General features: G+C 33.7%; 4 protein-coding genes across 5 annotated transcripts; 3 read left to right on the top strand and 1 right to left on the bottom strand.

The window, feature by feature from the left end:
• The first annotated feature begins 2,375 nt into the window (after nucleotides 1-2,375).
• orb (polyadenylation element binding protein orb) lies at nucleotides 2,376-21,783 on the top strand. Its single transcript, XM_088276115.1, has 11 exons — nucleotides 2,376-2,551; nucleotides 5,269-5,466; nucleotides 13,527-13,624; nucleotides 14,744-14,861; nucleotides 16,503-16,590; nucleotides 17,307-17,463; nucleotides 18,259-18,421; nucleotides 18,759-18,924; nucleotides 19,323-19,450; nucleotides 19,859-19,950; nucleotides 20,229-21,783. The coding sequence occupies exons 1-11, from the start codon at nucleotides 2,534-2,536 to the stop codon at nucleotides 20,491-20,493; spliced, it is 1,491 nt and encodes a 496-aa protein (XP_088132241.1). The 5' UTR covers nucleotides 2,376-2,533; the 3' UTR covers nucleotides 20,494-21,783.
• Nucleotides 21,784-23,290: 1,507 nt separating this feature from the next.
• On the bottom strand, nucleotides 23,291-30,567 carry LOC148312637 (cell division cycle protein 16 homolog). The gene is made up of 8 exons (XM_088275776.1): nucleotides 30,328-30,567; nucleotides 29,956-30,243; nucleotides 28,163-28,325; nucleotides 27,221-27,505; nucleotides 26,031-26,183; nucleotides 25,040-25,402; nucleotides 23,883-24,179; nucleotides 23,291-23,474 (listed from the first exon to the last, which is right to left on the bottom strand). The coding sequence occupies exons 1-8, from the start codon at nucleotides 30,418-30,420 to the stop codon at nucleotides 23,320-23,322; spliced, it is 1,797 nt and encodes a 598-aa protein (XP_088131902.1). The 5' UTR covers nucleotides 30,421-30,567; the 3' UTR covers nucleotides 23,291-23,319.
• Nucleotides 30,568-31,017: 450 nt separating this feature from the next.
• Nucleotides 31,018-51,554, top strand: Moca-cyp (nuclear cyclophilin protein Moca-cyp). The gene is made up of 20 exons (XM_088275767.1): nucleotides 31,018-31,155; nucleotides 31,304-31,502; nucleotides 31,592-31,697; nucleotides 31,779-31,866; nucleotides 36,346-36,375; nucleotides 37,159-37,298; nucleotides 38,372-38,492; nucleotides 39,740-39,958; nucleotides 41,295-41,421; nucleotides 41,999-42,094; nucleotides 42,538-42,676; nucleotides 42,881-42,994; nucleotides 43,260-43,334; nucleotides 43,429-43,684; nucleotides 45,115-45,363; nucleotides 46,139-46,399; nucleotides 46,761-46,811; nucleotides 47,981-48,365; nucleotides 48,967-49,048; nucleotides 50,512-51,554. The coding sequence occupies exons 2-20, from the start codon at nucleotides 31,308-31,310 to the stop codon at nucleotides 50,637-50,639; spliced, it is 2,862 nt and encodes a 953-aa protein (XP_088131893.1). The 5' UTR covers nucleotides 31,018-31,155; nucleotides 31,304-31,307; the 3' UTR covers nucleotides 50,640-51,554.
• A 3,112-nt stretch (nucleotides 51,555-54,666) lies between these two features.
• LOC148312635 (protogenin B-like) lies at nucleotides 54,667-222,971 on the top strand. Of its 2 annotated transcripts, XM_088275753.1 has the most exons (18): nucleotides 54,667-54,857; nucleotides 200,244-200,924; nucleotides 202,894-203,038; nucleotides 203,657-203,725; nucleotides 204,269-204,650; nucleotides 206,164-206,398; nucleotides 207,488-207,682; nucleotides 209,190-209,345; nucleotides 209,622-209,786; nucleotides 210,897-211,041; nucleotides 212,316-212,594; nucleotides 216,571-216,704; nucleotides 217,453-217,631; nucleotides 218,122-218,293; nucleotides 219,194-219,311; nucleotides 220,271-220,334; nucleotides 221,373-221,477; nucleotides 222,007-222,971. In XM_088275753.1, exons 1-18 carry the CDS (start codon nucleotides 54,791-54,793, stop codon nucleotides 222,472-222,474), a joined length of 3,759 nt encoding a protein of 1,252 aa, XP_088131879.1. In that variant the 5' UTR covers nucleotides 54,667-54,790; the 3' UTR covers nucleotides 222,475-222,971. The 2 variants fall into 2 exon arrangements, with proteins under 2 accessions (XP_088131879.1, XP_088131885.1); XM_088275759.1 differs by lacking the exon at nucleotides 221,373-221,477.
• The last annotated feature ends 11,239 nt before the right edge of the window (nucleotides 222,972-234,210 follow it).

Here is a 234,210-nt window from a genome sequence, read left to right as displayed (position 1 = left end):
TCATTCCTGTTTGTGATTCCATAATTGTTAAGAAACAGTAATGCAACCAAAAAAATAAATTCAAGTGAGTCATCAATGAATCCATTATATATGTACTCATAAGGTACAATATTTTTGACTATCCAGTTTTTTAAATAATCATGTAATGTAATTTCAGCCTCTTCTAAATTGAACTTTCTTTTTGATATTAATTTTTTTTTTATATTTTGTTACAAATTTTATATGCTTATGAAAATATTAGATCTAACATTTCAAACTGGTGTAACTCCCCCTCCAAGCACAAGAACTAGTCTTTTTTTGGAAGCACAGTGTAAAATAATTATTTAAAAAAAATGTTTATTCTTTTAAGTTAAAATAGTAAAAAATGTTTATTTCATACCATTTTATCTACCGCACTATAGGTGATTTTAATTTTCTTCTATTTTTTTTTTCATTTAATAAATGATAAGCTAATGAAATAAAAATCATTTTGGATTATTTATGCCGCACTATTTTCGTAAAAGGTGCTGAATTTGAAATGCTGTGTTTTTTTTTCTTCTCTTTATTTTAACCTTGTTTTTGTTCAAAGGTTGCATATTTAAAAATTAAATAAAAATTATGAATAAACTTTAAAACAAAACAAAATAATCAGTAAATTTTGTGATTAATGTTGCCTACTTAAGTAAAGGTCTGTTTTTATGATTAATACATAGTTTGTTCATAGATATATTTCTTGGAAACAGCTATTGTGAGGGATTCTCCAAATCCATGGTGGGATTTCATGTTTACTAATTATGCACATAAAAGGTTTATCATATTTTTCGATGAGTCAGCAAATTCGCAAGAATAATAGGTAAACAATTTCTTATTCCTTTCCCTTACCTAATGGTGCATAAGGCACTGCATCGTGTTGGAGCAGTGTTTATTGATCGTTAATTACATGGAGAGGAAATGATCAGTCTCACGCTTCAGATATCGGTCAAAGGTGCTATTAAATAAGATAGGAGTAAAAATCACTGTTATTTATTTCCCCCCCTGGACGGTAGCCAAACACGCTAACCACTGCACTACGAAGGCCGACAATTTACCAATCAGTATTACAGTACATATACTGTTGTCGGAATTTTTATAACTAGAGTAGATAAGTACATAAGAAAGATTATAATAAATCCGTGAGGTTCGTTTTAGAAACAGGTCTCATCTGGATGGTTTTTGTGGTATTTTGCCCTTTTATTGCTGAAATTTAACAAGATTATGAATGGCTAATTGATTTGATAAATAAGTCCTACAATCTCATCGATCCATCAAGTAATATTGATGGATCAGTAATACAAATATACATGTTGTATAAATATTCAAATAAAAAATAATATACGACACGCTATACGAATTTCTCGATTTTGTCGGTATATAATCATTTGATTTTAATCACGATTTAGAGGTTTTAGAACTTAACGTAAAAAAATAATATCTTTTAATCCTAAAAATTCATAATTTCTTCAATGTTTTTTTTTGCAGTTAATTCACATCAATATCGTAAAATGTGGATCAACTTTAAAGTGAACATTTATGGCGTAATAAGTCGTAATGAGAAACAGTTTCGCATATACGACGGAATTAGCATTTTTTAAATGTAATTTAATCTCTCAAATACAAAAAAATCTAAATAATATTAAGTGGAACTGAAATATCGTAATGCCAATGTCAAAGAAGCTTATCTAGATTTTACAGTTTTGATGAACACTATGATAAATGATATCTAAAATTTTAAAAAAATCATCTCAAATTGTAGATATTTAACTACAACATGAAGCTGGTTTTATAACAATACAGATGTCAATTATTCTAAACTTTAAACCTCAACATTTAAAAATTACGTTTTTGAAGATTCGTAATTTTTCTTTGGATCGACGTTATTTTCCATACACTAAAAGATTTAAATATTATTCATTTGTCATTTCAATCGCCCTAATTTAATAAAGATTTTTTAAAATGCAATGCTTCTTGTTATAAAATAAGATTTTTACTAAATTAAAATTCAATTTCAAAAGTAGAAAGAAAACGTAACTTTTTTCTTATGTCATAATAATTAGTTACTAATAAACTTTTAAAGATAAGAACTAGATATCTATAAAAACCGAACGTTTTTCTCTAATGTATATATTTTTTAAATACTTGTATTATGATTTTTACGTAACCATAAAATAAATAAATCAAACAGCCCATAATATGTATTTAAAAAGAATATCTATTTAAAATTGGAATAATTTCTCCCCCCACTACTCGCCGTGCACAGGGCTGCAACGGAGAAAAGTTTCAGGCCGCGGAGTGGGGGTGGCAGGGGAGTAGTTTCCCGCCGCAGCTGTATTCAGCGTGTCCCTCCATTTCCTCCGCCCAGTCGCTGTTGGTCAACCGCCGAGTCCGCATCTACGGAAGAGCGCTCCATCACCTACCTCCAGCCACCAGCCACCGGCCACGCACTATCAGCGACTAGTCCTTTTTAATTATTTTAATTAACTCGTCTAGTCGGCGAAGAAGGGACACCACGAACACGATGCCAGCTCTTCAACATGTGAGTTTTTAGTTTTGAAATTTTTGGATTTTTCATTATTGCAATAATTTGTGTCATAATTATAATGCAATAGATGTATTCCGTTGTAATTATTGTATACTGCATTTGAATAAGTTTGTTATGAAATTACAATAATAGTGAGTCCAAATTTTAATTAATTTGCCTTTTTCTTTTGAATTGTATTTTTCTTTCTATATTTCAATCAATTCATTGCAAAATCAAAAAATTCAAAATCCTCCACGACTATAAAATGTTATCATGATGTTGCGAAAAAATGTTTTTTCTTATTTATATTTCATTTCTTGATTTCATCACTTGTATTGATCACTTCATCCAAATCAATTTATTATTTAATTATTGTAATTCCACGTATAAATAATTTTCATAATCTTGCGAAATACATAATACATGCCTTTTATCCCTTATTATTTTATGGTATTAAAAGAGCCGATATCGGTTATTTTAATATCATTCAGTTATCACTGCATTTTTATAATAAATAATAAATATGTATGAGATTTGCATTAAAATACGTTTCAAAATTTCACCTTTTCCGTAATATTTCAATGGAAATTTTAATATAATAAAAGATCAGAATAAAAGTATATCATTTCAATATCAAAGTATTATTAAATATTTCATCACGCTTAGTATTTTTCCAATCTTGATATTTAGTTGCTATATTTTATTTTAATTACTTTACTTTAAATTGAAGTATGTACAAAATATTGTACATTTATTCTTAATAAATTCCAAAGCGCCTGTTCTCAGGTTATATTAGAAGCACAAGTGTTACGCAAATTGCTTTAAAATTATTTTATTTCACAATTCATTATATTCCCTATGTTCATATTTAGAGTATTGTTAAATGATTTTGGGTAGTTGACCTTAAGAATTGCATAACTTTTATATTATTATTGCAATATTCATATTTACGATAGTATGAATATTGTTTCGTTGGGCCGTGAAATGCGCCGGTGCGTTTTCATGACCTAGCGTTTTTATTAATTTTCCCGATGCACCGACCGACACTCATTGACGTCGGCGGAGGCTGGCGCTAGTCGTGATTGGCCAGAACATCTCTTTCCTTCTCTGTGATTGGTCGGAGTTCAGTCCTTTACTTATATTGTGGTAGGTCGCGTGTGGTCCGTGTGAATTTTTATAATTCAGTTGACGTTTTGCGCACGAGATGAGCTTCTGTACAGTAAATGTTTTTTTTTTAAACTACACTTACGTTTATAATAAATTTCAACCCTGTGAAAAATTTAGAGAAAATAAAAACTTTAATTTTATTCATGTTTAGAGATAAATTTCCTGTTGCATTTTTCGTATTCACCTTTTTTCCTATGATGTCTTTTACTAATATTTTTAATCTATGATTATTGTAACTCGGATGTTCATGTAAAATGCGTGAAAATTACCCAAATTTTAATTTAATTGTGAAATATTGCGCAACCCCTAACCAATATTTTTACACACATGATCAATTCACTTTTGGCAAGTATAACATGAAGGTTTAGATTTTTTCACTGCGGTTTTTTTTTAATACTTCTCCAATAATCATATGTGGACATGCATTTTTTCCCATGTTTTGTGTGAAGCGTTGTTTGGTAAATTTTGTTAAATTTCTTTTTCAATTCGTTCATATCGGAATATTAACGAAAGGTTTTGTAAAACGAGAGTAGAGAAAATATCGGTTTTTACACAATTGTTATTTAAAATAATCCAGGATTTGATCCGCTCCTTGGCCTTCATATCCAGTCGTATGCTCCTGTATTAAGTTTTACCTCATTAGTTGGTCGATTATCCACAATCAACTGATGTTTAGGGTATTGAATCACATAATACGGTATTTGGATCGTAAATTACTCGATCACACTTTAGGGGCAATATATTGAAGAATACTATATAAAGAGTACTTATTTTATCATGGACAAAGCAAGAAATCTTGCAAATTTAGAATCCTAATTTATTTAAACCACTATAATACGGAAACTGATAAAATTACACGTGGGCACGTGATGTTTTTATCTTTCCCCATTACATCCGTAAAAGCATAACATTGTCGACATGAAATCTGTGTATTATATTAAAAGTTATCCTATCGCATTCTTGGATCCGATAACTCTCATTCAAAGCATTTTTGTTTTTGTTTTATGAACCTGAGTTGCGAAAATTATAGAAAATGTGAAACAAAATTGTATCACGATTTTACTGATAATTTGAATGATTTCAATGTCCCTGTCACTGCTAATCTGAATAAATGCGAGCTTGTAACACCACCACTTAATTTTCTAGAAGTGCCCCAGTGTAAGCAGTGAAAGGGATTTATAGTTAGTTAGCGCAGTTAGCTAGATCCGATTCCGTCCCGACGTTGGCCCGGTACACAGACCCCTGCACGACCCCTACCAGCACAGCAGACACGGAACATTGCAAAGACATTTGCAGAAAATGTTAAGTCATCACATTTCCCACTCGACCATTCTTCATCGACACCATTACGGATCCGTTTCACAAGTTGCGAATCACAATCCTATCAAACGATGGAAAGACCCTTACCACCCTCAACGCCCTTACAATACAGTACCTTTGGCCAAATACCATCATTTAGAAATAAGAAATACAAATTCCACTATCAGTCCTACTGCCGAAAGCCGAGGAACGACGCCAGAAATATATTATTAACCGAGTATGTTTCGTTATTATCGTGTTCACAGGAGGACAGCTGTCCTTCTCCGGATATCCCCACGACGGAGATCCTGTACCGCCACTCGATCAACTCCCTGCTGGGGCTGCAGGGAGGACGACCCGCGGAGCCGCCCGAAGGAGACACCCTCCTCTCCATCTCTAGTCTCCTGGGACTGCCGCCCAACTCGCAGAAAATCTGCATACCGACACCCAGAAACACTCAGATTGTGAGTAATTCTTTTATTTAACCTTTCCATTTTGTCGTCTATCATCTGATCTTCGTCTTCATCCGGGGATAAGTAACTAACCATCACGCCACTTCATCGCAGAGGTAGGTAGAAATAATAGAACGCCACGCCAATCTGTCTTTCCACACAATATTCATATCTCCACATTTATACATCTTCTCGTACATACACGCCAATTATTGCGACTCCTGTCCTTGCCACTTTCAAGTGTTTGAAATACTTGATCATGCCAAGTTTACCTCGATCTTCTTCAGCTCCTATTACTAAATACATTATCGTCATAAATTTGTTTGACTAACCTTTCTTCACTGATACGGGAATAAGTAATAAAAAATAGATATAACTAATCGTTTATTTTTATCGTTAATATACTTTTTACATTCTGTATTCTGCATTCTGTATTCTCATTTTTTTGAGTAGGTAAAATTATTAAAAAGGTTTCAATAAATTATTTTTGGGGAACAAAGTGTCGTTTTTTTTCTATTTACCTGCATAATTTTTTTATTGCGATGTTTGTGTAATTGAAAATATTGGTGTATTATAAATAATATTTACTACATTTTGCCGCAAGGTGATCATCTTTCCTTACGATTTACGTTTAGATAGAACTTCATTATTCAGATTTTATGTCTCTCATACACCATAGGTTCAGGATAGGGAAACGAAAAAAACATTTTATTTGATTTAAATTACATGTTTTGTCTCTCACAAATTTTTAAACGAGTTTAGAGTATTTTTGCAAATATTACGACGCAATCAATATATTTAAAATATTTCGCAATAAAATAATTAAATTGTAATAATAAAATTAAACGGAGGTCATATTCAATTCTAAAATCATTTCCATGGTCGTGATTTAAAATACGTATAGGGTAATTAGTTTCTACTTAAAATTTGGGATGATACGAATATTTACACCATAATTTTGGCTGTATAGCGAAATTTATTATCATTATTGGGTTTTTATTATTATTGAGGGGTTTGATGAATATTTACAAAATCAGAATAACGCATATGCGATGAAAATTGAATTTCTTCGCCCGGTTGAAAAATATGTTCTATGTTCATTAAAACTCCAGGAATATTGCATTACAAATTGAAATCGCAATTTGTAAAAAGTGTATTTCACAACCCTCCGAAATTTCTAGAAAGAAAAATTAGTAAGTCTTTGACCCTTCTGTTGATGTCAATATACAGAATTAACAAAATACACACACCTATATTTCTTTACTATTAAATTTCTCATATGAAGGAATAATATTTTTTCAAACTTCTCCAACTATAATACATAAAGTAGTAATCTTAAAAATTAATAATACGAAAAGTCATATAATTCAACATTTTGAAACAATAAAAATAAAAATAATGCTAAATCCATACTTCATAATACTACAAAGGTAAAAGCCTTCCCCTATTGTCTATGTTCCCACTGATAAAGAAAAAAGAAACAGCTTCCATCCCCTCTTCATCCTTCAACATCCTAAACAGTACAACTCTAAAATTTAGACTAAGCTTCACATACGGCGTTTGATAATAACTCAATCTATTGAAACGCGGTCCCAATAGATTTTAAGAAAAAAATAAATTAACAAAAGTAGAATAAAAAGAGTTCAATCGGCCCATCGTGACTCCTTTTACTGTATGTCATAATTTACAGTTTAAATAAAATATACCAGTTTTAGGAAAAGGTTTTTTTTTTTATATTTAGATACTTCCGTCTCTTGTGGTGCAATATGGCATGCCACATGCGTTAATTTGATATCCTACGCTCTAGATTTGATACTTTTTGTAGTATTGTTAGTTAATTAATTGTTTTATAGTATGGGTTAGGCATGATTTATATATTTATAAATTTCTATTGTTTCAAAACATCAAGGTATATATACGACTTTTTGTATTATTCATTTTTAAGAATTCTACTTTATGTATGATTGTGGTTGGCAAAGTTTAATGAATTATTATTTCTTAGGTCTATGTATTTTGTTCAACCGTTTATTAAACAAGGTTCAAAAAACTTACTAATGAAAATGTTACTCATGAAAATGTTTCGAAATTTCCGATGGTTGTGAAATACACATTTTACAAATTACAATTTTAATATGCAATGCAATATTCCAGGAATTTCAAAGCTAGTAAATATTTTTCAACCGGACGAAGAAATTCAACTTTTAACGGGACTGATAACGGGATTGATTCTGGATCTATTTGATTCTCAGGCGGCCTTTGCTTGTATTTTCCTTTTCCCGCCTACCATTCCTTCATTCCCTTTCCTATATAGTAGTAAACGTTTACTTTGATCTCCTTCGTCTACATACTTTGCGGACACGGTCATTTTTAAAAAAATTAAGTATACTCATATATTAAAATTGTGAATCACACGTGTAAAATTGTTTTCGATTTTTTACTCGTATTATTTTGGGAGGTTTCTTAAATAGATTTCCCGAATAGTAAAAAAATATATCGCTCACTCCTTTCAACAACGTCATAAATAAAAAAACTTGATTTTTCAGAAAATCGTTTTTAAATGTATTCAAAATAAATATCAAGCCACTTATTGAACTTTCTACCGTGCAACAGATTTTTTAAGGTAAAACCCGAAGGTTTTTTCTCAGTTTGAAAAATATTTAGTATGATTTAAAAAATAATTAAACAATACCTTTTCTTAAAAATGCAAAAACAACACTTTTTGCCCTGTAGCGAGTAAATATTAAGTTAATAATATGCCTCTTTTGTTGGTATATAGTACATTTTCTGGGCATTCCGAAAACATGCACAACTGAAAATTGACGATTTTTGATATATGACGTTGTTGAAAGGAGTGAGCGATATATTTATATCGCCAATATTACAAAAAAATCAATGGAAAAAAAATTCCCAATATTTTATGCTTTAAGAAAAATGTACTGTAGTTTTTTTTTATAAATAACACGAGTTTACGTATATTATATGTACATTTACCTACCCACCAATATGTTCAAATTTAATTTTCCAATTTCACAATTTCTTAAAACATTATAATCCGCCAAATGCTGCAAAATTAATAGGCAAGAAAGTATCTCTTTACTTTATGGCATTCGAATTCAATTTTACCAAACACGTTATTTTTCCAAACGGCCAAAATGACGTAATGCGTAATATTTTTATTGCATCATCAATTGCAAGTGAAAAAAAAACCTTTTAACCCCAAGCAATAAACAACATTATAATGCTCATATTCCTCACATCTAACGCAATAAAATAGTATTGTCTCCTCAGCCTTCGGTTAAACACAGCGTTAAAATAAGATGGCCATTCACTATTATAATACATGGGCGTAAGTGTATGATGCCGTATGTTGTGTGTAAGCTGCGTTATTACTATTAACCTTGCCTCGGGAGGTTACCCCCTAGTTGGGAAATTGGTAACGGCGCGGGGAGGCGCAATTGAACATTTTGCATTTGATATATTCGGCGCAGCGATGTTTTTCATGGCCCATTCGCTTCCTGTTTGGTGTTATTATTTCAGCGGAATGTCTGCGGGGAACATAATAAAAATGGCCGGGAAAAAATTCAACACTAGAGAATTGGCAAGATTTCTTAGCATGTCGGTCTATTGAATGCGTCGGAGCGCTTCTCCATACTGATCGTGCTTCTAGATGAACTTTTATCGCACTGCGCCAGTCGTATTATTACTCTCTAGCAAACTAACCATCATCCCGCTTCCCATAGGGGTAGACAGAGAGAATCGGCTCTTCCACATTCATGCATCTTCTCATACACACCCGCCGATTATTCCGACTCCTAGCATATTTCGTTAATTTCGATAGGCGTCCTTATGAAGTCGTTAAAACTACACGAGTGCGGGAATGCAACCCTGAGTTCCCTTGAGTCATTTTTTTGTTTTTCTCATTTTCCTATATATAACTACTTTTCCCTTACATTTTGTATATCTTTAGCTCCTTCTCATTGGTAATGTCCCTTTAAATAATTAAACATATTTCATTTCTATGTCTAATTTCATGACGCCTTCATATATTTAACGTTTAAATTAATACTAAGTCGATCCCCCGTGCTTATCTATGTGATAAGTATTTTAGTTAAGTATTTTGTTATTACGTATATATTAAAGTAAACCATTTGCTTGGTTATATACCAATAAACAACATTTAGCTAAAATGCCAGGTCACAAAGTTAGTGCTTTAAATGTAAATATTTATTTTTCTGCATCGGCGCATTGTTCTACGAGAATGCGTTTTGCCGCTGTTGTGATGAAAAAAGCCGAAAATTGCCATTTGAAAGGGGCAGACTATATTCGTACAATGGGCCATTAATATTAACATTTTTATGAGTATATCGAGTTGAAAATGAATTGTTCAGCTTTATTCTTAAATTATGCAAATCCTGTGTAACCTTTTCACTCCGAATGAAACTATTGTATTTAAATTGTATTTTCGGCAAAGATTTGGGAAAAATTAATCAAAATTGAAACACCAATTGTGATCGTAAATTGTACGCTTGTAGATATATTTTTTTAGTTTTTGATTTTTCTAATTAAGTTTGAGCAGATCTATGCTCTTTTATTGGGGTTTATAATCCTTTCTTTAAACTATAAAAATAAAAACAAAAACAAGGAATTAAACATATTAATTAATTTAAATATTTTATTTTGTTAGTATGCTACGAATGCATATTCCATTGCACCATTGCTTTATATGCATTTAGGTGTAAGATTACAACTGTTTATAAACATAAATAAATAAATAAAATAAAAATGGGAATATAATAAAATAATTATAACACTGATTTTTTTTTCATAATACAAACGCTCTTAATTACGACGGCGTATAGTAACTTAATGATGGCGCGATATTCAATTTTCTCCATAGTGGCTAGTTTCTTCCCGATTGACTTGTTTACTCGTTGATAACTCAAAAGCTAATGACCCGATTAGGCTGAAACTTGGTATATATACTAACAATGAGTCACTCAATTAGCGCCTACCTGGATGAGCAAACTCACCCTCGCCAACCCCGCCATTCCGCGAACTTTTTGACCCCCCCTCGTAAGTCATTTTCTTTATAAATAAGTTATAAATTCGAATAAATTTACTTTATACATTTCTAATGTAATGTAACATAAAGCTCAATAGTTTTGCAAAATAACCACATTATTACTACTGTAAAATAAGAATTAAAATAAAAAAAGCTAAAAAAAAAAAAATTAAAAGTTTACTTCGTAAGTACCACTATTTCTTAAAATCTATTGTGACATGTGTTGGGATGCATTCCGCGTCATTTTCAAACACCGAAACACCGTATGCCGAAATAATGCGGAATGCATCGAAACACGTGTCACAATTTTTTATGAAATAGTGGTACTAACCAAGTAAAACGTAAATTAAAAATGGTTTTACCACAATGTGACTGCTGAAATGAAAAACTGAATGAAAAATGAAAAACTTTTACTTTATTTAAAACGTATCTTAAACTCGCTTTTAAAGTAGCAAAGATCTTATTTTACTGATTAAAATATTTTGTTTTACTATTTCACTGGAGTTTTGCATTTTGAAATTCATTATTTTGTCATTATCTTGTCGAATATCACTCTCATATATAACGCTTTAGCTTAGGCGCTCTGTCCGTTAGTACCATGTAGTCCTTAGACTAGCAGGCATTCGAAATTGAGTAGGTACTCGCATATTGATGGCGCATGGTTGGATTTACATGATGCCGATGAGGCTTTATGCGAATAATATTCCAGAATCTCCCCCCGGAGCAGATTGCAGATTGCCAACTAGTATACATTAATTTTCCACCCCCGCGCGTCGCGATGCCCTCCGCCTTTGCCACTTCGCTTCGGGAACGTGCGTCGCAATATTTTCTCTTTCCGGGGAATGTACTCGTTTTTAATTTAAGTTTTGCTTGATATATATACTACTTTTAACACATTGTTGATGGTCGGTTTTTCATCAACCCCGGCCCTATTAGTATACTAATTAGGGTCGTATATTAATCACAAGTAGCCTAATCATAAGTAACCTAATCACAAGTAACCTAATCACAAGTAACAAATCCAAAATGGGAAATCCAAATCCGATCTGTACAATGTTTTTTGGCGTAAGTAAGCAAATAGTGTGGCAAAAATAAGCAAATAGAATGCTTGTAAGCATCTCCTGCTCTATACCAACAGTATGTCAAAAACACTTTTAAGCGTTTCCCTCAAACAGTGTGTAAATAGTGGTATATACAGAGTAAAAAATATTATTTACAAAACATTAAAACTGGATAGATATTACCACAAAGTAATTGCCGAATAAATTAATAAATTGTTAATTTACCTTCGGATTATTTTCAGGCATCTTTGTTATAAACAAGCAAAAAAATCACAACATTTGTTGTCACAAAATATTGTCAGGTATGAAACCCGAGAAAAAATTGTCAGTGTATCCGGTACGCATTAAATATTTTTGGAACAGATATCTTTTCTCGTGCGCGTAGGTTATACGGGTTAGCGCGGTATGGTGAAGAAAAACCGCACGTATCACGTACGTTCGTATGTGTAGGGTGGTTAATGAGAAAAAATGAATCCTAAACAAAATGTAAAAGTAAATACATATAAAGACAAGATAACATCTCTCATCTTACAGTCGATAATGACTGCTTAAATAATTTTCTAAATATTTTTTTGTTGTATGAATTAGTGGTATGGTTATCAATTTCTGTAAAACCTCCTCCATGAACCCTCTCACAAACGTAAAATCTACGCGACTTGACAGAAAAATATTCCTAAATCATGAAGAGTTGGGAATGCTATGAACTATGATAGATTTTATAATTTTTCTTATAAGTTTTTTTTCAATTCAGTAGTTACACAAACAACGGAAACATCAAAAATAATTTATAAAGGACTGGGTTGTATTGTCTTCTAAGAGTATTGTGTCGGGTTATTGTCCCGCAGTTTTAGTGTCGTAGACTCTCGAGGCAGAGTTTCTATGTTAAGAGTCCACTATACCAATAACTCGCTGTTTAAAAAAATATGGAATCTTGTACTGGTCAAAAAAAGCTTTATATGATACGTCTACTTAAGATACTTTGTAAATAAATAAAAATTGTGAAAAATCGGCGCAGAGGTCTCTTTAAATGATATTTTTGACAATATTGGCAGAGAGTATCATTGTGTAATGTAATTTAATATTATTTGCGATGGTACGCCAGACAGTTAGCGGGTCGGCTGCATCTGACCTCCCCTCCTCCTGCATCCCTGGGAGATATCAGCTCTCCCAGAAAACGAATATATTGCATGAGACGGTATACCGAGTTACATTTCTCGCTAAAATTTCAACTTTCTTGGCTCTTTTAATATTTCTTTTTGTAACGAGAAGGTTCTAATTTTCTACGTCTAACTGGGGGTGTTACTTTGAGTTATTTGTTATTTTAATTACTGTTTTTTATTCGAGTTAAGAGGTAAGAGCCGCATGGGGATTCTGGATGTTAAATTAAAGGACTTTACTACTTTGACAAGATTGTTTTGTTTATATATAATTTACACTTCACGTAATTCACAGTAGCCCTATCGAGTGTAACAGAAGTACACCGCAAAGTCTTGATGGAAAACAGTAGCTTTAAATAATTGTATATCGCAATTATATAAACTGCTGGAAATTCAATATTTTGAAATATAATTAAATATTATTTAGTTGAGATATTTTCCAAAGACTTTTGAAAAACTTGATACATTTTGGATTTTATTTTGGTATATGTATTGCAAAAATATTTTTATGTATTTTTGTTAACTTTTTACCTTTCAATAACTCTTTTCTCTTCAAAACCACATATTTATTTCGAATAAAAACATATTTTTTCAATACAAAAACGGTGTTTAAAAAAAAAACAATTACTTCAAATGGTACCTGGGTTTAAAGAAAATTAAGTTGCTATTAAACGAATTACTAGGCCTTAAATGCCGAGAGGGATTGTGATATGATTATAATGTTCTAATAACAAAAATTCACTTTTACGAGTGATTATATTGGTACAATTTTAACGCTATGAATTATTTCAGGAGAACTTCCCGAATAGCCCCGAGGGCGGTCAGACACCGCAATCCCTACTGCAGCAATACTTCCCGCCCAAGAATGTCAGCTGTTTCGGCAGCTACAGGTAACTATTGCCCCAAACTCCCAACTATTCGAACTAAAACTAAAGCTAAACAAATGGATCGCATTCTGTCTGTGTCCGGAGACGGACGATTCGGTCATTCCGTGTAGTGCACAAGCGCCCTATGGGCGTTTGTCCACTACACGGAATTACACAGAATTTTACCGTCCGGCACGCCAGTTAGCGTTTTAAAACGACGATTTTACGATCTAATTTACGCGCAACGTGTTCACGCACCGATCCGAAGAAAGATAGACAAAAGCACAAGCCAATCGTCGTTTTAAAACGCTAACTGACGTGCCGGACAGTAAAATTACACGAAATTCCGGGTAGTGGACAAGCGCCCTGTGTAACGGGGATAGCGTTAACTACGTCGTGTAGACAATTTCATTCATTACCTTTTCGGCATCGTTAGCTTCCTAATTATAATCAGTATACTGGTCGACAACCTCTTTCAAAATTCCATAAAAAATGAGTCATTAAAATTTTTAATTTTAATTTTTAAAAGTTTGCTCATGATTGACAACCATACTACTCAAATTCTACTAAATAAAACTTCTATCCAAATTATTTATTTATAATTCAAATTTATGTTTGTTTAAATTTTAAGTTGAACTTTTACTCCCAATCTCGCCCAGGGAATCATGAAGAGGTGTAGATTTTTTTCTCTCAGCTGAATGTATGCAATATTTGGGGAAAAATGGGGTGTGTAGAAAAATTTGAGGAAACAATATACAATAGAACAAACAGCAATGCCTATATCTCTTGTGTGTGCGGGTATGTTGCACCGGCTGCCTGTTTATTGGCGTTATAATTCATTTATTTATTTAAATCCAATAAAAAATTTAATTTAATTAATTTTCTAGACATTTCTATTTTACAATTATAAAATTAATGACTCTGTTATTTAATATCCAATAATAATTATTAATAATAATAATAAGCTTTATAATTTGACCAGATAATTTATTAACAACATTTGAGTGTGTCCAAATACTTGTTTAATACTTTTCTTTGATGAGATGTCAAAAAATAATGTGAAAATAACTCCTGTAATTGGAGATAATCCAGATTTTGTGAACAAGTATTTGGACACTCAAAATATTGTTAAAATGTTTTCAGTGAGGTTGGAAGCGGCTTGGATAGGGTGCTGGCGCAGTCACAGCACCGGAGCACTCCGGATTCTGAGAAGCTGTCTCCTTCCCCTCCGTGTATCGACAATTCGATAACGGAGCTTATTGTAAGTACCGAATGAGTTCTCCTCTATAACTAACACGTTAAATCGAACCACTAATTATACTATATAAAATAATAAATACTAAAACCCTTATCCGCACCCCAATGGTGCATAGGGCACTGTGTCATATAAACGCAGTGTTATCTTGATCGTTTACACATGAAGGAAGGGTGATCAGCCCTCCGCTTCAGGTACCAGTCCATGGTAATATTGAATAAATATTACAGTGAAAAAATCACTTATATTTATTTTACCCCCCTTGGGAATCGAACCCGGGACCTCCAGAACGGTAGCCGTGCGTGCTGACCATTACACTACGGAGGCGGACAAATTATACTATATTGATGCACGATATACTCTACATTATTTTAAGTCCAGGCAAATAAGACGTCAATCTAATTTTTTTAAATAGTTTTGATTTTTGGGGTAAGAGTTCATTTCTAATATAATACGTGACATTGCAGATATAATTAAATAATTTATTTTTATCTTTATAAAATTAATTAACTTTGTTTTCACCTCTTTTTTTATTAATACAATTAAACCTACTGGTTTCAACAATACATCGTCTAAAATACTCTCACCAAAAACTTCCACACACTCCATAAAAATCCTAAATGTTATTTTTTGAAAAACATTCAAGAAATTTATTTTCACTTTGTAAATACTACCTTGTAAATACAAGAGCTTTTATATCACCTTGTGGATAAGAAGCCAAATAATGTTTGTGTAGAATTTTTGAACTGAACCCTACTGTCTTTTATCTCTTTTCCTATATTAGATGTTTTTTGATTATGCAACACTGCAGAGATTATATCACGTATATTTACCCGGAGCCAATTAATGTTAGTTTAAAGCAGTGGAAATGCACTTTTCTGTTATAATTTATATGTAATAACTTCTCTTTTGTACATACCTTTATTTTACCTTGTACGAGTATAAATGGAGCCACTGCCACTGCACCGCTTTAGCTTTTTTTAATCAATATGTCTTTGAAAACACTGTAGTAAATATTAAAAATCTGTTATTTGTTAATTTACCTTGCATTTATAAGCAAGGTACAAACGCAAGGTAAGTGTTCACTAATACCCTAAAAGTGACCCCTCAAAAGTCCCACCTTCTAATGTCCACTCCTTTTTCCACCCCTGTAAATGTGCCCCTTTCCATGTTTTAAAAAAAATCCACAAAAAGGTTATAAGAATACGGTTGAAAGAAAAAAATATCACCATGAAATTGTGTACTAAATTGTATTTGTTTTATTTTCATAAAATGAGTAGGTGAAATAAAACTACTTTTATTGCTTACAAAAATAATCAAATAAATATCCTGTGCATTTTAATGTTAAACTGTAATAGCTGTGACAAAATGATCGGGAAATAAATTGATCTTTGTACATTTACAAACAAAAAAAGACCTGTAATTCCTCCTCCAATTCCTTACCCAAATAAGTAATGTGCTTCACCCTGATCTATCTGATCACTTACATCATCTTTATTCCATGAAATGTATTCCACTCCTGGATTCAAGTAACGGGAGCGCAGGACTGATCACAACGCATATTCAATGATCGTTTCAACGCGGTGCCTTGTGCATAAGCAAGAAAAATTCAACTAAATTTATTATTTTAAATTGTATTTTTTTCAGAATTGTCTTTCGCTGATGCCGCAGTCGGTAAAGTACCAGCCTCCTTACAATGGCTACAGGGATAGCCGCGAAACCAGCGACTCTTCATGTAAGAAACATTCATTTTTAAATACAGGTTTTTCACTTAAAATTGGAAGATACGGTGCCTTATGCACCATTTGCGTATAAATAAACATGTAAGGAGGATTTTATGTCCCTATACATCTCTTCAACTTGTCTAATGCCTGCATTGCTCCTGTTCTCTTATACAGCTGTGAAATATGCCACCTTACAAGGGCCCAGAGAGCCGTGTACTGAGCTTTGAGAATAGGTGTCTGCGGATAATTTTAGGCGTGCGGTAGTTTGACTTTGTGTGGAATGAAGAGACAAGGTGTAGGACGCAACAAGTTTTGGTCACAACTGTTAAAAAAAGGCAATTCAGTTGGCTTGGCCATGTACTCCGCATGCCTCCCGAGAGCCTTAATCGACCTTGGCTTAACAAGTATCAGGTTGGCGCCGCCTAGGACGACCACTGCTAAAAATTTGTCGGCAGTTCTCGTCAGAACTTTGGGATGCGGATCTGAATTGGGACGATGCAAAGGAGTTGGCAACCTACAGAAAAGCCTGGAGACAGTTTGTGGACTCCATATGTTCCACTTAGGGAGCGGATATGGTTTAATTAATACATTGAATATGAATATTGGAAATGTCGCGAAATATTTAATTTATAATTATCTTCAGTCTGCAGTTGAACTGAACAGCACAGAATTGATGATTGATTATTGAAGTGAAGATTATGCTTACCATAATTTCCCTTGTGTGTAGCTACGGAAGACGCAAAGTGTCGATGGAGCGGGGCATTACCAGCACGCCGCCTCTCTCCGGCGGGAGGCTTCTCTTCCAAGGTGTTCCTGGGCGGGCTTCCCTGGGACATTACAGAGTCAACCCTCGTGCAGGCCTTCCAGCCATTCGGCCAAGTGCGGTGAGTAACACATCTCTCGCGCAATATAAAGATAACATGGTCAATTCTATTCATTCTAGTACATTTTTGCTAAGTTTTTTCATTTTTCGTCTTTTTGATCTTTTGTTTACTGTTAAAATCAAATATTTGTAGTTTATATTAGCACTTTTAATTTTTATTGTTGCCCGTGCTTTTAATTATAACCTAAAATAAAATGTATATATTATTATTATTATAAAATAAAATATATACCCACACACAGGCCATACCTTTGTGGGATCTTTTTTGTATTAATACTTTTTATTTTTTTGTATTTGTAATTACAATATATTGTGAAATGCAAAAAAATTATTAAAAAAGGAGAAATTCAACATAATTCCCTTATTAATTTTAGAGTTCCGCTAGCACAGACCAGGAAAAAAACTTTATTCAAAATCTCTAAAATGTATACCAAGTCCTACCAAAGTTCATTTTTTAATAGAGCCTGCGATATGTGCAATGTGTCAATCTAATAGACATCAATAATATTTCTTTTAAAATGTTTGAGAAATATGTCTATTTCAATAAAAAATGTAAGTTATACTTTTATGTATATAGTTATACTTATTTACACAACAGTTTTTTTTTTTTTTTTTATTATTTTTAAGTGGAAATCTGTAATTGGATTTTTTTATTTTATTTTATTTTGGGATTTTTGTAAATATTCTGTTTTATTCTGTCTATAAATATTCTGTCTATAAATAAGTAATTCTACCATCCCCTGAAAAATGTAATTATTTGTCAATTGTTTTGACTTTTCTCGTGAATGTTTGGCAGTGTGGAGTGGCCGCGTAAAGGGCTCTCCAACCATCCCAAGGGGTACGTGTACATCGTATTTGAGTCTGAACGACAAGTGCGTTCGTTGTTGGAAGCTTCCACGTACGATCCGCCGGGTAACTGGTATTACCGCCTGTCTTCTAAGAAAATGCGGTCCAAAGAGGTAATTTTCACTGCAATATTGAACATGTCTTTTATGAGAGGCAGGTTTTATAGTCCTCAGCCCGCCAATCGCTGTTTACGGGATACTGTAATCACAATTACCAATAATTTTACTCTCTAGAGGGAGACTATTTTTTGTTTATTATATTGCGATGTGACATCTGTTGAATATTCGTTAAAGCTTTATTCTATGATTCAAACTCGGCAATGTCCTCTTACCACTCTTAAGTAAAATTTTTTTTTTTGACTGATTTGTCCACCATTGTATTTTGACCACCTTATTGTGTAAAATTTATTAAAAAAATTATTCAGTGATTATGTATATTATTTTTATCTAGGTTCAGATAATACCTTGGTCCTTGGACGACTCCAATTATGTAAGGAGCTCATCGGTGAAATTAGATCCCTCACGCACAGTGTTCGTAGGGGCTCTCCATGGTATGATTTCGGCTGAAGGTCTCGCTAAGATCATGAACGACCTGTTCAGAGGAGTAGTATATGCAGGTGAATACTTTTTGTTTTGATACATATGATTAAGTTATTAATCAAAACCTTGCTCTAAAGGTCTGTATATATTTACAATCTTCGTGTGTATAAACTTCCATATATGGTATGTAATATACAGATAATATCAGCAATCATCCAAATTTTCTTTATAACATTTCAGAAACACAGTATAAAAAGTAGTTTTGAAAGTTCATATTTTTTATTATTAATATTTCATAAATCCATTTTGACAATTGATATCATGAAAAGTTAGGAAATTACTTTGAAATGCTTTAAATACTGTCATATTGTAATATAGGACCATGCTTTTTTAGAACAAAGGTTGACAAAACGTTTTGAATATACCGAGTGACCAATGTACAATATATAATTTTTGTATTTCGTTTTGATTCCAGGAATTGATACTGACAAGCACAAGTATCCGATTGGGTCGGGACGTGTCACTTTCAACAACACATACTCATATATGACAGCTGTAAGCGCTGCCTTTGTTGAAGTACAGACTGAGAAGTTCCGCAAAAAGGTTCTTTAACTGAATATCTTAATTCTATGACTATTCGCCCCACAGTATCTCTATAAAAAATATTGTAAAAATTGTAAAACAGTTTAATATGTACTATGAATGATTGCATATTTTTCAAGTAAACTTGTTAAGGGTCTTGCAACATTTGATGCTTATGTGCAGGTGCACGAGATTTTAATTTGGGTAGGCAGTAGGGTTCGGTAAGGATAAGGCATAGTAGGCACTGGTCGTGTTTCTATATGGAAAGCGAGTAATCCAGGATAGGCACTGCTTTTATGCCTATATAGAATGCACGCCTCTGCTTATACTTGTGTATGTGGCTTGCATGCTTGAGTGAATTTTTTTATTTGAAGTATTAGAGACATTGATATGTTACATAAATGCTTATCAGTTTGTATTTTTCAATAGGTACAGGTGGATCCATACATAGAGGATTCTATGTGTTCGGTATGCAATGTACAGCAAGGTCCGTACTTCTGCAGAGAGCCTAAATGTTTTCGGTTGGTATATTTTTCTTAATTTATATTTACATTTTTTTAAACTATCGAAAGATAATCTTTGATTACTGAAACTTCCATGTGACGGGACACATTTCATATGTGAGTGTAAGTCCCTCTCCAAGCACAAGAGCTCAGACTCTTTTGGAAAGGCACAGCGAATCTAAAACTATTATGTTTCCACATGTATAAATGTTGAGAACTTGTATTATGTTGTACTTAAACTATATTAAATAAATAAAAAAATCAGTTATACAGATATAATATATGTTTGTCCGCAGGTATTTCTGCCGTTCTTGCTGGTACTGGCAGCACGCCCAGGAGGACTACACCCACAAGCCCCTCATGCGGCACTCTCGCTCCTGCGGCTCCAACGGTTCCAACGGCATGAACGGCTACACTTCCCCGGGCAACTCCCAGTCCCCCACGGCCTCCGTGAGCTCGGCCGGGTGCGGCTCCTCCACCAGCACCGGGCCCACCAACCCGCGCTACAAGAAGACAACCTCGGCTCTCAACAACTGCTGGAATTATAAGAATTCCAAGTAATTATCCACTGTTTACATCCTTCAATTCAGGTCGGACATGTAAACCATAGGATTATGTCATGCCATTAGAGGGCTATTTGAATTAATCATTTTAATTAGGATTTTTTTTCTTGTAATCTACGGTCCCATCTTTGATACACACATTTTTGGCATATTATACTTTTTTCTAATAATATTCCAAAGTGATTTATGATTTTTTAGTAACACGTTAAGGTTAGTAATAAGTTTTTTCTATTTCTTTATTGGAGTTATTTGACAACTAAATTGAAATGTTGACTGTTTTTTTTTGTTTGGACGTTTGAGAAATACTTGTGGAACACATAAATTTTTGTTTAGGATATGTATGACATATATTTGACACACTGTTTTTTTTCCAAATGTTTTCGATTCCACATAAGATATAGAAATTAGAAGTATAAAAAAAAAACACCGAGCGAGACAAAATCATTAGATTTCTCTAATAGTGCCTACTTGTAGGATTTGCTCTTACGTATAACTAAGCTGTTGACTATTAGGATATAAGATATTATAATCGATTTATTAAAAGTTTTGAAGACTGTATGACCTGAGATATTAAACTTATTTATAGAAGCTTTTTTGGCCCTGATAAATTGTGTATTGTGTCATCACTAAATTTTTTCTCGCTTTTATAGATCCAAAGATTTCCAAGTTGATTATACGTAATTAAATGAAAGACTTGAGAAAATATGGATATTAAAAAAAATATATAGTGCCTCTGATATATCAGTATATTTACATATATATATTAAAATTGTTATGCTTCCCGTTTCTAAATTTTAACCATCACGTACTGAAGTTTTAAAGAGAGTAGTATTTATTCGGTACGGTTATTTTAAATTTTAAAAAATTGCTTGAATCTTCTGACATTTTAACATTTGGCATTTTACTTAAAAAAAAAAAATTTTTGGAGTTAAAAAAGTTTACCTTAAGTCTCTTAAAGTTACCAAATTATAGTTCCTATAATGTAAGATTTTAAATATTATAAAGTATTAAGATACACAAACAGTTTTTGTTTATAAATTGCATAAATATGCCAGATTATTATTTATGAAACAAAGAGATTGACTTTGATTTATTTTATATTTTCTTTACATTAAAGAACGCGCAAAATGTGCACTGAATAAGTATGATTGGACTCGTTTAAGGGTACCTATGGTGGTTCGTTTAGAATATAAGTTGATCATTACTACAAGTGATGCATTTTTGTGCTTATTGTTAAGCATATTTTTGTGACTATTCGAAAAATCAATAAAATTTGGATATTATGAAATCTTGTTTTATTATGAAATCTTGTTTTATTTGTAATATTCCATATCACAGGACAACCCATATGGCAAAAAAAGACAGTGATTGAAATATGTATTACTGCCTATTAAATACCATGCTAACTATCACGCCGCTTCCCCGCAGTGGTAGGCAGAGAGAATAGAGCGCCACACCACTCTGTCCTTGCAAACATTCTTTGCCTCTTCCACGTTCATGCATCTCCTTATACATACCCGCCAATTGTAAATACCATGCTGGTTGCATTATGAGAATCGCCCAAATGTTTCCTCATAAACAAGGCTAGAGGAATTTAAATATACCTCCCACTTTTCAGCACTCCCTTCTGTCTCCTAGAGCCTCTGGTACCCCCTAAGAAGACCACTCCAAGCGCCCACTGAGGTGGTTTTACCCCCTTTGGGAACACTGAGTCAAATGATAAAATTGTTCAATGTAATCTCGGTGCCAGACAAAAGCACATAAAATATGTGCATCTCACTCGTGCTACGTGATACGAGAGATATGGAGAAATATTTATTTACGTATTTTGTTTGGTATAAGTTATAAGCTTACAAAAGGGTTTGTGAGATCTAGTGTAACATGACAACGTTGATGTCAGGGAGTGGGGAATGATGTCAGCCAATGGATACCCGCCATGTTGCTTGGAGCACGTATACTGGAAAACAACCGTTGGCAACCCGCACTTCCTCCCCGTATCGAGACCAGTGTAGATCATACATAAAATCGTATTGCGCTTGTGTTGTGAAATAAATCTTGTGTTACAAACCTTAAGTATTTTTACTAACACGACGACTGTTACACTAGTACTACAAAAAAATCAATAATTCGTAAACAAAAACTATACATAAAAAAGGTTAATCCATTGCTGGATGACATGACAGATTTGAGACGCAGGGATTTGGTAAAAAGCCGGAACAATGTTGTTTTTTTTTTGCTCCCCAACAATTTTCATTTTCACATTTGCAATCATTCAACTTCATATCGCTCACTCCTTTCAAGAACGTCACAAATCAAAAATCGTCAATTTTCAGTTGTGCATGTTTTCGGAATGCCCAGAAAATGTACTATATCCCAGCAAAATGGGCATATTTTTAACTTAATATTTACCCGCTACAGGGCAGAAAGTGTTGTTTTTGCATTTTGAAGAAAAGGTATTGTTTAATTGTTTCTTTAAACATACTAAATATTTTTCAAATGGAGAAAAAACCTTCAGGTTTTATCTAAAAAGATCTGGTGCTCAGTAAAAAGTTCAATAAATGGCTTGATATTTATTTTTAATACATTGTATTGTATTTTTGAACTTTAAAAACGTTCTCCTGAAAAATCAAGTATTTTGATTTATGACGTTCTTGAAAGGAGTGGGCGATATGTAAAAACATGATCCTAAGGTTGAAATTTGTTAGCTTGCGTAATCAATGGAGCACCATTGGGTGTGAATATGTTGAAGAGGATTGATGAGAGTGAATCATTACAAAAAAAACGACATTTATATAATTTATTTAAATAATAACTTTATTTACACTTAATCATCAAAACTCATGCTCATATCCGAAGTGGTTGTGAGATTGAACTCTGGTTTGTGATCGGCATTGGGAGCAGTGGGCTTCTCTTCGGACGCAGATGGTAAATTCAGCTCTATCGAGTCTGGGAAAGGAAACTCTGGAATATCATCGTCCTCTGAAACGGATAAACTTGAATTATTACTGGATTTAAAAAAAAAATCTTGGTTTCTCTAAAAATAATTACAGGAATTAAACATGTGACGCTAGTTTAAAATTCATGCATCGAACTTTCAAAAATGTGTAAGTAATAAACACCATTATTTGATTCTGTAGTGTAGAGAAAAGGGGACTCGACCACCATTAGTAAAGTCTAGGGTTTAATTCCTAATGGGGTCAACATTAACATTAAGTGTTCTTTCACCTGAAGCATTAATACTGTTACTTGTCTTCGTGTAAGTTACTACGAAGATAACACTGCATTTTTATAATGTAGTGTTCGGTGCAGCATTGGGAACTCGTTTCTTTCATTTCATAAGGATGTACATACATACAAATTTTTATCAGAATAGAAATATCAAGTTACCTATTACGGCCAGCTCGCCCAAGTGGTCCACTAGGTAAGTAAGCATGGTGGATGCGAAGGTATCATCGGGTCTCCTGGCCAGTGAGGCGTGGAAGGCGTCCAGGGACCTGGAGATGTCGGCGCTGAGGGCGAGACACAGGCCCAAGGCGGCGTATGTGGCCCCACAACCGGGCACGATGGTCAGCGCCTGTTCGTGAAACTGTATCGCCTCTGCAAACTTGCCGTTCTTGCGGCAGGCGTGACCCAAGTTATTCAGGAGCGGATGCCATCGTTCGCTGATCAATTCTCCACCGGAAACTTAAAACAAATATTTCATTAATTGATTCGACAGTCACTTTGTGGTAAAATCTATCCATTTTTAATTTAAGTTTATTTAGTAAATACCACTATGTATTTCTTAAAATCTACTGTGACACGTTTTTCGATGCATTTTGCATCATTTTCAAACACAGTATGAACAGAACAGTACAGTACACAATAAATTTTAATAAATAGTGGTATTTACTTAGTAGAACTTAAATTGAATAAAAATATTTTGTATTTCCTTAGTAAGAAGATAGATATCCTTAGCTGAAAGAGGTAACTCAATAAATATTATTTTTCAGTCACTAAAAATTGCTATGGTTACTGTTTTCTACTTAAAATATACAGGACCAAATGCTATTACTCAAAATGGCCTTATAATAAATATAACTACGATTTTATTTATAAAAGGTGACTTCTTCAGATTTATTTTTTTTGGTAAAAATGTATCCACTAACATTGCTTATCAGCGGGTCTTCAAGAAAAAAAAGATGAAGGAAGTAAAGAATATCAAATACAACACGATGACCAGAATTTTTAAAAATAATTTCCTGAATTTATTTTTACAGTTGGCTAGAATCAAACCAGCAATGCCAGTATTATAAAGGAGTATTCAAATACTATATTGCCACAGCATGTCAAATTGAGATTCCAATCTTTTTATTATTATCTTTGACACAAAGCATGTCATGCTTTGTGAAAAAAAAAGTATTCCTATCATGAGAGATATCACGATGGAAAACCTATTCTGTATGCCTAGAAACAGGGAAAGATTATAGAGAACTGACAGCCAACCTTTGGCACTGAAAAGTCACAAGAAGAAGATATGCATATTGAAATGATTGTGGAGTTACTTTTTTTAACTTCTTCTAAGGCAGCCATCCACATTTTTTCAGCTTCCTCATACTGCTGGTTCTGGAAGGCTATGACGCCCATCTCGTGAGTGACGTGTGGATCATCGGGGGCCAAGAGCAGCGCCTGCCGGAAGAATTTGTCGGCCATTTTGGCATTGTTGGTGAGGCCGCATTCGAGCCCGATGTACAGTAGCGGGAGGTGACAGCCGCTCATGAGCTGACTGGCCTTGAAGTAGGCGGCCATGGCCTGGTCGTGCTCGTTGTCCGCCGCGAAGGAGTGCCCGTAGGCCAACCACGCTGCCCCCATTCCCCTGTCTAGTGATGTCGCCTTCGAAAGGTAACGCCTGGCGAATTCACTTTTATCTGAAACCATACAGATTATGTACAAGGTGGACATTAATATTTTTAAATACATTTATTTTCACTTTACAAGCTGATGTAGTTCTTGATGACACCAGCCATTACAGGTTGTGCAGTATTTTTTATTTAGGACTAGTGTTTCTTGCCAGTTCAAAAAATTCCATGCTTCCTCGTTCATAGACAATTTATTTACAGATGTGCATTTTGAACAACCACAACAAAAATATATGCGCATTTCTTTTTCAAAATTACTTTGTGTGAGTTATCAATATTTTAATTAACAAACATTACATCAGTGATATTTAGTATTATATTTTGTCAACACATTGAAATGTAACTCCCACAAATTGATTTTCATCTTTGTGAACATTAATCATGTCACTTGAGAATCCGTGGTCCTCATCTCTCAAACCGTAGAATATGTTGTTTAAAGGAGTGAGAAACAAAACATTTGTGAATTGTACGCATATATAGCCCCACAGGTGTTAAAAATTGTTTGCAAACACGCTTTTAACAATCGATTGAATATGGTTTGAACCGTGTAATGAATCATTTTATTTTAAAAATCTATATATTTGTATGAAATAGTAATATTACAGATATCCAAGATGATAAAAATGCAGTTTCTTACTTATTATGTAGTAATAGCATCCAACGGCAAACCATGATGTAGCAGATTGGGGGTATTTGTCAACTAGCCGATGTGCTAGAGAGAATAATGCGGGTGGTTTCTTTAATTCTGCTAAACACGCTGCCCTTAATTCTGCCGCCCTTTCACTATCACCTGAAATAATATTACATGTTTAAGGTTCAGTCACTTAACAAACAGAATTGTAAGTATGTAATAGGCATTTATGACACAACATAAGAGAAATTTATTATACAAATTTATTTAGTCAAGGTTAAACGGTTCTTATCGAAGACTAATTCATGGGACAACATCCCAACATAAAAGAAATAAATAAATGAGTAATTAAAAATGCTGATGACCAATTTAAAAAAAAAACTTATTGATGTCCATATGGAGAAACGTATGGCAATGTAATGCGGTGACACCCCAGTGTTGCCAGTCGACCTGATTTTTACGGGATATTTCACTTTTAAAGTTAAAATATAGTCATGTGCGGGACAGCTAAATTCATACACTATATCTAAATATTTTAATGATTATCGATGAAATGTTTAGACTAATCGTATAAATATTTCACCACCAACAATGAAAAGTAACAAATATGTTTTGCAGTTACGGGAAAAATTGTCGTTTAGCATCGTTTATTCGCGCGATGATCACATATTCGCGTTGTATTAGGACAACGCTTAATTCTCGAAAATCGAAAAAAAATTATTTAATTTATATTTGAAGCACTAACTTTGTGATTTACCATTTTATAATTAAAATGTAACTTTGTTTTAAAATCACTATAAATATTTTATTTTAACTTAATTATAATATCTACCGGTTTCGAAGCTAACCGCTTCTTTATCAATACTGATTAATACTCCGTCTTAATCAGTCTTGATAAAGAAGCGGTCAGCTTCGAAACCTGTAGACATTATTATTAAGTTATAAAAAAATATTTAAAGTAAAACAAAGTTTTATTTTAATTATGAAATGGAAAATCACAAAGTTAGTGCTTCAAATATAAATTATATACCATATCGTTTATAAGAATTGCATGAAAGTGCAAACTAGCATAAATTAGTGTCCTGATAAAATCACATTGCATTTTTTCAGAAAATATGAATCAATAACAAAGTTACATTTTAATTATAATATCTTTTTCTATAAATTAGTGTTTTAATAAATAAAAAGATTCTCACCTTCCGAAGGACCCAAAGTTTCAAGGCACAAGTGGAATTCCCCTTTACGCAGCAGATGTCGAGCTTTACTTTCGATAAAGTCACTACTGTTCTCCAATTCCGTGTATATTTCCATTATCTGGTTGTTGTATTCTGATCCCAGGAATGAAGATAAAGCGAGGGGTTTCGAATCATTTTCTTCTCTGCTGTACCTGTTTAACTCATTTCTATAAACTAGTTTTAAAATAGCCCCTTCCATTTTGCTGCATTGAGCTTTGAATGGTAAACTATCCAGTAACTCTAATTCTGTAATTAAAATGATATCAATTATTGAATCAGTCAGGAAGGTATAAATGTGCCTAATTATTTAGCAAAACTAATAATTAGATGCAAAAAGGATATGTACATTAACCTTTCCGGGATTATGGACGTAAATTGATATCGGTGCAAATTTTCCTTAAAGGAGTATCGAGGTTAATGAACGTCGAAGTCTGTCTGTCAGTTGGTAAGGTGCAACCTGTACAGTAATGATATCTGCGGATATCTGTATGTAATTTTGTCATTAAATAAAACCTAGAGATGGTGAGTTTGATTTTTTTTTTTTATTTTTACATAAGTTCTATCTTCATATTACATAGATCACATGAAAAAAAAATATGTAAAAAGAAACCACGTCCAGAGAAAGCCATATATCAATTATTGTACTCCCGGAAAGGTTTATAATAATCAGGGCTGCAAACCTGCACTTCTATAACCTTACATTATCTTGCTACGAGCTTATACACTACATCAAACCTACACTTGTATAAACCTACACTGTCTTACTACAAGCTTATACACTACATCAGTAAAGTGTATAAGCTTGTAGCAAGACAAGGCACCATTAAGGTACGTTTACGATTTATGAGTCACTCGAAGCCAAATGAATTGCATCTAGTATTAAAATATAACGAGTCTAGTGACCTTGTTGGGGAGTAAGCATGTGATGCCTGGTGATGTATTGCAGCGCCTCGTAGCAGTGGACGTCCTTCCGCAGCGCGTCCAGGAAGCTGCTGCCAGATCCGGCCCTCCTCTCCAGAGCTCCCAGTATGCGGCCCCGGACTACAGCCACCGCTCCCAAAATACGCTGCCAATCAATACCTCAATTTACTGCGGCAGAATCCATATATATTCTCAACGCCTGATTCCTATCCCATATCTCTTCATTTAATATAAAAATACCTTTTGAAACTAGTATTACTTATTCATGGTTTATGGGTAACATGAAAAAAAAAAATTCATAGTTTAACAAAAATTAAAGGTTTAAAAGTCATTAAAAAATGCTTTTATTGCATAGTTAACACACATCGGTTGGGAAAGGTATTTCTATCTATCCGGTTAATTGATACTTAAGGACCATGTCAAAAGCAGAAAAGAAGGAATTATCCAATGTTTCTATATGAATATTATATACCAATCTCTTTGTCAAGGTCTTAACTATATGTATATACTTATTTTTCAAAAAACTAACTAACAATCACGCCGCTTCCCCGCAGGGGTAGGCAGAGAGAATCGAACGCCACACAACTCTGTCTTTGCAAACATTCTTCGCCTCTTCGGTTACCCGACGATTATTACGACTCCTGACCCGGCCACTTTCAAGTATTTGACATACCTGATTGTGCCAAGTTTTCCTCGGTCTTCTTCTGATTCTTTTTCCAACTACATTTGCCTCATAAATTTGTTTAACCGTTCTTTCTTCACTCATACGTTCCACATGTCCAAACCATCTCAACACACCTTTCTTAATTTTATAGATAATGCTTTTCTCAGCCTTACATTATTTCCTTATTTCATCATTCGAACATCTATCAAACTTATTTATCAAATCTTGTAAAAAAATACCCGTCCGAAATATGTTGACAAATTTTTTATTTTATCTCTGGACTTAAATTTGGAATATCTTTAGCGCTGCATTATAACTGTGATTATATTGATGACCTCCTCGTTATTGTAAAGAAAAGACTTTGTCACTCATGGCAGGAATATTGGGATACCTCTGCCCAAATAAAGGGTAAAAATCTGTATTATATATATATATGTCCTTTAGTAACGGAGAAACCCTGGTTCTCCTGGATAACTCTAAACAAGTTCGAGACAACATCTTTATGCAGAATGCGACTAAGCCACTGCTGTTGCAGTGCTCACTTGTTTAGAATACATGTCCGGATACTGCCATGTGTGAATGTCGTCTTGAAGAGGAGGATCTAGATCACATGTTCTTTGGGTGCCCGTTGAATGACGGTTACCCGAGCTTCCTTTCAGACCTCTCCAGCATAAACGTTCCATTTCCCACCAACATCTTAACCTTATTAACCTCCCCTAACAAACTTGTTTATAAAATAATTTGAAGATATCTTAAAATTAATTGTATAAATTTGTAAAGGTGTATGATAACTTACTAAAATAACTCACTAAACAAACTAACATTACTAATAAAACTAACCCCACTAACAGGAATACTAACACTTATAAGTCAAATGTAAAAAGTGTAAATAAAAAATGACTCGACACTGGCTATAACACCCAAGATGGGTGAAAAGCCATAAAAAAGAAGAAGAAGAAGAAGAATAACTGTGATTATGTGTGTATAACTGGAAATTAACTGTGATTTTTAAAAAATCCAATAATGTTATTCACATAGTTTACATATTTGTTTTAATACCAACCAAAAGGTGTCAGAATTGCTGAAGTAAAGCATGATCTTAAATAATTACGTTTTTGGGTGGATTATTTCTGGTATGTAATAATGTCTCAGGGTCCGCTTCATCTAGTAGCTGCAAGGCGGATTGGTGTTCCTTGGCTTCCAGGAGGGCTCGACTTGCAGTGTAATAGCACATGAGATGCCTCTTGTGGAAGCCCCTCGAAACAATTGTGTGAGATGCCCTGTGGTACTCCCCTTTCTCCAGCATACAGTTTGCCACCAAGTATATTTCGTCATAGCCAGCGTTTCCATTTAAGTTCAAAACTTTGTCCGCCCAGAAGAGAGCAGCACTCCACATTCCCTAAGGAAAAGAAGAAAAAAAAATAAAGCCAAAATATTTAAGACGAAAGGGTATATTTTATGCACTTACGAGAAAATAATTTACCAATTCGAGATACTGTTTTACAAGATTCTTGAAGGACTCGTATAGAGCCGCATTTCCAGCAGATCCTTTAAAATCGAGCGTGCCATCGGCCATGTTAAATGTGAATATTTTTATTTCTATTTTAACTAATCATGTGTTATTATACTATCGAACTTTTTTAATAAAATTAAACAAATAACCAAAACAAACCGGTTCAAAGTTGAAATTTGACGTTTCATGAAGCGCACATAGATTTATTTTCCTTTTCTTTTGTTTAGATCTATGGTTTTCAATTTATTGTTTATGCTCTACTGAGTAGTCAGCATAAAGGCTGCTTTTCACGGAGCCTGAATGCATATGGCAGCTGTAATTTTTTTTTGATATTAGTAATGTTAGTAAATAACCACTCACCGTGAGTGGTTATTTACTAACATTACTAATATCAATTAAAATGTTTGACCACAAAGTAAATGCTTTGAATATAAAAAATGTAATTTTTTTCTTTATTGTCTCTGTTCCATCACGTTCGCAAATGAATTTGAACACACCGGGCGATTTCGTGTTGACGTTCGTGTCATGAATTTGAAAGAACGGTTAAATATTAACCAATTAATGGTCCTCGTCATTCCAAAATTCACCTGAACGTGATGGACCAGAGACAATACATAAAAAAAATTACAGCCGCCATATGCATTCCGGCTCCGCCTGTAGCAGCCAAAAAAATGGGTTTCTACATATAGCAGTAGTCTGTAGTCTGTGGATAAAAGTACTATCTAATTTGTAGTCTGTGGTTAAAACATGGCCGGCGTCTCGACTTCTGTTTGACTAATATTAATTTGAAATTGAATGGTATTTGATTTTCATGACTTTTGAAGCATCCTAGTACTGTCTAATTAGTAATCATTAATCCAGCGCATGTATAATAACATTAAAATATCTAGGTGTCACACGTCAAGTGTTAATGGGCGCGCGATAACAGATTTACATATCTTTTCAGCAAAATGACGGTGGAATCTGGCGAAAAGCCGGCTCGGGATAGAGTCTTTATGGACCTATCCATCGGAGGCTTGCCTTCTGGTAGAATTGTGTTTGAATTGTACAATGATGTTGTACCAAAAACGGCTGAGAACTTCCGTGGACTATGTGCGGGAGATGTTGGTCTTGGAGAAACCACTGGCAAACCGCTCACGTACAAGGTACGAAGTAATAAATTACTTGTATTCAGTCGTACGATTTTAAGTATTATATACTATTATTAATATCAAAACTATTTTCTCTCTCCCAGGGCATGGTCTTCCACAGAGTTGTGAAAGATTTTATGATCCAAGGTGGGGACTTCACAAATGCTAATGGAACCGGTGGTGAATCAATTTATGGGGGTGTTTTTGATGGTAGGAATAAATAATAGTATAATTCTGTACGTTTTATTATTATTTATGACCGATTTTAACAAATGATACTCTTGATTTTAGATGAAAACTTTGAACTCATGCACGATAAGCCATTCCTGCTTTCAATGGCTAATAGGGGGAAGAACACCAATGGATCTCAGTTTTTCATGTAAGTTAAAACAGCGACGTTAGTATGACATAGTTGAGTATCTAACTTATAGTATTGCTGATTGGAATGCAGGATTTAATTCCCACATGATTCAATATAAAAATAACTAACTTTTAGTTAGTTAGTTAAATTTATATTTAGTTAAGTTAATTTAGTTAGTTAAGTTTATATTAGTGTAATATAAGCTAATTAAAAAAAAAATACCTGCGGGGAAGCGGCGTAGTGGTTAGTAAGTTATTTTTGTGAGAAGTATTGATTTTAAAATAATCTATCGATTTATGATTAAAATGGGTCCATACGAGTCGATAGTAGAAGTTTTTTTAATGAGATTGTTATGATTGTGATGAGTCCATACTCGAAAAAAAAAATCCTTTTTAATTTAACGTTAGTTCCGTTTTATCGATAATTCTGATTTACTTTTTAGTGGGTAATGAATTATAATGGACTATTGTGTCTATATTTCAAAAAAGATTTACTTATGATTAATATTCAGCAAAAGGAAAAGCAAACACGAAACCTATCCCTGTTAGAAACCTATCGTCTCTTATGGAACGTGCCTTCGACTTATTAGTGATTGGAATGCAGTATTTAATTCCCACATGATTCAATATAAAAATAAATGTTTTCTAATCCTATCTTTAAATGTAACTTGCACTGTTTCAATGAAGACACTTGACTTCTGAATAACTGCTTTGTGGCTAGTATTTATTACTCAATTTGTTTAGTTTTCACGGAAACGTACTACACAATTTTTAGTTTTTATTTGCTGTTATTTTTACATACAGTTAGTATCGATAGTTATTTATTATTATTGAACCCAATAATAATAATTTAATTCTTGAGATGCGTTATAACAAAACGGGTTTGCTCCAAGAAATTAAAAATCTTATAATATTTATGAAATACAGTGTGAACAAAAACATGTCTAAATGTACTATTTTTTTTTAATGTTTTTGCTGTGACTTTGACATTGTATTTCAGAAGTTGAACTGTATTTTACAAAATTACCATAAATAATTTCTGGGAAGATAGCTTAACGAGTTTTGTCAGCTTTATTGTTCTGTCAAGTACTATTTTACGCCACAAATGTCGAGTCTAAGTCCACACCTAATTGCACCCCAACTTATTTCTTTTAGTAAAAATTATAGTTCAACAACACAAAAAGTAATTACAATGTTGAAAAGTAAGGGTAAAATAATGTACCGAACCCCTGTTCAATGTGGTTCAACCATATTTATTTTTCATTAATTGATTCGGCAGTCACTTTGTGGTAAAATCTATCCATTTTTAATTAAAGTTTTACTTAGTAAATAGCACTATTTCTTAAAACCTTCTAATAATTAAAAAATAAAAAAAACTAGTGATAAAAATTAAATAAAAATAAGGAACAGCTCCTACCCCCTCTTCAACCTTCAACGTCCCAAGGACCCAACTCTAAAATTTGCAATTAGCTTCACATACGGTGTTTGAAAATGATGCGTAATGCATCGAAACCTTGTGTCACAGTAGATTTTAAGAAATAGTGATATTTACTAAGTAAAACTTTAGTTAAAAATGTTATTTATTTTCTTATGAACTGCTGATTCAACGCTTTTGAGAAACCCGACTCAAATTGTTGCCTGAACCTTTCCCTTACGGTGATATAAACTTCCGCGTGCAACGGTGATATGTATTTTGTACACCATGAAAATGTGATTTAAAAACGGGAAAAATGTGAATATTCCTAAATGTTGCTTTTATTGGCCATAGTTAAAGTTGAAATGTATACATTTTTCAATGTTAGCTCTGATAAGTATCTGAAAACGAGAAAAAAAATACATCGCAAGTAGCCACCATAACTGACATAGCGACACAACCGTCCTGAAGGATGAGTTGCGCACTACTAAAAGGATATTAGTAGAAACAGTATGAAACCGCATGCACAAACTCAATGCACGCACACACTGCAAAACGTTTGTGTATTGGTGATTCTATCCCCGATTCTTTACAATTTATTTATTTCCGTCGCTGCAAATGAATAACTTTATATTATAATACTTTTATGTAATACGTAATTGTATCACGGATTAATACAAAAATTCTGAGCTCGTGTCTATTATATTTTATATTGATATTCTCATTTTTAAAGTCAAATTGTAGTAAATACATATCACCGGCAGGAAAAGGTTAATAAAAATAGATCTTGTGGAGAATAGCCTGGCAAGTAAGATGAGCGATTGTACATCAATACTATGTTGTCTGATAGAACACCTATATGTCTTTCAGGCGACATGCTTTTTACAACAACCGACTTATTATTTTTCATAATGTATATTACTGTTAGATCTTTGTGTACACTAGTAGACTAAGGTTGATTCATCGCTAACGGTTTGCCTCCAAATGCCTTGCGAGATTAAGTAATTTCTAAGTATGATGATACAAACTATGTGTTGTATTTTAGAAGCATTATTAACTTTGTGGAATAGTAATATACCCTCTTTATCATTCATTATTCACTTTGTGTAATACCACATTTAATAAATATTTTTGTTGTTGTTTTTAAGTGGTATTACACAAAGTAAATGATAAGGAGAGTGTTAAAATACAAACTATTCAATTGCTAATAATATTATATGAGGCAAAAATATAAATATTTCCTATTTAAGGTGGATTGTGATATTATATATTATATATACCAGTAACAAAGAGTACCTTCAGTAAAAAACAATTAAGGATTAGAAAATTTTACCAGAAACACAAAAGTATATATATTATCTGTCATGATTGAATTACCACACTTTATTGAAACACCTGTTAAGCATGTTTTCGTAAATTTTAATAGATGATTTTTTGGCAAACATACCCCTGGTGATGAAGCCACCTCAGTTTACTCTTTACTGTATAGTTTGCCTACTAGCAAGAATAGTTTCCTTTATCTAATGATAATCTTTTTTCCAATCTATTTGTTTGAATTTATTTCATTAAATTATTTAACAGCCGACAGGATACTTCCTACCTATTTTAATGAAGGAGTTATAGTATTTCTGAGAAATAGCGGTTTCACTATTAATTTTGATTAATAATAATTTTATTTCAGGTGTCCGATGCATATTTAGAGCAATAATAATTTTGAGGAGAATTAATTGATGTGTATATGTATAAAATAGTGTTTTGCCCCATTTCTTTTTGTTTTTTAAGGAAGATTAGTGAAGGTATTTTTATTCTAGGTGTGTTTTTTCTCCTGGATAACAGAATTAAGAATATTGTATCAGTTTAATTTAAGAATTTACATATAACTTTTAAATCATAATAAAAATGCGCCACAGCAACTATGATCTAGTATAATATCGCTCACTCCTTTCAACAACGTCATGTATAAAAAATTGCCAAATTCAAGTTTTACATGTTTTCGGAATGCCCAGAAAATGTACTATATCCCAGCAAAAGTGGCATATTTTTAACTTAATATTTACCCGCTACAGGGCAGAGAGTGTTGTTTTTGCATTTTGAAGAAAAGGTATTGTTTAATAATTTTTTTTAAATATATTTAATATTTTTCAAATGGAGAAAAAACCCTCAGGTTTTTCCTAAAAAGATCTATTGCACAGTAAAAAGTTTAAAAAGTGGCTTGATATTTATTTTCATACATTTCATTATATTCTTAACCCGCAAAAACAATCTCCTGAAAAATCAAGTTTCTTTATGTATGACGTTGAAAGGAGTGAGCGATATGTGCTCTGAGATTTAATATGGTGGCGTTGGTTTCATTAATTTTTATTCTACAGATAATTTACTTAGCCTGTAAGGTGCAGCGTGTTGGATGGCTAACATTATGTTACAGTCAAAATATATTTGATATATACTATTCTCTGCAGATGATATGATGGAGAAAAAACACTAAGAATGGACACGAAAACTTATGCTGTTTTCGTCATTTTCTATTTATTTAAAATAAAATAAAAATTAATGTTTTTGCACAATTCATTAATGTCTTAAGAACTGGTAATAACAGCATATGGATGATGGGGCAAGGAGTTACCCTTTTACAAACATAATTAATTCATGAAATTGATGGTTTTTTAGAAATAATATTTTATTTATTTTATCATGTGCCTAAGTAAATTGTTTTAATCCTCTGACTGATGACATTTAATGAAAAATGCAAATCTGCAAAGGTCCTTTTTTGCCCGTAAGTGGTACGGGCGTAGAGTTAACATCCAAACAATATAAAAAAATTACATCATACGTGAATAGACAAAACTGCAATCAATAAACTATAAGTTTTGTGGGTGATTTTGTAGTTCCTGCCAGTTTAGTAATTTTAATGAATTTTGTAACTATATTATGTTGTTATTAGTTTGATATGTGTTGTGAGTGGTCTGGAGCAGTATAATAATACCAAGTTATTGTGTGAACAGGCCGGGCAGTGGTGCCGGCACTGCTCACTCAGATGTGATGAGGCCATCTTCTCTCAATATGTGTCCATTGTGTTTGTTGTAGAACAACACAGCCCGCGCCCCATCTCAACAAGTAAGTAACCTGCTTTTCAATTTCACACTATCACCCTTAACCTGTTAACCGTGCGGTCCGCTGTCCAATTACGCAACTTGTAATGGGCGCGAATACTGATTCACTCTGTGTCTTAAATTCATGTCGAGACATGTATGGATGACTAATACCTTTGTTGTTCCATAAATATACATCCATATATATAATATAATAAACATATATTTCAAGGACGTATTCATATGTCCTTGCCGTACCCGATATTTTTTGCGTTGGACGTATTTATGCGTCCCGCCCGGTTAACAGGTTAAACTCGTACTAATCCCTAGAGTAATAAGATATTTATGAAAAAGTGTTGTCCTGCAGTTGGTTTGTGTATAAAAAATAGATTCTAAACATTCGCAGGAATTACATTCCTGGAAAAAATTGCATATTTAAAAACCGACTTGTATTTTACACATAATGCACTTAAATATGGATGATGGGGCCAATGAGTAACCCTTCTACGAACATAATTAATTCATGAATCAATGGATTTTTAGAAATATATATTTCCTTTATTTTATCATGTGCCTAAGTAAATTTTATTAACCCTCTGACTGGTGACATTTCATGAAAAATGCAAATCTGCAATGGTCCTTTTAAACAATATTGAAAATTATATCATACGTGAGTAGACAAAACTGCAATCAATAAACCATTCGTTTCGAGGGATGACCGTAAAATAAACCCTAAGACTTTTGTGACTGCGGGTATGTCCCAATGCTGGAGAGTGAAGGCAGTCGGGTAATGGTGCGGATGTTGCAGTGTCCATGTGGTGTTTGGGGCAGTGGTGTCTGGGCAGGCGCTGGTGAAGCAGGTGGAGCAGCTCCCGGTGGACCGAAACGCTCGCCCCCTTCAGGACGCCACCGTCACCAACTGTGGCCAGCTCGTCAAACTTACTAAAGGTTTATTTTAATCCACTTTTTAATACATATATTTTTTAAATCTATAAAATGGAATCAGTGTTGCCACAGTTGTAAATAATAAAAAAATGGCACTTTTATTTGTTAGTAATATTAGTATCTGTCCGCCTTTGTAGTGTAATGGTCAGCGTGCTCGGCTACCGTTCTGGAGGTGCCGGGATCGATTTCCAGGGGGGGGGGTCAAATAAATTTAATTGATTTTTCACTCTAATATTTTTTCAATATTACCCTGGACTGGTACCTGAAGCGGAAGGCTGATCACCTTTCCTTTATGTGTTAACGATCAAGATAACATTGCGTTTATATGATGCAGTGCCCTATACACCATTGGGGTGCGGATAAGGGCTTGAATAAGAAGAAGAATATTAGTTTATAACCACTCATGGAGATTTTTTTGTCTGCCGGTATCGGGACGTACCCGTCTCTTCAGCATGCAACCAATACTACACATCAATACCATAGCACTATTCACACACTTATAACTACATAAAATGTTGATCACATGCGATTTTGGGCGACCCGAGGACCAACATACACTAGGAATTGCAGAACAAACATGTGCTAAGGGCCGAGGTCTTAAATGCACTTAAAAATGTTATTAGTTTAGTTGTTTTGGTTTTCAGGAATTAAGTATTTTTACTATACCATTGTGTCGTTTTGATAATTTTTCAGTTGAAAACAAATAAAAGCTGTTTAAACTGATATTTTACAGTTCATTAAAATATTTAGGAAAGTCTGATGCTGTGTCATCCCGAATTTAATTAATATCCATCAGTTAAGAACCTATTTAGAATTCTTAAAATAAAATCAACAAGCTTAATGGTTTTTTTTTTTTTTTCTATGGTTAGATTTTTGCTTACATTTCACTTGGTTTCATTTTTACTTTTTATTAAATTTATTTTTCTGTAAATTGAATTGTTCTCCTTATAAATTTTTCAAGATAAGTTAATTTAAGAACTTGAGAATATAATGTATGTAAATTTTTTTAAATAAACAATTTTTATGTAGATTTAAAATGCAATGTATTTTTTCTTTTCTTTTATTGTTGCTACCAGTAAAAAAGAACAAGAAACACTCCAAGGCAGCGTCGGGCAGCGATGCCGGAGAATCATCTGATGACGAGGACAAGAAGAAGAAACGTAAGAAGAAAAAGAAGGAAAAGAAAGTCAAGAAAAAGTGAGTTATTCGTTGATTGTAGATTATCAGAAAGATGCATTAGGGTAAAATGTATTTGAATGTTCCTTACCTGCTTATAAATAATGCATTTTACCTCTAACTTGCAAAGAAGAAAAATATTTGCGTTGTTTAAATATAAATATAAAATTGGTAAATTCATAATTATCAAATGCACTGAAATCAGTTATAGCAAATAAAAACCTATCAGCGGAAGCTAAACTGGCAGTGCACAACAGAGTCCTGGTTCCAACTCTAATGTATGGAAGTGAAACATGGAGTTGGCAAACGAAGGATGAAAGTAGACTGAATGCAGTCGAAATGCGATCTCTCAGAAGAATGTGCAACAAAACGATGTATGATAGATGTGCGAATAGTGAAATAAGGAAGGAATGTAAAGCTGAGATAGGCATTATCGATAAAATTAAGAAAGGTGTGTTGAGATGGTTTGGACATGTAGAACAAATGAGTGAGGAAAGAACGGTGAAACAAATTTATGAGGTGAATGTTAGTGGGAAAAAAAACAGAGGAAGACCGAGAAAAACATGGCACGATCAGGTATGCCAAATACTTGAAAGTGGTCAGGTTAGGAGTCGTAACAATCGGCGGGTATGTATGAGGAGATGCATGAATGTGGAAGAGGCGAAGAATGTTTGCAAGGACAGAGTGGTGTGGCGCTCTATTCTCTCTGCCTACCCCTGCGGGGAAGCGGCGTGATGGTTAGTTGGTTAGTTAGTTATAATTATTAAAAATTAAATGAAAATATTTAACAATAAATCCAAATTTGAGAACTTATATATATGTATTCACCAACTGATATAAAATTATTATTGTTATAAAATATGGGTTATTGTAAAAAATGTCATACAGGCGCTTGTCTAACGACTGAAAGACTTATCTAAAGTATTTTTCACATTTTGAACCTAAAACACTTGTATACCTCAAATAAATAATCAGGCTTTGAGGTAAATATTTTGGATTTAAAATGATTTAAGAAACATCTTTTGTATTTTTTTATTAACATCTTGTGTATTTTTTTATTAACAGTCTATTGATCAGACATTTAGAATACAAAAATATAACAGCAACGGAAATGCGTAACTGCAAAAGTGCTATTTCTTTAATGTGTTGCATTTTAGTTTCTTTCATTGAGACCGAGTGCCTGCGATTGAGTTTGTCCACTTCTGGAAAGTAAAACAGCAAGCATACTAGGATATATTGTATTCTGTGTAAAAATGATGCATTTTCAGCAAAAAAGAGAACCAAGGTTCCGGTGAATCCGACGCGTCCGGCTCGGGCGAAGAGCCGGGAGAGTTGGGCAGCCACACTCCGCCCCACGAGTTGCAGCACCCCCTCATGCAGCTGTCCCGCATCGACCCCAAGGAGATCCCTGACGTGCCTGCCAACAGGTTCCTCATGCGCGGATCCAAGGAGGAAGCCAAGAGGGGCAAGGACGACAGGGGGAGAAGGTATGCCAGCAAGGCGTTATCCGTGACGAGCAATCACTACCGCCTTTGCTTTTACTTATTAAAAAACAATTACAGTAAAACCTCGATATAACGGACACAATATCACATTTATACAAAATAAGAGATTCTATTGCAAATACATATCACTAACTCCTTTCAAGAACTTCATAAATCAAAAACTTATACTATTTCTAGCGATTTGTTGCAAATATAAAAGGTCTTTTGATATGTTCGCATTTTTTCTCTTGAATAATATGAGCGCACGCCCATAACGTCATATATAAAAAAACTTGATTTTTCAGGAGAACGTTTTTAAAGTTTAAAAATATAATGAAATGTATTAAAAATAAATACCAAGCCACTTATTGAACTTTTTACTGTGCAACAGATCTTTTTAGGTAAAACCTGAAGGTTTTTTCTCCATTTGAAAAATATTTAGTTTATTTAAAAAAATAATTAAACAATACCTTTTCTTCAAAATACAAAAACAACACTTTCTGCCCTGTAGCATGTAAATATTAAGTTAAAAATATGCCGCTCTTGCTGGGATATATTACATTTTCTGGGCATTCCGAAAACATGAAAATTGTCAATTTTTGATTTGTGACGTTCTTGAAAGGAGTGAGCGATATGTCATTTTGTTTTGTAACGATTAATAATTAAAATATTATACTTTTATGATATTGTAAATTGACAAAATAAAGTAAGACATAGGGAGTAGGATCAGTGGTGGGTGAAGAGTTGAGGGGGAGAGGGAGAGGATCCAAAGAAGGGATGATTTGATGGACAATAGGATCCCAAGGATAGATCGATAATGTTTCAGCCGTTTCTCGAGGGTCATGAGATTTAGTGCATTTTTCACTCGGAGAGGCAATTCATTCCATATCTAGCCTCTCGGACAGTGCAAGAATTACCGGAGAGTGATGTGTTACTCGTCCGCCTCCGTAGTGTAATGGTTTGACCGCCCAGCTACCGTTCTGAAGGTCCCGGGTTCGATTCTTAGGGAGGGGGTCAAATAAATATAAGTGATTTTTTCACTGTTATGTTTATTCAATATAACCGTGGACTGGTACCTGAAGCGGAGGGCTGATCACCTTTCCTTCTTGTGTTAACGATCAAGATAATACTGCATTTATATGTTGCAGTGCCCTATGCACCATTGGGGTGCAGATAAGGGTTTGAGTGAGGAGGATGTGTTACTCGGAGCAATGGAAAGTGTTCTCTCCTGTGAAGATCAAAGCGATAGACCGTAAACTTTTCATTGCTGTGTCGGCACTTATTCTGTCCTTTTGAATAAATATTGTAGATGGTTTCAATTAAGTTTGACGTTGTCTAGGCAAGGAAGAGACTGGGAAAGGGAAGAGAGAGGAGAGCGAGGAGAGCGAGGAGAGCGAGGAAGGAGACCCACGGATAGACAGCACTTTACCAGGAGTGGACGAATCATCAAAGGAAGAGGGGTGTTTGTGAGTACATTTTTTTTAAAACAACAATTAATGGCTGGAAACACAAATGAACTCCGATATTTGAATGAGGACGGTTTTAAATTTCTTTTTTTTTCGAGTTTTGTGTCTGTTGTGTTTTTTTTTTTTAATTACCTAACGTCCAAGTGACTCTGAAATCTAGCTACGGCTTATGCAACGCCGCTTATCATGAGCCTACTCAGGCTTCAACTTTTTAAGTTTCGTAGCCTATGCCTACTCGTGAGTGGATTTTCGGTGAGTGGAAGTTACTATTATTTCATGTAATTCATGAGTGAAAATTCCTGGCAAAAACACTCGCTGTGTCTGTTGTGGGTTCAGGTTGGGGAAGATAAACAGTAAAAGATTGCTAGTTCTTTGACTTTGGTTTATTCTATACTCAAGTTACTAGAAGCTCTAAGTGAGTGACTGCTTGTTAGGAGGGACTATTCTAAAATGACGCTCGCCAGACTACGTGGGTATTCCCACTGTTGCGGAATGTTTATCTCACCACTATGTCACTAACATACCCACTTTCCTTACAGTGTCCGATCCCCGCAGCTATAAAGTTTTGTGTTTTCAGCGATACCGCACCCCGTCGCGTAGCCGCTCTCGGAGTGTAACCCCCCCTCACTGGAAGCAAGCCCAAGCTCGTACAATTAAGCTGTCTGATTTTGAGGTAAGTTTCTTGCCCCACCCACCAGTTTTTCAACCCCTAATTCACGTCCATCACATTCGTATAATTTTTATTAAAGTACTTCTAAATTTTTTAAATTAACTGTTAATCATTCAGGTGCACGACTGCGAAACTGGCATCGCGGGTTTAATTCCCGCCAATTTCAAATTAAATTTAAGAAAGATTTATTTTCATTTGGTCTGGGTGTTTGTTATGTATTTTCACATTTACCATCCCTATTCTCACTATCCTACCTGCACACATGCTTCTAAAAGTAGAGGGTTTGTGGGTTATTCCTTTTTTTAAACTTCTGACGCTCTTCTGTCATATGAATGTGCAAAAAAAAATAATCCATCTCTTTTAAATTGAGTAAAGAAGAAAGAATCAAAATCCACGGTGTTTATATGAAAGTAAGTGAAGCACAGTTGTATTTTTTTTCATTCTAGAAAGCTGAAGAGGAACGTTTGAAATTTGAAGAAGAGGTAAAACGCAGAGAGGCTGAGCGCAAGAAGAGGCATGAAGAGCGTGAAACTGAGGGCACTGAAGAAGCAGCAACGAAAAATTCCCATCCCGGTACCAATAAAGGTAGTGGCTTTCTAAATATGTAGCATGGTAAATACGGAGTGTGATATAAAATTAATTTGGTGTAATTCTAACCAAACAGAAAGCCCATTGTGTCTCCTTATGATGGCTTCTGAGTGAAAACTTTATGCCAGATTTTGTGTTTTATTTTAGAGTCTATTAAACTATCAATTATTTTTAAGATGTTTTTTTTGTTGGTCTTATCAGAGCGTACACGGAAGGACGATAATGAAGGCCCGAAGTCTTCCAACCGAGATCGATCTCCAGAGTCAGAAAAAGAAGAAGGAGAATGTGACGCTACATTGGATAACAGTGCTTTAGGTAACTATCTTGTAAACTCTCACGTATCAAAAACAGATAGTTTCGAGCTTAGAAATGATTTCAGATTGAAGTTCTACTGTGAACATTTGCTTACATCATCGGCTCGCAGTTGATAGTTGTTTTAAAGATTAAGAGTAGTAAAAGTATGCCTTTTACTTATTACATATCATGTTTTAATTTTGAATAAGTCAAAACTAGCCCACTGAATTGTCTATATAAGAACTTGAACTTGAATAAAAATATTATATTATGAATTTTCTTGTAGAACCAATATCTAAAGGAGCATTGGATTATAATGCTCTGGACTATGAAGATCTCCCGTCGGATCAAGAAGGAAAAGGTATTAAAAATTAGAACATACATACACGTTCCTAGTCATTATTCTAGTAAAATTTTATTAGCTATGAACAATTTATAAATTTATGTACTATTAGATGATGCCGTTCCACGCCGAAAGTCTCGCAAAGAATGGGAATCCAAAAGCGGAAAAAAGTCCAAAGGTGATGATCGCGACAAGAAGAAGAAGCATAAAGATCATCACAGAGATGCGGAAGATGCGCCGATGAGTAAAGTAGCGGATCCTAAACACGACGAGGAATCTACCAAACGCACGCACAAATCTCAGGCCATGGCCATGGCTTTTGGTGTTGAACCTAAAAACAGCAATGAATATTCTTCAAGGGATAACAGGTAAATATTTTTTGCAGTAAAAATGTTAATACATTGGTTACGGTAAAGTTTGTTAAATAAATGTAATTTGACACGAGCAATATTAGATCGCATCGAAAGAATGATCGCAGAAAAGTATCAATAATATTTTTATATTATAGCGACACGTAGCGAATAGTCTCTACACTGCAAAGCAAAAATGACAAGAAATTAGACGTGTTTTTTGTATATGTAGAAGGTAACTGAAATGCACAAAAATTTGCGCACCGCCGCATCACGAGGTTTCTAAAACGCATAAATAAATAAGCATAAAGCGCCCTTGAGGTAGTATTTTGTAAAAATGGCGCTATATAAATTATCCAAATTTATTATTATTATAAATATGAGTACGCCGTGAACAATGTTTTTTAAAAACCAAAAAAGAATACCTTTTAGACATATCGCAGCCTGAGTTTCGCCTTCAAGTCTAATATTGGTATTTTGAGTTCTGTTTGGAGGCGCCTTGCCCGAATTTAGGCATTAGCCACCACTTTTTCGATTTCATATAAAGTCGAGCTCTGGAACTCTGAAGCCCAGTTTCGGCTAACTGTTGCCATCCCCCTTCCCTTGTAGGAGCTTGTACTTGGAAGTTTTCTGTCCTTGTGAACTGTTTCCAGCACTTGATGAAGTCCATCCATTTTATCTTCAGGATGTTCAGATTTCAAATAACCCTAATTTGCTCATGATGGAGAGTCAATAATATAGAAATAAATATTGAAATTTATTTGTTTCACATCTAATAATAATAATAATAAAACCCTTATCCGCACCCCAATGATGCATAGGGCACTGCGTCATATAAACGCAGTGTTATCTTGATCGTTTACACATGAAGGAAAGGTGATCAGCCCTCCGCTTCAGGTACCAGTCCAGGGTAATAATATTGAATAAATATTACAGTGAAAAAATCACTTATATTTATTTTACCCCCCTTGGGAATCGAACCCGGGACCTCCAGAACGGTAGCCGAGCGTGCTGACCATTACACTACGGAGGCGGACAAAAAATCTAAAGTCTAAATAAATATCAATGAGCAAATCGGGAGTGTTACTTTTCTTCTCTTACAGTCACCAACCGGATCTAGATAAACAGATAAGGCATACTGTGATGAAGGTTCTTTATTCCTATGTTAATCCTATAATGTCAGAGCTGAGATATAAGGGGTTGAAGTTATATAAGTGTTATAAGTTATATAACTCCATTATCATGGCACCAATCGACTTAATTTACTTAAAATTTGTAATGACGAGAATTGTTTGAATGACCTCTAGTCATAATGATCAATAGTTGCTGATAAAAAAGGGTGAATTTTACTTGAATGTACATATTTATATGGTGTTTTCGTGTGCAGATTCTTAGATTTCTAAGAGAGAATTACATTTTGATCTCAAAATGCCTATTTTTGTTATCAGGGAACAGATTTCAAACAATAAAAAGAACCAAAGATCAGCAGAAAACCAAAGTGATGTCAAATCTCAAAATTATGATCCATTCAAGATTTTGAAGTCTCAGGTTGGTAAAGATGCTGTGGAACTAAAACTGAGAAGCGAAAATAAAGATCGCGAAAGGAAACTGAGTGAAAAGGTCAGGAGTCCCGATAAAATGAAAAGGGACTCATTTTCTAAGGATAGATACAAGAAATCATCGAGGGATCGGGAAACGTAAGATTTATTCTTTATATATTTATTTTATTTTATGTATTAGCATGTAAATAGCACAGATCTATTTTTCAAGTAATGGAAATGAAATGTGTCAGTCAATATTAATCTCTTTCTGAAATCTTTAAACTTTAGCAATTATGAATTTTTGCTAAAGATTCTTCACTGAAAAATCCAAATATCATACAAATTAGAAATCAAGAGTAGTGTTTTTAAAAAAAGGTTATTGCTTTAAAAAAACTAATCATCTTGCTTTTATATAATTAATGAGCAAAATAACACTGTCAATATTATGCACTGTCCTACGTACCATTGGGTATAGATAAGAATTGAAAGAAGAGTTATTGTCTATGTAAAAAATAATGTTTTTGTGAATCTAGTAGATATGACTATAATTTATTGCCCAATCTATTGTAAAAAAAACTCAACAAAAATCTGAAAATACCTAAAGATGACAAAATCCCTCTATGTTCTTCTTCATCTTCTTCAAACCCTTAACCGCACCCCAATGGTGCATAAGGCGCTGCATCACATAGACGTAGTGTTATCTTGATCATTAACACATGAAGGAAAGGTGATCAGCCCTCCGCTTTAGGTACCAGTCAGGGTAATGAATAAATACTAGAGTGAAAAAATCACTTAATTTATTTGACCCCCCCCCTGGGAATCGAACCCGAGACCTCAAGACTGGCAGCCAAACGTGCTGACCATTACACTACGGAGCCTATGTTCAGTGCACTATTTTTATTGTAACTTAAACTTATTTTTTCTGTTGTAGAACCAGAGAACGTAATACGCGTAAGTCGTCTGACAGAGGTCGGGTGAGGGAGAGAAGCGTAGAGAAAAAAGAAGGCAAAGATTACTCCAAAGCCAAATCACCCGAGGGTGCACGCGGAGACTCGAGAGACAGGAAAGAAGGGAGCCGGGATAGGAAAAACATTGTATCCGAGAGTCCGTCCAAGAGGCACACCCCTGAGAGGAAACGCAGGAGCCGATCCCGTAACAAACGCAGGTCTAGGTCTAGAGATCGAAAGGCCAGGTTAGTAATAATATTAAATATGAAAACACAGTGGTGTAGTACCAAAATAAAGTACCAGTTCGATACATCTATAGCGTCCTACCCATAATTTCTTATTTGGAGTACGAATAAATGGAAATTGATAAATCAAAGAAATATTTTATTTGATTAAGAGAGATTTCCTGCATTAAATTCCTCATAACCATTTTCTAATCCTAAAACAATAAAATAGTCAACAAATGCAAATAAGGCAATGTATAAAATCAACTGTTTCTAGAACCTTAAAAAGTTTGACTTAAAACGTTTTTTTTAGCAATACAATACATATATTTTTTAAATCTCTATCTATTGCGCTTTTAATAAATTGTTTTTTTATTTTTAGACGCAGTCTTTCTAGATCAAGGGGACGACATAGTCCACAGAGACGTAGCAGGTTTGTAGTTTGTAAACTTTGTAGTTAGGATTTTGTTCGTCCTTCTTCGTAGTATAGATGTAAGCACATTTGGCTTAAATGAATGAAATCCCAGGCTATATTATTATTCGCGCCACGTAAATACAGAAGGCGACAGTAGCAGTCTCAAGCGGTCAGTCGGGAAACTGGTCCCGGAACACATCTCTAGCTACCCTGAAAGTGAAATTGTTTCTTTATTGAGGGGGTAGCATAACACTCGAAATTACATGATTTATTCATATAATTAACGCTAGCCGAATGACGTAGCTAACAATAGATCTATTTTCAATGGTTCCCGATGTTAATGATTTATTTTTTTAATTTGCTGATGCTGTGGCACATTTTATAAACTTTTAAAACTGTGTTAAGTTTAGCATCTATCCATCCCTAAAGAATACAAGGTGTTTATCAAAACCGGTTGGGAAAATAGTACCAAAATAAAAGTGGTTACAAAGAAAAAAATATTTGTATGTATTTTTTTTCATATCTCCCATCTCCATCCTTCTTTCCATGTGTGTGTTTATTTATAATTCGATTGTAACAATGTGTTCATGCTCAGTTTTAATTATTTTTTCTAAAATGAATACATAACCCCTATAGCCTCTATTCTAAAAGACTTGTCTATTAATACAATAGTAAGGATAGGGAAGGTACATGTGAAAAATACATCACGAACATCCGGACCAATCAAAAATAAATAATAAATATATATTTTTTTATTTTCTTCAACAAAAAAAGTATACAGAACGTTACATTAAATGGATATGCGGATCTGTAAACAATCTGTTCTACGGTCATACGCCGTAGTCGCCGATAATAGTCCACCTCCATGGTGTAATGGTTAGCGTCTTTAGCTACCATGCTGGAGGTCTCGGGTTCGATTCCCAGGGGGTTCAAAAATAAATATAGGTGATTTTACACTCTAATATGTATTTATTTAATATTACTCTGGACTGGTCCCTGAAGCGGAGGAGTGATCATCTTGCCTCCATGTAAGTAATGATTAAGATAACACTGCATCAATACGATGCAGTACCCTATGCACCATTTGGTGCAGATAAGGGTATTAAGAATAATAATAACACGGCAACTATTCGTATAGTGGCTTTTTGTAGTTTACATTTTGAATAGATTTTTTTTTTTAAATTTAGATTTTCCCCACGGAATAGAAGTGGAGTGGCACCGAAGTGGAGTCGCAGGCGTTCCCGCAGCAACTCTTCCACCAGCTCCCGGCGCCGGCGAAGGCGATCCAGTCGCAGGTCCTCGTCCTCCTCCCGCGATCGCAAGAGGGACGACCCGCCAAAGAAGGCTGGCGCCGGCAAAACTAGGACAGAGTCTGAGGATGGAGATCGGAAACGTTCCCGCAGTAGGTCTTCCGGAAAAAGGCAGAGGTCCTCCTCGTCATCCTCGTCCAGAGAGAGGGAGAAGAAGAGGGAAGAGCTGAAGAAGAAACTCAAACGGGCGGAGCAACTGATTATCCTCAAGAAGAAAATGGAGCTGGAGTTGGCAGAGAGTGAGAGGCAAAAGAAACAATTGGTCAGTATTGGTACTTTGAACTCCTTTACAATAACTCTTTTCTTTTCACAACCATATATTTATTTTGAAGGAAAACTTATTTTTTTAATAAACAAACGGTGTTTTATGAAAAAAAAATTATTAAGTTAAATGTTACCTGGGTTTAAAGAAAATTTAATTAGGGCCTATTGATTACTGGGTCTTGACCGTGTATTAATATTTTGACATTATGGGGCATTTAATTTGTATCGCATATATATATATATATAGTATTTTTTGTGAATATTTTTTTCGCTTTAAACTGTCCACAAAATATTTACAAATTTAAATCCAAAAAAATAGTCAAACTGTGGTAATATCATTCCTTATTTTTATTTAAATTTTACTCAGTAAATACCACCATGTATTTCTCAGCCTGTCCGGGAGTATGGCCTTATATAGCCGTCCAAACAAAACTTTCCTCATAGGAACATAACTAAAACTCGGTGATATTTATTTCTAAAATGGCACTTGTGCTATTTATTATCTGTATTTTAAAATATATGTAGCATTTATTTTTTTTTGGTTTTCAAAACTGGTTTTGTGTAAAAGTTTTTAATATGTTTTATTTTTTATTTTGCAGGAATCACAAAAAAATGTTGATGAGTTTGACATTGAATGCCGGGAAAATACTGGGATTGCACATCGCGATAAAGATGAAAAAGGTATATCTCTTAGTGTATTATTTAAAAGGTATATTATTGGTTTGCTAAATTTGAACAGGATCATACAAATACCGATTCTGCTGAACAGTCTTGGTCCTCCAAAGGTGTTTTTTTTCGAAAAACATAAAAAGTCCACAAAATAGTTATGGAAGACCGTAAAGTGAAGTTGTATGAGATAGTTGATACCTTAAAGATATGGGAAGGTAGTGTGTTTACAATTTTGCACGAAAAATTGAGTAAAAGGTGCCGTGTTTGCTCACACTAGACCAAAAACGGCAACGCGTCAATGATTCAGAGCACTGTTTGGAGCTGTTTAAGCAAGATAAAAATGATTTCTTGTATTGGAATGTAACAATGGGTGAAACATGGATCCGCTACTACACACCTGAATCAAAAAGATAGTCAGCTGAGTGGATAGTCATCCAAAAGTCATTCGAAGTGACCAAATAGTCAACTGGCAAGGTTATGGCATCCATATTTTGAGACGCGCATGGTATTTTGTTCATCCACTATCTAGAGAAAAGTAAAACTATTAGTATTGAATATTACGTGGCATTATTAGATCAATTAAGTGTAGAAAAAAAACAATAAAAAATCTCACAAACAAAAGAAAAAAGTTCTGTTTCACCAGACAAAGCCTCTTATCACAAGTTGATGAAAACGATGGTTAAATTGAACGAATTACCTTTCAAATTGCTTCCTCACTCACCGCACTCTCCAGATCTAGCACTCAACGACTACTGCCTTTTTGCAGACATCAAAAGATACTCCAGGGAAAGAAATTTGACTCGAATGAAGAAGTGAGTGCCGTGACTGAAGCCTATTTTAAGAGCAAAGACAAATCATTCTACAAAAAAAATATTGAAAAATTAAAGGAGCAAAGGAATTAATGCATCACCCTTGAAGAAGAGTATGTTAATAAATCGAAGTCGAATCCCTAAAAAAAAGTTTTCTTAGCTAAACGAAGACTCATTAAGTGATGTGTTATATATTTTTAATTAATGTTTTAATAGTATTTCTATTTCTTAAAATGTACTGTGACACGTGTTTCGATGCATTCCGCATCATTTTCAAACACTGTACATTTTTGAAAATGTACGTTTACGGTGATTTCCGCATCATTTTCAAACACCGTAAACGTACATTTTCAAATACGTACGGTGTTTGAAAATGATGCGGAATGCATCGAAACACGTGTCACAGTAGATTTTAAGAAATAGTGGTATTTACTAAGTAAAACATTAATTAAAAATGGATGGATTTTACCACAAAGTGACTGCCAAATCAATCAATGAAATGATGTGTTACATAGTTTAATTTCAATATAACATTTATTTTTACTAAAAAAATGTTTATTTGATGAATGGTCTAGTTATACATCAATATTCTCTGAACCAATCTACTTGGAGTGACAATAACCAGGATATTCAACTTAATTTTTTTTTATTGAATTTTTGTTTCAGGTAAGGATGAATCCAGCTCCAGCGATGAGAAGTCTAAGAAGAGCTCCAAGAAGCGACGTAACAGCAGTTCAGATGAGGGAAAATATAAGAAAACTTCCAGAAAGAATAGATCTCCTTCTTCTGGCTAGACTTACGGAAAACAAATAGATTCATATTGAATTAAGGCTTATCTTTAAAACAAAACAATAATTTCCAAAACAATCAAACACACACACACACATATACCATCATTAACCCTTTGAGTCCTGATTTTTTTTTTTTAATTACAAAAAAGTACAAAAATATGTTTAGTATATATTGTCCCACCATATAAAAGCATCAGGATAATATATCTCAAGAAATATTACGTGCTATAAAAAATATATATTAATATTTTATAATATAGAAGTGACCGATGGGAATATATGTCCCTACTATGGAGCAAATCTGAAAGGTTGATGTTTTTTCAAACTGCTGGGACGTATTTTCCTGATGGGACTCAAAAGGATCGAAGCAAAAAATATAGCTCTTTTATTTGTATGTGATATTTGTATACATATTTACAATATGTGAACTAAGCAGTTCTAGCATGTATATCAATTTTACTTGTTAATATATATCAATTTTGTATTTATCTATTGTAACTACTAGTGTAGGTACAAATAGATTTTGTTTCTATTATTTTAACTAGCAGCAAAACTTAATTTGATCTCTGTATATACTGGGTCCTACTCTAGGGCCCTTTTCACAGTGGTGTCACATACACCACGAAATATACTCGATAACTATTTTATAAAATGGGCCATATTACGATGCCTCACCACTGTGATGGCCTCTTGAATCAATTTGAATTAATTAGAATTATTACACTACATTCATGTTTATAATACCATTTAATTTGACACAAAATATATGTTCATTTGCACACATTTATTTTCCTGCATGACTTTTGATTAGGAATTGACTGTTGTAATAATTGATGTCCATGAATATTGTTACCAATATAACCTAAAATATGTAGGTGATTTTTTTTCTATAAAAAAATAAAGGTCTCGTTAGTTATACCTTCTTGTTTTATTTAAAACTTCTTGTGCAATATGTATTCTCGTATGAAGCAATACATTCCAATGAACCGAAAACGAATTACTGATTATAAGTCAAGGCTTGTGCCTATATATATAACGAAAAACATAAAATATGACAAAGTGCAGTAGGAATGTTATAACACATTTTGGATGGGTGTTTTTTACACCCGCGGGCCGCTGGCAAAGGGATTTGATGATTTTGTACTTATAGTTCAGACCTTACCAAAGAGATTGGTATATATATCCATATGAAAACATTAAATAATTCCTTCTTTTCTGACTTTGAAATGAGGCCGGTGCAGAAGGTAAAAATATCCTTCCTGTCCTTAAGCATCAATCGACCGAACGGTTAGAAATACCTTTCCCGTCCTTAGTGTGTTAATAATGCCTGTAAAATGGTGGTAAAATAAGGAAGTCAGAAGATCTGCTGTATTTTTTGGCATGGAGAGGTAATTCATTCCAAATTTTGGATAATCTGGAAGCTTGGTTTATTTTATGATTTTGTTTCCTAATATTTTGACCCTTTTGTTATTACAACTTGCAGAGCTGTGGAACAACATTGCAAATTATAGCCGAGGTTGGTTACTCAATGTTGCCAATTGAAATCAGTCGATTTGTTAAACTTTCTAGAAAGTGAAAAAAGTACTCCCACTATTGGCTCCACAGCTGTCAGCCGCATACAATTTTGTTGTGAAATTCGCTTAGCTTTTTTATGTTGAATTGACGCGCTACAGTTAAGTGTATAAAACTCAATGCTTTTAAAAAATGCAATTTTAAAGGTTAAGAAAATAAGCATGTTTAGTAAAAGTTAACAGTCCTCTTTAGCACTTCGTAACATGGCTATTTCTCATCATGCCTCAAATTTGTTACCTTTTATATTGCGGTTATGAGTATGCTTACAGTGCTTTCCCAGTGTCCTTTGCACCACTGCATGCGGATAAGGAGAAGAAAAAGGATACAACTTCTTTTTCTCAGAAATATCCCCATTTTGAGGATACACAGTCGTGTGCTACAGTGAATGACGCAGTAATTCTTCAAAGTAATTGGAATTTTCTTTATGAAAATTTGAGTGGAGCAAATGGATAACGAGAGAATGACAGAGAAAGTATATGTAGCGAATGTAAGCGGGAGAACATAATGAAGACAGCCGAAAACGACTTGGCACAATCAGAACCTAAAACCTGGTGGTGTCAAAAATCTGGGTAATCGGAGGGCATGTATGGATGTGAAAAAAGCGAAGAGTGTATGTCAAGACAGAAGAGTGTGGTGTTCCTTCCTTTACCACCGTAGCAGTAGTAGTAGAGTTCTGTTAAACTTCCCCACTCCAGTATTTTATCACTTTCTTTTTCGCATGCTGTAACCAGGGGTGGACTGCCAATATTTTAACGACCGGCCAGCGAGGGAGGGGGTGGGTAGGTGGTATTTTTTTCTTACTATCCAAGAAATAGTACTTAATAATAGAAATAAAAATAAAACAATGTTTTTTTCCTTTGTTAGAAAATTCTTTAAATCGATAAATCAAATTGTGTTATAAAACAGTACTCATTATGCACATTTATGGTTTAAAAAAAGGAAGAATATTTCAAGTTAATCAGATAACAACAATATGGGGCTGGGGGGATAAACATTGCGATTTTTTCCCTTAAAATATTTTTATTTGTCTCATTTTTTTGTATAAATATAAGACCAAAAGCTGTTCACACATTTAATGATTTTTGCTGACATTTTTTCCACTGAGATCTTCTTCTTCATCTTCTTGCTCAATGCTGAGCGTCGTGGTCTTCTGGAATGTCAGGCACTTGGTGCACAAGTCCTCTCCATTCTTCCCGGTCCTGGGCCAACTTGATGGCAGCGTTTAGCGAGGATCCGGTTAATTCCTTTATTTGGTCTGTCCATCTTGTTGGAGACCGTCCTCTTGCCCGCTTGCCTTCAACTGTACCTGTTACTACCAGTTTTTCAAGACTCTTCTCGTTCTTTCTGGCGATATGCCCAAAGTAAGACAGAATCCTTTTCCTGCAAGTAGTGGAGAGTCTTTCTGTCAATTAGATTTCTGTCACTGAGATACTGAATTGATAAAAAAAATTGATACTGATTACACAAAAATAACGTATTTATTCAAATGATCGTTCGATTATTATAATATTATCGTGGTATTATGGAGAAATAAAAATCATTACTATCTTCAAGTGATTTGCGTATATTTTAGGCAAAAAAAAATACTTTTGATTTTTACAATAAGTGTTCCTTAGAATTCTAGAAATATCCCTCCAAAGTTTCATCGTGTCCACCCCCCCCCCCCTCCTAGTTGACCAGCAAAGGTCAGTAACCAGTATTTACATGTACATATGTATAAATTATGTATTTTATTGTTGCCAATATTTTTAAATATGCAACCTGAATGACACGTGCTACTAAAATTGATAATGAAATCTTACATAAAATTGTTTAGTAAATAACAATATATCGTTTGAATAACATATAAACATCAAACCGAAATGAATTAATGTTTATTGTATTTCAATCTACATATGTACATGCTAAGTATCGTGTGTTGAATGCTATTTATGCATCTCTTGTAACAAAAACACTCCCGATGATAGTATAAGATAATAGTGGTTGATTGATATTATGATCGTGAATTGAATTTATAATGTATTTGAACACCAACTAAAAAGATTATTCATGTGATAATTTATAGTTGTCGTTAAAAATATTTTTTTATAATTTATTGTTACTAATTACTCAATGCTCCATGTTACTATTATTTTCTTATACTAATAAAAAATACCGGCCGGCATGGGATAATCAGGATAAAAGACGAAGAAGACGTATCATTGCGTTTCATTTCAACGCCGGAGATTTTATCCCGCGTAAAAGAGACGAGGAACATAATTTAGTAAATCCTAAGTTGAAAGACGAATCTGCAAAGTATACAGCTCGCACTCTGACGTATGAAGTATTCCTATAGCTGTCCTTGTCTCCTTACGTCATAGAATTTGAGTTGCTCCGGGTGTGTGTGTGTATGTATTTGTTAATTTGCGCAGTCGCTTGTTGCGCAGTGGTATTCTTCAGGAGTCGAGCACGGCGGCGCTGCTCAATGGCAGCGTTTCTCGTCGCGTGTGTGTAGTCGTTGGACGCAGTGTTAGTGAATTTGCGGATAATTCCGAAACGTTCTGTTATATTTTAAAAAATCGTGTACAAATGGTTAAACATTTATGGCGCTGCTATTATTTCAACTCGGCATTGTGTTTACAGTAGGATTGCTCCTGGGACCAGCTTCCGGTACGTCGAATATTTTGCAATGTGTTTTTGTTTTCGGAATCTCGTAATGTTTGTGTTCATACATCTCGTAAAATAGCAATATGGCCGTCCGTGTTATCGGCCTCGAACTGTTTATTTTATTATAATAAAGCGGTCGATACGCATTTTTTAAGTTTCGGCTTAGTCAATATTTTGACGGACCCGATATTCGCTATTATCCATGCCGTGAGGTGTCGTTTTGAGATGTGACACGAGCTGTCAACACGAAAACAATACAGGATTGTTTGGCTTTAAATTTGGCATTCTTTTACCACCTGTATAGTTTTGATCCGTTTTTATATTAACCGAAGTATCTTTGTGCCTTGGACAGCATTGCGCGGTAATTTTTTTGGAATTCCGATGACTATACGCCGAAACACGTATTTTGGCATGTTCAGCACGTGGGTAATGGGAGTTCTATATGTCAATAATATATGTTTCCACTTGGAATATTATTGTTACCTGCCCGTTTATGTATTTGTCCGGTCACACGTTGTTTTGTTATGAAGCTGTACTTATCTAACGTCAGCTGATAAACAAAACTTGCATCCGGATCTTTGAACTAGAAACATGACATCCAGTTGCGTAATAGAATTTGGGAGATTCAATAAATTAATAATCTCCAATCATGACTTAAAAACGATTCTTACTGTTTTCATACAATATTCTGCGTAGAAAAAAGTATTTTTATAGTTCATCAACCTACAATAATTAGGCCTGATTTTTTTATCTCCATTATTCATTGACATAAATAACAAATGGCTTATTTCCATATAATTTATTAGTATGTAAGTATTTTTAAACAGAAAATTGATCATTTAAAAAAATGGTAGGATACATTTTTATAATTTTTAGTAATTAGAAGTTTAGTTTGAAAATTTTCCAGGCCTCGATAAACAAATTATTGTATTCGGTGTTTTCACTTTGATAAAATGAGTTTTTGTTCAAAATTTATGGTATTTTTTGTCTAATATCTATGAACAATATTTTCAATATCGCTCACTCCTTTCAAGAACGTCATAAATCAAAAAACTAGTTTTTTCAGGAGAACGTTTTTAAAGTTTAAAAATATAACACAATGTATTAAAAATAATTATCAAGCCACTTATTGAACTTTTTACCGTGTAACAGATCTATTTAGGAAAACCTGAAGGTTTTTTCTCCATTTGAAAAATATTTAGTACATAAAAAAAATAATTACACAACGCCTTTTCTTCAAAATGCAAAAACAACATTTTCTGCCCTATATTGGGTAAATATTATGTTAAAAATATGCCTCTTTTGCTGGGATATAGTACATTTTCTGGGCATTCCGAAAACATATACAACTGAAAATTGACGATTTTTGATTTATGACGTTCTTGAAAGGAGTGAGCGATATGTCTAAATCGTTAAAAATTACCTGGGTTAATCCCCCGAGAGATTTTTACTGAGGTATATTAATGTCCCTGGTTCACAGTACCTCCTTATATAATTTAATTTTTATTCATTATTACATGATCTCTGAAACCCAAAAAATGTTTCTACATATTACATACTTCTAAAATATTAATTATCTTAATTTTTCCTGTTGTATTTCTATGTCGTATTTTTTACGAATGTTTATTAACAACGTCACTCGTAGGATAGTTCAGTAAAAAAACTAACTAACCATCACGCCGATTCCCCGCAGGGGTAGGGAGAGAGAATAGAACGCCACAACACTTGTCTTGTCTTTTCAAGTATTTGACATACCTGATCGTGCCAAGCTTTCCTCGGTCTTCCTCTGCTTCTTTTTCCAACTGCATTCGCCTCATAAATTTGTTTTACCGTTCTTTCCTCATTCATACGTTCCACATGTCCAAACTATCTCAACACACCTTATTTTATCGATAGTGTTTATCTTAGCCTTGCATTCTTTCCCTATTTCACCATCCGAACATCTATCATACATCGTTTTGCCGCATATTCGTCTGAATGATCGCATTTCGACGGCATTCAGTCTACTTTCATCCTTCTTTTGCCAACTCCATTATTCGTTTCCATACATAAGGATTAAAACCAGGACTCCTTTGGTGTCTTAATTACTGCGAATTTATTAATCTAGGGTTAAATACAGGATTAGAGAGGAATAAGGTTAACATTTTGTTATTGGCACATTTCATTAGTATTGATGTAGGTGTCCAGCGATGCTTCTTGTAGAATTTGTTTTGAAATGCTACGTAATATGCCCAGGGCAAACATTCGACAGAAGGTGAATGAATCCATAGCAAACCTCGTAACAATTTCATGCGAGAGGCTAACGATCTGTAAATATGCGATAATGAACAACGCGAACACTTACTTCATTAGTTTCGTTTTGTCGCCCTTGAGGAAATTATGTAAACAAAAACACACAGACCAAGTACACATCGCTCACTCCTTTCAAGAACGTCATAAATAAAAAATCGTCAATTTTTAGTTGTGCATGTTTTCGGAATGCCCAGAAAATGTACTATATCCCAGCAAAACAGGCATATTTTTAACTTAATATTTACCCGCTACAGGGCAGAAAGTGTTGTTTTTGCATTTTGAAGAAAAGGTATTGTTTAATTATTTTTTTTAATAAACTAAATATTTTTCAAATGGAGAAAAATCCTTCAAGTTTTACCTACAAGATCTGTTGTACAGTAAAAAGTTCAACAATTAGCTTGATATTTATTTTTAATACATTGTATTATATTTTTAAACTTTAAAAACGTTCTCTTGAAAAATCAAGTTTTTTGATTTATGACCTTCTTGAAAGGAGTGAGCGACATGTCGCTCACTCCTTTCAACAACGTCATATATCAAATAACTTGATTTTTCAGGAGATCGTTTTTAAAGTTTAAAAATATAAAATGTATTAAAAATAAAAATCAAGCCATATTATTTTTTGACATCGCATCAAAGATGAAGCAGAATATGGGTATAAGTCTGGGCATTTACGGGGCTGACGACCGTCATAGGCTGGTTTAAGTGATCACCTTACACAAGTCAAAAAATAATATGAAAATAACTCCTGTATTTGGAGATAATCCAGATTTTGTGAACAAGTATTTGGACACACTCAAAATGTTGTAAATATCAAGCCACTTATTGAACTTTTTACTGTGCAACAGTTTTTTTTATGGTAAAACCTGAATGTTTTTTCTCCATTTGAAAAATATTTAGTATATTTTAAAGAAATAATTAAACGATACCTTTTCTTCAAAATGCAAAAATAACACTTTCTGCCCTGTAGCGGGTAAATATTAAGTTAAAAATATGCCGCTTTTGCTGGGATATAGTACATTTTCTGGGCATTCCGAAAACATGCACAACTTAAAATTGACGATTTTTTATATATGACGTTGTTGAAAGGAGTGAGCGACATGTGGGATACGTCAACGGCATTTCGTTTATCCGAGCATATGAATACTTACTTAAATACATATACTGATCCTATATTATTCACAGTTTATAGCCCACCCTTGTGTAGTTATTGTGGTAGAAATGAAATCAATGAATGTACGTAACATATAACTAATTAACTATCTATCACGCCAGTTATCCGCTGGGGTAGGCAGAGAAAATAGAACGCCACACCACTCTGGAATTATGGAATAAGGGTCTAATGCTGTTTTTTTGTACTACAATCTGTTGCGATCATTTTTGACGATAGGAGGATACTCCAATATGTAACTAACTAACCATCACGCCGCTTCCTGGCAGGAGTAGGCAGAGAGAATAGAACGCCTTAACGCTCTGTCTTTGCAAACATACTTCGCCTCTTCCATATTCATGCATCACCTCATACATAACCGCCGATTATTTAGACTCCTCACCCGACCGCTTTCAAGTATTTAACATACCTGATCGTGCCAAGTTTTCCTCGGTCTTTCTCTGCTTCTTTTTACAATTACATCACAACATACCTTTCTTAATTTTATCGATAATGCTTGTCTTAACCTTACATTATTTTCTTATTTTACAATTCGAACACCTATCATACAACTTTTTGCCGCACATTCATCTGAGAGATCGCATTTCGAATGCATTCAGTCTACTTTCATCCTTTTTTTGCTAACTCCATTTTTACTTCCATGAACTGAAAAAATACTTTACGGAAAGATGTTAGTGTTAGTGATTAGTTATATTTTCATTTTTTTTCCTTTAAGCATGGTTCTTACCTAATGTTTTTTCCTTATATATGCCTATTTCTTTACCTTTTATTGGTTCATATTTTACATTTTGCCATGTGTTTTCTTATTTGTTACTTTCATATCTGTTTTTCAGTCTTGTTAACCTTAATCCCGTGTCCCAAAATGACTAATGGAAATTACTCATCGGAAATGTTATACATGTGACTTATGTATGTAATATATTTAAATAAATAAAAGAACATTTAATGCTGTCCCACCGCATGCCCAGATCTGATACAGAAGCATCTAGGCTTCCTGACAGATCTGCTCTTGCAAAGCAATTTTTTTGTTTTTTGAACTAAGTTGCGAAATTTATTGAAAATGTGAAACAATATAAATTGTATCCCGATTTTCTTAATTTTACAGGTATATTGAAAACTTTTAAATGTAATTCACAGTAAAATAAAAGAACAATCTCCATTCGGAATCTAGCCCGAGTTGTTTGTTTTCTCCCTTGTAAGATTTACGCAACGTAACAATAATTCGTTGGTTCAAAAAGCCGGGGAAAAATGTGCACGCCACTGTCCACGAATGTGATGCATTAATGAACAAGTAAAAATATGGCGAGGGGGGTGTTTTGCAATCCGGTGAATATATAAACAGAGAACCCCCTAGGTACCCTAACATGCTATTAACACGCATATGTATGCATTATTGGAACTAATTGCTGCATTTTTGGAAATGACTCGGAAGTATTGTTTATTTTAAGCTAATATTATTAAAAAAAAACAACACGAAGCGGTTAGACTAAGATTCGGTTGGTGGTTATAACATATCGTGGGTGCACTGGCAAAAAACGTTAACTCGAAAATATGCAATTTTGACTTAATGACGCGTATTTTAAAGTTCTTAACGTTCTATAGCCTGGCAAAATACACTTAATAGTTTGAAATGTCATATATATATATATGTGGTTTAAAAAAGTAAATTCAACTTTAAGTTTAATAGCGGGTATTTTATTCAGGCTAAAAGCTTTAAATATCAGGAATTATTCAAACAGGGATTTTAGAGTTAACTTTTTTCGCCGTTATACCCACGATATACTAACGTATTTATTTAAAGATTTGGCGTTTAATTTGTAGAACTCCATTTAATTTATATGTGGAATGTTAAAATCAAACTCTGATTTTTAAGAATCTACTAAATTGTGTTTTATTGTTGAAAAAACTTAAAAATAAAAGTTGTGACAATTGTTTCGTCTTGTTATGGCATTTTCAAACTAATGTGAAGATTAAATGGACTGATTTCACTAACTTGTTAAAATACCTATTCACAAAGTAAGTGCTTTAAATATCAAATACAACATTATTACATTATTACGTAAAGTAAACATTATTACGTTTATTTAATTCTCGATTGTTTGTAAACAATGTTCTTTTCTTTTTTTCCCCTCCTTAACCCTTGCTTACTTTCGTCGTCCATATTATTAGTGCGATAGTAATTAAATTTCACATACATTGTTCAGGTGCAATATCGACCCAAGAAAATACTGTTGAGAATTTGATTCGGCTTTTTATAAAGCATTTTTCACCCTTAACTTGAAAATGTATACAATTCAAGATGACGTCTAACATGACAACAGAGTTTTAATCCCGAAAATCTAAATTTAATGTCTATTATTCACCCCCCTAAGATAACGAAAGAAAATTGCTGTTATTTTAGCCACTGCAATTTCAAATGTGCATAGCGTCTATCCCATAGCGCCATGCTTTGAAATATGTAAAGTATTAGTGAAGTATGTTTCATTATACCTTACTGATTATCACTTCAATTAAGTCGAAAGACTTCACTTCAATGTTATCAAGTGGGCTTATTACTACGAAGCTAAGTTGCATTGTTGACGTACAATTTATTTTACGGTAGTACATAGATAAATTAATCGATAAACAATCGATCGTGAATATCAATTTTAATATTTGAAAAATAATATTGTCGACAATGAGTAGAATTTCGCAAGTGTTTATTTTAAAGCAAAGTTAAAAATCCAAAAAAAACGCTTTGCCTTAGGGGCAAATGGAAATGAATCCATTTCATCGGAATTAATTTTTTCAATGCTGATAAGATTGCTTTAAAAATATCCTAAATTTTATGACGATTAGGGTTAAAATTTTACTAATTGATAATTAGTCACTACCTTATTTATTACAAAAGATATTGTGCGTTAAAATAACTGTAAAAGTCGTGCACAGAGAATTGATTTGGGTAGGCAGTAGAGGTAGATAGTAAGGTAAGCTAGGCACAACTTACTAGGGTAGGCAGTTGAGGTAGGTAGTAAGGTAAGCTAGGTAATACTTAGAGGTAGGGTACGTACTGGTTGCGTTTTTATGTCACGCGGGTAAGTTAGGATAGGCACTGCTTTTCTGCCCATATGGAACGTCTTGCTTCCTAGTCAGTTATTTTTAACCCTGACACAAAACAGCCCCTTCTTCTACTCGGCGATTTCGCGTTCTACATTATAAGCACGATAAATATAAATAATTGGCCAGCACAACTTACCCCGCATAACTTGCAATTAAAAATAACTGTGTTATTATCAGCCAAATTTGTTGATTCTAACTAAATTAAATAATGATACAAATCTCCATGATGTTCTAAAGATTATCAGCAATTGAATGAAGTTAGAGTAATACCCCCGGTCACTGTGTCTTTCATCATTCTCTACCCCTGTTAGAACTGCAATGAATAACAATTAACAGATATACCGGACATCCTGCCGTAACTCGCGGTCCGGATACCGGATTGTCCGGTCGATTGATCGCAGCAGCCTTATTTTTACATTCAAATTTTTGTAAAATTGCTGTTATCACTAAGCGGTTTTGAATTTTCACAGTTTTTTTCAGTGGGTGGTTTTGGTTAATGTAGTTTTGCTACAAACTCGTGCTGGCCTCATTAAATTATTCGTTTAATTTTGTAAGAATTTCATATGATCTGATTAATTCATTTATTCATATTTCCAGTCCATATAAAGTAATGCATTATAATATAACCCATTTTAATAATTGAAGCAATTTCACGCGATGCAGTGTTTTTTTTAAGTAAAATTATTTATCACCGGAAAGACCAACGCCGCCATTTTGATGGCCGACCGATTTGAACTGACAATATTTTTGCCGTTCTTGTGGTGTGAATGTCTCATTTCTCGCTTTTAATAAATACTGGCTAACCTTTCGTACCTTGGGGTAGTAAGTATTTTACGAAAATGGTACTTTCTACTTACTTCAACCTTCTCCAGCCTTCTTCTTGTGTCCAGTATTGGACCTCTCTCTTGGACTTAGACAGTTGTTTGTTAGACGCGACTCTCTTCCAGTGCAGGCCCGCTACTTTTTTAACGTCATCGGACCATCTTGTTTAGGGCCTACCCACGATTCTGCGTCCTGTTCTAGGTCTCCAGTCAAAGCATATTTTTCACAACATTCTGAGTGTGTCCAAATATTTGTTCACAAAATCTGGATTATCTCCAATTACAGGAGTTATTTTCGTATAATTTTTTGACATCTCATCAAAGATGAAGAAGAATATGGAAGTCTGGGCATTTACGGGGCTGACGACCGTCATAGGCTGGTTTAAGTGATCACTTTACACACGTGTAACATTCACCAATTTTACCCATTATTAACAACCACACTACTGCTTTTTATTGACCAGAAACTCTTTTATTATTATGATTCGGTCCTCACATACTAATAAAAGTATTTATGCTCAATAAAAAGCTTCTTTTCATCTCACCAATAGATGTCTCTAGTGAAATTCTAGTGATTCAAGAACAATGTTTCGAAATTGGTTCATATACATAGAACTTCCAAGAATTTGAGAATTTGAGAACCATAGCAATGACATATATTATCTGCCAATATCAGTAATTATTAATACGCTTTTTGTAATTAATTAAAAATAAAACAGGATAATAACATGAAAAGCTTAAAAAAAACCTCCACTCGGTTAAATGACGACGCTTTCGTCTTTCTAGCTTTGATAAGTTTTTAAGATTGAATAAAAAAAACGTAATTTTCGCTTTTAATTTTTAATTTAATCGAGCACATATTTCACAATGTTATTTATAATCATCAAATTGAAAATTTATAATTCAATTATGAGCAAAATTTGCGATGAAAAATAAAATATTGTTATTTTTAAAAATTTATTGCCGTTGAAAAAATTCAATTTAGTTGAATTTTCATAATTATAGCCTTTCTTAGACGCAAATCTGAAATGTAATAAATTGTAATTTATAATACTTGCTCTAGTCACGGACGATAAAGCTAAACCGTAGTACCATAGTGAGGGGTGCTATCTCGGGATATTTAACTTTGATAGAGGCATTCAAGACATCTTCATTTCGGAAAAATTAATTTATTTGCAACACATACTTTCGTTTACCTACAATCTCATATATCTTCAATTTTTACGTAACGCATAATAAATCTCTATAATTATGATGGCTTATATGTAGTATGTAAATTTAATATCCGGAGTAATAATAATAACAACTAACTAACCAACTAACTAACCCTCACGCCGCTTCCCCGCAGGGGTAGGCAAAGAGAATCGAACGCCACACCAATCTGTCTTTGCAAACATTCTTCGCCTCTTCCACATTCGTGCATTTCCTCATACATACCCGATGATTATTACCACTCCTGACCCGGCCGCTTTCAATTATTTGACATACCTGATTGTGCCAAGTTTTCCTCGGCCTTCCTCTGCTTCTTTTTCCAACTACATTGGGGTCATAAATTTGTTCAACCGTTCTTTCTTCACTCATACGTTCCACATTTCCAAACCATCTCAACACACCTTTCTTAATTTTATCGACAATGCTTATCTCAGACTTGCATTCCTGCATTATTACATCATTCGAACATCTATCAAACATCGTTTTGCCACACGTTCGATGTTTAACGTTCGATGACAGAAATTTGAAGACGTATGCGAACGCACGTTTTTTTTTTTATTCAAATATCTAAAGTTTAAACCTTCATATCTCCCTTAGAATTACAGAATTCAATAAGAATGTCACCGATAGTCTTGTGATTTTTCATAATTTACTAGCCAATAATCACACATCGTGATATTTATCCATTATGTATCTAAAATGCCCCTATATTCCCATATCCTTCTCCCCCAGAAATTGTTAAGTGGCACTAAGTATCATGTTAGATTGATGCATTGGGGTATTATATACTCGTATATTAGTCATCTGTAGGCATTTTTCTAGAATTCGAGTTAATAACGCCACTAATAATGGTCGGTTCAATATGTAGAGCGTTTTGCTTATGAAGAAATATGGAGCAATAAACGTACGCCATAGAAAACCTTGTTATTTAAATTAATAAGTAATCGTGGTGATTATTATAAAAACTTTTAAATAAAAAGAGATATTCATATTTGTGTTTTTATTATTTACAAAAATACTTCAATTTCACACTATTTCTGTGAGTCTAAAGGGCACACTATTAGAAATAGGTATCAAATTGTGGTAGAGTGGGTTGGAATCAAGAAACTCGGACTCAAGAGTCCGCGACACTAACTAGACCACAACCCGACGCAATTAGTAAATATGTAATTTTATTTATAAATACAGGTAAAAAAATATATCATTGTCGAGCAAAAACGTTTACGAATACGAGTGTCCGTAGTGTTTGAAGCAAGAGTAAAGGTGACTCAATATAATTGTCAATGTTTCATCACTGAATAAACGACCAATGGTAACGTAAATGCGCTATTGAAAAATTATTGTTGTCGGGGAGGTTAATTTAAATTATTTAAAAAGTGTAATCCCTTGACTTATATTATTTATTTATTTGGCATTGACTTTGTGGAATGATATGTTAATAATATATATTTTTGAAATACTTATATAATATATTATTTCGAGAAATAATATATCAATATGATCCACAAAGTTAATGCTTTCAATATTCAAAACTCATATAATACCACTTATTGAGTCTTACTTATCACCTGTTTATGAAAACAACTGTAGATTTCGAAGCTAGTCGTGTGTAATGAAATAAAACTTGATAAGTGGTATTAAACAAGTGTGTTTTTAATTAATCCATTGATTTATTGATATATAATATAATAATAATATTGATTTATTGATAATGCTGCTCAAAATGATTTTTCCCCCTCGAGATGCCGAAAATGTTCTTTTTGTAACTTTATACAGAATTAAAAAAAATGTTTTCTCCCAAATTCTCCGATATAATTACGCTTTATGCTGGTATAATAACTGCAGCAACCAGTTTTGTTATTTCTTCATTTTGCCGACGCTAAAACTGTTGTTTATCGGTAACGTCCTTTGTAAAAATGGCAACATGTCCACCTGAGGAGAAATTCGTTTTATTATTTCGGGTAACCAGATAACCCTTTGAGCCTGATGTCTGAGAGGGTGCTCGGATATGTGCAGTATACGACACATGTACATACATATATAGTGCGTTCTTTATCTCTATGAACATCTGCACCCCTTTGCCAATATTTCGCATTTTCTGTTCTCAAGCGACTTCAGAATCAAGTTTCCCCGAAAACGGGGTTCTCGAGCAAGCGAACTTGAAAGTGTTTAGGGTAACTGGATTTGGGAACAAGTTTCTTTGTTTTGTTTCCCGATTTTGTATACTCATACAATATCGTAATATACAATTACGCAAAGTATGCGATCTTCAAGTTTATACGCATAAATATTTTTTTATAACCGTTGCGTTAGATAACTGAATACATTTGAAATCCTATATAATTAAGCTATTATATTATGATAATTTTTGGAAGAGTGGGGTGTACACTACCAACCCAAGGATGAGTTACGTACAAATACCAATATTTCGTGACAATTAAGCGAATATATACTTAAGAAGCAGATTAAATCACAAAACCTACTCAAATTAGCTTTTACGCTTACAAGAACCTATATTGGAAAGTTGATGACTCGAAAATTGCGTTATTTATGTGCCAAATGTAACCGACAAAAAGCTAACGCAATATTACATGTTTCCGAGTAGCCTTCTTTTTTTTAGATTATTAAAAAAAAACACTCGTATAATACCGCTTATCGAGTTTTATTTCATTACACATGACTAGTTTCGAAAACTACAGTTGTTTTCAGGTGATTAGTAGAACTGATGTTTTATGTCTCAATAAGTGGTATAATACAAGTTTTAAAAAAAAAATAATCAACACGTCATTCCACAAAGTTAATGCCGAATCAATAAATAATTTAAAATTTTAAACATGAATTTTAAATTTTGGTGGATATAATAAAGGTTTACGTAAGTGCGTAACCCGGGCACGCGTTGGAGGGAAATTTGTCTGGAAGCGGATAAGGGAATAAGGTCTAGGATGTTCAGGGACTACGCACGTGACTGACATCCATTTCGCACTGTGTTGATCGGTATGCGTAGGAGCTCTTGCATCGATAATGAACATTTTATTTGCAACTATCCCGGCTGGAGCGAAGAGATTTGCCTTCGGATTACTCATTTCTGAGGGAATAAAGAGTACTCCGCTTGATGCAACACAAATCTGAATCCGACCCAATTATATTATACCTTACAACACCTTGCCGGAATCACTGTGGAAAATAGGAATCAAGTTGTGATAATGGGAATCGGCGCTAATGACAATTGGAATAATAATAATAAGTTTATTTTTTAGATGGGAATTGAATTTATAATTTACCCTGCTTATTTTATGTATAAGGTTTATAGATCAAGTGGATTTGTGTTTCTTCTAACTAAAAAATATATATATGATTAAAATATAACTTTGTTTCAAAAATCACTAGAAATATTTTAATATAACTTAATTATAATGTCTTCCGGTTTCGAAGCTAACCGCTAGTCTTGATAAAGAAGCGGTTAGCTTCGAAACCGGTAGACATTATAATTAAGTTATAATAAAATATTTCTAGTGCTTTTTGAAAAAAAGTTATATTTTAATCATATATATATATATTTTAAAACAAAGCTACATTTTAATTATAAAATGGAAAATCACAAAGTTAGTGCTTCAAATATAAATTATATAAAAAAAAAGTTTTATTTTTATCTGTGTTGGGAACGGGAGAAATAATCTAGTGCGGGTTAATCCGGAACTTCTCAGCATTTGCTCATTGATGGGAGGAAACCACGTAAAACTCCTCAGAAGCCGGACTTGTGAAATTTCTTATTTCGCGAAATCAGAAACAATGTCCATAGATGAAAAAAACAGAAATGTTCAAAAAATATTTAAACGAATTATCTTTACGAGTAGCACCGTGCAGGGTGGAATTTATGGCGTATCAAAGAGACTTCTATAAAAACTAGAAAGTGTTTGTTAACCGACGCGGGCAGGCGTCACGCAGGGGAGAATTTCTGACTAAGCCGACAAATCACTGAAAACCTTCTTGCCCATTTAATTTAATCAGCAAATTTTACGGATTCGGGACAACGCATACAAACCGGAATAGTATGCCAGTATATAAATAAATAAATTTGTAGTAAAAAAATATACTGCCCTATTTATGTTGTGTTTGAATACTTACCTGTTGCTATTTGTACTTCTTCTTTCTGGCTACATCCCAGCTTATTGTCCTTGTAGACTGCTGGGGTCAGCTCTCCTTGTCCTCAGGTCATAGGTCCTTCTGTCCTGGACAACGTCACCTAGGCCATGCCTTCGAATCATGTTCTCTTTCTGCATCACCCTGAATTCCTTGGTCTTCCTCTAGATAACTTTCGACGAAGATCAGAAGTTAACTACATGTTCGGGTTCTCTGCGTCCTATATGCCCATACCATCTCAATTGTCTTTCCTCTACCTTCCTATTAATGTCTGTTACGCCCAGGCTTGCACGAATGCGTGAACTCTTTATTTTGTCTCTAACGGACACTCCCGCTGACCATCTGAGTTTTCGCATTTCAGCGGATTCTAGTTACCTGTTGCTATTTGTACAAAACAATGAAAATATGCAAAATATTTATTTTGCTATTTTCTCGTATACCGTGTGCATGAATACTGTCGAGTAGTTTTATTGACGATAGAATTTCAACCGAAGAGCTTTTTATTTCCACAAATGGGAAATCCGTGTTCGCCAAGTATCAAATACCTATCCGTGCACTTACCGATATCAATATTTATTATGAAGATATATTTTTGTGATACCTATCTTTTCAAGCGATGCTTTGTGAAATATTAACTACCAATTCTAAAAAATGTTTTCACCTGATGTTATTCTTTGTTCTAACAAATTTGAATCTTAATGGATATTATAAATATATTTACGTATATATGAAACGTAGTCTTTCACATCTTACAATTTCCCAATGTGTTATTTTTTTCTTCACTTTGTGGTAAACGATGAAATTTTGTTTTCTTAGTAAGCCTCGTGGGTAAATGAGATTCTTTTAAGAGTGTTCTCAAAGAATATGGTATTTACGATGCCTATTTCATTTCTCGGTACCTACTTCAGCCTCTTTTTGAATTAATTTAAATTATTAAAGGAACGAACGGTAAAACAAATTTATGAGGCGAATGTAGTTGGAAAATATAGCAGAGGAATACCGAGAAAATCTTGGCACGATCAAGTATGCCAAATACTTGAGATTGGTCAGGTTAGGAGGCGAAACAATCGGCGGGTATGTATGAGGAGATGCATGAACGTAGAAGAGGCGAATAATGTTTGCAAAGACAGAGTGGTGTTACGTTTCATTCTCTCTGCCTACCCCTGCGGAGAAGTGCCGCGATGGTTAGTTAGTTATTTAGTCACTTTATAGCGTTTTTAAATTTCGGCAAATAAACAATATAAATGCCAATCTGTTATGTTTACTGTATTCTATCGAAATCTTAATTAAATTTGCGACAAAACGTGACCAATACTGTGTTAAACCAATGTGAAATCATTAAATCATATTATTTATTATTCGGCATTAACTTTGTGGAATTACATGTAAATTATAAAAAAAAAACTTGTATTATACCACTCAATGAGTTTTATTTCATTAAACACGACTAGTTTTCATCGACATGTGATAAGTAAAACTTACTTACCCTTAAGCTTGGTTGGTATAGTATAATACAAGTGTTTAATTTTAAAAATCATATCACACCAAAACGTAACAATTTTACAAGCTATAATTTCTGATTATACTTGAAATCATTTACAATGGAAATGTAATGTGAGGACCTCCACATTTAATGTTATTTGGCAAACACCTGGCATCGCTCGTTTAGCTTGTCCGAGGTTATTTTCCTGCCTCGGCCTTTGTTGAGTTGATGCAATGGCGGGGTTGAAAAGGAGACCCATGACCTATGACACAGCACGTATTCATTTCTTTATATTTGAAAGGGCCTAAATCTGCTACGTATGTAACTTGTACATACATGAACACGAGTACGTGCCAAATTGTGGATATGTCTTTTTCGTGTACGCTTTTACTACAATATATTTATTTGTAAATAAACCTGAGTGTAAAAGGATTGTAAAAATCACAAAGCAATTTCATAATTGACATTTTGAGCAGCTTGTCCACAACTGTGAATAAATTTATTGAATTTTAGTTAGTTACTACTACTACCATCATGCCGTTTTCCCGCAAGGGTAGGCAGAGAGGATGGGACGCCACACTCTTCTGTCCTTCATTCAGTTAGTTCTTAGAGAAAATAACTGTTTCTCACATATATTCACGTATTTCCATATTCCTCACCATCTCGTAAACGGATTAATGGCCAATATTATAGAGTTATGTTATTTATTGTTTCGACATTCACTTTGTGGTAAGTCACGATTACATTATAAATAAAACACTTGTTTTCATCACTTGAGTAATTTATTGTTACGATAAGTTTCGGAAGCCAAAGATGCTTCCGTCTACGGGTTTGAGTATGAAACAATAAATAACATAACTGTGCCCAGTACCGCAAATAAGGCAAATAATGAATAAAACACTTCATTTTTCCCACTTGAGTGTTATATCCCTTTCCGGTCCCTAGGATCTAGGTAGACAGTTACATTCAAACAAACCCATAGATGTGATGTAAGCATCTGTGGCTCCAAAACTACGTCATAACAATTAAAATTATCACTCGAGTGGTAAAAAACAAGTGTTTTATTTATAAGCGAATACCACTGTAATCAATGAAGTTTAAAAATATACTCGTTTGTCGGTTTACATCTATATTAAAAGGAAAAAATGTACAAGATAAGAATTTAATGTATGTATGGTGTATTAAAGACGTCATTAAATGGAGAAAATGAATTTATTTAATATCAAACAGAAACATGTTTCAAGTGTGCATTTTTCCTTTTTTATTGATGGGTTTTCCTTGACAATAGCGTTTTCTAATTACTCCCATTGCATGCATGTATCTCTCTGTAACCAACCTATACCACTTCTTTCGCTGTTATCTCCGATCTTCCGTTTCCTCTGCTTCTGTGTGGATCCCCATTAGGACGTAATATGTTTGTCATGTATAAATTATTATTATTTTATTTAATAAAATTGAATAAATCGAATTGAATTGAATGTATTTGATGAAAATATTCTTAAATTTCCCGTATTATATTTATTGATTTATATTTAAAATTTATAAAATAAAACTACTTTGTTTTTTGTCACTTTATTGAAGGTATATTTTCCTACCGGTTTCGACAAGAACCATGTCATCTTCGGGGATAGACATGTACATGTTTAACCCTGATTATAACAAGGTTTTTGTCGAAACCGGTTGGAGTAAAGTATATTATTAAAACAAACTATGTAGCTTTATTTTATAAAGTTTATAAAATGTGCCACAAAGTATCTGCAAAAAACATTCATGAAATGATTTATATTTGCCTATATATTATATTTACGTTGATATATCGCTCACTCCTTTCAAGAACGTCATAAATCAAAAAACTTGATTTTTCAGGAGAAATTTTTTAAAGTTTAAAAATATAATACAATGTATTAAAAATAAATATCAAGCCACTTTTTGAACTTTTTACTGTGCAACAGATCTTTTTAGGTTTAAACTGAAGGTTTTTTCTCCATTTGAAAAATATTTAGTTTTATTTAAAAAAATAATTAAACAATACTTTTTCTTCAAAATGCAAAAACAACACTTTCTGCCCTGTAGCGGGTAAATATTAAGTTAAAAATATGCCTCTTTTGCTGAGATATAGTACAATTTCGGGGCATCCCGAAAACATACTCAACTGAAAACTGAAAAATTTTGATTTATGACGTTCTTGAAAGGAGTGAAAGATATACGAATTGATATGATGTTTTATCGAAAAAGTGGTATAACATACAATATTTTACTTATTTCTTTAATTCCTGTACAGAATATAATATAATATTTCTTCATAGCAATGAGCCGCTAATGTACATAACATTAGCGGGCTTATTGCTATGAAGAAATATCCTCCAACCGACCAAAAACAGACTAGTGATATTGGTCAAAGATTAAACCTTATACAGCCGTTTGCAATAAGAGGACAGATTACAACTAATAACAAGATTACAACATGCTTTTGTATAAATATGGTCACAATATTGTATTATACCATAGTGTGCATATTTTGCAATAAATAAAGCTCCAGTCAGCTTGTTTTACGTACCCGCGACTGTTATTACAACCATTTCGTTCATGCACACTTTCCGCTTGATTAATAGGAATCGTTTTATTTATATTTTATCGTGACGAATAATTTTATGGGTGTCCATGGAACCATTTTTCTTTTATGGATATCTTAGTACGGGAAATGCTCACTTTGTCGGATTTCAGCCAATGTTGTCAGTTTAGCGCAGGAAACGTTTTGTGAAAATGCGATAAAAAGCTCAATATCGTCCATTTTCCATCAATGTGTAACGTTGTTTCATCTTCACCCCAAACAAAACGACGAGACATTTTGGCAGGGGGTGCTAAGCCAAAAAAGGTCGGGAACCTGTGCTGTTGTTCTATTTAAATTACGCGTCAATATTTTGTTTGAACCAAAAATAGCTCGTTTGGATTTAAGTACTGGGTACCGAGGTTCGGAAAAATAACGGTATAAATGTTTAACGTTATAAATTAATACATAAATTTTGAGGCTAGATCCTTTTTAGTATAAAAAAATCTCCTTAATAAACGCATAACAAAAGATTTTGTTCGGTTTACATTGTGTTTTCTGTAAGCCCGCTTTTGTGCTTGATGTACACAATGAATGAATTAAACGAGTAAACGTATATTTTGCATAATTTCAATGTAAAGATCATGACTGCTTTCATAGTATTTGTTTGTATTCCATATTATATAATATTCTTTTGTATTTTCTTTTTGCGTCGTTATTTTTCCGACGAATACATTATTGTAATTCTTGTAGGGGTTTTCTTTACATGTTTTTTTTACATTGAAAGTATTGCCATAAATTATTCGCTTGATTTGTTTTCTTAAAAATATTTTATACTTATTTTTTGCTTGTTGTAATAAATTAATTACACCCAAATATTTATTACTAAATACAATGTAGAAAAAAGTGAATTAACACCAACAACTATTGGATTATTTGAGTGTGGAAACTGTCTCCTTGTTTTTTTGGGGCTTTATTTTTAAACTTACGATTACGAACTACTATTTTTTGTGTGTTTTTTTTGCATCTAGATTTACATTCCTCGTTTTTGACAAATGACTTACTTTAGAGTGGTGTTCATTATATCGAATTCGTTTAGGCCCTCTGATAGACATGGTGACATATTGCTGACATATTAATTCTGAACAACACTTTGAGTGTGTCGTGAAAATGAGCAGAGGTTTTTATTCTAAATTATTTCATTATTCGCTTCCTATATGTTCATAATTTGTATCAGGATTTAAAATCTATCAATCCGTGTTGTGTTGTGAGTAAATTATCAAAGGCTATTAAAATATATCATCATTAATATATGTATTACAAAAATGTGCATCACACGTTATTCGTTAGTGATTAAAAATTGAAACATTTGAATGTCATCTCATCCCTTTTATTTTTATAAAAAGGCTTTATGTGAATTTAAAAAAAAGTACCAACAGAGTAGATTAAACAGAGAGATTTTTAAAAGTACTCTCTTAAATGTAATGGTTAAATTGGTTAATGCGCTATGTCCTGGGTCCTTTTAAGAATAAAGGATACATACCTTATTTCACCCAAAAAAATAATCTGAAAAAAGTCCAGCTTTACTGCGAGCATGTTTATTTGTATTATTTCTCGTTTTTCCATACAATATTCTTAAATTGTTATTCCATATAGGAATACCTTATTATATTTTAATAATTTTGTATCAAACGGTTACTTCAAAGCGATATTTCATTTTGAATTTGTTTTTAAATTTATGTTAGCGATTTCTTTTGACAACGCCACCGTAATCGATGACATTAATTTGACATTTTCCGTCCCGACAACGTTCAAAAGTAAGTAGTAGTTCTTAATTGGGTATAAATGAAAACGCGAATATTATAATTTTCAAAGAGTCTTGGATAATCTTTACTGGAGAAAGAACCAACAAATGGTTGATGTATAACCCCAGTAAGCTTCGTACTGCTTGTGAACAATTTGCTTTTATACTATAATATTTCTTTTATTATACACGGGCAAAAAACTCTTGATTCTCATATTATGGTCCTCAGAGAACCAACCGCATTGGTTCTCTCCCGTAGAGTAGAAATAAGTAATAAATGTATTATATATTGGTGTATTAGAAACACAACGTAATGTAGCATTTTATACTCATACCCTTTATTATAAATTTTGAACGTTTAATGTCTAATTTGTTTTAATTCATTCTAATTAATTTGGATTACAATTCTAGTTTCATTACAATGATTAAAGAAAACACTTGTTTTTTAACACTTGAGTTTTATTATAGACTATGTATGTTAGTATACAGACCTGAATGATGGAAGTTTAACTTCTGAAACATGTAGTCTATAATAAAACTCAAGTGGTAAAAAACAAGTGTTTTCTTTAATCATTGTAACATGTCTTACCACAAAGTTAATGCCGAAACAATAAATAAATTACTAGTTTCATTACATCAATTGTAACCTCTAGGGAATATTTAAAAAAAAAAACTATATTTTCATTTTTTTTTGTGTTACAAATACAACTAACTATCTATTACGATACTGGAATTTGCATTGTGACTTAAATTACGCATTTTGAACATTTTTTTGCCAAAAGAATGGAGCCCTTGTGGATGGAACCTAATTGAATTTGTGCAAAACGCTTATGTTTTGATGCCAGATGCGCATTAAAACATAAGTGTGTCTGTTATTAGTTCTTCATTGTGCAGGACTCCCGTTCGGGGGCCAACCGGAAAGCTTCGAGTGGGACGATTAATCGATTTTAGGATTCAACCGAATTTGCACCCGATTCCTCCTTAATCTCCGAGCCCTAATAACTCCCTATAATAAGTTTTAAGCCTGAAAGTTTTTGATTCTCCGAGCCCCGGAGAGGGGAGAGTTTGGCTAATATGACCCCGGGTGACTTGACCTCGCGATTTAATTGGAATGATAACCGTCGTCCGCCCCACGCACTAATCTAATACAGAGAGTCAATTCTTAAAATCGCAGATGCCATTAAGTGATACGCTTTGCTATTTATATAATTTATGGCCTCGTTTTATCGGTACGTCGTTAATCTATAAAAATGCAATCAAAGTAATACTGTCCGCTTCGTTTGCGGAAGTTTTCCGTTGTGCGAGTCGTCTCATTTATACTTTAGATATTATATTTCCCTTTTTTCCGAGCGCATCCGATGGAAATCTTCAATATATTACGACAAATGATCGTGCCCGGCCGACAGCGTCCCTCTTCCTCCCGGTCCTCGGTTTTGTACTTTTCCATAATCCGCTAACTCACTTATCCGAGTTCCCATCTGAGGCAGGAAGTTCCTTTATAGGCCCGAAAGAAAGTTTCCAACATCGCCCGAGATTCCTCGATATCGCTCCTATTCACCAAGAGTACCTACAAATAATGCTCCCTTGATATTTTAGGTTACATCCATTTTCCCGTTATTTCTCGTTTTTTTCTGGATCCGTCGTCATTTAGTTTAGATAAACACGCCCGAGGGAAGGGCCGGGTAAAAACCTCGTTACGGCATGAATCGTCCGCCCATTTCATATTCGGGCTTGAATATATTTCCTTATCAAAAGGGTTGCCAGTATCCGTGAAAACATGTCGTCGCACAGGCGTGATTGTCTTCCGTGTCATGTGACCAGCCGTCTTCGCAAACGACCCTGAACGGTTTTTGTAATTTATATTACGCATAAATAAACTGTTTGGAAATAATTGTAACGAAAAATTTAATATTGATTCCTAAAATAAATTAGGAGGCGATTATAATGTTACAAGCAATAAGCGTCCATATTTCCTTCCCCACTGGATTATTTTTTCAGGTAAACGACATACTGACCATCGTGCTATCTTCTTTATACAAATACCTGACGGGCATCTATATATATTTTTCACACAATGTTGTATGTTGTTCATCTCTCTAGAGGACGAGCAGAGAAAAAAATACTAATGTGCATTCTTACTCCGCATAAAAATTGATCGAAATTGGTTGGTCCTAAAGAAAGGTCGATTGGTGTCTTTAAGCTTTTGCGGCGGTTCAATTAATACGTGCATTTTTATTTTTATTTTATTTATTTTATTATTAGTCTTCTTTCCCGATTCGTCCGAGTGTTGAACATAAAACATTTTACGAAAAAAGAAATAGCACGATACATATTAGTAAGTCGAATACTTGAAAAAATATCCGGTGCAGAAGCAAATATGTGCGCTTGTTTGAGCGACAGAAATGTAACACTTATATTTAAAAAAATAAGTATTCACAATATAATATATGATATTGTTTTTCTTGTAACTGGAATTCGCATATATTTTTTTGTATTCCAGTGGCTACGAATTAAAGTAAGAAGTTTTTGTTAAAGGGAAAATAGGATGTGATACAATGTGGCTGATATTAAAATAGTTTTGTAATATTACTGCGTTAAGCAAGGAACGTTTATGGGTGGCATTTCAATATTTTCTTGAGAGCTTTTACTTTCTCCGGAAAATGAATTTTTTTAATGTAGAATAATAATATGTTTTGCTATTGTAGTAAAAATCATTATTTTAATAAAGAGTTTTATTGAGTAAACGTTTTAGTTAATATAAAATAATGACGCCTTTGTAGTTGAAATATGAAAGTCTTTGCTTTGATATGTTATTTAAATGTTTTGAGTATGTAAGTAATTATTATTTTCAACACAAAACATTATATTCGGTAGTGCTTAGCAGAATGGTGAGTGAATACATTAATTGTAATATCCCTATAATGCCGCTTTCTGGCGGGGCCGAGGGTATGGAGAGAGGGTAGTAAACCACACCACTCTGCCTTTGCAATCGTTTTTCGTATTTTCTACGTTGTATCTCCCTATATATATCTTCTCTTCTCCATGTGTTCTGCTGGGTCCCCCCGACGTTGATGATCACTTGGGAGCCTTGTCTGTCCTGGGCAGTACGAAACAGCTCCTTCACACTTCTAATCCCGGTCTACTTTCGAATGTTCCGAAGCCAAGAAAGCTGCATTCTTCCAACCCTTCCTATATTTTGAAGATTATTTAACTTCTGGCCTGTCCACTTCAAGTATTAGTACATTAGTATTATTAGTACATTAGTACAAGTACTTACCAAACCCAAGGTTTCCCCAACCTTCCTCTGCCTCTACTTCCAACTAGATTTGCCTCATATATTTGTTTTACTATTCTTTCCTCATAAATTTGTTCCATATGTCCAAACCATCTATCAGCTTTCCATTTTTTCCGATACAGCTTTCACAATTTTATCGATAATTCTTATCTCAACCTTGCCTTCTTTCCTTACATCATGTAACACACTTACAATAGTTATAATTTTGATTTAAATTTATTGATTAAATTTTTTTTCATTTTCGTTTTCTACATTCACACTAATATGTGCTATTGCAAAATCGTACATGTTTTAGCATAGCTAAAGTAAATTAATTATGAACGGTGAAATTAAACACATAAAATATTACGGAAACATTCTCTATATTTTTTCGTTTCTACAAACCATACAAGTAAGAATACGACATTTTTTGTACACAACGTATCTCAAGAGAATTCCACATTTTAGCAAACTTTTAATTATAATTTATATTTGAAGCACTAAGTTTGTGATTTTCCATTTTATAATTAAAATGTAACTTTGCTTTAAAATCACTATAAATATTTCATTATAACTTAATTATAATGTCTACCGGTTTCGAAGCTAACCGCTTCTTTATCAAGGCTGGTTAATACTAAAACACTATCTACAACTTAACAATATTCAAATTATTTTGTCGGCTAGGCAAAGGAGCTTGGGTAGATCTCAATTGGCTTTATTTTTTTGTATTGATTAGAAGTCACAGTCAAAAGAAATCAGGGATGTTGAGTGATTGGAAACATATTTGATAACGGACTTTTAGAAAAATCGTTTACCTAACCCTTTCAGGACAACTGGTTACAGCTGCTAACCACAAATTTTAAATAAATTGTCTAAGTGCCTACAGGTTTCTAGTTAAAACCATAGTGCAATATGTTTTGCCTATGTAACAGCGATAGTGCTTGTATATATTTCATGTTGGTATCATTGTCTTAGAACTTATTTCGGACTATTTATTGTGGCGATGTACAATTGTCGGGATATTTATAGGTTATCTGTATCTTAGTTTATCAATTTTGTAAGGTAAATTAACGAAATAAACAAAACAATAGGTGAGTTACAGTCATAATAATACTAAAAATAAGTAGTGTTATATATTATCTCATATTTTCAAGAATAAATGCTTTTATTTATACTTTATAAAACATGGTCTTTGTTGCTAACACCAGGCACACAACATGTATTTTTAATTTTGTTGAGGGATAAATATTCTATCAATCTGTGTGCACAATTTTCAGTAAATTTTCAGTTGCTGTATACACTTATTTGTAAATAATTTCTAGAAATTAAAATGTCTTACGTAAAATATTTTTTATTCTGTCCTCAAAGGGTTAAGTATTTATTAGTTGTTAATTATTATTGATTACCTTTTTTTAATTTAATTGTTAATTAGTAAACATGATGTCGTATCCAAACGCTCTCCGCCTCTCCAGATCCTCTCCTCTAGTAGATCATGAATACTAGCGAGAAGTTCCGTCTATTATCGGATTCATGCGACCATTCTGGATTAGGAACTTGGATCGTTAATATCACGAATTTAGAATGATAATTATTAAGAGGGCACGGGGGACTGCTGACGTTATAATGCTATTTCGGCCTGCGATCCCAGAGCTCCGAACTTCACCCGTTTGTCAATCTGTCGAGGGTGAATCAACTAACTACCTAACTAACCATCACGCCGCTTCCCCGCAGGGGTAGGCAGAGATAGTAGAACACCACACCACTCTGTCTTTGCAAACATTCTTCGCCTCTTACGAGTTCATGCATTATTTCGATTCCTAATTTGGCCTGTTTCAAGTGTTTGACATACCCGATCGTCCCAAGTTTTTCTCGGTCATACTCTGCTCCTGTTTCCAACTAAATTCGCATCATAAATTTTGCCGTTCTTTCCTCACTCAATCATGAGGCGAATGTTGATGGAAAAAGAAGCAGAGGAAAATCGAAGAAAACTTGGCACGAACAGGTATGCCAAATACTTGTAAGCGGTCTGGTAAGGAGTCAAAATAATCGGCGGGTATGTATGAGGAGATGCATGAATGTGGAAGAAGCGTTTTTTGTTGCAAAGACGGAATGGAATGGCGTTATATTCTCTCTGCCTATTCCTGCGGGGAAGCGGCGTGATGCTTAGTTATTTAGTTATATACTAAAGACGTCGCGTTAATATGTATTGTTTGTTTTCCTGTATCCCGGTAAATAATTTTAAAACTTATTTCTGTTGTATCCTCTGTGAGGGCGTTTGTGCACTACCCGTAATTTTACCGTCCGGCTGTCCTGTTTTAAAAAATGAAAGCGACTACGACAGTTTAGCGGGATCGAATTTCCGCGCAACGTGTTCACGCACCGATCAAAAGCACCGATCCGAAGAAAGATGGACAAAAGCACAAGCCAATCCAAGGCAGTCATCGTTTTGAAACGCTAACTGACGTGCCGGACGGTAAAATTCCGTGTAATTCCGTGTAATCCCGTGTAGTGCACAAACGCCCTGAAGCTTCTAATCCCATTGAGACCCGCCAGCATGGGCATCCAGTGCACAGCGCTCGAGTATCGTCCTCCTACAGCTTATCACAGTACACCAACTAAGACAGTTTCTATTCGGACTACAAGTATTTATTGGGCGTTAAACTTACGGCTATCCTGATGTCTAATTTAGAACCACTAATATCGTTTGGCAAAAGAAGGATGAAAGTAGACTGAACGCAGTCGAAATGCGATCTCTCGGAAGAATGTGCTACAAAACGATGTATGATAGATGTTCGAATAGTGAAATAAGGAAGGAATGCAAAGCTAAGCATTTTCGATAAAATTAAGAAAGGTTTGTTGAGATGGTTTGGACATGTAGAACGAATGGGTGAGGAAAGAACGGTAAAACAAATTTATTAGGCGAATGTAATTGGAAAATGGAGCAGAGGAAGACCGAGAAAAACTTGTCACGATCAGGTATGCCAAATACTTGAAAGCGGTCAGGTTAGGATTCGAAACAATCGGCGGGTATGTATGAGAAGATGCATGAACGTAGAAGAGGCGAAGAATGTTTGCAAAAACAGAGTGGTGTGGCGTTCTATTCTCTCTGCCTACCCCTGCGGGGAAGCGGCGTGATGGTTAGTTAGTTAGTTAGTTAGTTAATATCGTTTGCTTTGGGAACGTGAACTCCATCATTTTACTACCTTTGATTAAAATAAGATTGCGAAAATAAGCTGCGACAGCGCTCTGAGTGGCTTAAAGATCAACTAGTGATATTTTAGTGTAAAAAAAGTTATTCCAGCGAATATACAGTTAACCCCCCTATAACGTTGAGATAGGCACCGCTTTACCGGAGGAAACTTTATATGCGGTTAATGTTTTAAAATGAATTTTTACATTTTAACCAGCGGAAAAACTGAAATGAGATTCATAATTAAAAAAATAAAATAAAAACATTAACCTCACAAAAAGTTCCCTTCGATAATGCGGTACCTATCTCGACGTTATACGGCGGTTTTCTACATATTATGTTACTGTCTAGAAAAATACTGGATATTATAATTTTTTAGTCGTACCAGATAATTTCATTTACAACATTTTGAGTGTGTCCAAATACTTGTTCACAAAATCTGGATTATCTCCAATTACAGGAGTTATTTTCATATTATTTTTTGACATCTCATCAAAGATGAAGAAGAATATGGAAAATAATATACTTAAACCAGCCTATGACGGTCGTAAGCCCCGTAAATGCCCAGACTTCCATATTCTTCTTCATCTTTGATGAGATGTCAAAAAATAATAGATAATTTCATCATCCGATGACGGTCACCATATGAAGGGAAATATTCTTTTATTTTTGAATGTTTAGTAATACTGTTAGTTATATATGCCTCTTATTATAAGTATATGAACATAAGTCTATGGTCATAGCTTGTAAAGAATTACGCCTTACTGCCACTAATTTCAGATATTCTTTCGTACGTGGATTTGCTGTTTTTTTTACAATTTTTCAATAATGTATTCAAAGAGCGGTACAGAGAAGATGTATATTTTTTCAGTGTTATAAAATATATTCACCTTTTCCTGTTTTTTTTTACCATGCTGAGACGGGTTGTAATCACTTAAAGAACGCCGTTCAATGTTTTTATAATAACGGTTTGATCGACACGCCTCGTAAGCAATAAAAGTAATTATTCTTCAATTTTGAAGTTCAACGGGGCTCCAAAGACCGGTGGTATGTGTAGTTCCCATCTAGTAACCAGTTACCGGCATTCCTCGATATTATTTATCTTTCAATAGCAATTCCCATCATAACTTGTTTATAGCCGTGTATCAATTTCTCGGGGACTCGAGTCGGACCTTCTGCTATCGGCCCCTTTACGAGACCACGCCACGGGATACTAATTATTATTATATTTGCACTAATCTTGTTATTTATATCATCTGTGGTCTTATTTCTATATATCATTGGAGCTTTAGATGGGTGGGTGTCATTAAAAACCTTATATTAATTCTATAGGTACACAATCAACATAAAATACATATTTTTTATCGTTAAACAGACGTATTCATTTTGTATGATAAATCGCGATGAAAATGAATACCGTAGAACGGGGCTACTTGAACTTTGATGTGTTAATAGATTTATATTATCCACTGACACTTCGTGATGGAATTGCATTTTTAATTTATTATTAGATTAAAACCAATATTTTTAGCTTTTCCACTTTTTTATTTGACCAGCGACCGGGTTTCGTCGTTACCGACATCATCAGACTGGTGACGTCGTTACCGACATCATCAGACTGGTCATCATCGTTACCGACATCCAGTCTGATGATGTCGGTAACGACGAAACCCGGTCGCTGGTCAAATAAAAAAGTGGAAAAGCTAAAAATATTGGTTTTAATCTAATAATAAATTTTAAAAAAATTTGATGTGTTACTTGAGTCCAGTACAAAAAATAAATAAATCTGTATTTGGTCTACAATAATGAACGTATCGACATGATTCATTGTTTCCCTGAGAGGTGATACTTATTGTCACGATACCACGATCTAATTTTTTTTGTACTGTGCTCAAGTAACACATCAAAGTTCAAGTTGCGCCGTTCTACAGTATCTATAAAATCGAACTGCCTTTATATTATTGTTTTAATTTTTTTTTAAATAATCATTTCTTTACGTAACAAGGACAGTCGGTAATATTTTCAAAACCTTATCCGCACCCCAATGGTGCATAGGGCACTGCATCATATAAACACAGTTTTATCTTGATCGTTAACACATGGAGGAAAGGTGATCAGCCCTCCGTTTCTGGTACCAGTCCAGGGTAATATTAAATAATACGTAAGTAAAATGTAAATATAATTTTTGTAGTAGGAATGTTTCCACGGATACTAACTTTAACAATAATTCTTTGGCCTCTATCTGGACCCAGATGGTGCATAGGGGACTGCATTGGATCGACGCCGTGACAACGAATCATTAATGATACGATCAGTCCTTGGCTCCAGATTCTCTTCTCTAATATATGAGTAGAAAATACCGGTACATATTTTAAAAAGAGATACAAAAATACTTGTAATAGTAGTAATCATAATAATGGGATACAGGCGACGTAAGTGAAGAAGCTCAGCGTGAATATCATACATGTAATAGAATTAATGTAATAGAAATGGAGGAGGAATAGTAGGTAGGAAAATTAAAATAACACCGATGTAGGACATTCGGGATTGTGCATACCCGTACTCTGGAGTCCCTCGTGGTACTCATCAGGAAAAAATTATTACCATAGGCTTTAAACATTGAATGGCGCGTTACAGCGATTTATTTTGTTTTATTTACCATATTTATCGGGGGTCATCCACCGGCGACACAAACATAATGCCCGATAAAGCCTCAAATTATAGTACGACATTATATATTTGAACTTATTGTCCTTTTTTTATGTACGACGCCTTCTTACAGAATAAACGATGTTGTTTCTTTTATCACAAAGGATTTTTTAACATACCCATATATACATACCCATACGAAATAAAAAAGATTATGCGGGTAAAACTCCATATAAGATTTAGATGGGTACTACATGTGAGTTTTATACGAATAAAATGACTTGTTACGTAACGTTTTTTCTGTAAGCGAAGCACCTAGATAATATATTTCATGAATACATGATCCGAGTATGATGAATTTCTTACCTTTTACGAGCACATCGTTGGTAGAAAGATACTCTTTTCTTTGCGGATAATTCGCTAACTTCCAACACGTAATAATGATAACATATTATTTTCTTTACCTTTATTTATGCTTCCCGTTTGGTTCCGGATTAATTTTCCGGCAACATATCGCACCCCCCTCACCACCTCACCACATCCCCACATCCCCACATCACCACCTGTCGCGAGTAGAGGGAGTGGGGTCACCCCCACACTCTCTGGTCCGAATTCTGGCCACTTGACTTTCGTACACAAACTCTATTAAATATTCATACATCAACACTCGCCGCACATGGTTTACTACTGCTAAATTATACATTTGTTTACGAGAGCTAATTATTTCTAGATTTACTTAATTCAAATATTGATTAAGCGATGTTACACGTGCGTGTTTAATTTGTTTTGTGGAAACCGTTAACTTTCAGCCAACGCAAAACACTCGGTTATATAGCTACCGAAAATAATATTCTACTGTCTATGTCGAATCGAAAACCACCGGAAAATTAAAAAAAAATATTTAGGCAGAGGGAAATATTAAAAAAGTTCATTATTATACTTTACCAATAAAAGGGTTGGGCGCATTTATGATGGTGTGATTGTTATCAAAATTGCATTCTTATTCGCGCCTTAACATTTCCCCTACGGTACTAAGAACTACCGCGTGCAACGGTGATATGTATTTTGTACACCATATGAAAATTTGATTTAAAAACCTTAAAATTGTGTCAATATTCCTAAATATTGTTTTTATTAACCAATAGTTGAGGTTGAAATGTAACAATTTTGTAATGTTAACTCCGGTAAGTATCTGAAAACGAGAAAAAAACACAACGCAAATAGCCGCAATAGCTGGCGTAGCGACAAGTCCGCCGCGTAGGACGACCTGCGCGCTACTAAACACGCTACGACGTGCGCGTGTACGCAAAGCACGGCACGCACGCGTAACCTGGGAATCGTTTGTGTATTGGTTATTTTATCCCCGATTTTTTCAAAACTATTGTTTTTTCCGTCGCAACAATTGAATAACTTTATTAATACTTCCATGTTATACGTAATTATATTAAGGAAGAATACATACATTATGAGGCCGCATCTATTATATTTTATATTGATATCCTTATTTTTTATGTCGAGTTTTAGGAAATATGTATATATCACCAGGAGGGAAAGGTTAACTAACTCCTCACCTTTCAGTAACTTTTTTTTTGATAACCATATAATTATTTCGAAGACAAACTTATTTTTTCAATACAAAGACAATGTTTTCAGAAATATTTTTTTACATAAAATGTTACCTGGATTTAGAAAAAATTAAGTTGCGACTTATCGAATATTGGGGATTAACGATGCACCCGCTACGAATTTGAAAAGAGCGGTTATTTCCTTCTTGCCCGAGCATTCCCGCCATTTCCGGTGACTCGTGATGGCCGCTCCCGTCAACCTAGTAGAACCTTACACCACGGATCGTAATAACAATAACGTGCATTACGATTCTCAGTCGTAGCGCGTCTCCGAGTACAGCTCGACACAATACATGTCGCGGAGTACGTGATTAGTCGGATTGGCGCCGGGAGGCGGCGGTAAACACTCCGATATGTCCGTCGCTAACTTCAAATCGATATCATCACGGACGAGTTTTTTTCCCGCGGTTTTACTTGTTCTTTTTTTAAAATTTATTTTATTTTATTTAATATACTTAGTTACATTTTTAATCCAATCTAATGCAGTTTTTTAAAAATATTTATACCATTACACTACGGATGCGGACAAATATTACAACATTAAATGTAAACAAAGTTATTTATTTAAACATATTACATACATGAGTCACATGTATATATGAGTAATTTCCATTTATCGTTTTGGGACATGGAATTTAGGCTAAAAAACAGATACTAACTAATTAAGAAATAAGAAATCACATGGAAAAATGTAAAATATAAAGCAATAAAAGGTACAGCAAACGGGCATTTAAAAAAAATCAGTTGAGGAGCACGTTTAAAGAAAAAAGAGAAAGTATAACTAATCACTAACACAAATATATTTCCATAAAGTATTTTTCAGTTCATTCATTTTGGATCCCTGACTGGGTTTTGCTCTATTCCATTTTATATGTCAGGCAGCTGGTTAACAAAATAAGTACAGTGAGAAATCGACAAGTCGCTCACTCCTTTCAAGAACGTCATATATCAAAAATCGTCAAGTTTCAGTTGTGCATGTTTTCGGAATGCCCAGAAAATGTCCCAGCAAAAGCGGCATATTTCTAACTTAATATTTACCCGCTACAGGGCAGAAAGTGTTGTTTTTGCATTTTAAAGAAAATGTATTGTTTAATTATTGTTTTAAATATACTAAATATTTTTCAAATGGAGAGAAAACATTAAGGTTTTACCTAAAAAGATCTGTTGCACAGTAAAAAGTTCAATAAGTGGCTTGCTATTTATTTTCAATACATTTCATTATATTTTTAAACTTTAAAAACGATCTCCTGAAAAATGAAGTTTTTTGATTTATGACGTTGTTGAAAGGAGTGAGCGAAGTATGCAGCAATAATAATATGATTACCCGACTTTGTTAAGGTGGGGTGACTAACTTTAGGTAGCTCTTGTGTCCTATATCAAAAAGACACCTTTAAAAATATATATATTTTTTTCTAATTTTATTTTTGCCGCTATCCTTTCCCTTCCGCTGCGGGGCACACCCCCTCGTTTGAAATAGTGTATCGACCTTTTTTCGTTAATTTTCGGGCGAGAGCTACAGAATTATTCGCCGGCGCGAAAGCCCTTTGAATTTACGCCTTTCGAATATTATAATTCCCTGGTTCTCCCATAAGTCCATATCTACTCAAACAATGGCCGAAATCTTCGGTCGGGTCGATTGTAGTACTAGTACTTCTGAGGCGGCAGGCTTATCGGCTGTCCAAACTTAAAACACAGTAAGGGACAATTTTTGTAGTACGTTTTTTTTTGCATTTTTGGACTAAGTAGATCCTACTTAGTCTAAAAATGCAAAAAAAAACGTACTACAAAAAATTGTCCCTTACTGTGTTTTGAGTTTGGACAGCCGTTATAATATGTACCCGTTACACGCGTTCCCGGAATTTATTACGCCGATTCTGTGTGTCGCCTCTTCGGTAGGTATTTAATAGGGTCCATACCAAAGAACGATCCCTCTGATTCGTGTTCTATCTTTATTTATTATTTATCCTAACCTTTATTTATTCAGAAATGCCAGGATCAGGGAAATATGCGAGATCGAAGATGTCGTTAGGTTGGGAAGGCAACGCAGGAGACAATGGTATGCGCATGTGAAGAGAATGGAACCATCCAGACTCCCCCACGTCGCACTATACGGCCAACCCCATGGTAGACGACTCCCGGGCAGACCACTAAAGAGATGGGTCGATAGCTGGGAATCGATGTCGCAGGAGGCTAATCCCTCTTAAAAACAGGCCTTAAGGCCTATAATAATAATAATAAGAAGAAGACCTTTATTTATTGATTCCGAGATGACATAATCATTTCCGAGTAGAAGGAAAGTTTAATATGATTCAAAAAATTAACTCGATTTTAATATAATTATGGGGGTATGGTCGGAACGCAAAGAAGGTAGAATTATCATAAAATACTATAAAAATACGGATTTGGTGTAAAATAATAAATTTCTGAACAAAAAAATACTACATATTGTTATCTATAATAAACAGTAAAAAGTATACATTTAAAAATTGAAGGTCGCAAATAGTTAGTCAAAAAGTTTTTTTTTAATTTAAGGTTATACTGGTTCATATATATAGAACTTCCAAGAATTTGAGTAGTGTGGTTGTCAATAATGGGTAGAATTGGTGAATGCTACACGTGTGTAGAGTGATCACTTTAAAACCAGCCTATGACGGTCGTCAGCCCCGTAAATGCCCAGACTTCCATATTGTTCTTCATCTTTGATGAGATGTCAAAAAAAGTTTTTTTTTGTTGTTGTTATTACTCGTTTGTTATTGATCAGTTGTGGCTTTCGGCTGCTGATAATATCTTATTCCAAAAATATTCTACGGAGAAGGATCATTAAGCCCTTCGGCTACAGGTGTTGCCATCGCGCAGTAACGAGGGTAGCTCTGAGCAGTACTTACCTACAGCCGGGATTACATTTCTTCTTCCCCCTGCTTCCTTAAGGAATCCAGTTCAGCTCGTAAATCCAGCCTGAACTCGAAGTCAAATGCACTTATCAAACTTTTGCTCGCTCGTAAAATATTAAGCCTACGTTATCTCGTCATTATAAAAATAAAACTCTCAAAAGTGCGATGTAAAAAAATCTTAAAGCCATAAAATCTATCGTAGTATGTTTAGTCTTGTGATTCCACTTGCAAAAAAATAACCAAAAAGTGTTGAAAAAAACTATTTGAACTCGGCACAGCTCTGCTGTGGTTCAGTCATAAAATATAATATAAAAATACGCCCGTATTCGAATGCAACGTTGTGTCAAAATTTCGTAACAATAGGTGAATAATGGGAGATTCAAGATTTTGAACAAATATATTTTTTTAAACTTATATATATGAAAAAGGACTCTAACCATCATATAAATGTTTTTTATATAATTATATAGAGCATCAAGTATGTTAGCGTGTATTTCATTCTTCAGTAAAATAAATCAATCATTTACTTTTGATGAAAAGAAAAATTGATTTATATTAAAATATAGGAACTGTTACACTTTCATGGATAAACAAATGCTTATTTTTGAAAAAGTATCTATTTGAATGCATTCATTGTAGGTTTGCCCTAAAATATTTCGTTAGTAATTAATAACAAAATTCTAGGTATTTTTTAAATTCATCTCTTTTTGGGAGAAAACATCGTTAGACATAAAATTGCAAATGTGACACAGTTGGAATTCCATGAAATCGTAAAATGTTTTTATTTTTTTATTAATGGATTCGCTAATTATGTATTTAAAAATGTAAAATTTCTACTGCTATTTTTCATATAGAGCTGTGTTGTGTTATCTTAATATTATCAAAGCAAAAAGCCGTTATTTTCTCATGAATTATGAACAAACCACAGCTTGTTTGTATATACGAAGTACTTAAATCTCAGTTTTATCTGTAAATATTTGCTTTTGGTTTAGTTATTAGTATTTTCATATACGCTGCGGAAAAACATATACACAGTAGCTTGGAGAAATCTATTAACCCTTTGGTTACCAAAATACGATTTATCGGCTTTTGGTACTCTAGCGAGAAATACCGGAACCGTCGGATCTGACGATATTTATTCATTTCTGTTATGTTTTTTCTTCTTCGATGAGTTAAACATATTTATTTAGATTTGAATGATCATTTATATCTTATAATTAGTTGAAAAATGTATATTTTAGCCGTTGTATTTATTTCTTTATTTTTGGCTAGTATCAAAACTGACACCAATTAACCTGTATCTCTAAAACTAGAGCTGATTAGAAAAAATCTGGTTGCGTTTTTGAAATCAAAACATTAAAAACATTTGAAATCAGTTGTTGGATTTCCAACACCATTTTTTTTCATTTTGTTTGCTTGTATTATCGGACACATTTTACTTTTGAATTATTTATGATTAATATAATACTAATAATAATAATTTGGATAAACACTACCTCAAGGGCGCTTATAATAACTTCGATAATAATATGATGAAAATGAGAGATATAAAAAACGTAGTCCATCGGTCTCGGGGCGTCAATTTGAAAAAGATGAACCGACAAATTGTTACGCCTTCTTCTCGTTCTTGGGCTGGAGAATGGCCAAGATGTTGGGCAGGATGCCTCCCTGAGCGATTGTCTGGCTGGAAAGTAGCTTGTTGAGCTCCTTGTCATTTTGTATGGCCAACTTGTTTCAATTTGTACCAGAAGATGGAAACATTTGTCGTTTTCGAAACTAGTCGTAAATATAAATAAAACTCATTAAAGTGGTATATTCAAGTGTCAAATTTTAATAAAATAATCATGTCATTCCACAATGTTAATGCCGAATCAATAAATAATACAACTTGTTTTTATTATTATTATTTTTTTTTAATTACCTTATATTACACTAATATAAACTATTATTTACACTTTTTTTACAGTAAACAAAAAAATATTTTTAAAATTCATTCAGACTCTTTTCATTCTTTATACATGTAGACTAGTTAAATTGTGGTTTTTCAGCATGTTAACCCCAAATGTCTTGGTAACCAATGGGTTAAATGCCAAAGGTCTCTCTCTCACTGCGAATTATTTCATCCGGCTGCGAATTCGAATCCTGTAATTACGCTTACGGCTGATTAGGCTGTTTATTAAATCACACCCTTCTATAGTCCATATCTTGCAATGTATGTAATTGGCACTAAAACATTTGTCGGAGCACTTTCAGATCCAGCCCGCTTTCCGTTTGTGGGTTCTTTAATATTTGTAACCTTATTATCAAGAGGCCGGATAGTATTTAAGGCTATGAAAGTAAACGGCGAGTTACTTATGCGATTCTGGGCTGCGATGAGATCCCTCTCAGGTCTTCAGAGGATTCAAAATTTAATTTTCTTGACTCGCCGGAATACCTTGGTTTATACGCTCTGTACCCTTGTCATGAATTATTAAGTATACACATAATGTAGGTTAACCGACTGCCCCCAAATTATATATATATATATATATATATATATATATATATATATATATATATATATATATATATATATATATATATATATATATATATTTATTTATTTATTTAAATACCTAAGAACATATTTTATTAAATATTGCCGACCATCACAATTGTGACAGTCGGTAAGGCAGATCGCGAAAATCAACCACCTGACGTCGCATACGTCGCACTGGGAAAAACAAGAGACGTCAGTTCAAAAAAATGGTGTTTGGTGAGAGTGTAATATTATATGTGAATTATAAAAGTTTGTAATAGAAACGGCAATAAAAAACTTTTATCGTCGTTTCTTTAATAATATCAATCTTATTTTAGCATATGAACCTTATCAAAAGTAGAATGAGAAATCGTATTATTGATAAGAATCTGGAATCGGGCCTGAAATTAAAAACAATTATATACAAACTTTACCTACCCAAACTTTCCGAGAAAGCGCAAAGTCATTGTTCACATCAAGTGTTTATCGGTAATATTCACGATTTAATTTTATAGATACTTTACTTTAATAATTTAATTTGTACCAATTAGTAGAATACCATTATTAAGTACGATGTAAAGTTTTATTCAATATACGTGTAGTTTAACTTAGACGCTAATTAAAATTTATTAAGTTAATAAACAGTGTTCCTTCCTATATAGTTTCAAGTTTAAGAAATTTCCCCTTAAAAGAAACCTCAATCGTTGTACCGTGGATATTTGGTTCCGTCAGTAATAAGTTTTCCTACCAATACCCTAACCATTTCTGATATTTTCCTTTTACTGCTTACTATTGTATAACGCATCATTGTTTTTTTTATACTAAATTTATTTTTAAAAAAAATACAAACTCTATCAATCTTTACAATAGTCTAAATAAATACCAGAATATATTATATAGACTGAAACTTTTCAGTTCGTTATAAAATACCATAATTCCATTTTCTGATTGCAACCAAGAAATATGTAAATTAATAAATAAAATTTATTTAGTAAATTCTACAATAATAATTTATTAAATAATATATTGTTTAAAAATTCTTCATCTTTGCTTTCCATTTTTCCTTTATTTTCAAATTCCGCCCCCTTGACTAACTCCCTCCCCCTAACTTACCGCTCTCCTTATTATAGATTTTTTTTAATTCTATGTTTTAGTTATTATTCAGACCTGACGAAGGAGTTTAGCTTCCAAAACTAATAGTCATTAATAAACTCAAGTGGTATAAAAACAAGTGTTTCCTTTATCATTTTAACATGTCTTACCACAAAGTAAATGCCGAAACAATAAATAAAATAGAAGAAATATGTATATGAAGAACTCTGATCAAATGTACATGATGTTTACATTTGGATAAAAAAGAATTGAAAAAAATCAGTTGTCCGAAGCAGCCTTTCTTACATTGAATTTAAATAAAGAAAACTTTCAAAACACTTCATATCCCGAATCAAAATCTAAAGAAAATCATGGATGTGTAAAACCTGGAATGTGATGCAAACTAATTTCAATCACATTTGGATTAAATGTACTTAGAATTCCACATATTTGATTTATGTTATAACGCGTCATAAAAAGAAATTGATTTTTTCACGAAGTTTATAAATAGGTGTATATGTTAGAATTGAAAAGGTTTTTATTTATTGTAACTGCAGACAGTTTGTAGAATTCCATTTTATTTTTTTGGGTAACACATCCAAAATTTAACAAGGTTATTGGATTGAATTCTACTTTTATTTAAATATATACAATGATCTATATTGAGACGCGTTTCGCCTTATTAAGACGTTATCAAACTCTTGATAATGTCTTCATAAGACGAAACGCATCACAATATACATCTTCATTTATATTTAAAAAAAATTTGAAACTTAATCCAAAAAACTTGTTTAATTTTGGATATATTACCCTAAAATTTAAACAAGTTTACTCAGTAAGAGTATAAACAATAAACAATATTGTAATTATTATTTTTATTTAAATATTGTACCTAAATACGCAATTCTTTATCATGTTTTTTTTTCGTGTTAGAATAATGTTCGAGGATAATAAGTTCTTTAAAATGTAAGAGTCGGCGTAACTGATTTTCCGAGTAATGTAAAGTATTTCAAACACCACTATTCTCCTTTTTGTACCTCCGAAGAATATAACCAAATACTTAGTTATCTAAAAATAACGTCTCATTTAAAATTTAGATACGCCGGGGATCTCTGCTGACCTAAAACCAAACAAAATTTATGGCCAATTGGTTTACACTTTTATATACGAATTCTGAATCTTTTATTTAGATATTCTAAGGACGAAAACAGTTTACTAGTTCGCGGTGTGTTATTTTTTTTTACTCATATCTATTATTGTGTCTTAAATAAAATATATGGTATGCCGCCTCCGTTGTGTAATGGTCAGCACGCTCGGCTACCGCACTGGAGGTCCAGGGTTCGATTCCTAGGGGGGGGGGTCAAATAAATGTTAGTGATTTTTTAACTGTAATATTTATTAATATTACCCTGGACTGGTACCTGAAGCGAAAGGCTGATCACCTTTCTTTCATGGCTTTACGTTCGAGATAACACACCGTTTATATGATGCAATGCCCAATGCACCATTGAATGCAAATAAAGGTTAAAAGAAGAAAATTGATTTCTTTCGAAATCAATTATGTACATAATAATTAATTCCAAAGAATAAACTTGATAGGAAAGCGGAATAATGGTTACACTGCGTTTATATGATGCATTGCCCTATGCACCATCGAATGCGGATGAGGGTTTGAAAAAGAAGAAGAATAATAATAATAAAACCCTTATCCGCACCCCAATGGTGCATAGGGCACTGCTTCATATAAACGCAGTGTTATCTTGATCGTTTACACACGAAGGAAACGTGATCAGCCCTCCGCTTCGGGTACCAACCCAGGGTAGTATTGATAATAAATAAATATTACAGTGGAAAAAATCACTTATATTCAATTGACTCCCCCTGGGAATCTAACCCGGGACCTCCAGAATGGTAGCCGAGCGTGCTTACCATTACACTACGGAGGCGGACAAAAGAAGAATAAATAAAATAATTTATTATGTATAGCTACGCTTATTCGAGTCACATAAAAACTACGACCTTAACTTGGTATGAAAATATGGATAAACCTTCCCACTTTGGTTGAGAGATTAAAGCTGCAAATTGATAATCTGCCTTTTCGTTATTGCAAAACCACTCGGCTATCCTCCGTAAACCTTCCGTATGACCCGGAATGTTTTCCTTACGGCGCGAGGTGAATACTAACGCTTGGGGAACGTATAAAAACGCGTTCGCAAGACGCCTCGGGCTGAGAAAAGCGACACGCTCCCTTCGGTACATTTGCGATTTTCTCGCGTAGATAGCCTTCCCGCGGTCTTCTGCTTGGGGTAGGAAAAACTTCTAAAGGAGGAGGGATGAATTCACAATGTGTCACGTGACCGTTCGGCGGCGCACATTACGACCGATTTGCGTACTTTGAATTTAATCAAATTGCCAGGTAATATTTTAGCGCTTGATAGAAATTTTATATGAACCTCTTTTCTTTCCAAATGCAAATAATTAAGCAATTTGCCCAATTATTAAGTTGTATAAAATATCCAATTCATATATCGCTCACTCCTTTCAAGAACGTCACAAATCAAAAATTGTAAATTTTCAGTTGTGCATGTTTTCGGAATGCCCAGAAAATGTACTATATCCCAGACAAAGAGGCATATTTTTAACTTAATATTTACCCGGTACAGGGCAGAAAGTGTTGTTTTTGCATTTTGAAGAAAAGGTATTGTTAAATTATTTTTCAAATATACAAAATATTTTTCAAATGGAGAAAAAACATTCAGGTTTTACTTAAAAAGATCTGTTGCACTGAAAAAGTTCAATAAGTGGCTTGATATTTATTTTTAATACATTTTATTATATTTTTAAACTTTAAAAATGATATTCTGAAAAATCAAGTTCTTTTGATTCATGACGTTGTTGAAAGGAGTGAGCGATATGTGAAGTTGATCCTATTTTTTTGTCCACATTTTAATATGATTTAATTAATGTAGATCGAAGAGTTTATTTTATATTTTCTTTAATGGCAGTTAATTCATAATATTGTCGTTGTTGTTTTTGCACCTATCTTTATCTCCTCTTAACTAACTAACTAACTAACCATCACGCCGCTTCACCGCAGGGGTAGGCAGAGAGAATAGAACGCCACACCACTCTGTCCTTGCAAACATTCTTCGCCTCTTCTACGTTCATGCATCTCCTCATACATACCCGCCGATTGTTACGACTCCTAACCTGACCACTTTCAAGTATTTGGCATACCTGATCGTGCCATGTTTTTCTCGGTCTTCCTCTGCTTCTTTTCCCAATAATTTCGCCTCATAAATTTGTTTTACCGTTCTTTCCTCACTCATTCGTTCTACATGTCCAAACCATCTCAAAACACCTTTCTTAATTATCTCCTCCTATATTTATTGTTATTACAATGTATTTCATATTCATATTTTGAAAAAATCGAATGGGGTTGGAGTTACCTGAAATAAATTTAAGCATCATGAGTTTTTTTTACCACTATCCACTCCCAATGGTGCATTGGGCATCGTGTGGAATGGACTCGGTGTTGAGTTTATCTCAATTAAGGCATGGTAATCCGTCGTGCGTTCCAGATTCTCGGACCGAGCGGAATATATTTCATAGGAAACGATGACGTAGTTGGAAGAGCTCAGAGTCATGGATATTACTGATTTACAGGAAAGAAAATAGAGGAAGGTTGAAAAATGAGAAAAGCATCAACGGCTAAGGCACTCGGAGTTTTATATCCGTATTCGTAAGCTTCGAGTATTGATTAATATCTGTACAAGTAAAAAGATGATAAAATCAATGATATTTATTAATTTAGTAATATTGGAATTTATACATACTTACTACAACATTAAATTTGTGTATCGTTAGTGCGTTTTGTTATTTTTATTTCCATATTTTAGAATGGTAAATGACTGATTTGTCATAAATTTGTGATAAATCATTAAATTGTCAGCTTAAGTTGTCATTTTTAAACTTTATAAAAACAACAAAAACAACTTTGTTTTTACCACTTTTTATTGGTACACTTTTTCCAACCGGTTTCGACAAGAACCTTGTCATCCTCAGAGTTTATGTACTAATTCTAAAACATTGAAATACTCATAGTTAGGTTATAGTTAATTACCCTTCCCTTACGATATCAAAAACTTCCACGCACTCCGTACACCATATGAAAATGTGATTTAAAAAACGGGAAAAAACTCCTAAATGTTGCTTATATTGAGCATTGTCATTTATACTTTTTGTTTCTTTGTTTTTTATTTTAAATATTTATACACATGTTTTTTTATCCACTTCGGCCTGTAATGGTAATATACTAGTTCTGGAAGTAACATAACTTCCTATTGGTAAAGTTTGAAAAAGATTCGTGACAGGCGAGCGAACTTCCTTTACATATATCCTTCACTACGTAATAATAATGTTCTGCTAAATAAAATTGTAATTACAACTAAGTACCCATCATTACTTTTTTTTAATTGACATTAACTGACGCCTCTTTATGTAGTATATTTTAGTAGCATAAGCCCTATTATATTTTCCGTCTTAACGTCAGTGTAATGCTATAAATTAAAACCTTTTGGTTTATGTTTTTAATATTACGTATGAAATTACCTTTTCGTTCTTGATCATAATTTCTTCGCTTTAACAATGTTTGTTGTTAATGCCTTAAGCATGTAACATTAAATATTTTTATTTGATGCCAGTTGTCTTCATAAATTATCTAATTAGGAAACAATGGCCTAATTAAAATAACCCCTTAGATTTTGTTTAGATATAATACATTTGACTTATTTATTGCAAATATTTGTTTTCACTAAGAAAATGGTTAAATGTTTACTTTTATTTAATTAAGTTTATTTAATTCATTAAAATATTCCTTTCAAAATTGCTTTGTCGTAAGGATGGTGGTAACGCAATATATATTGTAGTTATATCATTTTTTAAAAAATGCAATGGATAACTTTGTGTTCACCACAGTTTTACAAATTATGTCGACTCATTAAAAAATTGAAACAAGTTCCCAAAATCAATAATATGAATTTGTAAAGAAACGCCATTTTATCTGATCTACGTGATTCTAGAACACTCTAGACAGGCGAAACTGGCATCGCGTGTTCGATTCCCGCGAATTGCAAAATGAATTCAAGAAAGATTTATTTTCAATTGGACTGGGTATTTGTAATGTATTTTCACATTTACCTCCCTATTATTAGGTACTATCCTACCTGCAGACAAGCCTCTTAAAATGACGGGTTTGTGGATTGTTCCTTTAAAAAAACTGTAAATCATTTATTTCAATATATAATTTATATTTTGATGTAACTTCCTCTCCGTTATAATATTCTCGAAATTATAGCGCAATCTTTCCTTTTATGCATTAAAATACCTTCACTTTTACAGACAGCATACATGATTAATTAAAAGTGCAATGAGTTACATAGTACAGTGTTGCATTTTCATCTAGCAAAAACAGGAAAATGTGCGTGTCGCTTGCAATGGGATGCTGCATTACGTATTATATACACAGATATAACTGAGCTTTGGAGCGTTAAGCAAAAGCCTATACTATTTCTAGGTATATTCATGATTTGTTGCGAATATGAAAGGTCTTTTGATATGTTCGCATTTTTTCTCTTGAATAATATGCGTGCACGCTTACAACGTCACATATAAAAAAAAACTTGATTTTTCTGGAGATTGCTTTTAAAGTTTAAAAATATAATGAAATGTATTAAAAATAAATATCAAGCCACTAATTGAACTATTTTCTGTGCAACAGATCTTTTAAGGTAAAACCTGAAGGTTTTTTCTATTTTTGAAAAATTATAGTTATTTAAAAAAAATAATTAAACAATACCATTTCTTCAAAATGCAAAAACATCACTTTCTGCCCTGTAGCGGGTAAATATTAAGCTAAAAATATGCAAAAACAACAATTTCTGCCCTGTAGCGGGTAAATATTAAGTTAAAAATATGCCCCTTTTGCTGGGATATAGTACATTTTCTGGGCATTCTGAAAATATGCACAGATGAAAATGTACGATTTTGGATATATGACGTTGTTGAAAGGAGCGAGCGATATGCGCGCACGCCTACAACGAACCTTTTGAGTTCTAGTATCAGGTACCAGGTTAGCATGAATGTGTGCCGGTTGCAGCGAGAGGTTGGTTAGTTGGGTGCATTACGATGCAAACGCGGAAATCGATGCTGGGCTCGCCTGGACCGGTTTTCCGGTTCTAGTTTCAATTTGCGTTATCTGCGCTTCGTGGCTTTAATCACGATCGAATAATAATGTAAGAGAGTACTTTTCAGATTTCGAAAGTTTTATCTGTTAATCCGTTGCAAGAATTAAAAGGATATTAATTTATTTTACAATTTGTTTTTTTATTCAAACATTGTTTAATATTTTTTTCCAAAGTTTTTTTTTGTATTTATTGATTCATGCGGTGAAATAAACTTTACAATTTTCTTCAGAATTTTGGCCATGAATAAGTTGAAAGTTTAATTACAATAATTTTTTTTTTTAAATTCTTTTGCATTTTATATAAAAATACAAATTCAAAAAATATATCATCGACTCCAAACTCTAATTTACTTTATTGCATTTATATAATACATTTTAAATCCATTCTAATAATATCCGCCTCCGTAGTGTAATTTTCAGCACGTTCGGCTGCCGTACCGGAGGTCCCGGGTTCGATTCCCAAGGGGGTAAAAATAAATATTAATAATTTTTGTGTCTAATATTTATTCAATATCACCCATGACTTGTATCTGAAGCGCAAGGTTGATCACCTTTCCATCATTTATTTAGCAATCAAGATAACTCTGCTTCTATACGCTGCAGTGCCCTATGCACCATTGGGTGCGGATAAGGATTTGGAGATTTGAATGAATAATAAATTATGTGAAAACGTCTATTTTATTGCATTATGTTATTTTTATTAAAAAATAAATTAAGATGCGTTTTATAAAATAAAGACGTATTTTTATTTTATTTATTTATTTAGCATAGTTCCATTTTTAAGTACAACATAATACAATTTCTAAACATTTATACATAAAGCAAACTTTTAGTTTTAGATTCGCTGTGTCTCTCCAAAAAAGAGACTGAGCTCTTGTGCTTGGAGAGGGACTTACACTTAAGGTTTAATGTTTTATATAATTAATGGTATAATAGTTTTTTTTTAAATATTTTTTTTCAAGATTGATATGTAATGGGCATATGTAATTTTTATTTCTATTTTTCATGATATCATCTTATAAATATTTTGCATTTGTTTGTGTCTAAATATACTGCCACTTATTATTGTACTCGTATAAGCTGCGTATTGTAACATCGTACGCATGTTTTTTATTTCAATAGAAATCACGCACTATTTTCGAATTAAATTCATCGTTTGTAATAAATGGCGGACCGAGCGTTCGCGAGTTTGCGAGGCATTTCCTGGTCGTATAATTCCACATTCTTGGCTCTGGGATGAGAGGCCGCCCCCGCCCCCCGCCCGGCCGCAGAGAGGGGATGCATTTTCCCTATAACTAGGCTGTATGCTGCATGCACTGTTCAACTAGGATGCTTTCATACTACACCGACCGGTTCAACGACCGCCTGAGTTTCATTACTTACCGGCTTCGTACCGATATTATTATATCTACAAGTTTTACAATTATTATATTACGTACGTGAAAGTTGTTCGCGGGGTAGGTTGGAACTATCAATTTATTCTAGTAAGCGCCTAGGCGTGTACTGCGTTGCGTACACAGGTATCGCTCACTCCTTTCAACAACGTCATATATCAAAAATTTGCAATTGTGCATGTTTTCGAAATGCCCAGAAAATGTACTATATCCCAGCGAAAGCGGCATATTTTTAACTTAATATTTACCCGCTACAGGGCAGAAAGTGTTTTTTTGCATTTTGAAGAAAAGGTATTGTTTTATTATTGTTTAAATACACAAAATATTGTTCAAATGGAGAAAAAACATTCAGGTTTTACCTAAAAAGATCTATTGCACAGTAAAAAATTCAACAAATGGCTTGATATTTATTTTTAAAACATTTTATTATATTTTTAAACATTAAAAACGATTTCCTGAAAAATCAAGTTTTTTGATTTATGACGCTCTTGAAAGGAGTGAGCGATATTGGTAATTTTTTCATGTCCAAGTACTATCTACCCTCTGATCGCAAACAGCTTTATATGATATCAAACGTTTTGACTAATATCACTAGTCTGTTTTTGGTTGGTTGGAAGATATTGTTTTTTTTAGCAATAAGCCCGCCAATGTTTATAAATGTTTTCTGTACATGAAGTTTAAATAAATAAATACATATATTTTATTTAAATTTCATTTATTTAATATTTTTACAAGATTTAATTTTTTCCGCCTCCTTGGTGTAAATAACCTCCTTGGTAAACGCTCCGCAAAATATAGTGACCAATGTAGGTTATATCACATATGTTGTTTTATTATTCTAGCGAAGGTGTTACGGTTTTCCCACATAATTACTTAAACCTCTACAAAGGATTACATTGCCTTGTATAATTGTAATAACAAATGCTGGCGAAGAAATAATCTTTATCATATCCACTTTAGCCGAAATGGGAACAGTCCTTATTACATATTTGACGGACAGACCATTTTCCGATCCAGGGCGATGTGGATATAATACTATACAATTTCCGACGGCGAAATGTAGACCGATTTCTTAGTAATTTCTAAGTAATTACCCCTTGTTAAAACGATAACAATCAGTATTACCTTTTTTTTACAAAAAAAAGTTGTCTCTAATACGATGTGCTGCAGAACATTTATATACTCGTTCAACATTGTTCTGGTTTTAGGAATAAAAATAGTTTTAGGAAATTTTAAAGAATGATTTACCGTTTCATCATGAAATAACAAGTTCATAAATATTAAATTATTATTGTTTACTTGTCATTATTTACAATTTTTTTAACTTGATTTTCGGCAGTCTGATTCGGCAGTCACTTTGTGGTAATATCTATCCATTTTTAATTTAAGTTTTAGTTTGTAAATACCACTATTTCATAGAAATATAAACTTTTTTGTTAACACATGTTATGTGTATATGTATGGGTGACACAATCAGATTATAGGGTTGAGAAGTTCTTAATGATTTTAGTATATTTATTCACAGAAAAAACATTTTTTTAAAGAATATCTCCTTTTTTCTCGCTTTTGCGTAGACTCAATTCTACAGTTTGAAAAAAATCGTACACAAAGAACTACGTTAAATACCGTTTTACTTCAATCAGTATACGTTTTTTGTTTGTTCAAGCGAAGTATCAAAACGAATGCAAGGTTGCTTTGTCACGTGTATCATGTATTACGCCGGCTTGTACGAGCTTCATAGTCATTATTTTCCTCCTTATAAAGACAGCTATCCTAGTCATCGCATAGAGAACAAAACATATCGGAAAGTTTCCCCGTACAAGTCTATTGTAAATACGAACGCCGTGTTGTTTTTAACGTCCGCGAAGGCAGCGTTCTGACTTCCTTGGTTGGCGGGTAATGGGGGAAAAACTGTATAGCCGAAACAAAAAGGAACGTAACGTCTTAATTTTGCTTCCATTATCGCCTCCATTATGACCCGGTTTATTTAGCTTCGTGTATTGTTTTCCCCTTCTTAAAGAAACAACCTATTTACAATCTACATTTTAATAAACACACAACAAACTATTAACTTTGATTGCTGTGTAAGTAAGCCACAAATGACGAAGCTTAAAGGGAATGTATTTGGAAATAAGATTTTTCTTTAATGGGCAAGTTCGAAAACAAATTAATTTTTTTTGACGTTTGGATAATACATTTTCCACTTAATACTCAACGACACACATTTTCACAAAATTAAAAATAAGACTAATCCATGCATAACAAAGAACGTCTGTAAAAAAATCATATTGGGAGTTGGGGATGGTTTTTATAAAGAGGTTTAAAAAAAAGTATTTCCAGATATCGTTTGGGCAGTCTTCGTATTTAAAAATAAAATCCGAATCCATATATTGTCTCCTTGTCTCAAGTCAAAAAGTTTTTTTTTTGTGATTTTATTACTAATGGATATGATATTATGTTCGTGAAATAACACGATGATTTAAATATAAAAATAAAACGCTTGTATGAGATCGCTTTTGAGTTTATTAATGTAAACACGACTAGTTTGAAGAACTTTAGATATTAATGATTTTTATCGCTGTATATTTTTTTTAACGGTTTTTCTTTACTTGTTTTCTTATGACTTGAAATGAATATTCTTTGAGAATTCAAACCATTTAATCTCCGCTAAATCAACATTCGATTTCCTATAGCTTACGTATGTAGTTTTTTCATTGCTATTGAATTGTACAAAATGAAAACAATACCTGTTTTCCTCCCTTTATAATAGATTTTCGTTGTAGCTTATAGTATTGCCAGAAAACGATTTTTTGTTGTTTTTTATGCTTATTTTCTCAAGTAAAAGCTGCTCACCTTGTGGTAAATGATGCGAAGGGATGTTCTTGAATGTCATTTCCTCAAATGTTGGGATTTCCGCTTCCGGCGTGAGATTAATGAAGATTTGCCTTAAAAGCTCGACATTTGAAATACATCACCATTTCGTAGCGAAAGAGTCAAGAATTTGTACTGGTAATGATGATACATGCTTACGATAAACCGCGTTTGCTCAACTCTGCGTTATGACCAAATTACTGAATCGCATTAATTAATTTTTGTTTTTACTTTTTTACAAAAATGTTGATAATAGTATATGACCACTCACCGAGATTTTTATGCCTACCGGTTTCGAGACGTAGACTTCTGGTAATACAAAATCTTTTACATATTTAGAAATTCGCTCTACATTTCTTGGTGTCCCTTATCCGCACCTGATTCTTTGTGATGGTCTTATATTACGGAAAGATAACGCCTTAACTACGTAGTGTATATTAAGTTTAATTTAACCACTGAACTTGTATTTCTAAAAATTAAAGTTATCTACATTGGGTATTTAACTCGCTATCTTCCCTTTGTAATCGAAGCCGTGGTTGGTTAAATAAAATTACTTCTTAATCAATCAATCACCAACGCACTATTAAAAAAAAGTTGCAAATCGAATTAAAGGATTTACTTATTTTTATTTATTTATTTAAACATATATACATAAGTCACATATATAATAATCCCGATTAGTAATTTCCATGCTTGATTTTGGGAAATAAGATTAAGGTTAACATGACTGAAAAACAGATAAGAAAGTAAGAAACAAGAAAACACAGGGCAAAATGTAAAATATAAAGCAATAAAGGATACAGTAAATAGGCATATAAAAAAACATAAGGTAAGAACCTTGTTTAAAGGAAAAAAAATATAACCAATCACTAACCCAAAAGTAAATTCAACAAAAATGTAGTAAAGTTTATTCTGTTTCCCCATATAACTGCATCATGATCTCATGGGTCAAGGTTATCATGATCAATCAGTGATTTATTTGTTGTTGCTTTAACGTAATTAGTAATGGTTTGGGTGAATTTTTACATAGGGTTTTTAACTACATTTTGAGTGTGACCAAATACTTGTTAAACAAATCTGGATAATCTCCAATTAAAGGAGTTATTTTTCCAATTTTTTGTCATCTCAACAAAGATGCCCTCAATGTCGGTGATGGTTACACGTGTGTAAAGTGATCACCAGCCTATGACGGTCGTAAGCCCCGTAAATCCCCAGACCTCCATATTCTTCTTCATCTTTGCTGAGATGTCAACAAAGAATAGAGTTTTTAACATAAACTACCACTGAAAATTGCACACTCATATTCCGCAACGCATAATGCTGTACAGTGTATTTATACATAATTGTGTACAAAATATTTCTCCATATATTGTCTCTTGAAACATAATTGGCTGAAACCCTCTCTCAGCGAGCTGTGTGTCGGATATGTCCTTTAGTAACTTAAATGAATTACAGAGTTGTCCCGAAAGCCAGAGAAAAGATTTAGGGGATTACTGAAGGACGCTACAGAAAAGGCACCCGGAAAAGCAAGGTGGAATATAAACATGATTTAAATTCTGCAACCCTCCCAAGCTTTTCCCCGGCCATAGAAAAAAAAATCCGAATCTCTTCAATTAAAATGACCTTATATTCCACTTTTTATTTATTTATAAATGAGAAGGCATTCGTTTCTATTCGTGGCGTATATAATTCCTTCTTCAGTTCACGCGTACTCTTCAAATAATATTACTCAAATTGTTTTTTTTTGTTGCTGACTCTTCAAATAATATTACTCAAATAGTTTTTTTTGTTGCTGACTCTTCAAATAATATTACTCAAATTGTTTTTTTTGTTGCTGACTCTTCAAATAATATTACTCAAATTGTTTTTTTTGTTGCTGGGAACATGCTGGAAACAAAGTGAACGGTGCACTGAAATCAGTTATAGCAAATAAAAACCTATCAGCGAAAGCTAAACTGGCAGTGCACAACGGAGTCCTGGTTCCAACTCTAATATATGGAAGTGAAACATGGAGTTGGCAAAAGAAGGATGAAAGTAGACTGAATGCAGTCGAAATGCGATCTCTCAGAAGAATGTGCGACAAAACGATGTATGATAGATGTGCGAATAGTGAAATAACGAAGGAATGCAAAGCTGAGATAGAGGAAAGAAAGGTGTGTTGAGATGGTTTGGACATGTGGAACGAATGAGTGACGAAAGAACGGTAAAACAAATTTATGAGGCGAATGTTAGTGGGAAAAGAAGCAGAGGAAGACCGAGAAAAACATGGCACGATCAGGTATGCCAAATACTTGAAAGTGGTCAGGTTAGGAGTCGTAACAATCGGCGGGTATGTATGAGGAGATGCATGAACGTGGAAGAGGCGAAGAATGTTTGCAAAGACAGAGTGGTGTGGCGCTCTATTCTCTCTGCCTACCCCTGCGGGGAAGCGGCGTGATGGTTAGTTAGTAAGTTTTTTTTTATACTCTTCTAACATTCGTTGAAAAATTTAATCTTATAATTCCGCAAGTAAAATAAAAATAATTGGTACACTACCTCTTGTTTTTCTTTGATTTATTATTGTAATCAGCAACGCTTGCAATATTTGCTCATGGCGGACAGCGTGCTTCTTGACAGCTGCTTTTACAAAATTTTCATTGTTTTCGATTGCATTGCTTCGTTGTAAAATTTGATCGTATAATTCCGTAAGTGAAATAAAAATAATCGGTAGACTTCCTCTTGTCTCATTTGATTAATTTTTGTCAATAGAAACACATGTAACATTTGCTCATTGCGGACAGCGTGCTTCTTGGCAGCTGCTTTCATTGGATTTTAATTGTTTTCGATTGCATTGCTGTTTCATAGATTTTAATATTTTCATTGCTTCACAAGCATTGTGTAATTGTACAAATTACAAATGCGGGCTTTCTGTTTTATTTTTTAATTGTATTATTTTCCGTTTAACCAGCCTGAGCCACAGCAATGTATGACCAGGTTCAGCCAGTAGAATAATATTATATAAGCAGATATTTGTCATTACAAATGTGTAAGTAAGTTCCTTGATGAAATAACAAAATTGATTTATTGTTTACTTTTGTATTTTGTATATTAAAAGCATGGTTAACTTTGTGGTATGGTAATATAACACTCTCCTTATTATCATTCATCATTCACTTTTTAAAGTGGTATTACACAATGTGAACGATAAGGAGAGTGTTTTCTTTTAAATGAACGGAAAATTAACACAGGTTTTAACTGTTCGGCTGTCGAAACTTAAAACACAGTAAGGGACATTTTTTTGTAGTACGTTTTTTTTTTCCATTTTTGGACTACGTAGAATCTACTTAGTCCAAAAATGCAAAAAATGTCCCTTACTGTACTTTGAGTTTGGACAGCCGTGTTGGCTTGTGTTTTCTCCTAAAAATGGTAAATCTAATATTGGTGTCTCGATAAACCTCCTCTCTTTGCTCTCGATATCTTTCAATTTCGGCTTGTATTTTTTTCGTTCTTTGTTTACTTTTGTAAAATAATGTTGAGTTGGGGTTGTCCAGGTGTTAGAGCGTGGTCGGGTTGATTATTTTCCTTATTTTCAGAGGCGTTAAGCCCTCTCAGAGTGTAGGTATACTGTTCCCTGCTTCTGTATCTCTCTCCACTTAATAAGCTCTTTCTGCTTATAGGTGAATTCCATCTCCTGCCACTTTCCTTGAAAGCAAATCGTAATATCTATCTTTCACACTGGCAATGAATGCCGAAAATTACACGGAATACTTGTACGTCCTTTTATTACTTGCGTCATCTTATTTAGGAATGGGAAAACACAATATCATTTTATAATTAAAATATAACTTTGTTTTAAAATCACTATAAATATTATTTTTTGACATCTCATCAAAGATGAAGAAGAATATGGAAGTCTGGGCATTTACGGGGCTGACGACCGTCATAGGCTGGTTTGAGTGAGCACTTTACACACGTGTAACATTCACCAATTCTACCTATTATTGACAACCACACTACTTAAATTTTTGGAAGTTCTATATATATGAACCAATATAGAAACCTTGTTTTTGAATCACTAGAACTTCACTAGAGACATCTATTGGTGAGATGTAAAGAAGCTTACTAAGCAAAAACTCTTATATTAGTATGTGATAACTTCCAAGAATATAATCACTAAAAATATTTTATTATAACTTAACAAGACCGATTAATACTCAGTCTCAATCAGTCTTGATAAAGAAGCGGTTAGCTTCGAAACTTGTAGACATTATAATTAAGTTATATTAAAATATTTGCAGTAAAACAAAGTTATATTTTAATTGTGAAATGGAAAATCACAAAGTTAGTGCTCCAAATATAAATTATATACAATATCGTTCATCTAGAATAGCATAAAAGAGCAAACTAGCGTAAATTAGTATCCTAATAAAATCACATTTATTTTTTTCAGAAAATATCAATCATTCAGCACTTAGATACAAAATTTTACTTTCGAGGAAATTATTGTAGTGATCTTAGGGTGATTATCGCTCTGTAGTTGGTAACTAAAGAGCTCCTATAGCTAAATTGCGTACTTAAGGGTATGATTTATGATAATTGGCTTTATTTATGATTTAATTCCTTTCGGATAATGAGCAGAAGTGCTTCGAAGTAATAATGATAAATTGTTGGTATTGCAAGGCGCAAGGCGCAAGGCGCAAGCCCTCTTGGGGCGACGCATTTGCGGCCGCGGAAACGTAATGAATTGTAGTAATTTAACGGCCGAAAGTGGGTACCTACCTCGAAGGTTCCTATCTGCTCGCTGCACATGCCGCACCCTCCCCTACTTTATGCCACTACGTGAATATTTTCACGTGTCGCTGCGTCGCGTCAGCCGTTGCGGAATACACTTCGTCTTACACTCGCCGATTTATCGTTTTGATTATTCGTCATATTATTATTATTTTGTGTTGCCATAGAGCGGTGGACGAAACGCAGGGAACCGAACGAAACCCATTATTCTAATGGTAATCTGTTCATTACATCGCATCAAGTAGCCGGTTTCTGTTCCGCAGTACCTCGTGCCTGTTTTCGCCGTTTTCCTGTATTATGACTCCGAAATGATTCATAACTTTGGATTTGACGACATTTATAATATTATTTTTTTGACATCTCAACATAGATGAAGAAGAATATGGATGTATGGGCATTTACGGGGCTTACGAACGTCATAGGCTGGTTTAAGTGACAAGCCCCGTTAAAGCCCAGACTTCCATATATTCTTCATCTATGTTGAGATGTCAAAAATTATAAGATTGATAACTCCCATAATTGGGGATGATCCAGATTTGTGAATAAGTATTTCAACACACTCAAAATGTTGACATTTTAAATTTAGACTTGCCTCATTTTTCATCGGGTATTTGAAATCAAATTGAACATTCGCGTTACTTTGTTTATTATATATACAAAACATTTTTGTTCCTTCTAATAAATGGACCAGCTCTAAATGTTCAAGTACATTCTGTTTACAAACAGCATTCGTGTATTTTCCTGTAATTCATTTTCTTTGTACAACATAATAGGTTCCCTTCCGTATCTCATTGTTCCATATTCATAAACCTGTAGATATAAGGGCTTTCGCTAACGCCGAGTGAAGTTAGCTAGTGTATGAAGTTAGCTAGTGTAAAAGTATGTCGTAAGCCCTAATTATAATTACAAGCACTTTGCAACATTAAATATACACGGGCTTTTGTCATTTTCCTTTTGCGGATATAGCTTCATACTCTTTTTCTAATTTCGAGTATCGCGCCGAGAAGAATAACGTTTGATGTAGCCAAAGGTGTAGATTTACTTACGTCACGCGGAGTTTACTTTTAATTAACGAACCTTTCAACTAAAGCCTCGTCTCCTTTTTATAATATTTTACCTGTTTTTGATGTCTCCTCTCTATGTGCTTTTCGCGAGTCCCGCGATGATAATAAATTATTTTGGGGGTGTAAAGTGTTTTTTTACCGTTATCTTAATAATAACTTGGCTGTTTGCGGCGATACAGTCAGGAGATCGAAACAGTATCGAACAGATTAATCGAGACAAAATTTTTTTTGTTGTATTATTAGTTATATCGCAACTTAATATTTAATATGATCTCGTTTGGACTCAATTAAAGATTGTACTCTTCTTGGCATCTATTATATAAGGTTTTGGCACGTGAATGCCATTTTTCGTCTCAAAACCATACCTGAATTCGCTCACTCCTTTCAAGAACGTCATAAATAAAAAATTGACAATTTTCAGTTGTGCATGCATTCGGAATGCCCAGAAAATGTACTATATCCCAGCAAAAGAGGCATTTTTAAAACTTAATATTTACCCGCTACAGGGCAGAAAATGTTGTTTTTGTATTTTGAAGAAAAGATATTGTAATTGATATTAGTAATGTTAGTAAATAACCACTCACCGACTACTTCTGTCTACCGGTTTCGAGACGTACCCGTCTCTTCGTCAGGACATACACTACAATTTAACAATCATGCGAACAACACTACACCACACCCACTTAGTACTATTCACATACACTATCACTACACATGCAAAACATGCAGAGCGAGTTGTTAGTCCCACCATGCTTTTGGGAAACTTTTTTTAAAGTTTCCCAAAAGCATGGTGGGACTAACAACTCGCTCTGCATGTTTTGCATGTGTAGTGATAGTGTATGTGAATAGTACTAAGTGGGTGTGGTGTAGTGTTGTTCGCATGATTGTTAAATTGTAGTGTATGTCCTGACGAAGAGACGGGTACGTCTCGAAACCGGTAGACAGAAGTAGTCGGTGAGTGGTTATTTACTAACATTACTAATATCAATTAAAATGTTTGACCACAAAGTAAATGCTTTGAATATAAATAATATAAAAGATATTGTTATTAATTATTTTTTAAAATAATCTAAATATTTTTCAAATGGAGAAAAAACCTTCAGGTTATACCTAAAAAGATTTGTTGCACAGTAAAAAGTTCAATAAGTGGCTTGATATTTATTTTTGATACTTTATGTTATATTTTTAAACTTTAAAAACGTTCTTCTGAAAAATCAAGTTTTTTGATTTATGACGTTCTTGAAAGGAGTGAGCGAATTATGGACAAAATGAGCTTTTCCACAGTAGTGCAATCAATTTTGGAGAGCCGATTCTTACAGATTCCCGATAGATTTTCAATTAGGTTCATGTCTGGCAAAGTTCTTGACCAGTCCCATACAGTTTGTTTTTGTGTGAAAAATTTCATCTATTCCATTACCATTCGTTTTTGTATCTCTGGTAGTATCTTTTCCAGTAGAATTGGGTGATACTTCTCGCTTTTCATCATCTCAGTCACTGAAAGAAGCAGCCCTGGTCCATAATACGAGGAACACCCCCAAAACATTTTTTTAGAGGGTGTTGTAAATACGAAAAAAAAGTTTTGTTTCAATTAATCTGTTCTATACTGTATTTTTATTTAGCAGTACCACAGTACCTATATATTTAATTAGCGTGACATCCCTTTGCAATTCTATGAAATGATTGCTCACTTCCTTTATTTGCTATTCTCTCGTGTCTCGCGGAATATTAATTTTTACATTTCAATCAGGGAAGTCTTCATTTGTATGACTCGCGTAAGTGCACTTTGTAATATCTTTATTATAATTTGCCTTTCAGCCACCAATATTGCGACTGCACACAGAGAACATTACTTCTCGCTGTCATGTACGGCAGTTGTCGTTTTATAACTTCCTATGAAGTTTTATAACTCTATTACAAGAGCTGCAAACGTGTCTATGCAGTGCTGGACCTTAGTTCACTGGCACAGGCGCCCAGGTACTTACTAACAAGGGAGAGGGAAGAATACGTTCGTATTAATTTACAGACACGTTTATTCCGTTCCCTTTTCAGTAAGTGGTGGGACGCTGTGAAATATATTATGAAACACTACATCCAGAACGGTAATCGTACGTGTATCGAAAAACAAACAAAATCTTCGGAAATTCCCCACGTGTTGAATTATACATTCATATAATTGTTATTATTAATATTTCTCTTAATTTTGCTTAATTTTTTATAAGTTTAAATCTCTTATATACCAAATCAAAAGGATTATTACCTTTTTTAATTTATGTTTTACTAAGTAAATACCATTATTTATTAAAATCTACATATTGTGAAACGTGTTTCGATGCATTCCGCATCATTTTCAAACACCGTATTTGAAGCTGATTCTAAATTTTAGAGTTTGGTCCTGAATTCATTGAAACACGTGTCACAATAGATTTTAAGTAATAGTGGTATTTACTATGTAAAACTTAAACAGAAAATGGATAGATTTTACCGCAAAGTGACTGCCGAATCAATAAATGGGATTATCACCTGTCAATTGGTCGAAAATAAGGCGCACAAATATGCTAATTTTAATTTTGTGTATTTTATTAGATACTCCTGCGATTGAGTGGAGGTTTATGATAATCTTCGGATCGCATCTTGGTAGAGGTGTTCAAAATTAGCTTCATTTTATTTGATGTTTTGATTACTTCTTACGTTGCTTCTTTTTCTTCTTTGAGTTTTAACATTTCCGCCTCAATAAGGTAGAATACTTTATTTTGACACAGGGAACACATTTAAATTCGTGGTCTTTGTGGTCCCTTCACACCCCTTCGATTCGGTATTTCTCTCAGAAAGGTAGTAGGAGATAGTACCCCGGAAGAAATACCTTCGGAGTTAAACCTGGTATCATCCCGTCCGTTTTTATAATCTGTATGTAAATATTTTTACGCATTCTCAGAATAATGCTGTGTTTATTTTTGTCGCTCAATAAAGGAAATTTGATGTCTCAAGATGAAATACTGTCGTAAACCATCTCCTTCGACTCTAACGATCGCGCATAAAGATTTCATCTCAATTTTTTATATATTTTATCCATTGGGAATGTACGTAAATTCTCGTAATATGTAATACATTATTACGTAGTGACAAGGCGTAGCGTAAATTTATCTATTTTTATTAGTTTAATAACTGTATCCGGCCATGCGTTGCTGTGGCTCAGTCGGTTTAGTGGAAAAGAAAGAGAATATAAAGCACACATTTCAAATGTGTATATTTCACATGATTATGAAGTAATGAACAATATTTTTTGTTTAACAGACGGCGCCGCCGTTGGGGGGCATAAACTGTTTTAAGAAAAACGACATTTTATCTGTCCCAGGTAAAAACAATTGTCACATAAAAACACGAACAAATTGCGTCAAAATTTCGAAGAAATCGTAGAAATACTCTAATTGATTTGAGATTTTGAACAAACTAACATTTATATTCAAATACAATGAATTGAAATTTTACCACACTTGGGCTCAAGGATACCTTTTTTTATAATGTGATATTAAAAAAAAACTTTTTCTTCCGAATTCGGCTTTCTTTATTGAGCGCTTTGTTCTGAATTTATTTTATACGATTCTTATCTTTCTTATTTATTGCGTTGTCAGAAACACATATTTGAATTGATGCTTTCAACTAGTTGCTTCATTGAATATTGATTTTACCAAGTATGAGGAGACAAGTATAAATGCGTAGATACTTCGCTGTTTTTTTTTGTAGCACAATGTGCCGTGAAAACTGTAGTTGTATTATAGGTATTTCCTTTTCACGCAAAAGTAACGTGAACATAAACTCAACCATATTTCTAATAGAATATCTACGCCAGCAAAAAAAAGCTTTTATTATTTTTTAAACCACTTAAATGAGAATACAGTAAAACCTAGATATAACGGACTAATTGGAGGGAGGGGGTGTGCGTTAAAGCCGAAAGTTTGTTTTATAAAAATAGGTTTAAAATAAATTTTAAAAACCTTTATTTAAATTTTTAAATATGAACGTTTATTTAGATTTTAAACAATACAAAACATAAAAATAATTCTTTTTGTTTTTGATTTAAGTATAACTTAGTAAACTAGTACCACTGTTTCTAAATAGAATACCACTAGTAATCAGAAATAGTGGTATTTATTAAATAAAATAAATTACATACGGATTTTACCTCAACCATGGACATCAACAAATAGAGCCGCCAATAATTTAGCAATGACACCAACATTAAAATAACTCCATCGTTTCTGTGACGTCTTTTATTGCCAACTTACGAAAATAACGTTTTTTCAAAGTCGAATTTTCCAAAAGAAAATCATAAATTGAAATATAAATTATATTGGCTGTTATAAACACAAAACGAGTCTAATATCCTTTATAGGTTGAGTATGTTAAATTAGATATTCCTCCCGTCTGACGAAGATCCATTGTTAACGATTTGCTCGTTAAGAACGGTCAATATAACGTGTAATATTTTAAACTTTTTATTTATTTACTTCATGTTAAAAAGTGAGCTAACGATAAAAAGCTCAAAAGGGCAACTCGAATATTCAGCGTATAAAAAGCATCTCAAAGCTAATGGTCACATTTGTTATTCCCTCCGTTTATTTGGCTGAAGAGTCCCTTCGCATCAAATGCCTCGGAAATATTTGACAGATAATAAAATATCGCCGGCATATTTTTTCATTCGGGCGATAAACCCCTCGTCTCCGAGATGGCGGTAATGGAAAATCATCCGAAAATAGGTTAATTTTTTTCCTCATTTTGCGATCATAAATCCATTCATATTATTACGTTACGTCCGAAATATTTGTCACCCCTCTTGAATTTATGGTGAACTCCATTCGTTTGGTATTGAATCGGAATACAATAATGAAAATGTTTCTTGTAATTTTTTCATTATTATTACTCTGTAATTTTGTCCTCCGTAGTGTAATGGTCAGCACGCTCGATTACCATACTGGGGGTCCCGGGTACGATTCCCAAGGAAGGGGGTGATTAAATCAATATAACAGATTTTTTCACTCTAGTATTTATTAAATATTACCCTGGACTGGTACCTGAAGCGTAAGGCTGATCACCTTTCCTTCATGTGTTAACGGTCTAGATAATACCGCGTGTATATGATGTAGTGCCCTATGCACCATTTAGTGCAGATCGGGGTTTAAGAAGTTTAGAATAAATACTCAGTAATTTATCATTACTTCCGAAAAGTTTCGTTTACACCGTGAATAATTTATTATTCGCTAATATTTTACAGCCGTTAGTAAAATTTACATACAAAATAGTAGTCTTAAAATGCGTTCGATGATTTAAATCATCACTTTTATCGGGGATCTTTTCAGTTTATGTTTTCGAAACGAGTGTTTCATGCTTAGGGGTTATAATTTTCTCAGCGAATTACCCATATTGAAAAACCCAAATTGAAAAAAAAAATGCATGGAAAGAATGCAAGGCTGAGATAAGTAAGCACTATTGATAAAATTAAGAAAGGTGTGCTCAGATGGTTTGGACATGTGAATCAAATGAATGATGAAAGGATAGTTAAACTAATTCACGAGGCGAATGTGGTTGGTAATAGAAACCGAGGAAGACCGAAAAAAACTCGCATGATCAAGTATTTCAAATACATGAGTAGGAACAATCGACGTGTATTTATGAATGTGGAAGAGGCGAAGATTGTGTGCAAATACAGATTAATGTGGTGGCGTGATAATTAGTTAGTTTTTTTTTCATAAAAAAAATGTTTTACCATCTTCAAAGCACTCAAATTCTGAACAAATTCTGAACTTCAAAGTCAGAGTTCGTCACACTGTGGTTAATATTGATTGTGAGGTTTTGTGGAAAATAATATTTCCATGCATAAAGATATCATTTACATGTCCGTATAACGCAGATACCTGATGTGAAAACTTTACCTCTTCGCCTTAGTTATAATTTGATAGGGACACTTGTACTTCCAGCTAGGTGTAAAGGTGTAAGTAATATTGTACATATAGCCCTGCGCCTGCGGGGCGTGTTTCCCTTATTTTGTGTATATCATTTTACGATGCTTGGGTTTCCTCAAGGGTTTATCTCCGCGAAGTGTTTGTTAGTACTGCGCCCAAGATATTGCCGCATACCTCTGGATTTACGACCCCTGGAGCGGAAAATGCGTTTACCAGGGCCTATTTACTCGTTTTTCTATGTCCTTTTTGTAAATGAATATTCTTATAAATTATATATAGTAATGTAAACACCACATGATTCTCAAAGCTGACATTTATGTGCGCTGAAGGTGACGTTATTTTCTCTCGATACTTTTTTTTATATAAAGTTTGGTAAAAATAAGGTTTTGAATTTACGGTAAAAGAACTTTCCACAATAACCATAATTTGTACTTTGCTATTTTTAACGGTCTGCGACTTTTTATGTCATATTTTAATGGTTGTAAGGAACGGTATCAGATCGATGTAGTATTAACGATCATTTATGATCATCTCAAGGCAATTCATATAAAATAGGATTTGGAGCGAAAAAAACACTTATTTATTTAAAAACAAATAACATACATAATATTCCCGATGAGTAATTTCCAATATTCATTTTGGGACATGGAATTAAGGTTAACAAGACTGAAACACAAATAAGATAAAAATTAAACAAAAGCACAGGACAAAATGTAAAATATCAAACAATAAACGGTTATCGTAAAATGGCATATAAAAATTATGTTCAGAAGCATGTTTAAAGAAAACAAATGAAAAAATATATATAACTAATCACTAACAAAAATATCTTTCCATTAAGTATTTTTCATAAAGTAAAATAAATATAAGTGATTTTTTCACTTTAATATTTATTTAATATTACCCTAGACTGGTACCTGATGCGGAGGGCTGATCACCTTTCCTTCGTGTGTAAAACGATCAAGATAACACTGCGTTTATATGACGCAGTGCCCCTAGGCACCATTGGGGTGCGGATAAGGGTTTTATTATTATTATTATTAAAGTATTTTTCAGTACACTTTTTATTATATTTTGACCTCCTGTATAACAAAGCCTTCCTTCAACACAGCAGATAAACCTACTAACTATAATTATCTAATTTGAATGAAGGAAAAAGCAGTATTTTTGTTTTATTTCGTTTTTTTTGTTTATCTCGCTACGGGCCGAATTTCGTCGTTTCATTAAAGTGTCATTTTTGTAACCAAATCAATTAGATTTTTCATGAAAAACGGTCTGATATTATCGTTTTAATTTAACGGTCGGCGGCGATATTTCGCTGCAAACGCGCCCTAAAATGCTTTTTTGTAAGATTATTAAGGGTTGCAGGTGGGCTCCACACCCCACCTGCTTTGCTTGTAATGTCCCGTCCGCCATATTGGCATGATTTTATTAGTCATTCAAAAGTCCAAAATTACACGGGCTATGTACTGTACACCTACCTTATTTACCTGTATAACTCCTGTGAACCCGACCGCGCCCTAATGGCGATCCGTATCTCGAGCCATTTGGAACTCCGTGGCCATTATTTCTCCGCCGATGTGCAAATGCCCTGTGCGAATGCATAAATACGCTGTAACATTTCTACTCCTTAAGGGGTAACTCGCGATCTGGATGATTTAGTACAGGGGGGGTCGACTCGTAAACGTCAGATTGTTCAAAAAACGACCAGAAATGACGAGACACACTAATACACTAACAAAAACACCAAAACGGGAACGAAAAATACGAGATACCAACAAGTTGTTCAAAAAATTTCAAATAAATATATGCAAACTATGGTTATAGACAATTATCGATAGAAAAATAGAAATCCGTATATGAAGAACTTGATAATATTGAGTATTATGCCAAAGTTAAAGTTAAATTTTGCGTATGAAAGTGTAGTTTTTCTTACTTGACACAACGCTCCCTTGAACTTCTGCAGCACCCCCCAAATGCAAAAAATTTAAAAACGCCTAGCCAGACTTCCAAAACGCCCACAAAGGGGCGCTGGCACCCCCGTTAAGAAACATAACTTCAGAAAGTGGTGGGCACTCCTTCCGCCCTTTTAAAATATTGTATTTTCTAGAATTTTAAATATAATATAGTAATTTGAAAACTCTATCGTTTTTGTTTTTGTTGAAAAGCCTTATATTTATACATAGTTTGAGATAATAATTTCAAAAAAAGTTACCATTACCATTTACCATTGTAAGGCTGAGTTGAGTAACCATTATCAATCGCCTGAACTCTTTTTATAAATGTCGCGTTTTAGCCGTGACCTTTCTATTTTTGTTTACACTGAAATAAATAAATTTAGATAGTGAAATATCTTCTTTGTAGTATTAATATTATAATTTTGAAAATATGTAATACAACAAATTTCAATATAAATACCATTTAACCTGAAAAATTAATGATAAATATTTCGGCGGGTGGATTCGACATTCAGCCGCGGCGAAGTCACGCCCAGCCGGGAACTTAGTACTTCTAGCCGTTTACGTCACTTCCGGCCGCTGGCGAATATCACTTCCAGCCATAAAAAATCGAGGCAGTTGGCGGTCTTTATATAAATTAGTTAGTCTGTGATTTAGTATACGATCGGCTGCGCGAGAAGCCGGTTGTGTCTCTGCGCACGTTCAAAAATAAATATTTGAATTTGACTTTTGTTTCGAATACTTATATATTGAAAAAATATATAATGCTTTTATCTCCCTACCTTTCTTTCTTTTAGAAACCATACATGTATGTATTTTGAAGAAAAGTTATGAAAAATAATTATTGTATTTTTTCTAAAAAATAATGGTATTTCAAGCGAAAAAATCAATTACTTGAAAGGTTACCCGAGTTTAATGAAAATTATATTGCGATTTATCGTATATTGAACCTTTTTGGTTTATTTTAATAATTAATATTTTCAACAATTAAGAGAAAATTAAGTATAATATTCTTGAAACATGAAATTTAATTATCAAACAGTTTTTTAAAAAAAATGAAGGTTTCGTTTTAAAGCCGCTATGATTGAGTTGCAAATAGAGTCACATCCTGTAGAGCCCTTGTCAGTGATTGATCAATATTATATATTTGTGATATAATGAAATACCCGCTTTGCCAGTTGGCAAAGCAAAATAAACGGGTGGACCGAAAGAGGGTGTAATTTGTGTTCGAAATAAATTTTAATTGAGTATCTGAATGTATTTGAATTAAATATTTGGTCGTATTTCTAGCATAACATTTTTAGAAAACAATGAAATATATATATTTTTTTAAATGTTATTATTCTGAACGTATATTTCCATTACGCAAAAAATCTGAATATGATGTCATTATTCCCGAAAAAAAGTTTTTAAGTTTTGCATGAAACTTTTTTTTTCAATAAGAATTGCGTATTTTGTCTTAAAATCTTCATACATTCAATTTATTTACAATGAATAATAAAATGAGAGCTTTGTACTGTAATTTCTTGCTGGAACTGCATTTTATTTAGTAAAACAACAATTATACAATTATTTCCAGTTACATTTTATGTAGCCAGTATTTCTTAATACTTACTGGTTTCTGTCAAATGAAATAAAAGCGGAATAAACTATACCATATAGTGTTTTTTGTTTTATTATATTAAATAAAACAATTGTAAAATTTGTAATAACCCGATTACCAGCTTTAATGTAAAAATGGCATGAAAAAATATTGCAGGAACCAATTTACTTTCACATTCAAAAAATGTATTTTATGACTACATGATTTTTCTAAAAGCATATTTTTATTACGCTTGCTATAACATTTAGGCAATATAAATCCAGTTTTGATATCTTTATATGGTATTTTTATAAAACGTTTCTCTCATCTTTCTCGAAATCATGTCAAGTGGATACTAATAATAATCCCAGATAATTTATATAGCGTAATTTTCGTCATACATACATATGTATATGTACTAACGCAAAGGCCCTACGGTTACATTGTAAAATGTAAATTTGTGATTGAAACTAATTTATATATATATATATATATATATATATATATATATATATATATATATATATATATATATATAAATATATATATATATATATATATATATATATATATATATATATATATATATATATTTATATATATATATATATATATATATATATATATATATATATATATATATATATATATATATATATATATATATATATATATTTATATATATATATATATATATATATATATATATATATATATTTTTTTTTTTGAACACATCTAACTTTCAGTTTCCAAGTGGTGGTAGAAGAGAATTCTATGCCATTGTTTCCTTCAAATCAAACTGGCCAAATTTAATGCCACTTTACCCATATTCGTTGTTGTTGCCGACCGAAGCAAAGAAATGAAAACGAGTAATGGAAATTACTCATCGGGAATATTATAAACGTGACTTATGTTTGTAATATGTTTTGAAATAAATAAATGTGAGATCTTTAATTGCTTATTTGGCTGGGTATGTTTTTTTAGATACGTTATATATATATATATATATATATATATATATATATATATATATATATATATATATATATATATATATATATATATATATATATATATATATGTATATATATATATATATATATATATATATATATATATATACATATATATATATATATATATATATATATATATATATATATATATATATATATATATACAGTATCTACTCAATGAATTAGGGCCACCCATTATTTTTTTGAATACTCTGAAATCTTTTGGATTATTATATTTATTTTACATAAATACTTTAAGTTTTCTATTGACATCTAATATCATGTATATTACCTTCAATAATATGTAAAATATACCTGGATTATTTAAGCCTTTACAAAATTTCAAACCCTTTTTCTGAGAAAGGTCCCAAATTAGCACAGGTAGACAGATAGTTGAAAGTTCAAAAAATAGTCCTATCTCATTTATTAGTGAAGTTTCTTGAGTTCTGGTTGTTGTTTTGTTCAGAGAGGTTATGTAGTTATCGTGTCTTGTGAAAAAAACTTAATTTTTAATTTTAGTTCATAAAGTATAATTTTATTTTGTAAACACAAGTGTTTTTTTTGAAAAGGACAAAATAGGAAAAAGTAAAGACATTTCTGAGGAAAAAAAGGCTAGTGTTATAGTGCTACTGAAATTAGGAATACTATCTAATAGAGAAATTTCAAAAAAAGAAAACGTTTCTCGTCAAACAGTGGACAGAATTTCAAAATCAATAAAAAATCAGTCACTCGCCACCAGCAATCGGCGAAAGAACTGTCGTAGGATTAGAAAAACAACACCGAGGACTGATCGAAAAATCGTTCAAAGTGCCTTAAAAAACCGTAGTGTATCAGCAAAAACATTAAAAATAAAATTGGAAGAAGAGGGTATAAATATATCGGTATCAACACTGAGGCGACGTCTTTACGAAGTAAATCTGAAATGCAGGCGCCCTGTAAAAGTACCAAAATTGACACCACGAATGAAAGCGGATCGATTAAAATGGGCCAAGCTTCATCGAAATTACTCGGTAAATGATTAGAAAAAGGTATTTATTTAAATTGAATTTTCAACATATCATTTTAGTTAATAAACTTATATATTTGAATTAAACTTAAATTTTCATTATTTTTCAGGTCATCTTTAGTGATGAGTGCCGGTTAGAAGCCGTGACAGAGAGCCGTCGATTCGTCAGGAGAACACCAATGGAACGTTACAATGAGGCCTGTGTGGTAAAAGTTATCAAACACCCCCCTGCAACAATGATATGGTCATGTATTATTAACAATTTACCTGGGCCGTTGTTTTTCGTGGAAGGAACAATGAACCAAAATTCCTATAAGCAGGTCCTCGAACGAATTTTATTGCCCTTCTACCATACACTCGACCCAACAGAAGGTCCATACACCTTCATGCAGGATGGGGCACCTTGCCACCGGGCTAAATCAATAATAAAATTTTTGTCTAACAAAAATCTGCCTTTGCTCCCCTGGCCTGGAAATTCTCCGGACCTTAATCCTATAGAAAACGTATGGAGTATGTTAAAAAATAAGGTATACTCATTTCCAAATCCGACAGTAGACTGTCTAAAAAAAAATATTCAAAAAATTTGGTCAGAAGACGAAGAAATAAAAAAACATGATAAAACAGTGCATTTTAAGTATGCCAAAAAGAATTGAGGCAGTTATTTCTGCCAAAGGTGGAAATACTAAATACTAACTATATTTATATGAAAATATATGCATAATTTAAGCGTAATAAAGTGTTCATGTGTAAATAAAATTCAATGTCGTTTTATTCAAGGTTTTCTCTGAGTTATTCCTGTTTGAATTGAGAAATTGCGCGAAATTCTGCGTGGCCCTAATTCATTGAGTAGATACTGTATATATATATATATATATATATATATATATATATATATATATATATAATATGAAGAAATCTTACGTATGTGGAACTTCAAATCCGGACTAGGATGACTACTCGGGTAGCTGCCATTCTCCCCCCATTAATCTGTCGAGAGCAAACCTCCATAATTCTCGCGAGGATCTCTTCCCGTCCCATTTATGGCCCCATTTCGTTTCTTGTTATTATCTTCCCTCTTTCCAGAACTCTTCCTCAAGGTGCAGCCGTTTACTTCCGAGTAATAAGGAATTCAGGCGAGTCCTTCCGGACTCAGGAGACCTGATTTGATGATGTTGGATTTGTATTTGAATGAAACAAGATGTTGTACGTGTTTTTTTTTGGATGATCCAATATCGAGATGTTACCGTTATTTTCCTCAGAAGATTAAAACTCTCCATCTTTTACATTCTTTTTGAAATATCAACATAGATGGAGAAGATTATGGAAGTCGGGGCATTTACAGGTCTCACGACCGTCATAGACTGGTTTAAGTGATGACTTTACACACCTGTAACGTTCACCAATTTTACTTACCATTCTAACCACACTGCTCAAATCCTTAAAACTTGAAACCTCTCCATCTTTTTACTACACTTTCCTTGAATGTTTAACAAAGTGTACGCACCTATTCCGCAAGTATTTATTTAAATTTTTATGTATTTAGTGGGTTTATGTATATTTTTTGTATAACTAAAAACTTTGGTCTACTTTTGAGTAAGCAGAATTTACATCATTACAAAGAATAAAGAATAGTCAATAAACGTTATTAGATCGTCTGATAACATAATTTTTGGCAGTGTTGTTGTTGCTCCGGCTAGGTGCAGTCTGCGAGCAGGACGCCATTATGTCTCAAATTTTAGTGCTATGTGCTATGACATGATTATCATGGCTGTTAAAAAAAATGCGTGCGGCGACTCTAAATTAAGCATGTAAAATATTAACGTTTTAATTTTTTTACATCTGATCGCGATTTAAATATTGATCCGTTATATGGAGGATTTACTGTACCTTTATTTCGCTGTGGCTTCTCTTCGTACATCCGCCCGCCCCGCGGATTGTGAGAATGGAATTAATCCCGAGAGATCGCCTGTATTTCCATCCGCGCTTATTCCCGAGCGCAATTTGTTTTCCTCTCTCATTAAACGGGAGTATCGATAATTTAGCCCTATTAAAAGGTTTAATACTGTTGATGGAGCAGCCGCAATGGCGCTTCCTACGACTCGGCCGTCCGGCGATCGTCGGTCCGACTTTTTCTGAGCAGTGCCTCGATCCGAGTCGACCAATCTTATTTTTATTGTTTGTAATTACTGCACGTGTAGTATTTAAGTTCATAATTGAGTCATTTTTATGTGAATTTATTGCTTTTAATTAGGATCGATCATATTAACCAATTTAAAATGGGCAAATTTCGTTCGTGCAACAGAGGAGCGCTCGATAACACAATAAAATAATGAAACATCATTATCTCAGTTATCACGTGAGCTTCACTACCAACTACAAAATTATCAAACTAAATAGAAACTTTAATATTTTGTTGCTTAATTGTTTTATTTGTAAGTACCAATAATTTCTTATTCGTTGATAATTTTATTGTCATCTTGATTCTATGAACATTAAAAAAATAGTTAAGCTTTCTTTTGGTGACGAAATTCAATAGGAGATAAAGTCATCATCTAGGCCTGCTAGGCCTGCGATGTTTTTTTTTAAATCCCAATTTTAAAATATTTGATGACCCAATTAACGGCGTTAAAAATTACGATTAATTTATGATCGAGATCATTTTTTTATCTACTTAAACCAGTACCCAGTCTTCTCATTCTTAAATTAACATTTCTCCAAATCCAAATCTAAAAAAAAAATAGAAAAAGACCTACCGTATTTTTTAACGAAATGCTCACATAAAACTATTTACTAGATCCTCATCCCCTCTATCCTACCCATGTCAATTTAAAATCGTGGTTTTTCTAGCAATTTACCCTCGCTTATATCCCATGCGCTTAAAATCAATTTAAACGCCACCCCGATTCGTTGTGTTTGACGAATTTTCCAATGACAATAAGTATAAATTTGGTAAAACCGATATTCCTGGCCTTTTTCATTATTTCATAAAACGTTAGTTGACAGCTAGATGACATTTCTTGATTATCATTTTACTCTCTGAAAACATTTACGCGTTACCAACACTAGACATTACGAAAATTGAAGGGACAATAACGATCGGAAATACTTTATTACTAAAATAGTAATAACTTTTGTTATTACTAGTTTATTACTAAAAATAGTAATAAACCCATAAAACAGTTAAATTTCGATTACGTTATTAAGAGCTGTAAAGATGGGGTTAACTTTTCATCCCTTTTTTATCGTAGATCTATCGTTTTCATCCCCTTTCCTTTATTAATCTTATTCAATACCGAGAATACTCTGCGCGGAGGGTTGGTACGGAATTAATTAAAAGCGAAAGAAGACTTTTCGATTAAAGCGTTATTTTATACGCGCTTAGCCAATAGCTAAGAGAAATATTAATTTGCGTCCGTTTTTGGTACTGCGTGACTGCTCTATATATACTCGTACATACAGTTAGGTAACATACACTTTCAGGTAGTTGTATGTTTTTGTTTATTTATAACTGCCGGATGAAACGTAGGTGAATTTATCAGTGAAAAGTCCTATCTTTAGTGTTATAATACTTTTCTTCTAACCATTATCCTCACCCGATGGTGCATATGGCACTGGATCGTATGAAAGTTGTGTTACTTTAATTGGTTATTACATTGAGGCCCTGTATTCGTTAAGTCGCATCTTAATTTTCTCCAGGTAACATTTTACGTAATTGATTTTTTTATTATTAAAACACTGAAAAATGAAGTTTTCTTTGAAATAATAATATGGATTTTAAAATAAAAGAGTTATTGACAAGTTAGTAATTAAAAAAATCATTTTTATTTTCTACGTACATATCGTAGTCATACAGGAGAAAGTGACCAAGTGCATTTTTTACAAAAACGTGATTATTGACTATTTGATGTCTTACAAGCTTAATATTGCCGTGAAAAAATTCCCAAAGCCAATTTAAATTATTAATTATTTTATTATATTTGTATATAAGTATAATATATTGACTTTTTAAAAAATACTAACTGCATTTATGTTTATTTTCTTGCCGAGCAAAAGTGACTTAAATGGCCCTCCTGAACATTTTACGTTTTGTTAGTTTGTCACTTTCTCCTGTACCACTACGATATATTCTTAAAAACAAAAAATATCCAAAATATAGTATTTTAAAAAATCAGGCGAGGAAAGAAGTATTACCTCTACGGTAATCGGCTGATAATTAAATTCTGTGTTGCGTTATGTTCCCTTAATGTAAGATTAATATTATACGAGTACAGAAATGACCTCATAAAGGAGACTAGAGTGCAGGAAAACCATCATACAATCGTTGAACTGGCTCACTCACGAAATATTTGAACACTTTATTTGTATATTCTAAATATTATTAATATTTAAAGCATTAACTTTGTCGTTATTCATGTTTACTTATTTATTTTTGTACAAAAATATTCGTAATATTAGTATATAACCACTTTCCGAGATTTTTATGTCTGTCGGTTTCGAGACGTACCCGTCTCTTCGTCAGGAAAATCACTACCACAGCATGCAAACGATACTACTCTTTACTACCATATCACTATTTACACACTTAAAACTATACAAAATGTTTAACACATGCGATTTTTGGTCGACCCGAAGACCAACATGCACTAATGGTTGAAGGGCAATCATGCGTTAAGAGCCGAGGTCAAACATGCACTAGGATTTAAAATTATTATTGAACCAGCTTATATACTCGTAGGTTGAAAGGAGTGGGCGAGGTTTGGATTGGAAATTGACGAATTTTGCTTAACCTATGTTAAAAGGTTTAATTTTTGTTAATAGGATTCAAGTCAGCTCGATTATCTTTGTGCTTATTTTTACATGAAAGAATATTCTTATGTAAACGTGACTTCTGGTAATATAGGTTAAAAGGAGTGGGCGGGGTTTGAATTGGAATCTTGCTTAACCGATGTTGAATCAAATAATGGACTATAAGTAAAAGTATACTTTATTTGTATTTCAGTATTATGTAATATGCGCATTCTGCATATTAGGAATGTTTTCGATGAAACGAAATTTTCTTACAACAATATGTTTTATTATTTTCGATCGTATTACCCGATAACCGACCTTTGAGTTTCCTTGTACCGGCACACTCCTCCCACCACACTTACCTCACTTCCTCTCCCCATTGACACCCTGCCCAAACCCTCGCCCAAAACTCCCCGCCATCGTTCTGCCATTTTCGTTGCGGAAGTAATAAAAAGTTGAGAAAGGGCTGCGAACCTATCCCAGGGGTTAGCAACCTCTCGTATCAAAAGAGCCAAACTTAGTAGCAAAACGGTTTGGAAAATTTTGGGGAGCCAATTTCAATTTTCAGTAATTTAATTTAATTTATTAAATGTTTAAGATTTTAGTATATGTTCTGCCGAAGCGAGTACAAAGTGTCCGCCTCCTCCGAAGTGTAATGGTCAGCACGCTCGGCTACCGTTCTGGAGGTCCTGGGTTCGATTCCCAGGGGGGGGGGTTTAATAAATATTTTTATTATTATAAAGTGATTTTTCACTCTAATATTTATTCAATATTACCCTGGACTGGTACCTGAAGCGGAGGACTGATCACCTTTCCTTCATGTGTTGACGAACAAGACAACGCTGCGTTTATATTATGCAGTGCCCTATGCACCATTGGGTACGGATAAGGATTAGAAAAATGTTCAAATGAACCAACACGTATTTAAAGTAACAGATTTTAAATCAGAGATACTTTTTTGCTCAGATTTATACATCCATAATAGGTGTACAAATCATGAAAGTGGTTTTAAACTATTGTGGTTTTCCAAAGGTTGTTTTCTATTTAATGTTTACATTTTAACAAGACAAAGTTTTATGAGGGTTCATATGTGCTTAAAGGGCACCATTACTCCTTACTCAACCGAACTCAAAATGAATATACACAAAATAATTTAAAAAAAAAAAAACAAATTTCTATCAAAAATTGATTTTGACAAATAGATTAAAGAGCCACATGTGGCTCGCAAGTCACACGTTGCCGACCCCTGACCTATCCCAAACCCCTGTCGAATTAAATGCTGCCATGTGAGTTATTTTAGACCACCGTGACATAAGGTTCGCTTTATTTATTCCCCTCAAATTACTATCGAATCAAATTGAAATCGCCACTTTTATTACCCCTCTCGCTCGACATTTCCCTCGTGCGACTCTACTGTACCGTAACTTCGTCGGCCTGGCAAACTTCTTAAACCGGCGCGGATCTACTTTATTCGGTTTTCTTAGTCATAATTATATTACCACACAGGAGTTCGTACACACTCACGAGAGCCCAAGAGCTGGCCGATATTTGCACAAACTGCAAGTTTTCTTAACAAGAGCACCAGTGACCCATATTTAAAAAGTTTTTCAACTTTCCATACAAATATCTGCTATCTATCATTAGAATCCTAACTGTCCAACAAACCTCATCCCTTAGTTTTTCCCTCTACCTCCTTCCCTAAACTGCCCCTTTCCTTTGCCTTCGCTTATTTTGTAATTTATGTTTTTGTTAATGTTCAAGTACCCTCTTATTGCAAACAGCTATACAAGGTATCAAAAGTTTGACCAATATCACTAGTCTCTTTTTGGTCGGTTGGAAGATATTGCTTTTTAGCAATAAGTCCGCCAATGTTCTTTTGTTTATGTTTTCTGTAGTAGGTACATGAAGTTTAAATAAATAAATAAAAAATATCCCTCTAATGTTTTGATGTATACTAAAATTTTAATGTTTATCCCAATCTAAAGAAATGATCAGTTGTTATAGAATACAATAACAACTTTGTAGTTTTTTCCACATAAGTTTTATTTGACCAGCGACCGGGTTTCATCGTAACCGACATCATCAGACTGTTGTCGGTTATGATGATGTCGGTTACGACGAAACCCGGTCTCTGGTCAAATAAAATTTATGTGGAAGAAACGATATGTATTATGTAGTTGTTATTTTATTCTATTGTATAAAATGCAGTTCCACGAAGAAATGTTAGTATAAAACATAAATATAATCAGTTGTTGTTTATATATTTATAAGATATCATCAATGACATCTATGTTAGTTGTATTTTTAAAGATGAATTATCAAAGGGTCGTAGAAAATAGTAAGTAATGAAATAAACGTGTTTTTTTTCGGTTTTAATATTATTTCAATCTCGAATCGTTGCCACAATAAAATCATATTTACAATTTATGTATTTTTATTTATTTTCTTACTCCTACAAATCTTAACTTTTCCCCAGTAAACACTTTGTTTAAAGACTTTCTCATAGCACTGTTTATTTACTGCTTTAATTATTTTATTATAGGCAATAAAACTTGCGGCCCGGGATTAGGTACATAATATTATTCTAAGGACATACAAAATGTTCGGCCGGTCTCGATAGTTTTAATATTGAGTGCATAATAAATAAGGCGATAAATGGTTTAATATCAAAATTATTACCATTACCGATTCAAGCGGTTGCTAGTTTGTGAAATTGTTTGATCCATTCGACAGCTCAAATAATATTCTAGTTTTACGAGTAAATAGTATTTTATACGTCAATATTACTGAAGAGGTCTAGCAAATTATTGAAACGTGATAACTCGAGCGTTTTATGCGCCGCTTTACCCCATCTTGGAAATACTACATTTTTATCCGCCATTAGACGTACTACACCTACTCTAGGGTTAGGCACTTCACGGTTTAAGCTTTCGTGAAAACCTGCCAATTATATTTAAAGACGTGAGCTTTTGAGAAATTATTATAATTAGGTACATTACATCGACGTGCCCTACGTAAAGTGCTCTTATTACATTTTTGTAAATTTTGAGATATTTGGTGTATGTTATCATCGGACCGTTATCTACAAATATAAACAAAAAAAATATATAAAAAATAAATTACGCCTATTCTTCAGTCGTATAAGACGCTATCTACATCGAATTTTCGAAATGAACTGACCCCCTAAAACGCTAACTACTGAATTTTGACAAAGCATTTAGTTTTAAAACGATTGAATACATTATTTTATCGTGTTTTTAATGTATAATACTAGTGTAAATTTTCAGATAAAACCGGTTATTAATAAAAAATACGTTGAATTAATCTTCTAAACTCTCTCGTGTAAAGTAACAGATTTGCAGATAGAGTACTTTACGTATGGGCCGTCGACGTGTTATGTTTATTTGTGAATTCATGTTTTTTTTAATACTAATAATAATTTTATAAATATTTTTTTTTGACATCTCAACATAGATGAAGAAGAATATGGAAGTCTGGGCATTTACGGGGATTACGACCGTCATAGGCTGGTTTAAGTGATAACTACACAAGTGTAACATTCACCAATTCTACCCATGATATTGACAACCACACTACTCAAATTCTTGGAGCTTCTAATTATATTGATTAATTTCGAAACAAATTGTTTGAATTAACTAAAATTTCACTCCAAACATCTATGATGATAGAAGCTTTTTACTAAGCAGAAACTCTTTTATTTGTATGTGAGGTCCGAATCCTGGTTTATGTTGACACTCGAGAAATGCTAGAAAATTACCTCCTAATTCTCCGGCGCTAGAAAAATAACTCCTAATGGGAGATAATTCAGATTTGTGAACCAGTATTTGGACACACATTTTTTTTTGTTAGTAATTTTATAATTATATTGTTATTTTCCCAATCAATTACGAAGAGTGTTGAATAAGGTCCCAGGTCTTAAATCTTTGTACTTTTTATTGTATACAATTACAAATCAAATGCCATATTTGTGTATATTGGTACAAAAAGCGAAAATAAAGATTATCATCGTGTTTCTGTTTCGTTCATAATATTGAATAAAAATATACATTCATTAAATTGAACGAAAATACAGAAATAGTATTTCATGGGTTTCAAGCGTTTGACGCTTATCGGTTCTTTGTTGTTTCTATTTAGGTAAATAAAAGAATGAAAATACCAAAATTAGACCGTTGAATCGAGAGGGATGACGATAATGATGAATGACGCGACCGGTATCCTGAAAGACATTTCCTGCCCTAAATCATCCCTTCCTTCCCTGATTGGGATGCGTATTTAGAAACAGAAATGCTCTAGGATTATAGTCAAGCATAATTTTATGTAATCTTATAATAGATCTTATTTTAAGTATGGAATCTCATCGGCGGAACCAAACCATTCCACGCTTGTGCCACTTGCACACTTTGCTCACTCCTTTCAACAACGTCATATATCAAAAATCGTCAATTTTCAGTTGTGCATGTTTTCGGAATGCCCAAAAAATGTACTATATCCCAGCAAAAGCGGCATATTTTTGACTTAATATTTACCCGCTACAGGACAGAAAGTGTTGTTCTTGCATTTTGAAGAAAATGTATTGTTTATTTTTTTTTAAATATACTTAATATTTTTCAAATGGAGAAAAACCTTCAGGTTTTACCCTAAAAGATTTGTTGCACAGTAAATAGTTCAATGAGTGGCTTGATATTTATTTTTAATACATTTCATTATACATATTCTTAAACTTTAAAAACGATCTCCTGAAAAATCAAGTTTTTTTGATTTATGACTTTGTTGAAAGGAGTGAGCGACTTGTACAAGGAGAAATACTCGTACATAAAACATTAACTTAATTATTTGTCTTAATTGTCCGCCTCTGTAGTGTAATGGTCAGCACGCTCGGCTAACGTACTAGTGGTCCCGGGTTCTATTCCCAGGGAGGGGGGGTCAAATAAATATAATTGATTTTTTCACTTATATTTTATATCTTATTCAATATTATCCTCGACTGGTACCTGAAGCGGAGGGCTGATCACATTCCGCATCCTCATCCTTCATGTGTTAACGATATAGATAACACTGCGTTTATATGATGCAGTGCCCTATGCACCATCGGATGCGGATTAGGGTTTTGGAAAGAACGAATGAATAGGTACAAGTAATGATGGGAAATGCTGTAAATAATATTTATTGGAAAAGCAGTATGGGTAACTATAATTTATACACTTGAAAGGGCGTAAAGAATTTGACGTTTAAGGTTACTTTTCATAGTAAACGCGTTGCTGATTCGATAGTAATACATTTAAGGATTACGTATGATATATATATTTTTATTTTATTTAAAAAAAGGGAAATATTTATTATTCACAAAAATACTTCACTTTCATACTATTTCTGTGAGCCTAAGCGGCTCATTAGAAATAGGTATCAATTTTTGGTAGAGGGGGTTCGAACCGAGAAACTCTGACATAAGATTCCGCGACACTAACCACGGGACCACAATCCGACACAATCACACCTTGCAGGAAACGAACTATACAAGTCTAACTTTTTCGTGCCCCTCGACCAGTGACTATATAAACAGCCTGAATGAGTCATTCTAAACTCCACCCAAAGTTGCGAACCGATGAGTTCATTTTTCCATCAACACTTCGATAAATCCAAATACGCACACATGCGGTGAGAATATCCCAACCGCTATGAACTAGTTTATATTGGACCACAGATTACACTAATTCCTGGTAGGAAATTATTAAGCCTATCTACGAAGCCTCTCGGGACAGGACTCCGATTTAGGACGAGTGTTGAATACTAATTGACCCCGAATACGAAGATAATGCTCAAATTGGTTGTTTTGCTAATCCAGGACTTCTACGACTTTATAAAGTTGGTGGTACTCGTTATATTGTATTATCCTATTAATGCTTCCTATTTATTATTTTATTTATTTTTTGTATTAATCTCAAACGCTGTATTTACATTGGGCAAGTGATATTCTCAAGCCTGGAATACATGTCGCTCACTCCTTTCAAGAACGTCATATATCAAAAATCGTAAATTTTCAGTTGTGCATGTTTTCGGAATACCTAGAAAATGTACCCCAGCAAAATGTCCCAGCAAAAGCGGCATATTTTTAACTTAATATTTACCCGCTACAGGGCACAAAATGTTGTTTTTGCATTTTGAAGAAAGGTGTTCTTTAATTATTTTTTTTAAATATACTTTATATTTTTCAAATGAAGAAAAAACATTCAGGTTTTACCTAAAAAGATCTGTGGCACAGTAAAAAGTTCAACAAGTGTCTTCATATTTATTTTCAATACATTCAATTATATTTTTAACTTTAAAAACGATATCCTGAAAAAGGTTTTTTGATTTATGACGTTGTTGAAAGAAGTAAGCGATGTATGCTCAACAATTCGAATTGAAAGATTTCGAAAGAAATGTTTATGAGCGAAAAGCGAAGATTTGTTGGAGTACGTAAAAAGTGAAATTACATCAATGCACACATTTATTCAAATAACATCACAACTTACTAAATATTTTTATTTTATGTATTTATTGTTTTATTTTTATTCATTATATTTTTTAGTCATTACATAGTGTTACGCTATTCTTGATAATATCTTAATAAAAATCACATTACTAAAAAACCCACTTGAATGAAAAAAATATATTTTAAATTCATGTTTTTTAGAGTAAATAAACACTTAAATTATGAATGAAAAACAGTTTAACGAAAGCTAAGTATTACCTCATTATTTTTCACTAAATTTCCTCTCTTACATTCTTCCCTACAAAGAAATGACAATACCATAATAATTTTAGCTCAAGAATTTTCTTTATTTTGAACAGAGGAGTCTGAAATTTTTCACAAAGCAAGTTTGGCTACTCAGTAATAATAATACACGACATCTTGAATACAAATATTTGTACATCTATGCAGTATTTTTATATATATTTATGTATATGGCAAAGTAATCAAATTAATACAATTTTGTAATCAAACCTTTTAGCGATCCTTGAGATTGTTTTTAGAAGTTTATTTTGAAGTCACCTATCGACAGAAGAACGTGTATTCGTAATGGAAATTAGAATTAATACATGCCTTTTGCAAAGTTGGTTAATCCATACACAATATTATTATATCATAATGATTCCGAATCCATTAGTGAAATTAGTGTGAATTATAATTTATCATGTCAAGAAACAGAGTTGAAAAAAAAACTCCTACGTTTTCGAGCAAATTTGGATGATGCTAAAGGATTTTAGACGAATACATCCATCAGAAAAATACACCCTTATTTAAAATGGAAAAAAAGTTAAACGCCAACGAGCAAAATGTCGCCCGTCTTAGTGACACGAGGCAATTTGGGAATTGTACTGTCACTTAGTTTATTTACACGGGATCCCAGTGGCAAAGGGACGACACACAGCTCTGGATTCTATTATAATGTTAAACATCTCCGTAAGGGTTGCCAGATTCTGAAAAGATTAATCGGTGTGTCAGGTTGTTCCAACCGAAACAGGCGATATATTACAGTGAGGGACGTCTCTACAAGACGGTGCCAGTGGGCTACTTCTTGCATATACTGTATCAAAACACTCATTTTAAACCATTTAAATTGTATACAAATACGTAAACATGTTTCGGTTTATCTGTGTTTACAACAAGAAATCTACGCAGTTAGAAATTTAAAAAAAATATATCTTAAAAAGCTGACTAAAGTTCCACTGTATGTTCAAAATGATAAAATGATACTAGATTACAAAAAAGGCTGGAGCAAAAAAAAAAACAAGTTTCTCTTTAAAGAAAATATTAAATTTTGGATTGTATTTAAAGCTCGGTAATTTCTTTTCTTTTCAAAAATGAAAAGTTAACAGTTGAAAGCTAAAGCGTATAGCTGAAATAAAATACGTGCAATATGAAGTGAAAAATTATTAAATTATTAATTTAATAAATATCCTTTGAGACAAGTGAATTGAAATATAAAATTCCATACGCGCAATAATAAAGTCAAATACTGTTATACTGAATGTTTATTAAATGATTTATTTAAGAAACATCTTTTTACTATTGATTTTTATACGACACCAAAAGTTGTGTTATTTTACTTTTATATGTTATAAATCCGGACAGTAAATATACCGATATTTTTCTCTCAGTATTTTGCTATTTTACTTAAATTGTAAGCTCTTTAGCAAATCGGAAAAATAATCACCTCGTTAAGTATTCTCTTATTATCTGTTGAAATGTAAAGCTTTCATGCCGAGAGTATCACAAATAATCCATTGAAAGACCCCGTTGATGAACCAAAATAAGTCTTAATTAGCGACCCTAATTAATTCAATTGTATCATTCGCTGGTACTTACTTTCAGATTAATTGTAACAGTTAAATTTTACCATCACTTCCTATTGATAAATATCATCATTGTAATATTTCTCGGTTATTTACGAGCCTATTAGCACAAAAGTACAAGCTTCCTTCCTTCATTTCCAGATCACCTTAAGGACCGTTTCTCAATAGGTTAGCAATATTCGTTTTGTATAAGTATTATTAAAAAAAATGTTTTTTTAGATATCAAATAATAGCGAAATCGACTCCTGGAATACCGATCTCTAGTTTTCAATACGAACATAATGTCCGCTTTTTTTCTCATAAGTTAAAATCGAATATTTATTTTTAATTTAAGTTTTACTTAATAAATACCACTTTTTCTTAAAATCTATTGTGGCACGCGTTTCGATGCATTCTGCGTCATTTTCAAACACAATTAAGTTTTACTTAGTAAATACCACTATTTCTTCAAATCTATTGTGACACGTGTTTCGATGCATTCCGCATTATTTTCAAACACCTTAAAATGATGCGGAATGCATCAAAATAGATTTCACAAAAGATGTTAAAAAATACTAGTTTTTACTGAGTAAAACTCGATTTAGAAATGGATAGATTTTTCCATGAAGTGACTACCGAACCAATTAATGAAATCTCGTTCATTCATTAAGCTTTTTTTTCATTTCGGAAAGCCAACTAATTTACTAAGAATACTTTGAGAGGTTTTACGCCTGTGTGACAATCCTTTTTAAGGAGGCCAAGTTCTTTTTGCGTCCGAAATTGTATCTTAGGAAAATGGGATTTAATCGATCAAGTCATTATCAAAGTAGGGCTCAGCACGTGTCGACCGGACTCTTGTGTGCGTCTCACGATCCGGGGATTACACGAGGGCTCGGGGACGCTCAGTACCCACACAATACTTTATAATACACTTGTGTGGCTTTTCCAATGGAAAACATTCTTATCCGTACCTTTTTTCCTTTTGATCAGCTTTAGAAAATCTGCTTGTGAAGCGCCTTTACAAAACAACAACAAAAAACCTTACAGAATTGCATTTTGTTGTCCTTATTATTGGTAAAATGTGTGTCTGCTTAAAATTGTGAATGATTGTTAATTTGGATTATTCCTTTACAATGACAAAAAATACATTTTACAATTTAAACGCAATATTAAATTTACATATTTTGAACAGGAATAATCCATACATTTTGATTGTGTCCGAATACTTGTTCACAAATCTGGATTACCTACAATTAGGAGTTTTTACATTATCGTTTGACATCTCAACATAGATGAAGAAGAATATCGAAGTCTGGTCTTTTTACAGCGCATTACGACCGTCATATACTGTTTTAAAGCAGCGTATGACTCTCGTAAGCCCTGTAAAATGTCCAGATTTCCATATTCTTCTTCATCCTTGTTGAGATGTCAAAAAGTAATGTAAAAAATAACTCGGAATTGGCGATAATCCAGATTTATTAACAAGTATTTAGACACACTCAAAATGTTGGGATTACTCCTATTCAAAATGTGTAAATTGAAAATTATGTTTGTATTGTAAATTTGCTCTAAATCTTTTGAAATTTTAGAATTATTGTAACAATGGTACTTGAAAGCTTTTTCTCGCATTCAAATTAAAAATTATACCTACAGTAATTTATTTAACGTTTATACGTATTTTCCGGTAAACCTGTATTTATATTGTGTGCACTCACATTTTACTATGAGACATTGTTTATAAATATATATTTTTGCGATGTCTTAAAATATGATGTGGGTCTTCATCTAGGGATATTGTTAAAAATACTGACATCGCATTATAAAACTTTTTTTGTTTTAAAAAAAATTCTAACATCTTTGCTTTTACCAGTGTATTTGAGTTTTTCGATGAAACTCATAATATGAAGAAATAATTTCCGTAATTTAGTGAATTTTTAGTAATATTTCGACTTGGGTTTTTTATAACAATGTTTTTTTTCTTCTTTTTTCAGGTGAGTTACTCTGTCATTCTGTATACAATTTGCTGACAGTTATATTCCATGTTTCGGTATGTACGATATTTATTTTATTATTCTTCCTCTACTTCTAACCCTTATCCGCACCCAATAGTGCATAGGGCACTGCATCGTATTGACGCAGGCTTATCTTGATTTTTACTTACACGAAGGCAAGGTGATCACACATGCGCTTCAGGGACCAGACCCGGGACCTCAGGGTAGCTAACACGCTAACCATTACGCCATGGAGGCGGACAAAATTTTTATTAGTAATTTGTCCGCCTCCGTAGTGTAATGGTCAGCACGCTCGGCTACCATTCTAGAGGTCCCGGGTTCGATTCCCAACGGGTGTAAAATAAATATAAGTGATTTTTTTCACTGTCATATTTATTCAATATTACCCTGGTACCTGTAGCGGAAGACTGATCACCTTTCCTTCATGTGTAAACGATCAAGATAACACTTCGTTTATATGACGCAGTGCCCTATGCACCATTGGGGTGCGGATAAGGGTTTTATTATTATTAATTTATAATATTTTGTTCAATAATTTTTATTTCATATCGTTTAGCCTTTTCAAAACCACAAAGGGTATATTTTTAATATTTAAATTTTATATTCTTCATACACTTTCATTTATTATTTTTTCTCTTTTATTTGCAAATAAATTAGTTATTTTATACATGAATCATAAAAAAATATTATGTTTAAATTTTTAAGATTATTTATAAAAATTGCTTTTCACCACATTTTTAATCAGTAGATTTTGTCCTCTTAAAAAAATATATTAACTGATACCTAATACGATATCTCTTGTCGAAAAAAATAATAGATCCTTTTTTAAGTTCAACGACTTGTGGAAGGACTCTAGGTTAGTTGATCCGTTTCATGTATATTTTTGAGCGTTTCCTTTCGGCCAAATGTAATTACCGGGGTTAACCGCCGAGTGACACTTCAAGCTACCCTCCCCCGCTCAGCCCACCCACTCCCTCACCCCCTGAACCCATGGCGCCACGCAGAGATATTCCATCAACATTGTCTAATGCATGGGTGGCCAACATTTTCAGTAGCCGGGCCAGATTTTAGAAATGAGATATCCTACCGGGCTGTAAAACAAAAAAGCAAACAAGATAACATATTTATTAGTTACTTTATTAGGTGCTTTTCTAACTTATTTGCATGTTAGGCTTCGTAATGCTGTTTAATGTTATAATTTTTCAAGATAGAAACAGAATCATTGCATATCAGGCATGTTGCCTTGGTTTTAAAATCCACGAAAAATAGTTTAAAGTCCATGTCTTAAAAACTTCTTCAGTTCTTCTGTCACTATTCTCTTCTTTCGTCCAACGTCTTTACTACTTGACGCCATTATGGGTCTTGAAATTGCCAGGATGGTGAAATACTCCCATATATGGGATATTTTACGAACTACGCACGATGGAATGTTCTATTGGTGGTTTTGTGTACACTAAAGGGAAAATGCGTGATTTACTCCGCGGGCCGCAAGTAGACACCCGGCGGGCCGCGGGTTGGTTACCCTTGGTCTAATGAATATGCGACTTACTGCTTATTCCATGGCTCTCCTATTTGACGTGTTTCCGTTTTTTGTCGTGATGTTTTTTTAAATCCATCAATTTACTTTCCCTTTTTTATGTATTCATTTTAAATCAAACACAGATTTTTCGAGTCTACTCAGTTGTATTTTATTAACAAAAACACATAAAAAATTAATATTGTGACAATTGTTTCGGCTAGTTATGGCATTTTCAAACCAATGTTTGCCATTACTAGGCGAAACAATTTCTTTTTGTTAATAAAATACAACTTAGTAAACTAAAAATCTGTGTTTGATTTAAAAATAATAAATAAATAAAAATGTAATAAACCCGCCAATGTATGTAGGTACATTTATTCTTTTCAAGAAGTTTATTAAATTAATAAATATTAATACAGAAGGTAATTTGACAAGGATTCAATTTCAGATAACATTAATATTTGTAAGATAATTGAAATCAAAACTTTTCGTGTTGAAATTAAAACGCAAAATTATTTCTGAAGTATTGTAAAATCAGTTGAAGCCTTATTATTCTAGGGGTGCTGATTACTCGGGGTAAAAGCACTTTAATAATTCCCAGGATCAAGATTACCCGTAAATGACGGCTTAAGTTGATATTATTATTATTATTATAAGTATTTTAATATAAAAGGAATTATCTCTAAAATGAAAAATAATAAATTGCGTCGAGTTGAAAATAAAATCTAGTGCTGCTTATAGCCGTGATGGGTTGGCGGAATACAGAGGTGGTGCTTTTGAATTTCACTGCCGGTGCCTGCAAGCCACTAACAAACTTAAGGCCCAGTATTCGATAAATCGCTTAGTAAAGTTATTTTTTTTTCAAACCTAGGTAACATTTGACGTAATTGTTTTTTTCTTCTTCGTAAAACACCGTTTTTGTCTTGAAAAAGAAAGTTTTTCTTCGATATAAATACGTGGCTTTGAAAAGAGGAGAGTTATTGAAAGGTTTAAAAAAATTATAAAAATATTTTTTACATATATTCTTAAAAACAAAAAAAATGTCCAATATTTGTACATTCTTAAAAAAAGTCATTGAAAGCTCTCCCACCGCATACCCAGTTCTGATACAGAAGCATCTAGGCTTCCTGACAGATCTGCTCTTTGCTAAACAATTTTTTTTAACTAAGTTGCAAAATTTATTGAAAATGTGAAACAACATAAAGTTGCATACCGATTTTTCTGTGAATTTACATTTAAAAGCTTTTAATATACCTGTCACTGCCAATCTAAATAAATACAAGTTTGTAAATCCATCACCAAATTTTCTAGAAGTACCCCGGTGTAGGCAGTGAAAGGGATTAGTATTTAGTTCAGTTAGTCAGCTAGATCCGATTCCGACCCGATTTTGGCCGGTACACAGACGCCCATAACCCCGACCAGCACAGCAGGCAAGTCAGACATGTGACCTCTCCGGTGGTCGCCCGGCGAATGAATTACGTGTTTGCTAATATCCAATTTTATTATACTTAATATAATATATATTAAGTATAATAAAATTGGGCAGTCCCCGCGCCAGGGTGGTTTTACACTAATCCAGCCAGAGAACCGGCGGTTTGATTTCTGCTTAAAATTAAGATATTCCTAAATTAATATTTTATGAGGTTTTTTTATGTTAAGAAATATCCGCCACCTCCCAATATTTCTTTCCTAGCCAATCTCTCACCCCCTCCTTTGTACTCTGCATAATATAAGCAGACGAACCCACGGGGAAGGATGTGGATAGCTGTAAATTATTCTGAATCCTGAGAGCTCCGTACGACAAGCTGAATTTCGCAAGCGAAACCTTGCTGATATTTATACTTACGTAAAGGTGGTTATACGTACATAAATATAAATAATTGCTCGATTTTCACTCAGAAATTCGTAGCAATAAATATGTATTAACAATATTTTGAGTGAGTTCAAATATTTAAATATAAATACGGGGTTTAAGGTTGTTATTGGTATCTCAACGGTCCAGTAAATGTAATACAGCATATAAATTAAAGGAAAATGGCTGTCTGAAGTTCGCACCATATAAAGTTCGTTAGCCCGGATTTTAACAAACCCATCTCTATAACATTTTCCCATCTGAAGATATCAATAAGAAGGCGCCGTGGGGTAGTTGGGTAGACGCTCGACTGCGAAACTGGCGTCGCCTGTTCGATACCAGCCAAGTCCAAAATAAATGCAAGAAAGATATATTTTCAATTGGTCTTGGTGTTTGTGGTGTATTTTTCACATTTACCTTCCCTATCCTTACTATCCTACCCGCAGACAAGCCTCTAAAAGTAGAGGCTTTGCGGCTTATTCCTTTAAAAAAAACAATGATAATATTTATTTTTAAATGTCCGCCACTGTGTACTGGTAATTATTTCATTACATCGGATACTAACCGTAAGACTAAAAAAATGTTAAACCTATTTTTAATTTGAAAATTTAATCTACAGTTACAAAAAAACATTTTCCAGCTCTAGTAGCTCTGCAGTTCAACATATGAAATTAATTAATAGGAAGGTACTAAAAATACTTTTCTTGTAATGGCATTTCTACAATAATTGATCCAGTCGAATTTTTTCAGAACTAATGCATAGTAACTAAATGCGCTTACCGCTACACACCAGAGATTGTTTTTTAAGCTTATTTTCCTAACAAGTCTTTGTCGAGTTTTTGTCTGGAAGCTTTACTATTATTATGTTTCAATTAGGTTTTAATTAAGTTTAATGAAATATGTTAATCCCCTTGGTAAAAATCAGAAACGAAATCTCCGTTTATATCCGCCGAAAGTCGCTGTGAATATTAAACGTACAAATATTCTTCTGAAGAATTTTTACCATTAATTAAACGATTAAGAATCGGGAAGCATTTTACGGAATACTGAAATGGTTTAATGCGTAAGCGAAAATATATTTACCTATTTAGGAAGCATAAAAAAACCCATATACATTTAAAGGGGATAAGGTACGGATCCTACAATAAAATAAAAATTATCCCTTTGTTGTTTTACAAAAATTAGATCGTTTGCAAAACCTTTGAATATTGTCCGTAACATATTTGGTTTTGACAGAGGTTATCTTTTATTTAAACTGGAGTATGATATTTTACACGTACCCACATAATATAAACGGTTTGTTTTCATTCACATGTGGAATTTTCACCCACATATGGTGAGTAAAGCCTTCGTTTTACTTTTCGCGGGTACATCTACCTACTCTCACTTAACGTAATCGGCTTATGTAATACGATGATGTTATTTAGTAGATTTCATTAACTAACAGTCGAACTACAGCACTCGTAGTAGAGTCATAACAAATTTCCTTTATTTTCAAATCATTTTTCACTGTGAACTAACTTTATATCGAAGTAAAAAGTGGAGTGTTAGTTCACGATAACGAATCATTATTCATCTTCTCCAAACCCTTATCTGCACCCGGTGGTGCTTAGGGCACTGCATCATATAAACGCAGTATTACCTTGATCGTTAACACGTGAAGGATCAGGTGAAAAAAATGTGAAGAAAGAATAGTAAAAAAATGTGATCAGTAAAATAAAATACTTAAAAGTGATCAGCCCTCCATTTCAAGTACCAGTCCAGAGTAATAAATATTGAATAAATATTACGGTGAAAAATCACTTATATTTATTTGTTTCCCCCTGGGAATCGAATTCGGTACCTCCAGTACGGTAGTTGAGTGTCCTGACCATTACACTACGGAGGCGGACAAATGATAAAGAATTAGCGGTACGAGTATTTATTATGTAATGAATAATTTTCCCGTAATTCATGACACGCTTTTTCAACAGATTAATATAAAAAATGGGGGTGGAAGAAAATAAAATATATTGTATTTATCATGACAGTGCCCAGACCTATTATTGATAAAAATCTTACTGGATTTTCGTTAATTGATTCCGGATTTTTTCATACTACATGTGACACATTTCGGAACCCTTTTGTGTCTTCAGTGTGTCCCTTAGCACGCTTGGCGACATGTTGTGTTAACTTGTGACAATTATCTTCTCGACAAACAAATTGTTTCCGAGGCGAATATTCCGTAATGATTGTGTTCTGTATTGTCCCGTCCCCGTTTAATTTCCACAAAACACATGTCGGATGTGGGAGTGTCATTGTAGTAGGGATTAATTAAGCCTAATACGTTGTCACAATGACACACGTGACGTGCATATAACGTACACAAAAATATTGCTAAACACACGATAGTTGTATTTTGCTAATATTCGTAATGCTAGGCTGTATCGTTAAGATAAGATAAAGGAAATCAACAGAATATTTCCAATAAATAAAAAAATTAAGACCTTACAATGCTAAAAAAATAATGTAACCAATTATAGTCCCGTGTTTAGTGGGTCGCGGACTCAAAGTCAGAGTTTCTCGGTTCGAACCCACAATTTGATACCTGTTTCTAATAATGAGGTTCATATATCGCTCACTCCTTTCAAGAACGTCATAAATCAAAAATCGTCAATTTACAGTTGTGCGTGTTTTCGGAATGCCCAGAAAATGTACTATATCCTAGCAAAAGAGGCATATTTTAAACTTAATATTTACCCGCTACAAGGCAGAAAGTGTTGTTTTTGCATTTTGAAGAAAAGGTATTGTTTAATTATTTTTTGAAATATACTAAATATTTTTCAAATGGAGAAAGAACCTTCAGTTTTTGCCTAAAAAGATCGGTTGCACAGTAAAAAGTTCAATAAATGGCTTCATATTTATTTTTAATACATTGTATGATATTTTTAAACTTTGAAAACGTTCTCCTGAAAAATCAAGTTTTTTGATTCATGACGTTCTTGATCATATACAATAAATATGACTTTCAAGCATTTGAGTAGTGTGGTTGTCAATAATGGATGGAATTGGTGAATGTTACGCGTGTGTAAAGTGATCACTTAAACCAGCCTATGACGGTCGTCAGCCCCGTAAATGCCCAGACTTCCATATTCTTCTTCATCTTTGATGAGATGTCAAAAAATAATAAAATAATGCATCATTCAATTTTGGGTGCTTTGCTTAAAAAAAACATGAATTTTATCTAAAGTTTACATTAATTTCGCATGTTGCGTCCCGTTTAGCAGTAATAAAGTCGTATTTTCGGGGAACTGTTTTAACGTTAACAGACATTTAAGTGAGGTCATGAATAAAAATACGCCCTTTTAAAGTACCCTAATTATTTAGGGTCAAGACGGATGGTTCCGTAATATTCCCTTATAATATAACGGACGTGGTAAAATGCCTTCTTAAAATGTTTATCCCCAATCGAGTCGTTAATTTATTAGATTCATTCAATTATTCAAGCTAAGGAAGCAATTGATAACAGTTATCAAGTAATTTATTCCCTATTGTTCTTTTTAGTTGTTTTAACGATATTAATTTTATTGGTTGACCGATAACAGCCTTTACTAAAGGTCCTTTACTTATTTACAATTTTGCTACACTGGATGACTGGTACGAATTTCAATCTCAAAACGAATCATCCTCATTGTATCTCACTTGGAGACTAGTACTTAAGGCTCAGCATTCGTCAAGTCGTAGCTTAATTTTCACTAAATACAGCTAATATTTTATTTTCTTGAATGTTTTTCGCAGATACTTTGTGATTTAGGATTTTTTACGGAGTGTGTGGAAGTTTTTGGTAAGGGAATGTAATTAATTATGATTAATGTTTTTAATGTTTTAGAATTTAATAAACCCTGATTATGACAAGGTTCTTGTCGAAACCGGTAGGTTAAAGTATACTAATAATAAAAAAGTGGCTAAAACAGTTGTTTAATTTTATAAAGCTAATATTTTACTTGATTGTTTTTTTTTCTAAAACACCGTGTTTGCATTGAAAAAATAAATTATTTCTAATATGATTTTGAAAAGAAAAGAGTTATTGAAAGGTTAGGAGTTATTTATAAAAATATTTTTCCCATATATTCCAAAAAATAAAATATCCTGTAAACATTCTTTAAAAAAAATGTGGCCTCTCCGGTGGTTTGCAGTGAAATGAATTCTGTGTTAGCGAATATCCTCTTAAACATCTGTTAAATACCATACATAAGTACGTGCTTTTCAACTGTTTTTTAAACGGTATTTCTTTTAATTTTTTTAGTATAAAACACTCAATATTTTTATGCCATATTTTTTCATGTACATATTATGATTTCTTTCTGTAGGCATCTTTTATATGTAACGTGTAGTACCTATCGGATCTCCAAATGAAGTAGCTCAAAATTGATTGGTTCAAAAATTGCCATGTTTTCTTCCTATATGATTATTTTTGAAATCGTAGAGCTTATCGTATTTATGAAAATGAAAACAACTTCATTACTTTTGAAATACTCGGAATATGCCTACACGTATTTGTAAGTACCTATAAGTGTTGTGAAATTGTTTTTAACACCAGTCATTTATTTTATAAGGCAAGTGTTTTTCATAATACAAAGTGATTTTTGTAATTTCTACAACGATCTGGAATCCCATCGCTATTGTTTGTTTTCACGGTGAACACAAAACATCGTAACCATTCGTTTTCTTTATCCCTTTCTCATTTAAATATCTTAACATACGATACGATTTTAATCTGTTAATTTATATAAACGCTGAGCTTTCATTGCAAAGTACGCTATTTTGACGTGTTTTTTCGGCGATTATGAATTTCTCGCGTATAATTTCAATCTGATAATAGAAGTGGGCCAAAACATAAAAGTGGAATGTAGGAATTACAAGCGGCATTTCGGATGTAGGGGGCTGATTAGGTTCAAGTACCCGCGGCTGTAACGCGAGCAGTCACGGACTCGCTCAATCATTCATTTGACAAAGGATTCTGCTTACCCTTATAAAGGCTTTTCGAAAACGTCTCAATTGAATTATATCAATATCATTAGTATTTATTGGCTGCATGAGTATGTGATTTTTATTTTTTATATGCGTTTTGAAATTTATATGGTTCTTCTTTCTAGATTTTGCGTTTAATTTTTAAAACTCAACTTTAATTAATGCATTAAATGTTAAATCAAACACTGATTTTTTGAGTCTACTAAGTTGTATTTTATTGTTAAAAAAACACATAAAAATCAATTTTGTGACCATTGTTCAAAACTAGGCGAAACAATTGTCACAAAATTGATTTTTATGTTTTTTTTTTATTCTACTAAATACAATTTAGTTGAATAAAAAAATCAGTGTTGGATTAAACATTTAAAACATGCTTTTTCCCCCTTTTTTCAAAAAGAAAAATCGTAAAGAGATTTATTTTTATCAGTTATTTTTCGTGTTTGCTTTTAAATCATTTTGATTGTGTGTATTCGCTCGCCTTCTAAAACTATTTGTTTCGAAGAAAAACTTATTTTTTAATATGAAAACGGTGTTTTAAGAAAAAAATCAATTACGTAAAATGTTACCTGGGTTTAGAGAAAATAACGTTGCGACTTAACGAATACAGGGCCTTGAGGAAAGAATGCAAGTCTGAGATAATATATATATATATATATATATATATATATATATATATATATATATATATATATATATATATATATATATATATATATATATATATATATATATATATATATATATATATATATATATATATATATATATATATATATATATATATATATATATATATATATATATATATATATATATATATATATATATATATATATATATATATATATATATATATATATATATATATATATATATATATATATATGAAGTTTTTTTTACAATCTGCTTGATACAGGTGCCTACATCTTTTTTTATCTTGTTACTATTACATCATTTCATTTTTTATACCAATCCGAAAAATAGTCTGATATATTTCTGCAAAGAAGATCCAACCCGAATGAGATACATCTACTCTTGAAAATAAAATGTTTCACTGTAATCTGCAGTAAAGACCAATGCCGCGCGGAGTGATACAATTCCAACCTCTGTCGACATGTTACATATTTTATAAATGAAAAATTCCTAAAAAGTAAATCGTCTCCAATGAGCATCTAAACCGTTGCATGCTCTTTGCAAATACGTGCCCAATTGAGATAATAATAAGAAAAATGTAAATTTTTACGCCAATCAAACCAAATTATTGTGGACCTTCAACGAAACCACCTGCCTCAACAATAGTTGGAATGTTACATATCGATCCGAATCATTACTAAACAATTTGAAAAATTTCGATATATGTACATAAAAAAATCCGTAGTGTAATGGTCAGCACGCTCGGCTACCGTTCTGGAGGTCCCGGGTTCGATTCCCAAGGGGGGTAAAATAAATATTAGTGATTTTTTCGCTGTTATATTTATTTAATATTACCCTGGACTGGTACCTGAAGCGGAGGGCTGATCACCTTTTCTTCATGTGTAAACGATCAAGATAACACTGCGTTTATATGACGCAGTGCCCTATGCACCATTGGGTGCAGATAAGGGTTTTATTTTATTTTATATTATATGTACATGATAAAACCCGTTGTCAAAGTATACTTTGCCAGTAAGTACTATTATTTTCTTTACAACATTTTGAGTGTGTCCAAATACTTGTTCACAAAATCTGGATTATCTCCAATTCCAGGAGTTATTTTCTTATAAGCCCCGTAAATGCCCAGACTTCCATATTCTACTTCATCTTTGATGAGATGTCAAAAAATAATACTATTATTTTCGTACATAAATTTAACTAACGTAATGAAAAATATGGTGTATGTTTCAATATTTTTAAATACGCACTGATAATACAATCTTGGTATTTACCTATATTTTTCTGTTTTCATTTTTTATAAGTTTACACTTATTTTTTCGATGCAAATGAGTAAAGCAATCACATATTTAAAAAAAATGTTTTCTTTTAATAATATTTAGAATGTTACACGTGTGTAAAATGATCACTTAAACAACCCTATGACGGTCGTAAGCCCCTTCATTGCCCAGACTTCCATATTCTTGTTCATCTATATTGAGGTGTCAAAAAATAATTCGAAAAATAACTTCTATAATTGGAGATAATCCAGATTTGTGAACAAGTATTTGGACACACTCAAAATGTTGTAAATTAAGCTTACGGCAAGCGACGCTCAGCCGACCATTCGGTCGCTGGTAGCACTCTAGTTGTATTTCTCTCGTACACGCAGCATTAGCTAGTATTTAGTATACGCACGCTCTACATACTAACCGCTGGCCACTAAAGTAGGGTCAAGGCATGGCTCAAGGCCATAGCCCCGTCTCGCTCCACTCCGCCGCGAGCGCCTATCTCCGTCCCGCTCTCCGATCAAACATCGCGATGGAGATGGCTGCGAAACAGGATTAGAAGGTACAGAGAAGCTATCTTGTGTATTGACGATAGTTTGAGTCACCCTCAGGTATGGCAGTGCTTTCTAGAATCTGTACATCGCGTCCTAAGGTGTGTCCGAAATTGGCACAATCAGTGCTTTCTAGAATCTGTACATCGCGTCCTAAGGTGTCCGAAATTGGCACAATAAAGTCGAATTAAGAAGTTTCTCAAAATATAATAGGAATAAATTAGAAAATGTTTCCCGCCATTTAAAAAAAATAGAAATGTGTAGGTTTTTGTTATTTACAAAAATACTAAGTCTAAGCGGCTCATTATTTTATTTTTTTATATTTTATTTATTTATTTTTTCGGGAATTGTACAGCTTTACATATAAAAAAGTATATTATAAACAATAGTTTCATTAACAATAATAAACATTACATTACATTAACAAAAATAAAGCCAATCAAACAATACCACATTTATTTTATAATAACTATTAAAATCATTAAGAGATAAAAAAGGGTATGGTATAAAAAATAGATTTTGTAGGAAGGAGAAGGAAAGGAGACGAATGAATTATTAAAAATTGGTATCAAATTTATATAAGCAACTATTAAAAATAGGTATCAAAATGTGGTATCGAACCCAGAAACTATGACTCAAGATTCCAAGACACTAACCACGGGACCACAACCTGACGCAATTTTTCTTCTTCTATTTTCTGTTTCCATCGTCCTCAGTATTAGGTACTATTTATTAGAGAACCATAAAAATATAACAAGTACAACTGAATAACTGTTATCCGCACCCAATGGTGCATAAGGCACTGCATCGTATTGACGCAGTGTTATCTTGATCGTTATATATATATAAAGGCAATTCCATTCAGGGACCAGTCCAGGATAATACTAAATAAATATTAGAGTACAAAATCACTTATAATTATTTACCCCTCCCCCCACTGGGAATCGAAACCGGGACCACCAGCACGGTAGCTGAACACGCTAACCATTATACCACGGAGGCGAATTAAAATAAATACTGTCATAATACTATTTTCAAATCTGGGTTTCTCCATTTAATAATAATAATTAAACCCTTATCCGCACCCCAATGGTGCATAGGGCACTGCGTCATATAAACGCAGTGTTATCTTGATCGTTTACATATGAAGGAAAGGTGATCAGCCCTCCGCTTCAGGTACCAGTCCAGGGTAATATTGAATAAATATGACATTGGAAAAATCACTTATATTATTTTACCCCCCTTGGGAATCGAACCCGGGACCTCCAGAACGGTAGCCGAGCGTGCTGACCATTACACTACGGAGGCGGACGAAGTTATTTTTACATTTGACATCTCAACATAGATGACGAAGAATATAGAAGTCTGTAAATACCCAGACTTGCATAGTCTTCTTTATCTATGTTGAGATGTCAAAATGTATCATTAAAAATGTGTTTATATATTTTTCTCTGTATATTGAAAGAATCATAAAAAGTCAAAAATTCTGGGAAACAAAAGGTTACACTATCGAGATTTATCTCATTTCTTAAAGGTCAAAATGAACACCAAAATAGTTTTAGTTGCCATGAAAATATATCGAGTACCTACTGTCGGATTACCAATATAGCTTTTAACCGTTTTATCCACTACGTGCTAACGTTATACAGTATTTCACTGTAAAATAGAGGGGGTAGATTTTCCGAGTTCACTCTGAGTGAAAATATATATACACGTATACCTACATCATTCTCCTTTTCCATTCAAAGATCCGTTCGATGTACTTTCTGTGTTATGCTTTGAAAATATTATTTGTTTCGGAGTTTTAATATTCGTTGTATTGGAAAATGATATCGTTAGTCAATTATCAAGGAGTATTCAAAGGGAAAGTTCGTCCGTTCGTTTATGGTGGAAATTCATTGATTTATTTTGTGTGCAGGGTAGGAACTTAGCTCGGTAGGTATATAAGTAAGTGCTTTTAAGTTAGTATGGGATCGTGTTTATTAAATTTTTGGGGCGGCTACGCTTGTGACGTCACAGATGACGTGACTTGCGAGCCGTTGTATCAAATTGATATGTTTTTATCGATATGTTTCCCTTCGTTCGTGGTTGGGGTCATAGGCCCTTGTTGGCGATAGTGTCTAGTTGGTATTTGTTTCAGTTTTATAATTCTTCTTACTGTAATTAGTCATGTCCTTTCAACAACGTCATATATCAAAAATCGTCAATTTTCAGTTGTGCGTGTTTTCAGAATGCCCAGAAAATATACTATATCCCTGCAAAAGCGGCATATTTTTAACTTAATATATACCCGCTACAGGGCAGAAAGTGTTGTTTTATGCATTTTGAAGAAAAGGTATTGTTTAATTATTTAACAAAAAAAACTCTAAAATTACAAAAATACGTATAATATAGTTGAACGTCGTGATCTGACGCATAGTCAACAATTTAGCCGTTTTTTCCGTTACATATATCCGAAGTTCGTTGAATAGAGGTCCATCATATCGAGGTTTTACTGTACTTCTGTATGAAAATCTAAAAATACTTTAATACAAGAATTAACAATAAATATGGGAGTCGAACACTGCAATATATCCTTCCGAACATTTTAAATTTGTTGCCGACGCATGTTAGAGGTCAAAATAAAATATGGAACAAAGGCAAAATAAAGGAATGGGTAAATGATCGAGAGTTAATTTTATGAAAATTGTAAAATGTTTATATTCTTAATTTTTTCTCTTTTACGTGTCTATATTAGGTTAAAATCGTTAAAAACAGTCAAAAATGTTTTAAAAAAGAACTCCACCGACAAGACACACAAGGTGGCTTGGTGGGTCTCTGCAAAAAAAAGTTCTAAATGTGTGTAAATTGTGATTTAAATAAATGTAAACAAATGAGAAAAAAAAACTAAATATTTATGAAAAGTGAAATAACTATCTAAGTTATATAATATGGTACGTCACTTAATATATTACAATATAAAGTTTACCCGACACGGGCGGAGTAGGTTGTAATTCCGGGATGCGGCCATTACCCGCAGTGGTCGTAAATTATTCCGCGGTCGCGGGTTGGCCTTCCCTGACATCTCTCCTGCCGGGACGTTAACCGTAACCGAAAGATTACTCGCTTCAAACTGTGCGCTCTAACCGCAAACCCTTCCGGTCAATCGCGCGTTTTTCAAACGGGGCGAGGAGGCTTTTCGGTTGACGGTTTGCGGACTTGCTAGTATCAATTCTTTATTCGTGGTATGCCCTTACACACGACTGACTAGAATAGCTGTGAATTTTTTATTTTTTGTTAAACGTATATATTTTGATGTTTATTTTTCGTTTAAAAAATTATAGCATGAAAATTAAGGTGCTTCGCAAACTATTTTGTTCATACATATTTTTTTCGATAAATTCATTATTAATGGAAAATTATTATTTAAGTAAGACATAGTAAAAAAGTCAGTGAATCGAATTTCATTAACGCACTTGTATAAAAAAGCTATATCTTAAGAGATTCTACAAATAAACAAAAAAACAATGATTTAGTAAAATATTATCCTTCAAATATTAAATATACTTTAATTTTAATAAAGAATAGTTTTATTTTAATAAAATAAAAATTAAGGTTTTTCAGAATATTAAAAGATAAGCAAAGTGTATTTTCAAATTAGTCTGATTGTCTTAGATAAAATTCTTTATATGATTACGATGTAAGTAATTTTTATACATTCAATGATCGTACATACATATATACAAAATTTATTGCAAGACAATCATCCAAATTTTCATGATTGTTTAACTTTTTATTTTGTTTAAATGTAACTACATTTAATGTCGGAGGAAATGAAAATATTTCCCCCCTATTTTTCTGCTTTATAATTATAAGGATTGCTATTTTTTTATAATTGATTGTGTCCATTAACGTTAAAAATGGAATGTTTATACTACGTTCAAATGTTTAGTAATCAAAAAAGTACAAGGACAAAAAACAACGTTACATATTTTTTATTTATTTATTTGATTGCACTCAAACGAAAACACTCCCCTGAGGACCATATATCAAGAATATACATATATGGTGTCCGATACATTAGATATATGTCTCAATAGAGACGAAACGTTCTTATACTAAGGGAATTTGTAAGTCTGGACATTCACGGGGTTTACGACGAGCATCGGCTAGCATACAGTCAGACGGAGAAAGCTTTTTACTTCATAAAGCTTTTAACAGGTGGCAATTTCAACTAGAATACGGAAGCGTTTGTTACTCCACGTATACCATAATGGAATATTTAGGTAATGTGGATATTTAATAACAAGTATAATTTTTAACGTTACATAATGTATAATGTGATCACTTCAGCCAGTCCAATCCCATGTTGTATGTCCTGTTAATGCTTCGATTTCTATACTTCTTTCGTATCAAAGATGTTCTCTGTTGAAATATAATAATGCCATTTATGATAATTTTTTTTTTTGGCAAAATCATGGATTTTGGTAAATTTGTACCTTTTGAATCCACAGATAAGTCAAGTTCTTTCACACAATTGCGATTAGTTCACCAAACCGTAGACTGAGAGTAAATTAACGCCAAGTTGCCCCGATCCTATTGCAAACTATCCTATACGATACAATGGGTATCTATCCCCGAAGGTAGGAATGTATTTACCTGTGTTCTGTTTCCTGTTGACTCGACAGTTTGTTGCCCTGGAATGGCGTACCCACTCTCGGGAGGCATTGTCACGAACATTTTTACTTGATTCTTGACTCGCTTCGTGTATAATAAATCAATATTTACTCGTTCTCGGATTGCGAGAATGAATTTCGCGAGATTTCAAACGTTATCATCGCATTCGGGATTTTATTAATGTCGCTCACGGCGGTGATTCTCGACTACCCCTCAGCTGTATTTATTTCCCTGCGACGGGGAAATGGAAATAAAAGGGGCTTTTTCCGGGTCTGCCTTGGTCCCATTATCATACGGCGTACGTGCGATGTCACTATACGCACCATCGCGTATCTATACAATACAGGTAAGTATACATCAGTGGCTCCCAAACTCTTTTGGCCCACGGACCCCTTTTCATAGTCGAAACTTGTCCACACGGACCTGGGTGAAAACCTATTGACTGTACCTGCTACAAACAGAGTCGGTATACATAACCTTGTACATAATAAGCAAGGTAAATAATAAATGCAACAAAATGTAAAAAATAAATTATATTACCAACAAACATAAACCATAAATAATAAGTGTAAGTCCCTCTCCAAGCACAAGAGAGTTATTTAATTTTAAGTCTCTTTATTGGAGAGAACTGCGTTATTTAATTTTAAGATTGTAAAAGTAGAAATGTCTAGAAAATTTATTAAAATTATTAAAAAAAACTTCTGTAAACGTAATAAATAATTAAAAAAACTTCCATCTCAAAAAAGTTGGTATACATCGCTCGCTAACTATTGTTTCAATAAATGTCCTCTTGTCCCGGAATTGGAAAATGTTTCGAAACGCCAATTTTCCAATTTTTACCAATCCGGTGTCTTACCCCAGATTAAAAATAATATGACGAGTGAGGAAGATGAGGTTATTACCGTTCACGAAATTCGTTTTAAAATTATGTTATAATTTATTCATTGCTAATTATTATAATTTCCATATTAATAAAAATGTGTCACATTTTTTTTAAATAGTAAACCTTGCGTGGACCGCCTGACGTTGTTCAGGTACCCCCAAATTTATTATAATTTTCACAGACCCCCTGAATGATCCCGGGCACCCCTGGGAATCCGTAAGGACCACTTTGGGAACCACTGGTATATATGTACTCTTCCTGCCTTCAGTCGTGCCCGCTACCTACTGACGGCCCAAGTTTTTCTCTTGCGGAAAATGGAAATGTATTTTTGAATAAAGATTCTTCTATTGTGACGCAACGCGCCGAGTTACGCAAACAAACTTTAAATGCCACGTGCTTTATTCAATTTCGTATTTCGCTACTTCATTTCTTTACCGGTCCAGAGCAAAGCTCGTTACTTAACGTGTAGCTTTTGTGATTTCACCGACTATCTGAGATGAAAGCAATAATGTATGTACTCTTTAATCTATTATACTCTCATGTAAGCTCATAATTACGGTTTGGATGGAAATTAGATACTCGAAAAACATTTGCTTTTTCTCTAATGATTATATTATGTTTTTTTGGGACTATGTACCTATTTTCATAGTCTCTAGTTTTAAGACAGCAACATTATTGTTTACTTAGAGATATGAGTATACACCATTTATTTTAATTTTATAATAGTATTGTAATAATAATAAAAAAATTAAAATACATATTACTTACGAGGGTTATATTTATTTACATAAATTTATAATTTTTGTGTATTTATTACCAAAATTTAATAAAAAACGCGCATTCTCCTTAAGGGAGTATTCACATTCAGTACGCGTCCGTCTACGCGAGAGGCCACACGTGTTTTCGCGCTCAAAATAAAAGGAATATATATAGAATGTAAACATTAAAAAAAACTATTTACCTTTCAATAACTCTTTTCTTTTCAAAACCATATATTTATTTCGAAATACATTCAATTACTTCATATGTTACCTCTGGATTTAAAGAAAATTTAGTTGCGATTTATCGTATATTGGGCCTTAGGTCAGTAAGTATACGTGTGTAATATATTGTGGGGTATTTGCGCCCCCAAAATACCGTCCCTCCCTTACATCTTACAGAAATCAGATCCCACTCCATGGATGCGGCCAGGGCGGGATACGCGTGTATCGGTATTTAATTACGCCTGAGGACTGTGTCAACATCACCGCCCACATCCCGTTACCCGCCTAGCCTGGAATATTGGACGCTGGTAATAATAATACACGTGTTATGTAATCAAACAAATGAGTCAATTATAATCTTCGAAATGCGATCTCTCAGAAGAATGTGCGACAAAACGATGTGTGATAGATATTCGAATAGTGAAATAAGGAAGGAATGTAAAGCTGAGATAAGCATTATCGATAAAATTAAGAAAGGTGTGTTGAGATGGTTTGGACTTTTGGGGTCTTCCGACACCTCTTTTGTTATCCCAAGGCCTCCATCTTAGAATTCTTGGGGTTCATCTTGTGGGGTCCGTTATAATGTATAAGATAATTCGAAAAGACAGCTAATGTCTTAAAATTAATGTGAGTCGACCAAAAAGGTTTTATTTTATGAATATTTTTTTTTTACCATAAGTGATTTTTCACTCTAAAATTTATTCAATTTTATTGAATAAATTTTTTTTTTACCCTAGACTGGTACCTTACCTTACTGGGGACTGATCAATTTTCCTTCATGTGTTAAAGATCAAGATAACACTGCATTTATATGATGCAGTGTCATATGCACCATTGGTTGCGGTTAAGGGTTTTTGAAAAATTAATTTGATAGTCATTTTTCTCTTGTAATTGTAGAAAAGAATATAGAAATTTTCCGCACTATTGACGGAAAAAAAACAATAGTTACAAAGTTTTTATTAAAACCACAAAAAAATTCAAAATGTTAGGACCACTCGCTGACCGCGTTTTGTCCGGGATTCGAACTGGTTATCCATAAATGATAATAATAATAATTTTGAATAATTTATATAGCGCCATTTTCGTAAAATACTACCTCAAGGGCGCAAAAATATCAGTGATGTACTGTTTCAGTCGTAACTGTCCATTGTATAATTCAAAACGTTGAACATTCATAATATTTTGCGTATCGTTGGTGGGGTATTCGCTTTGGGTAATCAAATTACGGGGGATTTGATATTCACCCCGTGTTTCAGTTTACGTTCTACGTCCTTGCACGCCTGAAGTCCGACGAATTTATTATCAGCCTGTACTCGGGCATCCGTTCTCAGTAGGTACATGCTCCACCTTTACATATTTCGAGCTTTCTTACGCACAATTATCACCATCGCATTTCGGCAAATACTATTTCTTTTACAACATTCTGAGTGTGCCCAAATGCTTGTTCACAAATCTGGATTATCTTCAATTAAGAGTCATTTTTTACATTATTTTTTGACATCCCTACATAGATGAAGAAGAATATGGAAGTCTTGGGATCTCAAGGTTGAATGGATCTTTGTCACACGGAAGGAATATCAAATTTAACATACTCAACCTATAAAAGATCGTATTAGACTCGTTTTGTGTTTATAACAGCCGATATAATTAATATTTTCATTCATCTTTTGGAAAATTCGCCTTCCAATTAATGACGTCACAGAAACGATGGAATTATTTTAATATTCGTAACATTGCTAAAGTGTTGGCGGCTCATTGGTAAAGTGTCACTTAGACCAGCCTATGACGGTCGTCAGCCCCGTAAATGCCCTGACTACCATTCTTTTATCTGAATTACTGACTTTGCAATCAAAGTTTCAAAACTATCCAACTACTGCGCTTCATTATGGGTGAAACAACTCATATATGTATATACGTGTATACAATATTGCCATATTGATGAATCTCCATTGAGTCCACTTCTATACCCTTTACACCAGAAGCTGAAACGCAGGACTGATCACCTTGCCTTCATTTAATGTTCCCTATACATCATTACTATGTATAGGGAACATTAAATGTACTAATTACATGAAGTGACTTTTTATTTTTAAAAAAATACATTAGGCGGTCTTTTTTTCTCATTTTAGACATTGAATATTTATTAAGTACAGAATAATATTTATAACACCTTTAAAACGTATGGTATAAGAGTGGTGGCGGGTGTTTTATGCCAAAAAGGGACAAGAACGAGATCATTCAAACTACCAAATAAATTCAATGAAACCGTATTTTTAAAACTGAAGAAATTTATTTCAAACATTTCGTTCAATACGTTGGCGAGAGTATTGCTGGTCAGCATTGTCTTTCAATCAACCAATTAGCAGAATGATTAATAATGTTCATATTGACTGACTCATTTCTACAAATATTACCAATCAGTAGAATGGTTAATTATTTTATACACATTGCTCGATTCCCAGGGGGGGGGTCAAATAAATATAAATGATTTTTTCAGTCTAATATTTATTCAATACTACCCTGGCCTGGTACCCGAAGCGGAGGGCTAATCACCTCTCCTTCGTGTGTTAACCATCAAGATAACACCGCGTTTATATGATGCAGTGCCCTATGCACCATTGGGGTGCGGACAAGGGTTTAGAGAAAGAATTATTATATCCTACATAAAAAAAAACAGGCAATATTATAAAAAATAATTTGTCATCGTGTATTAAATACATAATGAAAATTTGTAAAATGTCAAATACGTTGAATTTAATCGCGGCACACCTCGGCTGTCCAAACTCAAAACACAGTAAGGGACATTTTTTGTAGTACGTTTTTTTTTGCATTTTTGGATTAAGTAGATTCCACTTAGTCGAAAAACGCAAAAAAAAACGTACTACAAAAAAATGTCCCTTACTGTGTTTTGAGTTTGGACAGCCGACCTGTATCCGGCTCACGGCACACCGGTTGCGGAACACTGCCTTAAATGATTGACAGTTTAGATGTTATTCGCAAGTATTGGAAATGAGACTTAGTTTTAAATTTCAATAATCCTGTTTTTATTCAATGAAAATATTTTCCTTAAAGGTTAAAATATTTTCCTTAACGGTTAAAATATTTTTTCAAGCCACGCTATGCGAATGACAGTTGACTGCGCATACCGATTTTGCAACAAATTCTTATTATTTGTAATATTTTCAGCTAAGTGATTTTTAGTGTTTGACGCAATATTTATATTTCACTAACCCGAAATAACTAAAATGTAAGGGGTAACTTTTTAGTGTGGGCGGTGTATTGATTGGCCGCATGTCGTTCATTACACAAAATTCTTCATTCGGGCTGAATCAGCGACCTGCCAATCATTCAGCAATTAAGGCCCGATCATTATACAGTACTTCCAATTTTTCCATTCTTAAATAAATAAACCTACGTATTGTTAGTCCGCCTGCCTCCGTGGTGTAATGGTCAGCGTGTTTAGCTACCGTACGAAAATTAATATTAGTGATTTTACACTGTAATATTTATTTAATATTACCCTGGACTGGTTCCTGAAGCGCAAGAGTGATCACCTTGGCTTCATGTAAGTAATGATCAAGATAACACTGCGGCAATTCGATGCAGTGCCCTATGCACCATTGGGTACGGATAAGGGTTATAATAATAATTGTTAGTTTACAAATATATATACGTATTATGTGTGCCTGGCGGAAATGTAACAAACAAACGTATATGGGAATTTATCGGGTATTAATCCATTGATTCTTTTATCCATACATATGTGTGTACTTTGTGGGTATTTATTTATCGCCTATTTATAATCGTCTTAAATAATTATAATACCAAATAAAGTATTTTTGACGTAGAACCACGTATTTCCACGTAATACATAATTATACAATTTTAATACTGTCTCGATTCATAAAGACGAGTGATTCTTAACACCAGGGAATATTTAAATTGTATGGGTATATTTTAACACCTAAAGCGCGATGCCCTCAAACAAAACGCGCCCAGCGGTGGTGGGTCTGATCTGACCCAGTACAGAAATCGCCTTTTAGGCGTTTTTGTCGGGTTTTTATATTTTATATATTAATCAAAATAGGCTACATAGCAATAGGATAATGTGTCATAAGTTTTGTATGAGAATTTTCAAGTTTTTGATAGTTTTGAATTTAAATTATCCAAGCGCTTCATTTTACATGCGAACTCGACCGAGCGCAGCTGCTAACTACCACCGCGTAGCATGTCGCATCCGCGTGAGGCATGATCGGCATGAAGCAGTGGTTGTAAACATGTTTATTTTTACTGAATTCAAATAATTTGTGTTTTTAATTTTTTAACTATATTTTAAGTCAACATCATAAAAGATAGAATTTTTAACTTTTATTTGTTATCTTCAAATATAAAACGTGGCGGTTAGCTCCAAAAACCACAAAATGATTCTGGGATTTTGGCTTGAGTTCATAATTCAAGATAAATTTTTGTCCATAATGCAATTAAAATTTATTTTAAATACAGTGAAAATGGTAAATTTTTCATTGAAAAATATAAACAGAATTGCCCAAAATGGTGTAAATATTCATTTAATGTTCGCCATTTCTTACATAGATTTGCGGGTCTTAGAAATTATGAATATAATTTTGTACGGTACTAAATAAAACTAATTTTTGGGTATAAATTATTTTTATATACAAGTTCGTTAGACATAATAGGTAAGAAATTTAATTTTAATATTGACAAGTAAATTATTATCAAAAAATCAGAAGACAATCGCTACTTTTCTTGTTAAAATCGATGTCTTCATCAATTACTGACATTTCTTACAAAACCAAGTTTTCTGTTTCACTTTAAAATTCTGTATCTAAGGTTTTTGAATTCTAAATCACTGTCATCTACACTACTTTCTCACTTTTCTTTCAATTTTAGAACTGTCCAAAAGTCGTCCAATCTCGTTATGAGATATTCATTTTTTTCCTGCCATTCATTGTGGTAAAGTGTCGTAAAGATTTTTTTTTTAAAAACTAGAAATTGTTCAAACATAAAACAGTTTATTGTGAAGTTTTGAAGTTAGTAACTTTGTGTATGTCGGTGTTGTATATATACATAAATCTATTATATACTATATATTACCACTATTTGTGGTATTTTCTAAGTAAAACTTAAATTAAAAATGGTTAGATTTTACCAAAAAGTAACTGCCGAATCAATTTATGAAAATATTAACAACTTATGTAATAATTACACTTTTTTAAACGTGATCCTTAGTATTTTTCATACAAGTAAACAAATAAATCAGTTTAAAACGAATGTAAAAAAAACAATATACAGAATCAATCGCCAAAGATTGACAATGTTTGCTTTTGTTTTGGGGAGTACGAGGGCACGGCAGACGGCACACTAACACATTGATAGCGAACAACTGACCTTACTCAATATGATTTTTGATCTTTTATTTGTTCTTTTTTTTTAAATAACTCATTCGAATCTGGTCCGATAATTTTTGTTTATATCTCAATTTGTAGGTAATTGTTTGAAGAACGATTACACTGAAGGAAAACGACGTAAAAAAATTACCTATTAAGTAATTAATAATTTTCCGCGATGGTGGGTCTGATCAGACCCACCATCGCAGAGGAGGTGTTAATGAGTATATATTCAGGGAATATATTGTAAAAATTGTATGGGCAATTGTCCGCCTCCGTGGTGTAATCTTTGGTTGGAGGCTGATCACCTTTCCTTCATATGTTAACGATCAAGATAGCACTGCGTTTATATGATGCAGTGTCCTATGCACTATTGGGTGCGGATAAGGGTCAGAAGTCCGCCTCCGTAGTGTAATGGTCAGCACACTCGGCTTCCGTTCTGGAGGTCCCGGGTTCGATTCCCAGGGGGGGTCAAATAAATATAAGTGATATAAGTGATTTTTTCATTATAATATTTATTCAATATTACCCTGGACTGGTACCTGAAGCGGTAGGCTGATCACCTTTCCTTCGTGTTAACGATCAAGATAACACTGTGTTAATATAATGCAGTGTCCTATGCACCATTGGGGTGCGGATAAGGGTTTGAATTGAAAAAAAAAGGGTTAGAAGAGGGTATCCATCTCCCGTCTCTCGGACGGTCGGCACTCACATGCGCGTGCAGTGCGTCGTGCGGGGACCTCCGCACTCGTCACTCGACACGGAGTGCTGTAGGTGCCCTGTACGTGATGTTGGTCCACGAGCGCACCGTCAATCATGGCGGACCCATCAATCGCCATTATTTCGCCCGCCTTTTGATCGCGCCGATTTGGGGCCCGCCCGATTTATTGCTTCCTGCCTCCCGCCGCCTCCCGCTGCCGGGAGAGGATGAAGACTTCATGCGACACGTCAGACGGCACTCCATTCATTAACCCTTATTTAGCCGCATGCCTATTGTTGTACCGCACATGATTTATGTACCGCGCGGACCATTCGCAGTGTGCGTACTTCCTTAATCGTTTTTTTAAACACTCGTGTGTGTGTCCGCCTCCGTAGTGTAATGGTCAGCATGCTCGGCTACCGTGCTGGAGGTCCCGTGTTCGATTCCCAGGGGGGGGGGTCAAATAAATAAAAGTGATTTTTTCAATCAATATTACCCTGGACTAATGACAGACATTATAACCGCTGCGGGTGGATAGTGGGCTTAGAAAAAACCCTGAACTGGTAGCTGAAGCGGAGGGCTGATCACCTTTCCTTCGTGTATTAATAACAACAAAATGAAACTGTGATAATATGATGCAGTGCCCTATGCACCATTGGGGTGCGGATAAGGGTTTGATTGAATAGATGTATCTAAAATCTCAATTAATGTTTATAAACGATTTTTATTTAAATAATTATTAGTAGATTTTTAAAAACATTATGAAAACTCTTCGTTAAGTTAGCTTACATTTGACATTATTTATGAAAAATTCACCTTTACTAGGGAAAAATCAACCCAACATCTTCAAACAATAAAAAAAATTAAAAAAACGGAAGGAGGTGAGCTTTTCATTAAAAAAAATGTTGCGGTGTCCTCACTTAACGTCTCTTTAAGAGCTTAGAATAAGCCTGTCTTAATTAATTTTCCAGTGCTCTGCTGCTTTCATCTGATTCCACTCTATTCGTTCCATTCATTATTATTATTCATTCCATTGCATCCCATTTAGATGTAGCTGCAATAAATTTCCACTTAATGACACTAAAAGGGATAACACCTACTAGATATTGCGTGATCGAAGTTAAAATTTTCCTCGATTTTCTTAATTAATGTTGTGCGTCGTCAAAATTTAAAATTAAAAAGCTATATTTTTCATGGAATAAACTAGCCGAACCATTTTGCTATTTGGATTTCGCGAAGACGCGAATAAATAACCCAGTTTTACTGCTCACCTGTCGATAAAAACAACTGTGAATTTCGAAACCAGTCGTGTGTAATGAGATAAAAAGTAGTATTTTACAAGTTACAAACAAGATGAAGTCATGAATAATTTAAAAAAATTAGAAAAAGATGCAATTTTAAATACTGATAATATGTCAATAATGAGTGGTTTTTCAAAAAACCTCACCATTATTATCTATGTTTCCTTTAACAAAGAGTACCGTTCCTATATTTATTATCCTACCAACCTCTTTATTTATACATAAAAATTTTTTTGCTCGTTACTTTTAATATCCACCTGTAGATGAAACAGCAGTACTTTTTTAAACTAGTCGCGTGTAATAATTTTTTTTTTACAAAATACATATTAAAATAATTAAAAATAGTTGGTAAATATACAATACATTTCAAATATAACGTTTCTACCTCTCTAATAAAGTAGATACTTGTGTTTAGTTCGTTTTACATTTTTTTTTAAACAAAGTAAATTAAAATTAAAATTAGTATTATAATTGTACAATATATATTATAATTACAAATAAAACTCATTAAGTGATATAATACAAGTGTTTAATTTTTGTTAATAATCAACACGTCATTCCACAAAGTTAATGCCGAATCAATAAATAATGTATAATATAAGAAATAACCCATTTATTTTGTTATTTCCGTTTTCCTCGAATGGAATCCGCAATTACGAGTTTGTAGATCTTGTTGTTTTTCAATCGGAGATAGTTGGGATAGGATGGCACCTGTCGACGCGCGACGCGCGGTATCTGTGCGTATCGGCTAGGCCAGGTGCCGGCAACGTGTGGCTCGCGAGCCACAGGTGGTTCTTTTAGCAATTTGTGCGGCTTTTCTTTGTCAAATTCAAAATGACACTTTGTACAAAAATTAAGATTATTATTTGTTAAAATTATTCTGTGCATAAAACAAATTTCAACTTTTAAATACGTACTTTGGTTTTCTTCTGTCTTTACTTAATAAATTAAAAATGCACAGTTAAATAGATAAATGGTTGAGTGGTACCTTTAAACATTTTTTGAGTAAAAGAGATACTTAATTTATTTAAAAAAGGCGTAATCAAAATATTTTTCCCACTGACTTCTACATCTATGATAGATATATAAATCTGCGCCAAAAAGTATCTCTGATTAAAAATTTGTTACTTAAAAAAAGTAACAAATTTTAAACATTAAAAAAATAAAATAAAATTAAGAAAGGTGCGTTGAGATGGTTTGGATATATGGAGCGTATGAGAAATAACGGTTGAACAAATTTATGAGGCAAATGTAGTTAAAAAAAGAAGCAAATAAATTTTTAATGACCTGACGATGGAATGATTTTCCGAAACCGTTAGTCACGAAGAAGTGTTTATAAAAGTGGTATTACACAAAGTAAACAATGGATGATAAGAAGAGTGTTTTATTACCATACCACAAAGTTATCAATGCTTTTAATATACAAAATACATATACATTATTGTACAACATTTTGATTGTGTCCAAATACTTGTTTACATCTCACCAATAGATGTCTCTAGTGAAGTTCTAGTGATTCAAGAACAAGGTTTCTAAATTGGTTCATATATATAGAACTTCCAAGAATTTGAGTAGTGTGGTTGTCAATTATGGGTAGAATTGGTGAATGCTACACGTGTGTAAAGTGATCACTTAAACCAGCCTACGACGATCGTCAGCCCCGTAAATGCCCAGACTTCCATATTCTTCTTCATCTTTGATGAGATGTCAAAAAATAATACATTATTGTAAATTAAAAATTGGTTCCTAATCGTTTTGCTACTTCTATTTGGCTCTTTTGGTCCGAGAGGTTGCCGACCCCTGGGCTAGGCTAGGCGAGGCAGCAGGATAAGGTAGCGCCCGGAGATGGACGCCGCGCGGCACCTTGCAGCCTCCTCGTCCCGCCCAGTGGAGAGGTGCCATGTGTGTGTTTGTGTTACGTAGATGCCCTCTTCGGGCCCGCCTAGCGGTCGCCGAGTCGCGCGGTTCCGAGAACCTAAACCAACTCGGATAAAGCCAATATTTATATTCCGATTATATTGCTGAACCATCTTTGGTTACACCGCGCGGTTTGGCTCATAATTTACATAACGACGTCAGAACGTAACGAGATATATCTATATATATATATGTTATACTATAATGCGTTACATACATCGCTAGCCAAACAGTTATTCGTCTTAGTAAAGATTAGCGTTAATTTATTTTTAAAAAAAAAATTGCCATCTCAATATAGATGAAGAAGAATATGGCTTTACGGAGCTTGCAACCGTCATAGGCTGATTTAAGTGTAAGAATAATATAAAAAATAAATCCTAATTGGAGAAAATCCACATTTGTTTGTATAACAAGTATTTGGACACACTCAAAATGTTGGAAATTCATTCATTTTTATAAAATCGTTTTTACTTAAGGCCCAATATACGATAAATCGCAACTTGACTTTCCCTAAACCCAGGTAATATTTGGCGTACTCATTGCTTTTTTTAAACACCGTTATCGTATTTAACAAAAAAAAGTATTACGTATAGTTTAATGAAAAGAGTTATTGAAAATGAAAAGTAAGGAGTTTAAAAATATATAAAAATATTTTTCCAATACATATTCTAAAAATAAGTCACCCTGCGCGTTATGATTTGAACGCCCGAGATCTCGGCCTTTACTAGTGTTGCGATGTGTTTCCGAAAAAGGAAATGCTTTTATTGATCTATTATGCACATTTTTCTTATGACTTGCTGTAACATATTTGACTATCGAGCTGCCAGCAATCGCTGTAATAGTTGTTAGTCGATGCATCGCAAGTTACGAGTGACACCTGTAAACGGGTGTAGGGTCTTGTATCGGACGAACGCCACTCCGTTTTTAGCATCGGAACTTATCGATATCCGTGTATTCCAAATTGATTTATTATCTTTCCGCAGACATGCCAACTCCTTTTGTGGACTTCCTGCTGAAAATCATAATCACCGTATTCAATACTCCAACTCGAGACGGACATGTCCATACGTCCAACGAATAAACTTAGTTTCATTAATTGATATGGCAGTCACTTTGTGGTAAAATCTAAATTAATATTTTACTTAGTTAATACCACTATTTCTTAAAATCTACTGTGACACGTATTTCGATGCATTCATCATTTTCAAACACCGTGTCTCATTTTCAAATCGGTGTTTGAAAAAAATGCGGAATGCATCGAAACACGTGTCACAGTAGATTTTAAGAAATAGTGGTATTTACTAAGTAAAACATTAATTAAAAATTAATAAACTTAGATCTGCAGAAGTGGCTGATTTTATGTTTCGTTTGCCTTTAAAAAAATAATGAAGGTATGCATTCATTACACTTTAGCATGCAAGTATTTCGGTTCAACACAGGCTATGCCTAAAGAGCCAAAATGCAGATAAATTATATGTACTTATGTGTTTATTTAAGAAAGAAATAAATAAATAAAATTAAATTAAAATTATGTCACAGTGAAAATAATCTTCTGCTCCGGTTCGAACTCCGGAGTTAGCATTTTTTTAGATATAATTGAATAAAAAAAATATGTTTACTTAACACAATTTTTTTCAAATCACTCGCAAACGAGTGGATTAATAAATAATAAAAAAAACGCTATTTTTAAATTGCGCTTTATGATGTTATCTTCTTCTTCCTGGCTCTATCTCAACTAATCGTCTTTATAGACTGTTGGAGTCAGCTTTCCTCGTACTCAGGTTGTAGCTCCTTCTATCATGGACGACACTTGGGCCATGCCTTTGAATCATGTTATCTTTCTGTAGCATCCATAAATATTTTGGTCTTCCTCTAACTGTCTTGCGAGGAAGATCCATGCTGATTGCCTGGTTCACAATATGTTCAGGTTCTGTGCGTCCTATGTGCCCATACCATCTCGATTGACAATATTGTACTTTATGATGTTATAGTTTTATGAAATATAATTTGAGAAGAAAAATTAAAAGCTTGAATGTTTGACAGTGCAATAATCCTTCCGAAGTTCTTTCATGTAGCATCAATTTATCAATGACTGATTTTCGCATTTACTTTATTCGCGCTATATGTCGATGTATAATTCTCGAGGATTTCAAAATACTACGATCTATTCAAAGCTCAGACAGTTTTCCAGTGGCGAACCTCATTTTTTTATATTTTATAGTATTCCTTCTATTCTACAGCATATTGAAAAACAGCGTCATTATTTACCCCGTATTCATAACTTATGCTATTATAATTAGGAAATTAAAAAAAGGGAAAAGTATGAAAATATATTGGACCAACCGCGATTTGAATGAGTTCAGTTTTAAGTTCAATATTAATCTCGAACTGAAAATTCGTACAGAACTCATGTTTGTATTTTTATAGTCCCATGCAGTAAAATATTTGTATGGAATATAATTCTAACGTACATAAAACAATATATGTAATGAAATAACAACTATATATGTATTATTTTTTGACATCTCATCAAAGATGAAGAAGAATATGGAAGTCTGGGCATTTACGGGGCTTACGACCGTCATAGGCTGGTTTGAGTGATCATATTTACATCTCACCAATAGATGTCTCTAGTGAAGTTCTAGTGATTCATGAACAAGGTTTCTAAATTGGTTCATATATATAGAACTTCCAAGAATTTGAGTAGTGTGGTTGTCAATAATGGGTAGAATTGGTGAATGTTACACGTGTGTAAAGTGATCACTCAAACCAGCCTATGACGGTCGTAAGCCCCGTAAATGCCCAGACTTCCATATTCTTCTTCATCTTTGATGAGATGTCAAAAAATAATATGAAAATGACTCCTGTAATTGGAGATAATCCAGATTTTGTGAACAAGTATTTGGACACACTCAAAATGTTGTAACTATATATGTAGTTTTTTCTACATAAATTTATGTGGGAAAACTATATAGTTGGAATTTCATTTTATAAAATGCAGTTCCGCCAAGAAATGTCAGTACAAAACTTAAATTTACATAATATATGTAGGCTAGTGCATACGTTAGTACTAAAGAACATTCTATTTTATATCTAATACCTTAATTTATTCTCCTTAAAATCTGGCAACGAAAACTGATCTACTAATCGCTAATTTGTAATGTTTTGTATGTACGATTTTTTACCTCGCATTTACCAATATTACTCTTAGCGCGGATAGCTTTGGTAGGAGACGTAAATGAGGTTTTGAACCGATTATTTTCGAATTTAACGAAAACTATAAATAATCGAACTTAAGGACCACACGCCGCTGCAGTGTGCAATACGATTTAAGCCAAACGGATTTATTCAATTGGCTAATTTTAATGCAAGTCACTTTGTCAGGATTCATTATTCTCCCAGTTTGAACATAACATGCACTTTTTTTACCGCACAGCACGAACCGAATACAATGTGTATTTTTTAGGGAATAGTACGATGTATTTAAATTTTTTGCCACGTGCAAAAGAAAATAAATAATACATTTGATATATTAGTTTATGCTTAACATAAGTACCTAATAATGCTGATTTGTATGAAAAAAACGCATAGCAAATATCAGTATTTATTTTTAAATTTAACTATTTGCGTGCGATGCACACATGGAACAAAAACATATTTGTTAATATTCTTAAGATAGATTTGGTGAGAAAACCTTCTACATTAGTTATTGAATTCATTATAATAGCGAGATTCCTTGATAATCATTAATGATTTTTTAAATATTATTCTTACCTTTTTTTTCTAAACCCGCAGCAGTTTTAGAATCCTGGGGGACTCTGTCAGCTGAGCATAGAGGAAAAATTTCTAAATATTCCTAAGGAATACAAACTCTTTGCAGATTGATGAGGGGGGGGGGAGGACGTATAGACAGAGGCCGACACTTCGTCCTCACCTAAAATCATACACCTAAGTAACTTCACTGCTAACTTAGAATCAATGAAATGTATAAACTCATGCCTCTAGCGAGATAGCGAGTGTTTTTGCCTAGAATTTTCACTCATGAATTACATGAAATTATAGTAACTTTAAACATAAAGAGTAAATCCACTCACAAGTAGGCATAGGCTATGAAACTTATAAAGTTGAAGCCTGAGTAGGGACATGATAAACGGTGTTGCATAAGTCGTAGCTGGATTTCAGAGTCACTTGGACGTTAGGTAATTCAAAAAAAAAAACTTCGTCCTCACCCCTCAGGATCCCCTAAATGCCTCTTTTTTTAAAGTATTATTGACAAAACTTACAATTTAAATCGAACGCAAAAATAATAACATAAAAAACTCAAATAAACACAGTTATATGAATTGCATATTTAAAAATAAAAATGCTTTTTTCCACATATAAAATAATACCATCCGAAAGCTTCGTATGAATTTTCGATGCATCAATAATAAAAAAAAAACTGTAAAATCTCTGTCTTAATGTTTTCCCTATCTAAATTGTTCAGAATAGTAAATAGTAATTTGCATTTCTAATTTTATCTCAAAGTTAGAAACCGCGTATCTCGGTTTAATGAAACTCTACACCTAGTCTATAAAATAAAATTAAATGTGATTTAATTTTTTAAGTGTCTATTTGAATTATCCACGTAATTAAAATAGACAATGGCGATGAAATGTCCCCTTTGATCTGTAAATTGCCGTATTCAAAAATTAATTACTTTGCGAACAAACTTTTCGCATTATTTTAATTGTCCGAGTTTTATTCCAATTAATGTTTAAGTTTAAAAGTTTAAAGTAAAATGGCGCCCCCGTCATTAATTAACCTTCCCCCGGCAGTCTGACAATATGTGGTTTAACAGTGTCCTTGTTTATTTGTCCTGGTGCAATAATTAGCAATGATGGTGCAGGTGCTTTATTTAAAAATATATTTTGTTTAATTTGTAGAACTCAGTATTCAATTAGGAAGTTATGGGTTAAAAATCATATATAGATTTAGGGTTGACATAGCAAAGTTTTACTTTTATTATTTTATTCAGTTCTTAACAGTGGTTAAATATATATATATATATATATATATATATATATATATATATATATATATATATATATATATATATATATATATATATATATATATATATATATATATATATATATATATATATATATATATATATATATATATATATATATATATATATATATATATATATATATATATATATATATATATATATATATATATATATATATATTTTAATTTAATATACTTACATTTTTTTTACAATTTAATACAATTTCTATACATTTCTACTTAATTCAATCTTATGATTTTAGTTGCGCTGAGCCTCTCCAAAAAAGAGAATGAGCTCTTGTGCTTTGAGAGGATTTTTTCTTCTTCTTTTTGTTGTTGTTGATAATATCATGTTATACATTTCAACAAATAATATTACTGGGCAAAATATATTTTTACGCGGTGCGAGGGAGTTATCTTGTTTAGTTTTCTATTTTATAGTCTGTGTGTTTATAGTGTTCGTTGAGTTTCATTTGTAGAGTGTGTAATATATAATTTCATCAACCAATTAATCAATTATCCATTAGTCCGAATAATATAAAATGAAATACAACTTTTAAGTCTATGACAAAAATAGCCGTCGATACATTAACAATAAAATCTTTCTAACGTTAAAATATGTTTATTACAAAACAAAAATTATTTTATAATTTATATTTGAAGCACTAACTTTTTGATTTTCTATTTTATAATTAAAATGTAATTTTGTTTTAAAATCACTATAAATATTTGATTATAACTTAATTATAATGTCTACCGGTTTCGAAGCTAACAGCTTCTTTATCAAGACTGATTAGTATTAATCAGTCTTGATAAAGAAGCGGTTAGCTTCGAAACCGGTAGACATTATAATTAAGTTATAATTTAATATTTATAGTGATTTTAAAACAAAATTACATTTTAATTATATTTCAAAAAAATATTTTACTCGTGAAATTTGTCCGGGATGGCAAAAAGTGATCCGCAAAGCGTAAAGTTATCCGCAGGATTTCATTACATTGGTTTCCGATCTGAATAACGGAACCGCAAACCGACCGCTGAACTTACCATGAGAACTTTATACGTATACTCGAGAACTTGCTTATTACTTCTGCTTGCTATATTCAGTTTACAGAATAAGCACATTCGTCTTCAGATTAGTTTCTCATACCCATTGTCCTGAGTGGCGTGCACAGATAATTAATTAGGGTAGGCTGTAGAGGTAGGTAGTAAGGTAAGCTGGTACTACTAAGTAAGGTAGGGTTGCGGGTTGCGTTTTTATATATCACCCGGGTAAGTTTGGATAGGCACTGCTTTTCTGCCTATGTGGACGGCTTGCTCCTGATTGTCCTACTAATACTGGGACCTCTAATAATATGTAAAAGGTCTACGGATAAGCCTTTAGTAATTCGGGATTTTTTATTTTATTTTGAAATTCATAATGAAGCAGCGTGTACAATGTTATATTTTCCATCACTGTTTATTTTATATTATTAGAGCGCTTGTGCACTATACAGAATTTTACCGTCCGGCAGTCTGTTTTTTTTTTTTTTTTTTTAAATAAAAGCGACTACGGCAGTTTAGCGTGATCGAATTTATGCGCATCGTGATCACGTACTGATCCGAAGAAAGACGGCCAAAAGCACAAGCCAATCATCCGTTTTATCATGCTAACCGGATTGCCGGGCGATAAAATTCGTATAGTGCACAAGCGCCCTTAGGATACATGACAGGTCATCCGTTTTAGCACGCGTTTTACGCCAATTTATTGATGGCTTATCAAGGACCCCGCGAAAAATCGATGTACCTACATCATATCGTCACGTCAACGCGTATATCGCGAATGTGTGTAATTATTTTGACATGTTTTGCTTGGAAGTTTTTCGCGTTTTTAAACAAGCCAGTATGCTTGTATGATGGCACCGCCAAGGACACATTACCCCTCAGATGCGGCGTGGGGCGGATGAAGGGCAAGTATGGTAGAAATATAATATGCGTACATTTCCTACTCGATAGTTGATATTATAGTAACGAGTATCAAATGAGCAGTTAAATCCCAATTCCTGAATTACCGGTCCTCGTCATAGTGCACGTGCTGCAAATGCGTTATTTAATACTTTATGTGCGTCGAACACGGCTTCCGTGTCCGTACAAATATTACAGCCACGCGTTGAACATGGGAGTCGTGTTGAATAAAGATAGGGATTCGTAGCCTGTATCAAATGAGCAGTTAAATCCAAATTCCTGAATTACCGGTTCTCGTCATAGTGCACGTGCTGCAAATGTGTTATTTAATACTTTATGTGCGTCTAACACGGCTCCCATGTCCGTACAAATATTTCAACCACGCGTTGAACACGGGAGTCGTGTTGAATAAAGATAGGGATTCGTAGCCTGTTTTATATATTTTGAAAACACGAATAAATATATTTTTTATGATGTTTAAATACAGAGTAGAATATGATTTTGAATAAAGTTATGGGTTTTCTGAAATTCGCGAATTTGAATTTATATGAATGGCATTATTTTATACGCAGTAAACGTATTAAGATATTAAAGTAACTTGTTTATTAAGTTGTCTATTCCTTGAAGTTTAAAGCTTGACATGAAATGTTAAAATATTTAAAGCGTTATTTTATCAAAGGAATACAGACAATACTTACCACTTGTTTCCATTAAATCGTTTCTTTATGGTTAGTTATAGAATAGCTTTCATTAGTTGTAAATGATACGTATTAACAGCATTTAAGTTTGACATACCCAAATGTTAATAATTCCAAATAACCATACTGAAATTTTTATTCAACTTATCTTTACATCAGACAGTAGGAATGAAAAATGACCAACTAAAATTCATCGAAAAATACACGTTTGAAATATACATATATGTATATATTGACAGTCTTATATAGTTTAAAATGTAAAAATCCTTTGATAAATATGTCGAAACATGTTTCAAAAGGGGTTGTTATCCACACCTTAAGTTCTATTAAAAACATGAATTATTATAAAATAAAAAAAGAAATGTTCATGTTTTTTTTTATTATTTACCGAAATACTTCAATTTCATACTATTTTTGTGAGCCTAGGCGGCTCATTATTAGCAATAGGTATCAAATTGTGGCTCTAATAGGTATCAAACTCTGACTCAAGAGTCCGTGACACAGCGCGACACAAATTTATGGTTTGCGTTAAATGTATTTAGTCGCGTTTAATTTGAATCTACTCTCATGTATCCATGTACCATATATGCCATATTATGTTTCCGGAACTCTTCTACTTGTGACTAAACATCGTAGGGCGAAAGTGGCAACTTTGGACCGATTTTTATATACGCGTTGAATTGTCCAACAGGCCGACCTTTCAGGCCCCGATCCCACCCTCGTCATGACTCGCCTTTTCGTTCTCCGTCGCGTCAGGATGGTCGCTCATTCAACTTTTCCACTAAATAGCACTAGATGAATATGAATCACTGCCACAATGGAATCGAGGTGGCGGTTTCGGAAGTATTCACGAGTGAATTAGCATTTTCTATCAGAGCCACCTCGTTCGAATTTCTACCTGGTTATAATATTTTGATATCTTTGTGTTGCTTCTTATATTGTTTTTTAAAACAATATCGATTGAAAAAATGAACGTTTTTATTTTATTTTTTCCCTTCATTTCAGTTTATTACTAATGATATTTACAGTTTCTTTTCAGTTGAATCGTATTTTTTAGGCTTGAAAATAATAAAATACACATTTTTTCTTCTTATTAGTGTAATGTTTGGGTAACCTCTCTTAAAGTCTCTTTAAGAGCTTATAATAAGCTCGTTAGTATTATTAATTACTTAATGGCATGCCTCGTACTATTTTCAATATAAAATGAATATTTTGTCGTAGTACAATTGATGTTTCCGCGCATGGAATTGTTAAATTGGGCTCTCAATGTTTTTTTCCTAAGACCTTTAAAAAAAATAATTTAAGGAGAAATTCTTGAGTATGCGAAATTTCACATCGATTCAACGAATGGAACTGAGCCAAAATCGCGATCTTTTTTTGTGTAATAAATCTACAACCCGCGGTCAAACTAATAAAAGCTTTTTAATTTCTTTAAATATGTACTTATCTACCTGCCCTTATAAGCTACCCTTCTTTATAAGCCTAGCTCGTGGGAGGAATTTAAACATTAAATTTTAATTTAAATACATTACAATTCATGCGTGTAATTATAAAGGCACATGATTTTATTTTTAAAACGTTTTTTTTAGTAAATTGTATTATTTAAAATCCTTAATAAATATGTATACACACATATATTTAAAATTATTTTTATTGTAAATGTTCTAGTAGAATACAAAGTAAATGTATGTGTTAGTTTTTTCGTCATCTACACAATTTTTGAAGTTTTCTTGTCTCAAAGTATCCTGGATAAATTTTGAGATGAAAGATGTGGCCTAGTAGTCGCAACAATAATGCACCAAACATTTTCCCTTTCCATTCCAGAATACCGTATTTACACACAAGTGGCCTAAATTGTCACTTTTGCCTTATGCTTCCGTAAAGTTAAATTGCCTCTGAATATATGCGACTTAAAATGGCGCTTCTTTTCAAACTTTTCACACGATAAACAGTAAAAAGGATCTGGTTTATTTGGCTTTTTTCTGCGACGTTTGTTGGCTCGAACACACCGACGTTACTCGAGATAAAATTTATCGATCTGTTGTCACGCGTTCACTCTCCGATGGCCGCAAACCGGCGTAAAATGGAGAAATTATGCTAAACAATATACTCCCGCTTCTACAGCTTACCGTCTTTATATTATCTGTAGAACGAGAAGGTAGTATGACGCACTCCTTACTAAGTTGAGTCAACAACATCTCGAGCGTTGGTTTACTTAAATACTTAAACTACGGCATTATCATTAAAGCGGTATCTACAAAATTTTGAGTGTGTTCAAATACTTGTTCACAAATCTGGATTATCCAATTATAGGAGTTATTTGTCATATTGTTTTTTGACATCTCACCATAGATGAAGAAGCATATGACAGTCTGGGCATTTAAAGAGCTACAACCGTCATAGGCTGGTTTAAGTTCTCTTAAACCAGCCTAAGACGGTCGTAAGCCCCGTAAATGCTTAGACTTCCGAATGCTTCTTCATCTATGTTGTGATTTCAAAAAATAAAACTGTACCTATTTACATTATTTTTCTTTTGGCTTATATGTATAGCCCATCGGTTTATATATGAATTTTATATAAACAATATATCAATAAAGTTTAAATTTACGTCCATGACTTCTAACGTTGTTAGAGATATTATGCAAATGAAAATTATATTAGTTAGTCTATGGATCTTATTTATTTATTTTAATCATAAGTATACGTAATTACAAATTACAAATTATGGTAATGTGCTCTCACTGAGTTTTTTTATGTTTTTAAACTGAATGAAATAGTATCGGCTATTTAAACACGTGTGTATTATTTTTGAAGTGTCGATTTTATTATCGAATAAATAACACGATTTTTTATTGATATTAAATGGCTCCCCCGTATTTACTGTACTCCATCAAAGCTAGCAGTGCCGAAGGATACTTACTAGTTTGTCCGCATATAAGAAAATATTTCCATTTTATAAGAGGGTACTTAAAGAAATAAAATGTATTCATAAATTAATTACTATTTAATTAGCGAATTAATTTTATTGCTACGATTATGCTTACTTTCAAGTGTATTATTTCACTGGTGAATACGCCGTAAATATTTAAATTTGTACTCCACTAGTATCCAAATTTATGTACTGTATTTTAGTGCTTTGTTACCTAAAAAGTAGTAAAAAAACAAATAAAAGATTTTTGATCATATCTTTAAAAAAATCTTATACCTATATAAAGATGGACCAAAATTAAGTTAGATGTGATTTTAATCTAAAAGCATGTATATATTTACCCGAAAAATCGTCAATTTTGGCAATCTACGACTTTTTTATACTATCAATGTTTTCAATAGGCTTAAAACAAAACCGGTTGCTTCCTGAATAGTTCCGAAAGAAGGTTTTGAAAATTGGTAGCCAACCAGTTTGGAATTTCATCACTATAAGTGTATTTTTCCATATTCAATCTTTTTTTTGGATCTTTTTAAACTTAAATCAATTTTATTTACAAAAAAGACTTTACTAATGGAATCAATTACTTTTTTATTTATTGTTTCGGCATTAACTTTGTGGTAAGACATGTTACAATGATTAAAGAAAACACTAATAACTAAAATAAAAAATATAAAATTGTTCTATAAATAAGGAGAGGGGAAAGTAAGGGGAAGGAAATCCAAAAAAACCTAAATTCTAATAATAATTTATTGAATAATATATTGTTTCAAAATTCTTCACCTTTGCTTTCCATTTTTCCTTTGTTTTCAAACTCCGTCCCTTGACTAACCCCTTCCCCTTACTTTCCCCTCTCCTTATTTATAGAACAATTTTATATTTTATATTTTAGTTATTATACATACCTGAATGATGGAAGTTTAACTTCTGAAACATGTAGTCTATAATAAAACTCAAGTGGTAAAAAACAAGTGTTTTCTTTAATCATTGAATCAATTACTCATCGAATGATTAATTTGACTTCGTTGTCGCACGTGTAGTGGCATTCATTTTCTATAACTATACGCCTTTTTTCTTCGATGTTTAGTAGATAAACATACATAATATTACGGTAACCAAGTTTTTATTTTGGAATTGAAGAATCCCAAAACAAAAATCATTTAATAAGGCGAATATATAAATATAATCCTGAGCCAAGATTCGTTATATTCGCTTTGTGTTTTTATACTAAGAACCTCACAGAGCCTCGTGAAATGTATTTTCTTAACCTTTTAAACGCGTTAACTTTGTTCCTAAGAGACGCTCGTGCGCGGTTGTATTTCGCCGTTTTTTAAATGATTACTTTTATCATGTATTTAGTTATGAAACGATTTATTTTCCTAAACAAAAACGTTCAATGATTCATTGTGCCTTTTTGGTACTCTATAATACACGTGTGTCACATTATTCTTGAAATATATCGTAATATAAACAAATTAGATCGTAACATAAATAAATCAAAGCACGCATCGTGTGTCACTCTTACCCACTGGTGATGCGTAGCGTCGAGAGTGAGACAGATATAGGGCATGATTATGGCGCGGACTAATTACCGACCGCAAGAAAAATCAGGGATCTGTTGTTTTATTTATCCTTGTGATGTTACAAATTATTAGTCAGATATTTCAACAGATGTCATAAGGCCGAGGATTGACGTATTATTTTATCCAAAGTTCCACACCATGAAAAAATCCCTCCAAGTTGAACTGAGGTTCGAAACTTGGAGCAAAGTGAAAACACAAACGCTTATGTCAGCCGCGTATGGGGCATGTCTTGTTAAAACACATACGCTTATGCGAGCCGCGTGGATCCGGTTAAACATCTCCAGTGAACGGTGACAGATCGGTCCTTGCAAAATTCTATCGTAAAATTAGCTGCTTTATGACTCGCCTTGTGATTATTAGTTACTGCTCGTATTAACGATTGTTCCAATATACGTTTTTTACAATTGAATTTAAGTTTACTTTTATATAAGGTTAGGAATATTACACAATATTTTTTTGTTGAAATTCAAATTGTCCTGAATAATTTCAGATGCGTCTAATCAGCTTTGCTGATGAGCATGCTAGTATCGATGTATGTAAATGAGCATGCTTATTTCAAGAAAATGTGTACTGCTAGAGAGCATGCTCGTCTCAAGCATGCTTAATTAGTAGCGCGTGTATCTGTAGATTACCTCTCTTTAGTTAAGTCATTCATATACCTTCATTTAGATCAGTGATTCCCAAAGTGGTCTATATCGACCCCCAGGGGTCTATGACAACTTGCAAGGGGTCTATGTTTTAATTTGAATTTAAAATATAAATCTATAAAACCTAACATGTGTGGTTCAAAGTGAGTAACACTACATATACCGGCTGTCAAAAATACATTTGAAGTTAATGAATTTGATAAAAATCAATATCAGGTAAGGCAAGGGGTCTACGAGATAAAAGAGTTTGGGAACCTCTGATTTAGATAAACAAAAATCTAAAAACACAACCTATTCTTACCATACATCAACTCAGTCAATTATTAAAGCGACGTTTGTAGGAAAACTCTTGTTACTTTCTATCGTAGGCAACACATTCCCGACATGGCAGATAATTCCCGCTTAGAAGAGCACCTCTGGAATTTTGTAACAATTGTCTTATTTAACCTTTAAGCCCGATCATCTCCGCTAATATTAGACATTGCATAACGAGCCAACGCATGGTGGGGCCAAATTCACAAAACCTGAAAAAAAAATTAGGAAAATATATAACCTAAGTTAAGTTGTATGATATTACGTTTTTTGTTCTTTTATAAAAATAAAAAATGTTTAAAAAAATGAAATTTTGTTTTGAAAAAAATACATGCAATTTAATTTTAAATTTTCGTAATTCCAATTATATATGTATGTATTTAAAAAAAAAACCTTTTACATAATTACTATTTATTTTCTCATACTGCTTTCCTCGAGAGAGTTGAGATTAAAATATATACTTACTTAGTGAATGAGCTTTATCAAAAATAATTCATTCAGGTAATTTATTTTTGAAGATGGATGAATTTTTTTCTTGGGATTATACCAAAACAGAAATCTGAGGCAGTGGGCCGATGTACACATACCTTTTTTTTCGTGAAAATACAGTATCATTTAACCTTAACTTGCATATCTTAATTTTAAAACCGCATTGTCTTAATTTAAAAGCCTTACTTTTCTGGTAAAACATTTTAGTACTGTTTAAAAAATCATTTTTAATTAAAGTTTTACTTGGTTTACCACTATTTCTTAAAATCTATTGTGATACGTGTTTTGACGTATTCCGCCTCATTCAAACACCGTATTTACGAAGTAAAACTTAAATTTAAAATGTACAGATTTTACCATTGAGTAACCGCCGAATCAATTGAGAAATTTAAAAAAAAAAGTCGTTTACATGGTCATTCATCTCGCTTCCTTCCGAGAATTCTGAAATATCATGGTCTCCTATGCTACTTCACAAATATTATTTGGACTACTACTACTACTACCACCATCAAGCCATTTCCCCGCAGGGGTAGGCAGAGAGGATGGAACGCCACATTCTTCTGTCCTGACATACACTCCTCGCCTCCTTCACATCCATACATCGAGTAATACATATCCTCCGATTACGCAGACTTTAGACACCGCCAAATTTTAGGTTCCGTTTGATCTGATCGTCCCTAGTCTTTTTCGGCCGTCCTCGTTCTATACTCCCGCTCACATTCGCCACATATATTTTCTAAGTCATTCTCTCGTTATCCATTCGCTCCACATGTCCATTCCGCATTAAAGAACTCTTCCTAACCTTGTCAATTTTTAAAGCGATCCTATTATTCGGAAACGTATTTAAATAGTGTAATGTAAGGATTAGCTACTTCCAGTTGTTTAAGCGTTTCTGTCCTACTTCCCTAGCGGCTCAAGAAAGATACAAAACTTTTAAGATCTGCTTATTTCCAGCAAGCACTGAAAAAAGAGATTAGAAGCGATTATGTTAAACATATTTATAATATATAAAAGAGTGCCCGATCCTCGCGTACTGTGGGAATACAAACATTTTTCTTTATTACGTTAAACTTTGACTCTCAAAGCTTTCGAGGTCTATCGGGAAATCTTCCGACATCCCTTTGGCGATGTTCTACGTTGATATTAACTACCTACGTTTGTTTCCTTTTATTATTTTTTTTATCTCTGGAAGCATTACACCGTTTTAACATTTAAAAGTTGTATCCGTCCTTGCCCCTATGTGCTTCCAAAATCATATTTATAAACGACAATGAGAAGACATTTATATTTTCTTTTGTTAAAAATATATTGTCTAGCAACCCGTATCTTGCCTCGCGATAAATGAAATAAAATAATATAAAACCTTTTATATTATTTTATTATATTTTTTTATTTATATTTTTATATTTTTATTTTTTTACAAAAATGTCGATAATATTAGTATAATATAACCACTCACCACATAGAGTCAAATCACGTCTTTAACAAAGACACGGGAGTAAAAATATTAAATACAAATAATAAAGAGTTAAAATTTAATAACATGGTGATTTTTTACATTCGGAAGGCACTTAAAAATAATATTCCTGTAGTTTATAACCATATAAATTTTACTTATAGTTCATTATTTGATTCAACATTTAAAAAAAACAGTGAGTGGTTATATACTAATATTACAAAAAAAAAGTAAAAATGACTAACCACAAAGTAAATGTACAACTTTTTGAGTGTGTCCAAATACTTGTTTTCAAAATCTGGATTATCTTCAATTACATGAGTTATTTTCATATTATTTTTTGACATCACATCAGAGATGAAGAAGAGTATGGAAATCTGGGCATTTACGGGGTAAAATTTTAAAATTGGTTCATATATAAAGAACTTCCAAGAATTTGAGTAGTGTGGTTGTCAATAATGGGTAGAATTGGTGAATGTTACACGTGTGTAAAGTGATCACTTAAACCAGCCTATGACGGTCGTCAGCCCCGTAAATGCCCAGACTTCCATAATCTTCTTCATCTTTGATGAGATGTCAACAAATAATACAAAGTAAATGGTTTAAATATTAATAATATTGAGAATATAATATAAAACCGTTCATTCTCTATAGCAGGGGTTCCCAATCTTTTTCAGCCCGCGGCGCACTTACAAGTTTAGTATTTTGTCACGGCGCACGGTGCGTTATATTGGCAATCTAGCGGAACTTCGATGGCTTATATTTTGTAAAAAATATTTTATTCCAATAGAAAACAAACCATTTTACAAAACTGTTTAATTATTTTTAAATTAAGTCATTCCGAAAAATACATAATCGTATCGGAAACCCGAGCTTCAGCGCGCCGTTGGGGGTGAGCGGTTTTAAACGAATGCGCATCAGTCGCTTGAGTCATCATATTATAAATTTGTGTTATGTATGTGTAATATTTGTTTATATTTTTATAGTATTAATTTATCAAGGTATACTGTACGTGTTTTTATTTTAGTAAATATTATTTCACTAGCCTGCAAAGTCTTGTTGAACTTATAGCTCGTAAATATAAATTATAATTGGTTTATTCTAATTATAACTAGGCTTTTAGTATGCCATACCCTAAAATACCGTACTATGACAGTATTTTTATAAAAGATTAACTTATATTCTTATTAGCATATATAATAACTTTTTGCTTAATTTGCCATACCCATACATTTTTTTCTTTTTGAATGACTACGTAAATTTCTCGTCAGGCTATTTTTGACATATGGGTCGTAGATTCGAAACGCGTGAGAGTTGAAGCCATAATTGCATATATTTTGGAGCAATTTAATATGCTTTCAGTGTTATTTAAGATTTTGACTAGTTTTAAAACAAAAATCAGAAGTGTTTGTCAAAAAATTGGGCAAAAGTGGAATAAATCGGGTAGATCTCGAAAACAATTCTTGAGTTCAAATTCTTTATAGATTATTCAAGGAAATCTTATGTTTTCTAATATTTTTACTCAAGTTCTATCAAGTACTTTGAAAAGTAGCTCAATTTGTAAGCCTTGTAGGCCTTGAAAGGTTTTTGAATCGTGTGCATCGAAGGTCAAAAAACGAAAAATACAAAATCATGTTAAATTAACAACCCAACGAGAATTGTCCTTGGCCACAGTAATCAAACTGAGAAAAACTGGAAAAAGAGATTCTGCCGCCTTCATCAGAGAGTTATCTTCTGCCTTCCTAACAATAAAAAAATATTTCAATAAAAAATAAGCCGAATTATCTGCGGATTAAGCACTACCTATAAAATAATCTAAAAACCCATCAGTATGATATCATAAGGCAACAAATGATAGATATAAATAGGAAACAATATCCACCTTACTAAGCGAAAGAATCTGTGAAATTCTCCAGCAATCACCATCAACGAAATTTTAGCTGAAATTCCGCTTTAGTCACTTAACGATCATACTGGGGTGCGATTATCCAAGGTTCAAGAAGAAGTGCTTGAAACTCTTTGTTACTCGAAAAACATTAGTTAAAATAAAATTCTAAAGCGGGTCTGTCATGGTGCCGACAAAATAGGTACCGACAAAATTTTCAGAAGACCATCATACAGACAAAAAATTGTTTAGTATTACTATGATGTCAATACAAATATGTATACTTATAGTGGAACTGTTAAACACAACAAAAAATATATTTGGCAAAATCGTGCACCACTGTTGACTAGATATTGGCACCCCATTTAATTGGTTTTTATTAAAGAAACGGTGAACACAATGACTACAGAAGTTGATGAAAGAAAAAAATTTGGATGAAATTACGACACTTTCTCCAACAAAAATACTTGTGAATGAAATAAAAATGCACGTGAAGCTTACGATGAATTTTGTATGATAGACGGTAAAGTATCCGATGCCATGTGATCATGTTTATCTATTCAAACAGAATTTAAAATATGAGTTTAATGAATCAGAAGAATATTTAAATAATAGTGATTCTGAATAAAACATAACTTGAATATTCTCCATTTTCAAATAATTCCTGGCCTCATATACGAATATATACCTTTCTTTTACAAACATTGGTGATGACGTTTTATGCATATATGCATCTACAACAAATATTTAAATAATATTAATATCTGCCAAAACATTTAAGTGTAATACAAACACATTTAACTGTGACCTCTTTTCATAAAGCATGAAAGTTGTTTTAATACCCATTTTATCATATCTTTCTAGAAATACTAAAAGATAAATACAAAATGTTCACTCAATCATGTATTTTATAAGTGATAGTATCCAAAAACCTACTAAAACCGGTATATTTTAAGCGTAATAATAAAGTACCCCTAGATTGCCAAAATAACGCACTGTGCGGCGCCCTACTTTCAAAAAGGACTTCCAAACTTTCACAGTTAATATCGGCCATATTATTGATGCTAAATCAGACGAGAAGTCTATTCGCAGTGTGGTGAATAAATTTGAGTCCACTGTTGTAGTTATCAATCAACCAATACACGTACGTCAACGAAACGCAAGATCTGCAGAAAACATCGTCGCTGTCCATGAGAGTGTGCAGGAGAATCCGAGGTAGTCGATTTCGCGTCGCTCACAAGAACTCGGCCTTACGCAAACCACAACTTGGCGAATTTTCGGATGATTACCAAATTATTTTTACAGATTCGGAATTGAAACAGAAAACAACAAAAAAGAGAATATTTGTGGTTTTGGATAATGATAGAGCATCGATTCACGGCGCCCATCTTTACTTTCTACGGCGCACCAGGGCGCCGCGGCGCACATTTTGGGAACCCCTGCTCTACAGTGTGTTTTTGTGTGCGTGAATACGTACGTTCTTCATCCGAGATATATGAATGGCGAGGAACGGTAAATAGTATCATTTTAGGCGGAAGAAACAACACGAGACACTCCAAATCAAAATAGGCCGCAAAAACAAATGTTGTAGGCAAACAAACTTTGTGAAAGTAATCATCACACTACTCGTCCAATATTTGGCAACTTGTAGCCAAGTTTTAGCCAATAGTCTCCGTGTAAGAACATCCAAATTCGCGACCCCTAAAGCTAATACAATAGTTTCGTACCAGTTATTGTCGTGTTCTCTCGAGTATTTTTTTGTATTGTGTCTTTTGTATTGCTTATTGCGTATTTCTAGAATAAGTCCGGCTTGTCGAATTTTCAACCGTCATTATTTGAAATGACTGAAAATTAACCACAGCTTATGCAATACCGCTTATCATAACCCTACTTATGCGCCAACTTTATAAGTTTAAGAGCCTTTATCTACTCGTGAGCGGATTTAGTCTTTATTTTTAAAGTCAATTTAATTTCGTGAAATTCATGAGTGAAAATTCCAGGCAAAAACAGCCGTCGTTGCCTGGGCTTTTTTGTTTTTTTTTATATTTAAATTAAATTATACTCGTGTAATTTGTTTGTCGAATTTTCAGCCACCATTCCCTCGGCTGTTTAGTTTTCATTTTAATAAAATTTTAATATTTAAACTCGAGTTATTTTATTTAAAGCGCTGTTATTTAATACTGAAATCCTATTGGCGCATTCCCGGGATAGCCAAAGATTTAAGGGATGATGCGCCCTTGAGGGTGGTATTTCACGAAAATAGCACTATGTAAATTATAAATAAATATTAATGTTATTATTACGTTTTTTTTTATTTTGTTTATATTTTCTATAGTAAAATGGCTATGCGTTACAAACCGGGGAAATTATGAAATCCTAAAATCTTCGTGTGATTCATTAAGTACACAGTCTTGGGTAATTGCGCGCCATCGCATTGTCATGAAGATCCGTTTTTTTCGCGTAATTTAAAATTACTAGTTAATCTATACTAGGTCATCTTCATGTAAAAACTAACCCTAAGATGCACTACCCCGTCTGGCAGCGAGGGTGATTCTTCTCTCGGTGATCCAGAGAGTGACAATGTGTCAGGGCCAGTCTCTAGGGGCAAGCAAAGTGAAGCAGATGAAACAAGTTCATACAAGGAGAGGGTCTGAAAAGTTAAGAGGAAGGACCTACAGCCTGAGGGCGAGGAGAGCTGACTCCAACAGTCTAAGAAGGCGATAAGCTGGGATGCAGGGGGAAAGAAGAAGAAGAGGAAGAAGAAGAATAATATAAAAAAGAGAAGAAGAATAATCTAAACTAGCTTATGATTGAAGCACAGGTAACAAGTTCGTCCAAGGAAAAGTCTGAAAAGTCAAGAGGAAAGACCTACAACCTGAGGACGAGGAGAGCTGACCCCAACAGTTTACAAAGACGATCAGTTGGGATGGAGCTAGGAAGAAAAAAAAGGAGAAGAATATATATTAGCTTATGATTGAAGCAGAGGAAACAAGTTGGTCCAAGGAAAGGGTCTGAAAAGTTAAGAGGAAGGACCTACAACCTGAGGACAAAGAGAGCTGACCCCAACAATCTTCAAATACGTTGGGATGGAGCCAGAAAAAAAAGAGGAAGAATATGAATCTATACTAGCTTATGAGTTCTCGGTCAAGATAAATCTTTCGATAGATCTCACGTCCGAATTCAGCAATGTCACTCACACACCGTCTAGTTACGTCACAGTGTCTATGTTTACGTCTCGGGCGGACATTTTGCGGAAATCGAATAAGCAATATACGCTTGCCCCACGAATAAGGTCGGTGACTCGTTTGTACGGACAGTGATCACGCACGTTTCGCTCGGTACTTTTTGACTCAGAATCAAGATTTGTTTTCAATCGGAGTTGCGACGTCAGGCAGTGGTGATTGGCCTTGCCGGTATTAGGGTATATGCACACGTGAGGTTGATGAAATCAAATTAAACGCAACGCAGCATTGAAAATACCTTTGGCAGATAATTTTCAACAGCAGGTTAAGATATTTTTTCTAGTGCAGTGCTCAATGCACTGTTGGGTGGAGTGAAGGATTAAAAAAAAAAGAAGAATATACCTTATACATAGATATGATATTTAACAGGAGGTTAAGATTAGTTGGATTTTTTCATGTAGGTTCAATGTACCAATATAACTAGCGCTAGTCATGTATGTCTTCATTTGTGGTGTAATGGTTTGGGTGTTAAGCTATCGCGTTGGGTGTTCTCGAGTTTAATTTCCAGGGGGGGGGATGAAAATAAATATGAGTGATTTTACACCCGTAATTTTACCGTCCAGCAGTCCGGTTTAGTAAAATGAAAGCTACAACGACAGTTTAACGTGATTGAATTTACGCGCAACGTGTTCATGCACCGATCAAGAGCACCGATCTGAAGAAAGATGGACTAAAGCACAAGCCAATCCAAGCGAATCATCGTTTTAAAACGCTAACTGACATGCCGGACGGTAAAATTCCATGTAATTCCGTGTAGTGCACAAAAACCCTAATATTTACTAAATATCACCCTGGACTGCACTCATGTTAGTAACGATCAAGATAACACTGTGTCAATACGATGCATTCCCCTATGCACATTGGGTGCAAATAAGGGTTGGAAATAATTAGAAGTCATGAAAATCGCATACTGCTTCTTGGCTGGACCCCGCGACGTAACTGCGTCATGAAACTTGAGCAAAAAGTAATCAAAACTAAGGTCGAAGACTGACCGGAGCATTTCGTCGTAACGTAACACGTTACGATGCGAGCATTCAGGCAGTCAGTACAGCGAGCCGAGCGCTCCATCCATAGTTTCGGATGCTCGGCGATGCTCGCCGCGAGCGATGTTACGACGTTATGGTACGACGAAATGCTCCGGTCAGTCTCATCTTAACGTGCGTTTTACCGACGCACGTGGGTATTTGCGGTTACCGTCGGAGCTCGTGGATCTACGCAATACAGGCGTAGTGCGCGATGAGGCGCGTAATATTTTGGCGGCAGCACACCTGCCGGCGCCCCACTCCTCACCCCCCCTCACTTGGTTTCCTACTCCGGCCACTTTAGCATCGTTTTCCTAACAAATATCGCTCACTCCTTTCAATAACATTGTAAATAAAAAAAAACAGATTTTTCAGGAGAACGTTTTTAAAGTTTAAAAATATAAGATAATGTATTGAAAATAAATATCAAGCCACTTATTGATCTTTTTAGGTAAAAGCTGAAGGTTTTTTCTCCGTTTGAAAAATATTTAGTATGATTTGAAAAATAATTTAAAAATATATTTTCCTCAAAATGCAAAAACAACACTTTCTGCCCTGTAGCGGGTAAATATTAAGTTGAAAATATGCCTCTTTTGCTGTGATATAGTACATTTTCTGGGCATTCCGAAGACATGCACAACTGAAAATTGACGATTTTTGATTTATGACGTTGTTGAAAGGAGTGAGCGATATATCGATGCCCTAGTTCCATATAACAAGCAAAATAAAAGTTTTGTATAATTTATATTTGAAGCATTAACTTTCTGATTTTCCATTTTGTAATTAAAATATAACTTTGTTTTGAAATCACTATAAATATTTTATTATAACTTAATTATAATGTCTACTGGTTTCGAAGCTTACCGCTTCTTTATCAAGTATTAATCAGTCTTGATAAAGAAGCGGTTAACTTCGAAACCGGTAGACATTATAATTAAGTTATAATAAAATATTTAAAGTGATTTTAAAACAAAGTTATCATATTACTTGTGGAGGTCATCACCAAAACGTCACATTTCCATTATAAATGATTTTAAGTGATCAGAAATTCTAGCTTGTAAAATCGTTAAGTTTTGGTGCGATTTAATGATTTCATTTTGGTTTAACACAGGATTGGTCAAGTTTTGCCGCAGCTTTAATTAAGATTTCGATAGAACACAGTAAACAGAACAGATTTGCATTTCAAGGATTTTTTGTGCAATATTGGAAATGTAACTTTTTGGTGATGACCTCCCTCCACACGTATATGTTCGAATAAACCTCTTTTTCAGACCCACAAAGATACAACTTAAAAATTATATTGCTTAGTTAAAGTTACATTAAGTCCGCCTCCGTGGTGTAATGGTTAGCGTGTTTAGCTACCGTCCCAGGTTCATTCCCAGGGGGGGGGATTAAAAATAAATATTATTGATTTTACACTTTAATATTTATTTTATATTACCCTGGACTGGTCCCTGATGCGCGGGAGTGATCACCTTGCCTTTATGTAAATAACGATCAAGAAAACATTGCGTCAATACGATGCAGTGCCCTATGCAGCATTGGCTGCGAATAAGGGTTAGTAGAAATGAAGAAGAATAGTTACATTATGTACATGATAATTTCTCAGTTACAGGTAAAAAGATTCTTTTGACTTAAATGTAATTTACAAAAATAAATAAATATACTATTACCTTATTTTTTTTATTACATTTTTTTAATTTAGGAAGGTGTGCTCAGATGATTTAGACATGTGGAACGAATGAGTGAGGAAAGAACGGTAAAACAAGTTTATGAGGCGAATGTAGTTAGAAAAAGAAACATAGGAAGACAGAGGAAAACTTGGTACGATCGGGTATGTCAAATACTTGAAAGCGGCCGGGTCAGGAGCCTAATATGAGGAGATGCATGAATGTGGAAGAGGCGAAGAATGTTTGCAAAGACAAAGTGGTATGGCTTTCTATTCTCTCTGCCTACTGCGTGATGGTTAGTTAGTTAATTTTTCAATGCGGCTTGCTCTTCAGCGGTTCCATATTATGGGTACAATATTATATTGTTGGGTACTATATCCAAAATAAAGCAAGGTTTTTGTTGGATTGAATTCTACATTTATGTGTATATCTTAATACGTGACGCATTTCGTCTTCTTAGGACATTATCAAACACAGTGTCAAATATATGACATTATCAAATAGAGTGTTTGATAATGTCCTAAGAAGACGAAACGCGTCACGTTTTAAGATATACATAAATAAATGTAGAATTCAATCCAACAAAACCCTTGTTTTATTTTGGATATATTACCCAAAAATTCAATATGGAATTCTACCAACTGTCTGCAGTTACAATAAATACAATATTATATTTTATCATATTTAAACGGTCAAGAACTAACCACAGTAGTTTGTAGAAAAATGTTTATTCGTAGTTTTTTTTTAAATATATATTTATAAATAAGTTTTTCGCCATGGTGCTACTAGGTACAGCCAGTAAATAAACCCAGGTTCAAAAGGTTCATACTTCGCCGAGTGAGATACGTTTAAAATCTTTGCCTTTCTAGAAATATGCTTAATTTCAACCGCATACGTTTTAAATGCTTCATAAATATGTACATGAAAGTTGTTGTTGTGATGCCATATTGGCTCGAATGAGTACATGATTTCGTTTAGCCAAGTGATACGTCCTTGAACGCAGTATTTACGCATTATCTTTCGGAGCTAAGACTAATATGTATAAGCGAATAAATTACAAGTCGAGTACACATGTGGATTTAAATTGGCGTGTTTATTTTATCTTCTAAAACGTTAATGCCTCTAGATGGGAATACTGATGAATGCTTACTTCTAGCTTCACCTTTTGAATAACATTTATTATCATATATTGTTTTGTTTATACGATTTCAGGGTTATTTAACCCCTACACACCTGGTTATATACACGTAACAGTTTACATTAATTTTGGCACGAACCCTGATGGTCTTAACCCTCCCTTCCCGGTATTGTGTTCCCTTGTTCATATTGCTTCTCATAACCATCAATATCTCTATAAATATAATAAATACAAGGCTAAGATTTTAGGCATTCCTCCGTAACATATTTACGCATTGATTTAAAAAAATAATATTTATAATAATCAGGTACTGGTAATTTATCGGGTACATCGGAGGTATTTTGTGAATATCGGAAACAAATTCTCGTATAAACAGCGCGTGTTCGCATCTCACTCTTGCATACTTTCACTGTGCAAGCGTGAGGAGCTCAAAGCTCAATGTTATCTGGCTAGCGGCAGTAGCTCTTGGGCTTACGACAAGAGTGGACCTATGCTTGTTCCGTGAGCGTTTCCAGATGTTTTTTTTTAATGTTTTCAGCAAATAAATCTAAATTATTATAATTTTTGACTTAATTTATAATTAATTAAGGGGAGCTATGAATGTCCGTATTTTTCCGATTTGAAATCGCTAATTTTTTATTATGTAGTAACTACTCATCACCGGGACACTCGTTTTTATTTTAGCACCGGAAGGGAAAGGTTTACTATGATTGTGTGAACATATTTGGTTTATCATTATAACAAGTATTTAGTTAGATTTTAGTTTTGTACCGTCATTTTTTGGTCGAACTGCATTTTATATAATAAAATAACAACTACATAAGTGTGTAGTTTTTTTCCACATTTTATTTTTATTTTATCAGCGACCGGGTATAATGGTGTCCCACCCAGTCAAATGATGTTGGTAACGACGAAATCCGGTCACTAATCACAATCAATATAAATGTGAAAAAAAAGTTTTTTTTTTTATTATGTAAGTATTTAGTGTAGTTTGTTGTGTATTTTGTGGGATATTTAGGAAATAACAAGGACATGGTGACCCAGAAAATGCAATAAAAGCACAAGGTGGCGGTTTCAAAACTGCACATTAAAATTATTTTATAAATAAAATCAATTAATAGTTGCCTCTTGCATGTTCTTTATAAATAATTACTTTATAATATGCATGTCCAACTTAACGCACATGTGGTCAAACATAATTGAATCTCTTTGACATCTCAACATAGATGAAGAAGAATTTGGAAGTCTGGGTATTTACAGGGCTTATGACCTTTCATTGGCTGGTTAAGTGACCACTTTACAAACGTGTAACATTCACTATTCCACCCATGATTGACAACCACACAACTTGAGTTTTTAGAACACATACATATATCATGAATCTCAAGACGCTTCATGTTTTGAGTTTATGGCAGCATCTATGTATGGTTTGAGAAAGCTTTTAGCACAGACCCTTTTATTTAAATGTATGCAATGTCCTAACCGGATTATTTGCGCCATAGTTTTTTGTACTGACGCCATCCCTTCGAAGAACTTTGGTTATTATTCCCGTCCATTGGAATTCAGAGCATTTTTCTTAATATCCACATTTCGGATGCCTCTAAACGACCTTATGCGGTTATCTCAAAATTTAATCTTAAGAATCCGTGTTTCGACACCATAAAAGTATTATTTGACCAATCGAATCCCGAATTTAAGATTAAAGTTGGCATTGTTCGAGGTATTTCGATTCGATATTTTATTTCTTTTTTCAGGTCTCTGAATCTTCTGTAATTATGCTACCTTTTATATTTTAAATTGGTTACCATTTCAACTTTTTCAACTTTTCGCCATTTATAATATCTGGATGTTAAAAATAAAATTCCTTTCTCACTTTAGTTTTCTTTTCTCGTACAAAAAAAATCATATCAATGTAAAAAGTTAATATTACCATTGGTAATATTAAACTCGATTCATATGTTACAATGTAACATTTCAAGTTTTCATTATTTAAAATATCTAGATGTTAAAAATAAAGTTCCTTTCTCACTTTATAGTTTTTTTTTCTTGTACAAAAAAATTCAAATCAATGGAAAAACGTAATATTACCGGTGATAATATTAAACTCAATTCATACGTTACAATGTAACGTATGAATTGAGTTTAATATTAATGAATTGAGTTTTAGGGGTCGTGCAATTTTATCTTTAAAGAAAGAAAATTTTGAAAAAAATAAAAAAATAATGCGAATGTATATTTTTCGGTAAGTGAAGATCCTTCGACCCTTCGTTCTGTGTTTCATATTTTTCCTTTTAGCGAGCCTTATATGGAATGTGGCTGAGCTTCCCTTTTGAGCTCACTTTCGTACCACGAGGTACCTACCTACCCACAATACCGGTAAAAGGAAATTTTTAGATAATCCCAAGTTTAAATTGAATTGAAATCTCTCGCGATGTCCCCGGCCCGCTCGAGGCCTGGTCGCCCTGGGGTTCTGCCCCTCTCGGGGCCCCGCTGCCCGCGACCGTGAAGGTCTGCTCTCCGCGGCGGGGGCCCGGGGAGGTGCGACGGGCCCGCACACGTCACAGCTCTTACCATACATATAGCTAGGTGCGAGGTAAACAATCGTAAATCTAAAACGTCAAATGTCCAGGAGAGAGAGACATTAGTGGATTTCTGTAGAATATCTAGCTGATGGGTTTTAGGAAGCAGACTGAACATGATAACATTAGGTTCAATATTTTGTTATTTTGTTTTTGGTCCCGGGTTCGTTTCCCAGGGGGGGGTCAAATAAATACAAGTGATTTTTTCGCTCTAATATTTATTCAATATTACCCTGGACTGGTACCTGAAGCTGATGGCTGTGTGTTAATAATCAAGATGACACTGCGTTTATGTGATGCAGTGCCCTATGTACCATCGGGTACGGATGAGGGTTTGAAGAAGAATATAGTTATCTTTATATTTACTGGTAACGAAAATACTAATAAAATAAAAATATTGTCCGCCCCGAACATTTGACATTTCGATCACGAACGATCGTTTTTTCGTATCTACCGATATAATAAGTAGGCATCAAATAAGCTGTCGATAAGTAACTGATTGTTTTGATGTGATGATAATTTAGAAAAAATCGGTAAAATAACTATTAAATTAACAATACCGTTTAATTCAAATTTTAGGTTGATCTACATACAAAAATATGGGATAGGTTCCATTACATTTGAATATCGCATAAAAAAGATCCGCATAAAAACAGACCCAAGTGTAGGTACATACATATTTCTGTCTAAGGGACACAAAGTAGTATTTTCGCAGATATTTTTATTATTATTTGAAACTTTTCACTTGATCATCGTATATTCATAAAATTAAAATTAGAAAATACTACGATGCAACACCTTTTAACACGTTAATAATTATTTAATGACACTCGTATATAACTCTTTATCTCAATAAATCAATCCTTGCGATGTACCCCAACAAAACACAGTGGCGTCATTAAAAATGCCGCCAGACTCTCAACGTTACTCCAAACGTAAAATATACTTGTAATCCCTACGTAAGATATTTTTTCAAATTTCTTCTGATGACCTTTTTAAAGTCTAAACGGATTAATAAAAGAAGTTTAATTTTTGTGTTGTTCTCATATGTTTTTTTTTACAAATACATATATTTGTTAAGATTCTCATGCCATTATTACATTTCTATATCGGAATCATGGGATATTTGTTCTGCGAATAGTAATAAGTACTCGTATACCATGTGGAGTAAAACGTTTGGTGCTTTTCGGTCTCGCTTCCAGCCGAGTGGCCGGCCACCGCGTTGACAATCTCGTTTCTGATCTGCTTCATTTAGACCTCGAGAGGAATGGACCCTGTCGATATTGCGATTTGAAAGCATTCGTCAATAAATTATTATACATAGCTATTAGACAAACATCCCAGACAGCGAGGTGCGAGGCCTCTCGACTCCTAGTTCGCCGCTCACCACTCGCACAGATATAGCCGATACACCTATACATGCAAGCGCTGGTACAACCTCTACGTTTTACGTTTATTCGTGTCCGATGTGTCAGACATTTTTATGGTTGTGCGTGAAATTCGCAGGCAGGCCATTTTGGGATGCTCTTGTCGATAGCGCTCGATGGTAAAATGGCTAATTGAGAAGCATCGCAACATAGTATTTTCGTACATGATTATTTCACCATAAACTCTACTTATGATCAACATTATATATTTATTGATTTGGGTTAAATTTGTAGAACTCCATAGTTTATATTTTAAAAAACTAAAATCAAACACTAATTTTTAAGGTCTACTAAGTTGCATATTTTGTTTTTAAAAACATATTATGATTTTAAATCGTGACAATTGTTTAGCCTTGTCAGATTATTATCGCATTTTCACCTCACCAGGGCACTATCCACTACTACTGGACAGTAGTTGGATAATGCCCTGGTAAGGTGAAACAATTGTCACAAATTTGTATTCATTATTTTTGTTTTAAAGTAACAAAATAAATATAAGTTACAAGTTTTTGAAGGCTGGATGTCCTGCAACGTTAAAAGGTTTTTGCCATATTTAAATAAAAATACCTGACTACTTGTTTTCATTATTATTGTGTTTTCTGTCTTTCGTCTGATTCCCGATTGGAACAGCTAATTCAGAAAAATCAAGAACTGAAGTTTTCTTAAATTATAGTCAGAGTATATAATTCTGGGGTTCATCGATTCGGCAGTAAGTCACTTTGTGGTAAAATGTATATATTTTTTTTAAAGTTTTACTTGGTAAATAACACTATTTTTAAAAATCTATTGTGACACGTTTTTCCGGTGTATTCTGCACCGTTTCATTTTCAAACAGCGTTGAAAATGATGCGGAATGCATAAAAACACGCGTCTTAATAGATTTTAATAAACTGTTTTGGTATTTACCAAGTATACTTTAATTAAAAATTGATAATTTCATTAAATTGTAAGTACAGGTATAAAATATCTCAATATTACTGTCAAATATTATATCTGTCAAAATGGATTGCAAACGAAATTTATTTATGCATCTTAGAAAAGCTGTAATAGCAATAAAAAAATACTGGAAGGTATTATTTGTCGCACGATCTCCTTCTAACGTTTATGTTGTCATTGTAAGGGAAGCTTTCCGCATACAGCCGATTTCCGTTTATCGGTCGGTCGTGAGAGCGAAGCCTTAATGTATATTTTCATCATTCTACCTTCGACTGTTTTGTTTACTTCCGGATTTTATTGCCGACCTCAGAGACCGACGAAATTTCCCGTTTAATTTTATTGTTGTTTTATGGTTTTTCTTCTTTATAAGTCTCCATTCAGGTAGCAGCTTTTCTATTTCATAAATATTCATGTTCGATAATTAAAAAAGTTAATAATTTATATTAACTTTTTTAATTATCGAACGTTAATTAAAAAAGTTAATAATTTATATTAACTTTTTTAATTATCGAACGTTAATTAAAAAAGTTAATAATTTATAAAAAAAATAATAATAATAATAATAATATTTGGATATCCTACCCTTTTTTGTAGAAGTACGTACCTAATTTGTTCATAGTTTGAACAATTGGGTTATTTTTAAAATGATTATTGGTTACTAAATGATTATTGACGCGCAATATTACTTCATTAATTGATTCGGCAGTCACTTGTTAAAATCTTTCCATTTTTAATTTAAGTTAGTTTTACTAATTTAATACCACATATTAAAACAAAAATTAAAAACGCAATATTATCATAAATGGTGTCCCTTGTGTTTTTATAATCAAGGTAAAACGAAATTCGGCTCTAGGATTCCACTTTACTTGGGTTCACATATTTCTTTTTCCCTGTCACGATTTTCGTTTACAATATATGTATTTAAATAATTTAAATATTTTGAATGCCTTTGAAGTCAATTGAAAATATTAGAATGTGTAATGCTTACAACTCGGAACGAAGCTTTGCTTAGATAAGCATTTCTTATGTTTCTTGTATTACATAGTACAATACTGTGTGCGACTATACCGAGTCGAGAGCTTACAAAACTTGTTATCATAACACTTGTGTTAGGGAAACGTAGATTAGGGTCGTCATTATTCCCGCTACCCTTACTCGAACGTAGTACCCATAGTACGCTTGTGCACTACACGGAATTTTACCGTCCGACAGCCCGGTTTTTTTTAAATACAAGCGACTACCACAGTTTAGCGTGATCGAATTTACGCGCACCGTGATCACGCACCGATCGGAAGAAAGACGGCCAAAAGCACAAGCCAATCATCCGTTTTATCATGCTAACCAGACTGCCGGACGGTTAAATTCCGTGTAGTGCACAAGCGCCCAAAGCCATACGTAGCGGTGGTCCCTCAAACAGGAAGGCGGCAACATTGGAGACCTTTGCCCCATTCTGGTGTACTTCTGATAACAAAATTCCCTTGGGACGAAACTTTGATATATTTAAATCAGGGCTTTAGTTCCCTTTGCAGAAATTCGATGTTCTTGTCTTCGCGAAGTATGTGAAGTGACTTTGTGGGGCGAAAAGGGCTAACGGAATATACAAATTGACACCGCTGGGGTTATGTTGTAATCTAACCTTTCTGTTATTGCTTAATTTGATGTGAACGTATTCAAAGTTCGTATTACTCGTATTATTCCTAGTACTTTGCACCTAAAATTGCAAATGTCTCGATTTGTTTCATTAATTGATTCGGCAGTCACTTTGTGGTAAAATCTATCCATTTTTAATTTATGTTTCACTTAGTAAATACCACTATATCTTAAATTTTATTGTGACACGTGTTTCGATGTGTTCCTCATCATTTTCAAACACGGTGTTTGAAAATGATGCGGAATGCATCGAAACACTTCACAATAGATTTTAAGAAATAGTGGTATTTTAAAAGTAAAACATACGTTAAAAATGTGTCGATTTGTGTTACGTATTTCGTAATTGAATTCGGAAATAAACGATTACAAAATTTGGAGATAAATTCAGTTTTTAGATTTTCCGGAAGCTACTCCATAGAGCGCTTTTGTAAGATAATTGGTTTGTGTCTTGCTAACCTGACATAAAATTTACACCTTACTTGCATTTTCCGGATCACCAATAAATATTTTATGTTTCGTTTAGTCTATTCTAAGTCTGGGTGTTTGTGATGTGTTTTTTACATTTACCTTCCCTATCCTCTTACTATCCTACATGCAGATGTACCTCTTAAAATAGAGGCTTTGCGGATTATTCCTTTGAAAAAGTATGATTTTTTGGAAAATCGGCCGGAGGGGAGGAGTGATCTGAATCATGATGCGTATAGTTAAATTACAAATAAATAAATAATCACAATATGTTGACCGAAAAATTTCCAAATAACGTCATAAACGCAATATTTATTAAATTTGTATGTGCTTAGTTGTACTCAACTAAGCACATACAAATTACTCGTATTAGTAAAATGTGGTTCTCATTTCTCCGCGTTTATTTGTACTCGAAGAAGCCATATTACGTTGTTTGTTCAAGTTCCGCGAACTTAGCCGCAATAAGTGCCAAACTTGGGGGAAGATAATAAATCAAAAGGTTTCAATTTGGTATCCACCTTAGCACCTGTTGTGCGAAACATGAAATGCAAGTACACGAGAAAGAGTGAAAACCAAACAACACTTTACTATTGTTTATGCATTCTATATCGAACCCGAAAAGCGTTAAGTCGTTAAGGGTATTCATGTATCAACGCAACACATAAGGATGGTGTGACTGACCGGAGCATTTCGTCGTAACGTAACGTCGTAACACCGCTCGCGGCGAGCATCAGCGAGCATCCGAAACTATGGATGGAGCGCTCGGCTCGCTGTACTGACTATACGAATGCTCGTATCGCAACATGTTAAGTCACGACGAAATGGCTCCGGTCAGTTACCATCCTAATTCAATCAACGGCCGAACGCCGTAGAGGTAACACGTCTCTCCACTCCCTCTTTTAATGAATGTATATTTTTGTTTTATAGAATATATATATATGTATACAGAAAAAATATTTTTATATATTTTTTTTAACTCCCAACCTTTCTATAAACACTTCCACTGATTTTTTTCAAAACCATATAGTTTTTTCAAAGAAAAGTTTTTTTTTCAATGCAAAAACGGTGTTTTTAGAAAAAAAAAACAATTACGTCAAATGTTACCTGAATTTAGAGAAAAATAAGTTGTGACTTAACAAATACTGGGCATTAACAGCAAAAAAGTCTTCCTTATCTAAAATGTTGAGTCTAAGTTAAAAGGGGTGAATAGAATGTTCCTATTGAAACTAAATATAAATATTGAAACTATATTAGTAAAAAATTCGCGGAGGGCAAATTACCGTAATCTGTAATTCGTAATTATGTATATCGTAGCCATACAGGAGAAAGTGACCAAGTGCATTACTTTACAAAAACGTGATCATTGACTATTTGATATCTTACTAGCTTAATATTGCCCTGAAAAAAAGATTTTAAACTTGGAAGTATAATATATTGACTAGTTGAAAATGACTTGGTGTTTATTTTCTTGCCAAGTAATAGTGACTTAAATGCCCCTCCTGAACATTTTACGTTTTGGTAGTTGGTCACTTTCTCCTGTACGACTACGATATGATAATAATATTTTTATTTATTTATTTTTAATTAATGTTTTACTTAGTAAATACCACTATTTCTTAAAATCTACTGTGACACGTGTTTCGATGCATTCCGCATCATTTTCAAACACCGTACTAAGTAAAACATGAATTAAAAATGGATAGATTTTAACACAAAGTGACTGCCGAATCAATTAATGAAATTATTTATTTTTATTAATTTCTTGGATGATTTTCTTCGCGCGCTTCAACCCGGGCTCATTCGGGACCACCAATTTCCTCCCTCGACCCCCCTCCCCGACTCCCCTCCCCGACCCCCTACCGGCGGGTGGAGCTGGGAGGCGCTCGTGTAGAGGTTGCCAACTGCGCGCAGTTAACACATTCTCCGCTCTTCATTATTATTTTTGTTTTCCAACTTGTGTGTTTGCAGATATCTGCAAACTACTCTCTTTATTTGGGAAGTTTGAAGCACTCTGGCCATTAGTTGATATACGCGCTCAATTTTGATGCTAACCGTCTTTTATTTCGTTCATTGCGCATTTCAAAACTGGAAAACTCAATGTATGGAAAGATACCACGAAACTTGTAAACGAATTACATACAATCAGAATATCGAAGTCCGGACATTTAAGGCCCAGTATTCGATAAGTCGCAACTTAATTTTCACTGAATCCATGTAACATATTGTCTAATTTAATTTTTTTCTTAAAACACCGTTTCGTATTGAAAAAATATGTTTTTTTTTCGAAATAATTATGTGGTTTTGAAAAGAAAAGAGTAAATGAAAGGTAAGGAGAAAAAAATATATATATATAAATATTTTTTAAAATTTATATACCAAAGAACGAAAAAATCCGAACACACGTCCGACCCTGAGCGCGGCCGACCGCGTTGTATTTAAACGCTTGAGATCTAGGCCTTACTAATTACCTCTTAATCTCAGTTTATGTTGATATCTCAATCACTTCTCCATCTCTGTCGAGATATCAATAAAAAGTCAATTATTATTTGTATGTGTTGACGATACATACGCACAACACACAGGATTGCATCCCACTCATAGTTGACCTTTTTTCCTCAGTATATATCAGTATTAAAATCACAGTACACAACATATAAATTATACCAGTGGGTTTAAACCATTTACGTTTTTGAGTGGGATGTTTCAGAAGGATCTCTCGGCAAATTTGAATTAAACCTCAGAGCTCTAAAGCGTATTCTATATTAAGATTTTTTAATAATAGCTTGTAAATTGAATAAATATGAAGGGTCCATTGCTGTAATACTGGTTATCCTGAATATACATAATTTATACCGAGCATCCCGTTGGATCTACAGATGAATAAGATCCTTTCATTTCGAAGATCTGCATCATTGGATCTGTATCATTCATGTGATCAGGTATTAAGACCGGATCAATGTTACAATGGATTTATTAAGTTATTTCTATTATTTGCTCATTTCGACAAAAAGAAATGACGTCAGTAAAGCGTAAACTATCATGAAACCTAACTATTATTTGTAAAAAGTTCTAGTGACCTTTTATTTATTGTTTTATTCCTCGTTTCAGAATTTGATGCGTCCGCGGGAGTGCAAAATTTTCTTAGCAAATCATATTAATGTGATTTTTTTAAGTCGACAACGTATTGGATCAAAGATCTAAATCGATGAGTCTGATTCAATAAACCAATGAATCTATGAATCGGTAAATCATCAAATCGGTGAATTGGCGATTCCGTATATCACTGAATCAATGAATTAGTAAACCAATGAATGATTATATCAGCCCTCGAAGAGAACGAGACTACGTCAAGATCCGGTTGTTCACGAACGACCCACGTCTAATATGATCGATTAAAAAAAATGATATAGATGTTGAACTTTCTTTATTTAAAACCGTATAAAATTACCGAAAGTTTTGTGAAAAAGGTTTTCAATAACAGTTTTATGAATAAAATGCTGAATAAAATATGAATAAAAGAAATAAATACAACTTTTATTGAAACAATATTTTAATAAATATTATTTTTGTTATAAAAAAATTGATTTTTGATATTTCCGCAACTTTTTTGTACCCTTTTCATATGGAAATGTCTTTAAATACACCTTTATACACGCGTAATATGTTAATAAATAAAATGTAAATTAAACGGATGTTGGATTCTAAAAATATTTCATTTTACTTATATGGGCGATCGTTTCGTTGTCAAAGCATTATCAAAACGGTGATCAGTATAGAAACGAACCTTCGGGCATTGGTGTGTAGTGAGCCACGAAAAAAATGGAGTTTACATTTTCATTTTACGTAAACAAGACATGTCGGTGAAACGAGTGGCTGGCGGAATACAAGAGAACGGATTTAGTCGGCAATGTGATCATTTTGTCCTGGTTGCGAGCTCAATTTGCTTTCGGCAAAAGTGTTTTTGCGAAATTTGTCGACCCATTTCCGCGGGCTCTCGTGACGGGGTGTAATAGAAAAATGAAGGCGCGCTCTCTTTGCAGATCGGAATCAGTGTTGCCCTAACCCCCTCCCCTCCCCTCCAGGGGGCCCGGAGCCGCTGGGGCGGCTGGGGGCCATGCGGCCACGCCATAACTATATTCCCACAGAAACAAAGGTCGGCCGAGAGATGAGCTAATAAACAATTTAGGATTCTCGCGTGAATCGTTCACACTCAGAGATGGTCATTTTTAAAATCTTCTCATTAGTTTGACCGTAGGATATCGATTTATCGTGATTTTGACCTATTTCCCTTCGTAACATCGATTTGAAATTTCACATTCTTATGTATTTTCCCTTGAAATTTTGTAATTTTTTTTTCTTTAAACATGTATTTAAAAAAATATATATATAACCAGAACGTTGTTTTTAACCACTTTATTGGTACTTTTCTCCAACAGGTTTGGACAAGAACCTTATCATCATTAGGTTTAAGCATGTACATGTTTGCAAGATGATGACAAGGTTCTTGTCGAAACCGGCTGGAGAAAAGTATTAATAAAATAGTGGTTAAATAGTTCTTAAACGGTTCTAGTTTTATTTTATAAAGTTTATAAAATGAGCCACAAAGTGCGAAAAACATTCAAGAAATTTAAATATATGCTTTAGTCAAATTTTCATTATCCATATCGTTAAAATCACGAGTTATAATCAAAATAAATACGACGGGTACATAAGCTCCACATTTATGTAAATTTGAATAAGAAATTTTAAATTTTGTCAAAACACTAAAGTTTTTGATCCTTTTTTACAAAGTTTAATATAAAACTCAAAAAATGGTTTTATGTAGTTATTTATGATTAAACTGAACGGAGTAACATTTTTATTTTAATTCTTATAATTTTTTAAAGGACATGTCTCTGTTTTTGCATAAAACATATTTCGATTCCACTTGCTTGAACACAATTTATTTACATCATAATATTTAATTATATTTAAATGTTTCATCCCTTTTATACTTGTTTTGAAATTAAATTAACCTAATTTTGGGCGATAGCGGAAAGATTTTTTCTGAAATGTATAACTTTAGATTGAATTAAAATAACACATTTCCAAAATTCATTAATTTCCAAAGTATTTGCAATAACTTTGTACTGACCTGCAGGCAAAACGAATCTCCATAATTGAAGAATAGAGACCTGTAAAATTCTGGTTCGTTTACTCTTTTTCTCTCCCTTTAATTGCGCGAGAAATGCGTTAGTAATTTACGGTTCCTCTTTTGAACGTAAAGTGGGAGTAGGTATCGCGGGATATTATTATTACTACGGAGCGCGTTACTCCACTGTTCGGGGTTTTCTTTTGTTTTGCATCGCGGAAATGGAAAATCGCTCTCCCTTCCTGCTGTCCTATTCCGACGGCCCGTTACTGACGAAACACCAGCGTAAAGCAAGATTCCACCTAAACATCGCAGTCAGCGAGTATCCTAACCGCAGTTGAGAATAAGACATCTGGCAGGGGGGTCTGCTGTGATGTTGCTAGAACAGCGGGGGTCGGGAGACGACGGAGGGGGGATGGAAAGGGTTGTTGTTACTTCGAGCCCTGTCAACAAATTATAATATAAAGTTTTGCACATAGAATTAATGAAAAGCGAGAATTCATGCTTTTGGCGGAATCGTATAGAATTAATTCTACTAGTATTTTTCGTCTATTACAAATTATTTTAACAACCAAATTAAGTCTTTTTTACTAATATATCGAAGCAATAAATATTTTATTGACTTCCTTTTTTATGGCAATGATTTATTATTAACGATATTACAGTGTTTTTTTTACTTGCTTTTCTCCTTTTTTGTTTCGCATTAAAGAAGATTTTTTTTTATTTCATTAATAAATAATTTGTAAGGTTTAATTACATTCCAAAATTTTGTATTCCTAATAAATACACCAATTGACAAATCAGTATAAATCCAATTTTCTTTCAGTTAAAGTTTATTCTTATTATTATTATTTTATTTACAAATGTTATTTACGGTAGTATGGACATGTGGAGCGAATGGATAGCGAGAGAATGACTAAGAAAATATGTATATGTGACGAATGTGAGCGGGAAAACAGAACGAGGACGACTGAAAAAGACTTGGCACGATCAGATCAATCAGAACCTTAAATCTGGTGGCGTCAAAAGTCTGCGTAATCGGAGGGTATGTATGACTAGATGTATGGATGTGAAGGAGGCGAAGAGTGTATGTCAGGACAGAATACGTTCCATCCTTTCTGCCTACCCCTGCGGGGAAACGGCGTGACGGTAGTAGTAGTAGTATTTACAACTGTTTTCGTTGTGTACTATTTACAATTTTTCATTTATTTTAAATGAAACATAAATTCTTTAAATTGTATTCGTTTACTTAGATGAAAAACAGTATAAATATCAGGTTTCTGCTCTAGATAGTACCTTAAATAGATCGGATAACTTTAATTTGTACATTGTTTCAATTAATTCGTTATACTTATCAATTAAAAAACGTTGAGAGATTTGTAGACATCAGTACAACTCGGCCTTGTGGAATTAAATTGATATTTTCTTTCTCAACAATGTGTACTTTAATTTCCATCCTTCTCGCGGAAAGGAAAGGTATTTCAAAAATCGCTAGACAATTAGAAGTCTGTCAGGCAAAGGAAATGTTGATTTGTTCTCACAATGCTTTACTTCTGCCCCTCTCTCTAACACCCCTACAGGGGAGGGGGTGGCGCTCTCGTGATGCGAATCCAATTTCTCTCAAGGGCTGCTGACAATAAAACAAACTTTACTCTAAAAACGCATGCCAACCTTTACAATAATTTACAATCATTCCGGAATTGACTTTCTCTCTCTCGTATTATTTAAACACTTTATTCCTCGTCTTGTTTATGGCCTATTTTAATTTCAGTCATAGTTTTCCATTTTACTATCAGCTTTTTCCGACTTTCCGACCTAGGACTTCCGGCATTACTCGCTAGCATTCATTTTTTTACTAATTACAAAATCATCAATATCAAACCCTCATCAGCACCAAATGGTGCATAGGGCACTGCATCATGTCGACGCAGTGTTATCTTGATCGTTACCACATGAAGTTAAGGTGATCAGCTCTCCGCTTCGGGTACCAGTCAAGGGTGATATTGAATAAATATTAGAGTGAAAAAAACAGTAATATTTATTTCACCCCCCTGGAAATCGAACCTGATGTAAACGAATGATCAAATTATATTATAACGAACTGGTCAAATTATAAGCTAAAATAATAAAAATGAAAATGATATTTTCATGTTTTTTCTCATGTATGTGAATATAATCCAGGATTTGGACCTCACATACTAATGAAAGAGTTTCCGCTTAGTAAAAAGCTTGTTTTCATCTCACCAATAGATGTCCCCAGTGATTCAATAACAATATTTCGAAATTGGATCATATACAATAAATATGACTTTCAAGAATTTGAGTAGTGTGGTTCTCAATAATGGGTAAAATTAGTGAATGTTACACGTGTGTAAAGTGATCACTTAAACCAGCCTATGACGGTCGTCAGCGCCGTAAATGCCCAGACTTATATTCTTCATCTTTGATGAGATGTCAAAAAATTAACAAATGATATGTACAGTTATTTTACCTCTAGTTGTTATGTTGGCTAACTAAATACAAATCGGAGTTAAAATAAATATTAACTTAAATAAAATAAATATGTATTGCATAATATGTATAAAGAAAAATAAATATGAACATTAATAAAATAAAATAAAATAGGTAAATATAAATATATCAGGCCCAGGAAATGTAAATACGTCATAAGTTAGCTACGCCATCAATTAGGATAGCGGTCGTAACAAAACTGTACATTACCTTAATTGATAAGATTACGGACGTATTAATTCACGAGGGGTGAATTTTCCCGTAATGATTTCGTAACGCAACCTTAATAAAATAAAAACAGGCTAATTTCCGAAGTTTAGTAAGGCAGGCTTTTTCTTGCACCTCCCTTTGCGGCATTCGCCCGCTCAGGAACTATACGGCCGAGAGACTAATGCGGGGTCTAGCGAACGCAACTTTTCACGCGAACAACAACTACTAATAATTATGTAAATGTATCAGAAGGAAATTGGGGCTTGATTTAAGGGTACCTTATTGAAAATAAAGAGCTAAAATGTTTACAAGATATTTATGTCCACATAGCACGTCACCATGTTTTTTAAACTCTAACTATTGATACAAACCTACAAACTAAAGTCTATAATATTGATGCAAACCAAAATGAATATGAATATTTCAGCCGTATACCTAGCTTTGAGAATAGGTGTCTGCGGAGAATTTTTGGCGGGCGGTGGTTTAACTTTGCGAGGTATGAAGAGATAAGGCGTAGGATGCAGCAAATCTGGGTTACAACTGTTGTCAAAAAGAGGCGATTCAGTTGGCTAGGCCATGTACTCCGCATGCCTCCCGAGAGCCTTAATCAGGCTTGCCTCCTTTACAAGGCATCAGGTTCGCGCCGCCCAGGACGACCACTGCTGACAATTCGTCGACAGTTTTCGTCTGAACTTCGGGACGCGGACCTGACTTGGGAGGATGTGAGGGAGCTGTCAGCCGACAGAAAAGCCTGGAGACAGTTTGTGGACTTCATATGTATGCTCCACATAGGGAGCGGATGTGGTTTAATAATATATAGATTTCAACCACTTGTATTGCATTTTTACTACGAATAATACTACGAAGAATGCGTTTAATTATTAACGTCCGTTTCTTCTGTTTCAGTTTGGGCGAACGAAGGGGACACCGCCTGGGCGGCGGCGGGGGCGGGGGCGGGGGCGCTGGCGCGGGCCGCCGTGCGCGGGGCGCCCCTGCGCCTCGCGTGCTCCGCGCCCGACCCCCGCTCCGCCGCGGCCGCCAAGCCCAAGCACTCCAACGCGCTGGACATCGGCTCCGCGCGCGCGCCCACCCCGCCGCCGGCGCCCCCGCCGCCCCCCGCCAGGGCGCCGCCCCCGCTGGGCATCCTCAAGGAGGAGGACTTCTACTACGACAGCAACAACGACAGCGAGTTCGCCGAGGGGACCGAGGAGATCGAGCTGTACCCGGACGGCGGCCGCGGCGCGTACGACGACGACCTCGCGGACGACCGAGTAGAGGAAGAGACGGCCAAGAAGAAGAAGAGTAAGAAGAAGCCCGAGACGAAGCGGCTGGAGGGCGGGAAGAAGGGCAAGCCGACGGTGGCGCCGCCGCCGCCGCCGCCGGAGCCGGAGCCGGTGCTGTACGCGTGGTTCCACAACGGCACGGAGCTGGCGGGCAACAGCAGCAAGCGGCGCGTGCTGGAGGACGGCTCGCTGCAGTTCCGCAAGTTCGGCGGGCGGCGCGGCCAGGACGTGGGCCTCTACCGCTGCCTGGCGGCGGGCGCGCACGGCGCCATGCTCTCCACGGCCACCGTACTCTCCTTTGCCAGTGAGTAATTTTAATTTTTTAATGTATTATTATTATTTTATATTTAATATGATTACATTTTTTATACAACTCAATACAATTTCTATACATTTCTACTAAATATAATCTTATAATTTTAGTGATTTTAAAACAAAGTTATATTTTAATTATGAAATGGAAAATCACAAAGTTTTTGCTTCAAATATAAATTATAATCTGTTTTTTTTTTTGCTATTGTAAAAAAATAAGTTGCTCCCATATCGTAGTCATACAGGAGAAAGTGACCAAGTGCATTTTTTTACAAAAACGTAATTATTGACTATTTAATATCTTACTAGCTTAATATTGCCCTGAAAAACATCCCAAAGGATTTTAAACTTGTAAGTACAATATATTGACTTGTTAAAAATGACTAACTGCATTGATGTTTATTTTCTTGCCAAGCAAATGTGACTTAAATGGCCCTCCTGAACATTTTACGTTTTGTTTGTTGGACACTTTCTCCTGTACGAATACGATATACAGTTTTCCAATAAAGCACACGGATTTTGAACAAGAAAAAAATACATTCAAGGTTTTTTTTTAATTTTCATGAACCTACTTTAGATCTATTATGCTTTTGAATAATACACTCATCGAAACTTCTTACATAATTATCTTTAAATCTGTGTATTTAGTCTTGTTTTCGAGGCAGACTTCCTTCCATATCGTACGTTTTTACGTACGCCCTTTTAAGAATTCGCGTGATCGCGTAATCTCTTACCAGCACCATCGAGTATTGAGCAGTGAAAAGTTAGACTCCAAACGGGCGCGCTTCAATATTTAATGTGGCCACAATCATAATAGTATTTTATGTCCACCTTTGGACGTGTTTTCCCGTCCAGTATGATCCATTTGCCCGATGAATATCCCCTCCGGCCGGTCGTAAGTCGTAACGGGGGTCAAGCTCTGAGCTTTATTTGCTTTTTTATCATCCAAATCAAAGTACGATCGTGTTGATATTTTATTCTATTACTTTACTTTTATTATTTGAGGTTCGTGATATTGATTCTCTCAAGTTTGCGGAGCTAGTTCTATTAATGGCAGGCGCCGTGGCGTAGTTGGGTAGACGCTCGACTGCAAAACGGGCTTTACGGGTTATTCCTTTTGAAAAAATGTAAAATATTTATACATAAATAAAATGACTAATAATGGCATAGAGAAACGGATAAACAACTAAAATACACAAAATAAACCAGCCTATGACGGTCGTCAGCCCCGTAAATGCCCAGACTTCCATATTCTTCTTCATCTTTGATGGGATGTCAAAAAATTATATAAAATACACAAATTGCAATTGGGGATAACGACACATGCCTCTATGATACGCTCGAAAAAAATACAAGTGAGATTTTAGTCTACTGGTTTCAAAATGTCGTCGTCTCTTCTTCAGGACAAACACTACAGTAGCATGCAAATCATGTTTTAGAACTCTTTTCTTATTTGTGTTAGTAAAAATATGTGCTGTAATTACGTCAATCTTTATGGCCAATAACAACAAGAAAATGTATCATATTTTAAAAAATTATTTTAAAATGTAACCTGTACCGAGAAAAATGACGGTAATCATTTATAAAAAAAATATGTGAGTATCCGATTAGATAGGGGATTGAAATAGATATTGTTGATGAATCCTGCACTTAAATTTGCTGAAAATAAACCATTTATACATTCAACTAACTCAACATAAGGTCAAGTTCGATCAATCCATCAACCACTTTCCGGATATTTCAGACACAGACATACGGAAGGATATGAGGTTTTTATATATTATATGTAAAGATATATATATATATATATATATATATATATATATATATATATATATATATATATATATATATATATATATATATATATATATGTATATATATCTTTACATATAATATATAAATATTTTCCAAAAATACAATTTTTACATCTGTAAGCATTAAAAATATATTTGTTGCAGGTATAAGTCGCGAGTTTGCCAAGTTCCCAGTCGGGCGGAATGTTTCCGAAGGAGATGCCTTTCAGTTTTCCTGCGACATCCAGTCCAACCCTCCGGCCAACATTACGTGGCAGAAAAATTCACAACTTTTACCTGAAAATAAAAGGTATGAAAATAATATCCATCGGATGCAGACATGCTCCAAAAATGTTTACATTTAACCGTAATCATCAAAAATAATTGAGGCGTTCCTTAGTAAGTCAAGTTTTTTAGATTTTCATTTTATTTGTATTAACACACTTCGGATAGGAAAGGGTCGATTGATGCTTAAGGATGGGAAGGGTTTTTTACCTTTTGCGCCGGCCTCATTTCAATGAAAGAATAGAAGGAATTTTCCAGTGTTTTTATATGAACTTTATATACCAATTTCTTAATTATAGTCTTAACTACATTTACATAATTATCAAATCCCTTCGCCAGCGGTCCGCAGGCGTAAAAAAATACCCGTCCGAATGTGTTGATAAACATATCAGTTCTATTCCATCACGAGAAATTCAAACGAAAGTATTCGGAATTTCCACAATGTTGAAAAAAACAAACTCAAACCAGAGTCCCTTATTCTTCTCAAAAAAATCTTGTAATTTCTGAGAGATATCTGTAATTTCTATTATCTTGGCATTGTATGTATAAAAGAACACAATATCTTAATACTCTAATTTCTGGTTTTGTACAATATGTAATTTATTAAAAGATTTTCAATGATTCTTTTTAATTTTAATTTTAGGTATTACTTTCTCACTACTGGGTCCTTGCTCATAACCAATGCTCAGAAAGAAGATAGCGGCGATTACAGGTATGAATGACCACTAGTATTTATAATAAAGTAATATCACTTTTTATTAGCAAAAAAATAATAAAAACAAATAATAGTGTGCTTATTAAAAACTGTACAGAAATAAGGAAGGCGATGAAAGATTGTCATGCTTTTGGAAATTCAATGGCCACTAATTATTTCTATTAGATTCATCCCAACGTTAGTGGAAATTTGGACCAGGTAGACAGAACAGAAAACTTGGTTGGACTAGTTTACTTCTTCGGTACCAACTTTTCAAAAACATACATACTCTTTGTAATCTAATGTGTCGCCAACTTACTAAAATTCTGTCCTTTGAAAGTGAATTATGTAAACAACGCTAATAAATGAAACTATTGGTTTTAAAAAGAATTATAAATAAAAGTATGTAGCTACATAAATACCTTTATATGTAGAGTTTTCATTATAGAGTATTTTAAATCTGATATCCATAGTGTGATATACTTGCATCATAAGTTATTGTTATATTTCTCATCCAACATTTTGAAAAATTGGTAAATGTTTTGGTATTTTTATTTTTAGATGTGTTGCTGTGAACTCCTACGTGAACAAGACCAGACACAGCCCGGTGGCTAGTGTGTCCGTGGTGAAATCAACCTTACCAACGTACAAGCTGAGTTTTGTCTCCGAGAATGAAAGCAACGACGATATTTCAAGCGAAGACTCGACCGAGACGATCAGAACCAGAAATGTGTCCGTTCATTACGGGAACAATGTCTCCCTCGGGTGTGCCATCTCGGGGAAGCCCAAACCCAAGGTCATCTGGAACTTTCAATCCGACTCCTCGGAAACGCAGGCCAAAGAGATCAGCTCTATGGAAGTGTTTCGGATAATGAACATCAAGGAAGAGAACAGCGGCCTCTACACTTGCGTCGCGACCAACGATCAACAGACTATTCAACAAGTAAGTCTGCAAGACCTTATTAACCTAGCCGGCTCCAACAGGGGGGTTGAAATCCCCCATATATGTATTTTAATTAGATAATTTTAATATTACAAGAGCTAGCAGTCTGATGATGTCGGTAACGACGAAACCCGGTCGCTGGTCAAATAAAAATAAAGTGGAAAAGCTTAAAATATTGATTTTAATCTAATAATATATTAAAAATGCAATTCCATCACGAAGTGTCAGTGGATAATATAAATCTATTACAAGAGCTACTTACTCCATATTTTTTTTGCAATCTTAAAATTAATATTAAAGAAAATTTTCCCTTTTTTTATTTTTATAATTTCAAATCGTTAAATGTTTCAACATATTGTTTTTGATAAAAAGCACAATCTGTCGGCACCGCGAATTCTGTATATTTATAAATTATAACTAGTTTACATAATCCACAGCAGAGTGGGATGCAAATTCAACTAATATTTCATATCAGAGAAGAAGGATCATGATTTAAATTTAGTTATTTAAACTCACATACATACCTATATTATTTATATTTTATCACACAAAGTTACAAAGTAAAATGGATAAGTTTAATGACAATTATATGAAAACAACTCACAGTTATAAGGGAGAATGGGAAGCCAGAAAAGCATGTTTTTAGAGGTATACTTCTTAACGGAACCCTCTGCAGACGATCTACATCTTGTTGGTGATCATCTATCATAAGCGCTCTTCTTCCTTCATCATTATTCTTAAATTTTGTCTCAGAAAAGAACATATTTTTAAACACATTGTGATTTTTCACTTTAATATTTATCAAATATTATCTTGGACTGGATCCAGGGATGATCACTTTTCTTTTATGTATTTAACGTTCAAGATAACACTGCTTATATGCGATGCAGTGCCCTTTACATCATCGGGTGCAGATAACGGTTAGAAGAAGAAGAAGAAGAATTTATAGAATATAAGACACCATTTAGAGTTCCAAAAAGATGTAAGAAAAAAAATGTCACTGTTCATTCAAATTAATTATACCGTTTTGAACACATTATGCAAAATTACTTATCTAAGTGTTTTATTTTAAAAATAATAAATTTATCTTGGTTAAGAAATTATCCATATCTGTAAAAAAAATGTATTTAGATACCGCTTTAAAAATACAGGAATATGTTTTTCTTGGTTAGATTTAATTTTTTTTTATGGAAAAATATACATTATACATTATGTATGCATAACTTTTTTTGATTTTTAAATTTTTCTTTATTTTAAATTCTTTTGCATTACATAACATACATTCAAATACAAAAAATATTAATAAAATATAAATACGAATACAAAAAAAGGTCCCACAAAGCCATGGCCTGTGTGTGGGTATACAATATAATTTAGTCACAGTAAAGGGTATAAGGGTATAGGTATTATAAGTAGAACTAGAATAATAGTGTTAATATAAAATACCAAAAATATTTGACTAACTTGACTCTGCATTATTTTATTTTTAAAACATTACTTCTCATTTGTTCAGGCTTACCGGGTGTCTGTATTGTTGGCGCCCTTTCTCAAGCAAACTCCTACGTCCGAACACACCCCAATCGCCAAGACGGTGAGGTTCAACTGCTCCGCCGGCGGCAGCCCGCCCCCCCGCATCGTGTGGTACAAGGACGGGCGTCCGCTCAACATCACGGGCCGGGTCAAGCTCAAGTCGCAAGACAAGAAACCCCCGGAGCTCATTGTCAGCGATACCATCAGCTCCGATAGAGGTAAAGTTGTTTGTGTCCCACCTCGAGGGACTAGTACAAATTCCAAGTGGCTTGTAGTGTAGTACAAATTCCCGGTGACCCTATGGGCCATCCCGTTGGGAGTGTTTGTCTAGACTCTAGACATAAACAGGGTTATATAATCAAATAACAACTAAATTATTTTATAATTAAAATATAACTTTGTTTTAAAATCACTGTAAACTTAATTGTGATTTTAAAACAAAGTTACATTTCAATTATAAAATGGAAAATCACAAAGTTAGAGCTTCAAATATAAATTATAACTAAATTATTGTTTCCACATAAATTTATGAGGTAAATACTATATATGTAGTTGTTATTTTATTACATAAAATGCAGTTCCACCAAGAAATGTCAGTACAAAAAGAAATATAGTACAAAACAGAAATCATTAAGATGGAAATTTGAAGATTAGACATTTACAGCGGTTACGACTTGTCATTGTTAAATCCTGTATTTGTGTACAAAGATTTAAATGCACGCAAAATATTGTTAAGAGGATGTTGATTGGTAATTAATTTTTTTATAAACGGTACAAAAAAAATATTAAATACTATGTAATATGTGAAAAAAAAATTATGCAATTAATTTTTTTATTTATTACTATATATGTAAAAGTATTATATTCTACCGCACTTACATACCTATTTAGCATACCATTTTAGCACGGTGTTTTTTGTGGGTTTTCTTAACACATTTTGGACGGGTGTTTTTTACGTCTATGGACCGCTGGCGACGGGATTTGATAATTATATACATATAGTTGAGACTTTAACAAAGAGATTGGTATATAATATTCATATAAAAACATTGGATAATTCCTTCTTTTCTACCTTTGAAAAGAGGCTGACGCAGAAGGTAAAAATACCCTTCCCGCCCTTCAGCATCAATCGACCGAACAGGTAGAAATACCTTTCCCGTCCTAAGTGTGTTAAGATCATTGTATGATATGTCATTAGGTCATACAGAATACATTAGTTGTATAAAAATGTAAAAAATATAGATATGGTTGCCATTGAGATTGAAATAAGAGGAGCCAAGACATGAGCGTTGAATTTGTTATTCCAGGGGTGTACCAGTGCATAGCTTCCAATGCGGCCGGTGAGGCCAGCGGCTGGGCCCTGCTGGCGGTGCGCGCCATGAACGTGCCGCCGCCCTCCTTCGTGCGCTGCCGCCCGCGCGCTCGCGACACCGTGCGCATCACCTGGGAGGCGCCGCTCTTCCTGCCCGCCGTCGCCTACACCGTGCACTTCATGCTCGCAGGTCACTTTCACATATAACAATATAAGATCACTCATGCATACACAATACCAGCACTTTCATATAGAACAATGCCACTTATACACACAATTTGCACACAGCCTTTGACTAGCACTTTCACAAATAACAATGCCACTTATACACAATATAAGATCACTTATGCATACACGGTGTTGTGCGAGGTTCCAGAGGAAGCCAGCAGGGGGTCACGATCCTCAGCAATGAGGGAAATGACTGGAGAAGAAGATGGCATACGCAATACTAGACCTTTGACTAGCATTTCCACATTAAACATTGCCACTTATACACAATATAAGATCACTTATGCATACACAGTGTTGTCCAAGGTTCCAGAGGAAGCCAGCGGGGGTCACGATCCTCGGCAATGAGGGAAATGACTGAAGAAGAAGAGAAGACGATGCATACACAACATTAGCCTTTTGACTAGCACTTTCATATATAACAATGCCACTTATACGCAATCACAATCACAATCTCTTATACGTACACAATTCTAGCACTTTCACATATAAAAATGATACTTGTACACAGTAAAAGATCTTTTATGCATACACAATATTAGCCCTTTGACTACCGAAATCCGATATATCGGGTTTCGGGACCCTAGCGAGAAATATCGGGTCCGTCAGATCTGATGTCATGATTTATAAAAGTATCAGATACATTTTGGACAGTATATAAGGGATTCCTTCCTAGTTGTGCAAAAATTTGGGTTTATGTGATTTTTTTAATAAGTTATATATCGATATTTAGAATTGAATGATAATTTATATCCTACAATTAGATGTAACATCACAAAAATTTAAGTTACAAAAATACTTGAGAGAAATGAGAAAAAAAAAAACATTAAATCAATTTTGCTTCCGCGAAAACTTAGTTGTGATATTCTTCAAAAAGATACATTTTTACTTGTCAATGTTAATCAACAATATGCATTAAATTTATACAAATATTGAATAACTAAAAAAAGACTACTCTTTAATGACTCACACCCCTTTCAACACTGGATGTCGAAAATTATGTCGGCGAGTCGTTTGATCTTCAGTGTTATGCGCACGGCGTAAAAAAGAGGTGGACATTAAGCGAGCAGCATTTACTTGTTGGTTGATTTTTTATAACATAATAAATAAATAATAAAACCCTTATCCGCACCCCAATGGTATAACATACATACATTTAATTACCTAAACTCTAAGAGATATTTTCATCTTTTGAAATATAAAATCAGATTTGTTTTAACAATGTTACAGAGTGTTTATAAGTTGTCAAACACATTTTACTTTTGAATTATTTATGTTTAAATCACGGTATTTCTGGCATAGTAATCCCAAAAGTGCTGGTAACCAAAGGGCTAGGTTTGTTGGATATATTACAAGGTTTTACTCGCTTATTTACAAGGTCACTTTTACGCAATTTGTAAATACTTTGCATAATTCAAGGTCGCTTATGCGTAATACAATATCACCTGTATGCATGTTCAATTTTTCAGATGGCGGAGAAGAGCATTCTCAAATTCTTACTTCGAAACAATACGACCTGAGTAAGTTGGAGCCATTCAGGAGTTACGAGTTCTACACCAAGACCTACACCAATCGGAGAGGCGCGAGTGATCAATCTCCACACGTGGTGTGCCATGGACAAGGCGGTATGTTCCCTTATCAAAATTTACACTTTATAAAGTATAGTGTATTATGTTTTACATATTTTAATACCTATTTCTAATAATGAGCCGCTTAGTCTCACAGATATAGTATGAATTTGAAGTATTTTTGTTAATGGTTGGAGCGCTACATGCAGCGCAGTCAAGGGATAACTGGAGAAGAGTCATTGCTTTGACAAGAGTCACAACCCTCAGTAATGAGGAGTAGATGGAGAAAAATAGCCTGGAGAAAATTTAATTAATGATTTATCTTTTTTTCAGTTGACATATTTTTGGCTACTGTTGGGAACAGTTCGATGCACGTATCTTGGAGAGAGAACGCTCCTACCGTGAAGATGTGGCTGGTTCAATGGCGACCCATCGGCCCCAACTCTACTGCTCACAACGTCACCCTGCCGCGCAATGCTTCATCTTACCTCGTGGAAGGTAATCACATTCACCCCACTTCACCTCGGTTTAATCTGCCTAAAGTCACCACACTTGATTATCAATCCACCTGTGCCGATTATCATTTTTAGACGATGGTTTGGTCCTATAGAGGGATAATGAGTTCTTGCAAAGCAATCTGTATAATTTTTTAATATTATTAGTCAATTTTAAGTAATTGAAATTTTTTATTTTAGTTTTATGTAGTAAACACCAGTTTATCTTAATCTTTTGTGACACGTGTTTCGATGCATTCCGCATCATTTTCAAACACCGTATGAAATTAAATAAAAAATGGATAGATTTTACCACAATATGACTGCCGAATCAGTTGATGAAATATTTAAATAATTTGAAATTGACTAATATTGCAAATAAAAATATAATGGCGATCAATTCACCTAGGTTTTAGTAGTTTTTAAACATTTTTATTGCCAAAGTAAGTAAGTGTTTTATAAAAATTTTGATTGCGATGTCGGGATTTATAAATAATTGTACAAAACTGAAAAGAAGTCCAAATATGTGACCACAAATAAAGTTATTTTTAAATAAATTTAAGAGCCCTGAAATTATATGGACAAATGCAACTTTTTATTTTCATTCATTTCCCAAAGTTACAAAAAATATTATAATTTGATTTATTTGCTAGACAGTTTTACTTTTAACGTATCTTAATACTAGTTACGCTGTTCCTCTCCAAAAGTGAGAATAAACTCTTGTGCTCTATATTGTTTATACTTATGAATGATATAATAGTGATATAACCTCTCGTCCATGCTCCTTTAGGATTAATTTTGTTTGATAAGGTTAATTCTTACCTCCCGGAGGTTACGATGCGAATGTGGTTAGAGAGTGATGCATGAATGCAAAGTAGACGAATAATGTTTGCGAAGATCGAGTGGTATGGCATTCTATCCTCCCTGCCTAGCCCTGCGCAATCACCATAAAAATAACATATTAGAAATGTATTTTATAATATAATGCGATTACTAAAATGTTGAAATGGGTATTTTTATAAAAAGAATGGTGGCCAGATAAAGAATCTCTCTTGACACAAGTGGGTGGAATTGTAAAATTTACGAGTCATTACATAATTGGTTTTATTTTCAGATATACAACCATTAAATAAGTACGAGTTCCGAGTTCTGGCCTCTCCCAATGACAAATGGTTGGCTCAGGATCTGGGACTTATCTTGTGGACATCTGCCGCCAATCGGACCATACATTCTTTCAAGGACAAGGGAGCTCCCTTTGGGTACGCCTATTCCCAACAATATATATTGATGATAACAAATATAACAATGACGGTTATATGTATTCATCATAAAACTCTTTTTAAAGAATTTTATTTGATAATTTTACAGTTTATAATTCTTTTTTAAAGGTGGATTAGGATTATTTTACTTTTTTATAATTATATACTGTATTCATTTTTCGTCCGCCTCCGTAGTGTAATGGTTAGCACTCTCGGCTACCGTTCTGGAGGTCCCGGGTTCGTTTCACAAGGGAGGTAGAATAAATATAAGTGATTTTTTCACTGTAATATTTATTCCAAATTACCCCGGACTGGTACCTGAAGTGGAGGGCTGATCACCTTTCCTTCATGTGTTAACGATCAAGATAACACTGCGTTTATATGATGCAGTGCCCTATGCGCCATTGGGGTGCGGATAAGGGTTTGAATGAAGTAATGGATAGATTTTTAACCCTACCATATTTGTAATGGAAAGTATAAACAGCAATTTACTGACTGTTGCTAATAAAAATGAACCGCCAACATATTTAAAAATAATGTTGGTGTAATAGATAGTTATTTTTCCCACCAAAATAGTTGCATACGAACACTCTTTGTTACATACTCTAGTTTGGAATTAAAACATTTGCATACACTAAGTGAAATAACATAGTAAAAATAAACTCGTGATACTTACACGACAAAAATAATGTGACTCATATATTAGATCTCTATAGTTTTCTGGATGAAATAAATATGTAAAAGAAATTTACCTTTCTGGAAGTGTGGACGTAAATGAAGTCAGTGCGAATTTCCTTCAAAGGAATATCGAAATTAATGAATGTCGAAGTCCGTCTGTCAGTTGGTATGATTTAACTTGTAAAGCAATGACATCTGTGGATGTTTGTATGTAATTTGGTCATAATTTAAAATATTTCAAAGAGGTGTTTTATTTAATTAATTTTTTACATAATTTCTCTTTGTAATACATAGATTTCGAAAAAAAAAATTTCATGTAAAAAGAACCCACTCCCCAGAGAAAACCGGACATCAATTGTTGTACTCCCAGAAAGGTTAATATTTTTTTTATTTATCATGTGTGAAAAAGTTTGTGCCTGTTAAAAAACTACAGGGTTAATTTGGGTCAAGATGTAATTTACATGATAGGGGCTGACTTTAATGACATGTTTAGTCACTTTGCCATCCTACAGCTGTCATGGGTTTGTAGATGAGACAATCCCGTTATAAAGGTTCAGTAAATTTCATCAAAATAAAACTGCGTCCGTTTGCAACAGGCCGCATCTGGAGGAGCTGGACGTGAGCAGTCAGAAGCAGCTGGAAGGGGAGGAAGAGGAGGAAGAGGAGGGCGGGGAGTGGGCGGGTGGCGGCAGGGCCCTGCGGCCTGCATGGGTGCGCGCGGAGGCCACGGGCGCGCGCTCTGTCAACGTGTCGTGGCGCTGCGATGCGGCCGAGGCCAGTCAGGACGGCTACTTCTTCATCCTGTGCTACATGCGGCTGCCGGAGGGTGATGTCGACCCGGCCTCTCCCACCTACCGGGAGAGGTGCATCGAGAGGTAAGCCCGCTACAGCTCTAGGCAGGTCGCAGTGCAACCTTAAGGTGGGGACTGACCGGAGTCATTTCGTCGTAATGTAACACGTTACGCCAGCATACCAGCATTTGCATAGTCAGTACAGCATTCCGAGCGCTCCATCCGAAGTCGTATGCTCACCGCGAATGACGTTACGACGTTACGTTACGACGAAATGCTTCGGTCATTCCCCACCTTTAGAATAGGAAATTAGTTTGAAAATCACTCTAGACTCTAAAAATCACTTTTTGATTTTAACATTTAATATATAAATTAAAATAAAGTTCTACAAATTAAACGCCAAATCTATAAATTTGAATGGGTAATTATCATTTGGAGGGAATGCGGATTTAACATAGTCTAGATAATAATAACCTTAAAGGCTGGGGAATGGCCTCAGTGGTATATTCTGTGCTGGACAGAACATTCCTATAAAATGCTGAGAAAAGCCAACCTTCAGGCCCTTAGTGACCGTAGACCCCTAGCAAGCCCTTCTTCCCACGTCCCCGTCGTAGGTCCTGGTAATGCAGTCAGAGCCTTTGGCGAAAACTGTAGCTAACGGGAAGAGGACGAAAGGCGATTGTCTGGCGCCTAATAACGAGACCCCCCCCAGCTAAGGGAAGGAATACACCCCTACAGAAAAACCAGGATGAGCCATCCTTCAGGGCACCTGCCCAGGCCTCGAGAGCGCAGGGTTAATCACCCGGTCTCTTTAAATAAACATGATTACGATACCAACAACAAGTCAGCCTCGGACACAAACACCTGACTCACGGCCCGGCAAACGTAAAAAGGATAATGTTAAAGATAAGGAATTACTCTCCAACAGTGCAACGCTTCACGTTGGCACATATAATGTGCGAACCATGCGCACTCCTGGAAAAGACCTGCACGCTACTCGCATCATGAAGATGTACAAATTGGACATCCTGGGACTGAGCGAGACGCGATGGAAAGGCTCAGGAAAGAAACTGCTGGAGAAACACACAATCATCTATTCAGGACAAGAGCAGTACCATCGACAGGGAGTGGCACTTATAATGACAGAAAAAGCGGCTCGCTGCCTCCAAAAATGGGAACCAATTTCTGAAAGAGTTTTACGCGCAACTTTCAAAACCACAAATAGCTCTGTAACCATACTCCAATGCTATGCCCCCACAGAAGATGCCGACGATCACGTTAAAGATGCTTTTTACGACTCTCTGCACTCCGCAATATCCTCGGTCCCGAAAAGGGACCGCGTCATTGTAATGGGAGACCTTAACGCAAGAGTCGGCACCAACGTAGCACTCGGTCCAACAGTGATGGGTAGCCACGGCCTCGGTTGCATTAACGATAACGGTGAGCGGCTCATCGAACTCGCAACCTTAAATGAGCTCTTAATAGGTGGTACAATTTTTCCTCACAAAAATATCCACAAGTATACTTGGACTTCTCCCGATGGCAATACAAAAACGCAGATTGACCATTTTCTTTACACTGCAGCCCATCGTAGAGAACTCCTAGACGTCCGCACATACAGAGGCGCCGATATCTATAGTGATCATGAGCTACTCACAGGCAAAATAAGGCTGAAATTAAATCGCACTGCCAAGCCAAAGAAGAGGAGTCAGGTCAACATCGATAAGCTGAAGGAGACAATGTCCTGGCTTAACTATGATATCGCCGTCAGGGAGGGACTCGAGCAGCAACATTCCGATGATAATGACCCTATCGAAAGCACATGGCATAACATCAAAACAGCCATAGTTACGTCAGCTCAAAGGGTTCTCGGAATGAAGCCGTCAAATCGACCCAAATGGATGTCGGATGAAACGTGGGAATTAATAGAAGAAAGGGCCAACATAAAACTCTTAAAAGATGCGGAAACTGACCAGGGTAAGCTCCAAAGTCTCCGAGCGCAATATAAATGGAAGCACCTGGCTGTCAAAAGATCCGCAAGGCGGGATAAACGCCGTTCCCTGGACACACAAATAGCAGCAGCCGAACAAGCAGCCCGTAGAGGTGATACTTCTAAGCTTTTTAAGATTACGCACCAAATCTGTGGTAAGCGGCCCCCGACCGCAGGCCCAGTTCATGGCCCGAGCGGCCAAATCGAGTCTGAGCCCGATTGCGTGAAAAGCATATGGAGAGATCACTTCTGCCGCGTGCTAAATCGTCCACCCCCCTTAGACCCCCTCCATGTGCCCTCAGTTTCTGCCCAACTGAACATTCCGCGAGCACACGATATTTCGCAAAGCACTCCAACGCATACTGAAATTATATCAGCTATTAAAAAGCTGAAAAACGGAAAGGCGCCTGGTGTCGACGAAATACATCCGGAATACGTCAAGAGTGACATGGACGCTCTCCTCGACCCCCTGTATCACCTACTTTCTAAGGTATGGGAAGAGGAAAGGTGCCCGAAGGATTGGGTAAACGGGGAAGTTATAGCCCTCCACAAAAAGGGTGATCCGCTGTTGTGTGATAACTACCGTGGCATTACTCTTTTAAGCGTTCCTGGAAAAATTCTGGCACAAATAATTTTGGCAAGAATCCAAAAACCAATAATGCGAGTCCTCAGAGAGAACCAAGCGAGCTTTCTACCAGGCAGGGCGTGCGCTGACCATATACATAACTTACGATGCCTGTTACAGCAAAGTAACGAATGGAACTGCGCCCTTGCCTGCTGTTTTGTAGACTACAAAAAAGCTTTCGACAGCCCGCATAGGTCTTCTCTTTGGAATATCATAGAAGCATATGGAGTTCCTGTCAAAATTGTGGCCATTATCAGGGCGCTTCACACTAACAGCGAATGCTGCGTTAGAATAGATGATGTGTGCAGTGAACCATTTGAGGTCTCTACTGGGGTGAAGCAAGGCTGTGTACTAGCCCCATTTCTCTTCATCATCATGTTTGACTTCATCCTACGAATGTCAATTCCACCGGATCGAGGAATTGCAGTGAGTCCTGCTCAGAAATTATGCGATTTAGAATATGCGGACGATGCAGTTCTAATAGATACATCGATCGGAGCCCTGCAAGATATAATTGACTCCCTTCAAATAAACTCCGCTCGGTTAGGCCTAAGAGTGAACGCCAAAAAGACCAATGTCATGTGCAACTCAGCCTGTCCGGACCGAGATCAACATCTTACTTGTGAGGGACGAGCGCTCGTTCGAGTCGACACCTTCAGATACCTTGGAACACTCATGGTGGAGGATGGTAGTGTCCAGAAGGAACTGAATGTACGGCTCGGAATGGCAGGAGCTATATTCAATAAAATGCGCAATGTCTGGGACTCACTGCTTTACTCGACAAAAACCAAGTGTCGTCTCTTTAACGCCTGCATCCTCACAGTGTTGCTGTACGGATGTGAGTCGTGGCACCTCACCAAAGCTCAAAGCAAGAAACTAGCAAGTTTTGAAAATAGATGCCTGAGGCGAATACTGGGTATAAAGTGGTATGACTTCGTCAGGAATGACGATGTGAGGAGAAGAACTCAACAGCCCCTCATACTGGAAGTCCTGAAGAGAAGAAGGTGGACATGGTTGGGACATGTCCTTAGAATGCCACCTGAGGGCATCAACCCCTCATGTCTCTTCTTCCAACCCCGAGGATTCCGGCGCCCCGGAAGGCCGCTGACGACCATTCACTGACTATACTCAGCGGAACTTCGAGACGCCGGACTGACCTGGGAGAAAGCCAAGGAGATGGCGCGTGACAGAGTGACTTGGAGACGACTCGTGTTGGCCATATGCTCCACCTAGGGAGCGAACATGGAAAAAGAAAGAAAGAAGATAATAATACCTAATACTCAAAAAAAAATATTAAATATGTAATTCCTTCTTTTCTGACTTTGAAATGAGGCCGACGCAGAAGATAAAAATACCCTTCCTGTCCTTATGCGAAAATCTTTAATTCAGTTATAATTGAATATAGCTAATGTCCCAGTTGGTACATATTTCTTGTATGGTTACAGCCTCAATAGCTGGACGGAGATTATGGGGTTAGATCCGGGAACACTGTACGGCTTCAAGGTCCAAGCTATCATGCAAAACCAGAGGAGGAGGGGCCCCTTCAGTGAAACTACCGAATGCCGCACAAAACACGAACGTATGTTATACATTATTTTTCTTTCTTAAAAACAATGAAATTCCAAAAAAATAATTGATCAAACTCGTAACACAGTATGCGCGAGATCACTTTAACCATCTATGGTGAGATGAGAAAAGCTTTTTATTAAGCAGAAACTCTTCAATTTGTATGTGAGGTCCGAATCCTGGATTATATTCACTTACTTGAGAAACGCCTGAAAACATGATTTAAATTTTTTTTTAGCTTATAATTGAACTAGCTTTAGAACATTTTGAGTGTCCAAAAAATAATGTAATAAATAACTCTCAGTTGGAGATAATCCAGATTTCAAAATGTTGTAGAATAATTATTTAGTTATATAATTATTCCTTACTACATTTTGAAACAATATTGTGAAAAATAATTTGTCACACATAATGAAAAATTGTAAAATGTCAAATACATAGAATTTGACCTGTATCCGGCTCACGGCACACCGATTTCGTATAGTGTAGCGCATTGTTCTGCAAAGTGTGTGCCGCGGCACACTGGTGTGCCATGGTGATTAGTTGGTGTGCCGCGGAAAAAAGTCTAGTTGCTAACACAATTGCTCTAAATTTTGATTGCCTGTGCTTAGTTAAGTAGGCTCACATTTGGCATTAAACATAAAATGTTAAATAGGTTACCATAATATAGTAAATATGCACCTCTGAAATTTCTTAATTTGGTAGGTGTACCTTGAATAGAAAATGTTTGCGGATAGTGAGGATGCCTGTTGACGTTTCAGAATGGAGTTCGGTGACAGACGTGCGGTGGGAGGTGCTGCAGGGGGGCGTGGTGCAGGTGTCATGGGCGCACAAGAGCAGTCCCGGGGAGGCGCTCTACACCGTGTACTACAGCCAGGACCTGCGGGCCCCCCTGCCCAAGTGGGCCTCCAGGAACGTCACCAACTCCACCCAGCTGCAGGTATGGACCGAGCTCTCTCACACACACTCTTGTGGTCCTCCTTCACATTGCCAATTCGCGATTAGTACTAGTTCATTACACATTTTAAAAATGTTTTTCTCAGATACTTGGTGGTACATTTTATAAACTTTGTTTTCAATTACTTTTTATTGGTACTTTAGTACATGTTTAACCCTGATGATGACAAGGTTCTTGTCAAAACCGGTTGGAGAAAAGTACCAATAAAAAGTGGCTTTATATTTATAAAAAGTAGTTTTATTTCATAAAGTTTACTTGTTTTAAGTTGTTTGCGGGTAGTTTTTTCATTAACTCCGACCCTAATTGAGAATGTCAGCGCAAAAGTGGCCTAACCCTCAATTTTTCATATCCTGACTTACCTACTACAAATTATTTAAAGCGTGGCACGGCGGGCCATCAATTTACTGTGGGAAATTCAAATTGTATATCTAAAAAAAAACACCCTATATTATTATTGGCAAATGTATTTCAGTTACCGGAACTAGACACGGACGCCGTGTGCTACGTCATGGTGTCCCTGAGGGGCGAGGAAGGGGGGAAAGTGATCACCATCCCCCCGCGGACCAAGGCTGATGTGGCTGTGGAGAACAACAACTCTGTGCCGCCCGTAGCTGAAAAAGACTCCATCTCAGAACGGAACTTTGGTAAATTCTTTTCACATATAAAACTACATAAATATCATTTTTAACTTCCACGCGCAACGGCGATATGTATTTTGTACACCATATGAAAATGTGATTTAAAAACGGAAAAATGTGAATACACCTAAATGTCACTTTCATTGATCATTGTTGAAGTTGAAATATAACAATTTTGTAATGTTAGCTCTGGTAAGTATCTGAAATTGTGAATACATCGCAAGTAGCCGCCATAGCTGGCGTATTAACACAACCACCCGAAGGACAAATTGCATGCTACTAAAAGGAGATTGGCGGAAACAGTATCAAGACAAGGTACGCAAAGCATGGCACGCACATGTTTGTTGGTGATTTTTATCCCTGTTTTTTTCAGAAAATTAATTACTTCCATCGCTACAAATTAATAATAATAATAATATTAAAAACCCTTATCTGCACCCCAATGGTGCATAGGGCACTGCGTCATATAAACGCAGTGTTATCTTGATCGTTTACACACGAAGGAAAGGTAATCGGCCCTCCGCTTCAGGTACCAGTTCAGGGTAATATTGAATAAATATTACAGTGAAAAAATCACTTATATTTATTTTACCCCCCTTGGGAATCGAACCCTGGACCTCCAGAACGGTAGCCGAGCGTGCTGACCATTACACTACGGAAGCTGACGCAAATTAATAACTGTATATTAAAATAGTTTTATGTAATACGTAATTGTATTACAGAGGAATACAAAAATTCTGAGCTATTATATTTTATACCGATATTCTCGTTATTAAAGACAAATTGCAATAAATATATGTTGCCGAGAAGGAATGGTTAAGGATGCGGTTTACCCACTGAAGAATTCCATACAGATGAACAGGTATACTGATAGTGATGAAATCTTACGGGACTGATTTATTTTAGGAATCACTTTGGGAGTTATTCTGTCGGTTCTGTTTGTGTTCTGCTTTGCAAACGGCATCTTGTGGCAACATCGCAAGATGCGTCGGCAACAGCTGGCAGCCACCCCACCTTCCAACAGGTGAGTTCATTTCAATCCTCAAATCTCATCCACCCTTTCCTGCCAAACGACAACTGATACAAATTAATGCCAATCTCAGTCTTGCCACCATATGTTTTCTTTTTCCATGGGTTTGATTTCTACTGTTTATGTTTAAAATCAATCGGTTGAATTATTTTATTATTATTTTTTTATTTGTTCGGGGATCGGACATTAAAAAAGTATAAAATAAAAAATAGTTACATTAATAAAAATAAATCCAATTCCACAATTCCACATTTATGTTATAATAACTATCAAAAACATTAAGAGATAAAAAAGAAAATATAAAAAAAGTGTGAGTGTGTGTGTGTGTGTGTGTGTGAGTGGAAGGAAGTAAAAGGGTAAGGGTATGCTTTTGCACTATTAAGACATTTGGACGGGTGTTTTTTGCGCTTGCGAAACGCTGGCGACGGGTTTTGATAATTGTGTACATATCTTAAAGAGATTGGTACATAATATCCATATAAAAACATTTAATGTTTAATAAAAACATATTTAAGTATGTAATTCCTTCTTTTCTGACTTTGAAATGAGTTCAGCGCAGAAGGTAAAAATACCCTTTCCGTCCATAAGCATCAATCGACTGAACGGATAGAAATATCATTCTTGTCTATAGTGTGCAAATATTTGAAATGATATTTATTATTTTTTTGCGCATGTATTTCGACTTTGTGTGCTTTTGTGAAGTACTGCGAAAATTTAAATATTTTTTTGAAGATTTGTAATTTTGTATTTTTTTCGTTGCAAAATTTTGTCGCTTGAATTTCAAACTAATGGATCTTTACTATATAACAAAGCTATTTCACCAGTCTGGCATTTACTCTGTTGCACCAGAAAATGGTTGAATATGCTCGGTCTCTTTCTATCTTCTTTAAATTGTATTAGAGGGATAAGGATAGGGATATGTCTTTGTAACTAATCAAGTTTTTTTTTGCTAGGGTTGGCAGAAGAGACTTTGAATGTCAGAAACTGATGGGACAACCGTCGGATATTGACTCAAAGGTAATTCAGCGTTGTTATTTTTATATAAGTGTCGTGTTTATACCGTTAAAGTACACACACTCTAACATCTACTTTCTTCCTTAATTGTTTTGCATGAACAGTGTAAATATTTCCAAAACATAGATGATTATCACACCAAAGTTACGTCACGTTGCTTTTATTCTAATTCTGAACAAATTCTTACACCAACTTTAAGATTCTATAAATATCCTTTTCTGAACACACAATGTAGAATATAATTGTATCTTTCAAAGTACATACACACATATATATTGTTTCTATAAATAATTATGTAAAATTTCTCTTTGAATTATTTTATTTCATGTGCGTATTTTTAATCATTGTTTTTATTTGTTGTTTTTATTTGTTATTATTATTTGTTATTATTGTTTTTATTTGTCACTGTAATTTCTGGCAATGAAAATGTAATTTTATGTTACGTATTTCTAAATTTCAATATTTACTATAGATTTTTTTATGATTATGTAAATACAAATTTTTTATATCATTAATGTTTTAAATATTTAAAAAAATATATTTTAACAATAAAAGCTTGTTAATTTGAAAATGATGAAGCTAACATAAAAAAATCAATTGTGTTTTTCTCATTTTCCATGAAGAGCCCCGGTGTTTTGAGAGCAGTTTGTATTTTTTGATGACAAAGTAATAAAAGCAGCGAATGAAATTGGCAGTCAAATATATTGAATTCATTAAATCGATTAAATAACATTTTTTTTTACGTAAAAAAAAATTTATAAATTTTTTTTCCACTCCTTTCTCATTATTTAATTTAAGAACTTCAGAACGAAGTAGTGTTTTGTAATATTTGTCAAATTATATAAAAATTAGACTATGATTGATGGAATTAAGGAGCTTTTACTGTAATTGCAATGTTCTAGAGTATGTTCATTGCAACTCAAAAGTTGTTGAGAATATGTAACGAGTAAAGACACTTTCATTGCTTACGGGCTACAGTGACCATTATGGTGTTGTGAATATGTAATTGTTTCTCGTTGTGATGTATTGTATATATTTAAGGGTGGAGTGATTTGTATAAATGGTGTTGAGTCAGAGGTGGCCACGGGAAGACAATTTGGCGAACCTCTACTGAATGGTCACATTCGTATTACAGAGAATCCCAGAGTGAGTAAACTTCACCTGTCTTATGCCTCCCTAGTCACTACCTACTTATTTCAAATCTATATTTCCTCCATATCTTCACAAAAATTATTTAATATTGGTGTGATATTTTTAGAATGCTTTGGAAATATATTTTTGATTCACTTTCGAATGCTTCGATGTAAAACTGTCGGATTCGTCAGGACGTTATGTACATATCGTAGTCGTACAGGAGAAAGTGACCAACTACCAAATCGTAAAATGTTCAGGAGGGCCATTTAAGTCACTTTTGGTTGGCAAGAAAATAAACATCAATGCAGTTAGTCATTTTTACCAAGTTAATATATTATACTTCCAAGTTTAAAATCCTTTGGGATATTTTCAGGGCAATATTAAGCTAGTAAGATATAAAATAGTCAATGATCACGTTTTTGTAAAACAATGCACTTGGTCACTTTCTCCTGTATGACTACGATATGCGGGATCGATACCTCAACTCGGCGAAGGATCGAGATTTATTTATTTATTATTAAAGCACGAATATTATTTTCAGTTTAACAAGAAAAGCGTTCCCAACGGTAATTGTCGTCCTCTTCTGGGAAAGGAAGTCACGGGACCCGTATACGACGGGACTCTGGACCTCTCCAGGTACGAAGAGCTGCCCGACGTCACTGCGGAGAGTATCCTGGAGCACTCCGTCTCCGCAGACAACTCTCGCTACCGCGGCTACGAGGGCAGCGACACCATCGTCGTGCAGGCGGACATCACCAACGGGATCCGGGTCGACAGGAATTCCAACTCCGAGGTAGCTAACAGCAAGAGGGCCAAGGAGGGTGACGTCTACGATAACGATACAGTCGCCATTGTGGACGCCAAGTCGGGCGCCATGAACTACAACAAATCGCCGAGCGGCCCCTTGCTGGCGAAGAACAGCTCGACGGTGGACGCGGCGGTCACGCTGGACTACCGGGAGAACGGCAGCGCTCGGCGCATAGCCCCGGCCCTGGGGCCCAACGGGTGAGGCGTCGCCGGGTGACGGGAGAACAGAACTACAGCGGCAGGCGGCCACGAGGGATGTCGGAGTGTACATTTTGTTTCTGCATCGAGCTCTTAGCCGAGAACCCAAATTGTATAGTAATTAATATACCCGTCTTTATTTCCACACCAAATGTGATCCTTTACTTCGGCAATTTTGAACCATTACCTTTTTATTATTTAGTTTATTACTCGTGTGTCCGGTAAGGTATGCGGAGCGTTTACAGTTTACGTAGCTTGGCGAGTGTGCGTCAATAGTCAATGTTAGGTGTTTTAATATCTGGATGTGAATTGTCCGGGTGTCTACTGACACCGTGTCGTAATGTTGGAAGTGTGAATACCTCCGAGTAGTATCCCATGTAATGTTGCCTATCTCCCATTAAGTAGGTAAACGTGTGGCAATATTCTATTGATGTTCAATATGTGAACTTTACATATAAATGTTAAACTCGTGTAGATTTTTTAATAAGAAAATGAAAAAAATCGTCAAAAATGGTTGTATTTTGATATATCTGATATGCAGAAATAAAATTAAGATAAATTTAATACAGGAATTTGGCCTTCTGCGACTAAAAACTAACTTGTGGTTTATTAAGCGTTATTATTTTTCTTTAATCGAGTCTTGAGAAAACATTTCCGGTTTCTATCGTCACGCATGAGAAAGCGTTAATAATAAGATTGAAGTTTGGTGTTAGTTGAATGTCAATGTGTACTTGAATCGATGTTGTTATTTGGAATAATAATTGTTAGGTAGAGATGGTCGGCGTAATTCAACTTTATTCTTCTTCTTAAATTCTCTATAAACTTATATACAAATAATACATATGTGTAAAGTATGTATGTATGTTCGCGTAATCTTATAATGCGAGTCGGGTGTATAGTCCCAGTCGTCACTAGATTTTCAGAAACGCGTTTTCTTGCTCCTTGAGAGTAAAGAAAAGTAAAATATCAGGATAGGAGTCATTAACCCCTCAAGCACGAATGATTCAATTTGCATTTAAATTTTTACGGTCATTTCTTTCTGAATTGTCTCACAAAGTTATGTTTTTATTTTCTGGGTAGATGACATTAAAAATGTCGATGTCAGGATGTTCCGATGGCGTATTCTCAAAAGCAGTATTGTTTTTGACTATTTTGTTTTATTGTTTATGTGTAATATTTTTTTTACAATCACTAGAAACTATACAAAAATACAAATTCTAGCTTCACGCATTCTATTTCTGTATCTGCAAGGGTGGGGTTAATAATAGGAAATCCAAAATGTAAAATTTTTGGCAGGACGAATGGTGATTTTTAGAATGTTTTGCTGCTAGTTTTTAAGAGGTAAACATAAAATTACATAACACTACATTATGTTGAATAATTTTACGCTTACTTCCTCAAATAGTGGGAGCAAAATATTCTGTAAAATATCTTTGTCTCCCTGAACATTTGAGATTCGATTTATGATTATTTACCTCACACCTACCGATATTTTTTAGCGCAGTTGAGTGTTGAGAAAAATATCTTGTATTTTATTATAAATCTTCCTCAAATTCCGGTCTTCGTGACTGAAGATAATGACTCCTGGAGTTTCATCTTCTGGAAATATGGCGCCCTTGTTGGGGTTCTCCTGCCTTCCAATTGTCTTCCCGTATGTAAAGCCCAAAACCTGGCTCGTGGGGTTAATGGACATAGAGAGTAACTGAACCATCGTTGGACAAACCTCTAGAAGGGAGAAATGTATGCAGTTTTGGTATTGTTTCCCAAGTAAAGTGTAAAGTAATGTGAATGCGTACCTATGATTATACAGATTGAATGCACCAAATGTACAAAAACTAGTTTAAAAGAACTTAATCTAAGATTGGACAGTACGGTAACTAATTATTTAGTTTGTTGCTTTTTTCTCCAACCTATTTTCACCTATTTTCAACCTCCATTTGTACATAATTTAGAACATTGAGTATTTCAGATTGCACATAAACCTATTTATTTTTTACTTTAAAATAAAGATACATACATGATCTAATTTTGATACTATCGGAGTAACAATTTATAATTAGTAAATATTAGTTTTTTTGTATAATAAGGATAATCGGATGATTGCGGGTAAACTGATATATATATATATATATATATATATAATATATATTTATATGTATATATATATACACATATATATATATATATATATATATATATATATATATATATATATATATATATATATATATATATATATATATATATATATATATATATATATATATATATAAATAAATATATATATATATATATATATATATATATATATATATATATATATATATTTTATACACATAAATATTTATATATATATATATATATATATTTTATACACATAAATATTTATATTTATATATATATATATATATATATATATATATATATATATATATATATATATATATATATATATATATATATATATATATATATATATATATATATATATATATATATATATATATATATATATATATATATATATATATATTTTTACATATAAATATTTTATTTCGTAATATTGGTTTTTGATGTATGAGTAAGGTTTTTTATTCCCATTTTTGGTTCCTAGTTTTGATTTTATCATTTGTCAACATAAGTAAGATACCACATAGGTTACTATTTAAAACAATAACTTCCTTTTAGTTTTATTAATAAAAAATATTCTCTTACTCCTCCAATCCATGTTTTCCAGTATTAAAAAAGTATGCGGTAGCAGCTTGTACTTAACTTTCCCATCTAATGAACCGGCTTTATCCTTATATTATACCGCCACTACTCACGGGATTCCCTTAGTCTATGCCGCAGCGAGTTAGGCCACACAAAATCAGAATAACCTTCTAATTTGCTTCGATTCGACTCCACTTACCAACGTCTCTTTTTTATGGAACTTGTTGATATTCTCCCAGCCTCCGATAATATAATAATAACCCTTTTATTGTTAGGACGGAATGTAGACATAGAGTACACAAGCATTCAGTAACAAACGGAGAGCATTTCTTTAGTTCTATAAACATTTAACTGTTAAGACCCCTTTGTACCTGATTTCAGAATATTGTAATTTTAATGTATATTTTAGAAGATACAATAATTTATTAATGCGTTTGTATATTGGTCAATAATAAGGCAAATAAACCGTTTAGTACACGTTTACACTTTTGTTACGATGCTTATAGTTTAAATTCCGATACTTATTGACTGACTTCAGTTTTTTGATGATCCAATAATTTGATATTATTATTTTTTCTTCTTAAAGAAGGTGTTGCCACTGAAGGGTAAGAAATCACATTGATTATTGTTTATGCCAAATAAATTATTGTTTATGGTTTTTTATAGTAATTTGTAATGATTGTATATATGAGAATAAAATTATAATTGGTATCTGTCAATATGTCAGTTATTTGTTAAACTTGACAAATCAGCACTACGTCCATGAATATTGAAACAATTCATAAATGTAGTTTATGTAATTTAGCATACAACTCACATAACGTTATCCGACAAACACTCAGATTGTTATGGAAATAAAGCAATATTGCTCTGATAATTTTATTGAATTATCTGCGAATCGTAAGAAATATATGTAATTATAATTATTGTTTATATTCAAAAGCTGGCATTGGAGGAGAGTGATGTTGATGAGATTGAAACTACGTGTAATGGATGGTATGTGGTGGAAATGCTGACTTTATCGGTTCAAACAATTATATTAGGGTACCAGAATGTGTTGGATGACTTAGATATAAGGTTTAATAATAAATTGGATTAACTAGTAAGGTGATGTATACAATACTGTTAAGGATACAAAATTTTAATGCTAAGAAAAGGTAATGGTTTTACAAATGAAATTATATTGCAAGTTACAGACACGCAACTCCCAGTTCCTGAATCCGTTATCCGGTACGCTCTAACTCTAGCTCTCTGGGTTGCACATTTACTCGCTTTATTTATTCCCAAGATTATATTTTTACATCCTATTGTAGCTGCAGTAAAGCGTTAAAACGAATAATTTGCTTACATTTCCAAGTTACCATTTAATATAAATAGGTGAAGTTCTATATATATATTTATACACATGTTTCCTCATGGCCTACGTGTTTCTTGTGATAGGAATATGTTTTATTTTGAAAGATTATCTAACAAAATCCTTTATATAAATGTAACTTATCTGGAGAAATACACAGCTTCATGTATGCGTTTTTGTTAGTGTGGTACGATGAGTGACCTACGATTATTTGTTGTTTGAATTCTGGAATAATTCAGCTCTCGATGTATTTATGTATGTATATAATGGCAGTATTTTATTTTATTGTCAGTTAATAGTGATATCTCTTACAATAATATGACCGCGGTGTTTGTAAGGAAACTTTCACATTAGAGAGCAAATCACATGTTACAAACATACAATGTACAAAATACAATTTTATAAGGTAAAGTTAAACGTTAAAGCAGTATGAAACTATATGATATTATATTTCAAGCCTCAAGTACTAAAAATCATCTTCAATACCTGAATCATATAGGTACTATTTTACTTATTAAGATATTTCATATGAATAAATTAACTCAGGATAAGAGATTCCTATAATGTAATAGAAATTTGTTCAATTTGCAAACCGAGTATTATATTTATTAGTATGATTCCTAAGCTAGCCGTTACGAAGTATTGACACACCTAAGTTTGTTCATTTTTTACCAATCAGCATTCTATTTTCTTCGCTTTCCTTTATAGAGATAAGTTTGCCATTTATTGTTTCCTTTTATAACCCGTACAGACTTATTCTTTACAAATAAGTGTATTATTTCCTAGCATTTAAGTTAGTTCTCTAGTATTTTCTGTTTTGCATTTGACTCTATATATATTCGGTATACATACTAGCAGTGAATGAAAATGTACCTGCTCAAACTTTATAATGTAAAACACTATTACAGTTGAACTTCCATATTTCGGAGTCGGTAAAATTGCAGCAAAAGTGTAAGGTTTATCATTACACATCTAGAAGTTTTTGTGTATTACTGTGAATTTTGATATCCTAATCATGGGAGATTAACCTGAAAAATCAATTGGTTTTTTTTATTGTATAAAAGGCAAAATACATAAATAATATCCTTAAAATTGGGCAAGTATGTTCATTATTAGGAGACTTTGTTAATAGGAGTTCGTTATATGAAAGTTCTACTGTGTTTGTTAACAACATAGATTACGACTTAGTTGCAAAAAAGTAGCTTAACTTATTAGTACTATGGAAAATATTGAAATTTTGTACCCTGTTGAGAAAGTGAAACATCAACGTTGGTTGGCATTTGTCAGAAGTCAGAAGGAAGGTACTGTATAGCTTGTACTTAATTGGGAAGATTTCCGTGTTGTCTCTTGTCACCTTTAGGAACCACAATTTGATGTTACCTGTAGTGAGTGAGGTCATAGTTGTTGGCGTTTCATTACTCTGTTTGAATCTTTAACTATGTGTTTTCCAAGTGTAAATCTTTGTAGTATGAATAGTCTATACATAGTTGTTTACAAAAAAGCTTTTTGGAATTTACATATGTAACTCGTTTTTGTTGGTTTGTCGGAAAATACTAAGTAGTAATTTTAAGGATGTTTTATGATGTTATGATATAAACGATTACCTCATCTTTGTCGTGTTCAATTAAGTACCGTGCTTTTTTGTTTGTTATTATTTTGTCTGACTTTGCGTTCCTTCCTTATTTTACACATATTGACAAAGTGTTGTTATAAAATTAAACTTTATCGGACCGTGTTATGATCTAGTAGTGTATGAAGTTATAGCCTTAAATGCAAATTTCACATTCCTGTCTCGTAGCAGCTTCAGTTACAGTTACTCGAACCGACCTGACCTATTTATTTTTGTTATTTTTATGTAAAGTATAGTGTATTATTTAAAATAAGATTATTATTTAAAACAAATTATTTGTAAGGCAAAGTTTTAATGACTTTATTATGTTTTAATTTGTAGTATAAGTTGAGGAAAATAATATTGCAGCTTGGAAATAATTGAGTAGAATAGATCCATTTCCGACACTAAGTCGACACGCGAGTCGATAGCTACGTTTCTCCGCTGCTTTTACACGGGTAATTACAATTGTAGAAGTCGTCCTGATTTCTCACCGATCACATTCCTTTTTTCATTCTCGCAGATTTATTTAGTCTCAAAAAGTCCTAATTTACCGGGACATTTTTGTCCAGAAACTTATTTCATAATATATTACTATATTATTCTTTATTGACCATACACCTATTGTACAATATTAGGGAGAATGGGTGTATGAAATGATAATTATCTACCTCAAATGAATTACCTATTATATTATTATTATTATTATACTGAAACATATTTATTTTACGCAATTTCCAGTGTGTTAGCGTTACTTTATATTTTTGTTTGTGTAAACACCCTTTTCTTTATTTTGGCTTAATATTCAGTTATTAACATTGTCGGGGGCACAAAAATATTTCAAAAAAACACTTTGATTAAAAAACGTATTGAAATCTCATAATAGGTATCTATAAAATGCTCAATTAAATATTTAATAAATAAGTACGATCGATTGATAGTTTCAAAATGGCACTAGATTTTTTAATAATTATTTGTATATTCGGAAGATAAGTCTCACTGCGATTTAAGAACACAATTTTGTACTACAGACATTATATTCACAGCAATATGAGAATTCAAATGAATATTTAGTGACACAGGGTTTCGTACTATAAAAATGCAACGTATATGGCAAATCTAAAATTCACATTCACCAATAGTCTAATAATTAACGAAAATTGTTATTTCAATAGTTTATTTTTATTTTGTAACAATACCGAATTAACTATTTCAGTGTTATTTACAGCCACTATGTACAGATTTGAAAAATTAATATTTAAAATTTTATAATTAAGATTAATAACGATGAAATGTACAAACCAATAATCTGCCTTTTATTTTAATTACCCACAAACCTCCCCCAAACCCCAAACCTCCACCAGAGTGACTTGAGCCAGTAGACAACAATCCTCCAATATTTATAAACAAAGAAGATGACAAAAACCTGAGTAACATACATCAATAAATAAACAGAACAAACAAAATTATCATTTAAATGCTGTAACTTGTAAGAAAAAACGGAAAAAGCTTTCTCTGTAATGGCAGTCCTTATGATGAATAATATCAAAACACAATGCAAATGTTAAAAAAATTCTATAAGTAAAATATCATCGTATAATCTTTGGTCAGGATTAAAATATAAAAAAAAAACAAATATCCTATCAGTATCAGGTTAACTTAGTAGTTACTGAATGATTGCGGAAAGAATGAAAAAACGATTTTTTGAGACTAATGTGGTTGGAAATAGGAGTAGAGGAAAACTTGACATGATCATGTTTGTCAACTTCTTCAAGTGGCAGGTCAGGAATCAAAATAATCGGCGGGTATGTATGAGGAGATGCATAATGGAAGAGGCGAAGAATATTTTTATTAGGCGTGATGGTTACTCAGTCAGTTTTAAAAAAAATATAAGATACAGAGGGTGAGGATCAGTCTAAAAATTTTTATATGCACTTCTCATTACAAGATCAAATATCAATAGGATATGCAAAGCTTTTAATAAATAAAACACCCTAAAAGCATTTGCTACATACTAATAATAAAACTCCACAGTGCGGTGCTCTTGCTGTGTCAGATCTACCTAGGGGCTATCAAAAGAGGAAAAAAAGGTGCCAATTAACACACTGTTGCCGGGCAGTTTTTTCATCAACCACGACCCTAATTATACTGAGTCTGCCACCCGACCCTCAGAATACTAATCTCAAGTAACCGTAAACTTTATTTCGCGCTTTATTGAAAGTAAGCAAATAGAAACCTTATTAGCATCTCCGGCTGTCTTCCAACAGCATGTAAAATACGCTTTTACGCGTTTCCCACAAACAATAAGTTAACAAACCTTTGGTTTTATATTTATTACCTCATTTTATGGCCACGGGTGCCAGTGAACGCATGACCACACATGCCATTGGTTGCTTGGCTGTATGTACCATTGATAACATGGTTGGACGTGTCATCAGTTTCACTTTACATGACTTTATTCTAATGATTATTGATGCATGCATAGTATATTTTTAAGAGTTGGAGTTAGACCGTGGTCCCGTGGTCAGTATCGCAGATTCAAAGGTTCTTTAAAGTATCATTTTCATTTATTGGAATGGCAAGAAGAATGAAACCCAAAAATATGTATAAATGTTTTATTGCTAAAAATTTACATGTTATATATTTTTTCAATAATTTTTGCACATCTGTAAACATAACACATCATAAAAAAATCTTCCATTGGCCACTAACATACTGGTAATTCAGAATCTCTCTTTTTTCAAGTAATACCTGCAGAAAATTATAATAACTAAATAAAAAAGTACTTCTCAAAGTTAGGTCATTACAAAAACGTTAAGTTTTTAAGAGTAGATACTTCTGGATCTAATTCACTATATACGTTAGGATATATAAATATGTATAAAATTATTACACATTGTGTAATACACAGGGTTTCCCAGATCTCTCTACCATTATTATACTTATTTTCGATTTATATGTGTTTTTTTGTTTGAGATTTAGAAGTACATTTCAGATTTTGTTTGGTTTTGTTTTCGTTTTTTGAAATACATCTTTGTTAAATTTATTGAATTTTTTAAATCAACACATAAGTTCAATTCAATCAGACACCGGATTTTCACCCTATCAAGGTATATATTATAGGTGAGCATGTTTATATAAAAAAATATGAAAGTTTGAGCATCCCAGAGCTTACAACACCGACTGATTTAAGTGATCACTTTATTCGTTGTGCAACTTTGACCATTTTGTCCATTATCAAACATCCATATTGGAATATAGTATATATGTAGTGCTGTAATACTTTTGAGATGCTCGGACATCTTCATTCCCTTTGTATAATAAATGTTTCATAAATGATGCTTAAGTATCTCAACAGAAAACTGTTGAGATACTTATACTGTTATTCCCTCTGAGATTTTGTATTTTGCCCGGTAGGGAGCCTCAGTGGGGCGTTTGAGGATTAACCATCAACACAACTTCCTACAGTTTAATCACAAAATTGTACTCTTTCAAGGTCACTTTAGTGAAATGACGCACATAATCTCTCATAATAATGGGGAGATAATTTCAGGAATGAATTTTTGCTTTTTAAAACATAAAGGTTGATTGATAAAAATAAATTAAGTAAACACCAATAAGACTATTATTTTTTAACATCTCATCAAAGATGAAGAAGAATATGAAAGTCTGGGCATTATAATCCACTATCCAGACTTCCATATTCTTCTTCATCTTTGATGAGATGTTAAAAAATAATATGAAAATAACTCCCGTAATTGGAGATAATCCAGATTTTGTGAACAAGTATTTGGACACACTCAAAATGTTGTAAACCAATAAGACTGTCGAATACCGAATATTCAGCTTGTTATGATGCCAAGTAGCCGATTATTCAACCGAATAGTGTTCAGCGAATTCGGTGCGAAATTTGCAAATGATAAAAAAAACATAAGTGCTTTCAGCTAAATTAAATGTATTACAAGGCAGCCAGCCAAGCCTTAAAACTAGAGCTAGATTCCATGTTCTTTATGAAAATAAGCTGCAAAATATTGAGAATGGCTACTCTCAGAAGCTGGAAACGCGTATAAGAAGAAAGGATCTAGACTACTCCCTGAAAATAGCAAAAAAAAACATTTTTACACCACAACCTGTCACTTCTTATTTTGGTTCTATGTAATATTATTTTCTGTATATTCATTTGTATATTACAAAAAAATTGTTTACAAGTTTTTACATTTCTATGGATTCACAATATTTCCGAAATATAAGTAAAGCGATTTACAAATGATTTTATTTTGATTAGACATTCTCTAAAAATCTTAAAATCTACATGTGTTTGTTAAAGTATTTGAATTCAGGCATATGAGTACATACTACAATTCGGTTTTCAGCAATATAATCAAAAAATGTCCTAACAGGCGGAATAGCCAATTTTGTTACAACCCTAGGAAATATAATAAAAATTAAGCAATGCTGCACAAATGTCATAATGCATATTTTATAAAGAGGTCCTGCTTAATGGAAGAGCGCGGTGGTGATAAGGTTCTGTAATTATTACAGAAGTCCCATTTTTCCTACATTTACATTTTTTTTACAAGCTTCTAATATTGGAAAGGAAATACCGCAGATTGAGCTTGCCATGCTGTATCCTACTTACCTATGCCTTTAGATGCTCACACTTTTGTATGGGAAATTACTCGCACAACACTAATCACCCAGTGAAACGTGCAAATGTAGCAATTGATAATGTTCTAATAGAAATATTAATTTTATTACATCAATTTGCAGTGTAGTTTCTTACTTATTATTGTAAATTACCCTTGCAAAGTGAATTTACAATAACTAAATTAATAACAGTGTTTGATTTTGAACACTTTTTACAGAACTTTTACCTTTTTTAGGAAAAAGTAATCTTCCAGTTATCTATTTTGCATACTGATATAAAATTTATTATGGCTAAGAGGGCCAATAAAGGATGACAGTAAAAAATATTACAACCGTAATTCTAGAAAATAATTTATATACCCAGTATTAATTTTTTTATTCGCTTATTTCTTTATTTGATATTACTATAGATATCAATTTTGAAGGTTAAAATGGACTAAGAGAATACAATTAATATCAATATAAATAATGAATAACATTGGATATACAGAAATACTATATGCAATTTTAAGGTTTTATAATATTACAAAAAAAAAAACAGTTAATAATTTGGCACTGTAACTGATATTTGGTCAATCGTAAATGAAATATAGTAATTTTGGCTTAGTAATCTTGTAGAAGTGAAAAAGAAATATAGAGCTAAGTAGAATAAATCTATTTATTTCAATTTTGTAGTTTTTGTTTCTTACATTAGATTCTGTAGCACTTGATATGTAGAACTGACCTTATAATTATCAGCCAATGTAAAAAAAAGCATTTGCAAGAATTTTCCAGTTCATGCTGTAGTCAATTGATATATGCGGTAGTACCTAACTAGAGTAGATCATTGTAACAGTATATTCTTCTACAAGTCTACCAAACAAGAAAATGACTCCACTTCAATCAGTATTCAAATTAATTCCATGTGTTGATGGTTAATCAATTCCACTGTGTTCAGGCCGATTTATATAATTTCTAAACTCAGTCACATTGCGTCAGTATTTCAAAACCTGTATCAGTCATGCTCCAGAAAGGGTAGAATATAAACTCTGACTGCTTATGTAAAAATCAATGCATAATACGGTTCCGGAGTGTCTAAAAATGCTGTGCATTCCAGACGAATAAGCTGATAAACATCTTACATTCTCAACTCATACAACTAACTTCGGCGAGTGTGCATTTGCTACTGCAGACCTGCCAGGAGTTAGAAACAGTAAGAGTAAATGATTTTTAGAAAAAAAAAACTAAAAACGTATTTGTTCCCCAAATCATTTCAATAGTTTTCTTTTCCCTTTAATTCAATTACATATTTTTATTGTACAATTTAATCAAAGTGCCTATTTAATAATAAAAGCCATAAAAACTATTATTTATATTGCATTATTAACTTGATATTTACATTCGATACTAACCATACTTATTTTATTTATTGTTTCGGC

This window comes from Brachycentrus maculatus, unplaced genomic scaffold (genome assembly GCF_059751285.1).
Source record: "Brachycentrus maculatus isolate JH-2025_06_01 unplaced genomic scaffold, ASM5975128v1 h1tg000037l, whole genome shotgun sequence".
Lineage (NCBI taxonomy): Eukaryota > Metazoa > Arthropoda > Insecta > Trichoptera > Brachycentridae > Brachycentrus > Brachycentrus maculatus.
The sequence above is the reverse complement of the archived record's forward strand: the minus strand, read 5'-3'. Positions and strand labels throughout refer to the sequence as shown.

What these genes read in the sequence shown, in the direction of transcription:
- orb (XM_088276115.1), top strand. An exon ending in CACCCAGAAACACTCAGATT is followed by an intron (nt 5,467 to 13,526) that starts GTGAGTAATTCT and finishes GAATTATTTCAG; the next exon opens with GAGAACTTCCCGAATAGCCC. An exon ending in CTGAGAAGTTCCGCAAAAAG is followed by an intron (nt 19,451 to 19,858) that starts GTTCTTTAACTG and finishes ATTTTTCAATAG; the next exon opens with GTACAGGTGGATCCATACAT.
- LOC148312637 (XM_088275776.1), bottom strand. Translation starts at nt 30,420, where the DNA reads ATGGCCGATGGCACGCTCGATTTTAAAGGATCTGCTGGAAATGCGGCT. An exon ending in AACTTTGGGTCCTTCGGAAG is followed by an intron (nt 26,184 to 27,220) that starts GTGAGAATCTTT and finishes ATATTATTTCAG; the next exon opens with GTGATAGTGAAAGGGCGGCA. An exon ending in ATGCTATTACTACATAATAA is followed by an intron (nt 25,403 to 26,030) that starts GTAAGAAACTGC and finishes GTATGGTTTCAG; the next exon opens with ATAAAAGTGAATTCGCCAGG.
- Moca-cyp (XM_088275767.1), top strand. Translation starts at nt 31,308, where the DNA reads ATGACGGTGGAATCTGGCGAAAAGCCGGCTCGGGATAGAGTCTTTATG. An exon ending in AATGGATCTCAGTTTTTCAT is followed by an intron (nt 31,867 to 36,345) that starts GTAAGTTAAAAC and finishes TGTTTGTTGTAG; the next exon opens with AACAACACAGCCCGCGCCCC. An exon ending in GTCGGATCAAGAAGGAAAAG is followed by an intron (nt 43,335 to 43,428) that starts GTATTAAAAATT and finishes ATGTACTATTAG; the next exon opens with ATGATGCCGTTCCACGCCGA.
- LOC148312635 (XM_088275753.1), top strand. Translation starts at nt 54,791, where the DNA reads ATGGCGCTGCTATTATTTCAACTCGGCATTGTGTTTACAGTAGGATTG. An exon ending in TTCATCTTACCTCGTGGAAG is followed by an intron (nt 209,787 to 210,896) that starts GTAATCACATTC and finishes TTTTATTTTCAG; the next exon opens with ATATACAACCATTAAATAAG. An exon ending in ATGCCGCACAAAACACGAAC is followed by an intron (nt 216,705 to 217,452) that starts GTATGTTATACA and finishes TTGACGTTTCAG; the next exon opens with AATGGAGTTCGGTGACAGAC.